This window comes from Pelodiscus sinensis, chromosome Z, assembly GCF_052426305.1.
Source record: "Pelodiscus sinensis isolate ZL-2025 chromosome Z, ASM5242630v1, whole genome shotgun sequence".
NCBI lineage: Eukaryota > Metazoa > Chordata > Testudines > Trionychidae > Pelodiscus > Pelodiscus sinensis.
Genome location: NC_143085.1, coordinates 17,334,835 through 17,562,811, shown reverse-complemented (window position 1 = coordinate 17,562,811; position 227,977 = coordinate 17,334,835). Strand labels below are relative to the sequence as shown.

General features: G+C 44.6%; 2 protein-coding genes and 1 long non-coding RNA gene across 8 annotated transcripts; 1 reads left to right on the top strand and 2 right to left on the bottom strand.

Annotated features, from left to right (window-relative positions):
- Positions 1-37,875: 37,875 nt before the first annotated feature.
- LOC112547676 (uncharacterized) lies at positions 37,876-44,519 on the bottom strand. Its single transcript, XR_012895984.2, has 4 exons — positions 42,698-44,519; positions 41,697-41,799; positions 41,403-41,608; positions 37,876-39,411 (listed from the first exon to the last, which is right to left on the bottom strand). It is a non-coding gene; the product is annotated as an uncharacterized LOC112547676 (long non-coding RNA).
- A 24,340-nt stretch (positions 44,520-68,859) lies between these two features.
- Positions 68,860-114,053, top strand: CHFR (checkpoint with forkhead and ring finger domains). 6 transcript variants are annotated; one of them, XM_075898380.2, is made up of 19 exons: positions 68,860-68,993; positions 74,997-75,141; positions 77,005-77,104; positions 85,886-85,995; positions 87,929-87,988; positions 88,166-88,378; positions 89,700-89,873; positions 90,617-90,773; positions 94,031-94,185; positions 95,450-95,612; positions 97,002-97,144; positions 97,693-97,812; positions 98,271-98,354; positions 100,163-100,233; positions 103,535-103,622; positions 104,154-104,261; positions 107,567-107,639; positions 110,748-110,816; positions 111,346-114,053. In XM_075898380.2, the coding sequence occupies exons 2-18, from the start codon at positions 75,009-75,011 to the stop codon at positions 110,791-110,793; spliced, it is 1,998 nt and encodes a 665-aa protein (XP_075754495.2). In that variant the 5' UTR covers positions 68,860-68,993; positions 74,997-75,008; the 3' UTR covers positions 110,794-110,816; positions 111,346-114,053. The 6 variants fall into 6 exon arrangements, with proteins under 6 accessions (XP_075754495.2, XP_089631344.1, XP_075754500.2 ...); XM_089775218.1 differs by lacking the exon at positions 68,860-68,993 and adding an exon at positions 74,295-74,476; XM_075898382.2 differs by lacking the exon at positions 68,860-68,993 and adding an exon at positions 74,532-74,646.
- A 16,030-nt stretch (positions 114,054-130,083) lies between these two features.
- On the bottom strand, positions 130,084-214,102 carry LOC102456507 (uncharacterized). Its single transcript, XM_006134607.5, has 7 exons — positions 213,940-214,102; positions 171,359-172,356; positions 146,032-146,083; positions 145,839-145,941; positions 143,319-143,482; positions 132,748-132,993; positions 130,084-131,842 (listed from the first exon to the last, which is right to left on the bottom strand). The coding sequence occupies exons 1-7, from the start codon at positions 214,021-214,023 to the stop codon at positions 131,105-131,107; spliced, it is 2,385 nt and encodes a 794-aa protein (XP_006134669.4). The 5' UTR covers positions 214,024-214,102; the 3' UTR covers positions 130,084-131,104.
- Positions 214,103-227,977: the final 13,875 nt, after the last annotated feature.

The window sequence follows — 227,977 nt, the reverse complement described above, 5'->3', positions numbered from 1 at the left end:
GGGCTTCTTCCCCAGCACGTTACTTCTCTCTGGTTCATCCTCCTAGTTGTGATCTCCTTTCCTCCTAATCCCAGTGGCACTCTCTTCCTATCTCCCAGCTGCACACACCTACTAGTGCAGGCCAGCTTCTTCTATAGACAGTCTGAACAAGTTTTCTTAATTCCCCCCAGGTATCCTAACTGGCCTACGCTGGCCTGACTCTGCAGACCTGATCAATTAGCCCCAGGTGTTCTACTGCCCCTTATTCTAAACCAGCCCCTCCCTGTTACTCTGGAAGAAGGGATCTCCTCAGTCTGCGGCTCATACATCTCCCCTCCAATACTTTTTTATAGCCTTCTGTTCTGACTCTGTCACAGTAGTAAGAGCCTGGCAACTCTTACTACATTCAAAAAGCAGAGCTGCAGCCAATCCCCTTATTGAGTAATTGAGTTGTCGATGGAAATTCCATTGACTACTCGATTAGCTTACTAGCCGCTATTTAACATCCCTAGTTCAATGTCTATTTGGCTTCACTCTTCCTCAAAATGTTATTTGTGACTAGCTACTTAACACAATTAACATTAACAAAAGAGGGAAGGAACACAAGCAAGAACAGGGTGTAGGTGCTGGAACTAGAGGTGCTGGATTGCTGCTGCACCCCCTGACTTGAAGACATTTCCATTGTATACAAGGTTTACAGTTTAGTTTAATGGCTCTCAACCCCCCTGGAGTAGGTTAAATAATATTTAGATAAGTTAGATGTATTCACGTCAACAGGGTCTCATGAAATTCACCTAGGGCACTTAAAGAACTTTTTTAAGCAATCTGAGGGCCATTAGCAAAAAACTTTGACGACTAATGGAGGATAGGTGATGGCCCAGAGGACTGGAGAAGGCCAAACATAGTGCTTATCTTTGAAAAGGGGCACAAAGAGGATGCAAAGCGTTTAGGACAGTCAGCCTAACAGATACCTTGAAACCATAGAAATGAAGTGTTTGAGAGGACCCGAGGAGCCATCAAATCTAGTACCCCTGCATTGAGGCAACACCTCAACCTAGAGCATCCTTGACAGCTGTTTGTCCAATGTAGTCTTTAAAATCTCCAACAATGGAGATTCTATAACATGTCTTGAAAATATATTCCAGAGTTTAACAAGTTTACAGTTGAGAAGATTTTCCTAAAACCTAATCTGAATCTCCCTTGTTGTAGATTAAGTTGATTACTACTTTCTCCTACCTTCAATGGTAACTGAGAACAATTATCACAGTCCTCTTTATAACAGTCCTTATCATACTAGAAGACTTATCAGTTAGCTTTTATATAATGGAACCAATTAAACAATCCATTTTTAGCACCCAGGGGTTAACAGGATTATATGTAATAGCCAATATGAATTTGTTAAGAATAAATTATGTTAGGCCAACCTAATTTCCTTCTCTCACAGGATTACTGGCCTAGTGAATAGGAAGGAAACAGCTGATACAATTATTTTGATTTTAATAAAGCTTGTGACATTGTTTCACATGTCATTCTCATAAGCAAAAATTGGCCAAAATTTAATTCCTATAAAATTAGTGCACAACTGGTTAAGAAACCATACTGAACGTCTCATGTTAGGCTGTAACTTTAAAAACAAGTAGGTCCTGTGGCACCTTAGGCCATGTCTAAACTACACCCCTCTGTCGGCAGAGGGATGTAAATCAGACACATCGGAAGTACAACTGAAGTGGGGATTTAAATATCATTTGCATAATCACATTTGGGCACTATTTCAAACATGTGCCATTTCGAAACTGAAACCACGGCTTAGCTGTGGTTTTGCCAACAGCGGGGTGATTTTTCGACAGATCCTGTACGCCTCATTTTTTGAGAAGTACAAGATCTGTCGAAAAATTACCCTGCTGTCGGCAGAACCACGGTGAAGCAGCAGTTTCAGTTTTGAAATGGCGCTTGTTCGAAACAGCGCCTGAACATGATTATGCAAATGATATTAAATCCCCACTTCATTTGCACTTCTGATGTGCTTTATTTACATCCCTTTGGTGACAGAGGGGTATAGTGTAGACCTAGTCTTAGAGACCAATAAAAATATATACTGAAATTTAATTATCAATGGTTTGCTACCAGACAGGGCTGTATCTCTAATGAGACCCTACCATCGTCAATTCTGGGTTTGGCACTATTCAATGTTTTCATTAATAGCTTGGATAATGGACTGGAGAGCATGCCTTTAATATTTATAACTGACATCAAGTTGTGAGAGTAGAAAGCACCTTAGCAGACAGAATTAGAATTTAAAAAGAGCATGAAAATTGGAGAATTAATCTGAAATCAACATGATGAAGTTATATAAAGACACGTACTCTTCTTGGGAATGAAAAGCCAAAGGCACAACTACAAAATGGAGAATAAGTGTCTACTTGGTAGTATTGCTGAAAAGAAACTGGGGATTATAGTAGATCACAAATTGAATATGAGCCAACCAGACCCAACAATGCGGGGGAGCTAAAGAGGGCAGTTGTCCTGGGGCCCAGTGATTCAAATAGGCCGGGTCTCCCAGCTATTGCCACCGCTGCTATAGCAGCAGTGTCCTTTACTTCGCTACCAGTGCCGACTCAAGTCACGTGTTCTGGGAGGTGCTGAGGGCTGGAAAGGGAGGAGCCACATGCTCCCAGTGGCATGAAGGACTGGCTGCCTCTGGTCGACCACTTCTGACCAAGGCACTGCCCTTTCTGGGAGTGTGGAGTCTGTGGAGGCTGTTGGTGCCCCTGGAGCCAAGAGTGTAATGAAGCTGCAAAAATAAAATTAACATAAGTGTTATATTCTGGGGTGAACTAACAGGAAGTAATTTTTCTCCTCTTTTCAGCACCGGTGAGGCCCCAGGTGTGATACCGTTTGGAGGGCCACACTTTAAGAAAGATGAGGACAAATGAGAGATTCCAGAGGGAAGCTCCTTCAAATATGTTAAAAGCTATCATAAAGCAGGAGAGTCACAGTGATCACTAGTTCTCCCTGTAAACCATGTTTTAGCAGGAGTCATAGGAAGGAATTATGACTGAAGTGTTATTGTTAGGGCTGTCAATTAATCGCAGTTAACTCATGCTATTAACTAAAAAATTAATAGTGATTTAAAAAATCACAATTAATCATGATTTTAATTGCAATGTTAAATAATAACTGTGATATTCAATGATAACAAATGATTATAATTGTTATAAGGCAAATATTTGAAAACAAAAGAAATAGTATTTTTCAGTTCACCTCACAGAAATACTGTAGGGTAAACTCTATATCATGAAAGTGCAATTTACAGATGTTGATTTTTTTGTTACATAACAACTGCACTCAAAACAAAACTAATTTAAAACTTTACAGTCCACAAGTCTATTCAGTCCTACTTCTTGTTCAGCCAATCACTAAGAAAAACAAGTTTATTTACATTTATAGGAGAATGCTGCTCGCTTCTTACTTACAATGTCACCAGAAAGTAAGAAAAAACATTTTCATGAACTTTTGTAGACTGCATTGCAAGATATTTGATGTTCTAAACATCTGTATGTTACTTCATGCTTTGGCCACTATTACAGAAGGCATGCTATCATGATGATGATGCTCGTTTAAAAAAATATGTTAACTAAATTTGTGACAATTGTCCTTGGGGGGGACAAATGAATGTCTCTGTCTGTTTTTCTGTATTCTGCCACATATTTCATGTTATAGAAATCTCTGCTAATGAGATTTTAAATACACTTTTGGTACAGAGTTGACAAAAGACAAAGACGGTACCAATTTTTAAAGATAGCTACAGCACTCATCCTAAGATATAAGAATCTGAAGTGCCTTCCAAGATTTGAGAGGGATGAGGTGAAGAGCATGCTTTCAGAAGTCTTAAAAGAGCAACATTCTAATACAGAAACTACAGAATTCAAACCATTAGAAAAGAAAATCAACCTTCAGCAGATAGTAGCAAACTTAGATTATGAAAATGAATGTGCATTGTTTCACACTGCTTTGGAACATTATTGAGCAGAACCCATCATCAGCATGGATGCATATCCTCTGAAATGGGAATTCAAGCATGTAACTATCTTGCAACTCCTACTACAATAGGGCCACCTGTTCTCACTTTCAGGTGATATTGTGAACAAGAAGTGAACAATTGGCTGAACAAGAAATGGGACTGAATGGGCTTGTAGACTCTAAGGGCTCGTCTACATGGCCCCTTTTCCGGAAGGGGCATGTTAATTTCAGAGATCGTAATAGGGAAACCCGCGGGGGATTTAAATATCCCCCGCGGCATTTAAATAAAAATGTCCGCCGCTTTTTTCCGGCTTTTAGAAAAGCCGGAAAAGAGCGTCTACACTGGCCCCGATCCTCCGGAGAAAGCGCCCTTTTCCAGAGGATCTTATTCCTACTTTGAAGGAATAAGATCCTCTGGAAAAGGGCGCTTTCTCCGGAGGATCGGGGCCAGTGTAGACGCTCTTTTCCGGCTTTTCTAAAAGCCGGAAAAAAGCGGCGGACATTTTTATTTAAATGCCGCGGGGGATATTTAAATCCCCCGCGGGTTTCCCTATTACGATCTCTGAAATTAACATGCCCCTTCCGGAAAAGGGGCCATGTAGACGTAGCCTAAAGTTTTACCTTGTTTTATTTCTGAATGCATTTTTTGTACAGTTGTAATTTCTCAATTTGTAAGTTCAACTTTCATGTTAAAGAGATTACTTTGTCAGGGTGGATCCCCACTCTGTAGCATTCTGAGTGCAGAAGGTAGAGGCCCGCAAATACCTTAAATACCTTTGCCTCTAGGCTCTGCTTCTAAAAACTTCCAGAGTCACAGATGCCCTGGCTCTGAGGAAAAAAAAAAAAAAAAAAAAAAAGCTGCCACCATCATATGATTTACCCTAAAAAACTGGGGGGAACACCTGAATTCCTTGAATTTCTTCCTCTTTAACCACAAAGCAGCTTGAAAACAAATTGCTGTCCCAGGAGCTGGCTGCTCGTCTTAGGCAGGCAGATATATACAGTTAGGGCATGTCTAAACTACATTCCTCTTTCGAAAGAGGAATGTAAATAAGGCAAATTGAAAGTGCAAATGAAGTGCGGATTTAAATATCCCATGCTTCATTTGCATATTGATGTCCGAATGCTTTTTCAAAAAAGGGTTTTTCGAAAGTGAAAGCGGTTTTTTTAAAACGATCCCTTTTTTGAAAGAATCCGTACTCCTCATTTTTCAGGAGTATGGGTTCTTTCGAAAAAGGGTTGTTTTTTTAAAGAACCACATCTAGACTATGCTTTCACTTTTGAAAAACCCTTTTTAGAAAAAGCGCTTGGACGTGAATATGCAAATGAAGTGCAAGATATTTAAATCCATGCTTCATTTGCACTTTCGATTTGCCTCATTTACATTCCTCTTTCGAAAGAGGAATGTAGTTTAGATGTACCTTTGGAGCCCATGTTACTTTCCAACACACAAGAATCAAATAATCACTTTACAAAAGTGATTTTTATTAACAAAACAAAAGATTTACTTGATAAGGCATACTTGATTGCTAGGTGTCACAAAGAAATAAGTAAAATAAATTTAAACAGAGAAAATCTCTGGGAACAACTCTTAGATAATGAATGGAGGAGGGGAGTCTTGGATTCACACAGAGAAGTTCAAACCAAACCACAAAAATAAAGAAAAATATCCTAATCACAACTAGATACACTTTTCCCCTTTATTTACTTATGATCACTTCCTAGTTTAGTCCACTTCCATGCCCTAGATTCCTTGAAGGCATAGTAGTCCTCCCTGAGTTTAAATAATTCTGTGTCTCTCAACTCCTGGCTTAACTTCCCCACACAAAGGTTGCGTCTACACTACAAAGAAAAGTCAGAAACCATCATTAATAATATGATTAATTTTAATAGCTTCACAGCCCTAATTATTGTCTGTCTGCTTTTGCCAGGGAACGGTCTGCAGCACATGGAAGCAGAAATTCTGCAACACTTTCAAGAGTTCATCATATGGTGTAGACTGGACAGGATCATGGACCACTCTTCTTTCAGGTAGATACTGCTTCCCATATTGTGCATGAAGAGCAGTGCCTCAGCTAGTTTCCTAAAGGGGCTCTATATGTTATTAATCTCCAAACTTATTTTCCATTGCACTGCACTTCCATCAGCAACTGCTTCAGGCCCAGTGTTTCAAAGGGGCCCTTTAAATCATCAACAGAATGCCATGCAGCATGCTCCGGAGAGTTGGGGGGCATGCTCTGGACAGCATTGAGGACTTGGGGGGCACGGTGCAGGTCCAGGAAGCAATGAGAGCTAGCTGCCTTGGACCTGCCCAGTTTCACTCAAAACCCTGCCCCTTCCAGGAACATGGAGCTAGAATCCCTCCCCATGCCCAGGGCCTAGTAAGTCTGTTGTCTTCCCTGGTCTCAATAGGTAGTATGATGTATGCAGACTGAGGAGACTGTCATGTGAAATGTGAAAACTTAAGCATGATTTTCTTCTAACATTGGAGACAGAATTTTGTTAGAATGAAGAAAACATTATCCCACCCAGGCTCACTATCTGTTTCGCTGTAGAACTTCTGTAAGCCAGGACCATATGATTTCAGAATGCCCTACCTTATGTGCCCAGAGAATGCATGTGTGTTGAAAATATAAGAAAGAGGTTTACAAGTTATCTGCAGTTATTTCAGGTTCACAACCATTCCAACCCACATTCTCATGCTTGCTCATTAACCTTAGTTGATGCACTGACTGATTAGAATGCAAAGGTTTGATTTAGTATTGAAATACAACACACAGAGTGCCACATGAATGTTTGTGCAGCAAGTCATCCACTCTCTACAGACTTGATTTACTCAGACTGATCAGGAATAACGCAGTGTACAAGTTATTAGCACACAAACTTACATACATTCTCCTTTATATATTAGATGATGGTGATCAGTTAGCTCCATAACTCATTCCTACTGTGAGCACTCAGTGGAGAGATGAGAGAAAGCAATGGCAATGCAGGAAAGCTGCAGTAATAGATCAATCTTTCTGCAAGAGATGTGGCCTGTGTGAATGAGCGCAACAGATGTCTGAATTTGTGTCTCTATGAAGGCAGCTGAAAGGGATGGAGGGGGAGAAACTAAACAAAGAAAAATTGGATCCTTTCCTAGTCAGATGTTTCCCTTTATTTCACTGTTTTAAATATCAGATTATCAGGTCTAACATTACACTTCCAACAAATCAAAACATTTTAGCGCTAGCATTATGGGGGATTCTCTGAGGTTGAGCCCAAAGCTGTAAACTCATTAGTCTTGTCTTTTGTGAGAGAAGAAAGACTCCACATGCCCCTCTCACCCCCTTTCCCCTAATTAAAATTAAAAGTAAATCTAAAAGTCATTCCTACATTCATTCATCTCCATTCTTTTCTGTTTGGATAAATCACGCTCCAGTACTCAGAGGGTGTTATGTACACAAACTACACACTCTTAACAGACATGCCGTATGTTATGACTGGCTGAGCAGATTCTAAGAAGTGGTTCTTGGCATCACTGTCATGCAGTTCAGGCTCATCAGTCATATGCAATTAGGTATTAGAAACACTTGCTGGAATATACTGGAGGAGAAGAGCGCTAGGGGAGATTAGGAATTGAGGAGAGAAGAGGCAAGGACTTTAACTCTGCACAGAAACTGCCATTACAAAAACAGATTATTCAGCATGAGGTTTGTTTGCAGGTTTAATTCTGTAACATACTCACATATTTAGAATTATGGTGTCACCAGGGGAGCTGACAGCCACACTGGGCCCCTGGGCAAGGAGGGTGGGTGGGACTCAGAGCTCCCAGAAGGGGTGAGTTCTCAGACAGAAGGGGCAAGGCCACAGCAGCCAGCCCTCAGCACCACCCAGAGTGCACAGCACTGCCCCCTCAACCCCTAGAGCTGATTGGACCACAACACTCCAGCTGGGATTTAAAGGACCTGAGTTTCTAGGAACTACCCTAGGCCTTTTAGAATCACCAGATCCCAGGACAACTGTCCCCTTCTCCTCCTCCTTCCTCATCAGCAGGCATGGGTATGGTTCTTAGACAATCTGCTCTATCTCATGTCAGTGGACATCTATGACCTTTATAATTAATATTGACACAATGATCCCCATGGATACAACAAGTGAGCCCCAATCTCAAGCTGAGCAACTTCTGTGTAGATCAACATGCTGGGATTTTCATATTAAAGGTGACAAAGGCAGCTCCAATCTGCTGTGTTTTATGCATCTTAGCTTGAAAAGCTAACTAGTGTTTCCCTCACAGACATACAGGCAGTCCCCGACTTACGCGGATCCGACTTATGTCAGATCCGCACTTACGAACGGGGCTTTCTCGCCCCGGAGGTCGAGGTAGCGGATTGCTACCTGCGAGCTCCGGGGCGAGAAAGCCCCGTTCGTAAGCTGCTCTGGTGCCCCTGGTCTGCTGGAGACCGTCTCCAGCAGACCAGGGGCACCGGGCGGGTTCCCGCGCCAGAGCAAAGCCTCAGAAGCGCGGGAACCGCTGCTGCTGCCGCTTGAGACCCGGTGCCTGTGGTCTGCTGGGGACCGTCCCCAGCAGACCACAGGCACCGGGACTCAAGCGGCAGCAGCGGGCGGGTTCCCGCGCTTCTGAGGCTTTGCCAGCGGCTGAATCTGGATGCCAGTTCCGACTTACATACAGATTCAACTTAAGAACAAATCTACAGTCCCTATCTTGTACGTAACCCGGGGACTGCCTGTACTGTATAAGCTAGTCTCTACAGGTGAGACCTCTAACATTACTGAACTCTGAGGCTACAGCTACATGGCACATTAATTTCAAAATAATCAGTTCTGGATGATATCTGTCGGAATAGCTTATTTCGAAATAGCGTGTCTACACAGCAAATGCGCATTGAAATAGCCCTTAGCTATTTCAAAAAAGAGTGTCCACACTGATTGGATGCTAACTCACATTTAAGGCCACCTGAAACAATTCAGGCAGAACATCAGGTCAGCAGTTACTTCCCGTGGCTGCTGCCTGAGGCAATCTGAGGGTCTTGCTTAATGAGACTCCCTTCCCCATACAGCCATGTCTCAGGCTTTTTGCCTTTCCCTACCTCCTCAAGGGACAGTAAAATCTTTTCTTCTGCCTGCTGTGGCTGCCCTTGCAGACACCTCGGTTTGCCAGTCATGGAGCCGGGGCTTCTGGGCAGTCTATGGCTATTGCAGCTTGTGCTACCACTCGTACAGCAGTTTCTACAGGCTGCCTCTCAGGCCCTGCAGAAACCCAACCCTCAGCGCCTTTGGGAGACCTTTCTTGGATCTCTGTGCACACGGCTCATATGACTGGATCCCAACTGCCCTCCCCTGCACACCATGCCCCACTGCCTATAGCGTCTGGACATCAGTGCATATGGGTGGGACTGGATTGTCATGGAACAGTGGCTTCAGAATTTCAGGATGAGGAAAGATACATTTCTGGAGCTGTGTGAATGGTTGGCACCTGCCCTCAGGCGACAGGACTCTCACATGAGACCCACCATTCACCTCCAGAAATGTGTTGCCATTGTCCTCTGGAATCTTGCCATGCCAGATAGTTATCAATCTGTAGGGAATCAGTTTGGCATGGGGAGATCAACTATCGGGGCCATGCTCATGCAGGTATGGCATTCTTGGGCTATTGTTCCAAGAGGGAGTGGACTGCTGGAATGGGGTTCCTGAGGAAAATGGGGGTAGAGGCACAAGCTCCCTCCCTGAGAGGTGTTTTTCAGTCCTACCCTCACAAAGCTCTGCCAGGGATGGGATAAGTGGGTGAGTTGCTCCTGGTGTCTAGGGATTGAGGAGGAAATAAAGGGTGGGCTGGGAGACCTCCCACGGGCCCTTGCACCCCAGTGAATCTGTTTGTTTGTCTCCTTCTACAAGTGGTGAGGCCATCAACACCATCCTGATATATGGGGTCATCAATCTTGGTGATGTGGATGCCATCATTGCCAGATTTTCCAACATGGGCTTCCCTAACTGTGTGGAGGCTATTGACAGCACCCACATCCCTATCTGGGCCCCCAAGCACTGTGCATCTCTGTTCATCAACCAGAAGGGGTACTTCTCGATGGTCCTGCAGACCATCATGGACCACCAGGGGCATGTTTACAGACATCCATGTTCCAAAACTCCAGCGTCTTTGAGAAGCGTAAACACAGGAACTTTTTTCCCCCACTGCACCATCAGGGTCAGGGGCATGGCCATGGCCATGTGCATGGTGGAAGATGTGGCTTACCCTCTCTTGCCTTGGCTCATGAAGCCATATACCAGCCACCTCAACCACTCATGGGAACACTACAATGCCAAGCTCAGCAGGGCCCACATGGTGTCGGAGAGCATTTGAAGGTGCAGTTCAGATGCCTCGTCACCTGGCTGGACCTCAGGGAGTGCAACATCCCTCACGTGGTGGCTGCATGTTGTGTGCTCCACAATGTTTGTGAGTGGAAGGGGGAGGAATTCCTGCCAGGGTGTGGGGAGGCTGACTGCATCGGCAGGGTCTTTGAGCAGCTGTGCACAGCTGCCATCCAGCAGTACCATCGGCAGATCCAGTGTGGATCTGGGAGAAGTTCTGAGGGAGAGTTTCTCACAAGGACCCCAGTGACACTGTCCCCTGCTAGGGGCCTGTGCACCACCCTCACTGCCTTTTCTTCAGCAAACCTTCCCTTCCCACCTTCCCTGCTAAGACAATAAAAAAAGTTTATTTTTGAAAAAGAAAAATCTCTGTTTCTATTTATTTGGGGTTACAGTAACTGGGGAGAGACTAGGGAATGAACCTGGGAGAGGGGGGGGAGAGAGGCAGGAGGATGAGAACCTTGGAGCGTGAAAGAGGAAGTTGGCAGGGGGAGGAGGGGCTCAAGGCTTGAGCTGGATGTGGCACCTGACTGTGGTGATCCCACCGCCACAGGTCCGGGGGCCATGGTGGCCACATGGGGGTTTGGAGGAGAAGTAGGAGGCATGGGAGCAGGAATGGGAGGAAGAATTAGTGAGAGCAGATGTGGGAGCAGGAGCAAGCATTATGCTGGCAATGAGGGATTGAACTGCCACACACATGGTGTGGCCCTGCTCCAGCAGCTCCTATTAGGTGTCTTGCCACAGCTGGATGTCTTCATGGAGCCTGAGGTTGATGGTCTGCTCTCGGCCATTCAGCCATAGACGTTCTGGTGCAGAGATCCTGGAGATTTGCCTCCTCTCTATTAGCCAGGGGATAGAAATGGTGTCCTTGGCCTCTGTTTGTCAGAGGCTGGAGAGGGATGGCAGGAGAGAAATCGCTTAATCATTGTCTTCAATCCACCCTCTCTGGGGCACCTGGTGCTGGCCACTGACGGCAGACAGGTTACTGGGCTAGATGGACCTTTGGTCTGACCCAGTACGGCCGTTCTTACGTTCTTATGTTCTCCCCAGACCTCAATGAAGTCCAGCATCTCTGTACCAGACCAGGAAAGTGCACAACCTCTTTCAGCCCCTAGCAGGCTCCTGAGATCTGTCTGACTGCTCCGTGGGATCAGTGGAGGGCTGGCTGGGATCATCAGACTGGCTCATCAGATAGATGTCCAAGTGTGACAAAATGCACCAACAATTATTTATAGGCAGAAGTGTGTAGGCACAAAAATAAGGACCCATGCTGAAGCTTTGAATAAACAAAGCTTTAGGATTCTAGACACAAAAATGAAGTGGTACAGAAATGGACAAAGGAAATACAGCAGATCTAATCTACCTGGATTTCAGTAAAGTATATCATGCAGTCCACATGGGAAATTACTAGTTAAATTGGAGAAGTTATGAATGAATATAGAACTGAAAGATGGATAAAGAAATGGTTAAAGGAAAGACTACAATGATTCATACTGAAAAGTGAACTGTCTGGCTTGAAGGAGATTACTAGTAGAGTTCTTCTGGTATTGGTCTTGGGAGCAATATTATTTAACATTTTTATAATTGACCTTGGCAAAAAAAAGTGGGACTGTAGAGCTAATTATCTGCTTTCAGGCTCTCTCCACAGGTATTGTAGTGGAGAATGCTTTGGCAGGAACCTCTCAGGGAAGAAATCACAAGGGAACACCATCTACTGGAAGACATGGGATGCGTAGTCCTAGGGATAGGTGTCCCACAACCACCACCCCCAAAAGAAGATGGGTGGCGGTGGTCAGGGACCCCTTTCTAAGAGGGACTGAGTCATCCATCTGCCATCCATACCTGCAGTCTCAAGAACTGTGCTGCTTACCAGAAGCTCGAATTCAGGATGTGACCAAGATTCTTCCAAAACTGATCAAACCTTCAGATCACTACCCTTTCCCTCTTCTTCATGTAGGAACAAACGATACAGCCAAGAATGACCTTGAGAGGGTCGCTGCAGATTATGTATCGCTGGGAAGAAGGATCAAGGAATTTGAAGCGCAAGTGGTGTTTTCATCCATCCTTCCGTTTGAATGAAAAAGTCTGGGTAGGGATCATCAAATTGAGGAAGTAAATGCATGGTTACGCAGGTGTTGTCGGAGAGAGGGCTTTGGTTTCTACAACCAAGTGTTTTGGGCACAAGAAATGTTAGGAAGAGATGGGATCCACCTAACCAAGGGTATGTCTACACTACAAACTTTCATAGGCGCTACACTAGCGCTCCGCTAGTTCGAATTTAATTCGAACTAACAGAGCGCTTAGTTCGAACTAGGTAATCCTCATTTCACGAGGATTAAGCCTAGTTCAAACTTACTAGTTCGAATTAATGGCTGTGTAGCCCCTTAATTCGAACTAGTGGGAGGCTAGCCCTCCCCAGGTTTCCCTGGTGGCCACTCTGGCCAACACTAGGGAAACTCGTCTGCCCCCCTCCCGGCCCTGGAGCCCTTAAAGGGGCACGGGCTGGCTACGGTGCCCGTGCCAGGTGCAAGCCTGCCAGCACCCAGCCAGCAGACCCTGCACCTTGCACGGATCGAGCCACCCACCCGATGCCCCCCAGCCCTCGCCCTCTTCCCGGGACCAGGCTGGCGGCTCCCGGGAGCTTGCCCAGAACCGCAAGAGGCGGGCACCCGCCTGGGCTAGTGCGGACATCGTGGACCTCATCCACGATCTCCGCACTAGGCACAGGAAAGTGGCCGGCTTGGGCAGGAGAGCTGCCAGCCTGGCCACCCAGAAGCAGGTGTGCAAGAGAATCAAGGGGGTCCACTGAGACCCCCGACCCTGAGCCCTGAGCTTACAATGGCCGTATTGGGTCAGACCAAAGGTCCATCTAGCCCAGTAGCCTGTCTGCCGACAGTGGCCAACCCTAGGGACCCTGGAGGGGATGGACCGAAGACAGTGACCAAGCTATTTGTCTCGTGCCATCCCTCTCCAGCCTTCCACAAACCTTGGGCAGGGACACCACTCCTACCCCCTGGCTAATAGCACTCCATGGACCCAACCTCCATGACTTGATCTCACTTCCCTTTAAACTCTGTTCCAGTTCTAGCCTTCACAGCCTCCTGCAGCAAGGAGTTCCACAGGTTGACTCTTTGCTTTGTGAAGAAGAACTTTCTGTTACTAGTTTGAAGCCTGCTACCCATTCCTTTCCTTTGGTGTCCTCTAGTCCTTCTTTATGGGAACTAACGAATAACTTTTCTGTATGCACCCTCTCCACCCAACTCCTGCTTTTAGAGACCTCTATCCTGTCCCCCCTCAGTCTCCTCTTTTCTAAGCTGAAAAGTCCCAGTCTCTTTAGCCTCTCTTCATATGGGACCTGTTCCCAACCCCTGATCATTTTAGTTGCCCTCTCTTCTCCCAGCCTCTCTCTTCCCCTCTCCCACCTCCTTTTCCCAGTCTCCCCCAGTTTTGTTCAATAAAGACAGATTCCATTTTGGAAGACACGTTATCTTTATTTTGTACATCAAGAAGAGGATAAGGGTAAGTGGAAGGAGGTGAGGGAAGAATGGGGCACGAGCCCCCGATGGGGAGTACTGGGCTGGCTCTGCGGGCTTCTGGGGGTGGAAGCTCTCCTGCAGCCCCCCAATTGCCCCTTCTCCCCAGATGGCAGCTTGCGGCAAGTGCAGCCGGGCTTATGGCCGAGTGCTGTGATGTGCCCAGTTTGGGCACTCAGGGCACTCCAAGCCAGGACTGCTTTGCAAGCGGGGCACCCCTGAGAACTGTCTGTCCGGGATGGGGGTCGGGACCCTTTAAGCACAGCCCTCCGCTAGCCTGAGACAGCATCTCCACGCTCTAAGTCCTCCTCTGATGCCCTGCTGGCACTGCTTCCGGCCATCCTTAAGCCTGGTTCAGGGTCCACTTAACGTGGACGCGCTAGTTTGAATTAGCAAAATGCTAATTCGAACTAGTTTTTAGTTCTAGATGCATTAGTTCGAATTAACTAATTCGAATTAAGTTAGTTCGAATTAACGTTGTAGTGTAGACGTACCCCAAGAGAGGAAGAGCATCTTCGGGAGCAGACTTGCCAACCTAGTGAGGAGGGCTTTAAACTAGGTTCATTGGGGGACAGCGATCAAAGCCCTGAGGTAAGTGAGGAAGTCGGATACCAGGAAGAAACACAAGGTGGAACAAACAACAAAGGAGGACCCCTGACTTGAATGGAGAAGATAAACTTGTTATCTAAGGTATTTGTACACAAGTGCAAGAAGTTTGCGAAACAAACAGGAAGAATTAGAAGTCCTTGCCCAGTCAAAGAACTATGATTTGATTGGAATAACGAGACTTGGTGGGATGATTCACATGACTGTAGCACTGTCATGCAAGAGAATAAAGCAGTGGTCTCCAACCTTTTTACACCCAAGATCACTTTTTAAATCTCCGAACAGGCGAAGATCTACCGCCCCGCCCCTTTCTTGAAGCCCTGCTCCTTTCTTGAAGCCCCACCCTCTCTATTCTCCTCCTGTCCATCACTTGCTATCCCCAGCCCTTACTTACACACTCTGATAAACAGTTTATTTTTAAATTATGCGATGTATAAAATTAAAATCACGTGTTTATAGTTATGAAATAAATGGTCTGTTTTTTATTCATGCTATTTAAATCTAAAATGAAGCATTTATAATTATACATTTTGTGGGGACAGAGGTCTGCGGCTGGGGGAAGGGGAGAGGGAACAGGGTACTGGGAGGGCAGAGGACAGGGTTCTGCAGCAGGGGACAGGGTGCCAGTGGGGACAGGTTTCTGCAGCTGGGGACAGGGTGCCAGTGGGGACAGGATTAAGGACAGAGTTCTGTGGCTGAGGACAGAGGAGTAGGGACAGAGTTTGGGGAGTGGGGAACAGAATTCTGTGACTCGGGACAGGGGAGTGGGGACAGAGTTCGGGGAGTGGGGAACAGAATTCTGTGACTCGGGACAGGGGAGTGGGGACAGAGTTCGGGGAGTGGGGAACAGAATTCTGTGGCTCGGGACAGGGGAGTGGGGACAGAGTTCGGGGAGTGGGGACAGAGTTTTGTGGCTGGGGAGTGGAGGCTAGGGAGTGGGGTGCCAGTGGAGGCAGAGAATCCCCAGTATCTGCCTCCTCCCAGGATTCCCCCACCCCCAGAGGGAAACCAGAGCATGCCTGCCCCAGGGCCGATCCACCCGCAGCGCAGGGAATCCCCGCGTGCGCACTCCTGCCCCGGTGCTGACCCCGTGCAAGGAAGTCCCCCACGCACGCGTGCCTGCCCGGGAGCCAACCCCCCGGTGCAGGAAAACCCCGCGCGTGCCTGCCCCGGGTGCCGACTTCCCCCGGTGCAGGGAAGCCTGCTCTGGGGCCGACCCCCCGGCGCAGGAAAACCCTGCACGCGCCTGCCCCGGGGGCCGACTCACCACTCTCGTGTGGTGCAGGGAGCCAATGCTCCCTCCCGCAGTACACCTGGCAGAGCAGCTAGCGCTACTTCTGGAATCGCCAGAAGTGGCACTAAGCTGCAGGACTTCTGTCCGTCCCCGGGGAAGCCTACACTACCTCCATTTTCACTGGAGGTAGGTAGTGGGACTTCTCGGGGTGGGAGGGAAATGGGGGCGGGGCGGACAGGACGCCTCGCGATCGACTGGTCGAGGCCTCACGATTGACCAGTCGATCGCGATTGACCTGTTGGTGACCACGGGTATAAACTGTTCAGAAAGAATAGGCGGGGGAGAAAAGGAGGAGGAGTTGCACTGTATGTAATAGAGCAGTATGATTGCTCAGAGCTCCAGTATATATATAGAGAAAAGCCTGTTGAGAGTCTATGGGTTAAGTTTAAAGGTGGAAGCAAAAGAGGTGATGTTGTGGTTGGTGTCTGCTATAGACCAACCAATCAGGTGGATGAGATAGATGAGGCTTTCTTCAGACAACTCAGAGGACCTTCCAGATAACAGGCCCTGGTTCTCATGGGGGACTTTAATCACCCAGACATCTGTTGGGAGACCAATACAGCAGTACACAGACAATCCAGGAAGTTTTTGGAAAATGTTGGGGAAAACTTCCTGGTACAAGTGCTGAAGGAACTGACCAGGGGCCATGAACAGCTTGACCTGCTGCTCACAAACAAGGAGGAACTAGTAGGAGAAGTAGAAGTGGGTGACAACCTGGGAAGCAGTGATCATGAGATTTCAGGATCCTGACTAAAGGAAGAAAAGAGAGTAGCAAAATACACACTCTGGACTTCCGAAAAGCAGACTTTGACTCCCTCAGAGAACTGATGGGCCGGATTCCCTGGGGTTGCTTACATGAAGGGGAAAGGAATCCAGGAGAGCTGGCAGTATTTTAAAGAAGCCTTATTGAAGGCACAAGAAGAAACCATTCCAATGCGCAGCAAGAAAAGCAAATATGGTAGGTGACCAGATTGGCTTACCGGGGACATCCACGGTGAACATAAACACAAAAAGGAAGCTTACAATAAGTGGAAACTTGGACTGATGACTAGTGAGGAGTATAAAGATATTACTTGAGAATGCAGGGGAATTATCAGGAAGGCGAAAGCACAATTGGAATTACAGCTGGCAAGAGATGTGAAGGATGTGAAATTAGTGAGCATCAGAAGAAAATTCTATTCTTGGTGAACCTGGCTGTCTCATCTTTGATCTCTGCCTTGCCTGGGATACAATCCAGGACTCCCTCTTCCTCCTTTTCACATGGAAATCATATGTTATTGCCCTAAATCTCCCCTATCTTCCTATCTCTGGATACATGCCCTAAATTACTCTCTCTTAGCAAGTGTAGGGAAAGTTGACTGTGGAGTGTAGGTAGTACACATAGCCTAAACAACTGTGCTTGAATGAGAGCCCTCACTTAAAAAAAAAAAGTATTTCATTATATAAATTTTATACATTCAGCCTGCTGATCATTTTGGTAGGCTATCATTTCAATGAGGGGAAGGGTGCGGTAATACATTATACCCTCTAACTTTCCTCTGGTCTCTCAAATAGAGGCATAAGTGGGCTTCTCCAAGCATATGTGATTGCAAATAGATACTGAAGTTGACTTGAATTACTTGCTAATAGGCCGACCAATTTAGTGCATTATTAAATGGAGGACACGGGGCCTGGAGGAGGGAGAGGAAGGAAGAGAGCAGCATTTTCCTAGAGAAGAAAACACAATCTCTCATCAGAGAAGAGTAATTCCCCTTCATCACTGCACTCTAAAGAAAAGCTTTAATGAGCCATTTAAACCTGAGATGATACTTTAAGTCTTCCTTTTACATTTCTGAACAGTCCTTTTTATTCTATTTTACTTAGCACCAAATATAGGAATGGCTAATTCACACCAGCACTTTCAAGAGTGAAGTTGAGAGCCTAGATCATATACACTATATATCAGACTTGGATCCATGGTTAATAACATGTTTTGGGATGTTTCAGATTAAACCAATCGTCATCAACCAGTAGACTGGGATTTACTGGTAGATCTTGGATCCTCTGAAAGTGATGCTGACTGGTTTGGCCAAGAGGCTATCAAGTGATGGTGCGTCAGCTGCCCCTCTCCCACTGCTGTGCACCTCCTGCCCTTTGCCTTGGTACTGGCCCTTCCGGAGCCTCCTGTGTTCTGTGCTGGCCAGGAGAGGAAGAAGAGGGGGGCTGATGCCAAGGTGCCCCCTTTTCCTGCTTAGTATCCTATCTCCACAGAGCAGAGAGGAGGCACAAAAAGACTTGGGATGGAAGGAGTTTGCTGGCTGCTTTTGGGAGTGGTGCAGGGCTAGGACAGGGGTGAACCTGCCTCAGCCCTAATGCACCACCACCACCTGAAGTAAGCAGAGCCCAGCTGGAGCTCACAATCCTACCCCAGTCATGAACCCCTACCTGCAGATGGCTACATTTAGGCCTGTATCCTGGAATTTCTGAGAGGGGAGGGGTGCTTTTTTATGTAAATGTGGACTGCAATTTTTTAAAAATATAAACAAGTTCAGAATAGTCATGCAATGCATATGCATAAGAGAGGTTAATGAAAATTTTGAGTGGAAAGAGTGATTGGTAAAATGATTTTGTTATACATGCTCTTTCTCTCTCTCTAAGCCACTGTGATATCACATACACACAAACACGCACAGATACAAATACACAGGCTGTAGTTCACTGAGGCTACGTCTACACTGCCATTTTTTTTCCACAGAAGAGATGCAAAATACCCCACAAAATGCCTTTAACCAGAACTGTGGAGTGAAAGGAAATTGCCCCTCATTGTAATCCCGGCCCAAGGGGCTCACTGGGGGCTCCAAGGGAGTGAGCGTGCTGGGACAGGCAGGAGGTAACATGCCTCCCCCCAGACAATGGCTGTGGGAATGCAGGGCCTGCTTCCCGGTGAGCCCACAAGTGGCCATCTGCTCGTGCCCTTGGAGCTGGGCTCTGTCTTCCCAGGAGAGCTTGGTTGCATCACCCAGCCATGTGCATTCCAAGGAGCAGCTGGAGCCTGGGATCTGCAGCACCTATTGGCTACCTCACCCACTGTGTGGCAGGCAGGGCCCAGAGGGGGAGGAAGGTGATGCCCCAGAGAATGGCTGGTGGAGTGAGGAGTGAGCTGCAGATTTCTCTCTATTAGTACTATTGCCTGGCTAAAACAGCAGTGGGGAGAGAGGCTTTGCTCTTCCCTGTGCCAATCTATGAGGCATTTTTGGTGGCTCAGGGCATGTCTCTGTCTGTTGAGGGAATAGGCTGCTCACCTTGGAGCGCAGTGCAAATACCTGGTGCATGACGCTCCTTTAACCTGGAGCTGCACTTCTCATGCTTGGCCACCACTTCCTGACCCCACATGGGGTGACTCGAGCTTGCTAGTTAACTGACAACCCTAGGGTGTGTCTACACTGGGCCACTTATTCCGGAAAATCAGCCGCTTTTCCGGAATAAGCTGCGAGCTGTCTACACTGGCCCTTGAATTTCCGGAAAAGCAACGATGCTCTACTGTACAAAATCAGCCGCTATTCCGGAAAAACTATTCTGCTCCCGCTCAGGCATAAGTCTGTATTCCGGAAAAGCTTTTCCGGAAAAGGGCCAGTGTAGACAGCTCTTCCGGAAAAGCAGAAGAAACGGAAAAAAGCGGTTTGGACGGCGGGAGACCCCGTAGAAGCCGCGGACTTCCGGGTAACCTGAGGTCTTAAAGAGCGCGGATGCTACTGGCCACACATGGCAGGAGCCCGCAGGAGCCCACCCTTCCCAGCTCTGCCATGTGCCAACTGTGCTGCCCAGCAACCTCACAGCACAGGCATGGCAGCTCCGGGTTGTCAGCCACCATCACCCGGGGCAGGGGAGGAAGCCCCCAGGGGCCGCAAACACAGGGTCCCATCCTGGACCCCCAGGGAGCTGGAGACCCTCCTGGACTTGTGGCCGTCTGGCACGGAACCTGGCCCAGCAAGGACACCCCAGCTGCAACTGCGAGCAGGTGCGGTCGAAGGTGAAGGAGCTGTGGCTGGGGTAAGTGCGGGCCTCGGAGGGGAGGGGAGCAGGACCCGATGCCTGCCCCTATTTTGAGCGGCTGAACTCATTTCTGGGCCAGCCAGCCCCACAAGCCCCAGCTGTCCCTGTGGACACCTGCCAGCACCCCCCCATCAACCATCCCACCGAGCCGGAGGAGGGAGAGGACAGTGGCGGCGCGTTGGGAGAGGAGGCCAGCGTTGCCACCCAGCAGGCCCCCTCCAGCAGCTCCTCTGAGGCTGGGGAGGAACCCACTGGTGAGTCTTTGCAGGTTACACTCCCAAAGGGTGGGGGGCAGACGGGAGCCAGGTGCCCGGAGGGGGCAGGGGGAGAGCATGTCACTCAGGCCACGTGAGCTGCATGCTGCGTAGCATGAGGCAGTTAGCAGCACGTGCAACCACGTGCAGCCTGGTGACCGAGCGGCAGGTGGCTGTGGCAGGCAGCTGCAGGGCACGCCTGGGACCGTGCTGTTCACACACATTCAGCAGGACCAGGGGGAAGGGTGGCTGCTGGCTGGAACCGGCCAGGGCCCCAGGGACTCAGCCCAGAGCCCGCTGCTCCACCAAGGGTGCAGCACAGAGAACGGCACACTGTCCCATGCCTGGCTGTGAGGCACAGCCAGCTGCTCCTGGGAAAAGCGCAGTGTCACAGTCCTGTGACCGTGGACCCCTACCAAGCCCCTCACCTACTCTTGGTGCCTTGGCAGGTTCCCCGAGGGAAGTCCCCACTGTGGCCACACCTGTCCCTGGGCTACCGGGAGGGGTAGTGGGAGGGAGAAGGGCCCCTGAGTTTTGCTGCAAGGATGGGACATCCCCCCACCCAGTCACTCTTCTGGTTCCGTCCAGGAGATATCCCACGTGGAGGGGATCTGAGAGCCCAGACCGCCACTGACAGGTGTGCTCCCAGGCACTGCCATGGGGATGCATCTCGCTCCCTGTCAAACACCAGTGATTAGCCCAAAGCTTTTCACAGTCTCCACCGGCAGGGAGTTCCACAGGTAAACGCAGCACAAGCACCCTTCCGCCCTTCATGGGGCCAGGATACAGACCAGTGCTTACAATACTGGAGGGAGGACCCTACTCCAGGGGCGGTCCTCCTTGCCAACATACAACATGGGAGCAGGAGGGGAACCGAGTGGGCCCAAGCCACACAACTGTGCGGTCACCTGGGCTCCGGGGTGGAGGGCATGAGGTGTGGGGACAGTGGACGGCCTGCCTGACTGACCCGTCCTTTGTTCTCTTCCCTGCAGCGGGACCCAGCACCAGACCCGCGACTCCATCAGCAGCGGCACCCCAGCTGCCCAAGCCCGGAGGCCGAGGCTCCGACACCGGGACCAGCTGCTCCACCGTCACATCACTGCGGTGGAGGGGATCCAGACCTCAATTGCGGAGCGGGTGCAGGGGGACCAGGACTGGCAGCAGAAGGGCTAGGCTGCCTTCCTGGAGGAATACCGAGGGATGCACACCACAATGGGCACACTGACGGCACATTTAGTGCATGCCATCCACTATGGCATGGCCGGACCACATGCCCCCGCCATCCCTCCCGGAGCACAGCTCATGACCCTTCCTATCCCTGCTCCTCTCCCTGCCCCTGCTCATGCCCACCTCACCGTGGAGCCTGCCCCGACGCGGTCTGCCCAGCGTGGGCAGGTCCGCCCCCGGAGGGGCGCTCGGAGGGGCGCTCACAGGGGCCACCCGTCCCAGTAACTGCCCCCCTCATTCTCCCAGTTAAAGATCCCCCCCTCCCAGTTAAAGGTCCCCCCCTCCTTTGTAAATAAAAAGTTCTGTTTTCACTTGAATCTTGTGTGGTGATTGTGTTCCTCTAGTAACTGTAAGAAATGATGTGAGATGCCAATTAGCCACTTCAATTTAACAGGGTTACAAACTGTGGACAACAAATTCATGACTCTATCACTGGGGGGGGGGGGGGGGCATAAAGAAATACTGAGACTTTTCAGTAAAGATGTAAACCACAAACTATATTTACATAGCAACAAACAAGCAGAAATGGTTAAAAGATGCAGTACAGTACAGATTCTAAAACATAGTCTAGGCGCAGGGAGGATGATTGTGGTGTTGCTGGCCACCACAATCCTTTGGTCCTTCTGGGCCTCAGGAGAGGAAGAGCCAGGAGATCCGAAGATGGCACTGACGTGAGCCTTCTGCACAAGTCCCAAATCCTGTTGGCTGTTCTTCAGGACAGGCGATGGTGGCCTAAACCCTAGCCTAACTTAAAAGAAAAACCCTAACTACGCCCAACGCACCCGACGAACAGACTCGATGACGGCCGATGTGCTGTGACCCAATGCTTTACTATTGGGGGGGGGAGGTAAGGGGAGGAGGTGGGGAAGGGTAGGAGATGGGACGGAGTAGTCTGAAGTGACCCAGGCGACGCTACTACGGGGCTTGGGCAAACATGTCCACCAGGGCCTCTCTAATGCGCACCGCCTCCTGGCGCGCCTGGTGGATGGCAGCTGTCTCGGGCTGGTACAAGGTCTGTGCCTCAGCTGCCACCTATGCAGGGAGGAAGGCCTCCCCAATGCGCTCCACAATGTTGTGGAGCACGCAGCACGCGGCCAGTACCTCCGTTGCATTCTGCTCACCCATGTCGAGACGGGTGAGCAAACAACGGAAGTGGGCTTTTAAGCGTCCAAAGGCCAACTCCACTGGGTTTCGGGCCCGATTGAGGCGGTCATTGAACTGGGCCCAGTTCTGGTCCGGCTGCCCCGTGTAGGGCCGCATGAGCCAGGGCATCAGGGGGTAGGCTGCGTCCCCGACGACGCAGATGGGCATAGGCACATCCCCGAAAGTCAAGTCCCTCCGGGGGAAGTAGGTGCCCGCCTCCAGCCTGCGAAACAGTCCTGAGTTCCGGAGGATGCGGGTGTCATGTGCCCAGCCGGACCAGCCCCCGTAGATGTCCACGAAGCGGCTCCAGTGATCCACGAGGGCCTGCAGAACGATGGAGCAGTACCCCTTTCGGTTCATGAAATGGGCTGCTTGATGCTCTGGGGCCTGGATAGTGATGTGGGTGGCGTCCAGGGCTCCCCCGCAGTTGGGGAACCCGAGGGTAGCGAAGCCGGCCATGGTATCATCCACGTCACGCAGGTGGATGATTTGCGGGAGCAGGACATCATTGATGGCGTGGACAACCTGCAGAAGGGTGCAGAGAAACACAAGGGAACACATCACATACAGCCAGGGGTGAGTGTGCGCTCCCTTGGCCCCCCCCCTTGATTCCCTCTGTCCACACACACACACACACACACACACACACACACACACACACACACACCCTCCCCCCCCCCCAGGGCCCCCTCGCCCCACACCCCCCCCTACCAGCGGGCCTGTACAAGGGAGGGACAGCACAAACCCCTGGGCGACCCAGCCTGGAGTCTTGGCTGTCCCTGGGACTGGAATGCAGCACCCTCCCCCCATGCCACTCCCCCTGGGACTTACCTCGATGACAATCACTCCGACAGTGGATCTTCCCACCCCGAACTGGTGTGCCACCGAGTGGTAGCTGTCCGGTGTGGCCATCTTCCAGAGCGTGATGGCAACCCTCTTGTTCACGGGGATGGGTGCCCGCAGCCAGGTGGCTGTTCTCTGCAGCGCGGGGGTGAGCCAGGTGCACAGCATCAAGAAGGTCCGCTTTCTCATTCTGAAATTCGGGATCCACTGGTAGTCATCCCATCGTCCGAGGGCCACCCGGTCTCACCAGTCGGTGCTGGTCTCCAAAGTCCAGATGGGCCTCTCCACAGTGGGGTGCTGATGCCACACGGTTGCCAGGACCTCCCTGGTGAGGGAGTCCAAGGCGATCTCTGCCTCCTGGTATGTGTACAGCAGGGCACCAGCCTGCAGCACGAGCTCCAGGCACCTGTACAGCTCCAACAGGGGCCCGAGCAGGTACATGGCCACCCACGGCTCCATAACAGACAGAGCAGGGCAGACAAAACAAAACGCCGGGAAAAGCTGTTGGGGGGCCAAAGGGTGGTGTCCCCAAAACTCACAGGGCAACCACCGACCCTGTGAAAGGTGCCAGTCCCTGGCAGAGGTCCCAAGGCATGGGAGCACGCGACCAACGGCTGCCCAGCGAGACCCCTTTAACCACGCGTCTGGACGGAGCTCCGGCCCCGCCCTCAGAAAGGTCTGGTGGCCTTTGCCCTCTTCAAAATCGTTCCGGGTTTTTGCTTTTCCGGAAAAGCGCGCCGCCGATGTAGACGCGCTTTTCCGGAAAAGTGCATCGTTATCATGAAAACTCCATGGCCAATGTAGACGCTCCTTTTCCGGAAAAACTGAAAATGGAATAGTATTCCGTTTTAAGCATTTCCAGAAATTCATGCCAGTGTAGACGTAGCCCTAGTGTCTGGGAGATGCTAGTGGGTCTGGGAGTCCAAATGTGATAGGTGTCGCCTTCCCTCCTCCCCTTAAAACACTGATTTCTTTCCCCTGCCTTGGGCAGTCCCAGACCTTGCTTAGCCATTACAAAGCCCCGAGTCACCATGGTGGGGTGCATTCTAAGGATGTTAAACACTAGTTGACTAGGCGACTGTCCAGTAAGCAAATCCTTATCAGATAGTCAACAGGATTGTTGATTAGTTGCTTCTCCATTTTGCTCCCTCCGTCAGAAAGAGGTAGCAAGTGGGGGCAGGAGGAGAGGGTACTTGAAAGCAGCAGCATCACTTGAAGCCTGGGGCCAGACCCTGGGCTACACACAGTGCTGCTGCTGAAATGCTGCACAGCCCAGGGACAGCTGGGTTGTCCCCAGGCTGCATGCAGTATTTCCAGGTTGCAGCACCACATGGAGCCCGGGATCAGCTGGGGACTCCCCAGCTGACCCTGGGCTCCATGTGATGCTTTTGCCCTAAGGCTGTTGCTACACTTCAAAGGCGGAGGCACCCTATCAGCTTATCGCATGGGACTTTTGAACTCCTGAGTGGAGTTCAGAAAACTGCTGGGGGAGCATGCAGCTTGCAGGGAACCTTGATTTTGTGGGTCAACAGCCCCCAATCCAAAAAAGGTTCACTATCCCTGCTATAAAGCATGAACTAAAATGAACTCCATGAGACATCTAAAAGGGCTTCTTTCAGGACTGGATCCCTTAAGTCTCTCTGTGGCAGTTTTTCAGATTTTTATACCCATTTTAATGTTAGGTGTTTTTATCAATTAAAACCTTTTTAAAACACCTATTTTATATAGCACTGTAACGACTGTTAATTATTTGTTAATGAGACCAGTTGGAATTGCACAAAATCATCAATTGGGCTCCACAAAATGAAAAGAAAAATAACCCACCGATATGGACTCCTGACTGAGAAGGAGAAAGACATTACACACCAGGGCCGGCCTTAAGCCAATTTGGCCAAATTGGGCCCCATGCCTAAGGGGGCCCCGCACTCTGCACACAGAAGTCGGCTCCCTCAGCTCGGCCAGCTGGGCTCCCCGCCCTTACCTGCACATGCTGCCGGCTGCTGCTGCCGCCATGCAGGTGAGTGGAGAGACGCACGAGTATGAAGTGATGTGATGTCATGCCCAGGATTTTGAAACTGAAATGGCAGCGGCTGCAGCGCACGTGGTTTGGAGTCCAGCCCCGCAGAAGGCAGAAGGTAGGGGAGGGGGAAATTAGAGGGAAGGTGGGAGAGGAAGAGGCTTGTGTGGAGGGGGAAGAAAGGGGAAGGCATCAAGAGACAGGAGAGACAATTGCCATGGAGCCAAGTGCAGACAATGAGGGAAAGGGCAGGGGGGAGGTGTCAGTGGGAGGGGGCATAGGGTAATGCTGGGAAAGGAGAAGGGAGAGGGGAAGGGCATTAGAGGTTGGAGGGGGGGAGGAGAAGGTGCTGGGAGAAGGCTTGAAAGAAGGGGTGGGCATGTGAAAGGTAGGGATGGAGCAAGGCATGTGTGAGGGCACAGAGGGGCATGAGGGGAATGGGGCAGAGAATGGTGAGGGGATGGGCATCAGGGAAAAAGGAGGCAGGGACAGTGAGGGAAGGGGGTGGCACGAGGAGGGTGCAGGGCTAAGGGAAGGTGCAGGTGCCAGGGGATTCTGGGGGTGAAGCAGAAGGGCAGACACCTGCAGGGGAGGGACCAGCACCAGAGGAGAGAGGCAGGGCAGGTGTGTAGTGGGAGGTGTTAGAAGAGGGTAGCTCACATAATCAGAGTGGGGCTACTGGAAGAGTGGACACAGGGGGGAGAGAAGGAGTGGTGGAGGGGGACAGGTCACAAGAGAGCTGAGGGCAGTGAGAAGGGCAGAAGTCAGGACAGCAGAGGAGAGTGAGGAGTTGGAGGGCAGCAGGCACCAGGAGAGCTGATGGAGCAAGGGGAGGAGACATGGCAGCAGAGAGAAAAGGGAAAGGTTTATAAAATATTTATTAATAGCCTGGTATGCTGCCCACAGCCAGTTTGTTTGCACCCCATGGTGCAGTTTGGGTTTATGTGGGTGTCAGGGTGCAGGCCCCCCCACTGTGCCTCAGTGCCCCCTGACTGTCCTCATCTAGCCCCTCTCAGGGCAAGTTACAGTCTGTACGGGTTGCTCATCATTGGCATTGGGGTTATCTCTACTGCCCCACTTACCTAGGCTGCCTTGTGATCCGTCTCCGAACCCGGGGTCTTGCCTCCAGCCCCTAGCCAGGGGGAGTCTTGGCTGGCCCTCTCCCAGCCCTAGCTGGCTAGTCCCAGCTGGTGTCCCTCCTAGGAGCTCCTGCTTCCTCTACAGTCAGCCCTTCACTAGATCCCCTCCAACCCAACTGTGCTTCTTTAGATAGCTGCCAGCTGAGCCCTCACTCACTCTAACAGCTTCAGCTGGCCCCTCTGTTCCCAGCCCCAGCTCAGGGCCTGAATCCTGGTCTTAAAGGGCCAGTGCAGGACAGGCACCCTGTCACAGAGGGGATCAACATGTGGTTGGCATATGGGTGCCAAAACAAAAAAAGTAGTCAGTGTAATGATCTTCTGTTGATATGTTTTAGTAGTTAAATTCTTGGAGTGTGAGCAATGGTTCATGAAAAATGCTGTCACGGGTAGAAATCGGGTAAACATTGCATTTTATTAATATCAGCAGAACTGACTTAAATGGGGCCTGTGTGTTGTGTAGTCTTGCCTTAATCTTTGTATTCGTGCCTGTCAGTGTGAGAGAAGCTATTTGTATATATTTGCTTGCATATGCAACCACACTTAAGTTGAGGCCCTCAGCATGTTCTGTAAGTATCCGTGTGGCCCCTGGGGCTTCCAAAGTTGAGTTGCCCTAGCTCATCCCTGACAGGTATCTGTTTAACCTGGTCTTAAATATCTGCAAATTAAGCCCATTGCTTCTCATCCTAACCGCAGAGGCCAAGCAGAACAATTTTTCTTCCTCCTCCTTATGATACTCTTTTAGATACTTAAAAGCTGCTCTCATGTCCCTTTTTCAGTCTTCTCTTTTCCAAGGTAAACAAGGCCAATTTCTTCAGCCGTGCCTCATATCTCATGTTCTCTAGACCTTTCATCATTTGTGTTGATCTTCTCTGGACTTTCTCCAGTTTCTCCATGTTTCTTGAAATGTGGTGCCCAGAACTGGACATGATACTCCAGCTGGGGCCTAATGTAGATGGCTCATTCCCTGCCTAGGGGACGTGAGACTGGGCAGGTTAATTTCCAATCCTCCTGTTTATTCTTTTCCTAAGCCAGGAGAGCACAGTAGTTCTGATGGGGGTTGGAGAGGGGATGGAAGCCAGATCCAAGATCAATGAGCCCTGGGAAGTGGGCCCACTGAAAGGAGACTGGACTTGTGGATGCCTTGGGGGTCTGCAGCAAGGGCCTGCTTTGGGAAGCCCCTTCTTTGGAGGTGAATGTGGCAGCATTGAGACACCACCCAGAAGCAGGCGCTATAGACACTAACTGCAGATTCACGGGACGGCTCTCACAGATCTTGCACATGCATAAGATGATAGATCTGCAGGAGGGGGGGCAGTGGCGTAGTGAGGGGGCCAGAGGGGGCAGTTGCCCCGGGAGAAAAGTAATATAAAATTTAGTTAAAAATAGATGTCACACGTTTTTAAAAGGAATATCTCCTGCCTTTTGTCTATTTTTGTCTCTTTAGGCCTCCAGTTAAAATTTTCAAAAGCACTTGAGTGACTAAAGTCATTTTTGAAAATTGGACTTGGAAATCTAAACTCAGATTTTCAAAGGTAATTAAGCTCCTAAAGAGACAGTTGCCTACTCAAATCTTCAATATCTATCTGATCTTTACACACCTTTGAAAATCTGGTCATAAATGTCCTAGTCAGTTCTGAACGTGAGATGTAGGAGCCCAGGCCTAATTCCTTCAGGCTTTTTATTTTTTTTTTTTTTTTTATTTTAACATTTATTTACACTAATTACCCTCCTTTCTCTTTCACTATCCAATAAATGCATGGATCAAAATTGTAGGTTCTTTATGACTATGCTGACTTGAGAGTGGAAAGATTTCATATTGTCATGTATGATTCCTGGTAACCCATCTCAAATATGAAAAACTAGGTTGATACCTGTTCATATCAGGAGCTGTTGAATTCAGTTCACCATTTGCAGTATCTCATTAGGATGTTTAGTGGAGAAGATATTGTTGTTGTTTTTTATTTATACTGTGGGCAAAGCATGGGCTCACAAGAATTCCTCCATTGTTTTACCATGAGTCTCAAAACATTTGGTGTTTTTCTAAAGGCCTGGAGTCAATTGATTATGTAGGAATCTCAGCTTTAAGTTCTCTATACTTGTGGGCCTTACAGCTAAGGAGGAAAGCTTTAAAACATGAACCCTAAATACTCAAGAAACAAAAGGCCAATAAAAATCCAACATGTTTTATTTTAAAAAAATCTTATGATTTGTAGACCATTCTCATAACTTTGTGTAGGTGTTCCTTGTGATTTTTGGGTTGGCAATACTCCTCTTTGATTGGTGAATTTAGAGATATCTCTCCCTTCAGTTTTCCTTTCTACCCTCCTTTTTTGTCACAGGTCATCAGAGAATCATAGAGACAATGGAGAGTAGGGTGAGTCCATGACTATGGTTAATGATTGTTCAGAGTGATTAACTATTATCAGCCAGTGGTCTGAATGAGCTATCTACTGCCATCTGTTAAGCAACTGTAGGAAAAGGCTTCATGAGCGGACCTTATTTATATAGACATACCTACTTTACCAAGAGATCAGTAGACACACTTGCTGTGTCAAGGTGATCAATTCTGGCTCTTTTGGGTTGAAATTCACTTAAGACTTGGAGCTGGGAGAATGAAATGTTGTTTTCCATATTGTATGATTAAAAGGTTAAAGACTTGAACTTAATATGATCTGGCTTAGGGTCTACGATAACTTGAACACTAAGCAGAGGATAGTGAGTCACATCTAAGTGAAAGTCACAGAAGATGGAAACAGGTTTTATTTCTGGTGGCGTAGAGTCTATTTGGGAGTCCTCAATTATATCTGACACTTTACATCCAGTGTTTAAAGGCAGAGCTGACTAGAATGAATTGAGAGTCCTTGTCTTGTCTCAGTGATTGCTTGAGCAAAAATCATTGATAAAATCTTGTGTAGACTGACCTTGGACTCAACATGCAGGCAGTGTGTTGAAGGGCAGTGCAAAAGAGGCAGTGGTGGTGAGGTACCATATTACCTAGTGAAATCATTGGTGCTGAAATCACTAAGACCTGGAATTTGACCACAGAACTGACACTTTCCTAACAAAGACTCCATTTTTGCTATTTAAAAAGTAAATCAATGTAACAGAAAACTGCAACGCTCTCTGGTAACTTTTTAAAAATCAAACTTTAAACTTTATTGAAAAAATGGGATAGTTTGCAAATGAAAATATTTGACCTACACTTAAGGCGACTGATTTAATTTTGTGTAATTTTTTTTTTGGCTCAACAACAAATCCTGGGTGTTTGTGGGGGGGGGCCCCTGCCAAAATGGTTCGAATTGGGCCCCGCACTTCCTAAAGACGGCCCTGCTCCACACATTCCCCTTGCACATCTGAGCCTAGTGAGGCCCATCCTACTAGATTTTGTGTGCTCTAGCTCCATCATTAGGGAGTAGTGGGACAGCAGGGGGGGCCCTGAGCCTTGGGAGCCAGATCCAGGCAAGCCACGGGCCAAATCTGGTCCCCAGGCCTGAGGTTCCTCACCTCTGCTTTATAGACACAATCAATCTTCTTAACTTGGTTATGGTAAAGTGAATTTCAAAAAATGTTTCCTTCAACTCACATCAAATCTTTTATAGTTAATTAAAATTTGCTAACTGCCTTTGTAAATAGAAACAAATAGTAATTTTCCCCTATGCACTTGAATCCCAAAGATTTCTCTTTAAATGTCCTGCAGAGCCTTTAAAATACCTTCTGCTTCTCTTTTCTCTCCCCCTCAACTCCTGCTCCCGGATTCCTTTCATTTTTGCTGTTGCAGCTGTAGGGCAGCTGATCCCTATCAGAAAAGGTGCTTCGCTAAGAGGGGTTCTTTTAAAAGTGGTGCCATTTGTTTGCTGCTGTTGCTGTCTGTGTGTTTGCCTCATGTAATCAGATACAGCCATCACTAACAACTTGATTTTTTAAACAAAAATTAGACATAAGATGAATTTATTTTAACTATATTGAAAATGTGAAATCTTCACTATTCTAAGATCATCTGAGACAAGAACTAATGTGCTACATTTTGCAAAGGAGCCAGTTAAAATTAACTCTGACCTTCTCTGTATATTATCAGAAAATGTATTCTATACTTAAATTTGGGGGGAGGTCTAGGTTGGATATTAGGGAAAACTATTTCACTAGATGGGAGGTAAAGTACTGCAATGGGTTACCCAGGGAGTTGGTGGCATCTCCATCCCTAGAGGTTTTTAAGTCTCAGCTTGACAAAGCCCTGGCTGGGTTGATTTAGTTGGGATTGATCCTGCTTTGGGCAGGGGGCTGGACTCGATGACTTCCTGAGGTCTCTTCCAGCCCTATGATTCCATGATTCTATGACACACTGTATTTTTCATACAGAACGAAGAGGGTAAATCTCTTCTTTAAGGGTACATCTAGACTATAGGCTTTTGTTGACAGAGGCTTTGTTGACAGATACTGTCGACAAAGCTTCTGTCGACAAAGAGCATCTAGACTGCATCCAGTTCTGTCAACAAAGCAAGCTGCTTTGTCAACATGGGTATATCTACACTAGCCACCTAGTTCGAACTAGGGAGGCTAATGTAGGCATTCGAAGTTTCAAATCAGGCCCGGGATTTAAATATCCCATGCTTGATTTGCATCTTCCCAACTGGTCGCCATTTTTGAAATTTACAAGTCCAGACTAACTGCCTGCCTCTACATGCAGCAGGGACCCGGTAGTTCGAAATAAAGCCCTAGTTCGAACTACCTGTTATTCCTCCGGGAATGAGGTTTAACAGGTAGTTCGAACTAGGGCTTTTTTTGAACTACCGGGTCCCTGCTGCGTGTAGACATGGGCAGTTAGTCCAGACTTGTAAATTTCAAAAAATGGCGACCGGCTGGGTAGATGCAAATCAAGCACGGGATATTTAAATCCCAGGCTTGATTTGCAACTTTGAATGCCTACATTAGCCTCTCTCATTCGAAGTAGGGGGCTAGTGTAGACATACCCCCATGCAAGTGTAGACGCAAAGGACAGTGTAGATGCAATAACACCTTCTGTCGACAGAATTCTGTCGACAAAAGGCATTATTCCTCGTAGAATGAGGTTTACTGCCATTGACAAAACTGCTAAGTTCTGTCGACGTTATGTCGACAGAACTCAGCGGTAGTGTAGACACAGGTATAGTTTTGTCGACAAAAATCCACTTTCGTCGACAAAACCCTGTAGTCTAGACACACCCTAAGTGCAAAAGGAAATTTTGCCTAAATTATGGAGTCTCAACCAGTGCCTCCATAGTATGGTATTTCATATTTGCTAGCTTAGAATTGGCCTCTGCAGTTACTGAAATTCTACAGTGTGGACATAGGTCTAGCAAACTAATGCAGGGCCAATAAAGGCATTACAATAATTTTGCCTCATACTAGCACATCAGCTCTCTGAAACTGAAATCTACTACCCACCAGATTAATTCTGTTTGCCCAGAGCCTGAAAGGATGTGTGTGTTTTGGGTAGTTTCTGAAAGCCATGTGTATAATCCCTTTTGCTCTCACACACTCTATCACTACTCCCCTTGTAAACAGAAGCATTTCTGGACATTGCCCAAAAGCAAAATAAAACAAAACAAACAAAAAAAACCCCAGAAACTTTGAGTCCTTTTTTAAAGCATAAAAGACTTTATCTTATCTGGCATAAGCAATATAGGATAACCAGGCTTATCTTATCACTACATATTTATGTCAAGGTTTAAAAGGACTTGAGGCTGTTATGCCACATGGAGCAGAACGCCTACACTGATAACACTATAGTGCTCTGATCTAAACTACTCTTTCCTTATCCCCCATATACATGAGCGTAGAGTCTGATACATTTCCCCTAGCACAGTGGAATCGTGTTCTGGGGTGTCCAGACTAAGGCTCATGGGCAAGGTGCTTAGATTTTTGGGGCTCATCCAGATTATCTAATAACCTGCATTGCATCAGCCAGAGGCAGACCTGCTCTTAGAGAAAAAAGTCATAGGGGAAGGGGACTGGTGCAGGCACATCCTGCCGACAATGTATGAGCAGTGGCTAAGTGCATCAGACTCAGAGGCGCTCAGGGATAAGTGATGACTCAGTCACTGGGCTGTGAGCAGCTGTGGCAAATGAGCAATGGTAGAAGGAAGGCATCCCCCCTGAGCATAAGACATAACTCTTCTAAGAGCACCTGGGGCAGACGGGTGATGTGCACTCAGGAAAAGACATTTACTAAAAAAAAAATACATGGCATGAACTCATCCAGCACTGCTTGTCTTTAGCTGGTGTGTAGGGAAGGGCTCCAAACAACCCCAACCACCACTGACATACCACCTTGCTAGTCTTGTCCACATCACCAACAAGCAACTCTCCCATTTTACTTTGAGTCCAATGCTACACAAGGACATTGGTCAGGAAAGACTTCCTGCATTCTTCTGTACTCTCAGGCTATGTCTACACTATAGGGTTTTTGCGCAAAGACCCTTGAAGCATCCATACCTCAGTGCATTTTTGCACAAGAAAATTGACAATAGAATGGCAGAACAGAGGGCTTTTTGCGGTATAGGTATACCTCTTTCTACAAGGAATAACTCCTTTTTGTGCAAGAGTTCTTGCACAAAAAGGTGTGTAGATACTCAACAGGGGTTTCTTGTGCAAAAAGAGCCTATCAGAAAAAGCATAGGTGTTCTGATGGCCATTTTGTTAATGGCAATCAAAGCTTTCTAACTAGCTAGAGATTAAAGAACCTGCTATGGATGCCAGTTATAGTTCTTAATTCTTTATTACAGTGGTAGAAGCTCATGTGTTTAGTGCTGAAGGTAACATGTCCAAACCCCATTGACAGCCCAAGTGAAGTTACTTATTCTTCACCAAGCAGAGATGTACAGGATAAAGGCCTGAAACTCACTCAAAACTGATGCAGTTTATTTATTCATGGAGAGAATATCAGCCTTGTTTTTCCTTTTGCCGGGGTAATAAGGACACCTGGTTATCTGAGGACAGGTTGTTAATGTGGTGATCCAGGATGCATTGTGAACACCTTCTGTGCATTATTGTGGATTTTAAATCAACTCTCCACCGGGAGCACACGGATCCAAATAAAAACATGCCAACAGGTATAAAATTATAAGATAGAGGCACATGAAATCTTTACAAAGGTTTGGTTTCAACAAGAACCAGTGAGGGGAATTAATTTTGAAGCAGCCATAGACTCTTAGCTGCCTCCAGGCTGCCAGCTAATGATCTCAGCAAGTGTTACTGGGTTTATATTTTAAAAGAAACTCAGATAAAAACACCTTTTCCAGAAATATCATGAGTGACAGCAGGTGCCACATCTTCCTTCAGTTCTGAGGCTATTCAAATGCTCAACCACTATAACCCAGTACCACTCCTTTCTGCAAAACCACAGGGCTTTGTATATTCCCCATAGTCAGCTTGAGTGGGCCTCTACCCTGTACCAGTCATGGGGCAGATTTGTTATTGCCCAACAGTGGTCAGGGTAACAACCACCCAGCTTAACCCATTAGTATTAAATATGAATTTGTAAGGACATTTGCTCCAGTGAAGCAGGCATATGCATTGGTCTCAAAACCGTCTGTCTCCATTTACACTCCATGATTAGGTGATGTGGAGGCTGGGAACTGGCTCTTTGTGCTAGAACAAATTGCGCCCTTAATCTTCAGCATAATATGAATCCCAGCACAACAGCCCTTTTTGTTCTGCATTCTGGCCTTAATTTTAAAGGGGGATCTTTCTTGCTGGAGAAAGATTTCAGACAATTTAGCCTTATACATACTCAGGTTATTATGTGTTTTGTTAAATTAATAACATTCTGGGTGTTGTCCACTAATTTCTCTCCCTCACAGCCAGTATGGCTAAGTGTGTTTTACATCATTAGATATTTTAACTTAAAATCCTATGGAGGCAAGGTGTACATACTTTTTACCGCCATATAGCCCCTTGAGGTAAACCCCAAGTGGGATATAAGACTGCAAGAGCATCACACACACTTCTGAGCAATAAGTGAGTTAGATAATGTAACATTTTGTAATTGACTATCATGGCAGAAAGGGACTGATTTAGGGTAGATTCTCTGATCATTGAAGCAGAACTGGCTAGACTAGTCAAAGTGCACAAGGCTCAACCATACACAGCTTACGAGGAGTATATTTAGAGTAGAATCCCCTTACATGTGACCCTCAAACACTGGCACTTTATCTGCTTTGCAATTCCAATTAAAATTTGATTGAATTAATATATTAATAAAAATACTTGTCACTCGCCCCTCCAGTCTCTGTTGATGCTTACAAAAGATGCAAAATCCAATTAACCCTCTTCATTTCCTGCTTCCTAGAACAAAGTGATTCAAATTTGTAATCTAATGGTTGGATCACAAAGACTGAGAAAGTGGACTGTCAGGCAGATTATTGAAATAGCTTCCATTGGAGTAAAAGAACATGGACATATGATGGCTTGGGAAATTTAATGTATATAAACCTTTACTTTCCCCTTTTCACCTTTGATTTTCCTCTGTTGTTCCTAACTTTCCCCCAATCACCAAAAATAAAAGTGAACTCTGGGGGGCTAGAATGTAACAGCGTGGTGAGGACTTGTAAAATACAGTGCTTTCTCTCCCTAGCTGCATGTTCTCCTTAAATTTCAATGTGGAATACTTCATCCAGATGTCATGATGCATGTGTTTCGACATGAATCTCTTCCATTCTACCTTATGTTGGCAGATCATGATTCCCAACCATAATGCGAGAGAGAGAGAGAGACTATTGCTATAATCTCAGGGATCAGAATTGTTTATTCTATGTTATTAAAACAATAGGAGGCAATTTTACCCATTAGGTGTTCAGGGAAGCAGCATGTTCAGATCAGATGCAAACAGCAGATGCCACAGCATGACTATGCACAGAGATGCTGTGTGCTTTTAACCAATGCAGATTTTTTTTCTAAGGTAAGATTAGATCAGATAGCGTAAAGCACCATTCCATTTCCAAAATCTACCACAACAGGGAAAGCTCTCCACCCCATCCCTATGGTAAAGCTAGGTCTCCATCATGCAATATTAATTCTGATAGTTTGCTACTTTGCTGGATTGTGTAGGATAAGCTTACTGTTTCAGCATGCTTGTGTAGTCAGACATGGATGCTAGAAGCATTCAGATGCCATGGTAGATATTCCAACCAGGAATAAATGAGCAGTGCAGTTCTGCTGAACCCATGGTTTAAAGATTCTAATTGCTAATTTTCATATTTTACCAGCATAAATAATAAATGTGGCATATTTCCTATTTTCTTTCTCCACTGTATTATTAAGGCAATAAAGCCATTTCAAAGATTTGGTTATCATGAACTAATGGCACCTTAAGAGGATCAGTAGCACCCCAAGAGACTTCCTATTCTAAAACAAAAAACCCTCACTACTCCCTGTCATTCCCTATTAGTTAATTTCTGAAAGGATATGTGCTCAGAGCACCCTGCTTCCATGTGCAATTTTTATTGCAGGACAAGTGAAGTGATACAACTGCAGGCATAACTAGGTCATGAGAAGCTTCCTAAAGGACAATTCAAAAGAGAGAAGGGACCAAATATTATTTGACTACTGCAGGCACCTTAGGTAGTAATGACATTTGCAGCTCCTTTCCCTCTGTGGTTTCTAAGCTACCTTAGAGAACAGTGAGGAATGAAAAATGGCCTTAGAGAACTGCAAACCTTCCATCTGAATGGCCTATGTCTCCACACAAACAACCCAGAGAAATTAGTTATAACAAGGGAAAAGTGACTTTCAGAGTCAGCTTGCCTGGAAGCATCATTGGATGAGATTTTAAATGCATGTTGACAGAGGAACAGGCTGTGAAGACAGGTTTGCTACCTTCAACAGCAGATGAATTGAGAACATCAGCCATACACAATTTTTGTGGGTATCTCTCCTCTCCCCACCCCTTTGCCTGCTGTCAATCTCTATACTCTTGGCATGACATCATGGGAATGTAGGTTTGTTTAGTATCTGCTGGGGCTTGCAATTTAGCACACCAAAACAGCAGTATTATCAAACAGACCTTTGTTTAAGGTATGTATGCACCAAGAAGACTCTACCTTATCTTTCATCTCCTGTTTATTTTGGTTTTGCAGCAGTTGCCCAGACTCTTTAAATAATACTGTCACTGTAGATTATGAAAGCAGTGATGGTTGGGACAGATACCAAAACACACTAAGCTATAACACAGATTAATCCACACAGTTCCGATAGTGGGAAGGAAGCAGGAAGCGTGGAGACCTCTGATGGAATCATTCTCCTGTCTGTCCCTCAGGAATTCTCAGCTCTTACTCAGAATGAAGGAGATTTTCAAGCCCATAACTTACAAATACTTATGTGCTCAATTGCATGCTGCACAAGGGGATGAAGGATTACTGTGGTATAATTCATCAGAAGGGGGTACTTGTGCAGTATATGTGGGTGGAAGCAAAACAAAAAAGTTAAGCATTAGACATGAAATGACTATTATTGAATTGCAAGTGCCTTAATATTCCTGCTGGGTAAAAATAGAGGGAAATTGTGAGGGTTAGAGAATAGAAATATCCTAAAGTAACTAGGGCTATGTATTCCATTTTTGGTGTCTCATTTCTAGACTGATCTAAACCCATTGAAGTCAATAGGTGGCTTTAATAGGCAGTGGATCAACACACTAGAGATCACTTAGAAGCAGTTTTATTACTTTGAGATTTTGTCTTCCCCTTGTGCTTCCGGTCCTCTTCAGCCTCTCCCAGTACGCCTTCTCTCTCCCCAAAATTGAAAATGCATGATAAATTCCTTCTTCACAAGAGGAAGAAGTTTAAAATAATTCCAGGGAGAAGAAGCCTTGGGAACATTCACTGCAAAAGCAATGGAGTGCTTATGTTTTGCAAGAGGGCAAAGCAAATTGGTTTGTCTTACAGTAGTGAGCACTCTACTTTACTTAGGAGATTATTTCGAATTTACTAAGTTTGACTTCTGGGCACCTAATTTTACAAATTTGAAATTCTATGTCCTCACTTTTGGGGGGTACGTCTACACTAGCTCGTTAGTTCAAGCTAGGTAGGGTAATTAGGGCAAGAGGAGTTGCAAATGAAGCCCAGGATTTAAATATCCCGGGCTTCATTTGCATGTACCCGGGCGCCACCATTTTTAAATCCCCCTTAGTACGAACTCCATGCCAGCGGCTACACGCGGCACAGAGTAGGTAGTTCGAATTAAAGATTCTAATTCGAACTACCGTTACTCCTCATTCCACGTGGAATGTAGCCGCAGGCACGGAGTTCGGACTAAGGGGGATTTAAAAATGGCGGCACCCGGGTACATGCAAATGAAGCCCGGGATATTTAAATCCCGGGCTTCATTTGCAACTCCTCTTGCCCTAATTACCCTACCTAGCTCGAACTAACGAGCTAGTGTAGACGTACCCAGGAAGAATTGAATGTAGTCCAAGGCAGGCTCCATTAATATGGACCACTACCTTGGACTTAGAGTCCCAAGAAGCACTCTTGGGATCTGTAGAAGGCCTCCTAGAGGCCAAATGGTTTGAATTAGCAGCACCAGAGCATCCACACTAATGTTATTTTGGATACGCAACTTTGAGAATAGTGTTATTCCTCGTGAAAAGCAGGAGTACAGAGTTTGAATTCTGTGGCCTCTTATTCCAGAATATCGGCGTGGTAGTGTGGATGCATCACTTACAAATTCAACCTGGAGGGTGTGTGTGTAGGGGGGTATTATTTTGTACTAAGGTTCTAGTGTCAACCAGGTCTCGGGGAGTAGTTTGAGGGGAAGGATTACTATGGTATAATTCATTAGAAGGGGGTACTTTCTGGAACCAAGTTCTAAGTAGAGCTGAAGAGAAGAATGTCTGAAATGAACAAGGCAGTGGAATGAATCCCAATACACCGTTTATTACAAGCATGGAAGCACAAATAAGAGGCAGAACTGCACCTTTTTTAATGAATAACAGAGAGGACAAAAAAGAGGCAAGTTGAAATACCTTCTTACTGCAGGAAAAGCTGCTGCATGAAGTGGAAAAACAAACCAAAGGACTGTGCAATGTAATTTTATCATTAGCTTTAACAGTAGGAAGGCTCAATGAGAGCTCAACCTTTCTCTTCCCTTCCTCTCGTAGCCAATTGGGAATGAAGGCATCCAGACCAGTAATAACTGGATTAAATTGCACACAGGCACTGGATTAAATTGCACATGCATACTGCATAATTTTGCTTTATGCATGTTCTTCAGCAAAAACTGATGATGCTCTCTTCTAAAGTGTGCAAAGTCTACAATAGCCCACACTTCAATCCTAGGCCATGTCTACACTGCACTTCCTTATGGAAACTTTCATGGCTCAAGGGTGTAGAAAAAACAAATATACACTCGCTTCCAAAAAAACTGTAATGATGAAAAGCACTGGTGTGGACAGAGCTTCATCAATGGCAGACCCTCTCCCAGTGATGAAGCTACCGCTTCTCATTCAAGATGCTTTTATTTTTGTCACCCGGAGAGCCTGAGGGGCTGCAACGGGCATCTTACAATGGCATGAACGCAGTGGCCCTAACGCAGTGAACGCAGTGCCTCAAAGGAAATGGTAGGACTAGAGGTCCATCACTAATGAGTAGGGAGTTAGGGTTGGAGGGACTTTGTGTAAAATGCAGTACTGTTAGCAGGAGGAATCATGGGAACTCTCTTTGTGCATCTTCAAACATCTTTGTGCATCTCTTCCTATCCCACAGGTTTCATGTACAGATAAGCCCAGGGTCTCAAAGTTAAACTAATTTAAGACTCAGGTAATCCAGTTTTAAATATGTAATTGCAATTCACAGAAGATTTTGAGAAGTTATGCTTTGAAATCAAATCTCCTTGCCCTTTCATGTGCATATTCACAATGCTAGGGGCTTGTATTTAACACCACAAAATTTAACATATTCTTCTTATTGTGCAGTTGAATCTTGGAGAACTAGGGAGGTGAAAGAAAACAATAAATGGAAGAAAAGTAAATCTGGTGCAGCATTTCGAACAGGAACATTTGATTGTGGAATTACCATAAACTTAAAACTCTTCTGTCTAGTAAAATGATAAAGACAAATCTTATCATCCAGAAGATAATATAACCACAATTGAGAAAAACCATATGGGTTTTTACAGCATTTCAGACACAATTTCAATTTGCTTGGATATGTACACATAATCCACATAGAAGAATGCTGGAAGGACTATAAAACATGTTTGTTAAGAGTTCCCCTCGTGGGGTTCGAGTCTTCCCCACTCCCCTCCATTTACTAAGTACCTGTCTAAGCCACTGCCCATGGTAGCAGTACCACCGTTTGTTTTATTCGTACGTTAAGCGGGTTACACCATATGTCGCGTACCCGCATGGCACAGGGATCGCACCCCTGGTACCGGGGAAGGGGGTCCGGGCCGTCCCTCTCTCCGAACCCCGGCCCAGGGCCCTAAGGCGGGGACCTTGGTCCCTGCTCAGTGGAGGGGGTGGCGGCCCCTAAACTCCCCCACTCACAGGATCCACGACCCTGCCCTGGGCCACTTCTTCCCCAGTCCCGTGCTCATGTCTGACCCACGGAGACCGGGTTGAAGCTCACCACTGTAGTCCCCTCTCTCGGGTCCTTCTGCAGCATGCTCTAGGTGTCCGGATTCTTCTCTCTGCTGTCACCGTCTCCTCTTGACCTCCCTGTCTCACCCCTCTCTCGGGCTTTCCTACCACCTTTTAAATCCCCCGCTGTGGCTTCCGGGGCTCCTCCTCCCCCGGCGTCCCCAACTCTGCCTTCCTGCCTCCCTCGGATGACGTCCCGGGTGATGTCATCCACCTGGGCCCATGGTGGCGGGCGGGCCGCATCCCCCACTCTGCCGCCTGTGCTCTCTCCGGCTGTTCCCCAGCCAGGGCTTTCCCGCGGGTCCCTGTCCCTGCTCCGTGCATCTCCAGACTCCCCGATTCGGGATTCGGAGTGGGTTACAGTGCGGGGTGGAGGTGCCCCATCACAATGTTAAAAGGCAGTATGTGTCCAGCAATGTATCACAAAGATCAACATTTAACCTGCTCCTACTTCTCATAATTTTCTACCACAGAGGGTAAACCAGAATAGTAATAAAATGTATAGATAATTCTGAATTGGGACTCTTTGAACACATCAGGGGAATACTATTATAAAGCAACCATACGTGCTTAGAATTATGGTAAAAAATCAACAATGAGATTCAGCATGGAAAAATTGCAGGTTCATGCATCTGGGGAAAAAAATATCCAAAACATACATGTTCAACTAGAGGAAGAAATCTGGAAGGCCGTAACAAAAGGAGATTGGGGCATGAGAAGACAGCCCACCAGTATAATCAGGCTGTGGAAAGGGCACGTACAAGAAACTCCCAACTTCTGAATGCCTGAGTTACGACCCCCCGCACTTACAGCCATTTTTGTAAGTGCAGAAGGGTCCAAATCCCCCTGAATTACGTTCTTGGCCCTGCATTTATGATGGTGCATGGTGCATATTGTAAATGTGGGTTCGAGTTACGACACCCCTGACTTGTGACACTTTCTCAGGAACCAATCGCGTCACAAGTCGGGGGCCATCTATACATTACGTTGAGCTTCATGCTCCTTTTCTATACAACTCTTGTATGAACTCTTGCTAGTAAACTATAGCTAGTTCTGGGAATTTCTTTACCAGAATGATATAGATAATTTGGATGGATTTCTAAGAAGTGAAACAAAATTATAATAGGATTGCAAGGATTAGCACATTGGGGAAAGAGGAAGATAGCAAAACTTAGTGTATACAATTTAGCTATATAAAAACTAAAGGAAGGGGAAGATAAATCCTTTCAAATATTTGTAGGCCTTAACACCTCCAAATGAGAGGAATTATTTTGGATGCTACAGATTATTTCAATTAAAAACTAGATAAAATTAAGAAAAGGAAAAAAGGAGTTACTCACCCTGTGAAGTAACGATTGTTCTTCGAGATGTGTCCCCATGGATGCTCCACTCTTGGTGTCGGGTCCTGTCCCGGTACCGTGGCTCGGAGAACTGTCATAGCTATGCTTCGCCAGACTGCGCATGCACGGCTTCTCTGCAGTGCCGTTCGCACCTTTGATCAGCTGTGCGCAGTCTGGCACCCGCTAAGTTTCTCTCACCCACTCATCTGAAAGAGAAAAGAAACAATTCCGGAGCAGGGAGGTGTGTGGGTCGTGGAGCACCCATAGGGACACATCTTGAAAAACAATCATTACTTCACAGAGTGAGTAACTTCTTCTTCTTCTTCTTCTTCGAGTGGTCCCCATGGATGCCTCACTTTTAGTGACTTCAGAGCAGTACCCAAACTACCGGAGGGCTCTGGAATTAAAGATTGTGATTACAATTGAGTACTGCTGTAGCCACTGCAGAGTCTGAAGCAAAATGATCAACTACAGCATAGTGCTTCATAAAGGTGACATTAGAGGACCAGGTTGCTGCCCTGCAAATGTTATGAAATGGGACTCCTCTTAGAAAGGCCGTAGTAGGGAACACCGCTCTGGTGAAATGGACCTTAGGTGGATTCAGTAAAGATTTGTTACATATAGAATGACACATAGTTATGCATGAAACTATCAGTCTCGAAATGCACTGAGAAGTCAATGGTTGACTGTAACGGGGTACACTCACCGCCACAGCACCACCAGCCATCAGTCCAAGGAATTAGCTTGGATGGCAGGTGGTAGGATCCTTCTCAGGACACTGCCCTCCAGCAGTGCCCACAACAGTCTGAGCTCCCCCCTTCCAGGGGTGGATTATAGGCCGGTTGGCCTCCCGGGGAGGGGTTCCTCCACCTCCAGGTCAGTGGGCGATACTCCTGTCCCACCGCGCAACCCCTGTCAATTGTCCCCAAGTCTCTAGTCCCAGGCTTACACAAGCCCTGGCCCTTGCACAGAGCAGGGCACCAAACACAAGAAGCAAGCCCTGGCCCTGGGGCAGGGCAGGGCAACAAACACCCAGGTTTGAGGAAGCTCCTGGTTCAGGAGCAGGGCAGGTAGCGCACCTGCAGCAGTGGCGAGGGGGAGACTGCCACCCAGTAGGTGGGTGGCAGAGGGCGCAGGCCCACCCACTCCACTGCGTCCTGGCCTAGGGGCCCTGGAAGCAGCAGTGAGGCTGCTACTGGCTCAGCAGGGGCTCCAGCCTGCAACGTGCTGTCCTAGGGCTGTTCTCCACCCATGCTACCTCCTGAGCCAGTCCTCATCTCCCCCTTCGCAGGTACCTGTGTCTCCAGCAAGTCAGTCAGAGAGTCGAGGGAGGTGTCATCCCAGCAGGGTCAGGGCAGCCCAATCCAGGCTTCGATGGGTTGGAGCTCTGCAGTGTCCAGCTGGTTTGTCAGGCCCTGGGGTTCAGGCAGGCATCGGGGTTCCAGCCTGTCCACCAGCTCTGGCAAGCCCTCAGAGTCCAGGGGTTTCTGCAGACCTTGGGGCTCAAGCAGGACCACAGGCTCAGGCCAGTCCTCCGAATCCCCCGGCACCAGCAGAGCCCTGGGTTCCTCTGGGTCAGAGAGTAGCTCTGCTGACCAGCTTGGCCAGGCCTCAGCAGCCCTGGCAGGGAAGTCTTTGTTGGCCTTAGGGGAGGCAGCTGTGGGAGGCCCACGCCAGGTATCCGCCTCCTGAGCTAGGAGCTCTGGACAGGCCTCTATCTCCCTCAGAGGCTGGGCCCTGACTGAGCTCCCTGGCGGAGTTCTTATAGTCCTAGCCACACCCTGTGGCTTCCTGTCAGGTGACTAGGAGGGGCTAGGCTGGGCCCAAAATGGCTCCCAGAGGGGTTCCTCCGCCTCTGGCTCAGTGGGCGGCCACTCTGCCCCACTACATTGACCTTTTGAATGGTCCGCTAATGACACTATCAAGTGGTCCGTTTTCCTTAAGTCCCGCATTTTGTCGATGTAAAACTCCAGAACATCGAGTGTGTGCAGCGTCGCGTCTTGCATTGAAGTATGGGGTTTAGGGAAGAAGCATGGAAGGACAACTGGTTCATTGATGAGAAAATCAGAAGAGACCTTTGGAATAAACGGTAGGTGGGATCACAGCATCACTGATTCTTTAGTAAAAATTGTATAAGGAGGCGAAACCATGAAGGCTGCTATCTCACTTTCTCTACGAGCTGAGGTAAGGGCTAGAAGAAACAAAAGCTTTATGGTAAGTATGTGCAGGACTCGACTAATTATGGAAAACCCTACTCACCAGACAAAAAAGGGACTCGCAACCTTCCTCCCCGCAAAAAGTGTTTTTTTAATGGCATAAATTCCTAATAAGAATAAGAACAGTAATTACTAATAAGTTATTAATAAATATCACCCAAGTTATTAATAAATATCTTATAAACTTCTACCTTTTCCCTCTGCTGCCATGTTTCCTCCCCTTGCTCCATCAGCTCCTCTGGCGTCTGCTGCCCCCCAACTCCTCACCCTCCTCTGCTGTCCTGACTCTTGCCCTTCTCACTGCCCTCAGCCTTCCTGAGACATGCCCCCCTCCACCAGCCCTTCTCTCTCCCCTGTGCCCACTCCTCCAGTAGCCCCACTCTGATCATGTGAGCTACCCCTCCTCATCCCCTCTCCTAACATCTCCCTCTACACACCTGCCCTACCTCTCTACTCTGGTGCTAGTCCCTCCCTTGCAGGTGTCTGTCCTTCTGCTTCACCCCCAGAATCCCCTGGCACCTGCACCCTCCTGGTGCCTCTCCTTTCCCTCACTGCCCCTGCCTCCTTTGCCCTCTTTTTCCCTGATACCACCCCCTCACCACCCTCTGCCCCATTCTCCTCATGCCCCTGTGCCCTCATGCATGCCTTGCTCCGTCCTTGCCTTCCTCATGCCCTCCCCTTCTTTCAAGCCTTCTCTCAGCACCTCCGTCTCTTCCCTCTAACCCCAAGTGCCCTTACCCTCTCGTCTCCCAGCATCACCCTGTTCCCCCCTCCCACTGACACGTCCCCTCCTGCCCTTTTCCTCATTGTCTGCACTTGGCCTCCTGGGACTTGTCTCTCCTACACCCCTGTATCTTGGTGCCTTCCCCTTTCTTCTTCTTCTTCTCCTGACCTCCTCTCCTTCCCCTCCCCTCAGCACAAGCCCCTTCCCCATATTTTTCCCCTTCCCTCCCCTCCCTACAGCCCAGCCCAGCCCCTTCCCCTCCCCCAGAGCCAGCTCTAGGTTTTTTGCTGCCCCAAGCAAAACATTTTTTGCCCCCCCCCCTTTTTTGTTGTCTTTTACATGTTTACATTTTGCAATTTTTTTTGTTTTCGATTTTGTCCTGGCATGTTAGCCCTATAAATAGCAAATAGCATTTTCATTCATTTTTTTCCATAAAGGCAAAGGAGCTTCAAGTGAACTCCCCCTTTCACTTGCTGCTGGGTCACAGCAGCCTTTTCCCTGCCCTGTCCAGCCGCTCCCTATGAACAAGCACCCTTCACTCCCGACCCATAGGGGGAGCAGGATGCAGGGACAGCACAGAGCCAGACGGGTGCAGAGAACAGTGCGAGGGAGGGGGAGCTGCAGGGGTGGCATGGGGAACAGGAGGCACAGAGCCAGAAGGATGCAGGGATCGGGGGGGAGCAGGATAGAGGCATGGAGAATGGGACGCGAGGAATGGGAGGGGCAGAGGGATTGGAGTCTAGGGACAGTGCAGGGAACGGGCAGCACAGAGCTGGGGGGGCAGGGATTGGGGGGAGCAGAATGTGGGGTGCGGTGGAGGCACAGAGAATGGGACATGGGGAACAGGAGGGGCAGAGGCATTGGGGTCTAAGGGCAGTGCAGGGAACGGGCAGCACAGAGCTGGGGGGCAGGGATCGGGGGGAGCAGGGTGCAGGGTGCGGTGGAGGCCCGGAGAATGGGAGGGGCAGAGGCATCGGGGTCTAGGAACAGTGCAGGAAATGGGCAGCACAGAGCTGGGGTGGGCAGGGATCGGGGAGAACAGGGTGCAGGGTGGTGCAGAGCCAGAGAGTTACAGGGAAGAGGGAGAGCAGGGAGTCTGGGGTGCAGGGGAGCTGGGGTGGCATGGGGAACGTGTGGTTCAGAGACAAAGGGGTACAGGGCGGGTGCAGCAAGCAAGGAGTTCGACAGGGAGTGGTCTCTCACTGGCAAGGGGGCTGGAGCCGTGGGAGGGCTGGATCCAGCAGGGCCTGGCTGTGCCGCACGCTGCAGCCAGCTTCCAGGGACACGCGGCCAGAGCCGAGCTGACGCAGCCCTTTAAAATCCGCAGGGCCACGTTACGCCAGCGTCCTGGCATCTGCCAGCATTACGCCCTCTGGCTTGTGCCCTGCCTCCTCACTCTGGAGCTGCACGCAGGCAGCCTGATGGCAAGAATCGCTGCACTTCCCCCTTCCCGGCTCCTCTGCCAGATCGGATGGGGCCACGTCGCCCGTAGTGCGGGCTTCGGCCAGCCCGTTACAACAGCCCACTGGGCCAGTCTGCCCCTGCACTCACCAGCTGGTAAAATCTACTCACCACGGGCAAGCAGGCGAGTGTATTTGTCGAGCCCTGAGTATGTGTAATGGTATTGTGGCTAGGGGTTCAAAGGGAGGGCAAGTCAAAGTCTTCAAAACTAGGTCCAGGTTCCACGAGGGTGGAGGTGGCCTCCACGGTGGATCAAAGTTTGTGAGCCCTTTCAGAAACCTTTCTGTAGTGGGGTGAGCGAATAAGGAGAATCGCTCGTCCATATGGTGAAAAGCGCTAATTGCTGCTAAATGTACCCGTAAAGAGGCTATTGCCTGTCTGTTGTCATGGAGCTGTAGGATGTAATCCAGTTCATGAGATAAGGTTGCAGAGTGGGGGGGGTCTAGATTATTGCTCGCACATCATGCCCGGAATCTGGTCCATTTAGCTGTATATGTTACCCATGTAAAATCCTTTCTACTGTGCATTGACACTTGCTTGACCCATTGTGAACAGAGTTGTTCGGAATCGTTGAACCAACCAACATCCATGCCGTGAGGTGCAGGATCTCGGGTCTTGGGTGGCTCAGTGATCTGTTGTCCTGGGTCAGAAGATTCGGGAGAAGAGGCAGGGTGTATGGTGTCCTTTCCCGACATCTGATGGAGCACTGAATACCAAGGTTGGCAAGCCCACGCTGGGACTATAAGAATTACTTGAGCCATTTCCATATTGATCTTCTCGAGGATCTTGGGCATTTGAACCACTGGGGGAAAGGTGTATCACAGTGACCTTCCCCAATGGAGAAGGAAAGTATCCCCCAATGAGCGACATCCTATTCCCGCTCTGGAACAATAGCTGGGACACTTTGTGTTGTTTTCCGTTGCAAACAAGTCTATTGTCTGAAACCCCCACCGGGCAAATATACAATTCAGAATGTCCATGCGGATCTCCCGTTTGTGATTGTGGGGAAATTGCCTGCTGAGTGTTGTTGGCCCCTGGAAGATAGGAGGCTGTTAGAACTGTGTTGTTGTGGATACACCAGTTCCATAACCAGATGCTCTCCACACAGAGAGAATGAGATTGGGCACCCCCTGCCTGTTGATGTAAAACACGGTTGCAGTGTTGTCCGTTAGGACTCTGGTCATCATATTTCTTATCTGGGACTGAAATTGTTTGCAAGTATGCCATACTGACTATAGCTCGAGTACATTGATATTCAACAACATTTCCTGTGTAGACCAGTGACCTTGGACTGTAAGGTTGCCCATGTGTGCTCCTTAGCCGGTAAGGGAAGCATCTGTGGTTATTTGCTTTGTAGTTTGTGGGCGATGGAATGGGATGCCTGCCAAGAGATTGTTTGGCTCGGTCCACCACTGAAGAGACTCTTGTACGTGCTATGGTTCCACTACTGGTCTGTGAATGCTGTGCTTCACTGGAATGTAAATCGTGGCTAACCAATGTTGGAGGCAGTGAAAATGTAACCTTGCGTTTTGTACCACGATGATGGAGGCAGCCATGTGGCCCATTAGTTGTAAGCAAATACGTGTGGGAATCGTTGGAGCATGCATCAGGGTGTGTACAAGATCCTGGATTGCTGCAAAATGTTCCCTTTGTAAGTAAGCACGTGCCACATTTGAGTCGAGTCATGCCCTTATAAAGATCAGATCCTGAGACAGTACCGGTGATGATTTTTTTGCATTTATGAGAAGGCCCAGAGATTCGAATACGTTGGACGCTGTTGCTACCATCTGACATGCCTCCATATACGTGTGGCCCCTGAAGAGGCAATTGTCTAAAGTGGGGAATATCATCACCCTTGTCCTGAGTAAGTGGGCCACCACTACTGCTAAGGCTTTGGTGAAAACCCTGAAGGTACACACCAGGCCAAAGGGTAGTAGCCTGTACTGGAAATGCTCGTCTCCCAGCTGGAATTGGAGAAAGCATGTGTGTGCCACATGACTAGCAATGTGGAAGTAAGCATCTTGCAAGTCAAAGACTGCAAACCAGTTTCCTTTGTTCAATGACAGAATAAAGTTGTTAAGGTCACCACCTTGAAATGATGCTTTTGAAGGTAGCGATTTAATTTGCGAAGGTCCAAGATAGGTCTCCATCCTTCTGTCTTCTTTGGGGTGAGAAAGTATCGAGAGTAAAAACCTTTCCCCCAAAACTGCTTGGGCACGATGGTGAAAGAGATGGAAAGATTTGTTTTCCATGTTGACTATGGAAACTGTGCTTACATCCAACAGGGAAGTCAAATCTGCTGCTTTGCCGATGATTGATTGGACAAACGGTTTTGTTGGGACCACTTTCGTTGAGAGCGTTGTTGGAAATACTGACGCTCTAGGGCATGAGGCTGTTGCCTTTGGAAATTGTAATTGTACCTTTGTTGATAAGTGTAGTAGCGTCTATGCCTGAAGGGAGGCATGTACATCTCTAGTGTATGTAAGGTGGTCTGAGAATCTTTGCCCGAATGAAGGACTTAGTTGGTGTTGGCAGTGAAGAGCTTATGCTTGTCAAAGGGTAGATCTTCGACCTCGCTTTGGAGCTCTCTTGGGGATCCTGCAGAGGAAAGCTATGATGATCTTCTCATGGCAATACCTGTAGCAGTGGCTCGTGCAGCTGTGTCTGCCACATCCATGGCAATCTGAAGTGCAGTACTACATGATGCATAGCCTTCCTGCACTACAGGCAGTCCCCGGGTTACGTACAAGATAGGGACTGTAGGTTTGTTCTTAACTTGAATCTGTATGTAAGTCGGAACTGGCGTCCAGATTCAGCCGCTGCTGAAACTGACCACCAGTTCTAACTTATACAGAATCAACTTAAGAACCCCAAGCGTCCCCAAGTCAGCTGCTGCTGAAACTGATCAGCAGCTGATTCCAGGAAGCCCGGGGCAGAGCAACTCTGCCTCGAGCTTCCTGTAGTCAGCGCTGGTCAGTTTCAGCAGCGGCTAAATCAGGACGCCTGGGGCAGAGCAGCTGGGGTGCTGCTGGGTTGCTCCAGTAGCGCTGCTCCTCGGCACTACTGGACCAACCCAGCAGCACCCCATCTGCTCAGCCCCAGGCGTCCTGATTCAGCCACTGCTGAAACGGACCAGCAGCGGCTGAATCAGGACCAGAGCAACTGGGGTGCTGCTGGGTTGGTCCAGTAGCGCCCAGAGCGGCGCTGCGGGACCAACCGACAGCGCCCCAGCTGCTCTGCCACAGGCGTCTGGAGAAAAGCCTACTCTACTGGGGGGGGGGGGGTACTAGCTGCGCCCCCCCCCCCCACCCCAGCAGACCAGGAAGACACGGGCGGCGGACCGAGACACACCGCGGTCCCGCCGCCTGGGTCCTCCGCGGCTTTGCTCCCAGTCTCCCTGGTCTGCTGGAGACCAGAAGACCAGTGAGATGGGGAGCAAAGCCTCTGAGGACGCCAGCAGCGGGACAGCCACGGGGCGCCTGGGCTGCTTCGCTGCCCGAGCCCCCCCGCGGCTTTGCAAAGCCGTGGGCAAGCCGGCAGCGGAGCAGCCCAGGCGCGCCTTGCCTGCCTCGCTGCCTGAGCCCCCCCACCTCCCTCCGCAGCTTTGCAAAGCCTCGGGGAAGCCCGCAGCGGAGCAGTCCAGGAGCGCCTGGGCTGCCTCGCTGCCTGAGCTCCCCCCCCGCAGCTTTGCAAAGCCTTGGGCAAGCCGGCAGCGGAGCAGCCCAGGCGCGCCTCGGCTGCCTTGCTGCCCGACCCCCCCCCCCCCGCGGCTTTCCAAAGCCGCGGGGGGGCTCGGGCAGCGGGGCAACACAGGCGCTCCTGGACTGCTCCGCTGCCGGTTTCCCCGAGGCTTTGCAAAGCTGCGGGGGGGGGGGGGGGGGGTTCGGGCAGCGAGGCAACCCAGGCGCGCCTGGGCTGCCCCGCTGCCCGAGCCCCTCTGCGGCTTTGCTCTGCGTCATCCTGGTCTGCAGACCAGGGAGACGCAGAGAAAGCCCCGGAGTACACGGGCGGCAGGACCCAATAAATGAGCCAAATAATTCGATAAATGAGCCAAATAATTTGCAATACGTAACAATAGTGTGGCCGAACAATAAATCTTTCTACCAAATATATCTAATTTTTTATTGTCCTTATCTGGAATTGTGTTTCTGTACTGCAGTGCTTTAGCTCTATCTTGTGCTGCCTTGGCTATGATCGAGTTAGATTGGGGGTGATTGAATAGAAAATCCAGCCCCTTAGCCGATACAAAGTATTTTCTATCGGTCTTTTTACTTGTAGGTATAGCCGATGTTGGGGTCTGCTATATCTTGTCCGGCACTTTCATAATTGCCTCATCAGTCGGTAAGGTGATCTTCGCATGCTGTTGTGGATGCAGATTCTTTAGGAGGCAGTGCTTTTTAATTGGGACATCTCCCAACTGTCTTTCTTGTGTGCTTACTACCCTCTTGAACAGGTCCTGAAATTGCTTCAGGTCATCCAGTGGAGAGATGTCACCAGGGAATATCGCCTCATCCGGTGATGAAGAGGAACAGTAAGTTGGAGAAGTTTCCGGCTTAGAGTCTTCTGCTTCAGACAGCTGCCTCTCTTCTGGTTTGGACTGGTAATACTGGATGGTTGGACTTTTCGATGGAGGAGGTGAGTGTAACTGTTGTGATTGTTGAGGTAAGTATTGCACACTCGGTGATCGACAGTTGCAGGAAGATCCCCTATAATATATTGGAGTGTGGTCATGATGGGGACAATCGTTGTAGGCCCTATGATAGTACCCATAGTATTGTTCTGAGCGCCTAAGGGAGGAGTGACATGAGGACCATGCACTACTGTGACGTATGTAATAAATGCGGCGTGGAGAGCATCTAGTAGATCCGTGCCTTGATGATCATCCAGGTGAGCGAGAGCGTGAGTGGGACTGTTGTGCTTCTAGATACACTGTGTCTCTATAATTGCGTCGCCTGTATGTTACATGGATGGGAGAGACACTATACCCAATGTACTGCTGATGCCTTGGTGGAGAGGGGGACGGTCCAGGATCAAAAATGGAGAGACAGACCCCTCCCTTGCATGAGGTTTTGCCAGTGCTTTCCTAGGTGCTGAAGCACTCTCTGTTTCCATGGCAACTGGGGAGCTCAGTGCTGACTGAGGGCAGCCTGGTGCCAAGGAGATTAGCTCCAGTGGTGGTGTTGCCGGTGGTGGGAATATGCCCGGTGCCGGTGTTGCTGCCAGTGCCACTGTGCTGGGGCTGGTGCAGCAACGTCCGATGCCACAGGGGTCGGTTCCACTGAAGCTGCTGAAGCTGGTGCCGCTGAAGCCGGTGCTGACTGGCTTGTCCGTTGCGGCACCGGCGCTGTTGTTGGTGCCGATGCGGCTCGCACTCTTGGCAGCAGTAGTGACCCCGTTGTGCTAGGGCCCGCAGAGTGTTAGGACCCCGTGGTGGTCACTTTAAAGGCTCCTGGCTTTTTTGAAGATGCCAGCAGGCGGGGAGCGCATTGGGGACGGCTTGGTCTTCTTTGAAATGACCGCCCTGGGAGAAGCCGCTCTGCGCCTATGATCAGAGTGCTTGGTAACAGCTGAGGCAGGCATCCTGTCAGGTTGCAATGCCTTCCCAAACATTAACATTTTCAATCTCATTTCCCGCTCCCTCCGAGTTCTTGTCATGAGCTTGCAGCAGTGGGTGCACTTCTGTGGGATGTGTGATTTGCCCAAGCACTCAACACAAGCGTCATGGCCATCAGAAGCTGGCATGGCTTCACAACAGAGTGAACACTCTTTAAAACCCTGGCATTGTCAAGGGCCAGTAAAGGTAGCTGAATGCTGACCTTCCCTTTAGTCCCTGTCTTCTGCTGCTTGTTTTGATGGGGTTTTTTTTGTTTGTTTTGTTTTTGTTTTTTTATGGTTAGTTGTAGCAGCTTCCGATGTAGTTCTGAAGAGAAAAAAAATTTTTTTTTTAACAAGAGATAACTGTAGAACAAGATCACGACTAACAAGGAACATTCTCCGAAAGAAAGATGAGAAGAGCAAAGGGAGCTCCGTCCATGACCGGAGGCGGTTGAGAGGAACTAAGTGGGTGCTGGACCGCACGCAGCTGATCAAAGGCGTGAACGGCGCTGCAGAGAAGCCGCGCATGTGCGATCTGGCGGAGCACAGCTATGACAGTTCTCTGAACTGTGGTGCCGGGATGGGACTCGACACCAAGAGTGGAGCACCCACGGAGACCACTCAAAGAAGAACTTTAATTTGACTAGCAGGTACACTGCCTCGTTATCAGCTCTATTATGCTCTAGAACATGTTTTCAACAGTAGCGAGTCTATGTGTTTGGGAGTTTAAATTGATCTAAAATCAAAACTATGTAATAACATTAACAATAATAGAATAATAGAATCATAGGGCTGGAAGAGATCTCAAGAGGTCATCGAATCTAGGCTCCTGCCCAAAGCAGGACCAATCCCACAAAATCAAACCAGCGAGGTTTTTGTCAAATTGAGACTTAAAAAACTCTAGGGATGGAAATTCTGCCACCTCCCTAGGGAACCATTCCAGTACTCCTAGTGAAATAGTTTTTCCCAATATCCAACCTAGACCTTCTCCACTGTAACGTGAGACCATTGCTCCTTGTTCTGCAATTCTGCACTGGAAAGGGCCAATGGACTAGATGGCTTTGTTCTAGATTTACCATTAATCCAAGAAGTCTTTTCGTAATCTGTCCTTTTCACACCATCTACCCAAGATTTACCTTTCTGCTAGTTTGGCGGGCACACAAATGAATGCCTGCCCAGAGATAAAACATAAGAAATTTAACACCTAAAGGGATGATTTTTAAAAATGAATTTTAACCAAAACTAAATAATAGATTAACATGTTTAATCTATTAATGTTAATCTCAAGGTTTATTCCACACTCAATGTGATGTAATTCTGGAGAATAGATGATTTGTTTTTCACAAAAAGTGATTGAATTCCTGACTGTTACCTTCCACAACTATGCTCTGAGCAAAACCACCTTTCTACACCACATTTAGCACAGCTTGGGCACTGGCACAATATAAATAAGTTTCACTGTATATAAATGAGGTTTCCTGGCCTGCACCATCTCCTTGGCCTGACACAGCTCCCCAGACATCAGAGGTGTCGATTGCAAGTAGATGTGCCACTCTTCTTACGTACCTCATTTACTAGAATGTGTGTTATAACTTGTTGTTAAGACACATCAGTCCAGTTGTCAGTCTGGAGGCTGCAGCTTTATTTTCCAAAGATCACTTAAATCCATTTTGAAAAGAAAGCAGAATTCTGTAGTTGTTAGAGAGGTGCGATAATGAAAACTACTGGAGAGCTGCTGTGGTTTTTTCTTTTCACATTTTATCTATAAAACAAGCAGAGGGCTTACAAAGAGTTTACAAGAGTATGGGTAGAGGGAGTTGGATGTGGGGGGAGAGGGGGGTTAGGGGATCTTAAAGATAACAGCAGCATTCACAAAGCACTAACCGAAATCTCCAAGCCTTTCTTCAAGAGAATTATCATTTACAAGTGCTGCTAAAGAGCAACAGTGCCATCTAGTGCCAAAGGAGCAAGGTGAAGGATTGAACCCCCATGGCCTTTATTTCATAACTGTGTCAACATCTGCCCTCTGAATGCTCTGTTCACCTGTACAAATGAAAATGAGATGGAAGAAACAGCTCAAAATCTTAATCTAGAGAGAAACCTAATGTCTGGGCAAAATCCAAGGTTTTAAAAGCCCGTTGAGAGGATTAAGTTCCCATTTACACTACTGTGTAACATAACTAGATTAGGCAACAACCATGCAGTAGCCTGGTCTCCCATAATTTAGGTATACATGTAGTATATAAATTGTACCTTAGGCCTATGCAATATAAGCATTTCTTTGGGATTTTACAACTTAAGAGCCTACTCTGACTTTACAATTCACAAGTTCCTTCTACAACTTAAAATACCGAAGGAAGAAGCGAATCTTGCCCTGCTATGTTTCATGACTGACACATGAAAAGCCCCAGAGACCCTTCTGAAAGGATCTATCATAAACTCCAAGGACGCTAATGCCTAAGGTTATTTGCTTTGTATGAGCTTTAAAAATAATTGCTAATGACCAGCTCCAGAAAGGTACAACCTGTTTTTAGAGTTCCCCACTTAATTATTAAAAAGGACCTAATATTTATATAATGCAATATGAATTACTACCTGTACCTACATGGCCAGCAGCCTATCTGCTGTGATGCATAGATGCTGACTTTCAAATGAACTAGGGATTGCTCTACCCATGGCTATGCCCCAGGCTCCATCTACAACCTGCCTCTTCCCTCCTAGTTCCACTATTTCCCAGAGACTATCTTGCTCCTCTGCCTCTCTTCCAGTGCCTCCCAAATGCCAGAAAACCATTGATCATTGATTGTATGCAGGAGGCCCAATGAGGAATGGTGAGACACTGATCCACTGGGCCTGTGGACAGATGCAAGACACTGAGGGTGGTGGGATGCCAGTGGGTGCTCAGTCAGCACCCACCAATTTTTTCCCCTGAGTGCTCCAGCCCCAAAATGCTTAGAAAGGTGAATACATGGGTAAGAGACTGAAGAAATATCTATGTAGTACAAGAGTTTTGATAATCCCTTGACATTTTGAGTAAGAATTAGGGTGCTAAACTTACTATAGGGGGTCAGATTCCAGTTCAGTTAATTCAGCCTTGTCAAATATAATTTGCCTAAGGGAAGAGGGCAAATGAAATTTTGCAAAGCTGAGTTAATTGCTTTCTGCTTAAGTTTCCTTTGTACTTCTCAGCTAGATATAGATTTCTGATAATTCTGTCCCTTTATTATATTGAGACTTGGGAGGATTATTTTTTTAGTTATCAGTAACTGTGGTGAAGTTGACATTTATCAGTTCTCACACAAACCAATAAAAATATTTCCTTCAATAACAGAAATTTACAAATTGGCAAAGTAAGAAAAATGAACTTGAGTTTGCGTTAAAGCTGAAACTGACATAGAATGATAGCCTGTGTGTAAGTTATAAAACTTTATGAATTTAAATTTTCACAGTTGGGGAAATTTTGGAGGAGTCAGACAACTAATGAGTAGATACTGAGATTTAAAAAGTTAATCTAAAAATGTTTAAATGGCATGACTTTGCATAACTGTGAAAATTTAAATTTAAAATTCAGTATTAATTATCCATCACAAATATATAAAGCTGGATTCTGCCCAGCCTGGTTATATTGCTGAATGGTCTTGAACAGTTACCTTCCTCTTAAGATGTGACATTATACTAGTGATGTCATTATCCAAATGTATAGACTGTATTTGTAAAGGCTTTTGACATAATTGATACTGAAGTTATACTGAAAGATCCATATTAACAAATGCCTTTCAAGTCCTTTCAAAGGACTTCCTACCAGTGCAAAGTGTACTTCATATTGTTACTTGTATTAAAATAGCATCTAAAAGCCTCAAGTGAGGTCAGGATCCCATTGTGCTTGGCACTGTACATATACTTAGCAAGAGATAATCCTTGTTCTAAAAAGTTTACAGTCTAATTAGGACAAGACAGGCCAAAAGTGGGAGGGGAAACAAAAGCACAGTCAGGTGAAGTGATTTGCCGAAGGTCACACAATATTTTAATTCTCCCAATGCCTACCCTCTTTTCTACATCAAAAGTAATTCACAAGAGAGCCAAGGCTACTCTATTTGCAATATTCATCAGGACTGATGGACCAACAATATGCTGCTAACATTTTAACAAAAGGGCACCCAGAAAAGAGTCCATTTCTTAGCAGGGCTAGTCCATTGATAAACCCCCTTATATCACTTGAGTGTCTTCTTACAAAAGAAAAGTAGCTGTCAAAAGAATAGGTTCTCTTTCTTTCATTTGAGCAAAACCACTGTTTCACAGCTGTAAATACCACTTGGAAAAAAATGAAAATAGATGCACTTGGAAGGGGCTGTTAATATTTTAAACTATAAAAGTATATTGAGCAAACTTATAATATAGCATTATATTTAGCTTGCATTGTCTGAAGCAAAGATCTTTGCCACCTTTCACTATGATCCTTTACACAAACACCATGATCATCAATTTATTCATAATTACAAAGAAATACATCCATTTCCCAAGCCTCTACATACATTTATATTAAAAAAATAAAATTAATTGCTGGTAGCAAACCCCAATATGCAATCTACAAATATCAGACAAAGTCAAACAAAAAAATCCCCAACCAATCAGAAAGTACCTCCGCTTTGAACCCCCAGTCACCCAGAACCTGAAAAATAGATTTTGAAGGTCAGATTCAGACTCTAATGCAATAAAAAAGCTGAGTTTTCACATTCACCAAGAAGATGATTCAAATAATTCTTCTTGGAGCTGAAGAGCATCTCAGCTACAGTCCAGCACTTAAATTCCTGCTACCTGGCAGGGTGGAGCCTGTTGAATTACAGTCCCTGTAACAAGCAACATTCTTGTTCTGAGACTGGGGCAAGGACATTATTTTAGTCATTAGAGCAGCGTCATTCACATATATCCATATCTCAGTGAAATCTGTCTGGTGCACACCTGCTGTGACACAACACAGTGCTTCACAACTTTTTTTATAGCGCGGACCAGCAAGCTCATTCAAAAACTTTTGGTGGACTGGCACAGAAGCATTTGCTTATTCATTGTGATAATTAATTTATTTGCATATCTGCATGTTCATTATGGTAATTAATTGTAAGTGGTCACGTGTTTTTTACATTGTTCCTGTATACAAATCTAACCAAAATTATGGACAGTGCTTTCTTGTAAAAAAAAATTAATGATGGCACAGGATGGGGCAAAGGGCTCTTAACCCTCAAGTCAGCAGCATCAATCCAGGGGAAAAAAATGAAACTGAAGCATGCATGCATGCATAAATGAGTGACAGCTTTGTGGATCCCTGGCTAACAGGGTTGGGGTAGTCATGTGGACTTAATCAGAGGAATAAAGATGGTGAATTATTGAATTGCAATGCCAATATAATAAGGAGCTCTTCAAAAATACAAAATGCAGATGTTGGAATAATAAAAATAAATGTATAGTGCATGTCAAAATCAAGGAAATGACTTGCTTTTTGGATTCCTTTAACCCTGATTTCCTTTGCTTCCTATACATAAGCCTCCAAGATAGAAAACTTTTTCCTCAGAGGAAAACCATTTCCAGGCAATAAAAACAGAAGAAATTCCAGGTCACAGCACTAGCAAGATTATTAAAATGAAACTAAAGTCTCACTGACTCAGCTTCTAAAGGTTTTTTTTAAAAAAAACAAAACAAAACACAATCATTTTCTGTAATACCAGAGTTTGTTTTTTCTGGCTTATTAGGGTATGTCTAGACTGACTACAGGCTTTTGTCAACAGAGGCTTTGTTGACAGATACTGTCGACAAACCTTCGTTCGACAAAGAACGTCTAGACTACATCCAGTTCTGTCGACAAAGCAAGCTGCTTTGTCGACATAAGAGTGTAGACACAAAGGAAAGTGTAGATGCAATAATGCCTTCTGTCGACAGAACTCTGTTGACAAAAGGCGTTATTCCTTGTAGAATGAGGTTTACCGCCGTCGACAAAACTGCCGAGTTCTGTCGACGTTATGTTGACAGAACTCAGCGGCAGTGTAGACGCAGGGATAGTTTTGTCGACAAAAGTCCACTTTTGTCAACAAAACCCTATAGTCTAGACACATCTTCAGACTCCAATTTTCTCATGCTGAAATGTGCATTCCTGACCCCGAGCCACAGCTGGGTATTTCTACCCACTGCTTTTGAGACCACTTAGAGTTTCTGAGCACTCAAGCCCTGGCTATAAACTATCAGTCACACACAGAAAGTTCTAATTTTTTGTCTCTACTCAGCTGTTCCTTGGGCCAGAGAAGTTGGAGAGAGGCGGGACAGATGATAATACAGAACAAACTGTAACCAGCTATTTGTAAGGTGATTTATTAACTTTAAATTAACAAGTATTCTTTCTACCTAGAAATGTATGTGAGGAAGAATTTAGGCCACAGAAACCCTGCCTGGTCGTTGGACCCAAGCGGAAGCCAGGTGACGTCTGAACAAGCAGATAGAGAAGAAGAGCTATGATAGATTTAGGGCTGCAAACCCCATGAAGGGTAGTGCTTACAATGTAAGCCCATAGATTTACATTAGGAATGAATTTGGTCCATTAAGTTTGTGATTCTTGTAGTGAATGCAGAAGGTTTTCTGACTAATGCTGTGCAGAACGTATTAACATTCAGCCAAGCACACAAGCCAATGAACAGTTGGTCTCTAGTTACCAGTCTCTTCAGCATTTGTCCCATAGAAAATCTCAGCAACTAAATAGAAAGCAGAGCCAAAGGCACTTGGAAGTCTCTGCAGTAATAATATCTTCTTTGTGCACATAGAGGTAAGCTCCAGATTATAAAGTCAAATATTGAGAAATCAGGTTAAGACTTCCCCTCCTGCCCCCCAGAAGGTGGGGGACAGAGTGCATGAATCTCACGGGGAGGAGTTCCAGAAACACCCTTTTCCCTTTAGCAACTGTGGAATAATCTCTCTTAATTCTACTAGCTAGCACCATTACCACAGGGTTCTCCCTTTATTTGACAGGTCCTTATCTTAAGGTCATTTTCAGGGGGAAGTTATACTCTAAATTGAGAATTCATATTTCATAGAAAGTCTATCAGAGGCATTTTATCCACCTGAAACTAATGTATTTGAAGCATTGTACTATACTCCCTTTTCATCTTTTTTAACCCACCCCATGGTATACTGTACTTTCTACAGGTTGAATATAACACATAATCAACAAACTTTCTATTAATTTTAAAATTTGCTATGTCTCCACAGAACATGGTTCCTTTGTTCTTTCAGGTGTTTGCACATGTTGACACATCTCTTCTGCCTTCTTTTTCTAGCACACAGTTATTTTCTTGTGTAACTCTTCCATCTTTCCAGCCCTTTCCTTTTATTTTTCCTCCTCTCCTTTCCTTTTTTCTTCTTTATTTTTCTCACCTCATTCACTCATTCATAGAATCATAGAACCATAGAGCTGGAAGAGACCTCAGAAGGTCACCAAGTCCAGCCCCCTGCTCTAGGCAGGACCAATCCCAACTAAATCAACCCGGCCAGAGCTTTGTCAAGCCGAGACTTAAACACCTCTAGGGATGAAGACTCCACTACTTCCCTAGGTAACCCATTCCAGTGCTTCACCACCCTCCTAGTGAAATAGTTTTTCCTAATATCCAACATGGACCTCTTCCACCACAACTTGAGACCATTGCTCCTTGTTCTGCTATCTGTCACTACTGAAAACAACCTTTCTCCATCTTCTTTGGAACCTCCCTTCAGGAAGTTGAAAGCTGCTATCAAAACCCCACTCACTCTTCGCTTCTGCAGACTAAACAGACCCAAATCCCTCAGCCTCTCCTCATAAGTCATATGCTCCAGCCCCTCTCCAATACATCCACATCCTTTTTGTAGTGGGGGGCCCAGAAATGGACACAATACTCCAGATGTGGCCTCACCAGAGCCGAATAAAGGGGAATAATGACATCTCTGGATCTGCTGGCAATGCTCCTCTTAATGCAACCTAATATGCCATTAGCCTTCTTGGCTACAAGGGCACACTGTTGACTCATATCCAGCTTCTCATCCACTGTAACTCCCAGGTCCTTTTCTGTAGAACTACTACTTAGCTGGTTGGTCCCCAGCCTGTAACAATGCTTGGGATTCTTCTGTCATTGCCTCTAAATACTTACACAATTGTTCAGATTTTGTTTCCAGTGTTTCCCATGGCATGCATCTCCATCTCTCATACATACCCACTCACATTTATTTATTCCCTCCAGATACACACTCAAAAGTGAGCACTATGGAAAAGGGAGGTTTCTTTTTTCCCCTTTCTGGATTTTCGAAGGTTTTCAATGCCTGAATCAAAAAGAAAGGACTTGGAAGTAGGAAGCTGCTGCAGAAAGGGCTGTGATATTTGATAGTGTCAGCTCAGAAAGCAAAGCAAAGCAAAGCAAAGCAAGCAAGCAAGAAAGAAAGAGTGTGTATATTTATTTATTTTAAAAAATTTTCACCCCAACTTTCTATTTAAAATATATATGTTAAATAGAAAGGTGGGGTGAAAATACTTTAAATGCACCTACACACACACACGTGCGCGCGCGCATACATGAAAGACTGGTATATTTGAAAGTCCTTCAAAGCAGTGGGTAAGCACAGCACTCAAAGTGCTAGAACTCAAGTACCAGCAGTATGCAAACTAAAGTACAATAAAACTCCAATAGTCTGGCACCCAATTGTCCAGCACTCCCGATAGTCGGGCATCAAAATGGCAAATGCTCCTGACGGAACCGGGACAGAACCCAAAACCACTCAGGTGTGTTACAACAGGGAGGGGAGGTGTTTGGCTCTGGGGAAGGGGAGAGGAATAGAGGGGGAGTGGGTTACGCACGGCATCCCGGCCAGCTCATTGAAAAGCCGGCCACTCAGCGCACGTGCCCCAGAGCCTGGAGGGAGACGTGTGGCTGTATTGGCTGCTCCGGGACCTGAGCACAAGGTTGGGGGAGAGTGGGATCGGGTTACAGCAGGTAGGATAGGTGTTTGGCTCTGGGAAAGAAGAAGGGGCGGGGGATTGGGTTACACACGGCATCCCGGCCAGCTCATTGAAAAGCCGGCCAGCTCATTGAAAAGCCGGCCACTCAGTGCACGTTCCCCAGTGCCTAGAGGGAGACGCGTGGTTGTACCGGTGGCTCTAGGACCCAAGCATGGGAGTGGGTTGGGAATATGCAGTACCTCCTGATACTCCGGCATATCTCCTGCCTTTTCCTTGCTTTGACTTTGATTCAACCAGAGGCCTGGGGAGGGAGATTTTTTTCTGGCTCCCCAAGAGCACAGGGCTGACAGGTGGCCATGCTCTGGTTCCCAAAGAACACAGAGCTGGTAGGTAAAACTAGGTGTGGAAAAATGTTCTTGTCCTAAGTACCTGCTATATTAGAATGCTGGCATATTCTATGCTACCCTTCAGAGTTCCTGCTCTTTACATGCAGACCTAAAACTTGACAGCCATTCTTGATCATTTTAAGAGCAGATTCTATCAAGTTTGATTTTGTCTCTTCCCCTGACCAGCTGTCTCACTGACCCTAACTCTAAACAGAGGGGTCACTTAGCTTGATCTTGCTCTGTCTAATGTGCTTTAAGAAATGTAGATACAGTAATCTAAAGTACAAGAGAGAACAAGACTGTGAAAATCCAGATTAGATTCTGTAGAAAAGATACTCTGCCTTTAAGTGAAAGTGACTTTAAAAAGTGACTTTTAATCTATGTCTTGTTGCTGATACTATATTAAAGAGGATGGCATATCGTATCCCCAGAGCCCCAAATCCAATTTTAAATCAAATGTAAAAGACCATCTTGCATAGACTGGCCAAGAATGAATTGGTTCTGCCAAAAGAAAAATTAGCAAAGACACACATTTATTTCCAGACACTCTATTAAAATATCTGCCTTTTTGTTTAATAAAGATTGGTCTGTTTCAGATTTTTAAGCTCAGTAAGAATTCAGAGCATGAAATGGCTAGTCTATTTGAGGACTACTTTTATGTGTAAACCTGTTGCACACAGTGACTGCTAGATGGGATTACTTCAATTAGCATGGAGATGGGCCATTCCATGATTCCTTTCATTTAAATCTCCGAGGCAGGTTTAAGCCTAATCCACATACAAAAAATGTATAAGATAAACAAGGATGTCTCCCTTGTGTTCTCTTTCCATACTCATCTTTCAGAAATTGCAGCAGTTTTGCTTGTTGGGAATCATTTACTCAAGGGCTGCGTCTAGACTGGCATGATTTTCCGCAAATGCTTTTAACTGAAAAGTTTTTCCGTTAAAAGCATTTGCAGAAAAGAGCATCTAGATTGGTACGGACGCTTTTACGCAAAAGCACTTTTTGCGGAAAAGCGTCCATGCCAATCTAGATGCAGTTTTGCGCAAGAAAGCCCCGATCGCCATTTTCGCCATCGGGGCTTTTTTGTGCAAAACAGTTTTTAGCTGTCTACACTGGCCCTCTTGTGCAAATACATTTGCGCAAGAGGGCTTTTTCCCGAATGGGAACAGCATTATATTTGCGCAAGAACACTGACAATCTTACATTAGATCATCAGTGTTCTTGCGTAAATTCAAGTGGCCAGCGTAGACAGCTGGCAAGTTTTTCCGGAAAAGCGACTGCTTTTGCGGAAAAACTTGCCACTCTTGACGCAGCCAAGGTATTCTCATGCTACAGCTATTGACAACACAGTACCACTTGAGACAGATCAAAGTTAATTCTATTATTTCACCTAAACACAAGCTGCCATAATGGATGATAATGCCATTAGAAGACTAACAAAGTTATCTGTTAAACATAATGATGTAATATCATAATCTTCTGTACTTCTTACTTCTGGACTCATCACATTTCAATTACCTATATTCAACAGACACGTACAAGTAACAAGTGAAGATGTTAAGTCATCCTTCTTTACTATTACCAAGATGCTTTCATAACTTAACTGAGAATTCCAGCAAAATCATTGATTGGGTAAAACCCTGTAAATTTGTTAATGTATTCTAGTAATACATTTACTGTGGCTTTTATAATAATCTTACTTCAAATCAGGATCACCAGAGTATCTTTCCTGCAGACTAAGGTCAGGTTTAAAAGACTTAATTCTTGTTTTATCCTATCTGAATCCTTTTTATTTTTTTAAGATCCTGTTTCCTTTGAGAGCCATCTAGATGTCCCATCGTCTCCCTCCTGTGCTGCTTTACACTTCCATAATTGCTACTGTTCTAATTCTTCTGGGCAAGGAAGAGTGAACAGGACTTCTTTAATGCTCATTAATAACTCTCTTTAATATCAGAGAATGTGCTGGTGAGTACTATGGCACTTCTATCCCTAGTCAGGCCGGTGGACAAAGGGGGCAAATGCCTTGCAGGCTGGTGATTCTAATGCAGTAGTTGGAACCTCAGACCCTTTAGAATTGCCACAGAAGCGCCACGCAGCATACTCCAGAGCCATCCAGCACCGAGGCCTGGAGGATGCTATCTGGGTAGCACTGGGGGCTAGCTGCCCAGCCCTGCTCCTTTTGCCAGAAGTCTCACCACATCTGCGAGTGCAGAGATGGCTCCTTCCCATCAATTCTGTTGGCTTCTTTGGCCCTGACCCTTATTTATGCAAGTGATATTCATTGACATTTTGTTTTACAGATTCAGGACAATATCCTGAGAGTTGCAAACTCACTAGAACAATATAGAATTTCCAACAGGTTTCCTTGGGGTAAACACTATACCAAATTCAAATAAATAGGGTACTCAAGCTGTATCACAGTTTCTCCTCCTTCCACTCCCACAAACCTAATATTTTTTAACCCGAGACTATCCTCAAAGTCAGTGCTTTGATTTTCATCTTATCCTGTGATGCACTGCACCTCAAAATAACACTTCAAATCCCCCATGGGAGGAGTGGTCCTAACTGAAAAAGCTCTCAGGTTAGCATAGACTGCTGTAGATTTTGGGAACAGAGAAACCTTACTGGGAAAGATTTGCTGGTGTTTCCCTGAATATAGTTCATAAGAGGCTGGGAAGATCAGTCATGTACTTTTCCGGGTATGCCTCTGTATATGGATGGCTGAATGAAGAGAGCCTATAAATGTCCACTGTTCACTAGTGTAGGAGGAAACAGATGGGTGTGGGCAGGATCCTCATGGAGTGCATTGGCACAGCTCCTAAATTGGTCAGTGGGGTCAGGTTGACTTGTGGTTGGTGTTGCAAGGCTTTGATTGGTAAGATCATATGCTTCTGCCTACACAATACTTCTAACTCTTGCCAGACCAGACAGTAAGAGGCAATATTCTCAGCTGGTGAAAACCGGTGTGGTTTTACTAGCTTCAATCAAATTTCACAAAGTCACATTAAAAAAGAGCATCCAGCAGTGAAAGTTATTAGAATTGTGTCCATATCTCCTGGGTTATAGTGCAGGGTATTCTGACTCTACCTAGTCCAAGATTCTCTTAATAAAGCCATGTAGGTCACTTAATTGTGACAGTCTCATCAGTTACCTTCACAGTTCACATTATATTATTGTGAAAGTTAAGATTTTGTCACTGGTATTATTTTTAGTTAACCATGGACAAATTGCAGGCAATAAATAAATAAATAATTATTTCTAACACATCTCTCTGCGATGAGAAGTCTCAGAAGGGTGGCCGTGGTTAGTCTGTAACTTTAAAAACAACAAGTAGTCTTCTAGAACCTTAAAGACTAACAAAATAGAGAGAGAAAAAAAGAGAGAGGGAGAGAGAGAGAGAGTATCATGAGCTTTCACAGGCAAAACCCACTTCCTCAGATGAGCAGAGTGGATAGAAAAGGGGGGACTCTCACAATTTATAACAAAAAAAGAAGGGGGGGGAGTATCTATCAATTGTAGTGCCAGTGCTAATGAGGCTAATTGAGAGAGCTAGAAGTGTTCCATACTTAGCTTTTAATGTCAGTTGGGTGTTTTGAATGTAAGGAAAGCAGGTTTTATAATGGCCCATCCAGTTCATGTCTTTGTTCAAGCTATAAGAGATAGTGTCAAAATGAGAGTACAGGCAGTCCCCGGGTTACGTACAAGATAGGGACTGTAGGTTTGTTCTTAAGTTGAATCTGTATGTAAGTCGGAACTGGCATCCAGATTCAGCCGCTGAATCTGGACACCAGTTCTGACTTACATACAGATTCAACTTAAGAACCCCAGGCGTCCCCAAGTCAGCCGCTGCTGAAACTGATCAGCAGCTGATTCCAGGAAGCCCGGGGCAGAGCCAGCAGACCAGGGAGACGCTGAGCAAAGCCACGGAGGACCCAGGGCCAGACCCGCGGCGCTTCCAGCTGATCTGGAAGCGGCCGCGGGTCCGGCCCCGGGTCCTGCGCCGCTTTGCTCCCCGTCTCCCTGGTCTGCTGGCTCCCGCAACAGACCAGGGAGACGGGGATCAGCTTTTCTTGCCCCAGAGGAGGCGGGCGGCGGGACCAGGCATCCCGCCACTCCAGTCCTCCGGGGCGAGAAAATCCCTGTTCATATCTGCGGATCCGCATAACTCGGGGACTGCCTGTACTTGAATGGGAAATTACCTATTGCAGTAGTCTCCAACCTTTTTAAGCACTATATCACTTCTTGAATTTAAGTGCAATCCAAGATCTACCTCAAACCCAAATACCTTGCCCTGCTTCCTTCGTGCCCTTTCTCTGAGGCTCTGCCCCTGCTCACTCTGTCCTCCCTTCCTGCCACCCCTATTCTCCTTCCTTTTCACAAGGCAGGGGCAGAAGGTTGGGGTGCAGGCTCTGGTCTTGGACTAAGGGATTTGGAGTGTTAGAGGGTCTCTGAGCTGAGCCTGGGGCAGTGGCTTTGGGTACTGGAGGGGGTTCATGACTGGGGCAAGGGACTGGAGCTGGCTCCAGCTGGACACTACCTACCACAGGTGGCTTCTGGGTGGTGGTGCAGTGATGCTAAGGCAGGCTCACCACTGCCCTGACCCTGCACTATTCCCTAAAGCAGCCAGCAAACTCCCTCCATCCCAAGCCCTGTTGTGCCTCCTCTCTTCTGTGTGGAGTTAGAATACAGGAGGAGAGGGGAGACCCTGACATAAGCACCCCTCCTTTCCCTTCCCTGCTCTGTAGTGCAAGCAGGAGGCTCCCAGGGAAGGGCAGCTCCAAGGCAAAGGGCAGGAGATGCACAGCAGAGTGGGGAAGGGCAGCTAAAGTGCCAGCACTTGATAGCTTCTTGGCTAAACCAGTCAGGATCATCTGTCAGAGGCTTCAAGATCTACCAGTAGATCCCGATCTACTGGTTGGTAACCACTGACCTGTTGTAATGTGAGAACCACTCCATGTGTCTAATTAGAGGACCTAGGGTCACAGGACACTGTAGAACTGTGGGCAGGCGGCTGCTCCAGCCCCCATAGAGGGCCTGCAGTGGACCGGGATTGCACTCATCTGGAGCAGCCCCTATCTGTGGGGGAACCAAGAGATCTTCAGGCAGGGATTGTGCCAGGGTCTGGAGCAGCCTTTCTTTGGGGGAGTCCAGCCTGCTGTGAACATGGGCTGCCATAATGACAATGCTGAACTAACCATGATAATTACAAGGTGGAGAAGATCATGTCACTAACCACACCACCATGGCTTGAAAGGTACATTTCCCATAGAGCTCGATAAGGGTGGACTATTTTATATGTAAAGCTACTGAGAAATATATATGTCAATACCATGATGGCAATGCCTATGTCATATATATAGTAGCCCAGTGTCTGTGCGTCTGTAACGCTGATGTACACGGCCATACCCCCTGGCCGTGTACGTTAGCACCCCGCCCCCCTTCCCCTTCCCCTTCCACCGTGGAGTTCTGCGCCACTCAGCTAGGCCCCGGTGGGGGAGCAAGCGGTGGCAAGAGGCCATTTGAGAGCCGCTCTCCCCATTGATGGGGAGCGCAGATCCCAAACAGCCGCTTGCCACCGCTTGCTCCCCTGCCGGGGCCCAGCTGAGGGGCGCAGCACTCAGTGCCATGGCGGGAAGGGAAGGGGGGGCGATGACGTACATGGCCACGCCCCCTGACTGTGTACGTCATCACCCTGCCCCCCTTCCCTTCCCTCTGTGGCGGCTGGGCTGAGTGGGGGAGGAGGGGCTGGTCGGTGACATACACAGCCAGGCGGCGGGGCCTTGTACGTCACCGCCCCCCCTTTCCCTCTCGTTGTGGTGCTCAACTGAGTGCTGCACCCCTCAGCCAGGCCACCGGGGGAGCCAGCAGCGCAAGGGGCCATTTGCCACACGGCCCCGCCCCCCTCCTTCGCAGCAGCCCGGCTGAGCAGGCAGCACTCAGCCGAGTGCCACAAAGGGAGGGAAGGGGAAGGGGAAGGGGGCCAGGGAGAGACGGAGGGGAGAGAGAGGCAGGTGGAGGAGGAGAAGAGAAAGAAAGCGTGAGAGGCAGGAGGGGGAGAAGAGAAAGAAAGAGACGGAGAGAGAGGCAGGAGGCAGAGGAGAGCTGAGAGAGAGAGAGGGGGGAGGCAGTTGGAGGAGAGAGAGAGAGAAAGAGATTAAATTCCAGTACTGTAAATTCCAGTACTGTATTGGTAATTTGTATTTGATTTGTTAAAATTGTGAGGCCAAACTAAAAAAGTAGTTGATGATCTTCTGTTGATATGCATTTTAGTAGTTAAGTTCCTGGACTGTCATTGCTCATTAAAACTGCTGTAATATGGGTGGAAATTGGATAAATATTGCATTTTATTAATACAGGCAGTCCCCGGGTTACGTACAAGATAGGGACTGTAGGTTTGTTCTTAAGTTGAATCTGTATGTAAGTCGGAACTGGCGTCCAGATTCAGCCACTGCTGAAACTGACCGCCAGTTCCGACTTACATAGAGAATCAACTTAAGAACCCCAGGCGTCCCCAAGTCAGCTGCTGCTGAAACTGATCAGCAGCTGATTCCAGGAAGCCCGGGGCAGAGCAACTCTGCCTTGGGCTTCCTGTAGTCAGCGCTGGTCAGTTTCAGCAGCAGCTGACTTGGGGACGCCTGGGGCAGAGCAGCTGGGGTGCTGCCGGGTTGGTCCAGAAGCGCCCGCAGCGCCCTAGCTGCTCTGCCACAGGCGTCTGGAGAAAAGCCTAATCTGCCCGGGGGGGGGGGGGGGCCGTACTAGCTGCGCCCCCCCCCCCCAGCAGACCAAGAAGACGCGGGCGGCGGACCAAGACGCACTGCGGTCCGCCGCCTGGGTCTTCCGCGGCTTTGCTCCCCGTCTCCCTGATCTGCTGGAGACCAGCAGACCAGGGAGACGGGGAGCAAAGCCTCTGAAGACGCCAAGAGTGGGACAGCCGTGGGGCGTCTGGGCTGTCCCGCTGCTGGCTTCCCCAAGGCTTTGCAAAGCCGCGGGGGGACTCGGGCAGCGGGGCAGCCCAGGCGTGCCTGGGCTGCTCCGCTGCCGGCTTCCCCGAGGCTTTGCAAAGCCGCGGAGGGGCTCAGGCAGCGGGGCTTCCCCGCTGCCCAAGCCCCTCTGCGGCTTTGCTCCGCGTCTTCCTGGTCTGCAGACCAGGGAGACGCGGAGAAAGCCCCGGAGTACACGGCCGGCAGGACCGCGAGGTCCCGCAGTCCGTGTCCTCCGGGGCGAGCCCCGTTCATAACTGCGGATCCGACATAAGTCGGATCCGCGTAAGTCGGGAACTGCCTGTATCAGCAGAACTGACTTAAATGGGGCCTGGGTGTTGTGTAGTCTTGCCTTAATCTTTGTATTCATGCCCGTTGGTTTGAAAGAAGCTATTTGCATATATTTGCATGTATAGGAAACCACACTTAAGCTGCAGCACTTAGCATATGCTATATCATTGTGGCTTCCCGGGCTTCCAAAGTTGAGTAGCTCTGCTATAGAAGGTGCACCAATCACTTGTTCTGTGCTATCACTACTGTGCAGTAATTCCTTGGTGTGGTAGGAGATCTTCTACAGGAACATTGAGAAAATTTGTTTTCTAAAAGCCACAACAGGGAGAAATAACTTCTTCCCTCTACTAATGCTACTGTTTCCAAAAAGATTTGGGTACAGTGCTTCTATCTGTTTCCCCCAAGGTAGTTAACATGTGCAGCATATGCTGGCATTTTCTCCTGTTATTTGAAGATAAGTGTTAAAGCAGCTGAGGGTGAGGACTAAGTCCAAAGTAAGCCTGAAGTTTATAAACACATCCTTTGTGAATGATGTAAGCTGACCTTAATGACTCAAGGCTCAGAAATACTAAGACTACATGATAAATGTGTGTCAATGAAGATATCATATTCTAAATGCTGATTCTGGGCTTGGTCCTGCTGACAACATTTATGCACCTAAATAACTTGGCCCATGTGAATAGTTCCTCTGAAGTCCTCTATCATAAATGCTGATTCTGAAATGGGATCTATATAGCCAGCAGGAGTGGGAAGGTGCCAGTGAGAATTTCATGTGTGGGTGGTGCATTAGGGATCAATCCATCAGTGTCTTAGAAGAATTCTGACTAAACATTTATTTTTCAGAATCCTTCTGTGAGGTCTGGTCTATGTTCAATCATAGAATACCATAGGACTGGAAGGGACCTCGAGAGGTCATCGAGTCCAGTCCCCTACTCTCACAGCAGGAAGTTGTTAAATTTCTGACAGAACCCAGGTAGGATTCAAAACCTGTGTGGTCAACAACCATCTCATTTGTCAAGTAAGCTACTCCTGCACCAGGAAACACAGAGTTTATGGGGTCTTATAGCAGGTTGCCAGTGGACTCTCCCATGCTATGACTCCATTACTTTTCATGAAGAAAGTTTAAATTCTTTGTTTTTCACACAAAGCTGAAAGAAACCAAACTTAAAAATATCAAAATACTTTCTGAAATAGATCTACCCCAATAGTACATGAAATATCCAGCTTTCAATTCTTTATTTTAACAAAAAAGCTAGTTCCCATCTGTGACGTAGTGGGGGTACCTGGCTGGTTTCTATGCTGCTGGCTCTGGGGTAACCCCCACTGGCTGCTGCGGGTACCACGACCCAGCAAAACAGGATGAGTCACTATGCAAACCAGTATGGCCAGACACCCCCCATGGAGAGGAACAAAGGAAGGTGGAATGCTGCCCTGGCTGGGGGGCAGGGCTGGAAGAGTGTGAGTGAGTTGCGGGCTGGGAGCATGGAGGAGACAGCCTAGGGAAAGGGGCTGGAGTTTAGGGCCCAGTCCCTCCCATCTCAAAGGGGCCTGAGGCACCCTAGCCCAGCTCTGTGATCAGATTCCATCTGTGCTGTGCTGTATCCTCGAGAGGCAATAAACTTCCTCTATTCCACCGGCTGGTGCAGTCTGTTTGTGCCATTTCGGGGTGCAGGAGATGGGGGACCCCCAACGCGCCATCACACCATCTTCATTAGTATTAGGAGTGCCAATTTTGGTTGGATTTATTTTGAAGGTTTCATGACATAATTTTTAATTAAAGATTAATCTTTCATTTCTGGACACTCCAGGACAATCCCGGTGGATTGGTAATCCTACCCCTCATGTTTTCAGGGAAAAGCATGAAAAAATAGGACCCAAGTGCACTGTAAAGGCTCATATCAAAAGGAAAATAACTGCAAATGTATTACATTTTAAAATATTGTAAAGATGTTCATGACTGTGGGGAGGGTGAGTGATAAAATGCCAATCCTCCTGGATTGTTCTGGACTCTCCAAGATTAATAGCTGAATCAAAAACCAGGACTATGTAGCACTTTAAAGACTAACAAGATGGTTTATTAGATGATGAGCTTTCGTGGGCCAGACCCACTTCCTCAGATCAAATAGTGGAAGAAAATTGTCACAACCATATATACCAAAGGATACAATTAAAAAAAAAATGAACACATATGAAAAGGACAAATCACATTTCAGAACAGAAGGGGGATGGGGAAGGTAAATGTTTGTGAGCTAATGATATTAGAGGTGATAACTGGGGAAGCTATCTTTGTAATGGGTAAGGTAATTAGATTCTTTATTCAAACTCAGGCGTAAAGTGTAGAATTTAAGCATGAATGACAGTTCAGAGGATTCTCTTTCAAGTGCAGTCTTAAAAGGCCTTTGAAGCAGGATGCAGGTAATCAAGTCGTTGAGACAATGTCCTTTCTGGTTGAAATGGCAAGAAACTGTTTTTTCTTTGTGATCCTGTCTAATATCTGTTTTGTGGGCATTGATCCTTTGGCGAAGTGTCTCAGATGTTTGTCCAATGTACATAGCAGACGGACACTTTCGGCACATTATAGCATAAATTATATTTCTGGATGCACAGGAATATGTGTTCTTGATCTTATAACTCACTTGGTTAGGTCCAATAATGGTATCAGCAGAGTGAATATGTGGACAAAGCTGGCAACAGGGTTTGTTGCAAGGGAAGGTACCAGGGTTGGTATTAGTGTGGAATGTCCTATGGTTGTTGGTAAGAATCATCTTGAGGTTAGGTGGTTGTCTATAGGAGACTATGGGTCTGTCTCCCAGAGCCTCTTGGAGTTTAGTATCCTGTTCTAGTATAGGCTGTACAGGCAGTCCCCAGGTTACATACAAGATAGGGACTGTAGGTTTGTTCTTAAGTTGAATTTGTATGTAAGTCGGAACTGGTTCATATTTTGGGGGGGGGACAGGGAGCTGGAGTTAGGTGGAAAAGACCCTGATTCTCATACAACTTCCTTATTCTAAGAAAAACATATACTGTTTTGATATGAAGGGTTTTTTGGTTGATATTTTAATTAAAAATTGATCATAAGTTTCAGTGTTTCATGCTATATCCAAATCTTCCTTTTGGGGTACCTGAAAGATCCCTGTTATTCATTTAATAGTCAGAATCTTCGTTTTTTATAACTAAAAAAAGTTTATTCAATGCATATTACTGTTCCAAATAGAATTTGCTACAGATGGTTCAGTGAAATGGGTATTAAGTGTAATCAATAGTCATTGAGAGAGCACAGTGAAATATTGATACAATCAAAGCTGTTGTTGTATTCTGCTGAGCAGAAAATGGAAATCCCTTCCTGTGAAGTGTGTGTGTGAATTTATCCACAGGATTAATTTTAAAGAAAAATTCTGTGTTGGGAACAGGAGTTTAGCCACACGTGGGTCCTCATTGTCCACTCACCCACTTTGCAATCAGACCCAACCCCTCGGGGCTTATCCTACTCCACTCTAGCCAGGGTGTGGGGTTGGGGCTTATTCCCTCTTCCCTTCTGCCCTACTCCTCCCTATTCTTGCCCACCCACACCACTGGGTAATTTTTCAGCTTCACCTCTGCCAGGCTGGAAGGGACTTGTTAATTTCACGTGACGCTAACAAGATACTTGCAGCTCTAGTGCTGAAGAGGGAAAGAGCTGTTGCTCCCAAGGTGGGGACTGTAACACAATGGCTGTGTCTACACTGGGCCACTTATTTCGGAAAATCTGCCGCTTTTCCAGAATAAGCTGCGAGCTGTCTACACTGGCCCTTGAATTTCTGGAAAAGCAACGATGCTCTACTGTACAAAATCAGCCGCTATTCCGGAAAAACTATTCTGCTCCCGCTCGGGCATAAGTCCTTATTCCAGAACACTATTCCGGAAAAGGGCCAGTGTAGACAGCCCAGTAGTCTTTTCCAGAAAAAAGCCCCGATCGCGAAAATGGCGATCGGGGCTCTTTTCCGGAAAAGCACGTCTACATTGGCCACAGACACTTTTCCGGAAAAAGGGCTTTTCCGGAAAAGCAGACTGCCAATGTAGACGCTCTTTTTCCGAAAATACTTATAAGGAAAACTATTCTGTTTTAAGCATTTCCGGAAATTCATGCCAGTGTAGACACAGCCAATGGGTCTCACTGCCTGCTGCTCCTGCTGTTCCCTAGGAAATTAATTTTTCCGCTCTGGGGTGCCCCCTTTTGGCTGGTGTCTTGTTCCCCCCAGCAGACCTGCATCCTCCGCAGCAAGAAAAGCAGCTCCGCGTCTCCCTGGTCTGCTGGGGGGGAGGAGGGGTGCTAGCTCCGTGTCTCCCTGATCTTCTGGGGGGAAGCGCCCCCTGCGCCGCCAGAGGCGGCGACTGTGGGGGAAGCACCCCGCACTAGCTGCGCCCCCCCCCGCCCCCCGTTTGTATCTAGGGATCCGACGTAAGTTGGATTGACGTAACCCGGGGACTGCCTGTAGTTTATTGATAATGTGTTGGACAGGTTTAAGTTGGGGACTGTAGGTGATGACTGGTGGTGTTCTATTGTTGGTTTTCTTGGGTCTGTCTTGAAGTACATGGTTTCTAGGTATTCGTTAGCTCTTTCAATTTGCTTTTTTATTTCTCCAGGTGGGTAGTTGAGGTTTATAAATGCTTGGTAGAGATCCTGAAGTTTCTGGTCTCTGTCAGTGGGATTAGAGCAGGTGTGGTTGTATTGAAGGGCTTGGCTATAGATGATGGATCGTATGGTGTGTTCTGGATGGGAGCTGGAAGCATGTAGGTAACTGTATGAGTCAGTGGGTTTTCTGTAGAGAGTGGTGTCTAATTTTCCATTGCTGATTTGTACTGTGGTGTCCAGGAAATGGATCTCTCGTGTAGAATGGTCCAGGCTGAGACTGATGGTGGGGTGTATGTTGTTAAAATCTCTGTGGAATGTCTCCAGTGTTTCTTGGCCATTCGTCCAGATCATAAAGATGTCATCAATGCAGCGTAAGTAGAGAAAGGGTGAAAGGGGACGGGAGTTGAGGAAACGTTGTTCTAGGTCAGCCATGAAGATATTAGCGTATTGTGGGGCCATGCGTATACCCATGGCAGTGCCGCTGATCTGGAGGTATAAGTTGTTCTCAAACTGGAAATAATTGTGGGTGAGAACAAAGTTACATAGGTCTGCTATCAGATTGGCAGTGGTGTCCTCCCAGACTAACACGGCTACATTTCTATCACTCCTCTGGGATAGTGTTTCTAATTGTTTGTAATTCATCTTCATGTGGGATGTTGGTGTATAGAGCTTCTATATCCATGGTGGCAAGGATGCACTTGAAAAAGAATCCTCTGAACTGTCATTCATGCTTAAATTCGACACTTTACGCCTGAGTCTGAATAAAGAATCTAATTACCTTACCCATTACAAAGATAGAGGTGATAACCGGGGAAGCTAATATCATTAGCTCACAGACATTTACCTTCCCCACCCCCATCCCTCTTCTGTTCTGAAATGTGATTTGTCCTTTTCATATTTGTTCATTTTTTTAATTGTATCCTTTGGTGTATATATGGTTGTGACAATTTTCTTCCACTATTTGATCTGAGGAAGTGGGTCTGGCCCACGAAAGCTCATCATCTAATAAACCATCTTGTTAGTCTTTAAAGTGCTACACAGTCCTGGTTTTTGATTCAGCTACACCAGACTAACACGGCTACATTTCTATCAAGATTAATAGATTTCCGGGGGGATAATAGTGACACCTGCTTTTCTAATATTTGGAGTAGGCAATTCTGCCAACTGTGTACTTGTAAGTCCCATCCTATGCTTGTGTTTCAGTGTCTCTCAAGCGCTCATTTAAGACTAGAAAGGCTGGGCAGCAGATCAATACGTTTCCCTTTGGGTGCAGAGTTGTCTGGGGGGCAGGTCCCTGGGAAGGCAGCTGGTTCCTTCTGTGTCAGCTAAACTGGCATCGATTGTTTGCTGTGGTCACAGTAGCTGTAGCTTACTTACTGGCTATGCAACAGAAGTCACGGTATCCCGGGGTCGGTGTCTGTCAGTCCAGCGAAGGGTAACGCTTAGCTGAATGCCCGTCATTCTGACCACAACAAAGATGGACGCCAGCCGACTCCGCGGTTAATCTGTTCCCTCAGAAGGGAAGAGTGCCCGTATCCAGAATGTCCAACGCAGCCTCGCCATAGGTGCCCACCTCCAAGATGGCCGCCGCCCGTCCTTACTCCGCTTGGCTTCCCCAAGCAAAGATGGCTGCCGAGCGCGAAGGTGGCGGCTAGCGCGGCCCGCTCTGTGAGGGGAACGGAAGCCTTTTCTTCCGGTGCCTCTCTACCCTCCGGGTTCTCTATGATTGCCCGCCTCCGGTCTCCAATATAAGGCGTGGGGGAGGCCGTGGCCCCGCCTCGCGCAGATCAGCTGATGGCTGGCAATGTGTGTTGACAGCAGCAGCCTCCGCGGCAGCGCTGGGTGTAAGAGGCTGGCGCTGGGCGTGGGGATCGCTGCGCCTCCCCCCCCCCCCCACAAGTCCCCTTGTTCTCGGGACAGGGCGGGGAGCGGGAGAGACGCGCTGGGGAGAGAAGTAAACGCTGGAGATAGCAGCAGCCCCAGCCTCGCTCCCGTGTGTCTCAGAGTCCGGGCTGTAAGAGGCCTTGGAGGGCCAGGCTCGGGGGGGGGCCCTGCTTGTCGGGGAGAGGAAGTACAGTGGAGGGACTTCAGCCCAAACACCAGGAGAGCTGTGGCTGGTGTGCGTGCAGCTGTCTGAGGGGCAGTTTCTGGGGAGGTTGCTGGAAGAGGCTGCTGTTGGAAATAGAAATAAGGAAGAGAGGAAACGATGCCTTGGGGGAGAGGGATGGGTCAGGAAGAAAAAGATGGGGGAGAGGGAATCAGTGAAAGCTGGGAGAGGGAGAAAAGAGGTATGTTCAAGAGCTGAATTGTTTCCAAGTGAAACTTTCCCTGGGTGTCTTGTTGTTTTCATTTTTTTTAAATCAGATGTGAATCCAGATGGAGCACTCTGAGGGAGGAGACGAAAAACAACAGCAACATCCTTGGGGGAAGCTGATCCGGTTAGGTGGTGATGAAGCAGAGCCCCATGTGTTACTGCTGAAAAGAGAGTGGACAATTGGGCGGAAGAAAGGTAAGATGTGCAAGAGGTTGAATGAGGTGATCATAGTGATCTTTTCTTGCCTTAAAAATCTGTGAAGGTGGACTCTGAAACATGCCAAGTATGTTGATATCTCCTGTGAGGATCTAGAGGAGGAGGAGAGGATAGAAGAGGCCCACTTCAATGCTTGCCATTAAATCCCTTTAAAGTCTATAAGGTGACACAGGACTTCTCACTGTTTTTGCAGATTCAGACTAACATGGCTACCCCTCTGATGCTTGTCACTAAATCCCTTGTTCTCCATGAGAGAAAAGTTTTACTTTCTCCCTGGTTTTTTGGCTTTCTTTATAAGGGGGTAACATGAACATCCAATGATGTGAATTTTTTGGTTTCCCTGATAGTTTCTGCTCAAATAAAAATAAATATGTAAAAAGCACTAAATTTCAAACCAAACTGTTATATCACACCCATTCTGTCACCTTTGACCCCTTTTAAATCACAAGAGCTAAAATGGGGGAAGGGAAGGATCTGCAATGCAATATTTTCACACTTTAACCCATACCTTCAATTCAGACAGCCTTAATTCTTCTGGCTGCATAATGGTTGCTAATAAAATACAAAGTTGATTTGAAATCCAAGTGTTTCTGTGTTCAAAAGTGCTGAGTATTTGACATTTGAAGGGAATTCCATGTTTAAGGCAAATTATCCACTTAACCCTGCACTGTGCTAACTAGCACTAACTTTATTTTGCCTTATTTGCTAGGTCGGTACATATCATAATGCAACAACCAGCATTTAAGAAAGTATATTTTAGTTTGTAGACTATATCATCAGTCAAAATGGAATTCATGGAACATATTATAGGGAATAGCTAAATATCTTTTTCTCTTAAATTCACTACCCTGTGTTTGTTGCCCTTTTTGATGACTGTTTTGTTAAATATGTGTAATAACTAACAAGGTGCCCACCCTAGGAAATCTTCTAGTTGAATTTCAATGAACTTACATTGGAGATAAAGATATATAACCAAAATTTCTCATCTACTCTTCAGCATAATTACCCTATTAGAAAATATGTAGTATTCTGGAAAATATCATTTAGTCCATTTTGTTCCCCTCTTTTCCCCTGCCCTTACCATATATTCCAAGAGCCACACAAAGTAGATGTGGCACACAAGTGTGGCTGGAAATACTTTTGAGTGAAACTACAGTATTCTTGTCACTGTAGTTTCACTCAAAAGTATTTCAGCAAGAATCACAATATCATGAAGTTGTGCAGCACAGCTTGTGCTCTGTATTTGCTAGTTGTCCCATGAATATCAGTTGTGCAAGAATAGTGACAAACTATTATGAGGAACAAATGGTGACTTATTTATTTCTAGATCTACTATACCTGAATGTGTGTCTGCCCTGACTAGGGAGGGTGAATGTGTTGGGATGTAATCCAGGCTATGAATGGGAGGAAATGAATCATATTCCTTAGTTATGGCTTCTCTTCTAAGGGAAGTGATATTGCAGGATGGAATGGTATGGCAAGATGTTCAGTGTGGAGCCCTGAAATATGGTTGTGAAGCAGAGATTAAAATAGCATCAAATTGGCGAGGGTTGCCAATAGCCCTAGAATGGGTGGGAAAGTTTCCCATCACCCCCCAAATCATTACTAAATTTCCCCTTACTACTTTCAAGATCGAATTTGCCTAATGGCAGTGAACTGCACCGGGTTTTAAAATTTCTTTGTCTTTAATAATCTAAAAGTGGTGTTGCCAAAGGTAAAAAAAAATTGTTTTTAAATGAAAAGGTTTTAAATGGACTGATCAGTCTCTGTGATGGGATCTGCCTAGGTAAATGCTCATGGGGTATTTATAAGCATATTGATCATAAACCTGTTCTGTTTAAGGTTGTGACTTGTCCTTTCCTGGCAACAAACTTGTGTCTGGAGATCACTGTAAGATCACGGTGGATGAAAAATCTGGACAAGTATCATTAGAGGATACCAGGTTAGCCCTGCTTTAAACTTTTATTACTAGTTGCTGAAGTAAAGTTCCGTGTAGGACTTATGAAATGGGTTAGCTGTACATATCAGAGAGTAGTTGGTCAGTCTTTCTTATTTTTAGGTGTTAATTTATCCAGCAATCGTTAAAATGCATCTCCTCCTGAAATACTTAGCTTACAGGATGAAAAATAGACTGATGGAACATGCTGGGTAGTTTGTAAACTTTTTGTCTTATGTGGTTGTAATTGCAGCATTGCGAAATAAAGTCAGTGACTTCAGGAGTTTTTAAAAACTATTCATAGTGAATTAATATATAGCACACTTAATTTTTATGAGCATACTATCTCTCTTCCCTACCCCCACCCCAGCTTCTTTGGAGGAAAAATGAATTTACAGTGACAACCCTCAAAATGTGCAAGGAGTATGAATAATAGAGATTCAGATTTATTATTCCTTCTGGTGTTTAAAATATTACTGAAGGTAGCTTGTATTTCATAGAAAGTTGGGACTTGAGGAGTTGTCTGGACTTTGGATTTATTGGTAGTTGGAACTCCTTTTTGGATGCCGTGGTAATGAGCACAGTATGAATACTTGTATCTAGTTTATTATACTTTGAAATTGTCGGTCCCAGGATATTAGAGAGACAAGATTGATAAGGCAGTATCTTTAATTGGATCAACTTTTGTTAGGTGAGAGAGGCCTTACGGAGCTCTTCAGGTCTGGGAAAGATACTCCGAGCATTACAACTAGTGAAAGATGGAACAGAGGCTATGTCTACACTGGCGCGATCTTGCGCCAGAGATATGCAAATGAGGCTAAGCGTGGAATGTCGCTGAGCGTCATTTGCATCCCTAATGAGCCACCATTTTTCTGGAAGAGGCTCTTGCGCTAGGAGCTGTCTACACTTTCCCTTCTTGCGCAAGAAAAACCCTCTTGCACAATGCTGTTATTATTGAAAATAATCAGCATAGCAGCATTGCACAAAAGGGTTTTTCTTGCGCAAGAAGCGGCAGTGTAGACTGCTCCTTCTAGCGCAAGAGCCTCTTCCGCAAAAATGGTGGCTCATTAGGTATGCAAATGAGGCTCGGTGATATTCCATGCTTAGCCTCATTTGCATATCTCTGGTGCAAGAGTCTGCCAGTGTAGACATAGCTAGCGTGTTTAGCAGAAGTGATTAGCACATATTGTAAAAAACTGTGAAAGTTAGAGTGGACCATTGGATCCTCTGCAGGCATAGGACTAAAGAGGAGGTTAGTGCTTTACAGACTGGATTTATGGTTGTTTACAACAGTGTCTCTGTTCAACCCATGATTTTTTCCCTGTCTAGCAGAGTAACAAATGTAAACTCCCAGGCTCCTCTTTTGAAAGTGGTGGTGTGCAGTTTTCTTTTGAGGATGAGGCCAGATAGACTAGATATAGCAAAAGCATCTGCTTGGGGGGCACAAAGAGGAGCACAGCAACATGCCTGCACTCCCCATGTGACTCCTCCCTGCGCAATCCCTAGTTCAGAGAGGAACCAGTCTTTTCCTGCCCCCACTCCATCCTTTCCTGCCTTGCCCCCACTCCACTCCTTTCCTAAGGCCACTCTCCCAAGAGATGGTATAACAGGGTGTGTGACCTGGCACTGTCAGGAAGGGCTTCAGGGGAGGAGGCATGGCGAAGAGGTGGAACTGCTCTGGCAATCACCCGTGGTAGGAAGCATCACCCCGAGATATAGAGTATTTTGTAAAAAGTGTTCATTCACAGATAATAAGAATGTAGTGATTCTTTTACGCACATAGCTATTGGGGCATTGTTTAACTTAGTTGGGATGTACAAACTTTCTTGCCTGTGTCAGGATGTACAAGGGTCTCTAGTCAGCAGTTTCCTTTGGCAAAATTTAACTTACTTACCTACTCCCTCCTCATTCTCTTGATCAGAGTTGGTAGATGTGTTGCTAGTGGGATTCTTCAGGACTGGAAACTCACTTTTGATATTTATTTAGGACATATATAATCTTACTATACTTTAAAAAATTTTCCCTGCAGGACCACAGAGTGACATCATGTGTCACTCTGCATCCCTCAGCCCCTCCTTCTGTCCTCAGCTATGTGGCCTCCCTCTTCCCCATGTTCCGTGGGAGCCGTAAACTATGCAGCTTCTCCCATGCTCCGACCTGCCCCAGTGAGGCCTTGGGCAGCAGGAGATGCAAGCTGTATGGCTCCCAAGGCATGTGGCTTCCCTCATCCCTGGTGCTCCTGGGAGAGGCCACATGGCTGCCCTACTTTGTTCCCTCCCTCCCCCATGACCACCTCTTGACTCTGTGTGGCAGGGGCCAACAGTTAACCCCTCCCCCACATGCCACTGGCCCCTGAGCGTAGGCAGGTGGCTGCTGGAATTTAAATTGAACTGCGTAGCTCCTCTACTGTCCTGGGTGGGGGTGGAGAGGCAAGTGGGAGCTGGGGGGCACGCAGAAGCTGTGGGGTGAGGGGACCATGTGGGAGCCGTGGGGAGGGGGGAGGGATGTGTGCACGAGAGCCATGCAACCTCTCAGGGGCTTGGGTGGGGGGAGGGGAAACATGGGAGCTGTGCAATCTCTCTGGAGCTCGGGGGATATGCGAGAGCCATACAGCCTTGCAGGGACTCAGGTTGGGGGAGGGTGCGCAGGGCCTATGGGGACTCGTGGGGAGGGAGAGTTCAGGGGAGCCACACAGCTATGCAGGGCTGAGGTGGAGGTACTCAGCTACATGTGGGCTTGGGTAGGAGCATGAGGGAGCTTGGATGTGGGGAGCCAAACAGCCTTGTGGGAGTTGTGGCAAGGGGGGGGTTCAGGGGCTTGTGTGGAGGGAGGGGGCCACAGGACATGTGCTGTGTTGCTCCGGGAGAAGGGGGTGTATGGGAGCCACACGGACTTGCCCTTCACCAGTGGGGGTTTAGAACCCCATCGCCCCTCTCCTCACAGCCAGAGCTGTGTGGCCTCCCCCTCATGGCCAGAGGGAGAGGTCCAGTCGCTTTGTCCTGTTCCTCCTCCCACATCCCTGCCAGAGGGAGAGGGCTGGGCCAGCCTTGTTCCAGCCCTGCTCCCTGGTGGCCAGAGGGGAGAGAACTAGGCCAGCCTTGGTCCAGCCCAATCTCTGCCAACCCTCAGCAATTACAGGGAGAGAGCTGGGGCAGGCCAGGGCTGCCATGCCAAGACCTGGCCCTCCCCAGTGGCTGTGGGAAGGGCTGGGGCTGCCTAATGCCAGAGAGGAGAGGAGGTTTGGCTATATAATGTATGCGTATATACTTCCATTTTTGAGTTTAGGGAAAAGTATTGAACTGGCAGAAGCTGCAGAGCAAAGTGCTATATTTCCGTCTTATCATGAAGTACCATGAACAGCTGTTGTCTCTCTAGTAAAGGGCTTGGAGACTTCATCCAGTAGTTTGACTGTCCCACACTTGACAGAGAATAGACTCTGAGGGTACGTCTAGACTACATGCTTCTGTTGCCAGAGGCATGTAGATTAGGCTACCCGACATTGTAAAATGAAGCGGCGATTTAAATAATCGCCGCTTCATTTAAATTTAAATGGCTGCCGCGCTGAGCTGACAAACAGGTTTACCTGGGTGGTCGACAAATACCTTTGATGTCGACACCCGCGCGTCCAGACTATCGCGCTGAGCCGACAAACAGCTGATCAGCTGTTTGTCGGCTCAGCGCGGCAGCCATGTAAATTTAAATGAAGTGGCGATTATTTAAATCGCCGCTTCATTTTACTATGTCGGGTAGCCTAATCTACATGCCTCTGGCGACAGAGGCATGTAGTCTAGACGTTCCAAGAGTTCCATTCAGAGATGTGCTCCCAGCTTTGCTATCAGAATCAACCTATATTGGGGTGGGCAATAATTTTTGATGGGAGGCCACTCCACGAATTTGGAAAGTGGTTGAGGGCCGTTCTCTTCCATGATATTAATAGAGGAGGTGTGAGGTCTGGGTTGGAGGTTGGGTGCAGAAGGGAGCTTGGGGTAAGGGAGGGAGTTTAGGTAAAGGCAGCAGTTGTGACCTGGGGTGCAGGGAATTGGATTCTAGGAGGAGGTGCAGAGATTTGGGTTGTGAGTTTGGGGAGGAGGGGGCTGTGATCTGGGGTAGGGTGTTAGGGTACTGGATCTAGGAGGGGAGTATGGGTGGACTGGAATTGCTGCCGGCTGGGCAGGTGGCCTGGCTCACTCTGGTCTGGGAACAAATCCCGCTGCAGTTCTGAAATTAAAAACACAATAGGAACTGGGATGGGCAGGCTGCCCGGCTCCTACTGCCTTTTAAATTCCAGAGCTGCAGTGGGATTTGGTCGCAGACCCGGTGTGAGCTGTCTGCCTATCGACTGAGTAGTCAATAACAATTCTATTGACTGCTCAATTAGTTAAATACCTGCTTCTTAATATCCCTACTCAACAGGAGCACAAGGATTCATCTATATTGAAATGTGTGTGGAATTCAAGCTAGGGATATAAAATGTTAACCTGTAAACAATTAGACTTACCAGTGAACTGACCTCAACTGTTAACCCCTGGTCTTGTCATGCTGACCCCAGCCGCATGGCCAGAGCATCCCCAGCCCCTCTCCCTTTAATTGGTTAACTGTTTAAATGATATAATTTTAGTAGTTTAGTCATTTAGATGTTAATCTGGCATTTTAAGCAATTTTGCCATTTTTCTTCTTGAGGAGTGAACTTCTCTGATATCCTAGAGTGCACATTTTTCTAAGCATTTCGCTAAAACATATTAAAGTCCCATGTGCCCATCTTGAGATTCGACAGTAACTTCTTACTAATTACGTTAAAAGCTTAGACAGGTTGTTTTTTAAAAATCTTTTACAATGGTTTCCTTGATTCAAAATATTTCTTTGTCATTTAACACATGTAAATAATAAATCATTTTGACTAAAATTCCCTTCTAATTGCTCAAATGTTGGTCTCTTCATTTTGGTGATGAACTTTGCTGTTCCTTTGGCCATCGGAGACTTCAAGTCTAGACAGGATCAGTATTTCTAAGATAAAAAGACTAGAAATTATTTATTTAAATTTTCTATCCTCTTTTTAATTTATGCAAGAGCAAAGAAGGAAATCAATCCAATGTTTTTTCTTTCCTCTTCAAGTGATTTTCAAAATAGTTCTGTGTTTTTTGACTTATCTATGTACACTATAAAACTATGTCTGAGGGAGAAGAAATATATTTTTTTACTAAAAAATCACTTAGTACCACCTGCTGCTCACAAACAGGGAGGAACTAGTAGGGGAAGTAGAGGTGGGTGACAACCTGTGAAGCAATGTCATGAGATGGTAGATTTCAGAATCCTAACCAAAGGAAGAAAGGAGAGTAGCAAAATACACACCCTGGACTTCAGAAGAGCAGAACTGATGGGCAGGATCCCATGGTATGCTTACATGAAGGGTAAAGGAGTCCAGGAGAACTGGCAGTACTTTAAAGAAGCCTTATTAAAGGGACAGGAAGAAACCATCCCAATGCGCAGCAAGAAAAGCAAATATGGTAGGCGACCAGATTAAGCTCACCATGGATGTCCCCTGTAAGCCAAACACAAAAAGGAAGCTTACAAGAAATGGAAACTTGGACTGATGACTAGGGAGGAGTATAAATATATTGCTCAAGAATGCAGGGGCATTATCAGGAAGGTGAAAGCGCAATTGGAATTTCATCTGGCAAGGGATGTGAAGGGTACCAAGAAAGGTTTCTACAGGCATGTTAGGAATAAGAGGGTGATCAGAGAGGGTGTGGGGCCCTTACTGGATGAGGGAGGTAACCTTTTCCCTTGTGGGAAAAGCTGAAGTACGCAATGCTTTCTTTGCCTCTGTCTTCATGGACAGACAAATGCACTAGGCAGCGCAGTATGGGAAGGTGGTAGACAGCCTTTGATGGGGAAAAAATAAATTAGGAACTATTTAAAAAAGCTAAACATACACAAATCCATGGGCCCAGATTTAATGCATCCGAGGGTACTGAGGGAGTTGGAAAATGTCATTGCGGAGCCTTTGGCCATTATCTTTGAAAACTCATGGAGATCGGGGGAGATCCCAGATGATGGGGGAAAAGGCAGATGTAGTGCCCATCTTTAAAAAATGTGAAGAAGGACAATCCAGGGAACTATAGACTAGTCAGCCTTACCTCAGTCCCTGGAAAAATCATGGAGGGGATCCTCAAGGAATCCATATGAAGCACTTGGAAGAGGGGAAAGTGATCAGGAAGAGTCAACATGGATTCACGAAGGGCAAGTCATTCCTGACCAATCTGATTAGCTTTTCTGATGAGGTAACTGGCTCTATGGATATGGGGAAGTCAGTGGATGTGATATACCGTGACTTTAGCAAAGCTTTTGATATGGTCTCCCACAATATTCTTGCCAGCAAATTAAGGGAGTATGGATTGGATAAATGGACTGTAAGATGGATAATGCCCCAAAGAAGAGTTCTTGGACCAGTTTTGTTCATCATTTTTATTAATGACCTGGATGAGTGGATGGATCAGCAAGTTTGCAGATGACACTAAGCTAGGGGGAGAGGTAGATATGCTGCAGGGCAGAGACAGGGTCCCGAGAAACCTGGACAGATTAGAGGATTGGGCCAAAAGAAATCTGATGAGGTTCAACAAGGACAAGTGTAGAGTTCTGCATTTGGGATGGACGAATCCCAAGCATTATTACAGGCTGGGGACAGAATGGCTAAATAGCAGTTCAGCAGAAAAGGACCTGGGGATTACAGTGGATGAGAAACTGGATATGAGTCAACAGTGTGCCCTTGTAGCCAAAAAGGATAATGGCATATTAGGGTGCATTAGGAGGAGTATTTCCAGCAAATCCAGAGAAGTGATTATTCCCCTTTATTTGGCTCTGGTGAAGCTACATCTGGAGTATTGTGTCCAGTTCTGGGCCTCCCACTATAGAAAGGATGTGGACACATTGGAGAGGGTCCAACAGAGAGGACCCTCCAAAATGATTAGGGGGCTAGAACACATGGCCTTTGAGAAGAGACTGAGGAATTTGGATTTATTTAGTCTGCATAAGAGAAGAGTGAGGGGGGATTTGATAGCAGCCATCAACTTCCTGAAGGGAGGTTCCAAAAAGGATGGAGAAAGGCTGTTCACAGTTGTGATGGATGGTAGAACAAGGAGCAATGGTCTCAAGTTACAGTGGGGGAGGTCTAGGTTGGATATTAGGAAAAACTATTTCACTAGGAGGGTGGTGAAGCACTGGAATGAGATACCTAGGGAGGTGGTGGAATCTCCATCCCTAGAAGTGTTTAAGTCTCGGCTTGACAAAGCCCTTGTTGGGTTGATTTAGTTGGGATTGCTCCTGCCTTGGGAGGGGGCTGGACTTGATGACCTCCTGAAGTTTCTTCCAACTCTGATTCTATGATTCTATAAGTATTTTCTCCTATCAGTACTTTGGACTTCCTCCTTCAATCTTTTTGCTATTTAACATTCTCTTTTTTTGTCATCTTTTCTTTTTCTAGTGTAAACAGCAGACTGGAGGCCTGTCTGCTGAGCTGTTTTTATTTAAAAGGGTGAATGAGAGTAGAAGAATGAAATTTGTTTCTAGATAATTTTCCATCATGAAATAAAATGGTACATTTGTGAAAAATTGGGCTATAGCTTGGGGCAGTAACTAAAAAGTTCATCCACAAGATGGCAGTAAAGATTTATAGTTCTAAAGGCTGTCATAGACAACAACAAAAAAACACCCTACCTTCTTTGGGCATCGTTTTACATATGGTATCAGTTGTGGAGGTTCTTAAATGGCAGAAATCTGAACTCCTTTAATGTAATGGGACGTTTAAAATGCAGTTTGATTTTTATTTTAAAACTTATATCTACTTTGTGAAGTGATACATTCTAAAAAAGAAAGAGCAAATATAAATATAAATAGATATATATTAGAGCTGTGCGCTCTAATGTGTTTCCAAATTTAAGTCCTCAGACAACGTGTGGTTTTTTTAAGTTTGTTTCCACTTAAAAATGATTCTGTCTAGCTTGGCTTTTAACTTCATGTAAGTGCATGTACATCTTCTTTCCCTATTGAGTTATAAATAGCTGAGGAAAACATCACTGGAAACATAGATTCTTCCTTCGGTCTGTAATCCATAGTTAATAGCTTGAGAGTATGATGTAGAAAATTTATAGTCCTTAAAAAACCCACACTCATTCCAAGAATTCATTTTCAAATACAAATTAAATAACTGACTAGAATCACTAATAACCAGAAACATTTCCTATCTACAACCTTTAGCATTTTAAACTTTCAGCATCTGAGAACAGGAGGAAAGAAAGAAATGTGAGCGTGAGGTCCCTGGTTGTATAGAAAATTGACTTTTACCCTATAAACAGTTTACAAGAGATTCCTTCCTATCAGTATTAATCCCACCACTACAATTTAGCACTTTCACATAGATGTCTTATTACTTCTGCCTTTTGTTGTCTTCCATTTATCTTAGCTATAGCTCATTCTGCAGGGAGCAGGTCTTTAATTATTTTGAGCTATTCTCCAAATGTTAGGGAGCATTGTTTCTGTCAGTTAGCTACATGTTTCCTTACCAGAATCTAAATTAGCAATGAAGTCGTCCTCAGCACTTCTGCAATAAGCCCCACAGGACAGATTTTTCCCATTCAGTTATCCAGCTTCTCTTCATTTTGGCTACATTTTGTTTTCAGTACCAATGCTTTCCTGTGCTAAAATATCCCCCTGCCCTCTTCTTCCTCTATTAATCAGCCTCATGATAATTATGAAAGCATTTGGGCTAAATAGCCATGTTTCTCTTTGCAGCACCAATGGAACAGTAATTAATAAACTGAAAGTGGTTAAGAAGCAGACATGCCCTTTGCAGACTGGGGATGTGATCTATGTTGTTTATAGGAAGAATGAGCCAGAAAACAGTAAGTGGATATCTTTTTTTTTTTATGGCTTTGTATAGTCATAAGGGATAAAAGGGAATATCACATGGAGCTACTCAGTGAGTGCTAGAGGAAGTCACTTTTTAATATTAAATTCAGACCTTTACATGATTTTGTGGGCCTTCTCTATTCAATAATTCCACCCTCTCACTCCCTTTCTCATGAGCAGCTGCTCTTTGTATTATGATAGAAACTGTAGCCCTCAACTGAAATTGGAATCTCATTGTGCTAGATACTCTATAAACACATAGTAGGAAATAGTCCTTTTCCTAAAAATCTTACAATCTAATTAGACAAGATAGATGAAGGCTTGGAGAAGAAATGGAGACAGAGATGAGGAGACAAACCAGAGGTCATGTAGTACATCACTAGCAGAGCCAGAAATAGAAGCTGGGTCTCCTGGTCCCAAACCACTGTGGTGAAATTAATTATAAATTATTTAGTATTTGTTTCTTTAATAGAAAATGTTCAGTTTTCAGAAGTCTCCTTTATAATAGATGATTGGTAGAGGTATTTTAAATGCTAAATTCTAGCTACAATGTCCAAAACAGGAATGTAAATCTCTGAAATGAGATTTTACAGCCATCAGATTGGGAGTGAAACAAGTTATACACTGACATATGCTCAGGAATAACAATGAAATTAGATAAATCCCAGATAAAACAAGCCCTAGAAGAATTTAGTGCCTCTGACTTGTCCAATGTTGTAATAAAATTTTAATGTCTTAGAATTTATGTTTGCAACTATGTCACAACAGGAAGATCTATAATCAGTTTGTCAACAATTTATTTTAAATACATGTAACCGTTGGAACCTGCATTCCCTTTGTAACCTTGCCATCCGTTTTTAGACTCTGGATTTATCAATGTGTATTGTTTTACAGGAAAGCAGTGACAGATATAACTTTATATCCACTATCTTTTTCATTGATCCTCTTAGAGAAGTTCATTTTAGCTGTCAATAGTTGAGAAACTCATTTACCCTGTTGTTCAAAGATAGAGTGGGATGTTCTGAGGTATTAATTTTCTTTTATTTAAAATGTATTTGAACAGGACTGCTTAGTGCCTATCATTCTGTTAAAATTCTGACTCCTGACTTTTTTTTTTTTTTATCATCCCCAGTACCTTGAAGGGCTAAGAGTGAACTTAACTTTGAGGCATATAGTTGTCTTATTTAAGCAATTCTGAAGCAGGCTAAAAACAGTCCTACATCATTCTTAGCCAGTATAACTGATCTCAATAAAGATTTAGCAAGTGTTGGAAGGACCTAAATGGTTGAGGATAAAAAGCCAGGGGACGCAGTGGAATATCCGGGGCTCTATCAGGAAGCTGGGGAGTTCTTATAGGCGGGGGATGAAAATAATTTTCTGATTTGCTTTGTAAGTAGGTTTTGGGTTAGCTTCTGAATAGCATTTGAATAGGTGCTTAAACTTTTTTATAAGGAATGCGATGTTCAACTTTATTTTTTTTAAAACAATAAGCTAAGGAAAATCATAGTAAAATTTTTGAATTAAGGAAATTACTGAATTTATGAACAGTTAGTACTCACTTCTCAGCTTTCAGAAAATATTCAGTACAGTTGTCTTAGTAACAGTAGTCACAGTTTATCTTGACACACAGCAGAATTTATAGTTACAAAGTGTTTTAGCCTCAATTTCTTTGGTTGGCACCAGCTAAATTTCACATAAAACCATTTGGCTTGGTCTGAGAAGAATAGATCTGTCAGTTCTGTTCTTAATTATCTCCTACATAGCAGATTTAACATTGGATAAAACAGCAATCTCCTGTTTGTCCTTTTTATTATAGGAATCTTATGAGAAGCAGCCACCTGTGGGTAAAAGTTGGAGAGAGTAAGAGGGAGAGAAATAACACTGTTTTAAAAAGTATAATATTTCTGCTGTTTTCTCTTCTTTCAGATGTTGCTTATCTCTACGAATCCTTCAATGCAAAGCAAGATGTAGCTCAAGAACCAGTAGGTAAGTGAAACTATTAGCTCAAGACTAAAGGAAGGGAGATGAATAGTTGTGATGAACTGCAGTCTTTTAAAGACATCTTGGTTCCTTCAAATCCTGTTAATTTTCACACTGTTGAAGCCATTACCTTTGAGGTTACCTATCAGAGAGATGTTATTTTTACTCCCTTTTCTGTTACAGAAGCTAATGTAGAAAATATATGCCATCTGACCAAAGATACCTCACAAATAGGAAGAAGTGATGATGAAACCCAAATTACTTCATCACTGCCTGCCACTCAGTCTTGCTTTGAGGATCCACAGCCATCTACTTCTACATCTAACCTCTTTAATGCTTCTTCTACCTCTCTTGTTGACCAGACATCTGCTGAACAGGATAATCTTTCAACATCTGGTAAGGGTTGTATGCATTATTTGTTGGCTGGATGCCTCAGAAATGGACTATTCTGTTTAATTTTAACAAGTTAATCTCTCATTGTAAGGGATAAAATAATGATAAAAAATCCTGATCAGTAGTTAAGTTAATAAACTTGCTCCATAAGAAAATTATAGGGTTAATCCTAGTGCTTGGAGAGGCAATTGTGAGAATTCTAGATTCAAGGACACACGAAAATGCATTTCAGTTGGTAAGTGTTTTAATTTTGCAGCCTTCACCATCTTGGAATTTAGATGCAGCTGTTGGGGATTTTTTTCCTCACCAAGAGGGAGTGTAATCTTACTGAAATGATCCAGTTCACATCATAAAGCTAACTACAACCGCATATTTGCATGCGTGCAGTCGCTCTCTGAGGAACCATTCTAATCCTCACTGTTGCTGCTGCCATTCACCAGTCCACTTTCTCCCATTCAGATTTTTTTTTTAAGGTTAGAAGAGACCACAATGATAATTTAATATGACAAATACAAAAAAGGCAGTTATTGAGATGATGTAAATGATATTCCTACAAGTGATCCCTGTTGCTTTGGGAATCTTTTCCAGCTACACACCTGGTACTCAGTTTAGCCCGCTCAGTTTAACCAAATGAAAATACATTCTCATGCTGTTATTCCAGTTTACCAAATCATATGATCGCTGCATGCTGCCTCCTGACCTTCAGTGTATCCTTAGTCTTTTTTGCATCTACACGGCACTCTGTTTTGTGACTCTGCTTCATTCCCAAATTGCTAAGCACTTCAAGTTCTATAGAATCTGATTGAAATTTTGGCCCTACCTGCTCATATTGGTGCCTTCTGAAGTATTGTTTAAAATGTACCTTAGCCTTGATGTACTCTGCATATTATGTGTGCTCCCCCAAACCTCTTCAACTACTTCTGTGGTATGCCATGTTTGTGGAAGGGAATAAGGGTGTGGAAGAGGGCTGTGCATGTGAGAGAATAAAATCACTCCAAGACTGAATCTTTATTACCAAGTACTAGTATGGAGCATATTTTGATGAATTCTACATTTACAGATTCTGTTCCACTTTCTTTACAGATCTCCAAATACTCATTTGGATTGGGAAAACTAGGACAGATGATATAACGTATAGTCGTTGTTTGACATAACCATTTCTCATTCAAATGATGTTTGAATCAAGATGGGCATTTGTCATTGAAAATATCATAGTTTTTCTTCAGAGTTCTCTCTTTGTATATATTTTTTAATAATTGTACGTTCATTGCAGAGGATTCCTGTCCTGTATTTTCATTCCTGTGCTTGCTTTCTTCTCTCCTAGAACTTAGAAGTCTTGGAGCATCACATGAAGAACAAGGACAGTTATATGCACACAGTGAAACTTCTACTATTACTTCAAATATAATTAATAAAGAGAGAAATGAAAATTTTACATCAGAGCTTCAAAGAGAAGAGCAGGAGGATTTGGAGCCTGCAAAGAAGAAAATAAAAGGAGGCTAGTATTTGACTCATGATGTAGTCCTCTATTCTAACCTTCTGTTAAAATGATTTGAAAAAAGCCTGACACTCTGTAATATAATCAGAAGCTTCCAATTATGTGTGTGGGTGGCTTTTTAATTTTTCACAAAATTCCATTTGGGTTAAGTGAAGCACAGGAATCTTAAATGACTTACCGGAGCTCAGTAGGCAGTTTAGTAATTCAGTCTAGATTAGAATCCAAGACTCTAGCTATATCTTCTGAAATTCTAAGACATTACTTTTTTCTTTACTGTTGTGAAATGAGTCCAAAATGAGCCCTATTAAGCCTTGGTGGGCTTTAAAGAATGTTTAAATAGCATATGAAGCCTTATTCAGAAAACTGTACCCAAACTCACTTCCCATCCCCCAAAAAAACTGTTGGTTTTTTTAAACACGTCCCCTGACACATCTATTACAAGAGTGCAAATAGGTTTACTTTTCACAAAGTATGACGTAAAGGGACCAAAGATTGCTGATTTTAGACCTACTTCAGGCTTCCTACTCTTTTATTGCTTGCTGTCTCAGTGAAAATGATTGTAAGACTGCAGAGATCTGTATGTAAAGGTTCTGATGTTCATTGCCCAATACTAGTGATAGAAGCAGATATGAATTAGAGTACATAGCTTTGGTACTTAATTGAGTAAACATTATAGGAAAGCTTTGACCTCTATGATCCAATTTCAGTATTTTTATTATAACACTGAAATGTCTTCTCTGTAGATGAGAATGCTAGTCCATATCTTCAGATGACTGCTCCAAGTGAATATGTAATTAAAGCTGGATCTGAAGGTGCAAAACCAGCAAGTGTGAAACCAGATAAGATGGAAGAAACACTCACTTGCATTATCTGCCAGGAATTGCTGCATGACTGTGTCAGGTACCTATAGTTAAAAAGAAATTTTTATAATTACATGGGACTTCATACAGAGCACAGTAACTACTGCTTAAGGGATTGCTTTTGGTTTTTGTAAACTACTAGTTGGTAAGACTTTCTTTTTATTCAGTGTAAATATGCATGGACACTTCCCCCACCATACAGTATTGAAGACTTAGCTAACTGCTTTATGTCGGGACATTCAAAGAAGCTTACACCTGACCATACTGGGCAGAGCTGGCCCAAGCTAAGGGCTACTGCCTGGGGCACCCCATTGTAGGGGGCGCCACGCGGGGCTGCCAGACCGCCCGGGGGCGAGGCCACGTGTGCACCTGACCGCCTGGGGGCACACGAATGGTTCAATACTGGGTTCAGTCAAAGGTCTGTCTAGACCAGTAACTTGTCTTCTGACAGTGGCCAATGGTAGGTGCCCCAGAGGGAGTGAACAGAACAGGTAATCATTAAGGGTATGTTTATGCAGCAAAGTTATTTCGGAATAACGGCCGTTATTCCCAAATACCTATGTAAGTGTTTACATAGCAATTCAATTATTTTCTAAAGCTTACTCTGACTTCTGTAAACCTCATTCTATGAAGAATAACACCTATACCAAAATAGCTATTATGAAATAAGGCACGTGTAGATGCTCCACTTCTGCTATTTCGAAATAGCCCCTCAGCAGGACCATTCTAAGTTATTCCTCCTGGGGCTCTAAATTGAGAGAGCATGTCTACATTAGGGAAGCCTGCCTCAGACTAATTTTGAGACTTCTCTGCAGTATAGACATGCTATTTCGAGAGAAGCTATTTTGGAATAACTATTCTGTAATAGCTTATTTTGAAATAAGCGTGCAGTGTTGATGTACCCTATATTCACTGGATCACCCTTGTCCACATGCTTGTTAATCCTCTCAAAGCACTCTAGTAAGGCATAATTTCCCTTTACAGAATCCACATTGACCTTTTCCTCAACAAATTATGTTCATCTGTGTGTCTGACAATTCTATTCTTAACTATAGTTTCAACTAATTTGCCTGGAACTGATGTTAGACTTACCAGTCTGAAATTGCCAGGAAGACCTCTGGAGCCCTTTTTAAAGAGTGAGGTCATATTAGCTGTCTTCCAGTAGAATGGAAGAAGGATTCTCTAGCCTACAAAGCCTTGGGCAAAGACTACAGTCAGAGGCATGATTCCAGTCTTTGTATATCACTGAGCCAATCTGGTGTAGCAAATCTTATGATGAATTCTAGTTTGCTTGACCCAATGACCTTTTAAGACTTTGATTCTTTAATCAACATTACCATTTTCTGATGGGAAAACTCCATTACAGGCAGTCCCCGGGTTACGTACAAGATAGGGACTGTAGGTTTGTTCTTAAGTTGAATTTGTATGCAAGTCGGAACTGGTACATATTTTGGGAGGGAGGGACAGGGAGCTGGAGTTAGGTAGAAAAGACCCTGATTCTCATACATCTTCCTTATTCTAAGAAAAACATATACTGTTTTGATATGAAGGTTTTTTTGGTTGATATTTTAATTAAAAATTGATCATAAGTTTCAGTGTTTCATGCTATATCCAAATCTTCCTTTTGGGGTACCTGAAAGATCCCAGTTATTCATTTAATAGTCAGAATCTTTGTTTTTTATAACTTAAAAATTTATTCAATGCATATTACTGTTCCAAATAGAATTTGCTACAGATGGTTCAGTGAAATGGGTATTAAGTGTAATCAATAGTCATTGGAGAGCACAGTGAAATATTGATACAATCAAAGCTGTTGTTGTATTCTGCTGAGCAGAAAATGGAAATCCCTTCCTGTGAAGTGTGTGTGTGTGAATTTATCCACAGGATTAATTTTAAAGAAAAATTCTGTGTTGGAAACAGGAGTTTAGCCACACGTGGGTCCTCATTGCCCACTCACCCACTTTGCAACCAGACCCATCCCCTCAGGGATTACCCTGCTCTGCACCAGCCAGGGTGTGGGGTTGGGGCTTCTCCCCTCTTCCCTTCTGCCCTACTCCTCCCCATTCTTGCCCACCCACACCACTGGGTAATTTTTCAGCTTCACCTCTGCCAGGCTGGAAGGGACTTGTTAATTTCACGTGACGTTAACAAGATACTTGCAGCTCTAGTGCTAAAGAGGGAAAGAGCTGTTGCTCCCAAGGTGGGGACTGTAACACAATGGGTCTCACTGCCTGCTGCTCCCTAGGAAATTAATTTTTCCAGTCAGGGGTGCCCCTTTTTGGCTGGTGTCTTGTTCCCCCCAGCAGACCCGCGTCCTCTGCGGCGAGAAAAAGCGCTCCACGTCTCCCTAGTCTGCTGGAGGGAAGCGCCTCCCACGCCGCCGGAGGCGACGACAGTGGGGGAGGCACCCCGCACTAGCTGCGCCCCCCTCCTCCCGTTTGTAACTAGGGATCCGACGTAAGTCAGATTGATGTAACCTGGGGACTGCTTGTATTCAGCTTTCTCCCACAAAACTGAAGTGCAGTGGAGTTTATCAGTCAGTTTAGCCAACAAATGGCCACAGACAGACAAATGGAGGACCTTTGTTGCTGCCCTATACGCCAATGGGTGTGAAGGACGATGATGATGATTAGCCAACAAAACAGATCCAACTGAATATGAGATGCTAGGAGAATGTATGATTTTAATGGATGCTTTCCCATTTTAGTATGTGAAAAATGGGCATCTTTGACTCAGCATATATTTGGAAGAGGCTCAAAATTATAGGGGACTTGTTTTAAAACTAATTGAAACCTTATTAAAGTCAATTTAAAAAATGTAGCCGTGTCCTTCAGTAATCAAAAGTGCTAGATTAATAGCACAGCAGCCTGTGGATGAAGAGAGCAGAGTGATCCCAGCTCCAGTCTATATTAAATCCTTGTGCCTGATAAGACTTGCAATAATGTAATGCTAATTGTGAATGTGGGTTACTTTATATTGGTATACTAAATCCTGAGATTACCCTCTAATTTCCAAAAAAATTTCTAAACATCTGTCAACTGACTGATATTGGAAATGTGGTCACTGATTCAAATCTCCTGTGTAATACTGGCCCATTTACTGTAGAAAAACTAGTGGAAAAACTGGCTTCCATACAAATCTTTATGTACAGTTCTTTGTGGTATTTCTTGGTTATGTAAACAGATCAAAGCTTTTAAATATTGCTTTTAATATTTTTGTATTTAAAGCTTCTGTAACAGACCTGTTTTGAGCCTTGGAATTGCTTATCCCTGTGATGTAAACATGTTTATTTTTCAGCTTGCAGCCCTGCATGCATACTTTCTGTGCTGCTTGCTACTCAGGGTGGATGGAACGGTCTTCTCTCTGTCCCACTTGTCGTTGTCCAGTTGAACGCATCTGTAAAAACCATATACTGAATAACTTGGTTGAAGCCTATCTGATACAGCATCCAGGCAAGTTGGAAGTGTATTTAATATTTACACATACAACTGTTTTTCAGATTGGGGGCGGGGTATAAACAAAGAAAAAAAATCCACTTTGCTATAAGCGAAAAAAGACCCAATGGCCATTAGTGTGTTTGAATAAAGTGTAATACTCAAATGTTTGAACTGAAAGAAATTCATTATACAGGCAGTCCCCGGGTTACATGGATCCAACTTATATTGGATCCCTACTTACAAACGGGGTGAGGCAACCCCACACTAGCTGCTTCCCCCCAGTAGACCAGGTAGACGCGAAGCTAGTGCTCCCCCCAGCAGACTAGGGAGATGCGGAGCGGCTTTTCTCAGCAGACACCTCCGCTTGAGAATAAAGGACTGAGGGAAGTGAGGTGTGGGAGAATAAAACTGAGCTTTGGGGAAATGTTTGGCTAGAGTTTCCCCTACAATATGTACCAGTTCCGACTTACATACAAATTCAACTTAAGAACAAACCTACAGCCCCTATCTTGTATGTAACCTGGGGACTGCCTGTAGTAACCTTTTATACTACTAGACCTGAAAACACTTAATAAATGTTAAGGGTGCTGTGAAGCTACATGCATTGTGAAAGGGGGGAGGTATTGCCAGAGCGAGGCACTGAGAAATGAGTCTTACTGAAGTTAGATACTTCTGAAAAAACAAGCCACTAAGATGCACAAATTTGAATTTAATTGTCTAAGAGTATGTCTACACTTGCACCCTCGTTCGAACTAGGGAAGCATATGTAGGCATTCGAAATAGTCAATGAAGCGGGGATTTAAATATCCCATGCTTCATTAGCATGATCTCGCCGGCACGTTCCTCCAATCAACAGCTGTTTTGAAAGTGAAAGTGCGTGCCGGGATGCATTAGTTCGAACCAATGGGTTCATTGACTATTTTGAATGCCTACATTGCTTCCCTAGTTCGAACGAGGGTGCAAGTATAGACATACCCTAACTTTCAGCACCCACTCCTGGAAATTTCATCCTAATTGGCTTACACAAGTTCAGACACTGCCACTGGTAGAGCAGGAACTAGAATTAAGAACTCTAGTCTTATGTGTGTGATTTTATAAAAGGTTAGATAAATGAACATTCTAGGATGAATCACAACTCTAAATACTGTAGTCACATGCATAAATACTATAAACATTGTTTAAAAACTTGTAAAAGGATAGAGATGACTTTGGTCTTGAGCAGCTGATTTGATGATTTACTATCTTTTTTTTCACATTCATGCTTGTGTTTCTTTTACAGATAAGTGTCGTAATGAAGAGGACGTACGTAGTATGGATGCCAGAAACAAAATCACTCAAGACATGCTGCAGCCTAAGGTGCGAAGGTCATTTTCAGATGAAGAAGGAAGTTCTGAGGATCTGCTGGAATTGTCGGATATAGATAGTGAATCCTCAGACATCAGGTACAGGCATTTGGCTTTTGCTCTGTTTGGGTCTGAGAATCCGCAGTCTCAAACCTGGCCAGAGTACTGTGATATTATCTGCGCCCATTTGTGAAATGAGTTTTTAATCTTTATTGTATCCCTCATTTTGTAACCCTGGCAGTTTGTTTCCATGATCATTGTCAAGGTTCAGTTTTTTTTAAGTTTTGTTTTCAAGTACACTTTTGGAGCTGCCATCCTGTTTTTTTCCTCCAAGAAAGGCGTTATCTCCCTGGAGTTTCCCACTAACCAGGAACAGTTGCAGGAGTAAGAAGGTATCAGGGTGTGGGTTTAAGTTCTTGTCTCTCCTTGGGCCTAGAGGGAGTCTTTAAAGCCTTGCAGTCATTGGCTTCATTCTTCTTTTGACTCTTGAACTCCTGGCTCTTGTTACAACTTTTCAGCATTGCTGTTGGTTTTTGTGTTTTTGTTTTGTTTCCACCTTCATCCCAGTGCTCTCCTTCCCCACCAATCTCTGAGTCACTCAGTCTCTCTGTACTCCATGCATACCTTTCTCATTCTTTCACTACTTTTCCTTCAATTTGCTTCATCCTGCTCTCTTAATTTTGTTATCTCTAGCACCATTTCAAGCCCATCAGGTGGACTGAAATAACAAGATGCAGCAAAATAAATTGAATCCTTAGATCAAGAGAATTTTTTAAATTTTTTATTTAAAAAAAACCAACCTTCCAGCTGCAGTCAGAGCTAACAGCTCTGGTGTCACATGTGCCAGAGCTCTGTTTGAATCACCTGAGGCTACTTCTGCCTTGCTATTTATAGTCAGCAGGTTGCAGGTCAAGGTCCTGGCACAAGCTAACACAGCCCAAAATCACCAAAGTACAGGTATGGTCATGCTGCCTTCTGCCCCTGGCATTCCCTCACCCTCAAAGATCCAGTAGTGGATAATGGTGACTAGCAGGTGGTTTACTGAAGCATTCCTGGACACCAGGAGAATTTCCAGCTAGTTGGCTAAGCCAAGTTTCTGCTACCAAAGGGATGGAATGAAATAGAATGATGTATCTAGCCCTATATCACCACATAGTGTACTAAACCTGAGTTCTCCTTTCCACCATCCTACTCCTTCTGAGATTGGAAGCCAAAACAAGCATTGTGTCTTTGTAATCCTGCAAAGCATCCAACTCACTTGTGGACACAATTAAATAACAATCTGGGGCTACTTGCACTCAATTCTGGAACTAAAATACATTAAATGTTTCTTGAAATATTTTAAATAATTGTAGCTTTTTATTTTACCTTTTCTAATGTGAAAGCATCTAGGAGTGCAGTCCAAAATCAGAAACAAATATCTAGTTGAATCCACTCTGGAAACTATACACACACAGTCCAGTAACCTGCTTGTGTCTGTCTTTTCAGTCAGCCTTATATAGTGTGCAGACAGTGCCCAGGATATCGGCGACACTCGAGTCAGTCACTTCCTTGCCCAGGCCAAGAGAGGGAAGCAGGCGGATTGCAAGCTCTGGGAGATGCACCATCGACGTCTGCCAACTTTCCTGAAAGTCAGTAGTGATGAGCTTGTTAACGTGGTACTGGGACACCTGTCACTTACAAGGAAAAGACGTTTTCTTGGGATGTTGGGAAGTCAGCATCTTTCAAAAAGACTTGATGTGAAGATGAGTTTTTCATAAGCTGTTTGAAAGCTGATTGAAGAAATAATTAATTGGCTTTGATTTGTCAGCTTAGAGTCTGCATGAGTATAGGTGATGAGAAAGGTATATACTCAAATATACAAGCAGAAAACTAGAGAGAAGTTACAGGTGTGTTGCCCAAAATGCAGTGTTTAGGAACAATTGGTTCTTTTAGCTTCTGAAGCTATTTCTCTGTTTTAAATGTTTTTTGTAAGTTTAGCAGTGTAAAAGGGTATATTATTCAGAAGCCTTAATGCCAGTTTCCCTAATTTTTCATATAGCCTTCTTAAGTTTAGTGATATTGCTTAAGGGTCAAATTCCTCAGCTCTTTGGATGCTGATATGTGTCTAACACTCATTGGTACTGTGGTTCCATATGAAGTAATTTTTTGATGGTGGGTTTTTTTTTTTTCAATCTAGCTGTCCAGGAATATGTTTGTCCTTCTCAAGGAAGTCATGTAATATGCGCATGCTGTTTTCAACCAATGCCAGACCGAAGAGCAGAGCATGAACAGAATCCCAATATTGCCCCTCAGCAATGTGAGTAAACGTCATTATCCTAAAAACAAATCTAATTCTTACTGCTAATCTTAGATTTGTTTGAAAGACATTCTCACTATATCAGTAAGAAAGGGTCTTCCTGCTTCTGTCGGGTACCTTCTTAATAAAAGGGGGAGGTTCTTTACTCAGATATTGCTACTCTAAGTACAATTAATGCAAATTGTTTTGAAATATATTAGCATTTTTCAACTATAGCAAGGATGGAAAGATTTTATTGTCACAGTGATAAACCAAAGTGCATTATCCCACTGTTATTTTGTTGTTGGTGTTATAGCATTTCTTTTATAACCACTATTTATGTCAGGTTACTTTTACAGTGAAGCAGCATTTTGTATAAAGCCCTGTGAGCTTTGGGTTATTGTGCTGCTTTATAAGACCAATATACACTGATAGAATCATTGTCTTGAATTGATTGTGGCTTTTCTTTGTATTCACAGGCACAATTTGTTTACAGCCATTTTGTCACTTGTACTGGGGCTGCACTCGGATAGCATGTTTTGGCTGCTTGACACCATTCTGTGGTATGATTGAATTGCTGTAGCCTCTTTGCATACAATAGTGCCTTGATTACTTGTGTTTTACCTAGCTTAATTTTTCTAACAAATTAAATTATGTCATTCAGATTAGTCTTTAGCTCAGTCACAGTCATCATGGCACAGAAAAAGAGGAGCTCTGTGTTGTCATTTTTCAAATACATGTAACTCTTTAAATGTATAATCCTTAGCAGGAGTGGCCTGAGGCTGGCTGTGGCAGCTGGCGCCCCAGGCGGAAAGCGCGATTGGCACCCCTGCCTGCACAGCCGTTAATGGCCGTTATGTCATCATTGGGTGCCCTAGGCAACTGCCTAGTTTGCCTAGGCTCACGGGCCGCCCCTGAGCCTTAGTATTGACATGCTTTAACGCTTTCATGACATCTTGGGTATTAAAGAGAATCTTGCAACATTTCAGTCTAAGGAGAAGAACATACAAATCAACATGAGAATATTAAGAGCCAGATCGTAAAATGTTAGAGAAGACTCTTGCGTATTTCAAAAGCATTTAGAACAGTGGTTTTCAACCACCGGACTGCAGATTGGTGCTGGTCTGTGAACTTCTGGGTCACAGCGACTGCCAGAGTTGAAGCTGGTTGTTCATAGCAGCTCAGCTCTGGAAGCCATAGTGGCTGATTTTGCCCAGCGGTAGTGCTAGGGCTGAGGAGGCAGCAGGAGCAGGCAGAGAAAGAGGCCCCTCCCACCCTCCCTCCTTCCCCCTCCCACCTAGGTAAGATGGCCAGGGCTCTGTGCTCCCCACCCTCACCTCTGTCCATGGGATGCAAGACACATTTGTGGAGGTAGGGGGTGCACTGCCAACAGCCACTTTTTCTTCCCATATGGCAGTAATGGCCACTTTCCCCAGAGGGGGCACCCTTACTCTGGTGAGTGTTGAGGGGGAGTAAAGTGATATTTAGTGAGGGTGTGTGGGGTCATGGGCAGGAGGGTGTTGGCATGGGCTGTAGGGGTTAGAGGCTAAAGGGTCAAAGGATACAGGGCGCGGGGGTGAAGGTCAAAGGGTATTAGGCATTGGGAAGCAAGGGTTTGGGTTGGAGCTACGTGGGCAGGCAACCTTTTATTTGCATATTTATTATTTTCATAATGAATATGGAAATAAAAATGATATCAGTCTGCCATAAGTTTGTGAATGGGTTTGATGGTCTGTAGTATAAAAAAGGTTGGGATCCACTGATTTAGACTATACCTTTGAAATTGGTAATACGATAACTCGTTAATTGTAATTTGTATTGTTAATAGATGTTGAGCAGTGACCGCTCTTGTGGATTATGTATAGGAGGTGCTTGGTTCCTATTCTTGGTTTTCTGCCTAATGTTACATGACATGAAAGTTCTTCTTCACACAGCGTGTAGTCAACCTGTGGAACTCCTTGCCAGAGGAGGCTGTGAAGGCTAGGACTCTAACAGAGTTTAAAGAAAAGCTAGATAATTTCATGGAGGTTAGGTCCATAAAAGGCTATTAGCCAGGAGATAGAAATGGTGTCCCTGGCCTCTGTTTGTCAGAGTCTGGAGAAGGATGCCAGGAGACAAATCACTTGATCATTGTCTTCGGTCCACCCTCTCTGGGGCACCTGGTGCTGGCCACTGTCGGCAGACAGGTTACTGGGCTAGATGGACCTTTGGTCTGACCCAGTATGGCTGTTCTTATGTTCTTATGACATGCTTTAGTATGTTTTTGAATAAAAGCTTATCCTTTCTTTTTAAATTCCATATTTGTTACAAGGGAAGAAAACTTATTTAGAAATTGCAAAACAAAGATAATTTCTCCTTTTCATCTTAACAGAAATAAATCTTGGTGACAAGTGTTTGGATGGGATCCTAAACAACAACTATTATGAGTCAGATATTCTAAAGGTATATTTAAAAATCATTACATGTTGGGTATGCACTTAAGAACAGGTAATGTTAAGACTGTGATTCAGTAAGTGTTGAAAGCAACAAACAGGACTGTGTAGCACTTTAAAGACTAACAAGATGGTTTAATAGGTGATGAGCTTTCGTGGGCCAGACCAAAGCTCATCACCTATTAAACCATCTTGTTAGTCTTTAAAGTGCTACACAGTCCTGTTTTTTGTTTCAACTGCATCAGACTAACACAGCTACATTTCTGCCACTGTTGAAAGCAAGACATCCTAAAGGGGACACTCATCTCCTTGATCCATTCCATTGTGTATAGGTCCAGTAACTGAGTGATGTCTAGTCATTCATTGTTTGGATATGTCAGTAGCGTCTAAGAACAACTATTATTATCTTTAACTCAGACTCCATGAGTTACATTTTTATTGAGGATTTACCTAGTGTTGCCTCAGGTCCTTAACACAAATAATTTTTGTTTTTCTTCATCTAAATCATTGCTCTGGGGTGGAGCTGGGGATGAGGGGTTCAGTATGCAGGCTGCCCCAGAGAGGGAGGACAAACCCAGCAGCTGAAGAACTGAAGCAGCTTGGGGCCAGGTGAGAAGTACTTGTCCATAACTGTTATAGCTACAGGAGGCATAACCACAGGAGGAATCTGTACCCCACAACTGAGGGACAGACACACAGTCTCTGAAATATGCAGTAGATAGCTGTCCTTTTCTCCCCCCTTTCCTCTGTTGGCCAAATAAGTTAAGGCTGTCCTGTTCCTCACCCCTGGCTCTTTGCTTCACCCTTATGGTCATTCTACAGTATAACTTTATTAATGGGTAGCAGGTTTAAAACTAATAAAAGAAAGTTCTTCTTCACACAGCGTGTAGTCAACCTGTGGAACTCCTTGCCAGAGGAGGCTGTGAAGGCTAGGACTATAATAGAGTTTAAAGAGAAGCTAAATAATTTCGTGGAGGTTAGGTCCATAAAAGGCTATTAGCCAGGATATAAACTGGTGTCCTTGGTCTCTGTTTGTCAGAGGCTGGAGAGGGATGGCAGGAGACAAATCGCTTGATCATTGTCTTCGGTCCACCCTCTCTGGGGCACCTGGTGCTGGCCACTGTCGGCAGACAGGATACTGAGCTAGATGGACCTTTGGTCTGACCCAGACCGGCCTTTCTTATGTTCTTAACTGTCCCTCCTACCAGACCCTTCCCTTTCCATTTTATGCGAAACAATTGAATTTTAGGCATATCCCACTGTCCTGGTGGTCCTAGCTCTTATCAGGAATTCTTGAAAAATGAACTCTCAGACCGGTGCATGTTTCTGAAATATATGGTAAGCTAACTCCATCTTCACTGCCAAATTCAGCATCACTTTTTATCACCATTAGCCTAATACATTGACTCAGGCAAATGTTCTTTTCAAAGACAAAGTCAGTTTAGAAGACTGAATAAAGAAATCTGGAATGTGTTAAGCCTTTCATGCTGGTACATCTCTGAGTATAGGATAAGGCACAATGAAAAGTAACATCTCTGAATTGTTTGTCAGGTTTTTACTGAATATAATACCTTGCTCTGATGTAGTGTGGCAGTATTCCCATTTTACAGATGGATAAACTATGATGAAGTGTCTTTTCCACACAAAAAAACCCCTAACTAATGGTCTGGTAGCACTTTATAGACTAACAAAACATGTAGATGGTGGTATGAGCTTTCGTGGGCACAGCCCACTTCTTCAGATGACTGGAGTTAAGAGTAGGGGATATGAAAACTTGAAATAAATAGGAGGTGCGCGTGTGTGCATGTGCGCGTGTGCGCGCGGGGATAGGTAGAGAGAGAGCATCTTTCTCTACCCTGCCTCCCTTCCTTTCTCCTATTTATTTTGAGTTTTCATATCCCCAACTCGTAGCTCCGGTCATCAGAAGAAGTGGGCTGTGCCCATGAAAGCTCATGATACCATCTACATGTTTTGTTAATCTATAAAGTGCTTCCAGACCATTAGTTGTTTTTTTTCTGAAACAGACTAACTTGGCTACCCCCTGAAGTTTTAGGTTATAGGGCAGCATTAAGGAAGGACATGGGAGTTAAAATCTCTCATACCAGGATGCTGCTTGCTCTTCTTTCCCTTCCCCTCACTATCAGGGAATGAGAGGAAAATACATAGCTTGCATGCATTCCTCTCACTCCTTGCTGGCGAAGGTGGGGCAGAGGAGAAAGTGAAGTAATGACTGAAAGATGCCTTCAGGAATTCAGTTATATCTAGCAAACAGATGTTATCACTTTATACATATCAATGATGCATTTGCTTAGAAAAATCATTTCCTAAGATCTATAAAAAGTGATAAATAAATAATAAAAAAAATAAATAATGAAAAAAAAAAAACTATGAAGAAAATTAGGGTTGTACAGTTTTTTCTTCCCCTCAAGTTAATTTTAATGAATATGCCAAATATTACGTACCTGAGCATGATCCATATTGCCCTTAGCTAAGCACACTGGGTAAAATCTTGTCCTGTTGAAGTAAATGTGGGTTTTTCCATTCACTCTAATGCAGAGCTAATCAACTTTGGAAGTCCTGGGGGCCACAATGATACTCTCAGCACATGCCGAGGGCTGCAGTTTGTGTGGTTGCATATACATGCAAATAGCTTCTTTCACACTGACGGGCGTGAATACAAAGATTAAGACAAGACTACACAACATGCAGGCCCCATTTAAGTCAGTTCTGCTGATATTAATAAAATGCAATATTTACCTGATTTCCATCCATATAACAGCACTTTTAATGAGCAATGACAATCCAGGAACTTAACTACTAAAATGCATAACAACAGAAGACCGTTATATTGACTCGCTGTTTTGGAGTGTGTTCCCTATGGAGGCTGTGTTCAAAGGATCCCACATGCAGGCCATATGTTGAGCCTCGCGTAAACCCAAACCACATTGTGGGTCATGTGTTGAGTAGCCCTGATGTAATGCATTAGGACCTTGGCTAATATGATTAGGCTTCAATCCTATGAAGTTTTATGCACATGCTGCTTACTTGCAGAGGGACTATTTAAAAGCTTAGAGCTAAAGGCCTACATTAGTCTTTGGAAGAGCAGGGCCATGCTCAGCACAGAGTATTGACTTTAAGTGTTGGTGATCTGATGGTGGCAATAGAGGTAATCAAGTTAAAGAAATATCTGTAATTTGGATTAAAATATAAAATGAATGCACTTTAAAAAGCTATTTAGACTTACATTTTTGTTATATTGGTATCTCTTAGCCTCTTCTAAATACACTTTTTTTTAATGTTCCACATTTCAGGATTACCTGGCATCCAGGGGTTTTACATGGAAAAACGTGTTAAATGAAAGTCTCTTAGCTCTTCAGAGAGAAGTTTTTAAATTGTCTGGTATGCCTTTTTATTATGTTTGAGTGTAGCGATGTAAAATCCCATTTTAAATGTTACCTGTTTAAACTATGGTTAACTGGTCCACCATGTCATGCCACAGGTGGAGAGGCTGCTCTAGCTCAGCTGGGCCCACCATGTCACAGACTGCTCCAGCCACTGCTGCTGGCTGCTACATCCAGTCTAGGCTAAGCCTGCCGCTCTGCACTTTGGCTGGGGGGCTGCTTCAGCCAGGCCAGGTCCTCCGTACTGTGGGCTGCTTTGGCTAGGCTGAACCAAGCCTGCCACACTGCAGACTGGGGGCTGCTTCAGCCAGGCCAGGTCAGGTCAGTTAACTCCAATAAGCATGTTAGTAAAGCAAGTGCTTATCAGGCAACTGGTTAACCCTTTACATCCCTAATTGAGTGGCATGCATTTCAATAAGTAATGGTGGATTGCACTATTACACACATCCTGCTTTTCTACTGCATTTTTGAGACATTACATTAAATGAGACTTAATTTAATGCTGTGTACAAACTATTGTTTTCTCCAGATTACAGAATTACGGGGAACACAGTGCTTTGTTATTGTTGTGGCTTCCGCAGCTTCCGAGAGCTTGCCTACCAGTATAGGCAGAATATTCCTGCTGCTGAATTGCCAGGTGAGAATTGGAGGAAAATTAACTTGGTCCCCTGACTGTGTAGGCCTGGGAATTCAGTCAAATCTCTTTCGGTTAAATGGATCCTCCCATGCAGATCCTTACACCTCAGTATAATCCTATTGCAGTCAGTTGGTGGTTCCTTTTGCAGGAATGAGGTCTGAGGTTGGTTGCCTTGCTCAAGAGCTGTTGGAAAGTTTGTGTAACCTGTTCAAAGAGCAGTTAGTGCCCAAGTCTTCATAGGGGATTATTAGCCTCCAATATTGCTGTTGTTTTTTAAAAATTTAAATATGAGCACGATAGTGTACACTAAAATACTTCAGAAGAAAAGAATAATACATAACAGGAACAATTAGCTCTTGACAGTAATTCGCTATAATCAGGGCTCGACAAATACACTCGCTCGCCCATGGCAAGTAGATTTTGCCAGCTGATGAGTGCAGGGGTGGACTGGCCCGGTGGGCCGTTGTTACGGGCTGGCTGAAGCCCACACTACGGGCGGTGTGGCTCCATCCAGTCCGCCAGCCAGCAGAGGAGCAGAGCGCTGCCGGGGAGGGAGAACCGTGGCGATTCTCAGCGCCGGGCTGCCTGCGTGCAGCTGCGGTGCAAGGAGCCAGAGCACTGACAGACAGCAGTACGCTGACGTGACGTGACCCCACCGATTTTAAAGGGCCGCGGCAGCTCAGCTCTGACTGCGTGTCCCTGGCAGCTAGCTGTGGCGCACGGCGGAGCCAGGCCCTGCCCCGCCAGCTCCTGTCCTGCCACGACCCCATCCCGTCGCTGGCGAGAGACCGCTCCCTGCTGACTGCCTGGCTCGCTGAGCCCACTCCATGCCCCATCTGGCTCCTGCCTCCCATTCTCCATGCTGCCCCTGCACCCCAGATCCCCTGCTCTCCCTCTGGCTCTGCACCACCCTTGCACCCTGCTCCCCCCAATCCCTGCTCCCCCCCCTCCAGCTCTGTGCTGCCCGTTCCCTGCACTGCTCCTAGACCCTGATCCCTCTGCCTCTTCCGTTCCCCATGTCCCATTCCCCGTTCCTCCACCGCACCCCACACACTGCTCCCCCAATCCCTGCGTCCCTCTGCCTCTGTGCCTCCTGTTCCCCGCGCCACCCCAGTCCCCAGCACTGTTCCCTGCACCCTCTAGCTCTGTGCTGTCCCTGCATCCTGTTTCCCCTGTGGGTTGGGAGTGAGGGGTGCTTGTCCATAGGGAGGGGCTGAACAGGGCAGGGAAAAGGCTGCTGTGACCCAGCAGCAAGTGAAAGGGGAAGTTCACTTGAAGCGCCTTTGCCTTTATGGAAAAAAATGAATGAAAATGCTATTTGCTATTCATAGGGCTAAAATGCCAGGACAAAAATGAAAACAAACCAAAAAAAAAACCATTGCAAAATGCAAATGTGTAAAAAGACAACAAACAATGGGAGAGGAATGTTTTGCTTGGCCCTGGGGGGGGGGGGGGGGAGGAGCGGCTGGGCTGGGCTGGGCTGTGGGGAGGGGAGGGTAGGGGACGGGAAAAATATGGGAAAGGGGCTTGTGCTGAGGGGAGGGGAAGGAGAGGAGGTCAGGAGAAGAAGAGGAAAGGGGAAGGCACCAAGATACAGGGGTGTAGGAGAGACAAGTCCCAGGAGGCCAAGTGCAGACAATGAGGAAAAGGGCAGGAGGGGAGGTGTCAGTGGGAGGGGGGAACAGGGTGATGCTGGGAGAGGAGAGGGTAAGGGCACTGGGGCCTAGAGGGAGGAGGGGAAGGTGCTGGGAGAAGGCTTGAAAGAAGGGGTGGGCATGAGGAAGGTGGGGATGGAGCAAGGCATGTGTGAGGGGACAGGGGCATGAGGGGAATGGGGGCAGAGGGTGCTGAGGGGGTGGGTATCAGGGAAAAAGAGGGCAAAGGAGGCAGGGGCAGTGAGGGAAGGGGGGAGGAACCAGGAGGGTGCAGGTGCCAGGAGATTCTGGGGGTGAAGCAGAAGGGCAGACACCTGCAGGGGAGGGACCAGCACCAGAGGAGAGAGGGCAGGTGTGTAAAGGGAGGTGTTAGGGGAGGGGATGAGGAGGGGTAGCTACACATGATCAGAGTGGGGCTACTGGAGGAGTGGGCACAGGGGAGAGAGAAGGGCTGGTGGAGGGGGGCATGTCTCAGGAAGGCTGAGGGCAGTGAGAAGGGCAAGAGTCAGGACAGCAGAGTAGGGTGAGGGTTTGGGGGGCAGCAGACACCAGGGAAGCTGATGGAGCAAGAGGAGGAGACATGGCAGCAGAGGGAAAAGGTAGAAGTTTATAAGTTATTTATTAATAACTTGGGTGATATTTATTAATAACGTATTAGTAATTACTGTTCTTATTCTTATTAGGAATTTATGCCATTAAAAAAAACACTTTTTTGGGGGGAAGGGTGGCGAATCCCTTTTTTGTCCGGTGAGTAGGGTTTTCCATAATTTGTCGAGCCCTGTCTATAATAAATTATTTGCACATTTAAATGCAAATTGTGCACCAATATTTTCTGAATTATGTCTGATTTATATTTGTGCATGTCAATAGCTGGTTACATAAATTCATCCAACATGCGTTCTAAAACAATTAAACAGTACAGAGTTTCATTATTAGATAGTAGTAGAGGCAATTGTATCTCTTTCATTTCCAATATGTCTTTAGTCTGTTGGGGACAGATGATCCTTTCCATTAATTTGATTTTAACTCAGCTATGCTCTGCTTTGTTTTTTTCCCCCGAACAGTCCTTGTTGTTAGAAATAGCTTCTCCAGTTAGTTACCTACTAAGGATGCTGCTGTGAGTTTCATCACAGCATGGGACAGACAGACCAATCTAGTATGTTTAATTTTTGTAATACGCTTAAGAAAGCATATTTGGCTACTCAGCTTTACATTCATTTTAGTTGTGAGCAAAACTAGAGAAATAAAAATAATACTTCAACGTATGACATGAGAAAAATGTGTAGTGATATCTATAAACAGTCATGATGTCTTATGTAGTAAGGCCCGATCCTATTTCCACTGAAGTTGGTGGCAAAATTATAAGTTCCTGCAGTTGTGCAGGATCATGTCATTATGCAGAGTGCTGGTTCAATGTTTGCTCCAATTAATTTTTCTGTGCTTCAGTGTGTATTATATAACAATAATAGGAAACTGGTATAAGATATAGCAGTTTCTTGCAAAAGGTGTCTTCTGTCCCCAGTGCACCTAAGCAAAGCCATATACAGCAGTGGATCCTAATGTAATTAATCTATATTGATTTGTCATCTATTACATCTTTATTCATTAATTTATTAAATAAATGTGGTATTATGGTGGCTTATTTTATAGTGACTGTCACATCACGTCCTGATTGTTACTGGGGGCGCAATTGTCGGACTCAGATTAAAGCACACCATGCAATGTGAGTGTTTTTTTCCCCCTTGAACTTAAAAATAAGAAAAATTTAGGCTTAGTGGAGTAGTTCTCAAACTGTGGGTCCTGTCTAGAGCTCTGAGAAACTATTTTTACAGCACAACCAAACTGCATGATTTTGACTTATTTTGTTCCAGAATTGAAATTTTATGTCAGGCTCATGCAACCTGTCTTGTTCCTGTTTTAAGTGAGCCTGCTCTGATTTGTGGTTCCTGGTAGAAATCAGGTGATATGAAGAGATTTTGTACAGACTCAAAGGTAGTGCTCCATCAATGTAAAAACAAAAGAAACAGGTTACACAAGTACTTATGAACTGAAATAGCCAAGTTTGGCACAGTTTGATTCAGACTTTAGGCCTGTTCTTCGCTTCCCAATAAATCAGACTTTCTCAATTCTTTGCACCTGGGTTCTCATTCAATGCACTGCATAAACTGTGTTCTGGTCCTTGTTTTGAAGTACCATGGGATCCCAAGGATACTGGAATGTACCTAAGGACAAAATGAACAATTAAGCTTAGTGAGAGGAGGAGGATCCTTCCCTTTTTGGGTATGTCTAGACTGCGGGGGTTTTCCGCGACAAGGGATCGCATTTGCTCCCATCTAGATGGGGCCAAATGGCAGAAAAGGCTCTTCCGGAAAGGCAATCGGAAGAGGCTACACAAATTGCAAAGCGCAATTTGCATAGCTTTTTCCAAAAGGCTATAATGTAGTCCTAGCCTTCAAGAGTTTAACTATTCTAGAAAAATATAGACTCCAAATCCATGATAGCTCCATAAAACTGCATATTTTATAACTTTTTAAAGGAATTAAATCTTTCTTTTTATACTAGTCAGCTGAATCATCTGATTTCTTGGTAATTTTGTCTTTTTTTTTTTCTTAAAAAAAAAAAAAAAAAGAGATAGAGAGAGAGATTCAGTTAATTAGCAGAGGACTGTCTGAGGCTTCTTAAGACATGGGATCATCAGGGTCAGATTTTATGAAACAAGCTTCAGGGACCCTGGGATGCAGCCACTATAGTCCCTGCATACTGCACTTCACCTAACGGGATGAGGGAAGAGGAAGTGGCTCTGGCGAGGCTATTCCCCTTCTCCCCACTTTGGCTGGAGGTGAGTGCATTGCTGCTAGCGGCACTTGCCTGCAGATTTCATCCCCACTGTTCTCATTGGCCAGAAATTGTGGCCATCAGGAGAACTGGGGAGAGGGGGTGCCTGTGAGCACAGGACTGTGTGGAGCCACTTGTCCCCTCCCCCCAGGAGCTGTACCAGGTAAGCGCATGAATCCAGGAGCAGCCCTAGACGAGCTGCCAGCAACTGGAGACTTAGGTGAAACACATGATCGGCGCCCCCGCGTCCAGAGCCCTCAACAGCCGTTTATCTTGGTGCCCTAGGCGACTTTCTAGTTCGCCTGTATTGACGGGCCACCACTGCCTGAATCCCCTGCACCCTCCTTGCATAAGCCCACCCGCAGTCCGCTCCTGCACCCTACCTCCTACCCAGGAGCTGCATTCCCACACCAAGCCTGTTAAGGCACCCTACTTCCTGCCCATACCTTGCATTCGCAACCCACTCCATGGCAGCCCCTACTCAAACACTGAACCGGTCATGTTTGGTCCCCACCCTAGAGCATATGGGGGTTTCTACAAAGTCTTCTAGACCTGGGTCCTCAGCCCAGTTAATCCAGCCCTGGTGATCATTCATTAAAAATAACCAGAAGTTGGAAACTCCTGTCTATCAGATGAGAAAGTTCCCCCCTCCCCTCCCCAAGTAAGGGCTGGATTCAAATTTAGCATAAACCCATGTATGTCCATTATATCTGGAGGAGTTGCACTCCAAGCCTAAATTTGGCCAGAAGTTAGGATTTAATAGGTTCCTTAGCTCAGAATTGACTGACTTTATTAAGCAAGGGGAAGATAGATTGCTTTAATGTGTGGAAGGTCCTGCTCTCTCGAAAGAAGGAAAGTGACAGCTCTTCTTTAGGAACTGAGACTGGATCATTAAGTGAAGAATAGTATTTGTCTGTCTACCTAGTCCTCTGAGAAGACTATGCAGTTATAATTTTCCTTTAACTTAGGAAAATCCTATATCTGTATATCTTATACAGCAAGATCATTGGAAACGTTAAAAATGTTCATCCTCCAGTCATAAAAACGGCCATAGTGGGTCAGACCAAAGGTCCATCTAGCTCAGTATCCTGTCCTCCAACAGTGACCAATGCCAGATACCCGAGAGGGAGGGAACACAACAGGTAATCCTCACACGATCCCTGTCCTGTCACCCATATCCAGATAAACTGTATTTTCTAGAGGGTAGAGATTTTGCAGAATAAATAAATTTTCTTTCTCACAGATTTAGTTTAGGTGCTTTGATATATATCGTAGTGATAGAGATGTAGCCGTGTTACTGTGGTGTAGCTGAAACAAAAAACAGGACTATGTAGCACTTTAAAGACTAATAGGATGGTTTATTAGGTGATGAGCTTTCGTGGGCCAGACCCACTTCCTCATCACCTGTACGTTCATCACCTAACAAACCATCTTGTTAGTCTTTAAAGTGCTGCATAGTCCTGTTTTTTTATATATATCAGGGAGAGTTATCTGTACCACTGGGTTGCATTACTGTTGCCAGAGGGCATTTTAATAGTTGATGTGTTTGGGAGCTGATTTGATGTAAAAAAAACTGCCTAACTTTTCTATTTAGATTGAAGTTGAATTTTTTGTATCCCTCTAGAAAGCTTTAGAGATAATTCAGTGTTCGTTCTTCAAACATTAGATGTACACAGAACTTTGGACAAGCTTCTTCTAGTTCCAGAAACCCATGAATCAAAACAGTTGTCACACAACACTACTATATAATCCTTCCCCTTCTGCATGAGGCAGAACTATTCTGCTAAATGGCATAGTTTTGAGATCAGATTCTTACTCAATAAGCGCCTCAGGCCTGCTACTCCACTTCTCCAAACATTTACAGTTCAGTTCTCAACTTGTCTCAGATGCATGTTATGGGGCACTGAACCCATCAGGGAGAAAACAGGAACAGACAGGTACTTGACAGTAATAAAGTAGTACATTTATAGACTTCTGTGTTACCTGTCTAATCTAGGGTGATCAGTATGCCACTTACATGGAATTCAAGTCACCTGGGATGAAGCATCCTTCCTCCCTAAAGAGGGCAAGTTTTCCACTCTTTTTTATTTTCAGAAAGAGATTCCAAACTCATCTTGGATCTCAGAAATCAAAGATTGTTTATGTGGAAATGTATTTATTAGCCAGGTTAACACATCCTGAAGGTTGTCTAACAACTTCAGTTCCCAGAGACTTTCATAATGCTCATTACTGAAAATTGCCAATGTCTTTTGGGGTCAAGATTAAATCTGTTTATGTATCCTGTCTTAATTGTCTCCTGGATTTAAGGTATGTGGGGCAGACAGGAATGCAGGTTTTCAATATACGCAATGTAATTAACACTTGTTGGACAGTAAGAAATACTGAGCATTCTATTATGGCAAACTTTATGGAGGGTGGGATTCAGCTTAAAATAGTAGACCTCAGTGTCTTCAGGTTCTGATAGCATTAACATGTCTATGTCTATGTGCTGCTTTAAATTATTGTTTGACTTTAAAATATTCTGTAGCAGGTTTGACTTTTTCGTGATGTCATAGATCTAAGAGCAATGTTAAACTTTTTTGTTTTTATTTCAGGAAATTCAATCACATTTGTGAACAAACACGTTTCAAGAACTGAACTTTCTGAAATTGAAACTGAATGTTTGTAGTCTAAAGAGAGGGAATGAAAGCTTGAAATACTGATCATATAGGAAATGTGTTCAGGGGATTTTTCATTGTTCCCTCACAGCAGGGAGTTGGTAACTTTTTCATCAGGTACTCTGGTGTGACCTTTTTAATGTGTAGAGTGTAACAGTTATATATATGAATAAGTGAGAACTTTTTTAAAAGAAAATCTGACACGTGCTACATTCCATCCTCATTATTGCAGTGTCATTATTTTACTATGCTCAAATCAAGTAATAGCAGCCATAAATTGGAGGACCTAAGAATAATCAGTAAGGAGTGTATTTGCACTAAATGTGTCTGAAAATTAGAGAAACCTTTATATTAAAATGGAAATGTTCTGTACTGGTATCTTTAATGTCAAAGAAGGAAACTCAACATATGTACAGCCTTATTTCCCTGTCTTGTCATTAGCATGGCAGCTGGGATGGACATCTATTTAAGTTTGCTTTCACAAAACAGGACGGTGATCTGATATATGTTCAGCAGAATGCTTTTTTGTTTACTGTTCACTAGACAAAGAAGAGCGTCAGTGTTATAGCTCCAGATCAGAACAGTACTTTGCAGGCATGCTAAGCAGGAAAACAGTTCCTTCTTTAGTTTAGTAGTTTTGATGTTTCTTTTTACCATTAGAATTAAATAACACAAAGAATTGCACAAATATTTAAAAATCACACTCAAATTTGGGATAGTAATTTCTTATGGATGAATAAGCTTCTGCTTTTAATAAACGTATAGCATTTTATATAAAAATCTAAACCAGTATTGTTGACATAGAGCAGACAGTAATCAGTTGGTGCAATTTTTTTAAAATGTATTTTTGGTGTGATGTTGTACGTTAGTTAGGAATATAGTTTTATCTTGCAGCTGTGTTGTAGCATGTGCACATTGGGAAAAGCATAGAAAGGCTGCCACTTCAACAATATATATGAGATTTACAGGAAAGAACAAATGTTACGTATGAGAAGGTCCAGTGCAAATGAGCTTTAGCGATATGGACAAATCCTTTTGTTGTGAGGATCATTTTTAATGAGGACACTGGTATCACTAAAATATTGAAAATGTAGATTTCATTTTTCACTTTATTTGCTTAATTATGTTCAGAAAAATTCCTGAGCATTGTAAAAATGTGATGGAATCATAAATATGTTCTAGTCATCTGACAGCTAATGTTCAAATACTTGACTTGGGCCAGCTTGTACCCAGGAGAGCAAAGTAGAATGGGAAGTTACCTCTGTATATATCATGTTTTAGGTATGCCTTATTTTGCAAGCAAGGTTTATACTTTGACATAAAAAACCCCAACACTCTGTTATGTGTTACAGTACAGCACAGAGCGATGTAGCACATTGTATCTGTTAGGCAATTAATTTAAAGAAATACAATTCTGCATATAAATGCTAATTGAAAATAATGGATTTCTGTTCATATTTTATTTTAAAAGTGTCTAGCAGTTTTGGGTTTGGTAATATTCATAATGCTGTTGAAAGCACACTTTGGTGTAGACTTCTCTTCCTAATCTTTGGGCGTTTCCTCCTTTAAGTAGGGTTGAAATCAGATCTGGAATAATACTTGAAACTTGTTGTTAAAACTTTGTTTCTACCTTTTATTATTACTGACTGTTCTATTGTACCTGAATTAATATTTTATGTTTAGAAAAACTGATTTTTTTAATGGTTACTGTAGCTTCTCAGGATAGCTATTCCCAGCTATTTGGTCTCAACTTCAACCCTGGCTGTGCATATAAGCAAATTGCATATATTTGTGGAAAGAGAACCTTTGAACATTACATGAGGAAACATGCTTTATATTTTCACTCACCGCTTTCCGTGTTCCATGTTGGCTTTTAGCATAGACTTGTCGCTATGCTAATGTTCGTCACTAATGTGCTGAATTTTTTTATGGATTAAGAATAACATGCCTAGAATGTCAAGAATAACTATGTACAGTTTATCTTGCACCTGCACACACTGTTGGGACATATTATGTAGCGTCTTAAAAATCTGCAACGATCGCAAGTACTTGATATCCAAACTACCTGAATGGAAGTTCCTTGTATTCTTTTTATTTGCCCCCAATAAAGACTAAATATGCCTTTCTATGCATAGGGGGTTAAAGTAGTGCAATGGAATGAGAAATGTTTTGTGATTACATTGTACTTGGAAGAGCTGAGAGATTATCTTGCAAATGGAGCGGGTAACTAAATCCTGATCTTTTATATGCTCTTAAGTAACTAAGAGCATCTTTCATGGGTATTACATACTCTTATACATTAGTCCTTTAAAAATGTATGGTTGCCAAGTGATATTTAGATAATGTGATAACTATATAAACTATACTTGGTGTAATTGTTTAAATGCTGTAAAGGTGCACCATTTTTTAAACCTGTCTAAAGCACACTCTCACCCTTTTTATAAGAGACATTTGGGAGCTGTGTGTGGAACCTTGTTGAATAGATGTTGAGAACAAGGGTGATTTAGGATAGGGCTTAGTGTGATGGTGAATAAGATACAGTCTCCCTCCATGAGAATGTTCTTTTATAAAGAAGGTGGCGTGTGGTTCTTCCAGTTCTTGTGATTCCCTGGACTAAAAAGTTATTAAAAAAATTACCCACTGAAGCTGTCTGTTTTCATTTCATCTGTGCTGTTTAATCTCCCCTCACCACAAACTGCATAGATGATGTTGTACACATCACTTTATATTGTTCAGTCACGTTGCTTATTACCTGAAAGTTATTGAGAACAAGATACTAGAATTGAGCTTGCTCATACTCATCTGATGAAGAGGGTGTTACCCGTGATAGCTCATGATTCTGTGTGTTTGTTAGTCTCAAGGGGCATGTCTACACTAGGAAATTATTTTGAAATAACTAAATTTGAAATAACTCCTGAAATAACAAAATCGAAACAGCCTGTCCCCACTATGGGGGGATCTTTGAAATTAGTCTAAGACAGGCTCCGTTATTGTGGATACACTACCTCAACTTAGCCCCAGGAAGCACCAGGGAGTAATTACTTTGAGGAGTAGTTATTCTGAAATAGCGGCAGCGGAAAATCCACACTAATGCTATTTCGAAACAGCTATTTCGAAACAACTATTTCTATATAAGCATTATTCCCAAGTAAAGCAGAAGTACAGATTTCAAAATAACCAGCCCTTTATTTCTAAATACAGGCAGTCCCCGGGTTACATGGATCCAACTTACATCGGATCCCTACTTACAAACGGGGTGAGGCAACCCCGCACTAGCTGCTTCCCCCCAGCAGACCAGGGAGACGCGAAGCTGGTGCCCCCTCCCTCCCCCCCAGCAGACCAGGGAGACGCGGAGCGGCTTTTCTCAGCAGACACCTCAGCTTGAGAATAAAGGACTGAGGGAGTGAGGTGTGGGAGAATAAAACTGAGCTCTGGAGAAATGTTTGTATCAGTTCCGACTTACATACAAATTCAACAGGGACTGCGTGTAACAGGCTTAATAGTATGGAGACTCTGCTTATTTAGAAAAAAGGGAGGTTATTTTGAAATAACCCCAGTGTAGACCAGGGCTAAGATGACACAGGACTACTTGTTTTCAAAATTGCAGACTAACATGACTACTCCTCTGAGACTTTTTCATGATAACTGAGTGTAAGAATCCTTATCTGTGGCATGTGAGAGATCTGACTTAGCTTCCCTTATAACTGTTAAGATAAAATTGCAAAGGATTTCCAGTCTCTGTAGAACTAATAACAAATAAGCTGTAATACAACACAGCTCCATTGTACTTAGAAGTAACTACAGAGACACAACTCTGTTTTTAAATAAGAAAAAAAAAAACAAAGGCCAGGAATTTTGTAGAAATGTATTTTCTTCTACCTTCATGCAAGAGTATCTAGATACTATGGTCACTGTCATTCCAGAAATGCTGACAGAACTAAAATAAGATTTAACAGCAAGCTTCAGAAAATGAATATTGTAGTGTTAGAAACCAATCTAAATAAGCTAGTTGTATATGTACATGTGAAAAGATTCTGAATGGGTACGACAGATGGAAAAGTTAAGTCTGTTGTAGGAAGTTGCATACTTAGCAGCTTGGAAATTTTTTTATCCACACTATTCTTCATATGACTATTGAGTGAAAATGGTAAAGCCAGCCAAATTTGTTATAGTTTTTAAGTTTTTATGAGCTAGGATTTTAACACTTCTGAATTCTTACAGCTCTTACATTAACATGGAAATTGAATCCTTTAATATTATAGCTAATCCTTATGGCTGTTTTTTAAGCCATCTGTCATTCATTCTTCAACTAAATTTGAAAAAAAAATTAATACCCACACATTAGGCAATATAAAGTGATAGTATAATCCTGCTCTGTGAGCTATAAGAACAAGAGACCTGTAGACATTCAGACCTGTTCTGCTTTGGATGTCCTACCAGCTTTGGTGGATTTAAATACTGTGCGCTCTATTTTAGCATCAACTGTCTTGTACCTAATACGATTTAAAAGGAAGCAGTTAGTTTTTGGCATTACCAGAGTGAAATCCAGTCACTTAAATAGCTTTAGCATCATACAAGCAGCTGTGCCTTACTCTATTTTTTAGTGTAACAGTCTTTTAAATGGAGACTTTAGTTTTGATGGCTTAATTTAGTGCTTTTGAATTTTTTTTTTCTTTGGAGGTGGGAATTGGGGAGTTCTTTCTAAGAAGATCATCACCATTAAACCTTTTATTTACACTTGCTAGTAAAACTTTTCTGGAAAGCAGTTTTATTTCATGCTGTCTGTCTTCATGGAAAAAGAAAATACAGCACAGGGACTTTTTGCTTGTTCTCTTGTTTTCAGTATCATTACATTTTAGCAATTTAAAGAACACATGTAGGTAATTTTCCCACCTTCTTTTGCCTGACAGCCTTTCTGTACTAAATTTGGAAACAATGGTCTCAATTACAATGTAAGGGAAAAACTTCTCTTTGGAAATGCCAAACATGCCAAGATTGTTTCTAAATCTATATTGCAGATCATATTGCTTTTTTTATGGTTGGCTGTTTTGACTTTTGGTGAGGTAATTTCATTGCTAGAATCATAGAACCATAGAACTGGAAGAGACCTCAGAAGGTCATCAAGTCCAGCCCCCTGCCTTAGGCAGAACCAATCCGAACTAAATCAACCCAACAAGGGCTTTGTCAAGCGGAGACTTAAACACCTCTAGGGATGGAGACGCCACTACTTCCCTAGGTAACCCATTCCAGTGCTTCACTACCCTCCTAGTGAAATAGTTTTTCCTAATATCCAACCTGGACCTCTCCCATCACAACTTGAGACCATTGCTCTTTGTTCTGCCATCTGTCACTACTGAGAACAGCCTCTCTCCATCCTCTTTGGAACCTTCCTTCAGGAAGTTGAAGGCTGCTATCAAATCCCCCCTCACTCTTCGCTTCTGCAGACTAAACAGACCCAACTCTCTCAGCCTCTCCTCATAAGTCTTATGCTCCAGCCCCCTAATCATTTTGGTTGCCCTCCGCTGGACCCTCTCTGTGTCCACATCCTTTTTGTAGTGTGTGTGTGGGGGGGGAGGGGCAGAACTGGACACTACACTCCAGATGTGGCCTCACCAAAGCCAAATAAAGGGGAATAATGACATCTCTGGATCTGCTGGCAATGCTCCTCTTAATGCAACCGAATATGCCATTAGCCTTCTTGGCTACAAGGGCACACTGTTGACTCATATCCAGCTTCTCATCCACTGTAACCCCCAGGTCCTTTTCTGCAGAACTACTACTTAACTGGTTGGTTCCCAGCCTGTAACTATGCTTGGGATTCTTCCATCCCAAGTGCAGGACTCTACACTTGTCCTTGTTGAACCTCATCAGATTTCTTGTGGCCCAATCCTCCAATTTGTCTGTCATTCTGTACCCTATCTTTGTCCGTAAGCGTATCTACCTCTCCCCCTAGCTTAGTGTCATCTGCAAACTTGCTGAGGGTGCAATCCATCCCCTCATCCTGGTCATTAGTAAAGATATTGAACAAAACTGGTCCTAGAACTGAACCTTGGGCCACATCCTGACATTGAGCCATTGATCACTACCCGCTGGGTCCGGCCTTCTAGCCATCTTTCTATCCATTTTACCGTCCATTTATCCAATCCACATTCCCTTAACTTGCTGGCAAGAATGTTCTGGGAGACCGTATCAAAAGCCTTGCTAAAGTCAAGGTATATCACATCCACTGACTTTCCCATGTCCACCGAGCCAGTTACCTCATCATAGAAGCTAATCGATTGGTCAGGCACGACTTGCCCTTTGTGAATCCATGCTGACTATTCCTAATCACTTTCCTCTCATCCAAGTGCCTCAAAATGGATTCCTTAAGGATCCTTTCCATGATTTTTCCAGGAACTGAGCTAAGACTGACCAGCCTATAGTTCCCTGGATTGTCCTTCTTCCCTTTTTTGAAGGTGGGCACTACATTTGCCTTTTTCCAATCATCTGGGATTTCTCCCGATCTCCACGACTTTTCAAAGATAATAGCCAAAGGCTCCTCAATGACATTTGCCAACTCCCTCAGTACCCTTGGATGCATTAAGTCCGGACCCATGGATTTGTGTACGTTTAGCTTTTCTAAATAGTTCCTAACCTGTTCTTTACCAACCACGGGCTGTCCATCTTCATCTCATTTTGCATCACTTAGCGCAGAAGTCCAGGAGCTGACCTTGTCCGTGAATACAGAGGCAAAGAAAGCATTGAGTGCTTCAGCTTTCCCCACATCATCTGTCACTAGGTTACCTCCTTCATCCATTAGGGCCTGCACACCCTCTCTGATCACCTTCTTGTTAACATGCCTGTAGAAACCCTTCTTGTTCTCCTTCACATCCTTAGCCAGTCGTAATTCCATCTGTGATTTTGCCTTCCTGATAACCCCCCCCCCGCATTCTCGAGCTATACATTTAAACTCCTCCCTGGTCATTTGTCCAAGTTTCCACTCTTTGTAAGCTTCCTTTTTGTGCTTAAGTTCACCAACGATTTCCCCTGTAAGCCAATCCGGTCTCCTACTATGTTTGCTTCTCTTGCTATGTGTCGGGATGGTTTCTTTCTGTGCCTTCAATAAGGCTTCTTTAAAATACTGCCAGCTGTCCTGGACTCCTTTCCCCTTCATGTTAGCATCCCAGGGGATTCTGCCCATCAGATCTGATGGAGTCAAAATCTGCTTTTTTGAAGTCCAAGGTGTGTATTTTACTACTCTCTTTTTTCCCTTTGGTCAGGATCCTGAAATCTACCATCTCATGATCACTGCTTCCCAAGTTGTCACCCACCTCCACTTCCCCTATTAGTTCCTTCCTGTTTGTGAGCAGAAGGTCAAGCTGCACGTGGCCCCTGGTCGGATCCTTCAGCACTTGTGTCAAGAAGTTATCCCCAGCATTCTCCAAAAACTGCTAAGTTCATTAGTAGCTATAGCATTTTTTGTAATTCATTTTTCTAAGGTACCATATGAGATTTGACATCATACATTTCCAGAAAGACCACTAATGTGTTTTGAAACTTCGATCTTCCTGTCAGCTATTCCTTCTAATGCTGATGCTTGGATGGGTTAAGTGACTCCTTTGGCTTGGATATTATTTACATTTTATCCAAGCAGTACATTCTAGCTTTTTGACAAATTGTGTTAATATATCCAAATATTTCAGATGTTTCAAAAAGTGAGATTGGGCCAGACAACCCAAACTGTTTTTTTTACCTTCAAGTGAGGGATGGGTGGAGGAGGAAAGGAAATAAAAGCAACAAAAAATTGGTAAATTTTCAGTCATTTTATAAAATGCAGTCAAGAGAGCTGAAAGGCGGCTTCTGCTAGCAAACTGAGTTCATCTTCCTGCTCAAGCAACTCCTTGTATTAAAAATTCTAAATACTAATTGTAGTGAATATAAATATTAAATCTCTCTATTAAAAAAAAAAAAAATTTCCTGAGGGACGTCATCTCGTCTTTAGACGTCTCACCTGCATCTTCCCCCCCACCCCTTTCCCCAGTGCTTGAGACTTAGGGCTGCCATGCTGCTGCCTCCCTCCTGCCCCCGCCCCAATGCTTCAGGGGGAGAGCATAGGATCTGGCAAGGCCTCAGCCCAGCACCCTCCCTTCTCCCCAGTGGCCAGGGGAGAGTGCATGGCCTGGCCTTGGTCCAGACCCCTTTCCACTGGTGGTCTAGGAGTGCAGGGCCTGGCAAGGTTCTCAGTCCCCACTCCAGAGGTCCGGGGACAGAGAACACGAGCTGGCCTGGCCTTTCCTTGGCCCTGCCTGATGGCAGAGGCAGAAGAGCCAGAGCTGCCTATCCCTAGAAACAGGAGGTTGGTGAGTGTAGTGAGCAGGGGATGCAGCCCCCTAGTGATTGTTTAAAACAAAAATGTTAATCTTCAGGTTTAGTGTGACAGTAACCACATACTTAACTGTGATAGGTATTTAATTCCCTTGAATTTCTAATTTTAGTTATTGGTGAGTAGCTGAAGCAAACTAGCATCACAAAATTTTGTTCTGATATTTGGTGGTAGGATGGTTTCAGAGAACTGCAGCTACTTTGATGCTCTTACTATCAGTGAGCAAAACTGGGCCCATGCCTTTTTAGGGTTACCATTTGTCCGTTTTTCCCTGGATATAGCCTCCTTTTTGTCTTTAAATTTCCATCTGGCCGGGTTTTTTACATATCTAAAAATGTTCGGGATTTTGCTGTGTTCATTCAGTGACCAGACACTTCTCTGCTCTGAGTCCATCCTCTCCTGTGCATGCTCCCTAGCCCCACCAATAGCCTCCCTGAAGGAAGTTTGGCCTTTCTGCGGCCTATAGACTCAGCAGGCTTTCCTTAACAACGAGTGGGAAGGGTTGCTGTGAGTGGACCTGGTGAGAACAGTGGCGCGCAGCCAGTAGGTGGGCTGGGGGCTGCATGCAACTCGTCTGTTAGTTATGGGCCAAGCCCAGCTCCAGAGCCACCATATACTGCATGGAGGAGACCTCCAGGCTCCCAGCAGCGCCTCAGGGACCCGCTACCCCCACCCCTCCGTAGACCTGTGGCTCCCAGAGCCAAATCCCGCAGAGCCTCTTTAAACCCCCCCTAATACTGGACCCTTGTTCCCCAACCCGGAGTCCCGCTAGCACCCACTGGGCTTGAACTGCATGTCCTCACCGAAGCTGTGCAAACATCCACATAATCCAAACCCTGTGTTTTTCTTGAGTCCTGCTTATGCCCCCATTGTCATGCACCCCACCAAGCCCTAAAATGGCTCTGTAGCTCTAATCCTGCATCTCCTTCCAGAGTCAGAATAAGTTCCTAGGGGTGGAGGGTCCAGGATGGGTTACCAGGGTCGGGAGTAAGTAGTACGCAATATATTATATACTCATGGGCTGTGTCTAGACTGGCAAGTTTTTCCTCAAAAGCAGCTGCTTTTGAGGAAAAACTTCCCAGCTATCTACACTGGCCGCTTTAATTTCCGCAAGAACACTGACTTCCTACTGTCTGAAATCAGTGCTTGTTGTGGAAATACTATGCTGCTCCCGTTCGGGCAAAAGTCCTTTTGCGCAAAGCTTTTGTGCCAAAGGGCCAGTGTAGCCAGCTCAGATTTGTTTTGCACAAAAAAGCCCCAATCGCAAAAATGGTGATCGGGGCTTTTTTGCGGAAAAGTGCGTCTAGATTGGCACAGACGCTTTTCCACAAAAAGTGCTTTTGCGGAAAAGCATCCGTGCCAATCTAGATGCTCTTTTCCGCAAATGCTTTTAACAGAAAACTTTTCACTGTTCTCACCGGGTCCAATCACAGCAACCCTTCCCACTCGTTGGAAGGAAACCCTGCTGAGTCTAAAGGCTGCAGAAAGGCCAAACTTCCTTCAGGGAGGCTACTGGTGGGGCTAGGGAGCATGCACGAAAACTTTTCCGTTAAAAGCATTTGCGGAAAATCATGCCAGTCTAGACGTAGCCATGTTGTATACTCACTGTTACTTGTATATGCACACGTTGTATTCATGTGTTGTGTATATAGTATAACACATGAATACAATCCCTCTCAGGAGTGCCCTCTTTTTTGAAAGTTTGAATAAGGTAACCCTAAAATAGCTAACACTGTGGGTAAGGGAGAAAGTTGGAAGGCACACTTTAATCTCATTATGAACTACCATCTTACTGTGTTTCTCACTAGGAAGACTACAGCTATTACGTAGCCCAAAGCTATATTTTACTTTATCTTTCTAATAAAATATAAAGTGAAATGTAGAAAGGCTTCCATATCAAGTTTTACTACAAGTTTACACTATAGAAGAACTTCCAAATTATGAACACCAGAGTTACAAAGGGACCAGTCAACCACACAATATGCAACCAGACAGCAGCAGAGACCACCCCCTCCAAAAAACAAAACAAGCAAACAAACAAAAAGAAATACTTCTGTTACCATTAGGTACTGTGTTAAATGTATTTTTAAAAAGCTATAATAAGATAAGGAAGCATTTGGTGTTTGTTTAATTTAAATTAAGTCAGTTAAAATCAGCATTTTTCTTCTATATTGCAAAGTTTCAAAGCTGCATTAAATTAATGTTCAGTTGTAAGCTTTTGAAAGCACAGCCTTAATGTTATGTTCAGTTATGTTCAGTTTGTTCAGTTGTTTCAGTGAGATGAACAATCATTATTGCAGAGGTTTTGGTAACTCTGAGATTTTACTTGTACTTTTCTAGGATTTAGATTAATAGGTTATTCTCTTACAAAGTAATTTCAGGAATCAACCAGAGAGAATGTGCGGAACTAGCCTTTATGTGCAAATCTAACACTATCCTCATGGCTTGAACAAGACATGAATTGAGTGGGGGCTGCTATATTCAACACCCAAATGGTATCAGAAGCTAAGTATCTACTGTCCACACTATTAGCTTTATTTAGCATCGACACTTTAATTGACAGAGTTATTTTCTTTCTTCCCTTCCCAACTCACCTCTTTCTGTTTTTTATGTGAAGGTCCATGCCTCTTTGTCCATATTTGTCATCTAAAAAAGTGGGTTGTGCCCTGAAAGCTCGTGATTCTATCTATCTATCTATCTATCTATCTATCTATCTATCTATCTATCTATCTATCTATCTATCTATCTATCTATTTTAGTCTCCAAGGGTATGTCTACACTACAGGGAATGATCAAAGCTGCTGCTGTCGGTCTTCCAGGATTCAAATTAGTGGGTCCAGTGAAGATGCGTAATTCTAACTGAGAGGGGTGCTCTGGTCAATGCCAGTAGTCCTGCTTCCACAAGGAGTAAGGGAAGTCGAAGGGAAAGTGTTCTTACTTCGACTTCCTGCAGCATGGACAGGACCAAAAGTTGAGTTAAGGTATTTCAACTTCAGCTACACATTTAATGTAGCTGAAGCTGTGTATCTTTATTCAACCATATCCTGTAGTATAGACATACCCTAAGGTGTTACAGGACCATTTTGTTTAAGTTTTTTTTTTTTTAGTTATAGACAAGCACAGTTACTCCTCTGAGAATTTCCTCTTGATACTTTTTTGCAAATAATTGTTAAATTACTTTTCTCTTCTTGTTAGTGGTTTTTAATCTACTGTACCTAAGAAGAGTACTATGTAAATAAGAATAGGCTAGCTATAACTATGCCAGTCAAAAGTAATCAACTATCATGGTCCAAAAGCCAGCTGTTGGGCAGGCATCCTAGTTTTAGCCTGCCTCTACCACTTTTGTCCTCACTGTACCTCTGTTTCCTTATTTACAAAGTGGGGTAACATCTGTCTGAGTCAGGTGTTGATTGATAATTTTTTTAAGGGTACCATGGGAACTTATCTCACCCATTACAAAGACAGTTTCCCCAGTTATCACCCCTAATATCATTACCTCACAGATACTAACCTTCCCCCCTCACTCTCCCTCTGTTCTAAAATCTGATTTGTCAATTTTATATGTGTTTACTTTTTTTTAATTGTATCACTTTGGTATATATGGTGGTGTCAATTTTCTTCCACAAATTGATTTGAGGAAGTGGGTCTGGCCCATGAAAGCTCATCACCTAATAAACCATCTTATTAGTCTTTAAAGTGCTGCATAGTCCTGACTCTTGTTTCAGCATGTCTAAAGTTTGCAACAGAAGCTATAGCTAGTCTGAAAATAAGTATATTGAATAATAAGAAAATAAGTACTAATCTGATAGCTTTCTTTGATAAGATAACGAGCCTTGTGGATAAGGGAGAAGCGGTGGATGTCATATACCTAGACTTTAGTAAGGCATTTGATACGGTCTCGCATGATATTCTTATTGATAAACTAGGCAAATATAACTTAGATAGGGCCACGATAAGGTGGGTGCATAATTGGCTGGATAACCGTAGTCAGAGAGTTGTTGTTAACGGTTCTAAATCCTGCTGGAAAGGGATAACAAGTGGAGTTGCTCAAGGGTCTGTTTTGGGACCCGTACTGTTCAATATCTTCATCAATGATGTAGATATTGGGATAGAGAGTACGCTTATTAAGTTTGCAGATGATACCAAACTGGGTGGGGTTGCAACTTCTTTGGAGGATAGGGACATAATTCAAAATGACCTTAGCAAGTTAGAGAAATGGTCAGAGGTAAACAGGATGAGGTTTAATAAAGAAAAATGCAAAGTGCTCCACTTAGGAAGGAACAATCAGTTCCATACATACAAGATGGGAAGCGACTGTCTAGGAAGGAGCATGGCGGAAAGGGATCTAGGGGTCATAGTGGACCACAAGTTGAATATGAGTCAACAGTGTGATGCTGTTGCAAAAAAAGCAAATATGATTCTAGGTTGTATCAACAGGTGTGTTGTAAGCAAAACTCGTGAAGTCATTCTGCCGCTCTACTCTGCACTAGTTAGGCCTCAGCTGGAGTACTGTGTCCAGTTCTGGGCGCCACATTTCAAGAAAGATGTGGAGAAATTGGAAAGGGTACAGAGAAGAGCGACAAGAATGATTAAAGGTTTAGAGAACATGACCTATGAAGCCAGGCTTCATGAACTGGGCTTGTTTAGTTTGGAAAAAAGAAGATTAAGGGGGGACATGATAGCGGTTTTCAAATATCTAAAAGGGTGTCACAAGGAGGAAGGCGAAAATTTGTTCCTCTTGGTTTCTGAGGACAGGACAAGGAGTAATGGGCTTAAAGTGCAGCAGGGGAGGTTTAGATTGGACATTAGGAAAAAATTCCTAACTGTCAGGGTGATCAAATATTGAAATAAATTGCCAAGGGAGGTGGTGGAATCTCCCTCTCTGGAGATATTTAAGAACAGGTTAGATAGACATTTGTCAGGGATGGTGTAGACGGAGCTTGATCCTGCCTTGAGGGCGGGGGGCTGGACTTGATGACCTCTCGAGGTCCCTTCCAGTCCTATTATTCTATGATTCTATGATTCTATGATATTCAAATTTGTATCAGTCTTCAAGAAAAGGAGAGCCTTGTATGTATAGTATTCATGCTGGTAATCTCCCTGCACTCCACCAGAGTCTGTTTGCCTGGTTATTGAGTGGTTGTGTATCATTGTAGTAGATATTATGGAGGTAGCATATGCTGTCAATGAACATTAGAGGGTTATAGACTTAGGAGAAGGCAGACATGTTTACTCTGTGGCGACAAGGCTAGCTATGACAGGAAATCAGTGTGGATAATGTAGGCAATAACGTTGTCTTATGTAATGTAATTAGATAAACAACATGTAAAGATACAAATCTTGCTTCAAGGCAGGAAGAATCTGGAATGAGCTTATTATGTCAAAAAAGTTCACCATAATATTTCTTGATCTTTCTATGTGCACCAATTCCATTTGGAGACAAGACATGGGAATGAATACATGTGAATTGATTCCAGTGCCAGACAGGACAATTCTGATCTAGTTTAGTGTTTCTCAACCTTTTTTTTTATAAAGTATCCCTTTTATTTATTTATATATATATATATATATATATATATATATATATATATAAAATAGGTACCCCCAGTACCTAGTTTTCAGATGCACACAATTTTTTGTCTACCATTGCAACACATTTGTTTAAACAACTTATTCGTAACCGGATGGGCGATGAAATTTCTGGGTGTAAAAAGTAAAAAAATAATAAAGCACTGTAAAGCTTAAAACAAAAATTCAATTTTCCCCAAATTTCAGTTGTGTTGATGTACCCCCAGACTTCTCAAGTACCCCTAAGGGTACTTGTACTACTGGTTGAGAAACGCTGATCTAGTTTGATCACCTGCATAACACAGGCCAGAGAATGTCCTAAAAATAATTCCTAAATAATAAATTTTAGTAAAAACATCCAGTTTTTTCCATCTTTGGCAATTTTAAAATTTTAAAATAAATCCACCATAATTGATTCCAATGGTTAATCAATCTCACTGTCAAAATTATGCCTTTTTTCCAGTTTTAATTTGTCTAGCTCCCACTTCCAGCCTATTCCCTGTCTAAAGCAGTATTGTAGTTACTAATTACTCCATGGAACACAAGTCATTCAGTTCAGTCTTAAAACACAAAAAGCAAACAATAATACCAATGCAATTTATTAAACTAAAGAAATTTGCATATTCATAAACACACATGGAGGGAACCCTCATTCTCCCTCTGCCCACCAAAGCAATTACTGAAGGTAAATGGTCACTCAAGCCTTTTTGAAAAGTATTTTTTTAAATACTTTTATATTTATTTTGAAAGTTGAAGTCTAAAAACAACAAAGCATAATGATGCTGTATTACAATGCAAGTGTTACATGTGAAACTCAATACATAGGGAAAGAGTTAATTAGAATAATTAGAACATTGCAGATTTCTCTAAATATATTAGCTCTTCCCTTTAGCTCTTGTCACATGAATAAAAAAAGCAGAAGGCAGATTTTTTTTATACTTAAACATTCAGCTAAATGCAGGCTGGCAGTAATAAGATCTAACTGAAATCTTGTGTAGTTCTGTTTTAAAAAAAATAATAAGGTGCTATGGGATATTCTTTCCTTTCAGCCACTATAAAAACAGTGCTTCTATTTTTTACACATAAAGCATGCCAGACAAAATTAAGCCCATGTGTTGTTCCTCTCAGACATTAATAGGTGTCAGATGGAAGCTGGAATAGCAGGTGAAATCTTAAATAAATCAGGGCCAAACTGGGGTTAAATATTTCAAGAGGCAGGTTTAGATGTCTATGAATAGAAATATTAAGATCCACTCATTCAACTCCTAGTATAGTGGATACAGGGTAGATTGCATGAGGATTTTTCCTACCTTTGGCATCTGTTTATCACATATTTAGAGCCTTCTAGCAATTTTTAGAACAACTTAAACCAGCTGCAGTCAGCTTTATGTGACATGATCCTTTCAGTTAGGAAAGTGAAATGCTTTTAGTTGTGGGTTAAATATGCACACATTTCTTGCTAACATCGGAAAATATCAGTGGGAGGCAATTAAAATGCTGATTGGGTTGTTAAAGGCAATCGAATTACCAGGCTTCCCTTTGATTCAGTCTTTCATTTCATGCCCTGAATTTGTAATCAGGGAGGCACAGCTACTAAGGAATTCATTTCAAAAGAGGGCTGTGAAGTCTGTCCCACTTGTATTTGCTTGCCTTTTTAAAAAAAACTTGCCTGCTAAAGGAAGGAATTCTGTAGTCAGTGAGTTAACAATACCTGGTTTGATACATTATTAAAACAATAGCAGCTGCAAGTATTACAAAGCATGAGATGCTGAAGCCTTTATTGCAAGTGAATACATGTTTGTTTATAATCTCCTATTGCCATGAGGAATGTTCCCTTAATTATTCAAACCTACACAGCTGTAGTAATAAAAAGGCCTAAAACGTAAGTCCATATATCACAGGCCTGCTGTGAAGTTAGAGGCCTAGGCAACAATGGTCAAGACTTTGCTAATATAGAGCAAAATTAAGTTGTGAGCAAGAGGCAGGCTTTGCTCACAGAAGTTGGCAAGAATTGGGCAGCTATTGCAAAAACACTCCTCATATCAAAGAGGTACTAGGCAGAGGCCACTAACACATTCCAGAGGGATGGTAACAGAACACGTAACTATGAGGTATCTTGGTACTACTGCATTCCCTACAGATAACAGACATACTAACCCAGGTTCAGAATGGGATCTAGCATGTCAGCATGATGGATAATAATGTTTTAACACAGTGGCTCCCAACTGCTGGACTGATGCTGGGCCAGGGTGGATGCCAGAACTGAAGCCAGCTGTTTGTGGAAGCTCTATAGGCTGGGGCCCTCTGAGCCATCACTCAGCAGTTGGCTTCAGTTCTGGCAGCCATGGTGGCTGATTTTGCCTAGTGGCGGAGCTGAGGAAGCAGAACAGGAGGCGTCTCCCCTTCTCCCCCAGGTAAGATGGCAGTCTGGATGGAGGTTCTGTGCTCCCCTCCCCGCCTCTACCCATGGGGGTGCAAAGGAGGAGGGAGCGTGCACCGCCAATGGCCATGCCCTCTTTCTGCACCGCAGTAATGGCCACACTCCCTGGAGGGGGCTGCCGCATTCTGGGGATTGTGGGGATGAGGTCAAAGGACAAAGGGCTGTTGGGTGAGCATGTGGTGGGGTCACAGGGCAAGAGGTTGTTGCCATGGGCAATAGGGGTCAGAGGTTAAAGGGTGAAAGGGCATGGGGTAGAGGTCAAAGGGTGTTAGGTGCTGGGAAGCAAGGGGCTGGGTTGGGGTTAGCAATAAAAGGGCAAGATGGGGTGGGTTGCAGTGGGTCAGTGGTTATGGAGACAGGTGTGCAGCTCATGCTTCTGTCTTAGGGGGCAGCAGATCTGAGGGTGTCTGAGCAGGGTCAGGGAGCCTCAGAGCTTGTGAAACAGGGTCAGTGGGGCAGTATCAGGGTTTGGCACAACAGGCAGTGATGGAGTTTGTGGAGCAAGGGATACTGGGGATAATGGGGCAGGATCAAGGAGCACTGGGAGTGCTGGGGCAAGATCCAGGGAAATGTGAGGTTGTCAATTTAAGTCAGGAGTTGCCGGGACACAACATGCCAAGCTGACAGTGGATGCAGGACAGGCTCCAAGCAAGACAGAAGAGGTTGACAAAAGGAAGGGGGTGTTGGGAGGCGATGGGCATTGGGATGATAGGCTTGTGGGGTAATAGTTAGTGGGATATAGAGGATATAGATGATGGGTCTGGCAGGTTTAATAATTCAGAGACATAGTTGGCTGGATGGAGTCAGAAGGCTGGAAGCAAAGGCATGTTCAAGATAGGGTTGATGGGTGAGTGGATCAGTGGACAGGTAACATTTTATTTGCATATTTGTATATTCATTATTCATGCAAATATGCAAATAAAATGTTGCCAGTCTGCCAAAAGTTTGCTGGTCCGCAGTTTAAAAAATGTTGTGAACCCCTGATTTAACGGAACCACCATTTACAAGGTGCATCAGAGGGTGGTAGTGATACATCAGGAGCCCTTCCAAACCCCTAATTATTTTTGTTGCCCTTTTCTGAACCTTTTCCAATGCCAATATATCTTTTTTGAGATGAGGCGACCACATCTGTATGCAGTATTCAAGATGTGGATGTACCATGGATTTATATAGAAGCAATAAGATATTCTCTGTCTTATTCTCTATCCCCTTTTTAATGATGCCTAACATTCTGTTTGCTTGACTGCTGCTGCACATTGAGTGGATGTTTTCAGAGACCTATTCACAATGACTCCAAGATCTCTTTCTTGATGAGTTATATATATAAAATGATGGGGACTTAGTTGGGATTATTTTTTCTGATGTGCATTATTTTACATTTATCAACATTAAATTTCATTTGCCATTTTGTTGCCCAGTCACTTAATTTTGTGAGATATTTTTGAAGCTCTTTACAATCTGTTTTGGTCTTAACCATCTTAAGCAGTTTAGTATCAGCTGCAAAGTTTGCCACCTCGCTATTTCCCCTTTCTCCAGATCATTTATAAATAGATTGAATAGGACTGGTCTCAGGACAGATCCTTGAGGGACCCCACTAGTTACCTCTCTCCACTTGGAAAACTTACCTTTTATTCCTACCTTTTGTTTCCTGTCTTTTAATTATCAATCCATGAAAGGACCTTCTCTCTTATCCCATGATAACTTACTTTATTTAAGAGCCTTTGGTGAGGGACCTTGTCAAATGCTTTCTGGAAATCTAAGTATACTATATCCACTGGATCCCCTTTGTAGACATGTTTGTTGACTCCCCTAAAAAAACTGTAGCAGATTAGTAAGCCATGATTTCCCTTTACAGAAACCATGTTGACTTTTCCCCGATAAATGATGTCCATCTATGGGTACGTCTAGACTACATGCCTCTGTCGCCAGAGGCATGTAGATTAGGCTACCAGGCATAGGAAAATGAAGCGGCGATTTAAATAATTGCCGCTTCATTTAAACTTACATGGCTGCCGCGCTGAGCCGACAAACAGCTGATCAGCTGTTTGTCGGCTAAGTGCGATAGTCTGGACGCGTGGGTGTTGACATCAAAGGTATTTGTCGACCACCCAGGTATACCTCATCCCAGGAGGCATACCTGGGTGGTTGACAAATACCTTTGACGTCGACACCCGCGCGTCAAGACTATCGCGCTGAGCCGACAAACAGCTGATCAGCTGTTTGTCGGCTCAGCGCGGCAGCCATGTAAATTTAAATGAAGTGGCGATTATTTAAATCACCGCTTCATTTTCCTATGTCTGGTAGCCTAATCTACATGCCTCTGGCGACAGAGGCATGTAGCCTAGACGTACCCTATGTGACTGACAATTCTATTCTTAACTATAGTTTCAACTAATTTGCCCTGTACTGATGTTAGACTTACAAGGATCACCTCTAGAGCCCTTTTTAAATATTGGTGTCACAAAACAGGACTGAGGTACAAAATATTGGCATCACAAAAGCAGAAATAGATATGAACAAGACTTTGTACTGAAGTGGAATGGTTTCCAACTATTTGAACACTTTACAGTTAACTTTTTATGTATAAAAATGCAAGTCCAAATTCCACTCTTGGATACCTAGAGTCTGCTTTAGCTGACATCAGCAGGAATTATACAAATGTACCTGAGAGCAGAATTTGGTTCATAACTTGCAGCAAAGAAAAAAGTGACACCACAGTAACCCCGAGAACTGGTCTACATTTTAAGGTACGTGACAAGCAATGTCCCCCTTTAATTTTTTCCATCTATATGTGGAATAAATTATATGTGCACTGATATACATATGGATGTGCACCATCAGTAGAAATACATGGTGTGCGGCTGTGGGTGTTCTGCTAATCAGCTGGGTAGAATCTGAATCCCTCCTGGGTGGCTGTCCAAGCTTACAGGGAACAATGATGCCAAGTAATCAATCAGATCATTGATTTTTTTCCCCAAAAATACCAGAAAACAATTACTTAGTATTAAATACCTTCTTAGAGGAATCACTTGCCACTCTTTCATAAGCTACAATTAAAATTCCATGTGGGAGAATAGGACTGAGAACATGATTGTCATGTACATTAGGTCCAACTGAGTGTGCGAAAAGACAACTTTGTTTTGTGCTTTGTTAGGTTACCTTTTCCCATAATTCTAATCTGCTGATGGGGGGCGGGAGGGGAAGTTTCCTCTGTCCATACTTGCTACTCTCTGTAAGCACAGAAGCTTCTTCTCCAGCCAAAAAGGGAACCGCTGTGGTCCTTATTGGATCTGTTCTCTCAGATTGCTTTAGTTGCTCTGGAAGGTTCACTGAACCAATGATTGACAGAGTGTATGAGCAGCTAACGAGTCAAAATTCTGCAGTGACTCAATTGTATCCACGTCTGCAATAGGCAAGCTGCACTGGACCCTGGAAGAGCTGTGGGTTTTCATGTGTTCTCCATACAAATTGGGAGACTTTTCCCAAATGGGGAGATCCAGTGAGAAATTGGGAGGCCTGGCTGAGCTGTCTTCCTGAACAGTCAAGACTATTGGCTGTTTATCAGGCATAGCTTTCACTGAAGCATATGCAACATTTTGCTCAGACAGAGTATCTCTACACTGACTCAGGTGCTCTGCTAGGACCAAAGGTTGCTGGTCATCTCCTTCTTCAGAAATAGCAAAAGTTGGTTTGGATTTGTCCATTTCTAATGAGAGCTCCTTGGTTTTCGAACAGTTGATTAAGTTGCTTTTGAAGCCAGCAGGGCCCAGGCTTTGGCTGTCAAGTGGAGGTGTCATCCCCACATGTCTTGAGGAATCCAAGGACCTCATCTGCTTGCAATCAGGAGAACTAGTTAAAAACCCAAAGTAAGGGTTCCCAAACCTGGATTTCTTCAAGCTAGAAGAGCTCAGTTTTCCCTGCCTTTGTGTAGACTGAGTGAGCAGATATGATGCAGTGCTGGCGGACGAGTCAGAATAAACAGCATCTGAGATTCCCTCTATTTCAGTGGCTGAAATTACTTGTCTGGTTGTTGCACTCTGGTTTCTTGTAGATGTAGAAAGACCCTATCAAAATAATAAAGTTAATACTTGGAACACCATCAGTCTAAGAAACCTTTAACCTTAGGGAATTAAGAACTGAAATTTCATGGTGCACTTAGCATGACCAAGAACAGAAGTTGTGAGATTCAGGCATCATGCTCCTAATAGTATTAAAGACAGCTTCCATAGGGGCCCTTTATGTCACATGGCAGCTGAAAAGGGTGAGGCCCTGGATGCATGTGCATAGGCATACGCAGTACATTTCATTAGAGTGTGCATCCAGGAAATTTTATTTTTTATTGGCAAACATTTATTGAATACTCGATCATAAAGGACATGCTGCGAGCGAACGTGGGCTTTCTCTACATTTATGCATTCGGTGCTTATTGAATAATACAACAATCCATACTCTAAAACTAAAAGAGCATATCATGCGATTAAATTAAAACGCAAAGCCACTTTTTTTTTTGAGACATTAGGGTGTGCCTGGGCACACCCAGCACACCCCCTGTGCACACCTATGTGCATGTGTGTGCACACAAGAGAGACAGAGACTGTTAATTCACTTTATCATAATACACTTCATTTGGGATTTGATACTGTAGCACTGAGAAGCTGCAACTCAGGGCTAAGCATCTGAATGAAGGATTATTTTCCTTTAAATTTGCTAATTATTTCTATAGAATGGATCATCTTGAGTCATTCTGCACAATTTTATGATTATATTTTAGGTTTCTATTAATTTACATATTACTGCTACACTGCAGGGATTCCACAGACCCATGGTGAATAGCTGTCTCTCTGATTCTGCAGATGTCATGCCAAGTGTGCTTGTTATAGAGTTAACATTATGCTTCTGTATTTTCTCATGCATAAAGTATTGCTTTTTTGGGAAGGGAAGGAAACATGTAGTTCTTGTGGATACTTACACTGCTGTCTACCAGCTTAGTGAAGGGGCTGTTAGTAGTCCAGCTATACCATTTTTTCTGTAACTGAGGTAATGGAGCCAGCAAGTCATGAAATGTGCGGGCACTCCATGTCCGTTGCCTTGGATGATGGTTCTCTGCCTGCATGTTCCCTTTATCCATAGTACTTGCTCCTGGCGCCATGTTACCAGAAGTCAGCCAGTCTGACACAGAAGCTGGACTTGTGACACTTCTTTTTAGGTTTTTGTCCTGAAAAATAGAGAAATCTTTCAACATCTTCAAGTCATAGAGCTCAAATGCACTTTACATGATAAGGCCCTCGTGATATTCAGAAACAGTGTGAAAGTGATGGGTTCTTTAAATACGTCTTTCCTTGGGACAAGATAGATCAATGAAGAAGCTTGTTCAGAATCTCCCTACAGTATGCCAGAACAGCATACCTACCATGTTCACCATTACCTTGCCCCCACACAAAAAATGTTTACTGTTTTTGGCCAGTGTTAAAATATTCCTAATTCAGTTAAAAAATCCTTATATGCCAGAGAGACTCCCACTGTCCTCCCAAGTAAATGCATAAGGATTTGTTTACATCTCCACACAGTGACATTTATCAAATAGTCACTTTCTCAAAAACCTCTTTAGGACTTTTAAAGACTGATAATGTCTATCGCAATTAATTTGACTATTTGAATCCAATCTAGTGTTCAGACTAATTTGTTGATTTTTAAGTTTGATTGGGTAGTTGTGTTACTTAATTTGCAATTTAATATGAGTAATCTCAGCGTCACTTTGGCACTATGTTTTATTGATTTTGTTTATGAGTTTTAATAAGATTTATTTAAAAAAAATACAAAATTTAATTTCTCAATAAGAAGTCTGGGTCCAGAACCCATTGTTCAGTCTTTGGTTCTCACAGCTCTCTTGATCTAAAATCATGAATGTTCCAGCCTGAGCTAAAAGTCCTAGATTTGATAACCAAAGATTTCTTTAGTTTTGCCCCATGTTTTGCACTCAGTGGGACAGACACCATGGGCACTTACAGCTAGATGTGTTTACGGTTGCAGCTCTCAGCACCCAGAAGATGTGGGGGATCAGGCAAAAGAGGTAGGGCTGGGGGCAAACAGCCCTCAGTGTTGCTTGGACCATGGTGCTAGGTCTCCCCCAGTCCTCAGAGGCCCATGGAGCATTTGGGGCAGTACTCTGGCAGGGTGCGTTTATACAGCATAGTTATTTTGAAATAACAATGGGAGTGTCTACACAGCAATTCTCTATTTCAAAATGATTTCAAAATAAGACGGATTATTCCGAAATTTGTAAACCTCATTTCATGAGGGATAATGCCCATTTCAAAATAGCTATTTCAAAATAGGGAGTATGTGGATGCAGCAGCTGGAGTTATTTTGAATTAAGGGGCCTCCAAGAAATCCCACAGGTGCCCTGCAGGCCTCTCCATACAAACTCCTCAGGACTCTATAGCTCCTCTTCCCTTCAGCCCTCAAAGCTGCAGGCACAGGGGAAAGAGCTTATGGCAGGAAGCTGACATGAACAGCCTCCAGCCACACTGCTACTGCCACAACCACTCCAGGCACTATCACGAGTGACTCTTGAACCCTCCAAGAGCTCTTTCCCACTCCCAGGGAGCAATCTGATGGCTCCCAGGAGCCTGCTAGGCAGCAAAAGAGGCATGTGCCATCCTGGTCTGGGGCGGAGAGCCTGACCCTCACTTAGGTGTGGGACTAGGAGGAAAACCTCCAGGATCTCTGCACCATACAGTCCAATGACAATGTCTCTGGCTGCATGGCTGACAGTCTGGCCAGAAAGGGCCACATCCAGACACAGGAGCAGGTCTGTATTAAAGTGAAGGAGATCCACAAGGCCTATTCCAGTGCAAGGGAGTGCAGCTCCCGCTCCAGGGCAGAAACCACAATCCTGCACCTATTACCTGAACCTGCATCACATCCTGGGGGGTGATGTAGCCCCTTTCCCACTCCTGGTGGTCAGCTCAGAGCTGCCTACCCAGGGGGCAGAGCTGTGGGGAGGAGGAAGAGCCGCCCAACACCAGGGGAGCTGCAGGCACTGGAGGACGCAGAAAGAACTGCTTCAGGAGCACATCACTGTGCTCCGGGCCCTGCATGAGACACGGGACCAGAGACTCCAGGTGGACATGCAATTGTGCAGAGAGACCAGGTGGGAGATGCTGCAGCAGGGCCACACCATGTGCACAACCATCAAGTCTCTCCTCGACCACCTGGAGCCAGTCCCTGCCCCTCCTACCATTCCTGACCCTGTTCCAGCTCCACATTCTGCCTCTCCTCCTAGCTTTCCCCCTTCCTGTGGTCACTGAGATCCCTGCACTCGAAGCAGTGGAACCATTCGACCCAGATCCCAATCCCACCCCTGAGCCTCTCCTCCTCACTGGAAGTGTCATCCGCTCCCCTCCACCCTCCCACCACTTTCCTCTCCCAGTTACTTTGACCCCAAATAAAAATCACACACAGTTTATTGTTTGTTTGTTTTTGAAAGTGTCAGTTTTATTGTCTTTGCGGGGAATTGGGGAAGGGAGCAAGAGAGGGGTGAGAGAGGAAAGGCAGAGGGGCAAGGCACAGGTCCCTAGTGGGGAGGCCCTGGGGAGAGTGTCACTAGGGTCCTTGTGAGAAACTCCCTCAGGGTCTCTTGGATGTGCAGCCCTGCCAGATGCGCCTGCCAGATAGCAGCTGTGCCCGGCTATTCAAAGGCCCTGCCTCTGCCCTCCACCCAGAAAAGAATGCCTCCCCCTTCTGCTCATATTTGTTGTGAAGCACTCAACATGTGGCCCAGCATCCAGCTGGGTGACGAGGCATCTGAACCTCAGCTTGAGATGCCCAAAGGTGCCCTCTACAACCATGTGGGCCCTGCTGAGCCTGGCATTAAAGCGGTCCTTGCTAGGGTAAAGGCTTCATAAGCCACAGCATGAGAAGGTAGGCCACGTCTCCCTTGAATCACAGGAACATGTCTATGTCTCTGACTCGATGATGCACTTGGGGAAGAACGTGCCAGCCTCCAGCTTCTGGAAGACGCTGGAGTTTCTGAAGACACAGGGGTTGTTCCCCTTCCCTGACCATATGACATAGATGTCAGTAAGCTGCCCATGGTGGTCAACCAGGGCCTACAGGACCATGGAAAAGCAGCTCCTGCGGTTTATGTAGTGAGATGCCCAATGGTTGGGGGTCTGGATGGGGATGTGGGTGCCATCAGCACCCATGGTGGCAAAACTGATGATGATGGAGCCCACAACGCCCAGGTGGATGACTCTGCACAACAGGATGGTGTTGATGGCCTTCACCACCTGTAGAAGATGACAAATAAACAGATAATCACAGTAGTGCTAGAGCAGTGTTTCCCAATTTTATTTGGCCAAGGAAACCTTTTCAGCTTTTCAGAATTTCAAGGAACCCCTAGGTTTGTTAAGCAAAAAAAAAAAAAAAGAGAGAGAGAGAAAGGGGAACCCACCAATATATAAAAATCACATTCCTTCCCTAATACCCCACCCCTCTGAGGTCCCACCCTCTCTATTCCTTCCCTAATACCCCACCCCTCTGAGGTCCTACCCTCTCTATTCCCCTCCTCTCCATCACTTGCTATCCCCAGCCCTTATACACTCTCACTGGGTTGAAACAGGAGGTGCGGGCTCTGGGGTGGGAATGAGGGATTTGGATGTGGGAAGGTGTGAGAAGTGCAAGCTCTGGGAGGGAATTTTGGTGCAAGAGAAGGAGATGTTGGCTCGGAGAGGGTGCTGGGAAGTATTGGGCTCAGGTGGAAGGTTGAGGTGCCGAGCAAGTCACAGGCTTGTGGATGTGAGGGTGCAGGAGTTTGGGTTGGGGTGTGTGAGGGGCTTAGGGCAAGGAGGTCGTGAGTATGATGGGCTCAGGATGCAGATTTGTGATGTGTGGATGGTGCAGGAGTGTTGTGGCAGAAGATTGGGGATGTGGGGATGCAGGAGTTTGGGGATGTAAGAGGCTCAGGACAGGGGGTTCCAGTGTATGATAGGCTCAGATTTGGGTCAGGTGGTGAAGGAGTGTTATGATGCTGCAGCGAAATGGGGCTTTGGCCCCAATTGGGGGCTTGTTGGCCAGGCTTCATTTTTAAATAAAATATGTCAAACTCAAAATGTTTCAGCTTTGTCTTTATTTATGAGAGGGGTGAGGAACCTGTTTTGAGTCAAGGGCCACTGACCCACAGAAAGTCAGTTGAGGCCACACCAGTGAGATGCAAAAAAACCCCCCAAGCCTCACTAATGTGGTCCCAACTGTGCTGGTGCAGGCAGGAGACAAGGTGCTAGTGGGTGCTGGAGCCGGGGAGAGGGTGCTGCTGGGTGGGAGGATGCTGGCACAAGTGGCGGGGTGCTGGGAAAGGATGCTGGGGTCAGGGACATGGTCCTGCTGGGCACTGGGATGGGTGGCAGGGTGCTGGGGCCAGGGACGGGGTGCTGCTGTGTGCTAGGGTGGATGGCAGGGTGCTGGGGCCAGGGACAGTGTGGTACTGGGTGCTGCAATGGGTGGCAGGGTGCTGGGACAAGGAACAGGGTGCTAGGATGGGTGGCAGGGTGCTGGGGCCAGGGCCAGGGTCCTGTGGTGGGTGACTGGGTGTTGGGGCCAGAGACAAGGTGGTGCTGGATGCTACGGTGGATAGAAGGGTGCTGGGGCCAGGGACAGGGTCCTGGGGTGGGTGGCAGGGTGCTGGGGCCAGGGACAGGATCATGCTGTGTGCTAGGATGGATGGCACAGTGCTGAGGCTGAGGACAGGGTCCTGCTGGGTGCTGGGGTGAGTGGCAGGGTGCTGGGGCCAAAGCCAGGGTTCTGGGGTGGGCAGCATGGTGCTGGGACTGGGTACAGGGTGCTGCTGGGTGCTGGGGACAGTGCTGGTGGGTGCAGGGAACAGGGTAGCTGTGGGGGGTTTGGGCGGGGACAGGGGCAGCTGAGACCAATACATGGCAATCCTGCAGCACCTCTGGGTTCCAGGAAGTGTGCGACTGCACTCCTCCTTCCCAAACAGCTGGCGTGTGTGCTGCCTGAGCAGTGGGGGCTCTTGCACTCCAGCAACTTACTTTTGCGATGCCGTCCTGTGGTTGGGGGAAGGGCACGGTGAGTCCCAGGGCAGAGCGTGCTGCCTGCACAGTCAGAATTGCACAGACCCGGGTCTCCTGACCTCCTCCCCCATCCTGCACCATGCAGAAAGTCCCCAGAACTAAGTTGCTGGGTGCCACACCCCAGCTGTTCAGGAAGCGCATGCCGGCTCCTTTGGGTAGGGGAAGTGCTTCTCTCCCCACTGTGGGTCACGTGGGGGTCACCCCTGTCCAGCACCCACCTAGTGTGCTGGCTGGAAGCAATTGTTCCCTCTGCCCCCACCTCGCTATGCCTCTGCGTCGCCAGGGAGGAATGGGAAACAAGCTAGCTGGCTCTCTTTCTTTCAGAAGGGGCAGGAGAGTGCTAGCTCTTCATGGAACCCCTACTTTCAATTAGTGGAACCCCAGGGTTCTGTGGAGCACCAATTGGGAAACACTGTGCTAGAGCCCTCAGCAGGTCCCCGATCCCACCCATCTCTTTCCCCCAGCCAACCACACCAAGAGCAACCCCCTATGTAGTCTACCCCCTTGGCAGAGCTGTGAGAGAGCGGGACAGGTAAACCCCCGAGGAAGGAATCTTCCCCCATCTCCCCATTTCTATAGGGTTCCCCATTCCTGCACTTCACACCTCCCTCTCTCTCCCCACCTGCTCCCAGGACTCTAGCTCATGAGTGCCATACCTGCATGACAAGGGTTCTGACAGTCAACTTTCCCATGCCGAACTGGTTCCTGACAGATCGGTAGCTGTCCCACATGGCGAATGTCCACAGAGTGATGGTGACCCACTTCTCCAGGGGGATGGCGCGTTGCATGCATGTGTCCTGTCATGTGAGGTCAGGGGCGAGACAGGCACACAGTACCAAAAAGGTCTCCTTGCTTATGCAGAAATTCTGGAGCCACTGCTGGTTGTCCCACTGTTCTATAATGAGTCAGTCCCATCAGTTAAAACTGGTGTCCAGCTGCCAGAAGCGATGCACGGTGGGGTGCAGCTGGAAGAGCTGTGTTCCCAGACAGATGGGGAGGGTCTCTGCAATGCAGGTTGTGTTCCTGCAAGGCCAGGAGGCCAACGCACAGAAACTGCTGCAGAAACTGAAGCACAATAGATACGGGCCATTGTGTGTCCAGAGGCAATTCCAGCTCCATGGTGGGAGTGCTGAGGTGTATGCAAGGAGAACCACAGCAGTCAGAGAAAAGGCTTTGCTGTCCCTCAGAGAGGTAGGCAAGCAGGAGAAGAACCTGAGAAATTGTTGTATGGGGGGGTCCCTTTAAGCACGAGTCTCAGATAGTCTCAGGCAGTGGCTGCGGGAAGTAACTGTGTCCTAATGCCCTGCCTGAAGTGGTTCTGGATGGCCTTACATGTGAGTTGAAGTCTAATCAGTGTAGACACTCTATTTTGATGCACTTTTTGTGTATAGACGCCCTATTCCGAAATAAGCTATTTTAGAAAAAAAATAGCTAATTTCCAAATAAGCATGCAGTGTAGATGCACCTTCAGTGAGTTAAAGGGATCTGGGGTTCTGGACGCTGCTGCAGGAACAGCAATGTTGGCAGGAAGCCACAGAATCTTTAGAGTCACTGGGCCCCAAGGTAACCATCTCCTTTGCCCCCCCAGGCAGCAGGCCTGTTGGCACCAGTTCCCGAGATATCCCTGATGCAATTTAAGAAGGCAACAAGTTCTAGCCAAGAGAAGGGGCAGGGCTGGCCTTACCATGAAGCGAACTGAGGCGGCCACCTAAGGTGCCAGTTTGTGGGGGAGGTGTCACTAGGACCCAGAGTGTAGAAAATTGTGTCTGCTACTGGTGCAGCGAGGGGGCATCGGGGCGTCATTTGAGCTCCCCACCTCAGGTGCCAAAATGTTGTGGGCTGGCCCTGACAAGGGGATAGCTCTACAGTGTAAGATCTACTCAGTTTATATGTAGAATTAAACAAGTAAGATCAATAGAGATCACAACGTGTGGGAAGGGAAAAGATGGTGGAGCAAAGGCAATAAACATGGGCTAAAAGTGGTTACATAAATAAAGCAGTCACACGATTTCCATTTTTTTTAGAAATTAGCTACATGCCCTATATTTTTCCCTGAAAAACATGTACAGGATTAATGTAATCCATTCTTATCAGTTCTCTCTCTCCTCTACTCTTCCCACATCTTAACAAATGTACTGAGGCACTGCAGTGAAGTTTGTCTCCCCAGCACATTGCCTAGAGGTACTCTGGACTCCCAACAGCAGATTAGTTGCTGGGGTGTGTGTTTAAGCCCAACCCTACCCCACCCCAGCAAAACTCAGGCTCACACTCAGTGGGAGGCATGGGAGCTGCTGGCCAGCTACTATTTCTCAGTAAAAGGATTTAGATAATCTTTGAGAAAAGCTTCTTATGATTCACTTTGTCTAGACTAGCATTTTGGGTGAGGTGAGTCTGGAATCCTTGTCTACTGTAAAAGCCCAAGATTTCACACCTCCATAAACTTTAGGATAATGTCAGCATTACAGCCAAGAAAGTTGATGCATGCCAGTGGATAACAACATACACAATTTGCATAGGGTATCCTATGCACATACAAACCATATACTAGCACATACAAACCATATAACAACAGAGGGGAAGACACAGAGTGAGGGCCACAATCTAATCTTATTCAGAGCAATATATAGGAGGCTTAGAGAGAATATTTTTCAGGATAGCCTCCTTTCTTCAGATGTAACTTGTGGCCCCCATCTGTATATATTGGGAGCATTTCAATTGTGTGTGTAAATACTTCTAACTTCTTCAATGGTGATGGAACAATATTTAGCGTGAGGGTGTTGAGCTGGTTCTCCCCCTTCTTCTGCTTTACCCATCCACATCCCTCTCTGCTCCAGGCTAGGACCACAGTGGATTCCATGGGACTTGCAGAAGGGACTCCTAGAAGCAGTGGAGCCAGAAAGTGAGACCCCAGGCAGCAACAGGGACCCAGAATGTCAGCTGGAACCCTGCTGTGGCATAGAATCATAGAACTAGGACTAGAAGGGACCTCAAGAGGTCATCGAGTTCAGTCCCCTGACATCATGGCAGGATCCAGTACTGTCTAGATCATCCCTGCTAGACACTTATCTAACCTACTCTTAAATATCTCCAGAGATGGAGTTTCCACAGCATCCCTGGGCATGCAGATCTAGTGAGTATGGCTGTACACCTACTTCCTGCACCTATGAATTTCTTAGATAGCTGCACTTCTGACTCCCATATTGAGGGTACAAATATCACTCATAGAATGAGGATGCACATCAGCTTGTTTGAAGTGCAACTGTTTAGATAGGGGCCTGCAAGCCATTTTGTAGGCCAATTTGCTTCCAAATCAGGGCGGCTGGGCCCCAACCATGCTGAAAATCTAGCATTTATATTAGAAGGATTTCCTTAGCTTTTTCCTATTCAGGCCTTCCACCATATCACACAAGTATGGATTCATTAACCCCCTAATCCAGATTCTTTAGCTATCTAGCTAAGAACATGCTTTGGGAAAAATTATTTAGCAGTAACATTCCTTCTAAGCCTTTGGTCCAAGATCAAGTAGGGAATGAAGAGGGAGAGGAAATAATGGCATGATTTTGGAAGGTGAGCATTCATATTTCAATAATTTCTATTAGATTTGTGGATGCTCAACATTTTTTTTAAGTGGGAAGAATGAGAATGTGGATTTTCCATTATCCAAAACAAACTGAGGTTTTATCTGATCACCACCAGATAGAGCTCTCACCAAAAGAGTCATACTTAAGAAGAATCATATCTTGCCAATTTCCACTCTATCTTCCTATGCAGGGTGTGTGTGTGTGTAGGAAATTGTGCCATAGATTGTTTCAGGTGGAAAGGAAATGTTAGATAATGTAAAAATTTTAAAGCTAAAATTTGACTTCTGCCTATGCAAACTATTTCTTTTCTTTTACACCTTAAATATTTTAAGATATAATTCAGCTAAAGAATGGTAGATTAAAGTGGTGTTTCCCAACGACTGCTCTGTTGACCTGGGCTCATCCTGATATAGTTTAGGAAGTCAGTCACTGGTATCAAAAAGGCTAAGAATCACTGGATTATAGTATTAAAACATTTTTACTTGGGTTTTAGAAAATAAAACCTGTCTATCATATAGAAAGCTATTTTAAGAAAAACTAGGAGGCTGTGCCACTGCTCACTATGCTCGCCACCCCCACCCCCCTTTCTCTGGGGGTAGGTGTCTGTCCAGGTGGGAGGGGGAAGGAGTGGGCTGGGGGTAGGTGTCTGGACAGGGAGGAGGGGCAGAAGTGGGCTGGGGTGCGGGGTCTCAATGGAAGGGGTGAAGGGGTTAGAGTGTATTGGGGTCAGATGATGGAGGGGATGCGGGGCAGCCAGGAGGGTTACGGGGAGGCCTTGGATGGCAGAAGGGACCCAGGGTGGCTTCAGGGGGGGTCGGGTGTAGATGGTGGAGGGGATCTAGCATGACCCGGAGGGTGGGACAAGTCAGGCTCAGATGATGAAGGGGACCCAGCCCCAGCAGCTCCTCCCCAGCAGCACACCCCACTGGGACATGAAGTGAGAGCCAGACCTGGAGCAGCCCATTCCTGGAGGGGTACCGAAGCTGACCACAGCAAATGACTGAGGATGGAAGCAGAGGTGGGAAGTGGCAGCAGCATGAGGACATAGATGACATGATGATGTCATTCTGTCATCCCACAGGACACACACACATATATATATATATATATATAGAGAGAGAGAGAGAGAGAGAGAGAGAGCAATGGTCCATATTCATTTGTTTTCACTGTTCTATAAGTTGGCTGTTTTTAACTAATGGACATAATTCTAAAGAGGTCCATGTACATTATTAATACTCTAGGAAAATCCTAATCAATACTGCACCCTAATACTGGCCTCCAACTAAGGCCATGGATGCAGACACTCTATACTTTGTATTCCAGGAGAAAGTCCTATGAGATGCATGAAGTACTGGTATGCACATGCACTAGTTCATACTATACCACGTTTAGACAGCAAGGGTTGGCCCCAGAAAAATTTCAGAAACATACGCTAATCACCACCCTTAATCAACACAAGCATAAGGATTTTTGAACCATATGAGTTTCTGAAGAAACATCAGTAAGAGCTGTAAGGGTGTAAGCTAAAATAAAAGAGAACCCCCCTCCTCCAAAAGTGAAACTTCTATATAATATTTAAATTTTAAAAATTTAACGAAATATTTGTAAAGCGCCCTAACACATAAAGCAACTAATTTACTGGACATCATTTATTAAGCTTCACAACTTAAGAGCTATAGTAATACAGCTAACAACAGTGCTGCATAGTACATAAATAATATGATGGAGTGAGGAACTGTGGGGTTATATGACATGCCCACAGCAAGTAAATGATAGAGCCAGGAATGGAACCTGGGAGTTTTCATTTTCAGTGCCTTCCTCCAAACTCTAGAGATCTTTTCCTGCCATACTCTCTCTGGTGTCTCTACCTGTATTCTGTAAGTGGTAAAACTCAACCCGCTGGCACCAGGACTGGCTGAAATAATAAAGACTTCATCGCTCCCAGTTTCAGTGGTCACTGCAGACACAGAAGAGGGCATGTCTGGGTCAGTATGCTGCAAAGAGTGTTCTGCGCTGCCTCCAGAGGAAGAGACTAAGGGAAGGAAAGACACGGAAAGATTTTTTTAAGTGACAGTATCCTTTTATTTAGCCTGGGCAAGTAGACCACCTTCCTTTTCACATTCTAACCCAGCCTAAAAAATGAATCCATGGCTGCTAGTCATTGAATCACTTGTCTTATCCTAATGGACTGAAATTTGGCTAGGAATCCAGGACTTAACAGCAAAGCCCTTTTTAAAATAGAAATGGGCCCAAAGTTGTAAATGCAACCACCTCTGAGAAAAGTTCAGCTCTGAATCCAAAATTTGCAAGCTGGCTAAATTCATCTTGTTTTTATCTGCATGTAAAATATCTCAGGGTAGCAAGTGGGATTTTATGGGGAGATAAGAGGGCAGTTCGGGCATCTGCACCTGACAACCTGTCCTCCCCCACCTCAAATCCTAAATTCTGAAGAATTCCAAAAGTTATATTCATGTTATAACTCACTGATCAGCTGGGGACTTAGACTGCCAGAACTGTCTGGTCACAATCCTCTCAGTGACCTTTCCCAACAAAGGGAAACTGTTGATAGTTAGCAAGACTGTGAGAGCACAGTGTTGGGATTTTGAGCTAGGATCTTACAAGAACTGTGATACAGGGCACCACTAGTGCCAGCTGGCAAAGGGTTCACTGGTCTATAATAGCAACTACTAACAGGCCTGACAAACTCTACTCAGCATAAGTAGTTAACACATATTTCAAGTTCCAATTTCAATGGTCCATTAATGGTTTATTTCACCTTGCAACAGATGTTAACTACTTATGCCAAACAGTATATTTCACTTTGTATTGAGCAGTGACACTTTGAGGACACACCTACACTTCCAGAAAGATCGACACTTTGGAGGTCAATCCTCCGGCATTCGATTTAGTGGGCCTGTTAAACCAAATACTAAGGGCACCCCTGTTGGCCCCAAAACTCCTCACAGTCTTGAGGAATAAGGGAAGTCAGTGGGAGAGAAAATTGATGCAATGTACGTTAACTCCAGCTACACAAGTCACATAGCTGGAATTGCGTATCTTGCATCGATTTTCTCCACCTGATCTGAGGGTTAAGTCTACACTGATGCTTTACTGTGCTATAACTTTCTGACTCAGGGGTATGAAAAACATCCCTGCCACCCCTGAGTGCAGCAAGTTGCAGCTCTCTAAAGCGCCAGTGTGATCCAGACTACAGCTCTAGGAACTGTATGCTTAGTGCTGTTATTTACCCTCCTCATGGAGCACCTCATAGAGCTCTCTCAGCACTGCACTGGACATGCTTTTTAAACTTTTAAACATAAACAAAGCCTGACTATGTTTCCCAGACCTGAAGAAGAGCTCTCCATAAGCTTGAAAGCTAGTCTCTTCCCAACAAAAGTCAGTGTTATAAACAATATTACCTCAGCTATTTAGTCTCTCTGGAGAGAAACGCTGATGAACAATCTTCACAAACGTTAGATCCAGTGCCTCTGTATAAGCTTTTATCAGCCATGAAGGACATCGCTTACAAGTTATGAGTTGTAGTCAAAGCATCTCAGCACTTACTGCTTTTACTTGCTGGGGTTTGGAAGATGGCTCACTCTAGATCAGAGCAATTTTAATCACACTGTTAATATAAAAAAGCTTTGGACCTATGATTGCTCTAGAAAATCTGAGACCATGTCTTCACTCAGTGGAAGATCAACACAATCGATCTTCTGGAGTTCGATTTAGCAGTCTAGTTAAGTCCCACTAAATCAAAATCAGAGAGTGCTCCCGTTGGCAGCTGGGACTCCTTCTCCTGCCACAAATAAGGGAAACTGACAGGAACATTTGCTCCTATTGGCCTCCCACTGTGGGGATGGTGGAGAAATTCAAATCAAGGTACATCAACTCCAGCTATGTAATTAACATACGTGGAGTTGTGTATCTTGATTCAACCTTCCCCTTTAGTGTATATCTGGCCTGAGTGTTCCAAACCCAGTGCTTAGACAGCCATGCTCTCCAGGAGACACAAAGAGGAGTGTGGTAGGCAGAAAATCACAACTCTTGGAGATTTCATCACAGATGTTTTATGGCCAGCAACATGACAGAAGAACCAAGGCCACATTTGCCCTGCTAACTAAGCATCTGCACTGTGCCCCTGGATATGACTGTGTCTATTGGCAGGGTTCAGAAATGACACTTATGAGTATTCCTTGTCAGGGAATTACTCTACCAGTAAGTGGAAGGGCAAAAAAAGAGTAATTCCACACCAAACACTTTCTAATATGTGATAGCTTGCGCTGTGCCTCCTCACATACAGCTGAAGAGGAAGATCCAGGAAGAGAGACTGACTTGATTCACTGAGCAAAGAGCTATGGATTGAAACAACATGTTCTCCTACTTACCCACTTGGTCCCGGCTGACAGTGTGATTGTTGTTTTCATTCTCTCGAGTTGGCACCACAAGCTGGAGCTCATTGATATCAATGGCGGAGTTCTGGATCCCATTCTACAACTCAGAACATGCCCCAGTAAACATCTACAGTTAGACAGCGTAACAGCCAAGAGAAACAAAATCACCAAAACAAGTAGCACTAACCTCCTGCTCACTGCGTGCATTGGAAGGGTTCCTTTTGGGACACGTTTTTTGCCTGAGGAAAAGATAGCAACAAGCCCATTAATTAGTCTGAGGATCCATAGGAGAAAGTTCACATCCATGTTCATTTCAACAAGAGAAAAGCTAACAGAACAACTATGCACCAGCACTTCTATTCATGAGAGATTCCACAGCTCTTAGTATCAGCGCCTGTGTGCTAGGGAGAAGTTGTTATCCCCATCTTAATGGGGAGTCAGCTAAGTTATCTTGTTAAGAATGTGCCAGGTGTCTGCAGCAGCACCAGAAATAGGTGCCTGATATCCCAAGTGTCTCCACCTATCTTCCCCAGAAAGTGGAATTTGGATTTATGTAAGTAGAGTGCACTGCCAAATATGTAATCATCTCCCAGTTGGTCTCAGGCTATGACCTAGTTCATTGGCTTAACCATACTAGACATTTTATTACCCAGTGAGTCAAGAAGTGGCAAATTTTATTTATTTCTATGAAAATGATATGAAGGAAAACAACAGCAGCTCATTCCCAAGTAAAAGAACTTGTCAAAGACTGAAAGAAACCAAAAGAAGATTCCTTAACCAGATCTTACCAAACCAGATCTTTTAAAACTGACATTATAGAACAGCCAGAATCACTAAAGTACTGGTGAAATAGAACTTGAAGACTCCTCTGAAAGAATCAAAACACATCCCTCAAAATGCGCCAGGGACTAACAGAGATCAAAGGTCTCCAAAGAAAGATAATTATTTAGGTACAAGCGGGACTTATCTGGCGTTGCTCGGGAAAGTGGAGGAACAAAATTTAGAAAAACAGTACTCCATTATCATTTTTTTGAATGGTAGAAAAGTTGCACTGAGTTCTATAGGGATTAAAATATATATAAAAAAGTATAAAGCAACCAATTTTACATGTTATCATAAACAACTTTATTGTAAACTATATTTTTTGTTTCATTATTCTTAACAAATATGTACAAAGTTTTTCCATTTCCAACTCTTGAACACGCAACATAGAGTTGTCCATGTGAAAAGCAAGATATCTCCAAAACAATTCCAACTACTTTAAGTTACTGTCCTTGTGCTTTGTCAGTATACATTGTCAAAATATAAGTTGACAGTTGATATAAGTGAGGTGAGGAGTCTGAGGGAAAGGAGCCATGCGCCTGTTGCCGGTGCCTGGTGGATCTTAGGACCCACGGAAAGAGGCAGCAGGGACGCAGCAACATCACCCGGCCACCCCATAAAGCGAGGTGAGTTTAAACCCCAGGCGGGAAGGTGGGGGGGTGGGTGCCCCGGGCAGGGGATCGGGTGCAGCACGGCTGGCCTGGGGGGGTGGCTGGGGTCGGGGGCAGCGAGGTTGGCCTCAGGGAGGGGCCAGGGTTGGGGGTAGCATGGCTGGCCTTGGGTAGGGGAGGGGTCGAGGGCAGTGCGGCTGGCCTAGGGGAGAGGAAGGGAGGGGAGGGGACTGGGGGTGGCATGGCTGGCCTCAGGGAGGGGAGGGGAGAGAAGGGGGCCGGGGTTAGGGGCAATGCAGCTGGCTTCGGGGAAGGAGGGGAGGAGGCCAGGGTCGGGGGCAGCACAGATGGCCTTGGAGAGGGGAGGGGTCGAGGGCAGTGCAGCTGGCCTACGGGAGAGGAGGGGAGGGGAAGGGGTTGGGAGTGGTGCGGCTGGTCTCAGGGAGGGGAGGGGGCCGGGGTCGGGGGCAGCACGGCTGGCCCTCCCCCCAGAGCTGCTTCCCATCCTCTCTTTCCTCCGGCACCCAACTTCCCCCCAGCCAGTCCCGGCCCCCCAGTCAGTCCCTCTTCCCCACCCCCCCCGCCCAAGATCAAGTATGTCCGTTTTTTTGGGGGAGGGTCTACTTGGCAACCCTACGAGTTGGACCCCGTGCAGGCACCAAGTGATGGGGAAACTGCCGGAACTTTGGAAACCAGAGACTGTGGGGTGGAGGTTTGTGGCCCAAAAGGGGGTTGAGAAACCTAAGACAGACAGAGTAGGGGGAGCACCAGAAGGGTGACAGTCAGGGCGACCCTAGAACTCTGTTACAGACCAGTTGGCGGCTGCTGGAAGAGGAGGGAAAAATAGGGGGTAAGGGTCAGAGTCTTGGGATGTATTAGGCGAGGCATTTCCAGTGGGGATAAGGAGGTGTTAGTGCCATTGTACAAGGCATTGGTGAGACCCCATTTGGAATACTGTGTGCAGTTCTGGTCTCCCATGTTTAAGAAGGATGAATTCAAACTGGAACAGGTACAAAGAAGGGCCACTAGGATGATCCTAGGAATGGAAAACCAGTCGTATGAAAGGAGACTCAAGGAGCTTGGCTTGTTTACTTTAACCAAAAGAAGGCTGAGGAAGAACATGACTGCACTCTTTAAATATATTAGAGGGTAAATACTAGGGAGGGAGAGGAATTATTTAAGATTAATACCAATGTGGACACAAGAACAAATGGATATAAGCTGGCTAGTAGGAAGTTTAGACTTGAGATTAGACGAAGGTTTCTAACCATTAGAGGAGCGAGGTTCTGGAATGGCCTTCCAAGGGAAGTAGTGGGGGCAAAAGATCTATCTGGCTTCAAGATTAAACTAGATGGATTTATGAAGGGGATGGTTTGATGAGATAACATGATCTTGGTAACTAATTGACCATTCATTATCAGTGGGAAATAAGTCAATGGAGGGATGATAGGAGTTACTATAGAGAACTTTCTGGGTGTCTGGCTGATGAGTCTTACCCACATGCTCAGGGTTTAGCTGATCGCCATATTTGGGGTCGGGAAGGAATTTTCCTCCAGGGTAGATTGGCAAAGGCCCTGGAGGTTTTTCGCCTTCCTCTGTAGCATGGGGTACAGATCACAGCTGGAGGATTCTCTGCATCCTGGGGTCTTCAAAGTATTTGAAGGCTTCAATATCTGAGATATAGGTGAGAGGATTATTCTAGGAGGGGTGGGTGAGATTCTGTGGCCTGCACTGTGCAGAGGGTCAGACTAGATGATCATAATGGTCCCTTCTGACCTTAAAGTCTATGAGTCTATGAGAAGAAGAGGCTTGTGCTGAGAAGAGGGGGGCATGTCATGAGAAGAAAGGGGAAGGCACCAAAGGACAGGGTGTAGAAGAGAGACAAATGCCAGGGAACCAAGTAGAGACAATGAGGAAAAGGGCAGGAGGGGAGGTGTCAGTGACAGGGGGGACAGGATGATGCTATGAGAGGAGAGGGGAAGGGCTTTGGGGGCTAGAGGGGAGAAGGAGAGGTGCTGGGAGAAGGCTTGAAAGAAAGGGTGGACATGAGGAAGGCGGAGATGGAGCAAGGCATGTGTGAGGGCACAGGAGGGGCATGAGGGGAACGGGGGCAGAGGGTGGTAAGGGGATGGGCATCAGGGAAAAAGAAGGCAAAGGGGGCAGGGGCAGGGGCAGTGAGGGAAGGGGAAGGCACCAGGAGGGCGCAGGGGTAAGAGAAGGTGCAGGTGCCAGGGGATTCCGCGGAGTGAAGCAGAAGGGCAGACACCTGCAGGGGAGGGACGAGCAACAGAGGAGAGAGGCAGGGCAGGTATGCAGAGGGAGGTGTTAGGAGAGGGGATGAGGAGGGATAGCTCACATGATCAGAGTGAGGCTACTGGAGGAGTGGGCACAGGGGGAGAGGGAAGGGCTGGTGGAGGAGGGCAGGTCTCAGGAAGGCTGAGGGCAGTGAGAAGGGCAGGAGTCAGGATAGCATAGGTGGATGAGGGGTTGGGGGAGCAGCAGGCACCAGGGGAGCTGATGGAACAAGGGGAGGAGACATGGCAGCAGAAGGGAAAGATAGAGGTTCATAAGATATTTATTAATAACTTGGGTGCCACAGTTGCACATCCAAACAAGCCGCAAACTCAGTACTGGTGCACAACACAAAATTTATTGTGCTCGTAGAGGGAACACTTCCCCTAGCCTCTCTGCCCCCGAGTTAATGTCACACACATTGGGGTAATGCAATTGCAGGATAGTTGCATGAGGGGGGTTTGGTGAGGGCCAAACTAATCCCTATTGGTAAGAGGATGGTGGGAAAAGTCTTTGGGGAGGAGGGGGGTCACATGACACCTTTTATTTCTGGTCATGTGTCCATATTGCCCCAAAAGTGTTACTTCCAGAGGCGTGGCTAATGGGGGTTAGCGGGTGTGGCTAATGGGAGTCAGGAGTGTGGCTAATGTGGGTCAAAGAGTACATTTTAAAAAAATTCTTTGGGTGCACACCCTAATAAAATGTGCTGCGCATGCTTATGCTGCCAAGCTCTGTGCAGCCCCGGGGAGAGGTGTCGGTCTCTTATCTCTTCCCACGCACAGTACCTTAAAGCCTTCTCCTGGATAAAAGGTTATTCATACAAATATTGGTTGTGGTAGCTCTTATAGTGTCCAAGTTATTAGCGCACAAACATACAAACATTCTCCTTTATATATTAGATATAGCAGGACTGCACAGGCATCTTACAGACAGGTAAAAATCCTAAGGTCTAGCTCTGAAACCTTACAGTCTAAAATTAGACACACAGCATTTTCCTCCACATACAGTTTACTAAATGTAATAAAGATTTTTAATCATTCATTAGCTAATGTTTCCTTTTAGGGTTGGTGAGGTGGAACATGAGTTTACAGGCAATTTGGAAGAAATACGGGTTTTTGTTACTGAGGAAGTAAATGTGTGGTTGTGCAGGTGGCGTCGGAGAAAGGGCTTTGGTTTCTTCAATCACAGGACTCTGTTCTGGGCACAAGGATTGTTAGGAAGAGATGGGATCCACCTAACCAAGAGAGTAAAAAGCATCTTCGCAGGCAAGCTTGCAAACTTAGTGAGGAGGGCTTTAAACTAGGTTCATTGGCAGACGGTAACCAAAGCCCTGAAGTAAGTGAGGAAGTCGGATACCGGGAAGAAACACAAGGAGGAATGAGCAACAAAGGAGGACCCCTGATTTGGATGGAGAAGGTAGGCAATCAACTGGTTATCTAAGGTGTTTGTACACAAAAGTGAAAAGCCTGAGAAACAAACAGGAAGAAATAGAAGCCCTGTCCCAGTCAAAGAACTATGATTTGATTGGAATAACAGAGACTTGGTGGGATGACTCGCATGACTGTAGCACTGTCATGTAAGGGTATAAACTGTTCAGGAAGAACAGGCCGAGAAAAAAAGGAAGAGGAGTTACATTGTATGTAAGAGAGCAGTATGATTGCTCGGAGCTCCAGTATTTAGAGGGAGAAAAGACTGTTGAGAGTCTATAGGTTAAGTTTAGAGGTGGAAGCAACAGGAGTAATGTTGTGGTTCATGTCTGCAATAGACCACCGGATCTCCTGGATGAGATAGACGAGGCTTTCTTCAGACAACTGAGAGAAGCTTCCAGATCGCAAGCCCTGGTTCTCATGGGAGACTTTAATCACCCTGACATCTGTTGGGAGACCAATACAGCAGTACATAGACAATCCAGAAAGTTTTTGGAGAATGTTGGGGATAACTTCTTGGTAGAAGTGCTGAAGGAACTGACCAGGGACCATGCACAGCTTGACCTGCTGCTCACAAACCAGGAGGAACTAATAGGGGAAGTAGAGGTAGGTGAAAACCTGGGAAGCAGTGATCATGAGATGGTAGATTTCAGAATCCTGAGCAAAGGAAGAAAGGAGAGTAGCAAAATACACACCCTGGACTTCAGAAAAGCAGACTTTGACTCCCTCAGAGAACTGATGGGCAGAATCCTCTGGGATGCTACCATGAAGGGGAAAGGAGTCCAGGAGAGCTGGCAGTATTTTAAAGAAGCCTTATTATTAAAGGCACAGGAAGAAACCATCCTGATGTGCAGCAAGAAAAGCAAATATGGTAGGCAACCAGATTGGCTTACCGAGGCCATCCTTGGTGAGCTTAAACACAAAAAGAAAGCTTACAAGAAGTGGAAACTTGGAGAGTTGACTAGGGAGGAGTATAAATATATTGCTCAAGAAAGCAGGGGCGTTATCAGGAAGGTGAAAATGCAATTGGAATTGCAGCTAGCAAGGGATGTGAAGGATAACAAGAAAAGTTTCTACAGGCGTGTTAGCAATACGAGAGTAATCAGAGAGGTTGTGGGACCCCTACCGGATAAGGGAGGTAACCTAGTGACAGATGATGTGGGAAAAGCTGAAGTACTCAATGCTTTCTTTGCCTCTGTTTTCACAGACAAGGTCAGCTCCCAGACCAATGCACTAAGCAATGCAGTATGGGAAGGAGGTGGATAGCCCTTGATGCGGAAAGAACAAGTTAGGAACTATTTGAAAAGCTAAACATACACAAATCCATGGGCCCAGGTTTAATCCATCCAAGGGTACTGAGGGAGTTGGCAAATGTCATTGTGGAGCCTTTGGCCATTATCTTTGAAAACGTATGGAGATCGGGAGAGATCCCAGATGACTGGAAAAAGGCAAATGTAGTGCCCATCTTTAAAAAAAGGATGAAGGACAATCCAGGGAACTACAGACCAGTCAGCCTTACTTCAGTCCCTGGAAAAACCATGGAGGGGATTCTCAAGGAATAAATTATGAAGTACTTGGAAGAGGGGAAAGTGATCAGGAATAGTCAACATGGATTCCCGAAGGGCGAGTCATGCCTGACCAATCTGATTAGCTTCTCTGATGAGGTAATTGGCTCTGTGGATATGGGGAAGTCAGTGGATGTGATATACCTTGACCTTAGTAAAGCTCTCCCATAATATTCTTGCCTGCAAGTTAAGGGAATATGGATTGTATAAATGGACTGTAAGGTAGATAGAAAGCTGGCTAGACTGTAGGACCCAGCGGGTAGTGGATCAACAACTCGATGTCAGGTTGGCGGTTGGTTTCTAGTGGAGTGCCCCAAGGATCTGTTCTAGGACCGGTTTTGTTCAACATCTTTATTAATGACCTGGATGAGGGGATGGATTGCACCCTCACCAAGTTTGCAGATGACACTAAGCTAGGGGGAGACGTAGATATGCTGGCGGGCAGGGATACGGTCCAGAGTGACCAGGACAGATTAGAGGATTGGGCCAAAAGAAATCTGATGAGGTTCAACAAGAACAAGTGGGACGAAAGAATCCCAAGTATTGTTACAGTCTGGGGACCGAATGGCTAAGTAGCAGTTCTGCAGAAAAGGACCTGGGGATTACAGTGGATGAGAAACTGGATATGAGTCAATAGTGCGCTTGTAGCCAAGAAAGCTAATAGCATATTAGGGTGCTTTAGGAGGAGCATTTCCAGCAGATCCAGAGAAGTGATTATTCCCATTTATTCAGCTCTTGTGAAGCTACATCTGGAGTATTGTGTCCAGTTCTGGGGCCCCCACTATAGAAAAGCTGTGGACGCATTGGAGAGGATCCAGCGGAGGGTGACCAAAATGATTAGGGGTCAGGAGTGCATGACTAATGAGGAGAGACTGAAGGATTTGGGTTTGTTTAGTCTGCAGAAGAGAAGAGTGAGGGGGGATTTGATAGCAGCCTTCAACTTCCTGAAGGGAGGTTGCAAAGAGGATGGAGAAAGGCCGTTAACAGTAGTGATGGATGGCAGAACAAGGAGCAATAGTCTCAAGTTACAGTGGGAGAGGTGTAGGTTGGATATTAGGAAAAACTTTTTCACTAGGAGGTGGTGAAGCACTGGAATGGGTTACCTAGGGAAGTGGTGGAATCTCCATCCCTAGAGGTTTTTAACTCTTGGTTTGACAAAGCCCTGGCTGGGTTGATTTAGTTGGGATTGGTCTTGCTTTGGGCAGGGGGCTGGACTTGATGATTTCCTGAGTTTTCTTCCAGCTCTATGATTCTATGATTTGTGCTGAAAAGAGAGAGACACTGGCCTTGCGGATCTGGTCGGTAAAATAGTTTCAGGTAGGTGCAATAACACGACAGGACAGGAAGAAGCAATGAGAAGCATGGCTTAACAAAGCAGTGCTAAAAGGATAAATAAAAAAATGCAAGAACAAGATTGTGCCTTGTTTAATCTACAGAAGACATTTTGAAACAAGGGTGCAAATTATCTGAAAGAACATTTACTCCTTTCTACAGTTTCTACATTGATGCCAAAGAAGATTTCATCAGAAACATCTCAGGCCCCTGATGCTGTCTGCTCTGTTCATATCTCTATTTGTCTATGCATTGTTCCTGAACTGAAATCCATTAAATGCTTCTCAGACCAGTCTCACCCAGACTATGGGGAAGTAGTGTGTATGTCTGGAAAGCTTACAGCCAAGGATGCAATCCAGAATTGCTCCTACTACTCCAAAAAGATTCCCACTTCATACCATTACATCTCATATCACATGCCATTTATCCTATTTGATGAACTCAGAGGAGGACATTCTTCCTCAACCCAGCACCTTTACAAAGTCCTGCAATGGGGGGGAAAATGTGCTCGGAATGATCATAGAATAATAGGACTGGAAGGGACCTCGAGAGGTCATCGAGTCCAGCCCCCCGCCCTCAAGGCAGGACCAAGCTCCGTCTACATGATATGGGGATCCGTTGTTACAGGAGCATGACATGTTCCCATGTGCCTGTACAGTATGATTTGAGAGGACTATGATCAAGTGATGGCACCCAGGAATATGAAGATTTCACATGAAGCTTGACTCTTTTTTTCAATCAATCAATCAATGTTTATGGCTGTCTTCTTCATAGAGAGAACTACTTTCTGTTCAGATCTGTCCCTGCCTGTGTCTTCAAAGTTATATCTATGCTGCATGAGGTACAATTCTGCTTAAGGAGGACTGAAGTGTTTTTACTTAGATTTGCCAATCCCCACGCTTTCAGAGTTTTATTACAGCCCATTCTGACAATATGATCTGTCCATCTAAGCTAGGCTTTGATGGTCATTGCCTCAATAATTGTTGCTTTTGCTCATTCAGGCATGTCGATTGTTGAGACTCTGTCTCACCAGTGGACCTTTGGAAAAGAGCTGAGACAGCATATGTGAAAATATTTCAAGTTGTTTAGTGTGTCTAGGGTAAATTGTCCATCTTTCACACCCATTTTAAATAGGCTGCTGTTACCACTGCATTATATATCCTCAGTTTTGTTAACTGTTTGATGGTGCATTGATTGAGTATCCTCTGGAAAAAAAGTCTTTCAAAGGCCTGCTTGCCTTTCATATTAATCTGGTATTTTATGAACCAGGGAACAGTCATTGAGATGGTATTGCCAAGGTTTATTAATTGTTTGACAATTTTTAGTTGGATACCATGGGGGAGGGGGCAGATATGATGTCCCCTCGTCTGGCAAAATCCCTCATCTGGGACTAGTTAAGTCCCGAAAGTGCCAGACCATGATGTCCAACCTGAAGATGCCCTTTTGAAACTTGTCCATTGTAGAATTCAGAATTGCTATAAAAAAAGAGAACAAAAAGGGCACACAGACTTGCATCACTCCATTAGCTATGGGAAATGGTTTAGAATGGTACCACCTGAGATTTCTTGACCAGTATGCCTTCATGGAATTGGTGTAAATTTGATGGGGCAGACAAACTTTTCTAAAATTTTCCAGAGGCCATTTCTTCTTATGCGTCAAATGCTTTTTTTTAGATCAATGAAGACTGCATATAGATCCATGCTTTTGTTCCTTGCAGCTTTTTCCTGAATCTGTCTCACAATGAAAATCAGGTCCATGTTGCTTTGATCTGTTCTAACTATACATTGAGTCTCTGGATGAAATTTCTCCAATACTATTTTGACTAGCCAACTGAGCAAAATAGGAGCTACTGAAAACTAAGAGATACTCTTGCAGTTACCACTGTCACATTTGTTTTTTTTAATTTGAAATATTTTATTTATGACTGCATCTTAAAATCCTGTAAATTTCCTTGGCTCCCCAGTTATCCCTCTCGATTTCAAATAGACAGTTGATAGTTTGGGGGTCTGCAAATTTAAAGATTTCATCTGGTATATTCTCCTTGCCAGTTGATTTACTTTACTTCACTTCTGTGATAGCTTATTGCACTTCCTAAATGGTAGATGGTATATGAAGAAACTGCACAGGTAAGTGCTAGACAAGTTCCTTTAGCACCCATAGGTTGATAGTAAAGGATAGTAGAGGATGGTTGAGTAGCTCAGTAAAATGGCTGAATTTATCTTCCTTGGATATTGACTTTTTGTCATTTTGCCAAGACTTAAACCCAGCATTCTTTTCATAAAAACATAAAAATAGCTACAAACAGAAGATCCATCTAGCTCAGTATCCTGTCTTACAACAGTGGCCAATGCAAAGTGGCCCAGAGGGAATAAACAGAAGAGGTAATCAAGTGATCCATCCCGTTGCCCATTCCCAGCTTATAGCAAACAGAGGCTAGAAACACTATCCCTGCCCATCCTGGACCTATTCTTCATGAAATTATCTAATTCTTCTTTTGAACCCTGTTAGGGTATGTCTACACTAGCCACCCTAGTTCGAACTAGGGTGGCTAATGTAGTCATTTGAACTTGCAAATGAAGCCCGGGATCAAAATATCCCAGGCTTTATTTGCATGTTCCTGGGCCCCACCATTTTTAAATGCCTGGTAGTTCAGACTCCCTGCCCACGGCTACACGCAATGAGGAGTAATGGTAGTCCGAATTAGGGGCTTTAGTTTGAATTACCTAGTCCATGCCGCGTGTAGCCGTGGGCAGGGAGTCCAAATTACTGGGCATTTAAAAATTGCGGGCCCGGGAACATGCAAATAAAGCCCGGGATATTTTAATCGCGGGCTTCATTTGTAAGTTCGAATGACTACATTAACCACCCTAGTTTGGACTAGGGTGGCTACTGTAGAAATACCCTTATAGTCTTAAGACTTCACAATATCCTCTGGCAAGGAGTTCCACAGGCTGCATTGTGTAAAAAACATACTTGCATTTGTTTGTTTTAAACCTGCTGCCTATTAATTTCATTTGGTGACCCCATGGTTTTGTATTATGAGAGGGAATAAATAACCTTTATTTACTTTCTGCAGATGAATTATGTTTTTATAGACCTCTATTATATTTCCCTTTGTCATCTCTTTTCCAATCTGAAAAGTCATAGTCTTATTAATCTCTCCTCATACAGAAGCCATTCCATACATCATTTGTTGCCATCTTCTGAGCCTTTCCAATTTCAGTATATCTTTTTTTGGATAGGGTGATCACATCTGAATGAAGTATTCAAGATGTGGTGTTGTAACATTTTGTACCATGGGAGAGCATTCTGTACCCCCACATAGTGTATTCCCCATTTTTATGTGATCCTGCAGTCAAAGCATGCCATGGTACTGGGGAAAGGTTATGAATGGCAGAAACCCACTGCTCTATCTAAATACATATTTCTTTAGTGCATATGAAGTTAGGAGAATTGTGTTGTATGGTTGTCACTAAAACATGCAGTAAGTTGAGAAGCCAGCCAGATCACAGAATCAGTATACTGGAAGGGACCCTGAGAGGTCATTAAGTTCAGTGCCCTGCCTTCATGGCAGGACCAAGCACCATCTAGATCAGGGATGGGGAGCTTAAGGTCTGGAGCCTTTTGTGGGGTTGGAGCACACAAAATCTACTGGTCTGGGCTATCCTAAGCTCTGGTGTGTGAGGGAAATGTGGAAAGTGTCTTTTTCCTCAGTCAGGAGCTTTATCAGTGAGAGGTTTTTTTCTGCAGCCCCCAACTGACTTTTCTGTGGAATAACAGCCCCCGACCTAAAAAAGTTTCCTCATCCCTGATCTAGACCATCCCTGATAGATGCCTATCTAACTTGCTCGTAAATCTCTCCAATGATGGAGATTCCACAATCTTTCTAGGCAACTCATTCCAGTGTTTAACTGCCATGACTGTTAGGAAGATTTTTCTAATATCCAACCTAAACCTCCCTTGCTGCAATTTAAGTTCATTGCTTCTTCTCCTATCACCAGAGGCCAAGGAGAACAATTTTTCTCCCTCCTCCTTGTAACATCCTTTTAGATACTTGAAAAATACTCCAGAGGCAACAGGTAAGGAAAATAACCAACACGCAGTCAGGGCGACAAAAATCCCATCAACAGCCATTGTCCAGCAAGCAGGGTTGCCAGGTGTTTGGTTTTGAACTGGACAGTCCAGTATTTCAGCTTTCTGTTCGGGAAACAAATTGAGAAAATATAAGTGAGAAAATAGAAATGTCTGTATTTTCTAAATAAGATGTAATATTGATTGTGATGTAATGTCAAGTGTGCCCGGTATTTTTGTTGAAACCATCTGGCAACCCTACCAGCAAGGGGACTACAATGCTATGACTCACCTGCATGAGGTCACCAGGGATCTTAGTGATGCCCCCCAGACATGCCTTTGCTTGTGCTCTCCATGCACATGGGATTGAGGGTATAAAACAGAACACACTACCACATGCTGAAACTTTCTCCTGCTCCCACCTATGCTGCAAACAACAAGGACACTGGAAGACTAAAGACTCCAGAGAGGAGACTGGTCCAAGTTTAAAGCCTGTATATAAAGGGCAGAAATATTCAGTGGGGTAGGAAAAACTGCTTAATCTAGTTATTGCCCAGTCTAATAGGGTTAAGAGTTTAGATTGTGTGCGTATATATTTTTTGTAACTACTTTGACTTTTTGCCTATCATGCATAGTTACTGAGAAGGCAATAAATTGTGTTACTGTTCATCTTTACCAGTGATTTTGCCTGGAATGTCTGGTACAGTTTCTCAGGAGCTTTACAAAAGCAGGTGTATATCCACTTTCCATTGATGAAATAATGAATTAATTAATACATTAGATGGTGTATTCCTGAGGTACAATACTGGGAGCAGGAGGATGGGGGCAGAATTTAGCTGTTGCTTTATTCTGAGAGATTTATGAGTGGCCTGGGAGCATTCATGCAATCTAGCATCTGGGTGTGGGGCTTCACATATAGTTGTGCTAAATAATGACAGAACGGGAAGGGGTTGGCTGCTTGTCACTAGCAAAGCATTGCAAGAGACAGCCCAGGCTGGAAAGTTCCCAGGGGACACCCTAAAAATCCTGTGAGAGGTGTTCCATGGATTTATGTAGAGTCAATATGATATTTTGTATCTTATTAGCTACCCCTTTCTTAATGATTCGCAACATGCAGCTTGAGCATCTTTTCAATTTCATTGTCACTTTCATCAAACCAATCCTGGGGCCAACTTTCCTTTTATACCTAGAGTGTCTTCTTGGGCTTGAAGAAAGATCAATTTGCATTAGGGATGTTAAAATTTGTTTAATTAAGTAACCATATAACCGCTGTAAATTTCAGTGGTTACACAGTTACATGGAGGGTGGCAGCAGACTTATCAGGAGGAGTCTTTTTTAACCTCTTTGAACCATAATTAAAAAAAAAATCCCATAGAAAACCTCCAAGATCCAAAGAAAGTCACCTCTATGTGTCTCTTGAGTTATGGTCTCTTAAAATTCAAATAACAATGATCAGTGGAGCACAAATGTATGTAAGTTTAGAATAACTCCCAGTTTATTAGTTTTGCCTTGCCATAATGTTGAGTAAAAGGTATATATTAATACCAAATATAAAAATCTCAGTTACTTAGCTGGTCTGAAAAAACAAGCCTCCTTGTTTTAATACTAGCAAGCTCTCATATAGAACTTTTCATTGGTAGCTCTTGACATGTTTTCCTGGGAAGGTCTGTGTCATTATTGCAAATTTAAAAAAGGGAACCTGAGCCCTAAGCTATGTCTACACTGCAGAAAAGCTCTGCCGCATCCAAGGAACATGTCCACTTTTTTGGAACAATTTCCAAAAAAGCAGGTGCATTCTTTTGCCATCCCTGTAATCTTCATTTTACAAGGAAGAAGGGATGTGCCTAAAGAAGAGGATTATCTGAAATTTGGCCCCGTGTAGATGGTCCAAATTTCGGAAAAGCCTCTTCTGAAAGAAAAACGGAAAAAGAAACACAAAATGCAATTCACAATTTGCATATCTTTCCCGACTTTTCTTTGCAGTCTAGACATAGCCCTAGAAAGGAAGTGACTTGCCCAAGGTCACCTAGCAGACCAGTGGCAGAACAAGAATATAGCCTGCATCTCCTGAGTCCCAAACCAGTGTTCTATCCATTTACCATATAACCCCTCTTACATTCCTCTTCTGAAAGAGGAATGTAAATGAGCCTGATCAAAAATGGAAATGAAGCGCAGATTTACAAATCTCGCATTTCATTTGCATAATCACATGAGAGTGCTTTTTCGATAAAGGGTTTTTCGAAAAAGAAACCGGAGTCTAGAGAGAAGATGCAAGAACCTGAAAAAATGTGTATGGGTTCTTTTGAAAAAGGGGACACAACAATACCATTTCTGAATCAAAGGGTTTTTCGAAAAAGTGCTTTCACACAATTATGCAAATGAAGTGTGAGATTTGTAAATCTGCGCTTCATTTGCATTTTCGATCGGGCTCATTTACATTCCTCTTTCGGAAGAGGAATGTAGTTTAGACTTGCCCTTAGTAAAGCAAACACTTTGTCCTATGTGAGCCAGCATATTTGGGGCTGAGGAAAGCCAGAGAAGTATGGCTTTTGTTTTCAAACAGACAATTCTTTTGCTTTAGAGAGCCAAGCAATTAATATAGGATCCCTTTCTGTAGCCCACTTTCCTCTGAATGAACTGTTATACACACAAGTGGAAAGAGTAAATGATTTAACGGGCTCACGCAGTGGTGACTATTATAAAGTCAACATTCACTAGCAGCTACCACACCACAGTATTCAAAATACCGCAGATATTTCCTCTTCCAAATATAGAGGAATAACTGCAGTATCTATTAGGCAACTAAAAAAACGAGTGCCCCTGTGCTACTCAAGACTAAAGTACTGATGTAATACAGGCAAAATACTAACTAGGGCTGGCTGAAGTGTTTGTGGAAACTTTTTTAGTGGAAAATTGGGTTTTTGACTAAACTAAATTTTGTGGGGAAAGAGAAGTTGCTTTCCACAGAAATGTGTGACTGTTCATAAAAATAAAATGAAATTAATACCTGAAAAAGTAATCTTTTGTCCAGAAAATTCCCCCCTCCTCAAAAAAAATTTAAATTCAGAAATGATGCCACAGTTCCTCATACCCCTATTCTTCTTTTTGGGCCTGGTTATCCATTGAGATTACATCTCCCATGATGCATTGCAGCAACTTAGCAACAAGGAGACCATGGTGCATCATGGGAAATTTAGTCCGGCCAGGTAGCCCCATCCACAGTGTAGAATGATGCTTTATAACCCCAGACTTCAGCTCATGTGAGGCACAAAAATACCATTTCTGAATCAAAGCTTTTAAAGGAAAAATTACGGGTGGTATTTTTTTCTGAAATTGTAATTTTCTGTAGAAACTTTTGAAAAGGCAACTTTTTCCCAGCCCAGACAGACTTTGCTGAAGTAGCAATAGCTACCTTTAATGGAAAGAACCAACGTGTAGAACTATGAGCTAACCCATGGGTGGCCAATAATTTCAGAAGTGGCTGCGGGCCAACCCGGAAAGGGTGGGGCCTCGGGCAGAAGGGGCGGGCTTGAGAACTACCGTGCTGGGTAAGGTAATCTTATTTTCTGAACCAGCTGCAGCTAGTAAGAACAGTTTAATGAAATTATGAAACAGATTAAGCATTTTAACTTTCTCGTGTTAGTTTATCAAATTTCATTTTAAATAAAGTAAAATATTATGTCCAACACAAAAGATTTCCATGTATTATTTATGGGATGGATGAGGAATCCTTTTCAGGTCTGGGATCACTGACCCACAAAAAAATCAGTTGGGGACCACACAAATGAGAAGCAAAATCTCCTCCAAAACCCCCCAACACTCACTAATGTGGCCCCAATTGAGACACCTCACTCCTCTGGTGCCCCAGCCTCACGGGGTAAGAGGAAGGGAAGAGGGAAATTGAGGTTCAGGGCTTCCTATAGACCAGATTTACTTATTTTTTCGGCCCTCCTTAGGCTCTGGGGTAGGGACAAAAATGAGGGGTACGGTGTGCGAGACAGGGCTGCCAGCAAGTAGGATAAGGATGGGGTGCAGGATCTGTGAGGGAGCTGGGGTGCAGAAGCAGGTTGGGAGTAGGGTGTCTGGCCAGGTGGAGGGAGCAGGACAAGGGAGGGTGCAGTGTGTGTCTAGGAGAGAAGATGCAAGAACAAGGGAGGGTGTCGGAGAAGGTGAGAGTGCTGGGTCTTGGAGGAGAAGGTAGTGATGGGATTGGGATGAGGGTAAGGGGGTCTGGGCATGAGGGGAAACCTTACTCGGCTTTGTGCTTCCTTGCAACAACAACTGCAGCCACACTGTCCCAGCTGCCCCGGAGTGAGGTCCTGCTGCCGCGGCCATGCAGTCCTGGAGACCAGAAACACCACTGCCACAGCCATATGATCAGGGGCTGGGCCAAGGCCATAGGCCACCCGAGAGGCTGGAGGTGCTGCTGCTACAGCCACACAGTTGGCCCCAAGGCCACAGGCTGCCCTGGAGGCACTGCATCCACAGGCCGCCCCAGTGGTGTCACTACAATAGCTTGGGGCCAGCCTCGAAGGCACTGCAGCAACATGGCCTTAGGCCATTCCGGAGGTGAGGTGGTGACGCCACTATCGTGGCCAGGAGCCACCCCCAGAAGCAGCCACGGCAGCAGCACTGCCAGTCTCCAGGTCCAGCCCCAGATCTGTGGCCCTGTTGAGAAGCCTCAGACCCAGCACTACCTCCTCTCCAGCAGCAGCACAGGGGGTGGACAGGTGGGGCTAAGCTCCTTTCCACCCTCAGTGGGGCCTGTAATTAGGGGATGGGGCCTGTAATTGCCTCTCGGCCCAGATCAAAGCCCAAGGCGGGTCGGATCTAGCCTGCTGAGAGGTTTTTGCCCGTTCCTGGGCTAACTAATGGTCAATGACATGCAGGCAAGGAGAAAGGGGCTTCTTGGGTTCTGTACCCAGCACAAAGCTGCAGCACTTGGCAGATAACCATTCTGTTTTTAGAACACTCTAAAAGGTCAGTCAGATTCCCCAGAAACATATTACAGCAGTCAGAAATGCTACCTGGCAACCAGTTGGTCAGTCCTGCTTTATATCCTGTCCAGTCATTATGTGGGTCTTGTGTTGGATGAAATACGGCAACTTCATTTCTGCCCACCAGCTGGCAATACAGGGAGGGTATTAACCTTTAAATCAGTGTCTGTGGGGAAAGGTGGGAGTAAAAGGCTTCCCTTCGTGTGAAATAGTTGTAAATTATGGGGCGATAATAAGAATCAGCTCTTTGGCAGTGTTCACCAATATAAAATGCCACTTCCCCATGAGCTGCAACCATTGAGCAAAAGTCTTATTGCACTGGGCATGATTAAAATTAAATAAGGTGAACATGTCTCTTGTTCCTGGGGGCTTGAGAAAGAAAATAACCCCCCTTGCTACTCAAGCCAGGCCTCCTGGCCAAAAGTAATTAGAATTATTGGCCATCTAACAACTGACTCTTTCATTCCCTCCCCAAACACTAAACAAAAGCAACAGTGTGGCAGAAACTTGGAGTCTCCCCAGAGAGCTTCACTCTGGCTGAATGGACTCAACCTGGGCTGGCACTGCAGATGACTCCAGTGCCAGATGATGCCGGGTGCCAAGCCTGTCCCGTGTCATTTTACCATTGGCAAGGCAGAGCCTGCTACTTCTAGCTGAGCAACAGTGGCAGCTTAAGAAAAGGGGATGAGGTGGGGAAAGCATAACACAGCTAATCTTCCACTTGCTCCAATATCAGAGCAGCAGGTGGAGTGGAGAGAAAGGGAGGCAGAGGACAAGTTTAGAAAACAGTCTTCAGGTTTATTATTAGTAGCTTCTGTTGAGGTTTCCTCTGCAACAGCACATTCCAGTCAGAGCAAGTGTAATTCCTCTGAGAACTAATCCTGTTTCTGAATGTCCTGCCTCATCAGAGAGCCTCCTAGAGTGGTCTCTTACCTGTGCACTAACTGGATGCTCTCAGGGACAGTATCTGCCATTATGGGCTGTACAGGACATTGCCATAATTTCTGTAAAAAACCACCTTGTCCTTAATTTTGAACTTTGGTATGCTCTGGGTAATGCATAGCTGCTGGAACTATGGGTTCTGGGGGTACAGCTTGTAGTGGTCTCCATCATAGAAAGTGTTTATGGTCAGGTCCAATGGCTCTCAGCCCCCCTGCTGTAATTCGGTGGCCAGCTTCATTATAGAAGATAGATCTAAACTGATACCCCAGATCAAATCCTTATAACCATGTAGCAGGCACTTCTCCACATAATGGGCTCAGGAAGGACTCTGAAATTCAAAACCACCTTTTTAATCAATCTAGATTTGACCTTTCCCCAAACTCTGTAGTGTGGGCATGTTCCTTCTTATTTTCCCATCCTTGATTTGGAGTCAGTCCCCCTCTCTCTTAAATTTGACTGATAAACATTTCCCGGAGAGAGAACCAAAAAGGGGGCTAATTTAGGCCATAGAAAATTAGAAGTAAGTTTGGTGGTCTCATTCTGAGGCAAATTTCTGATGTGCTTAATGGCTATCACATAATTTTACTCCTCATCCGCATATACCAATATAGGTGAATAGCACTGGAAAGCTCTTATCAAAATAAGCCCCAGATTAATATACTGGAGGTGCATAGACAGAACAGGAAGAAAAAAAATCTTACAGAGCATCTGCCAGTACTATATAAATTGGCTTAATCAGCACTGTGAGACCTCACTTTCACAAGCATCATGTTTCACTCATGCATACGAGTTTGACAAGAAATCAGCATATGCTCAAAATAGCCTATCCCCTGAAAGACAGGGAGGAAGAGCTGCACATGAGTACAGATAAGCAAGATAGGAAATGGCTTTAAAAATACAAATCTACAGCCTAACTTAAAGAAGGCAATTTTCCCGGAAACCACATCAATGCAAAGATGCAGGAGTCAAGCTATCTGGGACAATTATTTCCTGCAACTTTAGTTCAGTAAGCATGATGAGATACGCTCACAATAACTATATTTTAAAGAAATTAAAATTTTGTAATTCATGTGTTAGCATCCAGCTAATTTCCCATTTTAAAAACATCCTGGTTGGAAAAGCCAATTAAAACACAGTCTGCCTCTTACCATCAGAACCATATCTGTTGCAACTGTATCTTTAAATATAGGGTTGCCTTTCAAAACAGGCTTAGTGTTTTCAAGTGGTCTGAAAGCCAAATCCATGGTTTACAACCCTCACCCATTCGTGCTGATTATTATATTACACCTGAAGAAGTTCCACTGAAATTATTGGTAGTACTTAAGGAGTAACATTCTACTCAAAATGAGAGAGTACTGTATTGGAATGTGGCCCAATATGAGCTGTAACTGCTATTATAGCAAGGGAAACAATTACAAAAAAACCTGGCAAGAGCTTAAAAATAAAAAAAAAACATATGTAGACTGTAGTATTTTTCTATTGTATACAAACTATTTAAGAGCAGGCAAAACTGTGAAGTCTAACTTTTGTATTAATTGGGGTCCTTTAAGATGGACTATGTCTAGATATGTGTCTAACTCTTAAAGTGTTGCAAGATTTAGTTTGCTAAGCAATACAAAATAACAGCTGGATTCTGAAGATGGGAATGTCCATTTATAGCAGAGAAGATTATGTTTAAACCTAATCACCTTGTGTATATCTGTTTAAATGTAGTGTGGCTGTCGAATATACTTTGAATCTATTCAGCATATCCAGGGACTCACCCTCCAATAGGAACACAATAAAAGTAAGTCTTATCACAAATTCTTGAATATTATCAAAAGCTCTTTGAAAATTTTGCAATCTTAAGGAGACATTTTACACACACACACACACACACACACACACACACAGTTAAAAACATTAAAATGTTTCAAAGTCTATACAACTGTAATTTGGCCCCCTTTGCCATATGCATGGTAATGATACAATTTTTAATTACATGAGCATATGACTTTTTTAACTATATTGTCAAGATAGCCTTGCTCTGATGAGGAATCAGAGATGTGCAGTAATGGAAACTGTCTCCAGGACCCTGGCTTTGTTTGTTACAGAAACTGGAAGGTATATCATCATGAATTAGGCAGAGAATTTCAAGGGAAGAAGAAAAAAGACAGTTTCTTATTTAAGATAGTTGAATGCTGCTCTGGAAATCTGAATTCTGTTGTTGCAGAGGATCTGTACAAGGAATACAATTTGTTGGACTTTTTTTGTCACAACCAAAATACCTTGCAAAAAAAGCTAGATTTCAGATAAGTTTATTTGGATAAGGGAGGAAATCATACCAAAATTTTGTTTCATTTTCAATTTGTTAAGAACAAAAAGAAGTTTCTGAACAAAGAGATTTTGAGGAAAAGCAGAAATAAGACTAGATTTTTCAATTTCAATATGCAGCAAAAGAAAAAACATTCTTCTGCAGGGCATAGAATATTAAACCCACTCCAGGAAGAATATGCTACTTGTTATAGGATAACACTGATATGCCTCCCACTTGATAGAGGAGGCATGAGTCAAAGGTTTGATGACCTATATAGAGCTATTTAATTTAATCCCTATTTTACTAATTAATTTGGGATTTTGAGGAGTTCATAAAAATCTTAGTTCATAAGACAACATCTCAAAATTACAGTGTGTCCAGACCATAAATTGCAATATGCTGTCCTTCATTGTTTTTTTCTTATCACTCAAACCACTGCAAATTAGTGCGCTGAAGGCATCAGAATGTGAAGGCATATTGACTTGCTTGTCATCAATATTACTTTTATTGTGGCTTCCTCCCCCATCAAGGAAAAATGGTTTGTATAACTGATCATTTATATGGGGATTCATAAAGTTGAGGTTCTATTGTAGCTTCCTATAACTGTTACAGGCCCATCCAAAGAGCAGCCAGGCATGTGGCACTCTGAAATGTTCTGAAGTTCATTCTGACTTTGGTGTCCCTTCGGATACTTATCATTCCTAAACAGTCATCCACCTGCTTGTTGTACAACATTAATCTAAGAATAGAAAAAAGATAATAGAGCAGAGAAAGAAAAATAAACACTGATAGAGGTGACTTGGGTTTGCTTTAGTTCTCAGATAACTCAAAAAATTTTAATGGTTGGTTAAAGCAGGGACCTGGGAACTAGAAATCCTGAATTTATCTTGGTATAAGGTCTTCCTCCAGAAGATTAAATGACACAATGTGGTCCTTAATCTCTGTTCCCCAATTTTCCCTATCTTTAAAATGAGTATACTGAGATATACTTACCTCATAGGAAATGTTAGAATTAAATGTTTTCATAACATTTTGAGACTCTTGGATAAAAGGTGACAGAGAAGGGGGAAACTATTATTTAATGTAAGTAACTTTATCATGATTACAGGCAGTCCATGGGTTACGCGGATCGGACATACGTCGGATCCGTACTTATGAACGGGACTTTTCTCGCCCCGGAGGACGGGGGCGGTGGGACCGCCCAGACGCGCTGCGGTCCCGCCGCCCACGTCCTCCGGGTCGAGAAAAGCTGCTCCGCGTCTCCCTGGTCTGCTGGGGGGCCCCCCAGCTGCTATAGAGGGAGTCCCAGCAGACCAGGGAGACGCGGAGCAAAGCCGCAGAGGACCCGGGTGGTGAGACCGTCCAGACGCACCACGGTCCTGCCGCCCAGGTCCTCTGTGTCTTTGCCCCATGTCTCCCTGGTCTGCTGGGGGGGTCGCAGGTAGTGTGCCTCCCCCCCCACAGCAGACCAGGCTTTTCTCGCGGACGCCTGGGGCAGAGCAGCTGGGGCACTGCCGGTTGGTCCCACAGCGCCGCTCCTCGGCACTACTGGACCAACCCGGCAGCACCCCAGCTGCTCTGCCCCAGGCGTCTTGATTCAGCCGCTGCTGAAACTGACCAGCAGCGGCTGAATCAGGACGCCTGGGGCAGAGCAGCTGGGGTGCTGCCGAGGAGCGGCGCTACTGGACCAACCCAGCAGCACCCCAGCTGCTCTGCCCCAGGCGCCCCCAAGTCAGCCGCTGCTGAAACTGACCAGCGGCTGACTACAGGAAGCCCGAGGCAGAGTTGCTCTGCCCTGGGCTTCCTGGAATTAGCTGCTGATCAGTATCAGCAGCAGCTGACTTGGGGACACCTGGGTAGAGCAGCTGGGGTGCTGCCACCGGGTTGGTCCCCGCAGCGCTGAGGTGCGGCGCTGCGGGGACCTACCCGGCAGCACCCCAGCTGTTCTGTCCCAGGCGTCCAGATTCAGCTGCTGTTGAAACTGATCAGCGGCTGATTCCAGGAAGCCCGGGGCAGAGAAACTCTGCCTCGGGCTTTCTGTAGTCTGCCGCTGGTCAGTTTCAGCAGCGGCTGAATCTGGACGCCAGTCCTGACTTACGTACAAATTCAACTTAAGAACAAACCTACAGTCCCTATCTTGTACATAACCCGGGGACTGCCTGTAATGTCGCCTTAAAACTTTAGTGACAGTTATAATTAAAATATAGAAACAATATCCATGCTGACAATACTTAGATTGGACACTACTGGGGAGAGGGACTAGTATTTTGTTGTGTGTCTGTGTGGGTGCATAGCACAATGGAGGAGTTCTGATCCAGGATTGGGGGTCAAAATGCATTACTTCAGTTCAAATGAATACTCAAAAAAGCTTCCAATCCCCCCACTTTTTCTTTGAGAAAAAGATAATGGAAAGTAAGTGAAAAGGAAACAAATGTACAAAATTGAAGATATACATGGCACTTGGCATTGGGTTCATACTTATCAGCAGAAGCAAGTCAGAAGTTTAGGTTAAATTTCTGATTCTGATCTTCTTGTGCCCAGGATAGATGAGTACACATGCTAGCTGCTCAGGTATTAAAATGGAGACTGCAATTTAGATATTGGCATAGAAAGTATGCTTATTAAGTTTGCAGATGATACCAAACTGGGAGGAGTTGTGACTGCTCTGGAGGATAGGGTCATAATTCAAAATGATCTGGACAAATTGGAGAAATGGTCTGAGGTAAACTGAAAGAATTGGGCTTGTTTAGTTTAGAAAAGAGAAGATTGAGGGGGGACATGATAGCCGTTTTCAGGAATCTAAAAGGGAGTCATAAAGAAGAGGGAGAAAACTTGTTCATCTTGGCCTCTGAGGATAGAACAAGAAGCAATGGGCTTAAACTGCAGCAAGGGAGGTTTAGGTTGGACATTAGGAAAAAGTTCCTAACTGTCAGGGTAGTCAAATACGAATAAATTGCCCAGGGAGGTTGTGGAATCCCCATCTCTGGAGATATTTAAAAGTAGGTTAGATAAATGTCTATCAGGGATGGTCTAGACAGTATTTGGTCCTGCCATGAGGGCAGGGGACTGAACTCGATCCTTCCAGTCCTGGTATTCTATGAAAACAGCTGCCAAAAGAATACAAAGCCAAGGCTATCATTTTTTGCAGAAATACCATACTACAATAATATTAGTAAATTATACATAGTATTAAGAAATACATCAGACTGGAATTTAGCCATATATTTTTCTGGTGGTCAGTTTATCTAATCGGGTTTGGTTCTGAATTAAATAAAGTTAAAAAAAATCCCTCGTTGTACTTTTCACCATGGCGCACCAGTTATATTTCAGATTTCAAGGCAGGCTCTGTCTGAGAAGTAGGGATGTCAACCAATAAGCCTAGGCTTATCAGTTAATCTTGTCATTACACACATTTCCTACCCTCCTGCTGGCTTTGTATCAGAGGCAGCAAGAGGTGGGGGATCAGAAGCTTGTGCTGAGGGAAGCCAGCTTAAAAGCAGATTGTGCTTTAGGAATGGGAAGGCTTCCTTAAAGCAGCCTCTGTCTGCTTCAGGCCCAAGCTCCCCACAGACAGAGGCTGCTCTGCCTCTCACAGTGTCAGTTTAAAACCCATCTCCCTGCACAGATAAGCTCCCTGCCATCCCGCCCAGCTGCCTCTGATACAGAAGCAGCAGTGTAGAGTGACAGCAGCCCCTGTCTGTGCGGGTCTGAGCTCCCCATGGACAAAGGCTGCTCCCATGGAGGAGGGGATGGGGAAGGCTGCCACAAAGATGCCTCTGTCCGTGGCAGTCTGGGTTGGCCACAGACAGAGGCTTGTCCCTGGCAGCAGAGCCCCTGTTCTCAGATGTACAAGGTCCCTCTGGACAGAGGCTGCTCTGTGTCTTACGGTACCAGTTTAAAAACCAACTTCTCCGTGCAGACCATGTGCCTGCTGGCCCATGCTGCTGCCTCTAAAGTAGAGGCAGCAGTGTAGGGTGGCAACAGGCCCTGCTGGTGGGGGGGCGGAGGGAAGGTCTAAGCTCCCTGCAGACAGAGACTGCTCCTACGGTTACCAGGTAGGTTTAGAAAAAATACCGGACACACTTGATGGGGGGAGGGGACTGCCCGGGAGGGGGATGGGGCTGTCTCGGAATGAGGGGTGGGGGCAGCATGGCTGGCCACAGGAGATGGGGGAACGATGGGGGGAGGGGCTGGGGGATGGGGAGGCAGGGGCAGCATGGCTGGCCGGAGGAGATGGGGAGGGGATCGGGGCAGCACGGGTACATGCAGATCCCGGGGCACTGTCAGTCCCATGCACAGTCCTGAGAAGCGCGAATGAGTCCGGCTGCGGCTCCACCACGCGCTCAGGAGCAGGGACAAGGCTTTTCCTCCTCCCCAAGGCATCAGAAGCAGCCAGGACTCCCAGCACCGATTGCACCCCGCCTCCCAGCCACTCCCCCAGCCACTGCCATGCTTCCATCCAGCACCCAGCCAGAAATCCAGGAAATACCGGACACTGCACATGTGCAGTTTTGTCTGGATTTTTTTACTGGACAGAGGGCCCAAAAACTGGACTGTCCAGTAGAATACCGGACACCTGGAAACCCTAACTGCTCCACCTCCCACGGTGCCAGGTGGGAGCTGGTTTGCTAGGGGAGCCAGTTTAAAAATCAGCTTCCTATGCAGACTGGCTGCCTGCTACCTCACGCTGCTGCCTCTGATACACTTCCCGTGGAGCAGCTACTGTCTGTAGCAAGCCTGGGCCCACTGCAGACAGAGGGTGGTCCAGCAGCCCCTGTCCGCGGGGGTCTTAGCTCCATGTAGATAGAGGCTGCTTTGCAGCAGCCCACACTCCCTCCACAGCAGCCTCTGTCTGTGGAGAGCTCAGACCCCTGTGGACAGGAGCTGCTGCCACCCCTACTGCCACCCTGCACTGCTGCCTCCCCTCAAGGACTGGCTCCTGCCTTGTACCCAAGCTGCTTTCTCTGAGACAGACACAACAAGGTGGAATGACAGGGGACTCCTCAGGAGTGGGGCCAGAGTGCACTGGCTGCTGGACCCAACCCCTAGACTACTGAATAGTCATGTTACTGATAAGAATTAATGAGGTTTCACGACTATTCAATTACCCGATATCTAATATCCCTACTGAGAAGTTTAGATCATCAAGAATTTCTTACCTGCAAGTTATGCAGAGAGTAGACAGAAGAACCAGGGCAAAGAAAACTATTCCAGTTATTATTGCCAGCATCATTGTGCTTTCCTTTTCATCCTGCATCACTACATCCAGGACATTAGTTTCTGTGATGTTCTTGTATTCAAAGAGCATTGCAAAGCCCCTCCCACGGTCTGTGGTAGTTATGAGCTCCATAATTACCTCTACCATCTCCAGAGAGGAACTGAAGACCATGGTCTTGTTTAAAGGCAAGTTTGTGCCACAGAATCGAGAGGAAAATGTGATGAGGTCAGAAACATATAATACATCATGGGGACACACATCTGCAGATAACTGCTGGGTGGTGGATCTAATGTTTGGTAAGACAGTTGATACAGTCTGACTCTGTCCACTGTCCTCATCTCTCCTTCTAGCAATGTGGTGGGCAAGCAGGACTTTCCTTTTCAAATCTCTGTTCATCTCTAGACCACTGATATCTTGCTGCACAACAGTGGTACTGCCAGCCACAGTGAATGGCAGTCCATCTGGATGCACCTTTGCTATTTCCCTAGGTTCTTCCATCTGTCTGAACGGTTTTTCTTCATATGTTTGTTTGTATTCTTCTTTTTTGGAGGTAGTTACGGGGAATCCATCATAGTGGCCAGCAAGACTCTTTGGCTGGGCTCCTGAGCTGCTATGTTTCTGGCTCGCCTTTGAGATTTCTGCCAGACCAGAGGTTTGTGTAGTAGCAAGAGCGCTGGGACGGTCAGAGTTTTCTTCAATAGGAAACATCTCTTTATTGTTTCTTTTAGAAGAAGAAAAAAAGTCATCCCATGGGTCTGGAGCTTCATTTGAGCTCTCAAATACATCAAAGTCAAGAATTTCCAAGATAAGATGGGTTCTAATAGGAATGAAAAACTGCCAAACACAATGTGTCCCTGGGTAGTAGTTATTTGGAAAACCTGGTGATAAAATAAGGCCTCTTTCCATGGATTCCAGTACTGCACCACAGGAATAATATACCTATGAGAGAAGGAGAAATAGACAGACAAATAAAAAGCAAATTGAAATTAAAAATCACGTTTTAAAAAAATTGATGCGTATTAGTGCTGTAAACTAAGGAGATGATACTGCTACATCTACTATCTTAAAAGGACCTATCTTCAATTCATTGGCATAAAACATCCCTTAAGAAATGAAAATTCATAAAGCTTTTAAAAAGCCAATCTTCTACATTCACCATTTGGAGCATTAATATTTAATACATTTTTGGAAGTGTATGGTGCATGTCCAGTCTCCCTTTAAGTGACACATGTTTCAGATGACAAAAGCTTTCATAGCATCAGTGCTTGTGACAGAGAAGGCAAAGTGACTTCTCTCACATACTTCTCTGTCACAGCACTTTCATTCTAGATTCCTCCATAGACATAGGGAAATCTCACCTCCACCTTGGGCAATATTCTTGAAAGGAAGAAAGTTCATAAATAATCAGATCACCAGTCAATGTCTAGGAGGCATGTATTCACTAGTGTTACAGAAAAAAGGATTTTTTTAAAATGTAAAATGATTAGTCATTTTGGCCTGTTATCTGTTCAAACACAAAAGGAGCTTGGCAGAACAACAGACAAATCTGTATACAGGCAGTCCCCGGGTTACATGGATCCGACTTACATCGGATCCCTACTTACAAACGGGGTGAGGCAACCCCGCACTAGCTGCTTCCCCCCAGCAGACCAGGGAGACGCGAAGCTAGCGCCCCGCCCAAGCAGACCCGGGAGACGCGGAGTGGCTTTTCTCAGCAGACACCTCAGCTTGAGAATAAAGGACTGAGGGAAGTGAGGTGTGGGAGAATAAAACTGAGCTCTGGAGAAATGTTTGGCTAGAGTTTCCCCTATAATATGTACCAGTTCCAACTTACATACAAATTCAACTTAAGAACAAACCTACAGTCCCTATCTTGTACGTAACCCCGGGGACTGCCTGTATAATAATAACAATGTCAAAACATTCCAGATTTTTATTCTTGTTCCTCTTCCTTTGGTTCGCTGAAATTTTAAAATCATTTCTTTGAAATTCAAAGAATTATTAAATCTCCTCAAACCGTCACCAATTTTGCTCTCCTTTCCACATTTCCAGCACATGAATAAATGACTTTCTGCAGGTACTTTCAATTTTTTGAGCAGTGGAAAATGAAGGTGGGTCGAAGTGGGGAAAGAGAGAGCAACAATATTTTATGCTGGAATGAAAATATTCCATGGCCAGATTTAAATAACAGTCAAAATCTGTTCTTATCCTGGATCAAATGAAATAATTATTTAATAATAATAATGTAATATGATTTTATCATTTGGGTTAAATTAAAGCATCAAGTCTCACGTGATTAGTTTATTTATAGAAATGAAACTCTGCACATCTTCATTACCTATGCTCCATGCAGGCCTGATCATCTGTTCTAATTGTTATTACTGTAAAGTTGTTTACATGGGATTATATGGTGATTTGGGGAAAAATTAGCTTATTCATTCTTCTTACAACCCAGTCACTGGAGTGTTCTACAAGCGTCACCTGAATTGGCCACTCTTTGGTAGAGCCCCAATATGAATTAATCTTTTATTTGAATTTTACGAAACGTATGAAAATTGCTAGAGGCAAATAGGCTGTGTCTACATTGGCACCCTTTTCCGGAAAAGGGATGCTAATGAGACACTTCGGAATTGCAAATGCCGCGGGGGATTTAAATATCCCCCGTGGCATTTGCATGAACATGGCTGCCGCTTTTTTCTGGCTCAGGGTTTTGCCTGAGAAAAGCGCCAGTCTAGACGGGATCTTGCGGAAAATACAGCCTTTTCTGGAAGATCCCTTATTCCTACTTGAAAGTAGGAATAAGGAATAAGGGATCTTCTGGAAAAGGCTTTATTTTCCGCAAGATCCCATCTAGACTGGCGCTTTTCTCCGGCAAAACCCCGAGCCAGAAAAAAGCGGCAGCCATGTTCATGCAAATGCTGCAGGGGATATTTAAATCCCTCGCGGCATTTGCAATTCCGAAGTGTCTCGTTAGCATCCCTTTTCCGGAAAAGGGCGCCAACGTAGACACAGCCATAGTGTTTATCTTGGATCTGAAAGATCACTGGCCTAAGTCTACTTGAAGTGGCCACGTGAAGTGAATTAATGGGCTCCATCTAAGTTCTACTGAACAACTTGGACATCACCAGAACAACCACTGTCAGATGCCCTGATTTACAGATGATTTCTCATCTCAAAAAGTTGGCAGAAGAACTGTGTCTGATTTTACATACAATATAACAGTTCAACAGTCATTGAACTTTCAGTCCAGTCCTGTCCATCCAGCACTTTTGACAACTTCATCCCTTTTTCTCTCAATTTTGGCTTGTATGTGTTGTTCTAGGTGGATTGTGTTTCTCCTTAGCAGAAACCCCCATCAGTGAAGTCTCAGACTAAAAATCAGATATTCAAAAAGATTTCTTTTGATTCCCAGAACTACCTGATGACTGTAAGTTGACTCCAATATGTAGCTGAAGGATTGCTGAATATCAGCAAGTAAAATGCATTTCACTTTAAATTGCAAAATTATGCTAAAATAGTCACTTACGCGGTGCAAGCATTTATTTGCTATAGCCTGGATTCAAAGCTCTGTCATAGAAGAAAGGCAACAAGAGACAGAATATGCAAGACCGAGCTACGAATAAAAGATTCCTGAAGAAGAGACAAAACAGATGCATTTATAATTCACAAGTGAACGACTAATAAACCTTTCAGTGAATTTGAGTCATCTGTTAAGACAGTCACCACATTTACCATGTTATAGAGTCATAGACTTGCAGAAACAGGCAGAGAATTTGTTTGATACATTTTATTTCCAATCTTTCCAGATTATAGGATTTATTTTTTAAGGTTGTGAAATGCCCAACATCACTCAGATAAAGTGCATCTCCTAAGAAGATTTTAGCATATAGTCACAGATAGGGAGGGAGTCTCACATCAGTCTTCTGAGTTTTCATGAAGAATATTACACAGAAGAACTGCTGTAGCAAAAAAGAGCCATCAAAAGATACCTTAGCACAATGAGAATGGAGAGGTCACAATTTGGATTACTTATCCCCACCAGCCTATGGAACTGAGCAATCTGCTCAGACAGATGAAGGTTCCAAAGGATGAAGTGAGGAGAATAGCTGGCATCAGGGGTCAGTGAATGGGGTTTGATGGCTTCTAGGCTCAATTATGGGAGTTCCTGTAAGTAGCAAGAGTTATGAAAAGAAAAAGAAAACCAGGGAAAAGGCGAATGGGAAGATACCCCGTACCTAGTAAGTGTTCAGAGCATCACTGAACACAGTTATAGAGAAGGTACCTGGAGTGTTGTGGGTTGTTCATTACTTGTAAGTGCTCCCAGAGTCTCATAGTTTTTAAAATGCCATTGAAAGGCTAATTCTCAGTTCACTGTGGCCAGGAATTACCCTGCTTACTTCTTGAACTTAGACAGTTACTCTACACAGATGATGAAAGTATACATGTGGGCTGGAGAGGCCAATTTACACACCTGAAGAGTGTGCCAGGCCCAATGAAACCAGTTAGGGAGAGGTGTGGTGGAAGTAGAGGCAGAGGAAGTTTAACCTACAAGAAAGCTGTACGAAGAAACTCTGTAATCACTTCCTTGTTAGTATCAAGTGAAGACTCCAGAAGGAAACAAAGTTTGCTCTTGCAGGTGAGGAGAAAGACCAAGGCAAGACTTGGTAGGACATCCATGGAAGGGACAGAAAGTAGTCTGCTGGAATAACCCTGATAGCCTTTCCAGTAGTCCCTGGACTGGAACTCAATGTAAACATCAGACCTCAGTTCTCCTGCTTCCCACTCAGAGAGATAGAGTACTAGAAAAGGAGAACCACTATGCCACTCACAGCTGACAGGAGGGCAATACAGAAGTCAATGCAGTTTTCTACAAATGGTATTATCCTGACTAAAAAAAATATATCTTAATGCTTCTATCTAAATCCATGGTACACCCACATCTTGAATACTGTGTTCAGATGTGGGTGCCTCATCTCAAAAAAGATATCTTGGCATTGAAAAAGGTCAGAAAATGGCAACAAAAATAATTAGGGTAGGGAACAAGTGCCACATTAGGAGAGGTTAATAAATCTGGGACTTTTCAGCTTAGAAAAGAGGAGACTAAGGAGGGATATGATAGTGGCCTGTAAAATCATGATTGGTATGGAGAAAGTGAGTAAGGAAAAATTATTTACTTGTTCCCATAACCCAATAACTAGGAGTCACCAAATGAAATTAATAGCTACCAGGTTTAAAACAAACAAAAGGAAGTTTTTCTTCATGCAGCACATAGTCAACCTGTGGAACTCCTTGCCAGGGGATGTTATGAAACCAGGACTTTAACAGGGTTCAAAGAAAGAGCTAGATAAATTCACAGAGGATAGGTCCATCAATAGATATTATCCAGGTTGCTCAGGGGTTGTGTCCTTAGCCTCTTTCAGAAGCTGGGAACAGGTAACAAAGGGTGAATCACTTGATGATTACATGTTCTATTCACTCCCTTTGGGGCAGCCAGCATTGGCCACTGTCAGAACATACAGAAGACTGGGCTAGATGGACCTTTGCTCTGACCCAGTATGGCCGTTCTTATGTTCTAAAAAGGAGTCTTTTTCATGTTTCCGGAACAGAAGTATAGTGATTGTAATGGCAGCATCCCATGATACCAAGATAATATATTTCCTTATTTCACTTTTTAGAAACCTGTTGGAAGCAGAAATCTTTTCCCTTATTTAAAATACAAGTTCAAGATATTATTCTGGGCTGCTAAAGGGTGACTTACTAACTTTTGGCTCCAGAGAAATCAGGAGGTTGAGGCTTAGTTTTGAGTTATATGGATTCTACAACGGGATACAGTTTTGTGTAATATGAGATAGAACAAATCTTACTCCTACTACCTTGAATAAACCACTCTAATAACACTGTCTGAACAATGTAGGATTGCTCTACACTGTGAAATCTATAACAAAACAAGAGCTTAATATAAGTTAGATTGGTCATACCTTAGTGCTTAACTGGCATTGGAAAAAAGAGATAAGATGTCAGCTAAGCCCTGAATGTACAATAGCTGCCCTTCTGTCAAACTTCCACAAATTTCAGATACATGAAGGGGGAGATTCCAGTACTAGGATTAAAAACAGTGATGCAGAATCTGAGTATTTTCACCACATAATTTGAGTTAGTTACAACAGTCCTGGAACAGAGAAGGTCACAAATGACAAGCTGTCAATCCCGTTCAGAAATCTCAGGCTGAATTGATGTTAAAGTCCCAGGATGCAACTCTGCCCCAAGAATGACCTCTGTTTAAAGGAACTTAACTAAAGAGCAAATTCAGCTGTTCTTCCACAACGCTCACAAATAGTCTATCTTCCTTCAAAGACTAAATGTGGTGCCCATGCTAATAACTGACTTGTAAAACTATGTGCAACAATGCCACCTAGTGATGCCCACCAGAACAATGCTTTCAGGTGGCCACAAGTAACTGAATGTGGAACTGCCACTACTCTCCCCTTTGAGAGACTCAAATATCATCTAGCTACACTAGCATCATCTCAGCAAGAAACCTACTGTCAGCCAATTAAGCATATTATAATAGAACCCCCTGCCTTATGATCAATTTATACAACATTCAGACGTTGATTGCTCTAGTAAAATCAGTCACCCAAGAGAGATGCATGCATCAGAAATGTACAGAAGCCAAATCTCCATCTTGCTAAGACAATGAATTTCACAAGGCATTTTTCATGTGGAAGCCAGGTCATTCTAATTATTAGTATTAGCTCTAACTGATACTCCCACAAGCCACAACTTTTTTACCAGCACTCAAATGGCTCTTCAACACTGCTGTGAATTTTTTCCCTAAAACTTTGGAATTTTTTTTAACCTCAAAATTGAATCACTTCCAATCCAGTTCCTAAAGCCAAAATTGTACCAGTGATCAGTGGAAATAAGTAGCAAAAATGCCATGCAGCAGTGGGAAATGGCTTATGGAAAGTAAGACTTGAGTCAGCTGAATGGTCTCCAGAAGAAATAAATTACTATACACAAAGCTTTCCTGTGATTTCTATAGCTTTACCATTCATGGACCAAATCCTGAAGTTCTTATTTAGGCAGAAGCCCAGAATGAGGTGTTGCCAGCAAGTTAAAGGAATGTGGATTGGATAAATGGACGGTAAGATGGATAGAAAGATGGCTAGAAGGCCGGGCCCAGCGGGTAGTGATCAACGGCTCGATGTTAGGATGGCGGTCGGTTTCTAGCGGAGTGCCCCAAGGTTCGGTTCTAGGACCGGTTTTGTTCAATATCTTTATTAATGACCTGGATGAGGGGATGGATTGCACCCTCAGCAAGTTTGCGGATGACACTAAGCTAAGGGGAGAGGTAAATACGCTTGTGGGCAGAGATAGGGTCCAGAGTGACTTAGAAAATTGGAGGACTGGGCCACAAGAAATCTGATGAGGTTCAACAAGGACAAGTGTAGAGTCCTGCACTTGGGATGGAAGAATCCCAAGCATAGTTACAAGCTGGGGACCAACCAGTTAAGTAGTAGTTCTGCAGAAAAGGACCTGGGGGTTACAGTGGATGAGAAGCTTGATATGAGTCAACAGTGTGCCCTTGTAGCCAAGAAGGCTAATGGCATATTAGGTTGCATTAAGAGGAGCATTGCCAGCAGATCCAGTGATGTCATTATTCCCTTTTATTCGGCTTTGGTGAGGCCACATTTGGAGTATTGTGTCCAGTTCTGAGCCCCCCACTACAAAAAGGATGTGGACGCATTGGAGAGGGTCCAGCGGAGGGCAACCAAAATGATTAGGAAGCTGGAACATTTGACTTCTGAGGAGAGGCTGAGGGAGTTGGGTCTGTTTAGTCTGCAGAAGAGAAGAGTGAGGGGGGATTTGATAGCAGCCTTCAACTTCCTGAAGGGAGGTTCCAAAGAGGATGGAGAGAGGCTGTTCTCAGTAGTGACAGATGACAGAACAAGGAGCAATGGTCTCAAGTTGTGGTGGGAGAGGTCCAGGTTGGATATTAGGAAAAACTATTTCACTAGGAGGGTGGTGAAGCCCTGGAATGGGTTACCTAGGGAAGTAGTGGAGTCTCCATCCCTAGAGATGTTTAAGTCTCGGCTTGACAAAGCCCTGGCCGGGTTGATTTGGTTGGGATTGGTCCTGCCTAGAGCAAGGGGCTGGACTTGATGACTTTCTGAGGTCTCTTCCAGCTCTATGGTTCTGTGATTCTATGACATCAGTGCAGTTGCATATAGTAACTCCAGTTCTGACAGAACTGTGCAGATAGTATGAACTCTTTCCATTCTCGCAAGCTCTGAATGATCACAAAACAGGCAAATGTCAAAGTGAAGCAAAGGATCAAGTGGTTTGTGCCTGGTCACTCATCCTTAACTCATGAAGACAAAGTGTATTTCATGTTCTCTGTAACAGGTAAATCAATGTGAGGTTGTTAATGTCTATATTTTTGGGTACTGCATGGGATCAGGGCTGGACTGAGCCATTGCGGCGCCCTGGGAACATAGTTTAATTTTGCATCGGGTTGGGAGAGGACGCTTGTGCAGCCCCACCCCCGCCCAGCGTGTAGGGGAGGGCGCGCGAACCTGGCGGCGGCAGGACACACATGCCTGGCCCGGCCTAGCTCAGCTACCACCACTGGCATGCAGCCCGTGGCCGCCCAGGGAGGGGCGGGCCAAGCCTGGCCATGCAGGGCCCCGCGGCTGCAGGGGGTTAGGGCACTGATGGCCGGTGCTGCGGAGGTTAACGCATCCCCCGTCCCAGGAGGCTGCTGCAGGGTGGCCACTGGGAGCTGCTACAGCCCCTTACAGCTGCTCAGGCGCCCCCCATAGGTTGGCGGCCCAGGCAGCTGCCCAGCTAGCCCATGCCTTAATCCGGCCCTGCATGGGATTTTAGTTAAATATCTGCAAAGCCTGCACTTAGGTGAAGGGAATAGACCTTTCAAGATGTCCTCAACAAGTACTGGGTGACGACCTTTGGCTGACAAGCTAGGTTAACCAAAAGAAGGCAGGGTAAAGGAGCTTGGATGTATGAGCTCTGCCCACGCACAAGTGAGAATGAGGTAGTATAAGTGTCACAGAGGGAATAAAAGGAGGCCATTGTAGCATGTAGCTAGTAAGAAGGGTGTGCAAAGAAGCATATTAGTTTCTGAGCTGTAAGTTCCAAAGGGAAATCCAGGTGATCGGGGGAGACATAAAGGTAAGCGATTAGCTCATTTCTAGCAAGAATTGTGTTTGAGCTCGATTCTAAAAACCATGCCAATACATTTTCCTTGTCTACACTAGATGTAGGGAACTGCTGCTATCTGTAGCAGTCATTGCACATAGTTCTCCCAGCATAGCAGGAAGGATCCAAAAATAATCATTTTTAAAAAGGGGGAGGAAGATACAAAAAAAGAGAACCCCTCCTCCTGATGTTTGTGTAGTTTCTCATTTTCAGATCTCAGATTCCCTATCTTGGGACCTCTCCAATGTAGTTTGTTTTCTTTTATATTTACTCACCCAGAAATATCAGCTCCCTTGGAAATGCACCAAGAAGCACAGTGAAATTCTGCACAGAGAAAACAGAACACACACACTACTAAAGTTTTAAACAAACACAGAAAAGGCAATCCAAGTTATTGGTAATGATAATCTACTCTTTGCCCTTCCTGTGACCAAAAACCTAGGAGTCCCAAATAACTTCTTTTTCCTCTAGATCAAAAAAGTGCTACTACAGGCAGTCCCCGAGTTACACGGATCCGACTTATGTCAGATCCGCAGTTACGAACGGGGTTTGCTGCCCGTCTCCCTGGTCTGCTGGTTTCCAGCAGACCAGGGAGACGGGCAGCAAAGCCGCGGAGCACGCGGGCAGCGGACAGCCCAGACGCGCCGCAGCTGTCCTGCTGCCGGCGTCCTCAGAGGCTTTGCTTCCCATCTCCCTGGTCTGCTGGAAACCAGCAGACCAGGGAGACGGGGAGCAAAGCCGGGGAGCACGCCGGCAGCGGGACAGCCGCGGCGCGTCTGGGCTGTCCCGCTGCCCCCGTGCTCCGCGGCTTTCCTCCGGACGCCTGTGGTACAGCAGCTGGGGCGCTGCCGGTTGGTCCCGTAGCGCTGCTCTGGGCGCTACTGGACCAACCCGGCAGCACCCCATCTGCTCTGCTCCAGGCGTCCTGATTCAGCCGCTGCTGGTCAGTTTCAGCAGCGGCTGAATCAGGACGCCTGGGGCAGAGCAACTTGGGTGCTGCTGGGTTGGTCCAGTAGCGCCGAGGAGCGGCGCTACTGGAGCAACCCAGCAGCACCCACGCTGCTCTGCCCCAGGCGTCCCCAAGTCAGCCGCTGCTGAAACTGAGCAGCGCTGACTACAGGAAGCCCGAGGCAGAGTTGCTCTGCCCCGGGCTTCCTGGAATCAGCCGCTGATCAGTTTCAGCAGCAGCTGACTTGGGGACGCCTGGGGTTCTTAGGTTGAAGCTGTATGTAAGAACTGGCAGCCAGAGTCAGCCTGTTGAAACTGATCAGCGGCTGATTCCAGGAAGCCCGGGGCAGAGCAACTCTGCCTCAGGCTTCCTGTAGTCAGCCACTGGTCAGTTTCAGCAGCAGCTGAATCTGGATGCCAGTTCCGACTTACATACAGATTCAACTTAAGAACAAACCTACAGTCCCTATCTTGTACGTAACCCGGGGACTGCCTGTACATAAGTTCTAGCTTTCTGGAAAAGGTCTCACATTTCTGTTGTGTTTATTCACAGATCCCAGTTACAGACTGAGCAAATGAACTGAAATGTCACTTGGCTCTGTACAGGCTAAATAAATGCAACCTCTTCTCAAACCTTCACCCATCTTGGTTTTATATGCGGTGAAGAAGGAATAGGGTTGATTACTCTACAACTGGTCACCTCCTCTAACTTTTCATAATGGATATTATTACTTTCCCTTCCAGGAAATTATTGTTATAGCTTTGCTTTGAACAGAATATGAAGAAACCAATAATACTTAACATTAGGGGTAGAGAAAGGCAAAGGGAAGATACACATGCACAGACTTAGGGTATGCAGTATTGGAAGGCCCCACCCAGAAATTCAACTAGTACCTTGTGCTGTTCTATCCATTTTGGAAAGAGACTTCACTTTGAAGCTTTGGTAATTTTTCCACAGTGAGGGCAGAGAATATTGCATGGGGTTTCTTTTATGTGTTTGTTTTTAAAAGTGTCTCTTCCAGGAACAGCAGCCTGATCCTTCTCAATACAATAAGAACCATCTGAGACCTATAGGATCTATAGTCATACTGCAGCTAGCTCAAGAAGTGCTATAGGAGGGTGCAATTAGGATCCACTTTTGTCAAAAAACCTATCTTAAGAGCCAAGGTTTTCATGTTTGGTTGCCTAACTTTGGGTACCTGACTTGAGGTTCTGGGCACCTCCAGCTCCCATTGAAATCACTAGAAGTTCCCAGATTGTGCCACACCAAGGCCAAAATGCAAAGTTTCTAACATGTCTTATTTTATTCTGGGGGTGGGGAAGGGGATAGCGGAAGGAGGTGACAAATGCCAGGTCCCTTGGCCAGGTAGAAAGACTGGCTCCATGCTCCCAGAAAAAGCAGGGCCTAGGACAGAAGGGGTAGTGGTGGGAATTAACCTCACCCTGGCCAGTCCTTCAGTGCTGCTAGGAGAACACTGCCTGGGACTCTAGTAGCTATTTAAGGGGCCCAAAGCTCTTGCAGCTGTGAGCCTTGGGCTCTTTCAGATTGGTGGGCCTTAGGGCAGTTTCCCCATTTTTTGTCCCCGATTGGCAGGACTGCCTTCTCTCATCAGTGTAATCTTCTACGTCTGTCTTTAAATCCCAATCTAATGGCTTGTACCTACAGCAAAAAGTTACTGTAGGAACACAGATGGATGCCTCAGACAATGTCTACATGAGAAAATTGGATTGGCATCATAAATGCTGAAATATTAGCTGGTGCAACTCCTTCCCTGTCCTCCCTATGCTTTTGGAATGCCATGAACAGCTGATTCGTGGCATTCAAGTTCTGGGAGGGAAGGGGATGAACAGAGATGGGGTGTACTCATGGCAGGAGGCAAGGAATAGGCAGGATAAGAAGAGGAAAGATAGGAGCTTAGGGAAAAGGGTGGTGTGGGGGCAAGGCCTGGAATAGACAGAGAGGTCAAGAACCCTCCAGCAAGATGAAAAGTTGACGCCTACGGTTGACATAACAATGTTGCACAAGAATGTGAAAAATCCACATTCTTGGATGACATAATTAAGCCAACCTAAATATCTATGTATACCGTGGTAGGTCAATGGAAGATTTCTTCCTTTGACCTAGCTACCACCTTTCGGAGAGAGGGATTACTTATACCAACAAGGAGTTTACATTGCAGCAGCTTGAAGTTTTGAGTGTAAACAAGTCCTTGGTTTTGTTGTCGAACTTCAGTGAAGTCTCGCTATTCAGAAATATAAGCTTGCTACACTGACTCTTCCTCACCTAGCCAATTTTCCTCACAGCTCTACAAAAGCTCTAACTATCTCTTTAGGATTCCCCCTCCCTCCTGTTTTTAGAGCCACACACAACTTCAAATGTTTTTCAGAAAGGAAGGAGAATTGACAATTGACCTGTGTGGATCCAAAATTTGCCTGTATATAATCCAGACTTTGGTTAGTAAAAGCTTATTTCCACACATGGGTCAAAAATAAGAGCAGTCTTCTGATCTATGAGGAGATTTTTTTAAAATTAAACGTAAGTTAACCTTGAACATGCAAAATGAGAACTAACTTAATCAGTGAGCATGGGAAGGAAAATCTTTTTGTTATTATGACATGCTGGCAGCTGATTATCAGCAGCAAAGCATGCCAAGTTTAATATTTACAGTCTTTCTTGATAAAGAACTAAGCCAGCTCCAGCTCCTGCCCAGAAATCTGGGAAAACTAAAGGCATCTTTCCAGGCTGCCTGTAACACACAGTACTTCCCCAATGGCAAGCATTTAGAGTCTGTGTAGATATAAACAAAATGTTTATGGGGAAAAGGAAACAGTCATAAACTTGGGAAAACACAATGACAATATACAGTACAAATGCAATTAAAGAGTAAGAACATGAGGACATAAAAATGAACATACTGAGTCAGACCAACGATCCATTTAGCCCAGTATCCTGTCTGCTGACAGTGGCCAATACCAAATACCCCAAAGAGAGAGAACACAACAGGTAATTCTCATGTGATCCCTCTCCTGTCGCCCATTTCCAGACAAACAGAGGCCAGGGACACCATTTCCACACTTCCTGGCTAATAACCATTGATGGACCTAACCACCATGAATATATCTAGCTCTTTTTTGGACCCTGTTCAAGTCCTAGTCTTCACCACATCCTATGGCAAGTAGTTCTAGAGGTTGACAGTGCGCTGAGTGAAGAAAAACTTTCTTTTGTTTGTTTTAAACTTGCTGGCTATTAATTTTATTTGGTTACCCCTTAGTTTTTATATTATGGGGGAAAGTAAATAACTTCCTTATTCACTTCTTCCATAAAGTGATGATTTTATATCTCTCCCCTCCTAGTCTCCTCTTTTCTAAGCCTAAAATTCCCAGTCTTTTTAATCTCTCTTCACATGGGACTCATTCCAAATTCCTAATAATTTTTGTTGCCCTTCTCAGAGCCTCATCCAATGCCAGCATATCTTGTTTGAGATGAGGCGACCACATCTGTATGCAGTATTCAAGATGTGGGTGTACCATGCTTTTACATAGAGGCAATAAGATATTCTCTGTCTACCCCTTTTTTAATTATTCCTAACATTTTATTTGCTTTTTTGACTGATGCTGCACACTAAGTGGATGTTATCAGAGAACTATCCACAATGACTCCAAGATCTCTCTCAAGTAATTGTAGCTAAATTAGTCCCAATCATATTGTGTGCATAGTGGGGATTATTTTTGCCAATGTGCATTACTTTACATGTATCAACATTCAATTTAATTTACCATTTTGTTGCCCAATCACTTAGTTTGGTGAGATCTTTTTGAAGCTCTTCACAGTCTGCTTTGGTCTTAACTATCTTGAAAAGTTTGGTATCATCTGCAAATTTTGCCACCTCACTGTTTACCCATTTCTCTAGATCATTTATATTTATAAGTTGAATAGGACTGGTTCCAGGACCAACCCTCGGGCGACCCCACTAGTTACCTCTCTCCACTTGGAAAACTTACCATTTATTCCTAACCTTTGTTTCCTGTCTTTTAACCAGTTATCAATCCATGAAAGGATCTTCCTTTTTATCCCATGACAACTTACTTTACTTAAGAGCCTTTGGTGAGGGACCTTGTCAAAGGCTTTCTGGAAATCTAAACTTTAACTACTGGGGATACCCCTTGTCCATATTTTGTTGACCCTCTCAAAGAACTCTAGCAGATTAGTAAGGCATCATTTACAGAAACCATGCTGACTTTCCCCCAACAAATTATGTTCATCTATGTGTGTGATAATTTTATTCTTTACTATAGTTTCAACTAATTTGCTCAGCACTGACATTAGACTTACCAGTCTGTAATTGCCAGGATCACCTCTAGAGCCCTTTTTAAATATTGGCATCTCGTTAGCTATCTTCTGTATCATTAGGTACAGAAGCTGATTTAAAGGATAGGTTACAAACCACAGTTAATAGTTCTGCAATTTCACATTTGAGTTTTTTCAGAAATCATTGGGTGAATGTCATCTGGTCCCAGTGACTAGTTATTGTTAAGTTCATCAGTTTGTTCCAAAGCCTCCTCAAAAGGAACCTCAATCTGGGACAATTCCTCAGATTTGTCACCTAAAAAGGTTTGGGAATCTCCCCAATATCCTCAGCTGTGAAGACTGAAGCAAAGAATTCATTTAGCATCTCCACAATGACTTTATCATCTTTGATGGCTCCCTTAGCATCTCAATTGTCCAAGGGCCCCATTGGCTGTTAAGCAGGCTTCCTGCTTCTGATGTCCTTAAAACATTTTACTATTACTTTTTGAGGTTTTGGTTAGCGGCTCTTCAAACTCCTTTTTGGCTATTCTTATTATATTTTTACACTTAATTTGACAGAATTTATGCTTCTATTTTCCACAGTAGGCTCTGACTTCCACTTTTTAAAGATGTCTTTCTATATCTCACTGCTTCTTTTACTTACTTGTTAAACCATGATAGCACTTTTTTGGTTTTCTTACTGTGTTTTTAAATTTGGGGTATACATTTATGTTGGGCCTTTATTATGGTGTCTCTGAAAAGTTTCCATGCAACTTGAAGAGATTTTACTTTTGTTACTATCTCTTAATTTCTGTTTAACTGACTTCCACATTTGCATGTAGTTCCCCTTTCTGAAATTAAATGCCATAGTGTTGGACTGCTAAGGTGTTTTTCCCACCACAGAGATATTAAATTTTATTACATTATGGTCACTATTTCCAAGTAGTCCAGTTATATTGATCTCTTGGACCAGATCCTGGGCTCCACTTAGGACTAAATCAAGAATTGTTTCTCCCCTTGTGGGATCCAGAACCAGCTGGTAATTTTATCTCTGCATCCTGTCCTGAGGTGATGTGTACCCAGTCATAGAATCATAGAACCATAGAGCTGGAAGACACCTTAGAAGGCTATCAAGTCTAGCCCCCTGCCCAAGGCAGGACCAATCCCAATTAAATCAACCCGGCCAGGGCTTTGTCAAGCCAAGATTTAAACACCTCTAGGGGTGGAGACTCCACTACTTCTCTAGGTAACCCATTCCAGTGCTTCCCCACCCTCCCAGTGAAATAGTTTTTCTTAATGTTCAACCTGTACCTCTTACACCGCAGTGTGAGACCATTGTTCCTTTTTCTGACATCCATCACTACTGAGAACAGCCTTTCTCCAGCCTCTTTGGAACCTCTATTCAGGAAGTTGAAGGCTGCTATCAAATCCCCCCTCACTCTTCTCTTCTGCAGACGAAATAGTCAATATTGGGAGAGTTGAAATCCCCTGCTATTGAGTTTTTAAAATTTGATTGCTTCTCTAATCTTCCTTAGGATTTCATAGTCACTATCACGGTCCTGATCAGGTGGTCGGTAATATATCCCTACTGCTATATTCTTATTATTGGAGCATGGAATTACTATCCATAGAGATTCTATGGAACATTTTGGCTCGTTTAAGATTTTTACTTAATTTGATTCTACGTTTCTTTCATGTATAGTGCCACTCCGACATCCGTATGACCTGTTCTGTCCTTCCAATATATTTTACCATGTATGATTGTGTCCCATTGATTGTCCTCATTCTGCCATGTTTCCATGATGCCTATAATATCAATATCCTCCTTTAAAACTAAGCACTCTAGTTCACGCATCTTATTATTTAGACTTCTAGGCTGTGTCTAGACTGGCAAGTTTTTCTGCAAAATCATGTGATTTTGCGGAAAAACTTGCCAGCTGACTACACTGGCCGTTTGAATTTCCGCAAGAACACTGACGATCTCATGTAAGATCGTCAGTGCTCTTGTGGAAATACTGTGCTGCTCCCGTTCGGGCAAAAGCCCTCTTGCACAAATCATTTGCGCAAGAGGGCCAGTGTAAACAGCACAGTACTGTTTTCTGCAAAAAAGCCCCGATCGCGAAAATGGCGAACAGGGCTTTTTTGCGGAAAACCGCATCTAGATTGGCCATGGATGCTTTTCCGCAAAAAGTGCTTTTGCGGAAAAGCCGTCCTGCCAATCTAGACGTGCTTTTCCGAAAATGCTTTTAACGGAAAACTTTTCCGTTAAAAGCATTTTCGTATAATCATGCCAGTGTAGACGTAGCCCTAGTGTTTGTGTATAAGATCCACTCCCTTTCCCAGTAATTTTGTCAATTGGTCATTTAACTGCCTTCCCATCTGCCCATGATATTATCCTCTGGTATCATCTCACCCAGCTCCCAAATCCCACTTTTGGTTTGGATCAGCGAGTTGCAATGTTTCTTTAGTCCTCTCTCCAGTGCCAAGGAAGTTTTCTGCCTTGTGTAATCCAGAAGTGTCATCACCTAACCTAGTTTCATGATTCAGATTTATTTAAGGTGCTGGGTGAATAGAGCCTTGCCAGAATCCACTCCGCTTTGCTGCTGTGCTCTGTGTTATCCCTCACCACGGGAGGGGAGCCTAAGAGCAATGGAGACTTTTGAATGAAGTCCTGGATGCCTGGGAATAAGCTTTTCCCTCTCTTTGGGAGCCCATGCTCCTGCACAAATCCCATGTTCACATTATCACTTGACCACTGACTATCAGTGTCTCTAGGGCTGTGTCTACATTGGCATCCCTTTCCGGAAAAGGGATGCTAATGAGACACTTCGGAATTGCAAATCCGCGGGGGATATTTAAAAAACCCCCCGTGGCATTTGCATTTACATGGCTGCCGCTTTTTTCCGGCTCGGGGTTTTTGCCGGAGAAAAGCGCCAGTGTCGACGCGATTCTCCGGAAAATAAGCCCTTTTCCGGAGGATCCCTTATTCCCTTTCAAGTAGGAATAAGGGATCCTCCGGAAAAGGGCTTATTTTCCGGAGAATCGCGTCGACACTGGCGCTTTTCTCCGGCAAAAACCCCGAGCCGGAAAAAAGCGGCAGCCATGTAAATGCAAATGCCACAGGGGATATTTAAATCCCCCGCGGATTTGCAATTCCGAAGTGTCTCATTAGCATCCCTTTTCCGGAAAGGGATGCCAATGTAGACACAGCCCTAGGAGAATTGGAAGTAGCCGGCTTATGCAAGTGGGGCTCTATTCAGCAGCATTTGATAGAGCTATGGTTCTCAGCCTTTTTCTTGCTGAGGCTCCCGCTCAACATGCAAAACACTACGGCCCTCCTGTGCCACAACTGGTTTTCTGCAAGGTCTGCAGATGGGGATGGGGTGGTAAAGGTATCAACTATCCCAGAACCCAGATGATTTAAAACAGTCTAGGGCTATGTCTACACTCGCGGCTTCTTGTGCGATAAATATGCAAATGAGGCTAAGCGTGGAATATCGCCAAGCCTCATTTGCATACCTAATGAGTCACCATTTTTGCAGAAGAGACTCTTTTGCCAGAAGGAGCTGTCTACACTGCCCCTTCTTGCACAATGCTGCTACGCCGATTATTTTCAGGAATAACAGCATTGTGCAAGAGGGCAGTGTAGACAGCTCCTTCTGGTGCAAGAGCCTCTTCTGCAAAAATGGCAGCTCATTAGGTATGCAAATGAGGCGTGGCAATATTCCACGCTTAGACTCATTTGCATATTTCTCTTGCAAGAAGACACAAGCGTAGACATAGCTAACAGCACAGGGATAAGGCCAGCTTCCTCTGCACTGCTCCTTGAAGTGGCCAGCATGTCCTTGCAGTCCCTGGAAAGGACAAGAGGTGCCTGCATGCTGCCCCCACTCCGAGCGCTGATTCAGCAGCTCCCACTGGCCAGGAACTATGGCCACTGGGAGCTGTGGGTGCAGTGCCTATGTACAGCGGCATGCAGAGAACCCCTGGCTAGGGTTGCCAGGTATCCGGTTTTGAACCAGACAGTCCAATATTTGAGCTTTCTATTCGGGAAACAAATTGAGAAAATAGAAATGAGAAAATATAAATGTCCAGTATTTTCTAAATACGATGTAATGTAGATTGAGATGTAATGTCAAGTGTGTCTGGTATTTCTGTTGAAACCATCTGGCAACCCTACCTCTGGGCCCTCTGCCTAGGAGCTGCTACCAGAGGGGTGTGTCAGTTACTTTTCAGAGCCATCTGAGGTAAGTCCCATACCCCTAATCCCCATCCCACACACCAACCCCCTGCCTCAGCTCAGTGCCCACACCCAAACTCCCTTCCAGACCTGCTCGTGGCCTGCCAGAGAGGCCCGGATCCCTGGTTGAAAACCATTGTCACAGTGGCAGTAGAAAGCATTGAGCCACTGAGCTTACATTTGATTATTTTTTAAGAAGTGATTGCTCCTGGGTCTAGGACCTTTGACATTAGATGTAATACTGACAACGGTAATCCAGGCTTGGGTCCTAAACAAGTAGTGAACCATATTGCTGCCATTGTGTATGACACCACAGTGTTCCAGAAAAAGGCATATAATATCACATATAATATCCCTGCATATAATATCACATTGCATTCAGACTCTGTCACAAGTGGGAAGTGTCAGACATTGCCAGAGCCTCAAACTCTTCAAATTGCCTCCAGAGCCCTGGGCTGCACATTCCAGCAGCATTAAAGGTTGTTTGGGGGAAGGGAAGGGGTGGCATTGGGGTCTGGATGCTGCTCCAGACCATCTCTTCTTCTTGAGGCCCCAAACCTTCTGGAAGTATGGCACTGCATGCCAAGGGGGCCAGCAATTTGGTTGGCTCCCATGGGAGATGTTGGATAGTCCATTTCTGAGACAGAGAGCTGTTAAATGTAGAAAGCATTATAGGTTGGACAGGACAGTGGTTCTCAACCAGGGCTTCTGGGCTCGCTGGGGTTAAGCAGCCCCAATGTTACACTCCATGGAGCCCAGGTCAGGCAATTGAAGTGCCAGTGTGCAAGGCTGACTCATGGGGCCCTAAGCCCTGTCACCTGCAGCTGAAGCCTGAGCAACTAGTTTTGTGGCACCTAGGCAGTTACCCTGCTTGCTACTGTCTAATGCTTAACCTGACTTTTAATTGCAGAAAACCAGTTGTTTTGGCACTGCTGGCCATGGAGCTTTTATAGCATGTTAAGCAGGCTTCAGAAAGAAAAAGAGTGAGAATCCCTGCGATAAGAGACAGATTAATAGGTATGTACTTGCCTGTCCACAAATGTTTGCCAGAATATGTGAATATCAGGCTATAAACAAAGAATGAATTGCTGCTTTGGTAGAGGCAGGGGAAGAGGTGTCATTCCTTTTAAGATCCTCAGCTAAGATTTAGTTGGACTGACCCTGAAAAAGTTCTTGTCAGTTACAAACCACAGTTCTCTCCACTTTGTCCATTTGATAAGAGACATACACATAATACTTCCTGCTACACTAGTAAATTCACCCAGAATGGTGTTTACAGGATTCAATCTTGTGTTTTTGAAACAGGGCTGAACAGATTTCAATCCTGTCTACAAACTGCCTATTGCACACACATGTTCTCAGCAGTGGGTAACATTTTCTCAAGTAGATTAAAACACTTTGGGATTTGACAAAAAACCAAGACTGCATTTTTTAACAGATGCTCTTGTTATTTTGATAGGGAACAGCAGTTTCACTACATGAAAGTGTTTATGGGATGTGACATTTCCACTCTGCAAATCCTATTTCTAGGAAATGGTCCAAGCGTTTTCAGAGTCCTTCTTGGCACATATCTGACAGCTTTAAAGATCCTGTTTTCTTGTGTAGCACCAAATTTTGTATTATATTTTATCTAGTTTACAGGAGAATGAAAAATGCAGGTAGGACTCCTAAGCAAAGTAAGGCTAGAAAAAGCCTTGATCTGGGAATGAGGAGTTTCACATTTGAAAGAAGGGCAAACCTACCTTCCTCACTTCTTGGGAGAAATAAACAGAAGAGCCTAACACTTTCACAGCTCTCTCCCAATAATATGTGATGGTCCACGGGCATGGTGGGGGAGGGGAAGGAGAAAGAGCTACAGGGCTCAGCGTTTCCTTACCGACACGAAAGGAGTATCCCCATTTGTGCTCAGGGGAAGAAAAACGAAAGGATTCCCAAATGGGAACATCTCTTGGAGACAGGGGACCAGCAGATTTGCCATGCCCTTGGGCCTCAAGTGGAAGGGGTGAGGCTGGGGCAAGCAGTCCTCTTCTGCACTACCTGGAGCATGCCATGCCCCCATAGCCCACCAGCTGGCTCTCAGAGCCACCCAAAGTGTACTGTGCATCATTCTAGCATCAATTTAAAAGGATTGTGGCTCTGGCCATCGCCACTTTGTTTGCCCTTTTGAATCTCCTGGATCTCCTGAATCTCCTGGATTCAATCCCAGGAGCAGCTGCTTTCCCTTTACCTGCCCTGTTATCTGGCCTGGTTGGAGACAAGCAACTTGCTAGCCAAGAACCACCAACCAGACAGCACTGTGGCTATGACAATTGCAGTCTATCCCCTTTAATGGGATTTTCTATGCATGGTGTCAGGGCATGTCTGCACAGCTGGCTGCAAACATGGAAGCAACCACACATTCTAACTGATCTGCTGAATGGTAAGACGAGCCATCACCAAAGTGTGTATCAATCAAAAGGTAACCCACACAACTAGTGGGTGTGGTTCACTGTCCCATGTAGTGGCACTTAGACCACTTACAGAGAGAGATAAGAATGAGTGAGCTCTACAGCCCTGAGCCACAAATCAGCTGGCATTACAGATCAAACTGTAGAGGCTCCTACACTGAGATCCCAGGTTCAAATCCACCTTTATGTGGTTACAAAAGCAGCTACAGAAGAGTCAAGAGAAAGTATTCACAAACCTTTGGTATCCCCACTGCCAGCTTCCCAGTGCAGACTAATGTATTGTGATACCTGGTCTCAGGCAGATTGTATATCTGTACCATGAAACCCCTGTCCTTCCACTCCCTCACATTTGATTTTCTCAGACAAACCAATCTGGGAAAGGGCATTCCTATCCCAGAATAAGTAGACCCTCGTAGGCTGTCTACACTATGCATTTATTTTGAAATAAGCTGTTCTGAAATAACCAATCCCAAAATAACTATTTCAAACTATTCAAAGAGGTAGTCAAGTTAGTCTGTAACAGGAAAAACTTAAAAAACCCCCAAATAGTGAGATAGCACTTTAAAGATGAACAAAATATGTAGATGGTATCATGAGCTTCCATGGGCACAGCCTACTTCTTCAGATGACCGGAGTGTTGGATGTCCAGAACCCCAAAAATAATAAGGGCGGGGGGGGGGGGAGGGGTGAGAAGGAAAAATGGGAGTACAAGGGGGAGAGAGGAAGAGGCAGTGGGTAGATAAATTTCAAAGGGAAAGCAGAGCCAGTATGTAACAGGAAAAACTGAAAATCAACCAATAGTCTATTAGCACCTAAAGACTAGATAGCTAAAAGAGGCAGATGAGAATAATTAGTTTGCAATGTAAAGGAAGAGTATTAACATTAGGGTGGGCAAAAGCCTTCCAGTGGGCTGGATCCAGCCCCCCTAGGGCTTTGATCCAGCCCTCAAGGCAGTTTCAGGCCCTGTCCCCTACCTCGTTACCTCAGAGCAGGAGACAGGCCCGAGCCCTTCAAACTGCTTCTATTTAAAAGGCTTGCATCTTTCCCGCACCTTGCCTAGCAGTTGCAGGGAAGTCACAAGCCCTTTAAATAGAAACAGTTGAAAGGGATCACAGTCCAGAAATGTGCTAGAGGAGAGGGGAGCTGAGAGCCCTCTCAGCTGTTACTATTTAAAGGACTTTCCTGTTCCCCAGGCTGTTAGGCAATGCGTTGTCTAGCAGTCCTGGGGAAGGCACTAGCCCTTAAAATAGAAACAGCTAAAAGGGCTCAGAGCTCCCCTCACCTCTAGTGCATTGCCAGACTGCGATTCCTTTCAACTGTTTTTATTGAAAGGGGTCTTGTGTTCCCCGACTGCTAGGCAATGGGTTGCATGACAGACACAGGGCAAGTGCCGGCCCTTTAAATAAAAGCACTTAAAAGACTTTGCAGCTCCCCCAGCCTCTAATGAGTTGTTAAGAAGCCAGATATGTGAGCCCTTTCTTCTATTTAAAGGACTCACCTGATAGGTGGCTGCATTGCCTGGCAATCACCTGGCAGGCACAAGCTATTTAAACAGAAGTAATTGGAAAGGCTTGTAGCTCTCAGTCCCACTGGCCCATTGCCTGGAAGCTGCTCAGGAGGTGTGAGCTCTTTCAACTGCTTCTATTCAAAGGGCTTTGTGACTGCCGGGCAGCTGCCAGGCCTCAGGTTAGAAGAGAGGGGCACAGCCTTGTTCTCCTCTCCTTTCACATATGCGGTGGACAATGCTCCAAGTGACCTCCAAATTGAGTTTATTGACTTTCAGAGTGATGCCTTGCTTGCAGAGCAATTCAAATCAACCCCACTTCTGGAATTTTATGTATCTCTCAATGAACAAAGCCTTCTGAAGGTCAAGGTTCATACCCAAAAGATGCTTGTACTGTTCAGATCAACTTACATCTGTGGGCAGACATTTTCTGTTGTGAAATTCAATAAATTTAAGAACAGCTTTTCTATCACTGATGACCACCTTGCAGTAGTGCACCTTGCAAAATCAGAAATGACACCTGACTTCACGTCCCTTGTTAATGCCCGACATAGACTTTCTTCTTCACACTGAGTTGCATTTTTTATACTTAAATTTAATCCACATAAGTTGCATTAAACTCAGGTGGGCAATAAGTTGCATGTGGCTTCTTCCAGTGCTTATTAACCTGTGCCTCTGTAGATACGGCCATTTAAAGCTCCTGTTGGCTGTGTATCACCATTCCTAGCCCACATGAGCTGTAGGAGGTGACATCCCAATTCAAGCAGTGCCCATTGGCTAGAGATGGTGCTCCCCAGTGTGTAGGAGGTTCAAGCAGCTGTACCAGTGGAGGTGCATATAAATAAAGCACTGGTGGCCTGCAGGGGCTAACCCTGGTGAACTGTGTCTGCTCCATGGGTTGGACCCTGCCCACCACTGATGTAACTAAAAGTTTAGCATTAGTGTTATTACAAATCTTACAAGTGTTCTCAAAATGCTAGTGTTATTATTACAAATGTTACAAGTGTTGCCCTCTATGATAATCTTTGGATAATGTTGTATGCATTTAATTATTATTAAAATTTAATTACTTTGTTGTGTAAAAAATATTGGCATCTTTTTACAGTATATGGACTGCCCCTTCTGCCCAAGGTCCTGCCCCTCCTACCCGAGGTCCTGCCCCTTCTGGGTCAGCCTGTGGACACTTCCGAAATTTGTGAAGTCTTTAAAGTGAAGTGGCCCCTCTTCAAAAATTATTGCCCATTCCTGTTCTACACACACATAAAGAACCATTGGCACCTTCATTGGTTGGTTGGTTGATAATGTCCCAGCCATCCAATATCGCGATTTAAACTATTTACATGAGAATTAAACTTGTGAATGAAGTGGAGTTCCAAACCTTCTCTGTGTATTTGGTTTGTACCAAAACAGCAACTTGGCGATCCCTTAATGAGTGTCTAATGGAGGTTAAAGTATTCACCAACAGGTATGTTCCCTTTTTGGATATCTGATTTGTGTCCATTAATTCTTTCCTGTAGCAAAATGCAGGACAATGTAGCACTTTAAAGACTAACAAGATGGTTTATTAGATGATGAGCTTTCATGAGCCAGACCCACTTCCTCAGATCAGTTTTTGATCTGAGGAAGTGGGTCTGGCCCACAAAAGCTCATCATCTAATAAACCATCTTGTTAGTCTTTAAAGTGCTACATTGTCCTGCATTTTGCTTCAGCTACCCCATACTAACACGGCTACATTTCTATCACTTCTTTCCTGTAGGTACTGTCCAGTTTGGCCAATATACATGGCAGAGGGGCATTGCTGGCATTTGATGGCATAGATCACATTAGTGGATTTGCATTACATCCATAGTGGCCAGGATGGTAGATTACTGATGTTTTGAAGTTTCCTCAGAAAGTAGGTGGCGTCGCGGAGGTAGCTAGGAATGCTGGTGACATGGGATCTGAGAAGAGAGTCGATTTAGTCAGATAATCCTGTTGTAAGTGTGCCAATGCTTGAAATGATGGATCGTCTGGGATTTCCAGGTTTGTGTATCTTGGGTTACAGATAGAAAATCCTGGTCGGGGATTTGGAGGGGGTGTTAGTATAAATTTGGCCCTAAGCAGCATCAGGGGGTTCATGAGCAGTTGTTTCAGACTTTTATGGTATTCTTTAGTGGGAGCACGGGAGAGAGGCTTGTAGACTCTGGTATTGGTGAGTTGCCTCCTATTCATAATCTGTTCTGTTCATGATGACTACAGCACCTCCTTTGTCAGCCTCTTTGATTATGATGTTAGGATTGTTTTTGAGGCTGTGTAGAGCAGGGGTCTCAAACCTTTTTACACACAAGATCACTTTTTGATTTTAAGTGGAACCCAGGATCTACTTCAGACCCAAATACCCAGGCCCTGCCTCCTTTGTGCCTCTCCTCCAAGGTCCTGCCCCTGCTCACTCCATCCTCCCTCCCTTTCACCAGGCAGGGACAAAGGGTTAGGGTCTTGTGCTAACGGATTTGGGGTGTGAGAGGGGCTCTGAGCTAAGCCTGTGGCAGAGAGTTGGGGTATAGTAGGGGGTTCAGGCTCTGTAAGTGTTTGGGTCCAGCGGGCTCAGGACTGGGACAGGGGTTTGGGGTGCAGAAGAGGGTTCATGACTGGGGCAGAGGCTCGGAGCTGGGTCTAGCTGGACACTGTTTACCTCAGGTGGCTCCTGGGAGATTCTGGTGCCTCCTCACCTGCCTGGACTTTGGTGACTGTAACATCCCCCAGGTGGCCTGCTGTGTGCTCCACAATCTTTGTGAAAATGTGGGGGAGACTTTCCTGCCAAGGTTGAGGGCAGCAGTTGAATGGCTCACCAGGGTTTTTGAGCAGCTGTGCACTAATGCCACTCAGTGAGCCCATCAGGGGCTGTGCTTATCAGGGAGGACCTGAGGGAGAGTTTCTGCCAAAGACAGCTATGAGACTCTCCTCCAGGCCTCCCTACAAGGGACCTCTGTAGTGCCTGTGTGTGCCTTTCCACCCACATCCCTCCCTATGCCTACCCTCCTTCCTCCCCCCTCCCCCCGGCCACCTGTAGATCAAATAAAAAATACTTTTTGATTTGAACACAAAACTCTCTTATTTTTATTTGAGGAATACAACAGGGGAGGGACTGGAGAAAGAACCGAGTATGGGGGAAATGGGATGGAGGAAGGGCTCAGTGATGTGGCTTGGGTGTCTCTGGATGCCTTGGCTGCCAGAGAGGTCCAACTACCCTGCGTGCACAGCCCTCAGCCATGGGGGCTAGGAGGAGAAGCCAGAGGGATGGGGGGGTGTCATGTTATTGGATTTTGAGGGGAGCAGCCGGGTCACTGCTGCACCCGTGGGCGGGTGTTCGCCCCAAAAGTGGTACAAAGAGAGCCATGTGAGGTGTCAAACAAAAGCTTACTTTCCACTGATTCTGTATATGCTCTTCATATATCTGTATAATGTCTGTGTGGAGTTATGAATATGTACTCTGTATGGAGACTGGAAGTTTCTCTGTATGTGGTCGAGTAATGAGCCAGGAATGTTTGCCTATGGACATATTAATGAGCAAGTCTCCAGGGAACAATGGATCTCCGGAGGCCAAAGACACACCTGACCACTTGCCATGTGACTCTAGCCAGCTTGGAAGAAACCAGGAAGGAGATATAAATATGCCATGTGGATGACTCCATCTTGGTCTTCAGATCTGCTTCTGACCCCAGATGTGGCCTCACAGGGAATCACAAGCCGGAAAGAACTGTGGACCCATCCTGGCATAGGATGTGCACCAAGGACTTTCAAGCCAGCAGCTGTAACATCTCTGCTGCAAGCCTACATTGAGAACTGGGAGATTCGATGCATGTAATGTATGATACTTTAACAACCTTACTCTCATGCTTTTCTTCCTTGTAGTAATAAACCTTTAAATTGTAGATTCTAAAGGACTGGCTCAGCGTGATTTGTGGGTAAGATCCAGGGAGTAAATTGGCCTGGGATCTGTGGCTGGTTTCTTGGAACCAGACAGAACTTGTTCAGGGAAGGTGAGATTGGTCTCTAAAACCCCTCACCTGTGTATGAGGCCCGGGGCCATCTGGAGCATGGATATTTCTGAGGGGTGGGAGGGGTTTTGCTCATGAGGCTTCAGATAGGCAACTGAAGCGCTCTGTGGGGCTGGTTTGTGGCCTGTTTGGAAAGGTCTCCAGTCTGGGGGCTATAGAGAGCCCCGAATTTGAGCAATTCTCCCTGAGCGGATGCCCTCAGCTGTGCCCAGACCCGGCCCGGTCTGTCACAGGGTGGGTGCTGGGAATTGGGGAGGAGTGAGTCCTGGGGTTGGGGATTGGTGGACCACTCAATGGCGATGGCGAGGCACTCCACAGTGGTCATGAAAGTGGGGCACATGATCTCGTGCTGATGGACAGCTGCTCCTAGATGCATCGCCTCAGCTCCCAGTCAGCCCAGCACTCTTCAGTGTTGGCAACCCACCCCTGGTGCTCCTCCTCAAAGTTTCAGTTGAGGGCACACAGGTAGTCCATGTGTTTTCAGACCAGGTCCTCATGGGGTTGCCTGCAGCTGAAGGTCTCATGGGATTAGGAAGATGGCACAGGAGGTGTTGGATGGCCCTGCTGTGAAGAAAAGTGAGAAAGGCAGTCACCCCAAGAGACATTAGCTATGAAGCCTAGCCCTCATCTCTGAACCAACACTAAAAGTTTCAATTCAGATGATGGCAATATGCTTTGAGCAAGGCCATCTGTTGCCTAGACAGTAGGCACTTTCCTGCAGGGGCACAGATGACCTAGGTAAAGATGTTAAGAGATGGGTAATCATGTAGTTGATACGATTTATACTGACTGCATGATTAGTTGATAAGGGAAGGCACTTAGAAGGAGCAACCCCCACTGTGACTTTACAGTTTAAACCCTAAGTAAGAGCCGGCACACAGACAGCTCAGCTCCTGCCACATTTTAATTGCAGAGCTGTAGCGGGGGTAGCTCCTGGACCCAGCGTGAACCAGGATTGAGCCAAGCTTGCTTAGTCCTGGCTCATGCTGTGTCTAGCAGCCCCTGTCTGCAGTCAGCTCAGAGTGGCTGGGAACAGAAGCTGGTGCTGGAAGAAGCTGGCTTAAAAGCTGGGTCTCCCCAGCACTGGCTCGTGCTCCCCCCTTGCTGCCTCTGATGTAGAGACAGTGGGAAAGAGGAAATGTGAATAGTTGACTCAACTATCTGATAATTGACTACTCCTTTACATCCCTAGTCCCAGGGGCCCTTACTACCCTCACGTGCTGGGGGCAAGCAGGCATGGGAAGGGGAGGGGGGGGATGCAGGGAAGGGGGATGTGGCAACTTAGTTTCTTTCCATGTCCCACACATGCCAGGTCTGGCAGTGGCAGCATCCTGCAAAGAGAGAACTTCTATCCCTGCTGGAAGAAAAAGGTTCCTATGCAGGGAGTCTGTGTCGTCTGCCTCACCACACTTGACTGGGAGCAGATGGTATGTGAGAGTGTGGGCATAACCTTGTGCCACGTGTGGCACTGCTGTGTGGTTCCACGAACCCAGCCTCCTTAGTGGTCGCTTGTCATAGGAAGATGTCCCACCACAGAGGCCAGAATAAGGCAGGCCTGTGCAGGAACCTTGTGAGAAGGGGTTCTTATGTGAGAGCCTCGTGGGACTGGGTGCTCTGGACTGGTACTCCATGTGCACCCATGTACACAGGTTGTTGTGCAAACCGCAGGCCGAGAAAGCCAAGCGAGGAGTGCACAGCCCTTTATAGCCCTTTGCCTTCCATCACATGTAGATAGGAAAAGTCATGGTACTCACCAGAACTGTCTTCCCTGGCTTCATCCAAGCCCTGGGAGACATCCTGGGAGGGGGGTACCGGCTCCAGGGAGATGATGAGCTCCTGGCTGGTAGCCATGGTGTCAAGGCCTGTTCCTCCTTATCATTCTCATCCTTATTATCCTCTTCCACAGCCCTATGCTCCTGGAGGCTGACGATGGGGGTGTCCAGGCTGAATTGATGATGGGGGGGGGGGGAGGGAGTCTCCCCTCCCAGGATGGCATCCAGCTGTGCATAGAAATGGCAAGTCTGGGCTGTCATCTCAGAGCAGGAAGTTTCCTCCCTGGCCTTGATTCAGGACTGCCTCAGTTCTTTTATCTTCATCCGCACCTGGTCAAGGATGTGCCCCTTCTGGTCATAAACACCAGCATTTCTGCATCTGGTATGGAAATCCTGGAGGTTAGACTCTTTGGTCCAGACTTCAAGGTGGCCTAGTATCTCTGCACCAGTCCAGGCCCGCCCTCTCTTTCACCCCTGACCAGGGGCTTCCAAGCTGGCTGCAGCTGTGCTGGCAGCCATGGGGGGCTTGGAAGGAGCACTGGGGTAGCTCATGGCTGCAGTGAAGGCTGCTGCTGTGTGGCATAGGGTTAGCCAGCCCAGTGTGTGCCACAAGTCCTTTCCCTTCTGACTACAGCTTTAAACCTTGCAAGAGAAAAGAAGCTATAGAGTTTTCAAGGGTGTGGACAGAGGAGTGACCAGGATAGCTGTGAGAGGCCCTGGAGGTCAATTATTTCGAACAACAGCTGAGCATCCACACCAACCCTATTTTGAAATAAGCGTTATTCCTCATAGAATCAGGGGTAATTATTTTGCTATAACAAGCCCATTATTTTGAAATAATTTCAAAATATAGGGCTTGCTGTGTGGATGCTTACCTTGTTATTTTGAAACAACAGGAGTTATTTCAAAACAACTCCCCAAAATAACTCCCCAGTACAGACATGCCCATAGGAAGCTATAGCAGTATATTTATGCTATAAATACACCTTACTATATTTATAACAATATAGTTAGAACAGGAGATTTCCTTGTGTAGATAAATCTGAAACACCCATGAGGGAGAAAGAGTAGACCTATTGAGACCGTGGCTGGAATAGTGGTCAGTTCTGGGTTCCTTTATTATAGGGAAGACGCAGAGAAATTGGTAGTTCTGAGAAGAGCAACAAAATTACTGAGATGGATGGGAGACTGCAAAGAGCTACATATGTATAATTTTGCTAAGCCGAAGAACAAAGGGGTGGGAAAACTTTTTTTCCTGGCATTTGGGCCAGGATCCAAAGTTTTCTCTCTGTGTTTAGAAGGAGTCTTCTTCAGTGTAGACATTAAAGCAAGCTATATAAATATTTCTAGGTACAATAGGTAGTAATGGGATGAAGTTAAGAGACAAAGGTTTTGTCTACACTATAAAGATAAATTGGGAAAAGATATGCAAATTGCGAACCGCAATTTGTGTATCTTTTCCTGCTATTCTTCCACAAGAGGCTTTTCCAAAATTTGGCTCGTCTGTACAGTGCCAAATTTTGGAAAAACCTACTCTTTCGACAAATCCTTTCTTCCATGTAAAACGAGGTTTACAAGTATAGTGAAAGAGCACATCCATTTTTCTGAATTTTTTTTCAGAAAAGCAGACACATTCCTTGGATGCATCAGTGCTTTTCCAACATACCTCCAGTGCCCCAGAAAAAAGCTGCAGTCTAGATGTAGCCAAAGTTGAGATGGGATTTTAGCATAATATTCCTGGCAGTGAGAGCTGTTAGGTTGTTGAATAATCTCTCAAAGGAAGTGAGGAAGCCCCAGTACTGGAAACATTTGTAATCTAGATAAAAAACACTAGAAATAAAAGTTCTGCGCTAGAAAAGCAGCAAACTAAGTCCCAAAATTCATGTTTGATCCTTGAGAAAACTAGTTCTTGTATGACTGTGAAAGCAACAGATTTCAACCCTATTAGGTTCTGAAATTACTGCAGTGTTTATTGCTTTTTTTAAGAAAGGTTTGTGATTTGCATGCAAAATGCCATATCAAATATGATCCTACCTCCATACAAAGATGCCATCTGTTTTTCCCCATTTTTTTAAGCAAATGCTAATGCCAAGTGCCCTCATCCCCAAAAAATTAATGCCTTAGAAAGAGAAACAAAGGCGCTATTTAGAGAATCTCCTCAGGCAAATAATCATGAATTTGATGGGAGCACCATAAATTACAAAAGTAAAGTGGTGTAATGAAGAGTTCAGGATGCCATGATCATTTGCTTCAGGGCTTCAATAGGTCAATATAGGTCCTTTTTCTACTAGAGTGAGCTTCAATTAACAAAATGTACACAACCCACTATAGAAAAATGTAATAGTAAACGATATGGCTGATGGAAATTGGGGGAGGGGTGGAGAAGGAACTTTCATAAGGTCAATCTGGTTTTCATTTTCTAGAAATTGAGCAGGCCAAAGCAGTAAGTAAGTAACTCACATTAAAGAATAAGGGAATATGGACAAAATATGTTTGGATTTCTCATCAACAAAGAAGAATGTACATCAACCAAAATTTATAGATTTGTAGTAAAATAATCTTTTTTGTTGTCCACTATAGGTCAATAAGACAAGCTGTGTATTTATAAAAGCAGTCTTTTGTTATGGAAGTCTTTTGTTGAAAAAATTCCAATACCTAATCTACATTTAGTTCCACTGTCCAAAATTTAAAAAAAAAAATATCAAAGCAGACGTGGACTACATGAGTACATCTCTTTCAAGACTTTAGTACAGAAAGTGAGTGGGTGTTTTGTTGACTATTTCATGTTCAAAAAAAGTTCTGAGCTAAAAAAAAAAACAACCTACAGTTACACACTTAAAAGCGCCTTGCAAATCAACAAAGGCTGGTTTGAGCTTGGATTTCTTTTTCAGCCACATGAAGTGATTGTTCTTTACCCCCAGACCTTTGGATGTTTCACATGTTTGGTGTTTATGCTGTAAAACCATATGGAGAAGAAAACATTCCACATGTGAAAGCTCATCTGCAAACATTCCGTCTCACCACTTATACCTCAGAATCATCCCTGTGCCTCTTCTGATATTCTCCTCATGTCACACAAGGAAACAAGTTCAAGATAAAGAAACTGGGATAAGGATTTACAAGACTCCTGCTCCGCCAGGACTTCAGAGTACAGGATGCTTGTAAATTGCATTTTACTGCCTGCACACAAAGACAGAATATTTTAGGTAATAGTGGGAGGGTAGAGGGAAAGAGGAAGAATATTAGGAAACCTCCGGGGCACTGCTGCCAGAGGGGAAAAAATGGAGCATTGAATTTGTTATTATATGGTCCCAACCAGAGAACAGTTTATTTTTCCAAATAAATCTGCTTTGCAGACACCCTTTCAAGTTATCAGGAAACTTGGAATCAGTTACTGTTACTTTTAGAAGCAAGTCAAAATGTTCAGCCTACCAGGCTTGACATTGCCAAGGTCAGCTTTAAAAACAAACAGCTACATGGGGCCGTGAAACTCAGACAGGCAGGTCTTAACTCCATTTGAAAACACAACTCCCAGTCAGACACCCTCTCCCCATCACACATACACACAGACCTACAATGTTGGCAGCAAACTAAAAGACAAGCAACTCATGGCTTGATCCTCAGTTTCAGCAGCTTGAGGCCCCCTACATATTATGCAAACCCTGCAAAGAATCCTTTTAAAAGAGCCTGAACTATCATTTGGGCTGAAGAAGATTTAATAAGAGAGACAGCTCAGAGTCCTGCTAAGTGGAACATATATAGGCAATTAATCCAGGAGGGCACCTGCCAAACAGGTAAATTGAAGATGTTTAAAGAACCGGTGATCAGTCCACTTTAGATGCTCTCTTAACGCTGCAATAGCTCTGAATGGAGATTTGCATATGTCCTTTTGATCTGATGTTGCAATCTGGCAGCTAATAAAAAAGAATGAAAAGAAAATTGGATGAAAAAGCAGACAGTAATAGGTCAAGGCTGATTCGTCAATTGCTTGCATCTAATTAGTTTGCCTTTGTTTTTGGAGCTTTGATGCCCACCCACGCTTTGTATTTAAGAAGGAATGGTGATCCATGTGCTCCTCTGAATTAGGGGTTTCTTTTAGTTTAATTAGATACTTGTAAAGCTCTCTGAAATCCTAAAATAAAGGTGCTGTGAAAGCAAAGTATTATGACTGTTCTGTTATTAAAGGCCTCTGCCTGTACTGAGTACATCCCCCCAGTGTCCAACTACACCAATAATCAGCCAGATTACAACTCACTGAAATCCAGTAGACTGTAATTGATTTAAGTGAGATCCTAGAAAGAAAGGAAGCACACCAAGGGGACATAGCTTTTTCTTCTCACATTACATCACTTCTTTTTCTTAGTGTATGTGCAATATACCTCATGTGGCATGTGACCAGGATTCATCATCAAAATTGGTTTGCTGGGTAAATTATTAGATTGCCTGGCTTGGGCCAAGTAATGATGGGGAGTGCAACATGAATACTGATCCATGGCACCTTTCCCACACTTGGATTTCTTCTCACTATGTTTCATATATGTTGTATTGGGCATGGAATGAGTAGTACAATGTACTACAGGTTGAATCTTTCTAGTCCAGCTCCCTTGGGACCTGATGGGTGCCAAACCAAAGAATTTTCCAGACTATGAGAAGTCAATATTGAAGCAAGCAGTCCACTTTATATTTTACTGAGGTGAATGAATGGAACAATGCTTGCAATGCTGCTTAATAATGAATGAATGCACTGATACATCATATATTAGCCTGTGCTTAGCCATGGCTTATCAGCTATCTAAATAACTAAGTGTTAGTGTTGTTACACAATTTTATTATATTGACACAAGGAAATAAGTAGATAATGCCTAAAAATCATCCTCATACTTAGTGGCATTACCAGCACTTCCACTGTTTATTGGGCTCTTAGAAGACATTTAAGGGTAAATTAGAGCTAAATAACAGCACAGAATACTGAGAGCCAGGACTGGTGGTCATAAACAAACTTCATGGGGCTACAGGACACTTCACCACACCCATGATAAGTGAACATGCGGCTATCTAAAATCATGCTGGACCATGGATGCTGGCAGATCAGAGAGTGCTGGACTAGAGAGTATCAACCTGTAACAGGGATTAAGATGTTCTCAAATGGGGGTCTCAGTGATTTCAAAATTGCTAGTAAATGAAAAGTATTAATACATTATTTTCAGGATAACTAATCTACACATAATTCAAGATACTATAAGTTACCCACCAGTAATATTAAAGGACTTTTCTAAGCAGAAAATAGTTTTGTTCTATTAGCATCTTTCATATTCAAGGCATAGCCTAACCCCACCCTCCCATCTAATTAAGATTCATACTAATTACAGGCAACAATACCAAAAGTAAATCTGACATTTAATGTTCAACGTGCATAATCCTAAGGCGCAAATGCAGAGCTGTGTTCTACGGCTGAGTTTTAACTTTGAAAAAAAATTCTACATGGCTTCAAAAATTCACAAGTTAAATCATAGTAGCAGACCAACCATCCACATATTCAAATGAGATCTGCTCAACACAGAAAAGGACATCGCAGGAGGGATCTGATAATAGTCTTCAAATATGATAAGGGATATTATAAAAATGATGGTGATTAACTGGCCTTCATGTCCACTGAAAGTAAAACAGGAAGTAATATACTTAATCGGTAGCAAGGGAGATTTAGATTAGATATTAGACAATTTTTCCTAACTATAAAGCTAGTTACATACTGGAATAGGTGACTAAGGAAGATTGTGGAATCCTAGTCATCGGAGACTTTTCAGAACGGGTTTGATAAACACCTTTCAGGGATGGTCTAGGTGTTTTACCCTGTCTCAGCATGAGAGAGGTTGGGGGGACTAGAGGATTTCTTGATGTCCTCACTGGCTTTACATTCTATGACCGTAGGAGAATTCTGTGATGCTAGGTATAGTCATTGTTCCATTTATGCCAGAGTTTGATATCCATCTTCTGGTAGAATTTAGCACCCAATATTTTAAGGATAAAACAAAAATATAATGTCCCCCCAGTCTATCAGGTGAAACAAATAAAAATATCCAGATACTACTATTATTTCTTGAGTGTCCCAGAAGTGAAGAAAGAGTCTCTTCACTTTTTAAAATAGCATTATGGGATCATTTCCTTCAACCTGAACATCTACCTAAAGGCATGTCTACACCAGGAAATTATTTATTTTGAAATAATAACTCCCAAAATAACTATTTTGAAATGGCATGTCCACATTGCAGGGAAGTCTCAAAATTAGTCTGAGGCAGGCTTCCTTAATGTGGATGTGCTACCTTGACTAAGAGCCCCAGGAAGCATTGGGGAGTGATTACTTTGAATGACTCTGGGGAGTAGTTATTTTGAAATAGCAGCAGTGGAGCATCCAAACTACCACTATTTTGAAATAACTATTTTGAAATAAGCATTATTCCGTGTTGAAAGCAGGAGTTATTTCAAAATAACCAGGTCTTTATTTGAAATAGTGGGTTTGTAGTGTGGACACTCCACTTATTTTGAAATAGGGGAAGTTATTTTGAAATAACTTCTCAGGGCAAAAAGTGAGAAAGGACTTTGATTACAGTTTTCTCCTTAAGGACAGTTTGTATCTCCAGTGGTGCAGAATCCCATTAACTTCTATAATGTAAGTGATTCTGTATAATTTCATGATTCCTCCACTCCTAGATTAGATCAAGAAGCCAAGGGATGTATCTTAGAATGTTGGTGGGGGGAAAAAAATCATGGTCCAACTCTAAAGAGTTGGTATGCAAGACTTGAAGCCAAACTTGTAAATCTTTCCCATTTTCAGCCTTTTCAGTGCTTAAGTAATTAGAGCTATGACAAAATTATCTTTGGATCACATTGCTGATCAGTGCAACATTAAAGAAAAAGAACTTGACTCAAAATATTCTCATACACATAAATTTGCCTAGAACTAGGCATCCAAACTCCAGGATATTATTTCTCCAGAACTTCCACATGAACTTTACCCTGTAAAGATGCATCTACACTGCAGTGCTAGCACAAAATAAGCTACACAATTTAAGCTATGCAAATGGTGTAGCTTATTTTGAGATAGTCTATTTTGAAATTTAATTTTGAAAAAGACCACTATTCTGACCAGCCCTTTAATCCTCATGGAATGAGGTTTACCAGGACGTCAGAATAGCATGCCCATTATTTCGATTGCATTTTGAAATAATGGGTGTGCAGTAAAGACACAGAAAATGCTATTTCAGGATACCAGATGTATCCCAAAATAGAGCCACAGTCTAGATATACCCTAAGAGAAAACCTTCCTACATTATTGTAATTGAAATACCAGACTAGTGGCAAGATGCAAACTAACATGCATGAAAAAATAAGGATTCAATGATCTAAATCAATTATGTTTTCAGAACACTGATTTGGACTCAGTAGGAAATATTTTAGACCAGAAAAAAAAACTAAATGGGATTATTCATTGAACTGATGTGGAAATGAAGCAGAAATTTTGTGAATAAGTTCATTGCATATCAGTTGGAGTGGGTTAAAAAAAGCAGAGATTTATTATATAACAAATGAAATACTGCTCCAGATTTGTGATATACTTTCCTGAAGTGAACTGTAAAGTAAAAGTCACCATTGCCACTATAAACAAGTTCCATTCCTGAAGATGGATAATATAGAAACATTTATTGCCCAATATAAACAAGTACCTTATAAGAGCTCTGAAACCATACATTTTGATTGATCAGGAGAGTACATATTAGGGATGTTAAGGACTAGCCAACTATTCAATAAGCATTTAGTTATTGGCTAGTGGGCCAACTAGTTGATTCCAACCCCCCCCCCCCCGCACCCTACTGACTCTATGAGCAGTGCAGTGCTGCCCCTTTAAAATGCCAAAAGCGAGCCCGGAGTCAGCTGGGGACTTCCCAGTTAACCCCAGCTCCATGCAGCATTTCCCTAGAATATGGGGTCAGCTGGGGCTCTTGTACATTTCAAAGGAAGAATGCAGAAGTGCCTATTGACTAGTCCAAGAGTTGATGGAAATTCTATTGACTACTCAACTAGTCAATTAACCATATTTTAACATATTTCTAGTGTATATACAAAATAGGTGATTTAATTTACAAGAAAATTTTAAAATTTAAGAAGCAACTACTGAAGATCAGAATCAAATACTGTCATTAGAATATATTTTATTAAACGCTACTAATATTGGGGTAATCAAGTTTCTTGCTTCAGGATGTTAGGGAATTCCCCCCGTGGATTTAGGAAACATTCTCACTCACTCCACATATACATGTCAGTACTCTAGACCTGCATGTTAACTAGCAAGATAGGCCCAGTATCAAAACACTCCATGAAACAAATACCAGCTAATGCAATACTAACAGATATAAAGGCATTGTAAACAACAAGAAAAGCTAGTGCAGTAGAAATATTACCAGATTTATTTAAACTTTATAATGTTCTATTCTACTGCTCAGTAGTACTGATAATGGATACAGTAAAGGATCTTGAGCTCACTGACAGGGAAATCTTTAGCTTCTTTGAAGATGTCTTAGCTGACATCTTGTCTTACATATTTGTAAAGATCTACATATCCTTGCAGTAACCAATAAAGTAATAATTATATGGAACTGAAAAACCAATTAAAATAATAACTCACCATACACCTGGAGAGACAAGGTTGGTGAGGTAATATTTTTTATTGGACCAGTTTCTGTAGGTGAGAGAGAAGACAGACTTTTGAGTTTACAGAGCTCTTCTCAGGGCTGGGAAATGTACTTAGTATCACAGCTAAATACCACGTGATGAAGAATACACCTGATTGTTTGGCTGAAAACCAGATTTGTAGTAATAGCCTTATTCTTTATCACTTTTAATATCCAATATTTAGCAAGGGACATTCTTTGAGTACACAACACATATGGAGATACTTGAACAAGCTACCTATTTTTCCTACAGCTGTAGCTGAATTGCAATAGATAACTATTGTGTATGTTTTTAAGTGTTTCAGGTTTTACATACTCTGCTAAGGTGAATATTTTGCTGCTCCAGTTGCATAATTTACTAATACAGATGCATGCTTGGCTGGCTGGCAGGATGCTATAGTTCAGTCGTTGAGATTCCGGATACATTGCCAATTGTCCAGCACGCTTTGTTGATCAGCTGCAGACTTTAATAGCTGAAATTTCATACACTTTACTAATCAGGCCACATTCTTTGCTAATTGAGGTGCATATTTTAGTAACTGCATTTTTTAATACTTGACTGGTCTTGGGAAGGATTCTGCTCTCACTCAAGACTATGGCAAAACTCCCACTGGTTTCAATGGGATGGGATCAAGTTCCTAGCTAGAGAGTCTGGGATAGTAAATAACCTCTTTCACTTTTTTAAAATAAAAACTTTTTTTGAATGCAGCAAGTAAATAGCAGTGTGTTTTGGATAAAGAGAGATTTTCTCTTTTAGGATTTTATTAATAGAACTGTACTTCACACTGAATTGGAATTTTGACTGCCTCCTATGTTTGGCTTCAAAGTTATATTTTTCTCCAGGATAAACAATTCATAGACCTGTAGATCTTGTTTCACTTGCTGTAGACAAACAGAAACAATAATCTCCCACCACTTCTTCAGTTTCTCCTTCATTTGATTTTTAGATCTATTTTTTTACTTGTTAATGTAGTGCTTCATTCGCATTCCTGGAGATAAAGTTCTATTTACCCACAAACCAGACACAGACTTCAAACAGTCCCAGCTCCTCCACATGAGCTTCCCAATGTGTCTCAGCTCTGACCTGAAATACAGACCACCTCCAGGGGTGAAAGGGCAGTTCAGTCTCTCTGGTTCACACAATACTTGACCTCTGTACTGAAACCAACAAGGGGGCCAGTTAGTGTCAATTTTGGATACAATTTTTAATTATGCAAACTAGATGCCACCTAACAATTCATTTGGAGCAGGCCATAATACAATTTCCAGATGGCAAGAGTTTTTTACTCTGCTAACCTGGTTAGGATTTGAACTATCAGCTTAGAGGGAAACTACAAGTCCCACTCTTTAAGAATCAGAATCCAGACAAATAGGATAAAACCAATAAGACTTCCAGTTTCAGGACCATAATACAATCCTTGATAATACCAAGCAAGCTCAGCCTGCTTCACATAAACACATGTTGTAAGACAGTTTTCAAAGGCCTGTCTTGAGATGTCATTACAGGATGCCTGCAGAGGTTAGTGAGACTTAAAAAAAAAAGCATAGAGATCATGCTGAAGAAAATTGTTCTGTGACTGTATTTAGTGTGCTACCATAAAAAAGGCAGCTTCTTTAAAAGTCAGTACATAGCTAAGCTAACCATCTTAAAAGAAACCAATCAAACTGATAGATTTCAATGTGCGTGAACATTGACCTGCAAAGCTATTTTGCATCCACCAAAACATACAGCTTAAACAAACATTCCTCCATGTCCGACCCACATGCATGTAACTCAGCTAACACCAATTCCATCTAACTATACGGAAGAAATTACAATGCCAAACTAGTTCAGGAGTATCTAAAAAAATCAGGCATCTTGTGAATTACACAGCTGGACAAAGAATGTATCTATCCACATTAAGAAAACAAATAATACTCTACGTACCTTTTTAGTAAATGACGCAATTCCATATGAAGTGTTCCCAGTCAATTTTTACAAGATAACTACCACACATTAATTATCTTGCTATAAAAAGGGTGTAGAGACAAAGTATTGTAGCTTTTACAACAAAGTAATTATGCAAGGTCAAGCTATACTCTCCCACCCATGGTAAATCAGGCAAGGTCAGTCCTATAGTAAAATTACAGTATCTTATCTCTACCAGGATTTTATAGTAGGATACCTAACTTGTGTTAATTATCCTACATTTAAAAAACAGAATAGTTTAAGTAGTAAAGACAGAGCTTTACATGCAACTTTTCTTATAACAAAGTATCTGGGGCAAAGAATAAAAATTCCATACTATACTTCACACTTTTCTCGGCACCATTAACAATTGTTCCAAAAGGATTTGATTCTGCGCCTATTGAAGTCAATGGCAAAAATCTTGTTGACTTCAGTGGGACCAGGATTGTCTATTACTGCATTTAAATGGTTAGTGATCATCATTTTTTGACCATGTGAGAGTACATTGAAAAGGGAATATATATATATTCAAGCTGATGATTTTCTGGTCTTACCTATTTAATATAACCCATCTTACACCTATGTCCCTTTAGGGAAAGCACCATACACAGCCATTTATTGTTTAAATCCTAGACATATTCTGGATTACACACACATTTAAGTAATAATAGATGGTAAGGCAAGTTTTTACACCAGGCTACCCACATGTCTCAAGCACTTTATAAAACATTAAATCAAAGGGGAGGTTCTCTAGTAGACTTCATTTCATGTTATTGCATTTGTATGTTTGGATCTATGTTTTGGTAACTATAAAGGAATGGGCACAAGCAATACTCTCACAATCATGAGTCTGCATTAATAAAATTATTTTTTCTGATCCATTTTATAGACAGTGTATTATCACAACTGAGGATCTCTTCTCTCCAAATCATCTTCAAAGGACAGATAAGGGGAAACCATATGAAACATCCGAATCTTTAGCTTTAGATTTTGTATACCTGCAAGTTTTTTCCAGTTACATTTACTACTATTCTAATTATAATGAAACCATTTTAATTTCTGCATATGGTTGCACATATTGCACAATACAAGCAGCTTTTGATAATTCAGCGTAAGCATATTCCCAAGTGACAAGTTAAATTGGAAAGAGATTCAGCACTCTTATTTTAGAATAACTCCTCACAGGAAGTTACACAGGTGTAACTATGGCAGTTTACCCTATACCCAATCATATCCTATTAGCTACTCTCCATGTAAACACACCCTTTCTGTTTCCTGCACATTGCCTGGTAAGGCACAAATATGGAAAAGGAATACAAAAATGAATACAAGATACTTTATATTAGGGCCCAGGGATTACTTTTCCTTCATATACATTGTGCCTTCTACAATCTCAATTTTCACCACTCAGCATTTCTGAGGCCCATAATTCAGACATAAAAGCAAGACACTACAAGCTAGATGTGGGTCTGGGCAAATTTGGATATAAAACAATAAACTATTGAGCATGATAATAATAGTCACAGCAGAAAATCCACAGCAGCAACCCACATAATAGGTAAAATCTTTGGGACAAGGGCTTTAGCTTTTTATTTTTCTGTAGAGCTCCAAGCATGTTTTGGGCACTACAGTTATACAACAAAGCAGAGACATAAAAAAATTATAAAAATTAACCAGAAAAAAGAAATAATGTAGTACAGTGATTTAAACAAGTCTTTGGCTCAATGCTGAGCCTTGCTATGACCCCTTTGTTCTGCCCCGGCAATCCTTGGTTGGCAGATTAGTCCATTGGGTAGTTTAGAGGTGATTTAGCCTCCTGCTGCTCTAAGCATCAGCAAGACATATCTGACTCTTGTGTGGCATGCTCACCTCAGCAGCACAAGCTCTTGCAGTCAGAACACTAACCTTCCAGTTCCGTCTCTGTCACACTTGTGTAACTGGGGATTAAGTACAGCAATAGAGGGCAACCTGTGGCCCATCGGGGTTCTATGCGTGGCCTGTGGTGTAAGACATTTTGTTTACAGTTGCCCATTTGAAGTGAGGCCAAATTCCACTGGTTTCCATCCACATAGGTTTTTTCCTACTAAAGTAACATACACACAAAGCAGGGGAACATAAAATGAGTTGCATGCTGATTGCACACTACATTGCCTAGGAAAGCCCTGCACTCTTTCTGCATCTAATTTAAGTGTTGCTATGGTTCAGTGGGGATACCCTGCAAATTCTAGGTACACAAGTGCAGTTAGCAAAATGACCCTAGCCTGGGAGACTATTTTGGTTAGAACAATCTTGAGCCCACTAAGATTGAGGGCTACTCACTAGCCTAGGTTGCCCATTACTGATGTACAGCTTCTCTACCTCAGGTCCCTCATCTCTACAATGGGGATAACAACACCTGGTGCCATTCCAAAGGATTAGTAGCTTCAGGAGTAGCCAAGTTAGTCTGTACAGGATAAACATAAAAAACAACAAATGGTCTGGTATCACTTTATAGACTAACAAAACATGTAGATGGTATCATGAGCTTGATGATGGGAGTTTTCTCAGATGTTTTCAGATGAATTCTGATCATCCATAGAAGTGGGCTGTCCCCAGGAAAGCTCATGATACCATCTATATGTTTTGTTAATCTATAAAATGCTACCAGACCGTTTGTGTTTTCAAAGGATTAGTGTTAGCTGAGCCCTTGGAAAATATGAACTATTTTATACCTATAGTGTGATCATTAGCTTATACACTACGGGGACATGTACTTGGCATGACTTTTGTCTCTCAAGGGCTCATAAGACACAGCCAAGAGCTCTCGGTCACTTTCAGAACTAATTAATTGGCTCCAGCAGTACACTGTCATCTTACCAGTGCCTCCTACTGAGCACTAATCGGGTTTCCCGACACTGCGCTGGCTGCCAGGTGCGAAAAGCCTGTTAGATCTGGATGTGGCCGCGACTTAATTAAGAAGAAAAAAAGTCAATGACCAGAGAGACTTGTGTCCCGAAAGAACTTTTCCCACCTCGCCGCGCAGTTCACTCCGAGGCAAGGAGACGGCGTGGGGTATGTGGAAGAAGAGACTGGTGTCATTACTGTAGAGGGAAGAGGGGAAATGTGGCCCATCGGTGACAAAGCGGGGGCCAGACTCTCTCCACCCCTTACCCATTTACAAATCAAAGCGCCCACCAACCTACCCAGCCCCTTTAAAAACAACCTCCGCCAGACACACACGAGCAACCACACCTGTCCATGCACCCTCCTCTTCTAGCCAAACCAGCTCCTCCGCACACAAACCCACTACCTCCCCAGCTGTACGGCAGCCGCAAGGGTGTCCCCAAAGTCTGGGGGAAAGGGGAGCATGGCAGACCCGTAGTGGCGGGCGGGGAAAGAGCAACCCCGTTTACCTTGCCTTTGGCCCCACATAAGCAAAGCGCTGCTGCTGTCAGGAAGAACCACCTCGAGCTGTACTGGGCGAAAGTTTTATCCATGCTGACTGGCTGTGGATGCTCTGAGCGCTGCGCTGCGTTGCGTGTTGTGCCCTGGCTGCAGCAAGCGAAGGCTTGAGCAGCTGTTCCTAATACCTACTCCCCCCCTCCCCGGACTTCCCTCCTTTCCCTCCCTGCCTCTGTCCCACTCGTAAACGCCCTCCCTCCTCCTGCATATTACTGCTGCCCTCCCCCCGCTCCTCCAGGGAGTCACCTGCGGGAGGGGTGGAAGCAGGCAGGGGGTGTGTATAGGGCAAAAGACTGGTCCAAGTCTTGCATTTTTCGCCCCACGCACTGTGCTCTCCAAAGTAGAGAGAGACAAAACCGAATTTAGATCTGAAAAAAAATCCGCGTGATTTTTCAAGCTCTGGGAGGGAATCGGGGAGGCTGCTGAGGATGAAAGCAGGGAACGAGGGGAGAGAGGGGGAAGAAAGACGTGTGTGAGAGAAAGACGCAGAAAAGATGCTCTGCTGTCTCTCCCATCACCTTGATAAGCTGGCGGTTCTTTGGGAGTAATTTAACTGACAGTGGAGGTGGGAGAAGGTAGGATAACCATATATCAAATGTGAAAAAAGGGGCATGGTACCTAAAGAAGTCAAAGCCCCAAATACTGGGACTCTCCTTATATAATCAGAACAATTAGGGGGCTGTATCATATGACCTACCAGAAGCGGCTGAGAGATTTGGGCTTGTTTAGTCTACAGGAGAGTGGGGGGGGGGGGGGGGCGGGATTTGATAACAGCCTTTTACTACCTAAAGGGAGGTTCCAAAGAGGATGGAGAGAAGCTGTTCTCAGTAGTGACAGATGGCAGAACAAGGAGCAATGGTCTCAAGTTGCAGCGGGGGAAGGTCTAGATTGGACATTAGGAAAAACTATTGCCTTAAGAGGGTGGTGAATCACTGGAATGGGTTACCTAGGGAGGTGATGGAATCTCCATCCCTAGAAGATTTTAAGTTTCGGCTGGACAAAGCCTTGGCTGGGATGATTTAGTTGGGCTTGGGGTTGGTCCGAAGCCCCCAGATGCTGCCTCTTCTACATAGGTCAGAGTGCCAGGCTCTTTAAATCACTGGCAGCGCCTTAGGCCACATGTGCCCTGTGGTCCTGATGGTGCTAGAGGACGGGCTGGGGGATGGATGCTAGCCTGTAGCCCCACTCCTTCCACTGAAAGTCTGGGGACTCAGAGCTGGCCCATCAAGGTCTCTGTCAGCCCTGGGGGCTGGAGGTGCCACAAGAATCCCATTGTGCTAGCTACTGTACATACATAAAATAAAACATTAGTCGCTGTCTCCAGGAGCTTACAATCAACTATATATTGGAGTTTGTCCATTTGTCTGCTTCTTCAAGAACTCCCTCTAAATATTAAGAACTAGGATAATCACATTCTATGTACAGTTTCCCTTCATCATAACTTAAAGCAAGGTCAGGGTTTGGTTGTGTCAGGGAAACAGGATGTGCCTGGAATGAGATTTTTCTGTATGCTTTTTATGAGAAGCAGAGATAGAATCACCAGACAGGTAAAAGGGTGCAGTGCCCCCCACATTCATAGAGCAGCAGTTCCCAACCTTTTCCAGATGGGGACACATTTTGACAATTCAGAAAGACTTGGTGACCCAGGGCAATTCAAAAAATGTGTGAATGGCTCCTTGAAAGCAACCGGGGGAGATAACTGGTGACCCTTTTGAAAGGTAATGGAGACCCATATTTGAGTCCCGACCCATAGGTTGGGAAACCCTGTTCATAGAGGGACACTGTGGGCTGTTCCCCTTTGACACAGAGTGAGGGGTAGTGTTTTCTCCATTTGCATTCTACTGGATTGTGCTGCCTCCCAGAGGAGGAGTGGGAAGTTGCATTTGTTGGTATCCAGATACTTTGTTAGCATAGTAGCAACAACTTAATAGATAAATAAGTTTGCCTGCCTGCCTACCTTAAGACTGGCAATTGCAAATAACACCCAGTCCGCAAGACTTTTCCATTCAGAGAATTGTCACTGTTTTATTTTTAGAAAGTCTCTATGAAAACCAGTATTTTGGTTTCTGAGCTAAGATGTTGTCAGTCATTTATTGCAGATCCACACTGGTTTATGTTTTAATTTTAGATCTTGCTCTTCTTGTAGACTAGTCCATGAATTGTCTGTCACAATGTATTGTATTACTGTGTAGGACCTATTCTGGATAAATACACTTCCAGTCAATTGGAAGTCTTGCAGTATATTTTTTACCACAGTGCTCTCTGGCTCAAAGCATACTCTGATGTTTATAATGTAAGAGTGAGATTCATTGCTTTTCTAACACTCTCAGTTAAGTCCCTGATTTCAACATAAATATATGTTAAGCTTTCAAAAATCCCTCAAACAAGGAATATATTATTTCCCACAAAGGCTCAGTATGACAGAAGTAAATAAAGAGATTCAGTCTGGTGCTTTCTTATGCTATGGTTGCTGAGGATGTAAGTCAAGAGCTAGCAGAAAGGGGTATTAGAACAATTACTTTTCTTTATTTTGACTGGACTGGAATATTATAAAACTAACTAAAGGAAAGGGAGAGAACATGCCCAAGTCTAGCTCTTTTTAAGGATCTTACTTCCTTGTTAGTTGGATTCCTTTCCAAAGGTCATCTGAGTGCAGGCACCCTTAATCCTTTTAAGGCAAGTAGGCTGCCATGTGGACTGTGCTATAGTTCCAGACAGTAGACCTCTAGCATGTACCACAAAGAAACATGGGTTGCTTTCTTGAGCAAGCTGTATTCAAACCTAGCTACTCCTCCATTCACTTCAGAGTTTCTTTGCTCTTTTCAACATCCCTCTGCAGCACAGATGTCTCCTTTGTGGTTTGTAATGTTACTTCCTAATTACTAACTAGTCAGAATTACAAATCTGAAGATACACAAATCAATTTGTAAATAGTTTCACCCAGGGCTGTTGAATCTCTAAAGATTTTCTTTTTATTCTCAACTTTATGAACTCCCCCTCCTCATATAACAGAATGTTAGGTGTGCACAGTATCCACACTTAAACATCCTCCTTAGCACTCCTACTGCAAGTTGTCCCATGAGAGTAAAGTCACTGGGCCTCCAGATGTACAGTGGGACTCCAGAATGCCTTCCATGAAGAATAGTTTATAACAATAAGTCTTAAAATTCATCTACTGTACCCAACATTCCTTATAAACTGTGTGCTTATGCAACCACTCAGGAGAGATTCAGATAACACCTAGATGATTAGCAGAGTGCTCCCAGCTAGGTTTTTTGTTTCCACTGGTGGTACACTGTCACATGTGCTTTGGTGCACATAAAATTATTTCACACGTGGATGAAAAATATTAGTGGGAACTTTGACTGAAACTCACTACCTAATAAAAGTAATTTGCTATCTACTCTGGCTTCCCATTGACTACTGAGTCATAATGTATGCTCCATGTTCATTATGAAACCTCTTCACTCAACTGGCCTCAATTACTTAAGAAATCATCTTTCCTAGGAAGAACATAAGTACCCATGACAGCTACGTTTCACTGGAACAAGGGCGTTTTGTCAGCTTCAAGACACACATACATGTAGCCAGACAGCCTCAACAATTGGTCCACAACTTTGAAATTAACTTTAAAAGATATTAGAATGATTACAAACAGTAAACTAGTACTCACAGAATAAAATGTAAAAACTCTCTATTGTGAGAAGGCAAGGCCAAATAATAGTTTTAAAAAATGATATATGGCCTTGGTTAAGGAGACAGAACTTTGCAAGTTTACTCCTTTAGATATGTAAGGCATTCAGAAGAAATGGTCATAATGATTGATCATGATTGATTGATGTGAAGTTAACAAATTGATTTTTATTTTCTATGTTTAGTACAAAATAAATGTTTTCTCCTTAGTGAGTTGTAATGGGGAACTGGATGCCTGAGGCTGAATACAGCATACCAGGCTGGTTAGTTATTTAACCATTTGTGCTTTGTGTGTGGCCATTGCAGTTTTAAAAAAATAAATGAAGAAAAAGTTCTTGGAGCCTGAATAGAACCAAGTAAGAGGAACTGTAAGGGGGAGGAGGGGAGAGGATCTAACAAGCTCAGGAAACTGCAGCATGCATATAGTATTGTTGATGGTGGTTAGAGAACAAGGACTGTTAAGATAATTAGGAAAGCAAATCCACTTCTGTAACTGGAAAATAGGCACATCTGTTGTACTGTACACAGAGAGCCACCTCCTGGCTCTGAGGAGTACATAGTTTTTCCACTGCATGTGTTTTATCTTTTTTGCTAAGGAGCTGGGTGAAAATGAAATGCTGATGATCTTCAGTCCTATGAGACTCATAGCTACGGCCAAATGTAAACTGTTTATCATCCAGGGTCTGTCACTTGGAAGATCTCACATTCCCTTCTTTACTAGTGCATTTTGAGGGTACAGTAGACTTCCGATAATCCGGAACCTATGGGACCTAGGTGGTGCTGGATTATCAGATATGCCGGACTATCAGGAGGTATTATAAACTGGTTATATATATACTGTATACAGTATATACTGTATATAGTGTTCTTAACCCTTTTTTAATTGTACATACTGTATACAGTATACTGTAATGTTTTAGTTTTTTTAAGCCTTTTTTACCCTTTTTGCTCAGTTCTGCTGCTGCTGCTGTTACCTTGTGACTCTTTTTTTGCCGAAACTCACTCACTAGGCTCTTGCCATTTTGATGCCGGACTATCAGGAGTGCCAGACTATTAGATGCCGGACTATTGGAGTTTTACTGTACATACAAAAAAAGTTATGGTGCAAATATCTTCAGACAGATTGCATCTTAAATTGCTTTACGTGGTTTAAATATGTTTATAGACTTAGGCTGCAACCCTGCAAAGATTAACTCATGTAAGTAGTCCTACTGAATTTACAGGGTGAATGCCTTAATAGGGAGGAACAAGCAAATAGTAAGTAAAGAAGAGATGTTTTCAACTGAGATTACTGTAGTGAGTTTGGAATCTGCAGCCTCTCTAAACTCTGATCTATACTAGGGAGTTATTTCGAAATAAGTGGAGCATCCACAGTACCAAGCCTATTATTCTGAAACAAGCTGGTTATTCTGAAATAACTCCTGCTTTACATCAGCAACAACACCTATTTTGAAATAGCTATTTCAAAATAGTAGCAGTGGAGTGTCTACACTACCCCTATTTTGAAATAACTGTTCCCCAGCGCTTCCTGGGTCTTTAAGTTGAGGTAACGCGTCCACTTTAAGGAAGCCTGCCTCAAACTAATTTTGAGGCTTTCATGTTGTATGGACATGCTATTTTGAAATAATTATTTGGGGATTTTTTTATTTAGTTTCAAAATAGTTTCCTAGTGTAGAATGCCTTTAAAGGGTTACTGTACCACATCCTTGTTGTTCAATAGGTTAAATTAGAAATAATTTCACATAATACTATTGGAAATGTGCAGGAATTTGACTTGCACCCCATGTTTCTTTTCCCCAATAACTGGTTTAAATGTATTTATCCCCACATTAATGATTGAGACACACCATTAATTAAATAAGTAGTTAGACTATACTAATATTTTAACTTCTTAATGTATTTTTTCCAGGAATTTTATTTCTATCCTGTTCCCAATGAGTGGTACTTGTATATACACATTATATTGTTGCCTTAGGAAGTGTTTGTCTATACAAGACCGCCCTAAGCACTTACATAAAAATTTGTGCAGGATCACACATATGTTGAGAAACGAATGCTTCCTTCCACTCTACAAAGTTGACCAGAAATTACTTTTAAAGTGATTTATTGTGATTCTATAGACCAAGGATCTCTACTATATCAGAGGGCAGTAAAACTAGAACTAGAGTACCTGAATTTGTTTTAGAAAATACAAAGAAGCAGCCTTCAGATGAATACTTGTTTAAAAAAAAATCAGATACACAAATATGCAGTAAATGAAATGGCTATGTAAAGGGATAATCTGATTTATCAAATGCATCTAATATGCAGCAATTTATTGCACCACATACATGTACTCTGTGGCTGTGTCTAGACTGGCATGATTTTCCGGAAATGCTTTAAACGGAAAAGTTTTCCATTAAAAGCATTTTCAGAAAAGAGCATCTAGATTGCTCTTTTTGCGGAAAAGTGTCCGTGCCAATCTAGACGCGCTTTTCCGCAAAAAAGTCCCGATTGCCATTTTCGTGTTCGGGGCTTTTTTGCAGAAAACAAATCTGAGCTATCTACACTGGCCCTTTTGCGCAAAGGGACTTTTGCCTGAACGGGAGCAGCATAGTATTTCCGCAAAAAGCATTGATTTCAGACAGTAGGAAGTCAGTGCTTTTGCGGAAATTCAAGCGGCCAGTGTAGACAGCTGGCAAGTTTTTCCGGAAAAGCGGCTGATTTTTCAGAAAAACTGGCCAGTCTAGACACAGCCATTATGTATACTTCCCACTGGTACCCAGGGCTCTCAGGCATCTCACTACCACCAGTCCTTTACATGCGAATGCCTTGTTTATGCATGCTAGGAGTCAGGTTCCTAACTCTGCTGGCTATGGGCAACACAATATGCACCCAGTAGCCCTCACAGGCCCTCTACACAGATTAGTTATAGGCACAATCCAACCCTCAAGACCATCAAGTGTCTTCCAGGAGCATCCCACTCTGGTTCTATTAGATACTCTTAGGGCTTGTCACCACTTATCAGGAGATGGACTCTGCAGAGATTGAGCTCCTGGGGTTTGATTTAGTGGCTCTAGTAAGGACCCACTAAATCAACCACTGATGGCACCCCCATTGACTCCTGTACTCCACTGGGTTGCTAGGAGTAAGAGAAGTTGACAGGGGAGTTTTTCCTGTTAACCTCTTGAAGTGGGGATGCTGTGGAAATTTGACCTAAGGTACATCAACTCCAGGTATGCTATTCACATAGATGGAGTTGCGTATCCTAGGTCAGCTTTCTTCCCTAATGTAGACAGTCTCAGTATTCACAGATTTGTTGCTACCAGAGAGACAGTAGACTCCTCCACTTACTGTTTCCCCCTCAAATCAATGTTCCACTAAACACAGAGTACTTAGATATATTTATAGTGAAATCAAGTACAAGTTTATTTAACAAAGAGTGACAAATAATATTAAGTATTGGAAACAACTGCTTAAAATAAAACAAAGTTATAACAAACATAATATAAAGCCTAGACTTCATTAACATGATATTTTCAAGTCTTGTAGAATACTGTTCACCCAAAATCCTTGCAATGTGCAATAGCCTGATGGTCTCAGTGCTTCCTGTTATTAGATAAACACACTTTTAGCTTGCCTTCTTGAAGGACCCTGCATGTTCCTTTGCCTCCCCAGACATATGTCTTGCCTGAGATCAGGCACAATCTCCAGATTGGTTACCACTGGGAGACCAACAATGCACAATACACACAACTAAACAAAGATACATGTCTTTTCCTCCTTAGAACATTTCCAGAGTGTATCATCTCCTGGTGATCTGCCTTAATTCCAATACCTTAGGAACATAATTTTCAGTATAGACACATCACTTCTTAAATATTGTGTTTCCATCCATTTCACAATAATTATGACGGCTGCTCTCAGTAGAACCCCTACATGCCACCCTTTGGTAACTAGTTTCCTTAGATCTGACCCAGGAAATGCCTATAACATCCTATGTACCAGTTGGGAATAAGATGTCTCCAAGTCAGAGTAGGAATCTAGACCTTTTATTCCCATTGTTCATTCCTTTGGTGGACACAGAAATACAGGCAGTCAGTTATGTCAGTCCGACTTAAGTCGGACCCCTAGTTAAGACCGGGGGGGCCGCAGCTAGTGTGGGGTGCCTCCCCCACTGTCGCCGCCTCCAGTAGCGCGGGGGGCGCTTCCCCCCAGCAGACCAGGGAGACGCGGACCGGCTTTTCTCGCTGCGGAGGACACGGGCGGCGGGACCGCCGAGATGCGCCGCGGTCCCGCCGCCTGCGTCCTCTGCGGCGAGAGAAGCCGCTCCGCGTCTCCCTGGTCTGCTGGGGGGGGGGGTGCAGCTAGTGCGCACCCCCCCCCCCCAGCAGACCAGGCTTTTCTCGCTGACGCCTGGGGTAGAGCAGCTCGGGGGCTGTCGGGTTGGTCCCACAGCGCCGAGGTGCGGCGCTACTGGACCAACCCAGCAGCACCCCAGCTGCTCTGCCCCAGGTGTTCCCAAGTCAGCTGCTACTGAAACTGATCAGCAGCTGATTCCAGGAAGCCAGGGGAAGAGCAGCTCTGCCTCGGGCTTTCTGTAGTCAGCCGCTGGTCAGTTTCAGCAGCGGCTGACTTGGGAACACCTGGGGCAGAGCAGCTGGGGTGCTGCTGGGTTGGTCCAGTAGCGCTGAGGAGCGGCGCTGCGGGACCAACCCAGCAGCACTCCAGTTGCTCTGCCCCAGGCACGACCAATTCAGCTGCTGCTGGTCAGTTTCAACAGCAGCTGAATCTGGACGCCAGTTCCGACTTACATACAAATTGAACTTAAGAACAAGCCTACGATCCCTATCTTGTACGTAACCCGAGGACTGCCTGTATACACAAAGAGATTGACTTTCCAGAATCTCTTCTGACACATGGGCTACTTCTAGACTGGCATGATTTTCCGCAAATGCTTTTAACGGAAAAGTTTTCCGTTAAAAACATTTGCGGAAGAGCGTCTAGATTGGCACGGACACTTTTCCGCAAAAGTACCTTGCCAATCTAGACGCGCTTTTGTGCAAAAAAGCCCCGATCGCCATTTTTGCGATCGGGGCTTTTTTGCGCAAAACAAATCTGAGCTGTCTACACTGGCACTTTTGCGCAAAAGGACTTTTGCCTGAACAGGAACAGCACAGTATTTCCGCAAGAAGCACTGATTTCTTACATGAGATCGTCAGTGTTCTTGCGGAAATTCAAGCGGCCAGTATAGACAGCTGGCAAGTTTTTCCGCAAAAGCAACTGCTTTTGCAGAAAAACTTGCCAGTCTAGACACAGCCATGGGGTATTGAGGGTGCCCATGCCTGGCAGTATGAGGCTCAGACACCACATTATGAGATTAAACAATATGTGTGATTCCGAACATACAGAATGAACTATTGGGATAGTTAACTATCTGATAAGAGTATTTTGAAGATTAATCCATTTGAGATGAATGTTACATATGCAAAACAGTAGGAACCATGGGAATGCTGGAGGAAGATGCAGCTCTATACCATTGGCATTTTAATTAGGAAGCAGGTTTTTCTCCAATTATTGGGGCTTCTAGGAAGAGCTATTTAGAGTACCCCAAAATCACTACTTTACTTATATGATAGCATCATACTAAATACCTGGTAACTGCCTACCTAAATATCATAAGAGTGAGCTATTGCATGCAGTCTATGTTCTTTAGTAGTGGAACTCCTGCAGAATCTGTTTTCTTGCTCTTACCTTTATAGGGCTGCAGTATGACTGTCTCTTTCTGAGGACAGCTGAATGCAATCCACAGAGTAGCCTGTTAATATCACCATAAACTTTGACCATTCAGGTTTTTTTTAAATGATTTAAAATGCTCAGGAACTAAATATCTGATCTCTAATGGATATCAGCTTCTGTTGGCAATAGTAGCTCAGACCTTGAATTTGATGCTACAGGGAGCTGCTCTGCAGTTTACTCCTGGAGGAATTCTGTACCAAAAATTAAATATTCCATGTAAAATGTTCTAAAATTTGGCATATTTTATTCCTTAAAATAATGCAATATAATCATGCTGGTTTCTATTATTTTGGAAATTTCATTTGAGCTACAATACAATGGAGGAGAAAGAAATTGGAGAGTATTGGAGGAAATCCCCAAACCTTCTCTGTCTAATAGTAATGTAGCTAGTAGTGACCCTTTATTTCTCATTATTAATCAACAAATATAGGCAGCCATATGCTCAGTGTCACCTTGAACAACCAAAGACCAAGTGAGGATTGAGATCTCAAACTCACAATTTATATTGACTACTGACCATCCTCAGAAAGGTCAGTAGCATACAATTCATGGACTATATTTTGATAGGATTTTTTTTCAGTCCAAAAATGTAGAATAGAGCTAATTACTGAAATACCATAAGAATTTACAATGCATTATTGTCCTTTAAAATAAAGTTCCTTTACACCGTTCTGGCAACATAAAGAAGCCTTAACACTTGTACACCTGTTTTATTCTCCTGGGGGAAATCACTAAGAACAATGGAAATAATTCCATTATTGCTACAATTCCAATACTGCAATAATTCCACTAAGCTGCTACATTCTTCTCTGCCTGATGGGACAGAGCCTGTCCTCCGCCTACCTTCATCTCCTCAGAAACACTCCAGAATCCTGCCCTTCCATTTTGAAAGTTCTGCAAGCATGGAGAACACACACCTGCCCAGCTTCCAGATGTCAGCAGTGATTTTACATCTCTACCAGATGCTCTGGGAATTCAAACTGACCTGTCTGCACTCTTGGGAAGAGACTTGTGACTGCTCTGTGACTTCCTTTTACTTCTCCATCCCAAGTTAATTTTTTTTTTTTTTTAGGAAAGCAAAAAAATCTTCAGGGGCCATGAATTCTGAACAGGCACAGTGACAACCCTCTACCCCCTCCTCCCACAGAATTAAACAAAGTGGTTAAGCGGGTGTTCTCTACCTCTGATTTTGAGGAATCTCTGAACTTTGACTCCTTTTTTGTATTAAGGATGTGAATGGGTTAACCAGTGCCAGGAATAGCCCTCTCCTGTGGCCTGCCACAGATGGAGGACTGCACCAGCACTGAGAACCAGTGATGACAGCCCAAAGCCAGTGCTTGCAGCCAGCACAATGCAAGGCTGGGAGCGGGAGTTCTCCGGGATGGGAGTGCTGTAACTGAACTGGAGCAGCCCCTCCGCCCAGGGTCCTACTTAGTTGGTTAACCTGTTAAACCAAGAAGGATGGCACAATAGGAGTATGTCTACATTGCATTCCTCCTTCGAGAGAGGAATGCAAATGCAGACAAACAAAATTGAAAATGAAGTGCCAATTTGAATTTCTCATGTTTCATTTGCATAATGGTGGCTGGCTGCTTTTCCCAAACAGTGTATTTCGAGGAAAAAACCAGGGTTATTTTGAAAAGAAACCCTTCCTTCGAAATAACCCATACTCCTTAAAAAAATGAGGTTTAAGGGTTATTTTGAAGGAAAGGTTTCTTTTCGAAATAGTGTATTTAGAGAAAAAGACGGGGTTACTTCAAAAATAAACCCTTCCTTCGAAATAACCTTAAATCTCATTTTTAAGGAGTAAAGGTTATTTCAAAGGAAGGGTTTCTTTTAGAAATAACCCTGTTATTTTCCTATTTTGGAAAAGCGGCTGGCTGCCATTATGCAAATGAAGTGTGAGAAATTCAAATCCGCGCTTCATTTGCAATTTCATTTGTCTGCATTTGCATTCCTCTCTCGAAGGGGGAATGCAGTGTAGACATACATGTATCCTGAATGAACAGCAGCCATGCTACGTCTAGACTGGCATCATTTTCCGCAAATGCTTTTAGCGGAAAAGTTTTTCCATTAAAAGCATTTGCGGAAAAGAGCGTCTAGATTGGCACAGATGCTGTTCAGCAAAAGCACTTTTTGCGGAAAAGTGTCTGTGCCAATTTAGACATGGTTTTGTGCAAGAAAGCCCCGATCGCCATTTTCGCCATCAGGACTGTTTTGCACAAAACAGTTTTCAGCTGTCTACACTATCTCTTTTGCGCAAAAACATTACCGGAAAAGGGCTTTTGCCCGAACGGGAACGTCAAAGCATTTTCACAAGAAGCACTGATTTCAGACAGTAGAACGTCAGTGCTTTTGCGCAAAATCAAGCGACCAGTGTAAACAGTTGGCAAGTTTTTCCGCAAAAGCAAATGCTTTTGCAGAAAACCTTGCCAGTCTAGACACAGCTCCAGGGTAAGAAGCCATTACAGGCAGTCCCCGGGTTACGTACAAGATAGGGACTGTAGGTTTGTTCTTAAGTTGAATCTGTATGTAAGTCGGAACTGGCATCCAGATTCAGACACTGCTGAAACTGACCGCCAGTTCTGACTTACATACAGAATCAACTTAAGAACCCCAGGCGTCCCCAAGTCAGCTGCTGCTGAAACTGATCAGCAGCTGATTCCAGGAAGCCCGGGGCAGAGCAACTCTGCCTCGGGCTTCCTGTAGTCAGCGCTGGTCAGTTTCAGCAGAAGCTGACTTGGGGACGCCTGGGGCAGAGCAGCTGGGGTGCTACTGGACCAACCCAGCAGCACCCTATCTGCTCTGCCCCAGACGTCCTGATTCAGCCGCTGCTGAAACTGACCAGCAGCGGCTGAATCAGGACCTGGGGCAGAGCAGCTGGGGTGCTGCCGGGTTGGTCCAGTAGTGCCCACGGGCGCTGCAGGACCAATCGGCAGCGCCCCAGCTGCTCTGCCCCAGAGTCCAAAACAAAAGCCTGGTCTGCTGGGGGGGGGGGAGCACATTAGCTGCGCCCTCCCTCCCCCCAGCAGACCAGGGACACGGGGAGCAGAGCCGCAGCGGCAGCGGGGTACCGCGCCTCTGAGGCTTTGCTCTGGCAAAGCCTCAGAGGCGAGGGACCCCGCCACGGCTGCGGCTTCAATCTGGGTGCCTGTGGTCTGCTGGGGACGGCCCCCAGCAGACCACAGGCACCCTGACTGAAGCCGCAGCCGCGGGGGGGTTCCACGCCTCTGAGGCTTTGCCAGAGAAAAGCCTCAGAGGCGCGGGGAACCGCCACTGCTGCCGCTTCAGTCAAAGCGGCAGCAGCGGCGGTTCCCCGCGCCTCTGAGGCTTTGCTCTGGCAAAGCCTCAGAGGCGCGGGACCCCCCGCGGCTGCGGCTTCAGTCCGGGTGCCTGTGGTCTGCTGGGGGCCGTCCCCAGCAGACCACAGGCACCGGGTCTCAAGGGGCAGCAGCAGCGGTTTCCGCGCTTCTGAGGCTTTGCTCTGGCAAAGCCTCAGAAGCGCGGGAACCCGCCCGGTGCCCCTGGTCTGCTGGAGACGGTCTCGAGCAGACCAGGGGCACCGGAGCAGCTTACGAACGGGGCTTTCTCGCCCCGACTTCCGGGGCGAGAAAGCTCCGTTCGTAAGTGCGGATCCGACGTAAGTCGGATCCGCGTAAGTCGGGGACTGGCTGTACTGTGCTTCTAGAGTAAAACAGCTGAAACAATAGGAGATACTACCTAAAAACCACATGCAAAGCTGGGCAAAACAGTTAGGTGGGAAGAAGAGTTATGCTGGTTATTTTTTGGGTGGAGGTGCATATATCTTAGAGCCCTGAGTAGATACAAAATATGTATCCACATTGATATCTCTATCTGCAAAAATGAACCATGGATATTTGCATCCATTTCCATGAATACAGATTCCCATAGATAAAGCAGATAGCCACGGGTTTGCAGGGCTCTATGTATATCTATAAAAGCAGACACACTCAGAAGAGGGTCCAGAAAGTAAGAGAGAAAAAAAAAAGTGTTTTGTAATGTGAGAAAGAACACCGTGAAAAAGCGTTTTGGGTAGAGTGCAAGCTTGTAAAACAGGTGAGGGACATCAAGGAAACTGTCTCAATGTTATTTCATTCCTACAATGTTAAAAGATGGGATCATATGTTCTTTGTAACAGGATTGCATCAAAGAAATATTTGACTCCATCCATATTTTCCTGCCAAAGGAAACTACTTGCAAATCCTCAGTCATAAGCAAAATGCTTGGGTGAAAAGGGAGAACATTAAAATTCCTGTGCAAATAACATCAGACATTGCTTGTAGCAGTTACTAAAATAATACCGCAAAGCATGCTCCACAATTTTATCAGTGTAACTCACTGATTAATGATAAAGAGCTCTTGAGCAAGAGGGCTTATGCCTGTCAAAAAAAGAGTGTAGCTCTTGCTCAAGGAGCCTTCTCTTACCATGCCGTACTGTAAATTTACTTGCGTAAGAGCGGGCAGGCAGTGTGGATGCTCTGCAGATTCCTGTGCAAG

What these genes read in the sequence shown, in the direction of transcription:
- CHFR (XM_075898380.2), top strand. Translation starts at nt 75,009, where the DNA reads ATGGAGCACTCTGAGGGAGGAGACGAAAAACAACAGCAACATCCTTGG. An exon ending in TGTAGCTCAAGAACCAGTAG is followed by an intron (nt 87,989 to 88,165) that starts GTAAGTGAAACT and finishes TTTCTGTTACAG; the next exon opens with AAGCTAATGTAGAAAATATA. An exon ending in TTGCTGCATGACTGTGTCAG is followed by an intron (nt 90,774 to 94,030) that starts GTACCTATAGTT and finishes TTTATTTTTCAG; the next exon opens with CTTGCAGCCCTGCATGCATA.
- LOC102456507 (XM_006134607.5), bottom strand. Translation starts at nt 214,023, where the DNA reads ATGGATAAAACTTTCGCCCAGTACAGCTCGAGGTGGTTCTTCCTGACA. An exon ending in TGTCAGCCGGGACCAAGTGG is followed by an intron (nt 143,483 to 145,838) that starts GTAAGTAGGAGA and finishes TCCTTCCCTTAG; the next exon opens with TCTCTTCCTCTGGAGGCAGC. An exon ending in TTACCACTTACAGAATACAG is followed by an intron (nt 132,994 to 143,318) that starts GTAGAGACACCA and finishes TCTATTTTTCAG; the next exon opens with GACAAAAACCTAAAAAGAAG.